Source organism: Aythya fuligula, chromosome 1 (genome assembly GCF_009819795.1).
Source record: "Aythya fuligula isolate bAytFul2 chromosome 1, bAytFul2.pri, whole genome shotgun sequence".
Lineage (NCBI taxonomy): Eukaryota > Metazoa > Chordata > Aves > Anseriformes > Anatidae > Aythya > Aythya fuligula.
The window spans coordinates 119,662,499-119,950,856 of record NC_045559.1 but is presented as its reverse complement, the minus strand read 5'-3'; positions in this window follow the sequence as shown (position 1 = coordinate 119,950,856).

Sequence of the window (288,358 nt, the reverse complement as noted above, 5' to 3'; positions counted from 1 at the left end):
CACAAAAGGACTGCACCATATCTTTTGGTTGCTTTTCTTTGGAAGACAGATAAATGGAGTAGAGCTTGCTAGCATTCCTTGTCGTTTTCCTGGATATTTAGGAACTTCTTAGGGGTAGGATACTGGCTGACAAGGTTAGTATGGACTAGCATTGCCTGTTGCCTCAGGGAATTGAATTTATTCTGTTTCTGATGTCAACTGCTGGTGGAGTTGAGGGAAGACTGGTGGAGGAATGGGAACTGGTAGAGGACTGGTAGCTTCTACTAGTCCTTTCTGCGTTGTCTCATGTGGTAGGGTTGCTCCTCACAGCTGGGCTGTGAAAAAATGTCTTTTGGCTTTACTTTTCAAGTGTGAGGGGGAAAATGTAGTTGCTAGACCTGGTTCATCTGTCACATTCTTTTATTCCTTAATTCCACCCTGCTGGAAGAAGGATGAGAGTAAGAATCAGCTGGGACCATACGTTCATTTCCATCCTGTGTTTTGGCATGGCAGAAAACAAAACAGAACAAAAAACAAACAAACAAACAAAACACCACCTTGCTCTCCATCTAGGTTTCAGATTTTATGAGTGCCTTTTGCAATCACCAACTTCAACCCTGAAGGCCAGAACAAAATCTGCAATGACTTTCAACTTTAATTCATGAAGGTGCCCTCAGCTCATGAAGGCACCCTTCGAAGGTGCCCACAGATATTCATCCTGCACCGGAGGAATAGAGGAATTCTGTAGAAGGAAGAAGGAAGCAAACTATTGAATAGAAAGGGGAGAAGAAAGATCTAAAGTGAGTTCAACCCAACTCAAGGGAGAGAAATATATTTCTAACTTAAGTACACTGAATCTATCTGAGCTACATGGAGCTTTGTATTTGGCTTCACTGTCTATAAGCTTACTTTTGAAAGACTGAATTATTTCTCATATTTCTTAATAATTCAGTGGCTAACATATATATTATTTCACTAAGATAAACACACTGGATCCCACTCTTTCTTACTGGTAACTTCAATAAATTCTATGGATCTTATTCATGTTTACATCATGACACTGAACTGAAACAAATTATGACTATAACAGTGACTGCAGGTTAGGTAGCTTGTGTGCTTCAGAACACTGAGTATGGTAGGTTAAAAAAGTTTTGGAGGTGACTTAAATTTCTCACTTAAAATTCCAGCTTGAAATTTTTGGAAGTGAAAAGTTTTGGAGGTGACTTAAATTTCTCACTTAATACTATGAAAAAGAACACCTTCATCTTCTGCCAACAGATACGGCAATGGTTAGTTGGCTGCCTGACCAGAAGTATTGCAGTCTAGATTTTTTATTATATGTTGTGTATTTCGTCTTCCTTTCTTCCTCTCTTCAAAATTTGTAAAGAAGAAACTGCAAAGAAAAACAGGTTTGTTTAAAAACAACAACAACAACAACAACAACAACAAAAAACTACCTGAATATTATTTTACCTATTATTATATTTATTTATTTTTGTTTTTGCTTGTTTCTGTGTTTGCTTGGTTTCCCTCTTGTTTGCTGATTAATCCACTTTATTTTCAATTCTGCTAACTTAAGGTGAATGCCTGGAACAGGCAATGTATGCTTTTTCTTTTTCTTGGTGTGGAGACCAGCCACAGAGCTGCTTCATAATAACATATGAAAACTCCTCTAAATCACCTATGGTAACCTAGCAAGCATTAAAAACAGCATTTTTTTCCCTTGATCTAACATTATGTTGCTTCCAGAAATTCTTTATGCTGGAAATCAGAGGCCAGATGGAATCTAATGGCAGAACTGGCTTCTGTAGAGCAGGGAAGCACTGAATTCCCAGCTCTGCACTGGTCAAACCTGATTACCCATAATCTGTTCATGCCAGGCACCACTGACACAAGACAACACTATAGGAAGATTGGAGCTGAGGGAAGGAAATCACTTCCCTGAAGTTGTATGAATCCTAATGAGCAGCTGTATACTTAAAGTTAAGTCTGTCTGGTGGGCAGGTAAGGAGCAAAGGCAACATTATCCTAACATGCTCTTCATTATTTTGTGAGAGCCTCTTGCGTGCTTTCAACTTAGTAATGTGTCTGCTTGGATCTGAACTTCGGTTAGGAGACTTGAATTTCTCTTGGGTAATCATGGGGAAGATATTATAGATGCTGTGGTAATATGTGTACACTTCAGTGGGTTAAAGACTGCTGAATTACTATTTAAACATTATCTGGGCTCTTTCTCCATTTCTAAACCATGCTACAGAACAGAGTGTAGGAACTGAATGGAAGGAGCACTTCAGGGGGAAAAAAGAGGGAGAGAGAGAGAGAGAGATTAAGATAATAATGGTTGTGGAAATGAACCTGGATAGCAGAATCTTCAAGTAGCACATATGGAAAATACTGTTGATGGCAATGAAACTAAGAGTAGAAATGTCAGCAAGGAAAATGAGCAAAACTGAAGAGGTAAGAAGGGGAGTTGGCTGAAGAAGCATCTGTGAAAGAGTTGCAAAACCATTGATTGGTAAATTCACTATCTATTGGACATTGGTGGGTGTGGAAATTACTAATGAAATTGCTTTTTTTTAATATATTTTTTATACTTTTTTTTTTTTTTTTTTTTTTTTTTTTATGCTGAAATTAATTACAATCACAAAGCCATTACTGTGAAAGTAACATGTGGATGTAACATTTTATTTTCCCGTTAATTCCACAGAAATCGGCAGGGATTCAAATCAAAATAAAATAAAATAAAATAAAATTAGATTCAAGGTCTTAACTTACATTGTTGCTTAGATGTCAGTGATTTTTTTGTTTGTTTGTTTCCACTGAACAGTAGATGTCACAGTTTTTCATGTGTTCATGCTAATTGCATTACAATCTACACTGGAGAAAGTTGCTTGCAAACCTCATCCATGATGCATTTTTCAGTCAGTGAGACTTAGGTAAGCTGTGTCTCTCCCCCAACCCCCCAGACAGACGATCTGAAAGATTTATGAAGAAATCATCCGTACATTGGCCTTTTTTTTTTTTTTTTTCCCCTCAAAACTTCCAAAAGGATATAGTCCAGGGAAGTGGACTATAAACTACAAAAAAAGAGACTGACAGCAAAAGACGAGCCAGTAACGCAAGAGGAAAGGAAAGTTTATCTAATTTCTTGCAGTTCTTGATTAGTCTTAATAAAGTTACTGAGATGTGAAATCATTTTACTGATATCTGACTATACTTCCCCCTGGTTTCTCTCATTTTCCAGCTCTTTGTAAGAGGATTTGTGTTTCCATTTTATGTTTGTACTGGACTCACAATTGGGTTTCAGATCCTGAGTGTGGGCTCCTAGAGGGTGTTGAAAATTTGAATTAAAAATTGTCAGTGATGATGATGATGATAATAATAATAATAATAACATTATTAATGAATAATGTTCCAATGTTAGAACACTTAAAGAAATAATCAGAATGTATTCAAAAGGTACAAAACACTCACATATTACATGCCTGTCTTTTTAGAAAACCGGCATCCCTAGAGGAGAAGAGTAGAGATCAGGTTAGACATGAGCACCTCCCCTCTTTCATCATTCTAGAAACTTATAAATGCAAAAAACCTTCTAAACACTAACAAACAAACAAACAAACAAACCCTTAAACAGCACAGCTGTAACCCAGCTCTCACATATATATATGTGATAATATATATATATATAATATATATATATTATAAATATATATAATAATTTGGCATATATATATACCAGATATATCTATCTGGTGTATGTAAGTATATGCCAAATTATTTCTATGGAAGTATCTCTACCACTGTATGCAATCAAGTTTGTGAACTGGCTTTCAAGGGTTCTTGAGTATGCATTACTAAATAGAACCTAGTGAATATGTGGGCAGGTGTATCTTAAATAAATAAACCTGGAATAGCTAAACTTATTTAAACAGTGTTACTTGATGCCAGAGACCTCACTTGTAAGCTGTGTAGAAAGTTGGTGATACAGTAACTGGAAAGTAAGTAAGTTTATCCATGAAAACACTGTGAAGCCCATTCTCTGAGAACGTTAGAAGTGTTTTCTATACATTCATTTTCTTTATATAATCAGGTGACACCACATGGAGGAAATAGGGTGTCCACATTTTTAAAGTGTACATCCAGACGGTGTCCCTAGATTGTCTCAGGGACTAACACAAAACCCATTTTTCAAGAAGAAAAGAAAGCTATTGTTTTCTTTCTTTGTGTCAATCATTTGATCTTCTTGTAAGCAGATAAATCCTTTGGTCAGTAGCATTGGCCCATGCATCACAGAAACACATTAACAGTAAACAGTACCTTCCAGCTCTTCAATCTGGGCACCAGTGAAGACTGTGATATATAGTATGTAAAGACAGACATGAAAAATTAAAGAAAGAAAGATGGCCAATCCTTCTTATGACTGGTGTTTTATAGCTTCTATTTCATTTCTCTGCTTGACCTGTGATCTCTCTTTTAAAGTTTCTCTCTCTACACTAAACAAAACCATAATTCGTAAACTGTATGAAAGAGAGTGCCCTGACTTCAGATACCTAAAAGGCCACTTACATGTCTCAGATCAGTTAAAATGAACTTTTAATTTCTATTTTATTTGTTAAAGTCCTAAACCATATTTTCAAATTAATCTACATTAATGGCTCACCAGATTCATATATAGTATGCATTTAGAGTATGGAAACAACACAATGACAGCTTTTTATAAAGAATTATTTTGTTGGATCTCGAAAAATACTTGTTATTATGATTTTGATTTTATCCAATACAATGACTGGTAATCTTAATTAGTTATAAAGTTCAAAACTCAGTGTGTAGTTTCACTTTTTTTCTCAGTCATGTTTATATCCCTTTCCATGTCCTTTCTCTACTTTCTTCCAGAAGGAGTAGCGGCCTTTTCTTCCAGGCCAGAAAACCATACAGACTTTGCAACATGCTATAAAAACACATTGATTCCACATCAAAGGCTAACATACTTTAGACTAAATATAGTCCTGCACAGAACAGAAGGATGCAAGTTCCAGCATCTCTGCTATGGTCACTGTGGTGGAACTGCCCTTCCATATCATAAGATTTCAAAAGACCTAAATTTAATTTTCAAATATCTTTTATAGTTTTAATTATGGTAGATATTCCTGGCATCTTTCAACATTATCATTAAGGCATTAACATTCTTGCTTCATCTAACGTAACTCAGTATTAGTCTGTACTATGAGAAACACGTTTCACTTACATTTTATTTTATTTTATTTTAAATCCTGCAAGCTTGAGCAAGACAGACTAGCAAATTGTTAACTATTTCTTCTTTACTTTCACCTGTGAATAATCAATATTCAGAATTCCTTCCACTTTTTCTCACACCTGTAACTCTTTCTCATTTATTTATTTATTTATTTATTTATTTATTTATTTATTTTTTCTCCCTCGTACTTTAGAGTAGTTCCTTCAGTGAAAAGGTATAAAGGTATATATTTTTATGGAGCCTGTTTTCCTGAGGTGCTCACCATTTACAGTCTGTGCTTCGTAGCCCATACTGCAGGTTTTCCATATATAAGTAACATGGATATGTACTCTTTTCCTTACCTGGTCATTTGTTTTCACAACATTTTTAGAACTTAATATATCTGAGATCACCAGATTTGGTAGGAACAGGTTAATGATTTTAACTAATAACACAAAAGTGTTACTATGAATGTGTAACACAAAAGTGTTACTGTGAATACACACCCACAGTTTGAGGAAAGAAGTTTCTTTCCTCAGGAAAAACATTAGCAAATACAAATGTATGTTGGCCTCAGGACTAGGTGATTCTCACTTTTCAAGTAACAAAAGTAAAAATATTGCCTTCCCTTACCTAGCAAGCCTGAAGCTGTGCAGCCCAATCCTGTTTCATTTTGTACCACATCAGCTGGACCCTCTAGAGCTTAATGCTAGTCAAAGGACCTCCATCTGGAAGCAGCAGGGTGTTCTCAGCTCTGATACTGTGCCCACCTTGGGGTAACAGCTGACTGGTTTGCTTAGTTGTTGAAGAAATTGATTATTCTTTTTATTCTTTGAAAAGACTGTGGGTAACTTTAGGTTTGGGCCATTATATTATTTCTAGCTTGGTTTCCTAAGAACACAAAGACCACAGTGTCTTTCAGTTCCTTGATAATGGCTCTATAGTCCATCTCCAGAGTGGTACAAGTTTAAGGACCTGTCTCTCTCAGCAGATTGTATTAATCGAACACTATAAACATAAAGCTGACTTTAACTCCCATATTTATAACTTTTCCCCCCACTGTGCTCTGATTGCTTCGGGTTTTTTGGCATAACTCAGCATGACCTGCCAGATGGCTTGCTCACAAAGATAATTTCAGTCAGCTTCTGAGATTTTTCCCATGAAAACCATGTTTTACTTCTGAATATTTCTGGGCCTGTCCTGTTAACTTCCTATATGAAAAAAATAAAAATAAGCACTGCTAAAATTTCTTAATTCCTCCTCCCCCCAAGACAAAACACAATGCAATATTTTGCATCATTCAGGTTACATAAGTAAATTGCACAGAGGTCTCTTTAGTAGCCAATCAATATGTGCTTCTTTTTTAAAAACACTAGCAACTAAGGGCTTATAAAACTTCACTTACCTCTAAATCTGCTTCTTTAGAGAAATAAAATATGTTTTTTTTTTTTTTTTTTTTTTTTTTTTTTTTCTAGAAAACTTAACATGTTTTTTACTTCTGCCAGGATTTCTGCCTGCTTTTTCTTAGAACTCACTTCCCTCTAAAGATTCTTTCACATTTACTTCTCTTTGAAAAGATAAATACTGTCCTTTAGCTGTATAGATTTTTTTTCATGATTGGAAAACTATGTTTGCAGTTTCATATGAATAGTTTTCTGGGCCACAGGAGAAGTATTTGGAAAGTGGTTGCTCCACAGTTTTGAATTTAGTCTCAAAATATGGCTTTTGAAGGTTTTAGTCTTCTTCTTTTATAAATATAAAATTACTTAGTATAGCTTATACATGCAACCTTATCATGTTTTTCTCAAATTCCGCTTTCAAATATACACACATGATCAGTATAGAATTGGGAGCAAGTTATTGAGAAAACAACTGGAAGAAGCAAAGAAGCAAGAGAAAATTCCTGTCAATCATCCTAAATGCTGCACTACTATTTTTTTTTATTTTTTTTTTTATTTTTTTTTGGGTTGGGCAGGATGGGTGTAAACTAAATCAGTCTGCTCAGAAACCTTGGAAAGAGACAAGCAGTTTCTAGAAGACAGGTTTGGAGTCTTCTACTTCTTTGATGTGCCTGTAAACTTGCTGAAGCTCAATGAGCTCTTCTAACATTTCAAATTTGCCAGTGGATGTCTTGTAAGTGTATCTTTACTCGCTTTCAAATTGGTACTCTGCAATAGATTTCATTGGTCTATCAGAAAATTCACGTTTGATTTTGTTAGGCACTCTTTCTTTCTAGAAGAGACAGCATGAAATATTGGGGGAGGGGAGAGATTGAAAACATAATTAATACTTAAATTCTACAGCTCAACAGTACTATCTGAATTATCTTCATTGATGCAATAATAATAATAATAATAATAATAATAATAATAATAATAATAAATCTCTAATGACAAATCTATCAAGCAAAAATTGAAGTGGAAATTACTCTTTTAAAAAAGTAGTAATAACAATAATGTCTTCCAGTCATAAAGGAGGCTCAAAGTCACAAAAGTCAGAATGATCTCTTAGTCTTTAACTGTTGAAGGGCTACTACACACTATACAATTCCCTATAACATTTGAACAAATGTTCATTTTTTACTTTATAAAACTACCATTTTACCTACATGACCTCACCTTTCCAAAATGAATACTTAAGGAGGGGGTGGGGTGGGAATTACACCTTAGGGATTACAAATTACAATTATGGATATTCCATCAAAAAATGGTTGCTGCTTTCCCAATATCTTGCTTGGTCCAGGAAGAAGCAAACAGATGTCATAACAAAGACTTTCAAACATAGGCTGGTTTTACCTGCAGGCTGCAAAGTCTGTTCTACACCTATTCTAACTTTTGAGCTCTCATTCGTTGGGTTTCTTGTTTTACAAACATGTCTGGAGGCAGAAATAAATAATATGAGACTTACCTTGCTTCAGGATATCCACTGAGAACATAAAGCCTTTGCCTGAGGAACCATGAATGGTTTTGGTGGTGTAAAGGACAATCTTTTTTCTTGTCTCTCTGCAGGTACAAAACTACTTCTTGGCCTTTCCAAGGCCTGACGCATTCCTGGAAAGAAATCTGGAGGCTTTATTTATTTGCAGGCCTCACATCGTCTTTCAATAAGAAAAATGGTAAATTTGGGATTTAATAGTCCAAACAGTGACATGAAAAATAAAAAAAAAATCAGGATAATTTTGTCCACTCAATTCAGAATATTTTTTTATATATAACATTTACTTTAGAAACTAATTTTCCAGAATAAAGAAAAACTACAGCTAAGAACAGTAAATATATCCAGAAGAAACAAACAAACAAACAAAAAGTTAGAAAGGCTGAAAGCGATAATTGTTGTTTTTCATACCTGAAATGTGCATTGTGAAGATTTGTTCCCTTCCCCTGTTCTTAATATAGATATAGGTTGTATACAGAAATACCCAAATACATATGCACACAAAATTCATTTGTAGTACTGGTATTAAAAAAAAAAAGTCATTCTCCCTGACCAGTTTTGAAAATTCTGTTTAATCTGTACAACATTCTGCTTCTAAACAAATCAGTAAGACTAAATAAGATTTGGGGTGAAGAAATAGGGTCTGAACTAAAAAGGAGAATACAGGAATGGTTATGTCTGCATAAGATTGGCAAACACACCTTTCTGATCTAAAGAAATTCCACACATTAAAATATGATCCATCACAGAAGCATATAAAGAAATTATACACATGGTTGCTCTCTGTGTGAATACCCATATTTGCATGCACAAAAGAACAGTCATCTGCTAACAGGAGTGTTTGTCATTTGTCATTAATCTGTCCAAAAAGCTTGTATATTTCTAGTATGAAGAGCAAACCTTATCTTGTAAGTTTGGGGACCAACCCTAGATGAATAAGATTAAGTTTGGCTCAAAATTAGGTATAAACCTCTTCTCCTGAGCTCTGAGATGAGCAGAACCTGGGTAGCCAATTTACTGCAGGCCCTACCTTGAAATAATATGTTCTGCTTCTCAGATTTCACAAGCTCCAAATGTAACTTTTACTCTAAGCTTGTTTGAAAGATATGCAAGCTGACCTCGTGTCCTCCTGCAAAAGACCTAGGCAATGATGTCAGATTGTCTAGTATATACGCAAAACTAACAGCTCTTCTTTGGATCTTTTTCATTGAATATGATTTAACACAAGTTTGTGTGTGTGTGTGTGTGTTTAGTATGCCAAATAAAGTTCACCAATATGTTAAGCAATAGCATCAGAATTGCCACTTGTATTTGGTGAGTACCTAAGATTATGTTAGCTCTTCTAATAGCAGCATGACAGGTTTCAATTGCTATGCTGGGCTAATTTTTTTTAAGGTGTCCTCCAGTTATACACATAGCAAGCTTATAGAAGAATTTCTGAACATTAATAATCAATCCAGTGTATGACTGTGTTTTTAAGTACAACACATCCATTTCTGTTGCTCCAGTATGCATTGTTTCTTATTTTGCATCACTAGTATTTTTAATAACTAAGTAATTATTTTTATTTTTATCAATCAAAAGATGAAGTGTGATCAGACCAATAATTGCTGCTTAATGAATTTAATTAGTGACCATTTTCAACACTAATATTTTATTTATTTATTTATTTTAGCATAACTCTTGGTTTTCCACTGTAGGTATCACTAACACTATGTCAAATGAATTTTTTACCAAATATTATTCATAACCTTTTCTAGTAGCTAAGGAGAAGCCTTTTCTCCATCATCTGGAAATGCTTATAAACATTTGGACAACACTGACCCAAGTGTATCAAATATGTTTGCATGGCCAGTGCTGGGAGGTGGTGGTGGTGATGGTGGTGTTAGTTAATGTTTGAATGATACATAAACATAATCAGTAAAAACAACAACAATAATGAAACCCTTCCACCCCATCTAAGAGTGTGATGAATAGAGCCCATATGAAAGAACACTCTAAAAATGGCACTATTCCAATTTTATTTTTGCGATACCTCATAAATTTGAATCACACGGGTAAATTTGTTACCTGTACAGTCACAAAAAAGACAAGATAAAAAAAGTCTTTTTAGAAAAAGATCAGTGTTTTTTGATATCCTTTATTCAAATATGACATATCATTGCCTGACTCCTTGCAAAAATTCACAAATCATTATTATTGCTCTTACAGTAATCAATTCTAAGAAAGTGGCACTGAAAAAAAAAAAAAAAAGTGAGAGGCTTCATTATAGCAGGAACAAGGGCTAATAAAGTTTCCCCTTGTAGATTTGTTATTGTGCTTTACCTTTAATCTTGTCTCACATTATTTCTCTTCCTGTCTTCTCCCACGTTCAGAGAAACAAATCACCACAGACCTATATTTGAGGCTGTCTAACAGTTGTTTTTTTTTTGTGCTTTAAAGAAAATCTGGAGTTTGGTATTAAGAAGAAAAAAAAAACAATTATATTAATCTATTTTGATGGCAAGTCCAATTGCAGGCCTAAACTTGTGTCAGTGTTGAATATGTCACTCAGAATCCACATAGCTTATCAATTAACGTAATATATTGCCATTTCAGGAGAGAAACATGCCAACTGACCTAGCTACCAATTTGTATAGCATGTAAATGCAAATATTTTGTTCCTCCATCTTATGGCTGCACCAAGCTGTCCTGAGATTTCATAAATGTAAACTGATTTCTCTTACAGCTTAATCCTTTCTTGGACTCACTTCATTAACCATCTATAAATTGATCATCTTTCAAAGTATTATAGCATTAATTATTACACCTCTTTCTGCCCACTATGTCCAGAAAACAAAACCATATAGAAGTACTAGTTATAGCTTTTTAATTAAGGCTGAATTGAGGATTTAGCCTCATTGTTATGTATGAAAAGACAGCATGTGTGTTGCTGAGTGCAGAATGAATTTTTTGAACATTTCTATGTAAATCCGTTAATTAGTTTATGAGTGAAAATAATTAAAAATATCACCTTTAAGAAATTTAACACCTGCTGTACTTATATCAGCATCACAGAAGAGATTCTTCAGCATTTCCTTCTTATTAAGTCTTACTAAAATTGTACATGATTTTTTTTTCAATCAAGTAATTTGTTTTCTTCATGTTAATCCCCTTTGACTATTGGTTTCTTTGATCTAGCCAGCTGCATAAGATGTTTTTTCACCACTGCTGCTGGTATCATAGTGAAATCTTCTCCCCCTTTCAAAGAACAGGGAACACTGTCTTCCCTGAGCACCACAATTTTGGGGAATAACAGAAAGTTGCAGGTTTCTGGAAATTGCATTTGGGAAACAGTTTTGGGAGAAGTCAGTGCTGCCTGAATTTCCCCTATGGAGGGTGCTTTATCCCATTAGAAACACAGAGTATCACTTAACATAAAGTAAGCAGCAAAATGTGACCACCAAAATATAAACCACTTAGTTTCAAAACTTGTGACAGCTGAACCATGCAACAGGAAGGCCAGAGTGGAGACTGAGGATCTGTCATCTCCTTTTGGGATTGTGTTGAGAATAGAAAAGTGAACCAATATAGATCACTGGGGCAGGCAAGAATTTGATGCAAGAGGAACTGGAAGTTCACATAAAATGCAAAACAAGTGTTCAGCCTGAGCTGTATGGATAGAGTTAAGCTGATGGCACCTAATGATTCTCCTTCACAGGAAATTATAGATTTTAAACTACCTATCTTTTTATTGAAGACAAAAGTTGGCTCTGTGTCTTTCCTTCTGAATGATGAGGCACAGAAGTTTCATGCTTTTATCACTTTTAAGTGTTAATACAGTAGCTTAAAGTCCAACTGGCCAGGGCACAGCAAGGGCCAGCAGCAGGGCAGGGACCTCCTCCAGCAGCTCCATCTCATTGTGTCCAGAGGTGGTAAGCAGGACAGGGATAGTGACCAGGATTCACTGCAGACCCAAGACCACTGGGCATAACCTCAGGGATGGGTTGGCTCCAAGTCTGGTGTGAGTGTCCCACTGGCAGGGCCAGGGATGGGCCTTATGGAGGTTTCCCAATGCTTTTCCTCCCCATCATGCTGGTTTCCTTGTAGCCATCACAGAGCTGGCCCTGGTCAGAGGCTTCTGAACCCCTGCTCTGTCACAATTTTCCACCTCTTCAAGTGTGCGCAGATTTTGTTAATACATGGATGATTTTGATCACCATGTACTTCTTCTGGCCTGATCACCTTTACAGAGTAGATGTATGAAGGCAGCTATAGTTAGCTGGGTAAGGAAAGAGCAAGTAACAAAGGAAAGTTTTGGAACAAAAAAATAATAGAGGTATTTACTGCTACATAATATTGACAATTTAGACCCACTGGGATGCTAAATCTGCCAATCAAACTAATTGGATTTAGCAGCAAATGATGGATTGAAGATGTATGAAAATAACCATTACTGTGACTGAAAAAATGAAATACCAAATAAGTTTACAATAGCAGTTGTATCTAACATATCAGCCTTCTGTCTGCCTAACCTGTGTCAGTAGAGCATAAATTATGATTTTTTTCTCTACTGCCAAGATAGAAACATCAAACACGTATAATCTGCAGGTCCTATTTTGAATAACAGTAACCGCTGACTTAATTTTTGGTAAAAGTTGCAAACTTGCATATGCCAGAATTAGGTTTGTAGCCAATATTTGTCCTTGTCACAGAAAACATGTCAAATACAATTACATTAAATTGCTCTGTCAATCAAATAGTGTGTTTTTTTGATAGCTCAGAATTTTTGGGGTTTTTCTTGCTCCCTCACCATGCTACTGTGTATTTTAATGTGTTCAGAGAAAAGGAATTTCTTAGTATCATTATGAAGATAATTTTATTTTTAAAATGGTAATCATCAATTTTAATGTGACAACCATTACACATTTTTATGTTGAGTTTCTTGTAGAGGTTCATTAGAGCAATCCTAATTATTACACTCTCTTCATATTTTCATCAGAAAACTAAAATGAGAGATGTAATTGTTTCTTTATGAGAAAAACTGTAGACCAACAATTGTTGAAGCATTAGTCTAAAACTACACTTTTGGTTCATCTCTCTGTCTACAAGCCAGTAGACCCTTAGTAACAAATTCAGATCTGTGTAGGTATTCTAACTAATTTTTACTGAGTTTTCAACACAATGCTATTTTCAATGTCTTCAGTCTTATGACTAATCTACCTTTTATTACTTATTTTTCCCATTAGCATTATTTGATTTTTGACAGCACAGGAAGGCTTTTCAGAGCTTGTCTTAATTAACCATGTACAACTAAAGATTCAAGTGAGAATTCCAGGAATATTTTTACTAGAAAAAACACTGAAAATCCCAGTCTCTATTCTTCCTCCCTCCCTCCCTCCCTCCCTCCCTTCCTTCCTTCCTTCCTTCCTTCCTTCCTTCCTTCCTTCCTTCCTTCCTTCCTTCCTTCCTTCCTTCCTTCCTTCCTTCCTTCCTTCCTTCCTTCCTCCTTTCCCCTTCCCCTTCCCCTTCCCCTTCCCCTTCCCCTTCCCCTTTCCCTTTCCTCAAGATCTTTAGTGTTCCATTGAAGCTTTTCTCTCTCTCTCTCTTTTTTTTTTTTTTTCCTAAAGAAACTTCTAAAATGGCTGGAAGAACACCAGGTGTTCATACTACAAAATGTTTCTGAATAAAAATGTTGTTTCTTACTGGAGAAATCTTAAAATTTACTTTAACTTTTCTCCTAAAACTCCAACATGTTAATTTTCACTAAATTTAATATATATATATATTCTCAGTGTTTATGGGCCCTTTAGCAAAGTTGCAGATGTTCTTATTCATTTTTAAAAATATTATCCTTATCAATATGTTCAAGTAGATTTTGTTATATATCTCATATATATATATATATATATATAATGTTTTCTCATGGAAATAGAATCAAATGTCATGTATATTGCCATGCATTTAAAGTTAGAACTATATGGATACTATATAGTCCAAATATTTATTTATTATGCATATTATATAAATATGTGCATATGTTGATACGCTGTATAACATAAATATTCATACAATATATAGTATATAGTGTATGTATATAATGTATATGTAGTATATATAGACTAGCGTATTACTAGGTATGTACATACTATATATATTTTATGCATGTATGCACATTTTACTTGAATAACCATTTATGTTTAATTTGTTTCTTGAGATTAGGAAGACATAGAAACAACCAAACGTAATCAAACCATCAGCAAACACAACAGAAGTAAACCATGCCTAGTGTGAAGAGCTGCTGAATAACTCCAGTTTGGAATTTTGTGCATGGCTTTGCACTTACAAAGCAACAGCAATGTACATGACAAGTAATTGTTTTGTCTGGGATACAGTTAGTTTTCTTCATAGTAGCTGGTATGGTAATATGTTTGGGATTTGTGATGAAAAGAGTGTTGGTAAAACATCAATGTTTAGTTGTTGCTGAGCGGTGTTTGCATAGAGTCAAGGACTTTTCTGTTTCTCATGCTGCTCTGCCAACAAGGAGGCTAGGTATGCACAAGAAGCTGGGAGGGGTCACAGCCAGGGGTCACAGCCAGGATTCAAATAGACCAAAGGGGTATCCCATCACATATAGCATCATGTTCAGCAGTAAAAGCAGGAGGAAAAAGGAGGAAGGAAGGATATTCAGAGTTACAGTGTTTGTTTCCCTAATAAACCATTTCTTGGGAAGTGGTCATGGCACTGAGCCTGACAGAGTTTAAGAAGAGTTTAGACAATGCTCTCAGACTAGTGGTTTGGTTTTTGGGTGGTCCTGTGCAGACCCAGGAACTGTACTTGAAGATCCTTGTGTCCCTTCCAACTCAGGATATTCTGTTTTAGTGATTACATGTGATGGAGCCTTGATTTTGTGGAAATGGCTGAACATCTGCCTACTGTTGGGAAGTACTGAATGAATTCCTCATTTTGCTTTGTGCACACAACTTCTGCTTTCCCTGTTAAACAACCTTTTTCTCAACACATGAGTTTTGTCACTTTTATCTTTCCAATTCTCTCCTCCCCTTCAATCCTGGGTGCAGAGCAGGGCGTGAGTGAATGGCTGTGTGGTGCTTAGCTTCCTACCAGGGTTAAACTACAACAAGATGATATTGTGAAGGTAGTCATGTATTTACTGATTATAATGTATACATAGTATTTGAATGTCACAATTTATATAGTAGTTACTGGCCACATCAACAACTGACAGCAAATGAAATGCTGAAAAAAAAAAAAAAAAAAAAAAAGAGAGAGAGAAAAATAGCCAAGACACTTCTCTTGGATTAGTTTCTCATGATGCTATATCAGGTCTAATGACACCTGAATGGTGAGCTGTGATTTCCTGTGTCAGACCCATAGTTCACTTAATGGATATGAAAGCAGCAATGACAGTAATGAATGCTTCAAGAAAATAATTCTAGGCCACAGACTATGTTGTCACTAAAATTACTGCCAGGTCAGCTGCTGCTGTGTAAGGTGTCAGGATAGTCAAATGTCAAAGGCAGCCATAAAGGAGCAGCTATTCTTGCACTTGTCTCTGCTCTTGTGCTTCTCCACTTGCTCTGAAAGAATTTAAGAACATGTTCTACTCATCTTGGAATGGGTTCATCTAAATTTTTCTTGTCATGCATCAGACAATTTTTCCTCTTCTTGAATGGTCAGATTTTGAAACTGCAATGAGATCAGAAAGAGAGGCAGTAAACCACAGGCAAATGTGCTTTATATTTAGTGAGACAGATGGTCTCAATTACCATATCTTGTTTCTTGTGCACTATATTCTACACTTACCCTTTTAGACTCTTTGCATATTTCTAGTGAGAAAATTGGATAGATTTCTTTTTCAAAATAAATAAATAAATAAATAACTCTTTATTTTAATAAAGAATTTCAAATGATTTTGTTGGCAGAAATACATCATGGAACAAAAGTGGTTTGCCAGACAAGAGATGGAAAATACATCAGGGAAGCAATCCAGTATGTTACTGTTACTGAATAAAGTTTAAATATTAATTTAAACAGATTCTGGTTTGACTATAGAGTTAAACCACTTGAGATTTTGACTAACACCTTGTTGTAGCAATGTATGATCCTGATAAGAAATTTTATTTTCCTCTAGACACTTTAAAGTTTTGTAGGGATCGGGAAACTCTAATAGATTGCAGAACAATAATTTCACTAATAGCTTCAGAAAAGACATTTCCGAGTTTTGTCTCTGTGTGTGTCTAAATTTTTTATGACACTGTTTTTGCCAAAATATTTTATTTGAGTCTAGCCCACAAAAAAACTTTATTAGAATTGCACTTACTAGAGTTAGATTGTAAGTCTTTAATAAAGTTCAAAACAATAGTATCAGTTCCTGGCTATGGTGAGGCTTTACTCCTCAATGCAAATTGAAGACAGGTGAGATTTGCAAGTACATATGTAGTCTCATGATTCTTCCGGTTCTAATTCACTCAACATTGTCACATTTAGAAAAAGAAAATATTTTGTATATTCACATTTATAGAGATATATTACTATAGGATTGCAATTTTAAAAATACGGGATGATCATAAAGTGATCTATTGTAGGTGATCATGTAGGTGATTTGTGTAGGTGATCATAAAGTGATCTATTTAGGGAAGATTATTATCAGAAAAAAAAAAAGAATTATGCAATAGTCATTAAAGGCCTCAGCTCTGGGGCCCTCAGCACAAGAAGGGCATGGAAGTATTAGAATGAGTCCAGAGGAGGGCCACAAGTGGACTGGAGCACCTCTCCCAGGCTGGGGGAGTTGGGGTTATTCAGCCTGGAGGCTCAGAGGAGACCTTATAGCTGCCTAAATGGTGCCTAGAGAAAAGCTGGGGAGGGACTCTTTGTCAGGGATTGTGGTGATGGGACAAGGAGTAATGGCTTTAAACATATTTCTGTTTTTCAACTTTTCTTCTTCCAATTCAGCAAATGCAAAATACCACAGATGTATTTATTATTATTACTATTATGGTAGCAATTAATATTGTATCTTTCAATTTTCTTCTTGTATTTTTTTTTCAATCTGAACAATGATGTGCCTAACTTTGTCAAAGGGAATAGAAAGTAAAATATTTCTACTTGTTAATTTTACAAGAGCAAAATTGTGCTAGGATGTGAAAGGGATCTAATACTGAAAAGTAAATATTTCAGAAGTCTTCAATGCCATAATAACTAAATGTTCATAAACAAATATTTGCAGGGTTGCATTATTATTATTATTATTATTATTATTATTATTATTATTATTATTATTATTATTATTATTATTATTATTATTATTATTATTATTATTATTATTAAAGTCTTGAAATCCCCTATCTATTTTCTTATTTGTATCATTAGAGGTTGAATGCTGTGGTATTTCCCAGTGTGCCAGATGGCTGGAGAAATGAAGATGTAATCACTTCTTCTAAAATTTACATAAAAATGAAAGCACAAACTGAAATCAAATTAGAAATAAAGAAAAACAAACCAAACCAAAACAACGCTATGACTTTGATGAACATGGAAAAATGAGAAGTGAAAGAGTTGGTAAAAAGAAAAAGCAAGTGATATAAGGGGAACTGTAAAAAGTCTACTGTTTAGATTACGACAATTCAAGAATTCTTCTATTCTTATTTGCATTGTTGTGAAATTTGATGTCTCTTGTGGATATATAAAACACAAACTGAGATATAAATTTGTGTTTATTCATTATATACTGTCCTCTAGTTTAAAAATAAAAAATAAATTAAGAAAATAGGTATTCTTTTGCCTTTCCTTCTATTTGTTATTAATTAGTTATTAAGCTATGGTTCTGACCTTCCTCACATTTATTGTAATACATGTTTTACAGAACTTGTCTTCATTTTGAATTAATTGAATAGAATAAATTGGAAGGACTCAAGGCACCTAACCAGAGCTCTGCACTATTATAGTTTAGTAGTCTTCAATATTTAATAGCTTCTGCTTTTCAGAAGTTTTCTTCAGAGGATGAAGATGAGAGCTCAGGGAATCAAATAGAATATAGAAGTTCTCGGCTTCAAACCACACAGTCAGAAAAATCCACCAACAGTAATTAATAGTAGTCACTACTGCTGAACATTTAAGGACTCTTCATGAGATGAACAAAATAATTACTAAAGGCCAAATCTGAGTAAACGCCTATTATTACTGCTCTTATTGCATAACTAAACATAGAAAGTATGGCTGGTTGCGTACAGCTCAAAATACAATTTGAGTAACTTTCTCAATTCTCGTCATTTTATTAATGATCAAATGTAGTAATGCTATTCATACCTTAGAGTTGGCTGTCTGAAATAAGAGGACCAGAATTCCTTATGCATCTGATAGTTATCCTTTAAAGAGTTTAGTTTAACAGCAGCAAAGTTTCACTTGCAATAGGGCATTTTGTACCACCATATAGAAAAATCATAACAACTTTTGAAAACAGTAAGAACATTTATTGTAATTTTAAAACTTCAGATTCTTTTGAGAGCTTTTGACTTCAGCTTCTTCTTCTCTCTTTCTCTCCCTCTCCCTCTTTCTCTCTTTTTCTTTCTCTCTCTCTAGACAACACTGAATTCTCTGAGAGGTTCTAGATCTAACACTTACTCATTGTATAGCTCTTCAATTTTGTGTTTGGTAATTGCTCATGCTCAGCCTTGGGAGTGTGAGACATTTAGTGAGAGCAAATACATGTAAGCTAAGATATGAAGGTTATCCTTCATGACTTTTAAAATACACATAATGGAATTTCTATCTTCCCACTGGACAGACAACATCTCATCCAGAGGAAAACTTTCCCCAAACACTATATTGGAAACATCATCTAAGGGAAGTAGAAGTTAACAGCAGTTAACTGGTGGTTCATCAAGCCTGAATATGACTTTTAGAGAGGCCAGCATATATGTTTCAGAAGAATGACTTACGACAAGAGTCCCAAAGGGAATAATTTTTAATGTATTTATCACAGTCCTTTTTCATCAGTTTCTGAGGTAGGTTTGTGTTCAGAAGCTTGATGTGTATCTTCCTTCAAATTTAAGGTCATTGGCTAATAAAGGGATAACTTGGTAGTCATATAAATGTCCAATATCTGTTTTCCATACAGAGAATTACATAGTTTGTAATTTGTGAGAATTAATGGACATAATATACTAAAGAATTACATTTTATTATTTCTATAAGCATCATCTTCAGTGTAATTAAATCTTCCTCACCTTTTTAACTTAGAAGGGAAAATTAAAATAAAATGAAACTTTAATTACTAATGATCAGTATATAATGTACTCAAATCATCATCTCCAGCAACAGGTCTGTCCAACTTTGACATTCTGGAGAAAGTCATTTCTCCTGAGGTCTTTCTAAGTTAAAAGGAAAAAGTGATGGAGTTTGAGGATAAATCTGGCATGAGGATAACACCCTGGTAAATGTTATGAAGCAGGCACCTAACAGAAAAATAAACAACACGCCTGCAAAATAAGAAAGGAAAATTTCCAGAGGATAATCATGTATAGCCTACACTAACACATGCTAACACATGAAGAAGTTATAATTTGCTTGATAACTCAAGTGATTTTTATTTTATTTTATTTTATTTTATTTTATTTTATTTTATTTTATTTTATTTTATTTTATTTTATTTTATTTTATTTTATTTATTTCATTTCATTTCATTTTTTAGCTGAGCTTGAGAACAGCTGAAACTCCTGTTCTACTCTTCACTGGTGTGGCCTCACCTCAAGTACTGTGTGCGGTTTTGGGCACCACAGTAAAAAAAGAATGTGAAACTATTGGAGAATGTCCAGAGAAGGGCTATGAAGATGGTGAAGGGCCTAGAGGGGAAGATGTACAAGGAGCAGCTGAGGTCATGTGGTCTGTTCAACCTGAAGAAGAGGAGACTGAAGGGAGACCTCATCATGGTCTACAGCTTCCTCATGAGGGGTAATGGAGGGTCTATCTGTTCTCTCTGTTCTCTCTGGTGACCAGCGATAGGACCAGAGGGAATGGGGTGTCATGCTGTGACAGGGGAGATTCAGACTGGATATCGGGAAAAGGTTCTTCGCTGGGAGAGTGGTCACACACTGGAACAGGATGTAGTCATGGTGCCAAGCCTGTTGGAGTTTAAGAAGTGTTTGGACTATGCTCTTGGTCACTTGGTCTGAATTTTTGGGTAGACCTGTGTGGAGCCAGGAGCTGGACTTGATGATCCTTTTGGGCCCCTTCCAACTATGGGATATTCTATGACTCTATGGTTCTATGAGATTGTTTTCTCACGTTCTTGGTAGCAGTTTCATAGGCCAGATTAGGGTCTACCTACTATTACAGACTACAGCTTTTTCCAGGAGCAAAGGCAAGCAAGGTGATAAGTACACCTCACCAGGTTGCCTAGGAAGTGGGAAGCTCCTACGCATGGAAAGGAGAACAGAGTGGGGTAAAATTATATTTTCCCAACAACGATCCCTGGAGGACATGTTTTAGACACCCAGGCAGTAACAACTGCATGGGTCAAGGCAGTAACTATTGATAGAAAAAAAGAACATTAATGTCTGCCTTAAGCAGCACCAGGCTTCCTTCATGATTTGTCACTTGGGAATGGAAATGTGGGGCTGGCTATGTAGATGTATGTCTGCATCCAATGCAGACATACCAAGCTAAAGAAACGACTAGACCTCTGGCTCAACGGTGGTAACAGCTACAAAAGTGGTTTAACCAATGGATATCAATGAATTGGAATGAATTAATCCTGGATGTATCTTCATCATACCTGGAGGCCCTGCTGTGAGCCATAAGGGAAGTCTAGAGCTATAGTTCATTAGACTTATCCAAGTCTGTCATAATCCCTTTCCCTATAATTTTTCTTATATATTAGAATTAGCTTACTAGTCTGTTATCTTTCTAGTTAAGCTGCTTGAATACAATTTTATGGATTTGTTGAAGGTCATTGTAGTGGGTTTACGTGGCAAGGTTTTGGTAGCAGGGGGCCATAGGGGTGGTTTCTGTGAGAAAGATCTAGAAGCTGCCCCATGTTTGGGAAGGGCCCCATTGTTTTCCAGAGCTGAGCCAATAAGCGATGTTGTTTTGCGCCTCTGTGAGAGCATATTTAAGACAGGGAAAAAAAATGCTGCGCCACACAGCAGCCGGGAGAGTCAAGGGAATGAGAAAACAGCCTTGCAGGTGCCAAGGTCAGTGTAGAAGGAGGGGGAGAGGTGCTCCAGGCGCCGGAGCAGAAGTCCCCTGCAGCCTGTGGTGAGGACCATGGTGAAGCAGGATGTCCCCCTGCAGCCCATGGAGTACCACGGTGGAGCAGGGTTCCATGCTGCAGCCCGTGGAGGAGACCACGGTGGAGCAGGTGGCCCTGCACCGACGGAGGCTGCCGTCTGTGGAAGACCCCTGCCGGAGCAGATTCCGGGCCAGACCTGTAGCCCGTGGAGAGGAGACCACACAAGAGCAGGTGATCTGGCAGGAGCTGCTGCCCGTAGGGGAGCCAGGTTGGAGCAGTTTTCTCCTGAGGGATGGACCCCGTGGTACGGACCCATATCTGGAGCAGTTCTGGAAGAGCTGCTGCCTGTGGGAAGCCCACGCCGGATCAGTTCATCAAGGACTGCATCCCGTGGGTGGGACCCCACAGCACAGGGGACGAGAGTGACCGAGAAGGAGCGGCAGAGAAGAAGTGCTGTAGACTGACCATAACCCCCATTCCCCTGTTCCCCTGCGCTGCTCAGGGGGAGGAGGTGGAAGAGGGTGGATGGGGGGGAAGGTGCTTTTGTTTTTTTTTTTTCCTTTGTTTTCTCACTTCTCTCACTTGTTAGTAATAGGCAATAAATCTTATTATCTCCTTATGCCGAGTCTGTTTTGCCCGTTACAATAATTATTGCGTGATTTTCTCGTCCTTATCTCAACCCTTGAGCCCCTTTTCACATATTTTCTCCCCGTTCCTCTTTGAGGAGGGGGAGTGAGAGAGCAGCTGTGGTGGAGCTCAGCTGCCCACTCGAGCAGAACCACGACAGTCATTGTCATTATCGCTCAATTTATCTTTAAAACAAATTCTATTTTTGAGAGTGCTTGAATTCTTTAATTGATCTTGTGCTGTTCTTCTTGATTTCTTTTCTTGCCCAATGGCATGAGAGTTATTTCACAATTTGTGAGGAGGCAAAAGTTAAGCAGTCGAATAACTGTTTGACATGTGAGCTGAAATGCTAAATCCCTTGCTATCTCTGGTAAGCAGTTAGGCTCACAAGTGAGTCAGGAGTGAAGTTAAATAGGATTCCAGCCAACTGTGTGGAATTGCTTATTGAAGTAGTTACTCAGATAGATGAATAAGGATCAAACACTGTCCCATAACGAGGAGTATCAAGATACATTTCTGACTGGATAATAAGCTTTTAGAAGTGATTTATGCTTTCTCAATGGACTTTTATATATTTTACTGCCTGGTCTGATGTATATGAGCTATCTTTCATAAAAAAGGAAAGTGGAAGGATGTGATCTCAGTTGCTTTTGATCTCTCCTTAAAGGGTACTGACATGCATATTCATAATGAGGAAGTTAATTCCTCTAGAAACTGTAAAATGCCTATCCATGCTCTTAAAAATAAAGAATTAAAAAAAAAAAAAAAAAGTGTGTTCAGTAGATGGTACAATCAAGAACACTGTGAAAAATAAGTTGAGAAACATCATTTATCCATGCATACCTGAGCTTCCCTATATTTAACATTGACATAACCCAGAACAGCAACACATGAGAAGAAAATACAAATTAACAGATGGAAATTCCTTCTTCTTTTTTTTTTTCCTACCTTTTTACTTTATGATATACATTTATTTTGAGACAGCCACAATCAAATAGCCCTTTTAATTCTCAAGAAGGACTTGTGTTCCTATGTATTTTCCTCTTTTACCTCCCTGGGTTCAAACTACCACCTTGTTTTTATTCTGTTTTAAATTATTCCCCAATAATTCAGCTTTTCTTCTTCTGTCTCTTAATATACTGTTATTTTCCTGATCAACAAATTATTATGCAATTACCCCTGCTTCGCCTTGTTTTTCATCCTCTTTTCCATCATGAAATATATTGAACACATTACCAGTTTGCTTTCCTGAACTTGCTGTTCTGGATGCTTTACAAGTCTGTTTTTCCCAGAATTTGCCTCCCTGTCCCCAGTAACATGTAAAGGCTATTCTCTCTTCAATCTTTGCTATCCTTGATTGTTCTAGTTTATACAGATCCTCTCTCTAAGTCTTTTGCTGATGTGTAACATATGATCCTGCACTCATTTGCTGCTTTTGATACAATGAAATTATGACTTTGTTGTATCACTGGCTAGTAGTTCTTCAGAGTTTCTCTTCTGATGTGTATGCCACCGTCTTACCTCTGGTAACTGAAACTTAGTCTCCTGTCTTCAATGCAATGAAATCATTTACAAGATACTGCATAGTCTGGGGAGGAGGGCGTGGGGTGGGGGGGAAGAGGTTCTGCTTTATTTTATTTTCACTGAAATACTTACTTTAATCAAAGACATGCATATTTATAAAACATTTTTCCTGAATTTTGAAGGAAAAAAAAACAACCATTAAACAGAGGCTTAATAACAGAAAATTTCAGGTAATACTACTTCACTGGTTCTGGTTGGCATGGAGTTAATTTTCTTCATAGAAGCCTGTATGTTGCTGTGTTTTAGATCTGTGACCAAAACAGTGTTGAAACACCAATGTTTTAGTTAAAGCTGAACAATGCTTGCACAGTGTCAAGGACTTCTCTGTTTTTTACTCTGCTCCCCCAGAGGACAAGAGGTCCTCTGTTGGAAGGGGACATAGCAGAGACAGCTGACCTGAGCTAACCAAAGAGATACTGCATAGCATATAAAACCATGTTCAGCAGTAAAACAGTGAAGGTGGTAGGGAGAGTTTTTCCAAGGTAGCGGTTGCCTGGAGACTGGCTGGGCATCAGTCTGCTGGTGGGAGGTGATAAGTGATTGCCTCTGCATCATTTGTTATTTATTTATTTATATTTTTCCTTTTGAATTCCTGAACTGTTTTTATTCTTGACCCATTAGTTTTTCTAGCTTTTTTCTTCTGATTTTCTCCCCCAGCCAGGAATGAACAAATGACTGGATGGGGGCTTAACTGCTGAAAAAGGTCAACCCATCACAGTCCTTTTTTGGCACCCAACATGGGTCATTGGGTGTTCAAGATAACAATAGATAACTAACAGGTGAAAATCAAATTATTGAAAGGAAGATGTTGGCTAGTACCTTCTATATTAAGAGATGTTAGTTTCATCAGCACATAGCAGTGGTGTTACTTCATTTCCATTTAGTCCATCACAAACTTTTCATATGTTGATCTGTCAACAAAGTGGGTCCAGAACCAAACATTTGTTTTACTTGTGGAAAACAAATCTATATTACTATGTAGATAAAAATTGTCATATATAAAGTAATAAAAATAATTCCATACAAAATTAGCACTGTTAATGAGTATGGCATTGAAAATATATTGAAGAATTGAATAATAAAAAAAGTGATTAAGAATGATCACGGACATTTCAAAATAAGTGCTTCAGTTTGGGTCAAATCAACCTTCCTCTTGCCTAATATATGTAATTCTGGATTTTTTGTTGTGTGTGTGTCCACCATGTAAGAATTTCTTTCCAATTAAATTGACTTGTTAAGTTGGGTCTAATGTGGTGTTATAATCTTCAACATAGTATGAGGTGCATAATTCCCCAGAGAAAGTCCTAAGAAAGGCCATTAATGCATTTTTTAAAGCAGTACAATATAGATTTTTTTTTTTTTCCTTGTGGAATAAAACAAACTATTTTTGACTTCAAATCAGTAATGAGATATAAACTTTTTCTTATTTTCCTGATATTTCTTTAAATCGGTAAAACTGATTTTTTTTTTCAACATTTGTTAAATGCTGGCAATAGCATTTCCTATGAGAAGGTATATCAATGAAAAACTCTAAGCAAACTTTTATTCAGATTCTAGACCAGAATCATGAGGCAAACTTTAATACTTTAAATAGTAAAACTGTTCATATTTTCAGATTTTTATTTAGCCTTACATTACTAAATTATGTCATATTGTTATGATTTTCAATTATACTTTACACTCCTGTATAAACATGTATAAACATTTTCTTTTGATTGGAATAAAGCTTGGGAATAGCAATGTTCACTAATAAAACCACTTCATATTAGATGATGTTATTGCTTATATGACAAAATTTTATGTCAAAAGAGAAATGTTAGCAAATATTTCATTACATAATTCATGTCTCTGTTATGGAGGTTAAACACAGCAGAATTTTACTGCTTTCAGTTAGACGTATAGACATATAGAATGTCTGAGTTAGAAGGGACCCACAAGGATCATCAAGTCCAACTCCAAATTCCCAAAGGACTACTTCCCCTCCCCCCAACCAGAAAAAAAAAAAAAAAAAAAAAAAAATCAGATCACGTGTCTCAGTGTGTTGTCCAAATGCTTGAACTCCAGCAGGCTCAGTGTCATGACCACTTCCCAGGGAGCATATTCCAGTGCTCAACTACCCTCTCAGTGAAGAACCTCTTCCTGATATCCATTCTGAAACTCCTGTCACAGCTTCAAGCCATTCCTATTGCTGGTCACCAGAGAGAAGAGATCAACGCCTGCCCCTCTGCTCCCCTTGAGGAAGCTGTAGATCGTGATGAGGTCTCCCCTAAATCTCGTCTTCTCCAGGCTGAACAATCCAAGTGACTTCAGCCACTTGGATTGTCTTCCCCCCTAGACCCTTTACCATCTTTATTGCCCTCCTTTGGATGGTCTCTAACAGTTTTATAACTTTCTTATACTGTGGAGCCCAAAACTGCACACAGTGCTCAAGCAGATGTCACACCAGTTCAGAGTAGAGCAGGACAATCACTTCCCTTGACCGGCTGACAATGCCATGCTTGATGCACTCCAGGATATGGTTGGCCCTCCTGGCTATCAAGGCACACTGCTGGCTCATGTTCAGCTTGCTGTTGAACAAAACCCCCAGATACATTTCTGTGGGACTGCTCTCCAGCATATTGTACCTTAATCTGTACATACAGACAGGGTTGCCCCTTCCCAGTTAGGATTTTCAGACAGAATGTAGTAGCTTTTGTGACATTTTTGTATCAGTTTCTGTGATTCCTCCATCTGTAATAAAGGTTAACAATAAAACAGGAGAGTGCTTCTTTCTCATTTTCATTTCGTTTCTAATCCGTATTTGAATTCATTGGGGTACTCTTTGATCAGTTGTCTGTGCTTTTTACAATAGTAGCATCTGGACTGCTTTGATCTTGCCAAATTGTTTTTATTTTTTATAGCACTCTTTAAAGATACAATTAAAAAACAGAAGCAGATTGTACACCCTCAAAAAAAAAGTTATTCCTGAACAATGATAACAAGAATTTCCCGTGACTTCCTCCCTGATATTCACTGATAGTGTTTTATGCAAGATTTCTTACCCCATCTTGTTAAGAAAGTTTAGCTATGCTTTTCTTTTCTTTCTTTCTTTCTTTATTTATTTTGCAAACAACCTCATAGACATTTCCAAAAGTCCCGTGGCTGCCTCCAAGCTCCCTTTTGAAGAAACTTTGTATTTTGAAGAGGATTGTTATCACAAGCTAGGACCTTCCATTCAGAATTATTCACATTTTTTGAATGTGTGAGTTATCATAGCCTCTTATTTGAAAATTCTATGAAGAGCCCTTTCACCTTGGAAAAGGCCAGTCATAGAAAATCAGACCGGAATATCATGCTAAAAGCTTGTTGACAGAGGAACGGTAGCTGTAGTTAAGGTGCTGCCTGGGCTGCTAGTATCTTTTGAGCTGTAATGCTGGCACATTTGTCTCTTGTTAGTACTGCTTATTCTCTGAATGCCTAAAGCACACAGGAAAGTTGGTCCCTTGTTGATACTGGGGGCATAATCTGTAGCCAAAGAGAACATTTTCAATTACAGACAACATCTCAAATTTTATAGGCAAAACAGTTATTTTCAAATTTGCTCCACATAGAGAGTATATAGTTATTCGTATGACTTTTACTTCCAGAAGATTCAGAAATATATTTTATGTTCACTATCATTCTCTTACAATTCCCTGTCTACATATTATACATGCATAAATGCTATATAATTTGTGTTTTCATTTGCTGTAGCTGAACAGTGTCTGTTACAGTTTGCTTCCTTTCTTTGGCGATGATGGACTTCACAGCTAAGAGGGAAGAAGGAACATTTTCTTCTTCAGTCCTCTTTCATTATTCTGCTAACATAGTTTGAAATACTTGCTCCTCTTAAACATTTTAATCTTGGATTTCTCAGCATCCTAGCATGCAAGAAAGCTGCTCTTAACTATTTTTTTTTTCCACTACAATAAAAGCAAAATGGAACGCAGTTTGGAAGCTTAAACTATACTCTACAGGCTTAGGATATAGTGCAGTCTGAACTGAAAGAAGGATTTAAAGCCCCCTAAGAAAAAAAAAAAAAAAAGAAAAAAAAGAAAAAAAAAAAGATACTAATCAGTAGACAAATTTTCTCTCTCTCTCTCTCTCTCTCTATTTTTTTTTAAAGGACAACTTTATAAGCTTCCATGACTGAAAAATCCTAATTATCCAAAAACATAGGATATGTTATTTGGTTTTAAATGTGTTTCCTGAAACCATAGTTGCTTCAAACTGAATACAGTACCAGAGCATGCCTGAGCAATTCCAGTAACTTCTTCAGAAAAGAAATGTGAGAATTCCAGTAACTTCTTCAGAAAAGAAATGTGAGAATTATCAAGAAAACTGTGGACCAGCATTTAGGGGATGTCCTATAACACAAAGAAAACTCATTATAACTGCAGGGGGCGAAAGAAGCAAAGTCTGAAAACTTGTGGCTGGAATCTAGAATTTACTAGACTCTGATGATGTTTATTCTATGTTATTATTTCTACGGGGCACTTTTTAAGATTTTTTTTTTAATTATTTTTATTTTTACAGGCTTTTTGCAAACATCAAGAGACACTGTACATCTTAAATACTTTCTCATTTAAATTGATAACAAAAGCAACAAAGACAATGATTTTACTAAATTTACAGAACAAACCAGAGTGGTGAACAGAGGCTCTCTTCTCCAGCTGCCCTACAAGTTTGAGACATCACATATAATTTTATTTAAACATTTTTGCAGGGTTTTCTTTTTGGAAGAAACGTTATCATTTTATAATTTGGTGAGACAGAACAAACAGGTTGGCCTGTGAGAAGCAGTAGCAAATGTATTGACTCTATTCTTGCTTGCTATTCTATTTCATCCATGGATGAAATGAGGAAACATCAGAGGCCATGATTTAGCCTAAGCAACAGCATAAAACTGCCTAGGCAATTCTCCTTGTAAGAGGAATACAACTTCTATTTTAGCACATCTCCATCAAATAAACCATATCTGTCTTCGAGCATAGGGTAAATCAAAGCTAAAGGTTTCCTAACCACAGTGTTTTGAACATTCAAAGTACTCTTGTAAGTAAGACAAAGGGAGGCTTGATGGCAGAGGTAGCAACATTACACACATCTTGTGATTTTTGTGTGTGGACTTTTATGTCTGTTCCATGGAATAACTCCAAATATGGAGTTACTGTCGTTCAGCAATACCTGCTTCTTATACTTGTGTAAAATAAAGTGTGTAGATGAACACTACCTCACATGACCTTCACTTCCAGCTAAGGATACAGGAACTGAGCAAAAGGCTCAAGAACCCTTGGGGTTGTAAGGTAGATTGCTTTAAATGTGTGAAGTGAAGGAAGGTCTCACAGTTGCGCTGAGAGGTTACAGAATAGAGTTTAAACATGGATGGGAAAAGAAAACAGCCTGAATTAGAAATCTGAAAGTGGAAAACAAAAATGAGACTATACTGAGCTGGGCAGCAACAAATCAGAAGAGATTAATTAGATCCGATGCATCCAGATGACAAATGACTGAGAAAAGCACAATCACTATGACTTTCCCAGTTCTGCACCACATAGAGAATGAAAAATTCTGAAGGCTATTACTCGGCTTTCTTGAACAGTATGGGCTTCAGATTTCCAGATGACCTATGTAGAAAATGAGAAAATATCACAATGAAGTTTTGGTTTGCTTGTTTTTACCAGACTTAGTAAATAATACACATACACACACAAACACAAAGATACATGTACACCCTCAGGTGAGTCCAAAGAAAATTAATACTGTTGCAAAGGAAATTATTCCAAATACCTAAATTCAACAAACAAACAAACAAACAAGGAAATGCTGGAATAAATGTACAAATACCGTACAAATTTCATTCACACTCTCTACATGCAAACAGCAATAAATGGTGTGCAATCATGAAATTAAATGTTGTATCATAGTATTAAGGTAATCATAAGAGAAAAGAATTAAAGTTATTAAATTTACATGGGCATCCTTTCAGACATATCAACACAGGATACTTTGTCACTACAGTCTGCATAATTTATTTTTTTTCAGTATTATAGCATGTATTAGTTTGTTAATTAAATCTTTGTTTTCTAATGCAGCACATATTAGTAAGGCAACTACAGAATAAAGCTCTTTTGTTAAAACTGTTTATATGATTTATATTGAAAAAAAATCATTTGCATCTTTGATTTCCAAACAGCACAATTTTTAAAGTTACTTTCATTTTTTTCTTTTTCATTTTTATTCTTTTTTAAACAATGTATCTTTTTGGAATAAGACACAAATGCTGGAGGAAAATTGCAAACCAATTTCACGTTACAGCATATTTTGTATATGACAGTGTCAAAAATGTCAGCATATTCTGCTGATAATAGTAAGCAAGCATAATAAATGTACATGTTGCTGTTCAGACATATCTGTTGACCAGAACACTTAGAAACCTGTTAGAAGCTCTACAACATGTCTCAAATTCCTGATTCCTGAGTTTCCATGCATTGAACTAATATATTTTTTTTTAAGTCAAGTAACAAAACTACCTGTCTTGCAGTGTACATGCTGTATTTGAATTCAAGTCCACCTTCTTATACTTTCTCCATCACTTCTCTTTCTCCCCATCTGACAAAAAGATAGCATTTGGCTCTGCCTGTACCTTTGCTGCTCCATTATTACATTTTCCAAAATTATGAAATGGCATTTGAAGCATTCTGCTGTTTTCTTGTTCTTTGACAAGGTCAGTGACAAAATGAAAACTTAACTCAACAGTGGCAAGAAAAGTAATTACTTCCACACAAAATTAAATTAAATTTTATTTCTCATTTCAGAATTATATTTTTTTTGCTCTTTGTTGCCATTGTTCTCCACTGATGGATGAGTATGGATTTTTTCACTACCCAGTTACTTATCTTTAAGTTTAGATCATGTTGGATTGTAAAAAGAATTAATGTAAATTGTATTTAGAAATAAATAAAGGTCTAACATGACCTAATGGTAATGCTAACTGCAGTTTTCCTTATAGTTAATATAGCTCATCTGCCCAGTCAGACTGTAGCAGTCCATAATAATGTGGTTAGTCTTTCACAGGCCCCAAACTATATACATGTATAATGGTAAAACACGTTCTTTATCAATCAAGCATGCAGAAATTAAGACACAGGAAGCTAGGTTTCACAGTTTTGTCAGCAGGACAATTTAATTGGGAACAGGGCATAGATTAAGAACAAGGCAACCAAAAGCCAAAAATTCAGTTCATACTAAAAGCTTCAGACTGATGTTTCCTGATATACTTAAGTACCATATTCTCCCTTGGTGTCTGCTATCGTTATTGGAGCACAGATGGTGAAAACACGTACTGTTCAAATTTACTATGTTCATTCACAAGGGTGTTACATGGGAAAATAGTGTTAGTCTAAACATTATAGCTTCATTTATTCTCTTTTTCACTTTTTTTATTTTTTATTTTTTATTTTTATTTTCATTAGTAGTCTAAATAAAACTGAATTTGCAGTTACCAGAACATTCCATATACTTTCCAATGATGGGAAGTGCATGACGGCTGGTTTGCAGACATTACTGTCTATTACAGAACAAGCTAATTAAAGTTACAAACTTTAAAAACACATGTAATTTGCTCAATGATTCTTAATGCCCTCTCTAGAGTCATTACTACCATTGTGTAAGCATGCTATTATAGGGTTATTAGATGTGATCTTTACTTGATCATCACAAATTACTCTTCACTGACATGTCGAGTTTGATCTTGCAAAGTTCCCTCACTGAAAACATTTGGTGACTCACTGATTTCACAGATGTTAATAGCTACAAAAGAGGCTCCAGGTCCAAGTTAAAAAAATAGGAGTACAGTATCTTTTTATCAATCATTTAGGAGGTGGATAAGTGATATATTACTAAATATTTCAGGTGACATTAAATTATAGATCTAAAAAGACTAGCCAAAAGTAATAAAACACAACTATATCTTATTTTTATAAAAGAAACTAGAAGAAGAGCTTGACACAAAGTCAAATAACATTCCATAACAACAACAACCAAGGTTCCTGAAGCAAGGCTTTTAAACTTACACTTTGCATACCATGGTGTCATGGTTTAACCCTGGAAGGGGGATAAGTACCACACAACCAAAGCCATGACACATGGACATATTTTCTTAAGGGCTTTGTACCAACTGAAGGCATTATTTATATTCAAATATGAACTGGAAATAATTGAAGGTACATGTATTTGAAATCCTCATTACAATAATATATTTTTTTTCTAAGTTTATATTAAACTAGGTTGAAGGCAAATTTTCAACCCCTATTATATTCTGCTGAACTTAATATCTCATTCTCTCTCTGTTTTGTGTGTATATATGTGTGTGAGGGTATATCCTAATCAGGTATATCCTTTCTTCTTCTGCCTGCTCCTCATTTTCATCTCCTTCAAACTTATAAGCTATTAATTGGGAAGCATTGGCTTAGGTTTGAATTCAATTATAGTCTTTCTATTTCTATGCTAAATACTGACAAATACTTTGACACCAATTCAACTTTTGTCTTCCTCTTCAGAAAGTTCACTTTTTTTTTTTTTTTTTCTCTCAAACTGAATAAGGTGATTTTTTAGAATCAGATCATCCTCTTTTCTCTTACAATTTTCTCGTTATATGCTGTCTAATTTACATATCTCCTATTGAATTTCTGCAGCCTTTTACAGTACATAAAGACTACATAGAGATTTTTTAATCAAAATGAGACAAGTTCATAAGAAAAAAGTAATGGAGACTGATTTCACATTTAATCATTGTTATCAGTTGTACCATCTACTTTCCCTCAGATGCGTACTTTACCATACAGTCAACATACTGAAATCCAGTCCTGGGCATAGGCTAGCTGTCTGTAAAAACCTAATTACACACAATTCATCTTGAAGTAGAATTAGATTGCCTACTGCATTCTTTCTCCATTATTTGGAAAATAATTTTCTTCTATAAACCAGTCCTTAAACACAAGGATGTGTGGTGCATCTACATGTACACATCCAGTACCACATCCCCAGCAGAGTAACTGATCTAGGATTACAGAACAAAGCAAACATACTGTTACTCTTTTCTGCTTTTCAAGCTTGCACCTTGTAGCTGAGCTAGCTCTGGTTGTGTTTATGACCATCCCTCTGCTGAGAATTTTTTTCAAAGGTAGTTTTACTATACAAACCTTGACATAAATAACATACTCAGCAAGGTGTTCTACAATTTACTTATGCACAATGCTTAAAATTTCTTGTCTTTAGTGAATCAAAAACATCATTCAGTTTACTTTTCCAGTTTCAGAATTATAAAAATAGTTTGCATTAAATATGCAACAGTTTCATAACTGCTTTCTTCCAATCACTACTGTTTTTATAACTCTCAGGACACTGGTTGGTGGAGTCCCTTGGGAGGCGGTTCTGAAGGGCAGAGGGGTCCAGGAAGGCTGGGCGCTCTTCAAGAGGGAAGTCTTAATGGCGCAGGAACGGTCTGTTCCCACGTGCCCAAAGACGAGCTGGCGGGGAAGAAGACCGGCCTGGCTCAACAGAGAATTGTGGCTTGATCTTAGGAGGAAAAAGAGGGTTTATAAGCTTTGGAAAAGTGGGCAGGCCACTAAGGAGGACTTTAAAGAAGTAGCGAGGCTGTGCAGGGACAAAATTAGGAAGGCCAAAGCTCATCTGGAGCTCAATCTGGCTACTGCCGTTAAAGATAACAAAAAACGTTTCTATAAATACATCAACACAAAAAGGAGGACTAAGGAGAATCTCCATCCTTTACTGGATGCGGGGGGAAACTTAGTTACAAGAGATGAGGAAAAGGCGGAGGTGCTCAATGCCTTCTTTGCCTCAGTCTTTAGCAGCAATACCGGATGTTCTCTGGATACTCAGTACCCTGAGCTGGTGGAAGGGGATGGGGAGCAGGATGTGGCCCTCATTATCCATGAAGAACTGGTTGGTGACCAACTACGGCACTTAGATGTGCACAAGTCGATGGGGCCAGATGGGATCCACCCAAGGGTACTGAGGGAACTGGCAGAGGAGCTGGCCAAGCCACTGTCCATCATTTATCAACAGTCCTGGCTATCGGGGGAGGTCCCAATCGACTGGCGGCTAGCAAACGTGACGCCCATCTACAAGAAGGGCCGGAGGGCTGACCCAGGAAACTACAGGCCTGTCAGTTTGACCTCAGTGCCAGGAAAGCTCATGGAGCAGATCCTCCTGAGAGTCATCATGCAGCACTTGAAGGGGAAGCAGGCGATCAGGCCCAGTCAGCATGGCTTTATGAAAGGCAGGTCATGCCTGACGAACCTGATCTCCTTCTATGACAGAGTGACGCGCTGGGTGGATGAGGGAAAGGCTGTGGATGTGGTCTACCTTGACTTCAGCAAGGCTTTTGACACCGTCTCCCACAGCATTCTCCTCAAGAAACTGGCTGCTCTTGGCTTGGACTGGCGCACGCTTCGTTGGGTTAGAAACTGGCTGGATAGCCGGGCCCAAAGAGTCGTGGTGAATGGAGCCAAGTCCAGTTGGAGGCCAGTCACTAGTGGCGTCCCCCAGGGCTCGGTGCTGGGGCCGGTCCTCTTTAATATCTTCATCGATGATCTGGACGAGGGCATCGAGTGCACCCTCAGTAAGTTCGCAGATGACACCAAGTTAGGTGCGTGTGTCGATCTGCTTGAGGGTAGGAAAGCTCTGCAGGAGGATCTGGATAGGCTGCACCGATGGGCTGAGGTCAACTGCATGAAGTTTAACAAGGCCAAGTGCCGGGTCCTGCACCTGGGGCGCAATAACCCCAAGCAGAGCTACAGGCTGGGAGAGGAATGGTTGGAAAGCTGCCAGGCAGAGAAGGACCTGGGAGTGATGGTGGACAGTCGGCTGAATATGAGCCAGCAGTGTGCTCAGGTGGCCAAGAAGGCCAACGGCATCCTGGCTTGTATTAGGAACAGCGTGACCAGCAGGGCTAGGGAGGTGATCGTCCCCCTGTACTCAGCTCTGGTGAGGCCGCACCTCGAGTACTGTGTTCAGTTTTGGGCCCCTCGCTACAAGAAGGACATCGAGGTGCTTGAGCGGGTGCAGAGAAGGGCGACGAAGCTGGTGAGGGGCCTGGAGAACAAGTCCTACGAGGAGCGGCTGAGGGAGCTGGGCTTGTTCAGCCTGGAGAAGAGGAGGCTCAGGGGCGACCTTATCGCTCTTTTTAGCTACCTCAAGGGAGGCTGTAGCGAGGTGGGGGTTGGCCTGTTCTCCCACGTGCCTGGTGACAGGACGAGGGGGAATGGGTTTAAGTTGAGCCAGGGGAGTTTTAGGCTAGATGTTAGGAAGAACTTCTTCACTGAAAGGGTTGTGAGGCATTGGAACAGGCTGCCCAGGGAAGTGGTGGAGTCACCATCCTTGGAAGTCTTCAAAAGACGTTTAGATGTAGAGCTTAGGGATATGGTTTAGTGGAGGGCTGTTAGCGTTAGGTTGGAGGTTGGACTCGATGACCTTGAGGTCTCTTCCAACCTAGAAAATTCTGTGAATTCTGTGAATTCTGTGAACATCATTCTCCAAACTGTAGAGTTCTTAACTACAAAGTTGTCCTTTGCTCCATCTCTTTAGCCCTTCTCTACACATTTTCTGATTCTGTTATATGTAGTTTCTTGTATATCAGAAGCAGGCATGTCACAGGTCTTCGCAAAAGCCTAATAGTGTTTTTATTTTGTTCCTCAAAGCTTTCTTAAAAATGTTAGATATTCTTTAAAATAGTGAAAATTAATGTAGGCCAAGTTTAGATTTGCTGTAAGCCAAATGGAACTCTGACTTACTACATGTCTAAAATATAACATAGTCTAATTTGTAATATATAACAAAATACATCTTTCAGGAAATGACATTTTGAATTTCAGGCAAAAACTATACATCATAGGTACTGACTCCTTTCATGTTTCTCCTTTCTTAATTGAAAATGTCCACTTACCTTCTTCCATCTTTCAGACTACTTCAGATATTCTGGAAAATAAAATGGCAAACCCATGAGGTGCAGAGAAGCACACCTGCAGTAACAGACAGATATTGATTAATCATGTGATCAGTGATGAGTTAGCATGTTCTCATGGACATTTGTTACAGCAGAATTCAGTTTTACTTGAGTTACTTGTCAAATCAGCTCTGTTTTGGAAAAAGTGTATAAATAAATCCATTACAGCAAAAGTGCTGACTCACAGACCTTGCACACCATATTATGGGAACACCATCAACACTGTATCTGTCATTGTTTCCCACAGTCTTCTGTAACTGACATCCTATTCATTTGGAAGCACAAGCAAGAGGAGCTGCTAAATTATATTTGCAACTTTTACTATAGTTTATCAATAGGGAGACTCTGAGACTATGGAAAGCTCCACAGATTTTCCCTTGGAAGCACCAGGATTTGTAGCTAGAACACAACTTTATCATTCCAATAACCCTGATATTTTTTTTTATTTATTTTTTTTTGTTCTGTATTGTCTGTGGCTTGTATCCTTCCTTTCTCAGTCTCATGAGCAGCAGCTGAAAGAATAAAAGTCACTTTCAAACTTCTAAAATAACAAAGCTTACAGAAAAACATTAGCAGCATGAAATTACGGAATATTGGAAACAACAAAGATTCACTAAAGGTAAAAAAAAAAACTACATTTAGATAACTTTACACATACACAAAGCCTTAGTCTGCAGACAATTCTGTAATTAACAGCAGAAATAATCCCTCTCTTAATGGTAATGTTGGCCCAAAATCTAATCTTTTGGGAACAAACCATCCTGAAAAAACATGGATTATTGTTACTTGCATTGTACTAGTGCTGCTCATTCTTTCTGTACCAAAATATTCCTCTTTGGAGCTTCCCATCTCTCATGGAAAGCCGGAGCAGCACAATTATTTACTAAATCTGGCCTTAACAATGTTGGACTTGAAAGAACTAAAGACACAAAAACAACAAAACCTTAAGAAAAAGTACCCTTTTCAATCTTTGTTTTTTAGGTCAGAGAAACCTAAATCCTTACAAGTTCCAAATCAACCCTATAGCACAACATCACAGCAAATCTATGAAGAACACAAAATTTCTTAATCTGATGACATTGAACAAAAGCTGAAATCAATATAAGTTGGGTATACTTTTGAATATAAAATGAATACAAACTAGACGAGTTTTGCTTTTAAACTGTGATAAAAGAAACCAACATAATTGAACTATGCCATGCTAAAGAGGAGATCACAATGAAGAACTTGGGTGTTGAAACACCCCTGTGATTAACTTCTGAACATCTGTCTTAGTATAGGGTTAACAGGAACTGTTCAGCTGGCATTGTTGGTGTTGTAAAAGAGCAAGTGGAGATCCTAGACACTGTTATTATTAGAAATCCTATGGCACGTATTAAAAGTATAGGAGCGTTAACATCAGAGCTCCATTCAAATTCCCATTTAGATTATTATCATTAGCTCAGTTTTGACCTTTTGCTGTTTTAGTTGGCTGTCATACTCCTCTTTTAACCTTCCTAAAGACTAGTAAGATCATTCTTGTTGTGATCAAGTCCCTGGTCAGGTGCTGCAGGCATAAAACTTGCAAAAGTCATTGGTGCATATTTTAGTAGGAAAGGTTGGGTCAGGATTTTCAAACTTTTTACAGCTCCTGTCTTCAAACCTCCTTGGGATTGTCCTCTGGAAAGCTAAGCTAACACTGATAGCCTGTCTGGTGTCTCACAGTCCCCAAACCCTGCACTAGGACATGCCTGCAGCACAGCAATGTAGCTGCCTTCCGTCCCTGTGTGTCACTGGTGAGGGAGGACCTCAGTGTGATGGCTTCCCAGATGGTAGTGCTGCCATCTGATATCAAATACATCTGACTGTGGCTGCACCCCGACATGCAGGCTATGTGCCATCTCCCCACTAGTGAGCCGTGTCTGCTGCGTGCCTGCCACTGCTGCAGCACTGAAACAACCAAGCACAGGATACCGCGCTTAGCAGTATCAGTTACATTTTAAAGATATGAAGAAAACATCCCAGGAATCCAAGAAAACAAACCCCACTCTGCTACTGTGTATCAGCCAAATTACCCTGGTTTCAGCTGACATAAAGTTGACTTTCTTCATAGTGGCTGGTCTGGAGTTGTCTTCTGGATTTAGGAGAAAAATAATGCTGGTAACAAACTGAGGTTTTAGTTGTTGCAGAGTAGTGCTTACACAGAGACAAGGACCCTTCTGCTTCTCATGTTGCCCTGCCAGTGAGGAGGCTGGGGGTGCCCAAGGATTTGGGAGGAGACACAGCCAGGACAACTGGCCCAGGATGGCCAAAGGGATGTTCCATCTCATAGGGCATCAAACTGGGGGAGATGGCCAGGAAGTGCAGCTGCTGCTCGACGACTGGCTGGGTATCAGTTGGTGGGTGGTGAGCAATTGCATTGTGCATCACTTGGTTTGTATATTATTTTTATTTTTGTTATTGTTGTTGTTGCTATTATTATTTTCGTTCCTTTTCTGTCCTCTTAAACTGTCTTAACCTGTGAGTTTTACCCTTTTTATGATTCTCTCCCTCATCCCACAGGGAGTAGTGAGTGAATGGCTGTGTGGTGCTTAGCTGCCTGCTGTGTTAAAACACAATGTGTGGCATGAAGGGTTGAGATAATCAGAGTGTGTTAAAACAAGTTGTGTTATAAGCATTATATGAATTAGTTGCTCGCCACAATGCTGTAAATTCATTTACATTGTGAATTTATTCATTCACAATGCTATTTTATGTGATTTCAGGGTTGTTTTTCTTGATTCCTTTCTTGATGTTTATCACCTCTGAGGACTGGCCTAAGTTTGCTTATGGTTTTGCCAGTTTGTATATAGCATGTGTTCATATTACACTGACCGTGAACTTAATCTGATATTTGTACTCAGTATGGTGATCTTTCTCACTCTTAGCAACCTTACCATGGAAACTATTAGCAAGTACAGTCTTTGCTACAGGTGACTTAAAATAGTTTTTGAAAATTTTGAATGTTCTTGAGATATTCAAACTAGCAAGATCCTATTGCTATGTTTCCTACATGTGTTTTGAGTTCGTTTATTATTAGACAACTATGTAATAGTACTACCCAGAGATCTGCCCTGAGGCAGGATGTTTATCAATGGAAAGGTGTGTGGCAGGATATGGTATCTATCATGTCACCTCCAATGGTTTTGGAGTTCACCCCTGAACAAATGAAGAATCCTAAAAAGCTGGCAGAATGTTTTGAAAAGGTATGCCTCAGTCCTGGCAGAGCCTGAGAGTGCAGCTCACTGCACTCTGCTGGGGTCTGGCCTTCACGTATCAAACAATATTCAACACTATTTGGCACCTTCGATAAAATGCCTCTGGATCTTATCCAACTCTGGTGACAGGCACTGCAGCTCATCCAACCCCATGACAGGCACTGCAGCTGAACTAGAGAACCAACTTGCAATTACATTGTACATCACTTGTTTTGTATGTATTATTATTATTTTTTAATTATTATTATTATTTTTTTTTCTGTCATATTAATCTGTCTTTATCTCAACCCATGAGCTTTACTTTTTTTTTTTTTTTTTTTTTTTTTTTTCCAGTTCTCTTTACCATCCTGCTGAGGGTAGAGAAGGGGGTGGGAGAAGTGAGTGAACAGCTGTGTGGTGCTTAGCTGCCTGCCGGGTTAAACCACAACACAAACAGATTAAAAACTACCCTTTCCTGGGCTTCAAGTGCAGCTGGCAGTTACTGGCACTGTCCCCTCAGAGGATGCAGTCTGATCCTGCACATTGATTTGCACAAATAATCAGGAACTTCTAAAAGTGAGATCAGCAATAACAATTAAAAAGAAGTCATAAGAAAAAGTTTGCTGTTTGTCAGCAAAGAAGTCACAAAATCATCCCTAGACTATTGTTGTCTTTGTAATAAATGGCTCAGTCTTCAAAATAGGACTGTAATCAAAGTTTACAATTTATTAAAGGAATAGAGGTAAGCAAACAGCGCTGGGTGCGCTGGGAGTCTCTGCTCCACCAAGACGCACACCAGTTACATAAAGCAGCTGATTTTTATGCTCCTAGGCTTATACATATTCATTAGTACTTCTAAAAAAAACAGGGTTATTATAATTAGTCTCTGGAATCCAAATCCTCCTACTGGAGCATGCGTATCTGTCTCCGGTGGTCCCTCTGGAGGTCTCTGGGGGTCTCTCGTGCTGAAGGCTCATAGTCTTCCTCCCTCTTGTCCTCCTTTGTCCAACTTGGCTGTATGTCAGAGACTTGTGCAACATCCCCTGCAAGCTTTGTCTTTTAGTTGTTCTTCAGCTCTCCCTGTCTCCTTAATCTCCTGGCCAGATATCAGAGACTTGTATAGTGTCCCATGCAATAGTCATAATAGTTAGCAGTTATTCTGAAACCCCCCAGATATCAGAGACTTCAAGGAAAAGCCTGCAAATACCTTTCCCTTCAAGCTCTCTATTGACATGAATTGCTAAAACATTCCTTTGCAAGATACAAGATTTATATACATTAACCACTCTGTTTTTCTTACACTTGTGGTTATACAAGGGTATATAAGACAGAAGGTCACATTCATCATACCATGCGGCCCTAGCACTGTTCCATACTGACACGAATCAGATGAACATATCTCACATCTTGAATACAAAAAGTGCAGCTAGCTGCATTTTCAGATTTTGAATACTACATACTTCTGTCATAATCTTGAGGAAACAATTTCTCTATTTTGTTGAAACAGAAGAAACTGAAGGCATTTCCCATCATAATGAGAACTGCAATATAGTTTTGGGGTAGCCTTCAAGTTGCTGCAGTTCTGCTTCAAGCTGAGAGTGCCAAACTACATGTGACTCATTGCAGAAGCTGAAGAAAAGAAAAACATCAGTGCTGTGTCTCAGCTTCTTCAGAGACAGACATCTGCTTTGGAGAATCAGTTAAAAGTTGGGATTTATACAGTAAGAAAACTATTCCATCCTCCCTCCAAGGCAACAAGAAACTCCTCTCTTTTGCCTCAATATGCTGTTGTTTTTTCCAAGGAGTATCCTTCAGCAAATGTTTTATTCTTGGCTGCAGAAAAGCTTTCTTAGGTTTGTTATTTTACACTGAAGTAAGGAGCTCTGCTAAAACACATAAAATATTCCATGTACGACCATGAAATCAAGATTCACATTTTTCCAGAAGCTGCAACCCTGATTTGTCATTCTCAGATTGTTAAATATTATTCCACACAGAACATGCAAAATGTCAAAGGTGTGGAGGACACATTAGCTAACTAAAGAGGTAAAATAACATTATCTTTATTTTGTCTGGGGTATCTCTGAGAGATTGCCAGCCAGCATTAACTTTCTAGAGGTTTGTGAAGATTTTACTTAAAAGAGTAATTCTAGGTCTCTTGATGTGTTTAGATGAATATATAATACCTTTTTTTGTAAGAAATACTTTATCAAAAACAAGTAATTAGGTGTAATGGAGAAGAAAGTGAATGAACTGTAATAGTCTGTAATACAGAGGAAATCAGCCCACATCATCTCATGTGCATTCTATCCCTTAACCAAACTGTAAGCAATTTCTGTAGGCAGTAATGTATGCCATTACCTGAAAGATACAGTTCCACTTCTGACCAGCCTCAACACAAACATGCTACCTGACTGCAGGCAGGTAAACATCAAAGCATAACCCCCTGACAGAAATATGGTTCCACATGAGGATCAACAGGGATGTAGGATCTTCCTAAACAAGGCTCAGGGGAAGGAGACCACAGAAGTGATCAGTCACCATCTAGTCAGTCTAAACCTGAACAGGGCTTTAAGGATGTCAACAGGACATTAGGAAAGGCTCCCTGGGTCAGAACAGGATCCAGTTTGTGAGGTTACATCAGGTGGTAGAGGACATTTTTTTAACTCTTCTTGGATGGCCAAGATAAAACTAGGCCTGGATTCCTCCCATCACTTGGGAATATTTAACTTTATTATATTTCTATTTTTAACAGATACTACAGGACAAAGAGGATGGGAACATCACACATCCTTCAGACATGGCATGGATAGAAGTCTGCATGATAGAAAATAGTTTTTGATAAGTACCACATGAATCAAACTGTAGTGACTGTTTTATACAATGCAATACACAGTCCACTATAAGGCAAAAAGCACATGGCAAAGGAATTTATTTGTAGGCTCTCTGGACAGTATTTGACCTCAGGCAGCTACGCCATACAGGTCTCTTAATGTACTTCACATTCTGCAACATCGGGCGATGAATATCAGGGATATATGAGCTACATGATATTTCTTAATTTCTTTAACTGAAACATAATGTGAAGAAATTGTTTTGGGAACAGCCATTTACCCAAATTACATACATTTATAAAATTGGGTCTTATATTATGTACAGACAGATACCTGTGGATGCATTTGTGAGCCAAAATTAAATGCATAAGGAAATAATCTTTGCTACAACACTACACCTCTCTGTTGTGTATTTTTGGATACTGCTTTGGTAATTAAAAACTTTATGAGCAGTTTATTGCAGAATAGTAAAAATATGTTAAAATCCATTAACACAGATTGAATATATTCATGAAATGTTTCTTTGGTACAATAATGAAACTGACTTCACTATTTTTCTCCTTCTTCTAGTAAGAAATTATTCCATTGGAAAGACAAAATAAATTGAGTAAATTGTGAATAAAATAGAGTATAAATAAACAGTTATTTTAAACCAAGTCATGCAAGTTTTTTATGTATGCAGCAACTTTCATCTATTAGAAATACTGTGCCAATCTTAATTTTAGGGAAAATTCCCAGCAATATAGTAGAGTTAGATAAACTTATGTTCCCACAGAAGCATCCAGGAAGTAGCTATTCTAAATCCTAGTGTTACTAGAAAGATCTGATTTGGAGAATTAAGGAATCTACACAATGGAATTCAAAGGTTTTTTTTTTTTAATATTTTTTTTTTATTTAGTTCACTTCTTTCACTGCTGATTTCATGCACATTTTCTAAGTCAACTTCTTTTTCTATTGCTTATGAGCAGGCCAGAATATACAGATAAGAAAGCGTTCTTCAGCAAGTGATTACTAAATGTAAAATATGGTGATTCCAGGCAGGAGCACAAAAATACAGACCTTGAAAGGAGGGAAGGTCACTGGGATGAAGACATTGCTATTGACATTGCACACTGAATGTTTGGAATTTTTCCTTAATTTTTAGTAAGTAGCCATGGTCTTGTTAGAATCAGTGCCAATTGCTGTATACATTAGAGCCAAAAGATACATAAAATTAAGCTATGAAAGCCAAATAAAAATAGTAAATGTCAACTGCTTTGTTTTCCTTGGAACTCAGGATCATGTGTAAAGCAATCTTGAAATTATGCTGACAAATTTCTTTGGAAATATTTTCCAGCAACCTGCAATGCCATATTTGTTTTTCATTATATGTTACATAGCCATTAAAATGAAAATTAGAAGCCTAAAGGGCAAAATAATCTATCATGGCAATTTGGTATATGGTATTTGAAACCAAATGAGCACAGACCAACAGTACTATAAATATGTTATTACTAAGCTCAATTATAATTGATATGAAAACCAGGTGAATAAAGGAATAATCTTTCCATCTACTGAGGGCATAGATAGCCTTTCTTATTAAAATAAAATTAATTAACTATGTAATTTTGTTTTTCTTCCTGGGTTCCTCTCTGTCTCCAAATTAGTTCTGAGGGACTCCACACCTTTATCTTACACATTAATTTATAGCCTTCCAAGTGTTTCAGAAGCGCTTCTTCCTTCCTAGTCATGACATCTTTCCTAGTTGGGGCAGTGTGTCTCTAGGTACAGGTTGTGCCTATTGGTCTGCATATGATACACAAATTTAGACCTGCAAAGTGTGAGTACATTTGTATGGAGATTTGTCACCTCGGGTCCAGCTGTTCTGTATCTTTCTTTCCATGATGCCAAACATCTGCAAGCATTCAATGTTCACAGCTCTCATTTACTGTTGGGCTGTACCTGATTCCTGGCCTGACTACGCAATATAGTGGGAAAAAATTAAAACAGGGTTGGAAGTGGAAGACCAAGAGGTAGTACTGTATCTAGAAGTGATTTCTCTCTTTGAATGTCTATATAATTTGGGAATAAGTTGCAGTTTTGAGTATGGGTACTCAAACACCACGTGCAGTGGGAGCAACACTGGAAGGTGAGAGGCTATCTCCAGTTCCAGGAGCTCAGCTGGCGCTACCTGGGGCAGGGAGGCTCATGGAGGTGTTCAGCCCCCACCATGCTGGCATGTGTTCAGCCTCCTCTTTGGTTCAGGTAATGTAAATCATCCCACGTTCCTTTATACTGCCTCTTGCACCGGCCACTAAGAAGCAGGTGCAACATGTATGGACAAGATTAACAAATGAGTACTTGTCCACATTTTATATAAGAACATTTATGATAGGTAAATTAATGTACACTTACACAATAAATATATTGTAAAAGGCAGACTAAAACATTTTGTTTCTTAAACAAAAATAAATCTTCTGTGCATTGCTGCAGTCCCTGAAACAATGCAAACATTACACAGAAAGAAGAAGACTTAAAACCAGGAGTTTCCAGTTGATCATTGTGTCTTGGTGCACATCAGTGTGGATTAGAATTGCTAATTAGATGAAATCTTTGGAGAAATTACTATGGCAAATATTTAATTAAATTGTTTTGCTTTACTGAAATAGCTAAACTGTAGATCTGATATTGCCTTATATAAATGGATCACTCTCATGACTGGAGTGCTGCAGTGTCTGTCTATAGGCTTTTCAGAAGGGACAGGCAGCACAGAAGTGGGGTGGCATGGCTCTCTATATTAGAGAGTTTTGGTGTTGTGGAACTTGAGGCTGGGAATTATAAGGTTGAGTCCCTATGGGTTAGGATCAGTGGGAAGGCCAACAAGGCAAGCATCCTGGTGTGGGTCTGTTATAGACCTCCAAACCAGGATGAGGAAGCTGATGAGGAGTTCTACAGGCAGCTGACAGAAGTTGTGAAATCATCAGCTCTTGTTCTTGTGGGGGACTTCAGCTTCCCTGACATATCCTGGAAGCACAACGCAGCCCAGAGAAAGCAGTCTAGGAAATTTCTGAAGAGCGTGGAAGATAGCTTCCTGACGCAGCTGGTTAGTGAGCCTACAAGCGGAGGTGCCCTGCTAGACCTTCTGTTCACAAACAGAGAAGGACTGGTAGGAGATGTGGTGGTTGGAAACTGTCTTGGGCAGAGTGACCATGAAATGGTAGAGTTCTCCATTCTTGGAGAAGTCAGGAGGGGGACCAGTAAAACCGCTGTATTGGACTTCCAGAGGGCCAACTTTGAACTGTTCAGGACACTGGTTGGAAAAGTCCCTTGGGAGGCAGTTCTGAAGGGCAGAGAAGTCCAGGAAGGCTGGGCGCTCTTCAAGAAGGAAATCTTAATGGTGCAGGTCTGTCCCCACATGCCCAAAGATGAGCCGGCGTGGAAGAAGACTGGCCTGTCTGAACAGAGAATTGTGGCTTGAGTTTAGGAGAAAAAAGGAGGGTTTATAATCTTTGGAAAAGAGGGCAGGCCACTCGGAAGGACTATAAGGATGTTGCAAGGCAGTGCAGGGACAAAATTAGGAAGGCCAAAGCTCATCTGGAGCTCAATCTGGCTACTGCCGTCAAAGACGACAAAAAATGTTTTTACGAATACATCAACGAAAAACAGAGGATGAAGGAGAATCTCCACCCTTTACTGGATGTGGGGGGAACTTAGTTACAGAAGATAAGGAAAAGGCAGAGGTGCTTAATGCCTTCTTCGCCTCAGTCTTTAGTGGCAAAACCCGTTGCTCTCTGGATACCCAGTACCCTGAGTTGGTGGAAGGGGATGGGGAGCAGAATGTGGCCCTCACTATCCATGAGGAAATGGTTGGCGACCTGCTACGGCACTTGGATAAACTCAAGTTGATGGGGCCAGATGGGATCCACTGAGAGAACTGGCAGAGGAGCTGGCCAAGCTGCCAACCATCATTGTCAACAGTCCTGTCTATCAGGGGAGGTCCCAGGCAACTGGCAGCTGAGGAGAGGCTGACGGAGCTAGGTTTGTTCAGCCTGGAGAAGAGGAGACTCAGGAGCGACTTTATCGATCTTTATAAGTACAATAAAGGAGACTGTAGTGAGGTGGAGGTTGGTCTATTCTCCCATGTGCCTGATGACAGGATGAGGGGAATGGGTTGAAGTTGTGCCAGTGGTGTTTTAGGTTGGATATTAGGAAGAACTTCTTTACTGAGAGGGTTGTCAGGCATTGGAATGGGCTGCCCAGGACAGTGGTGGAGTCACCATCCCTGGAGGTCTTTAAAAGACATTTAGATGTTGAACTTAGTGATATGGTTTAGTGGAGGACTTGTTAGTGTTAGGTCAGAGGTTGGACTTGATGATCTTGAGGTCTCTTCCAACCTAGACACTTCTGTGATTCTGTGATTCTATGATTCTGTGAAATAAATAAAGCCAAAATTTGCCCCTCAGAGTTCTTTAAATCTTCTATGAAGGATTAAGCTACAGAATCAAATAGCTTTGTTTCAAAAGCTATTCAGGAAACCTCACTTGTTGCACAAAATATAAGAAATATGCAAATCACATTTTGCTTTGGATAAAATCATACCTATTGTAATTTTAAAAGACAGAATTGGCCAGCTGAATTCTGGAAGCCATGGTAGCAGGAGCACTGAGATACTACAGAATATTTAGGATTAATTGTATTAAAAGAATGATGCCAGAATTTAACAGTGTTCTGCCGTACCATGACCTAGAAGTACAAGCTTTACGAATATGCATTATGAATGTTTTGTTTTTGTTGTTGTTTTTTTTGTTTGTTTGTTTAGCAGATCATCCAGTCATCCATGAATCAATATTTGTTATTCATTAGAATTTGCCGAATACAAAGGAATAGAAATTTAAAACAATGTATTAGGTCTTTAAAATCAGTGTGTTTATTCTGTGCTATTATAGTTTAGTAGTTCACCTGTGTTTTTGTTGTTTTTTTTTTTTTTTTTTTATTTTTTTTTTTTTTTATATTTGTCAACTATTTAATCTTGCACTTCTAATAGGAGCCTCTGGTGGTTAAACATCAGACTAAAATTGATCTTAGAAAGACCACCTGTTGGTTTTCAGACTGCTGAAAGAGAACTCTGTGGTTCCATATTTAGTCTTTCAAAGGTAACTAAAGAGAATTTTTTTTATTTTATTTTTTGGGGGCGGGTGGGTGGGAGAGGGGTGGGTAAATTTAAATTTACCATTAGAAAATTGCTAGGTATCCACATTTTATTTTTATTTTTATTTTTATTTTTATTTTTATTTTTATTTTTATTTTTATTTTTATTTTTATTTTTATTTTTATTTTTATTTTTATTTTTATTTTTGTGGAAGAAAACTTATGGCCAAAGTGTAGTATGGCAACTCAATCCATAATTAACAGATCTTAATTCTTAATTTAAGTAATGGAAGAATTTGAAAATCAGGTTATAGATTTCCTTCATTTAGCTGTTAATTTTCCCCTCATTGATAGATGCAATATATTTGAACTTGTTTTAACATTTTCAAGTGACTTTTTGCATACTTAATGTGCTTAAAATACATTTTCAAAAGATTCTCATTTCCTGAAATGAAAATATTCTTCTTTAAGAAGACCTTTCCCTTTCTATTATGCTTGAACCTGAGGCTTACTATCTTTTCCCAGCATAAGGTGGTAACTTTTATTTGTTCATTTACAAAAGCAGTCAGTCATGTAGATAACGGCAATGAAAAGTAAGACTTTAGTAAGTCAGTGCCATTAAGGATTCTGAAAAGTTTTCATTAACAATATGTTTATTGTATTGTGTGAACAAAAGAAAAGCACACAAGGATCAGTAAAGCACTAAATATAGTTAATCTGCCAAAGGAAAAGTATTATATGGAAGAGTGAATTCCACAGTAGTAACTTAACAGTTACCCCACACATTTTTTCCACAGTTTCAGCAATAATGAATTTAATCAAATATACCTGAAGAAAATTATTGGTAAGAGTAAATTGATGTTTTAGAGGTTATTAGTAATTTATTTTCTGCAACTATGCATATTGATAGGATGATAGGAAGCTGACTTAGCCAAATATTGATTTAGTAACTTGTTTATGTAAAAGAAAAAACTTTGAAATACCTCATCAGTTATAGTCATAAGATTATCACCTTGAATAGCTAATGAAAGGAGGCAGCTACAAGATAGCCAGCATGGTTTCCTGTCTCAAAATCCACAGAGAAAGTTGTGACTGAACCAAGGAGGGAAGGAAAAACCGAGGTGAAGAGAATAAAAGCTGTGTGTCATTGCAGAAATATGTCCTAGCTCTGTAAAAGAACTTTTAAAGGTGGAATTCAACTGAATAGGGCATTTAAGAAACCTATTCCTGGACTTGATAATCAAACTGCACAGGAATAACTTTTGCAATCAGAATTTTAGGTATGGAAATAAAGCATTGAATATACAAAGCTGAGAAAACTGTTCTGCAGTTGAAACTAGAAGTCTCTGATTATGAACAGGAAAACTCCTGTACATGTCTTTAAAAGCCATGAAATTTCAGATTGAACATTTTGTGTGCGTGTGTGTCTTTTTCTTCAGCCTTCAGATCTATCAACTTAAGACTTCTGCCTGAGGAGTTACGTGTTGACCTTCTCTGGACATACTGGGTTGTTGACCTTCTCTGGACATGCTCCAGCACCTCAATATCCTTCTTGTAGTGAGGGACCCAAAACTGAACATGGTATTCGAGTTGCAGCCTCACCAGAGCCGAGTACAGAGGAACTATCACTTCTGTAGTCCTGCTAGCCACGCTATTTCTGATACAAGCCAAGATGGTGTTGGCCTCCTTGGCCACCTGAGGACACTGCTGGCTCATTGACCAATACCCCCATGTCCCTTTCTGCCAGCCAGCTTCCAGCCACTCTTCCCCCAGCATTTAACACTGTATGCGGTTGCTGTGCCCCAAGTGCAGGACACAGCCTTGTTGAACCTCATACAGGTGTCCTTGTCCAATCTGTCCAGCCTATACAGATCCATCTATAGAGCCTTCCTACCCTTGAACAGATCAACATTTGCACTGAATTTGTTGTCTGCAAACTTACTGCGGGTACACTTGATACCCTGATCAAGATCATTGATAAAGATATTGAAGAGAACTGTCCCTGCTACTGAGCCCTGGGGGTACCACTAGTGAGTGGCCTCCAGGTGGATTTAACTCCACTCACCAAAACTCTTTGGGCCTAGCCACTCAGCCATTTTTTAATCCAATGAAGCAAATAGCTGTCCAAGCCATGAGCAGCCAGTTTCTTCAGGAGAACGATGTGGGAACTGGTGTCAAAACACTTACCAAAGTCTAGGTAGACCACATCCACAGCCTTTCCCTTGTCCACTGAGCACGTCACCTTGTCATACAAAAAGATCAGGCTCATCAAGCAGGACCTGCATTTCATAAACCCATGCTGACTGGGCCTGATCACCTGGTTGTCCTGTAAGTGCTGCGTGATGGCACTCGAGATAATCTGCCCCATGAGCATAATGAGTTTCCATAGCACTGAGGTCGGACTGACAGGCCTGTAGTTTCCTGGACGCTCCTTTTGGCCCTCCTTGTAGATGGGCGTCACGTTTGCTAGCTGCCCATCTTAGAGGACAGTTAGAAACTGTGTTGTTTGTACTTAATTCTTCCCTCAGTAAGCATGGCTGTCTTACTGAAAGACTCCTAAAGTCATGGCAGTGTTTTCTAATTTGAAAAATGCTAAAGTACAGTTAGTTCTACATAATGACCCAAACTTTCTCAGAAGTAACATAGATTATCAACTCACGAGTTACAGATGTGTTTTCTTTCTTATTACAGAGAAAACTTCTTTAATCCTAAAATGGACTTCTTACAGAAACATTTTCTCATTAAGGAAGTTCTGTATAACTGAACTTGGTGTGGTTAAAGACATGGCTGTTGCCAGCACTCCATGAAAAAGACAATCAGTGGATGTGTTGCTCTTGTTAGTCTGAGCAACTCTGCCCAGAAGTACTCAGCAGTGTACTGGCTGCTGATGTTCCTTGCACTCGCAGCTCCTTACCTCCTTACTTAGAAAGTGATTAAAGAAAACCTGTACTTGTGCAGTTTTTTTTTTTGTCTGTGTGTGAGTGTTCATCATCTGATTTTAGCTGTTTTGTTTTAGCCATCCAGCATCTTGTACATCCATAAATATTGTTTGTGCGTTTTTTGGACCTGTGTTTTTTTCCAGACAGTTGCAATTTCTTCTAGAGATTCCATGATTCTTCTACTTTTTCAGTTGTGGCAGTTCGTGTTTCTTTCCTTTAACTGCATATATGTGCTGATTTGAAATACATCATGTGTCATCTGTCCTCAATATTTTTTGAAGTAGTTCCAGGACACCAATACCTTAGTAGCAGCAGCAAGTGATTTGTCTTCATAGGAAGATGCTGAGAAAGAGGGAGAAGTAAAATAAGACAGAAAATGTAGATTTGTTTTTTTCAGGCTTAATTTTGAGAGTGAATTAAGCTAAATGCCTGGAATTCTGCTTAAATTTCTCATAGCTGCATCCGACTGTTCATGACCAAATTGGAAAAATCTCATGATCCTGCTGACCTTATGCTACCCATGAAACTTGTTTTAGACATAATTCAAATCCTGAAAACATTTAGTCATCGTCAAGTATTCCTGAACCATCAGCAAACAAAGTTGTGTCACAAAGTTTCATTTTTTTAATGCTTTAGTAATAACCTTTGAGCAAATAGAAATAATTAAAAACAAACAAGCAAACAAAAAACACAAATCTTATTCTTGCATCTTTCATAAAATTCACTATGCCAGTTCTCTACAACATGGTTAAACTGTACCCTTTCATCTTGCAAAAATTACTGCTTCCAGAATGCAGTCTTTGATAAGGAAACAAAAATATTTACCTTGCATACATTTTGATACTTGATTTCAAAAAAAGAAACACAATGAAGTTACTGAAAATAGAGATTTTGAAAAAAACTTGCATGCTATCACATTTGCAGACTCTGTTTTAAAGCAAACATTGATTTACTCGTAACAAGGAGTAAATTATATAAAGCTGCCTACATATCACTGTATGTTACCTGAGATCTAAATCCTTTCAACTTTACTGTACAATGACATAGTAGACTCAAGGTAACGCTGACCAAAGTAGATGCCACTCTAGTAGCAGAGACTGAACAGTAGACAGGGATATTCTTGAAGTCTGCAAGGTTTGTGAAATAATAATAAAAAAAAAATCATCTTTTTTAGGATGTATTATTCCTTCCTCCAAACATCCAGTTACCAAGCTGCTCACAAACCTCAAATCAATTTTTATAACAGACGACAGGACACAGAAAAAGGAATTTAAAGTAAGCAGTCAATAAAAGGTATGAAGCAACCTTGAAGTGAAATAAAAACCCAAAAGAATGTTAGAACTTCAAAACAAAATGAGCCTCCTCTTCAATGTGTGTAAGTGAAAAGGACATTTGATCCTTTCTACATCCTTGAAGTACCGAGACTGAAAGTAATGCTTTGCAATGTAATGCTTCATTAGTTCAAAGCACTGTGTAAACATTAGCTAATGAAATTTCATAGTATCTCTGCGAGGCGAGCTCTATTTCTCTTATATGGCAGGCATGAAAATGGAGATTTTTTTTTGTCCAAGGACACACTACAAGACATATACTGCACTGGAACCCTTATTTTCTAGCCTGTGATCATTTCTTTTACCCTACAGTGGGTTTTAGTCTTCTTGAAGTACATATTAAGAATGCTTGGACTGTCTACAAATTACATACAGAAAAAAGAAAGAGAAAGAGAAAGAGAAAGGGAAAAAGGAAAAGGAAAAGGAAAAGAAAAAGAAAAAGAAAAAGAAAAAGAAAAAGAAAAAGAAAAAGAAAAAGAAAAAGAAAAAGAAAAAGAAAAAGAAAAAGGAAAAGAAAAAGAAAAAGAAAAAAATAAACTTTTCCCCACTACAAATTCATGTTTTTTATTAAAAGTACTATATAAAATATAGAACTAAAATTATGGTGGTTTTGGAGGTTTTGATCCATTTAAAGTTATTTTATTTCTTCAATACATGCAAAATCAGAACTGTTAGCATAATAAATCATATGTATTGTTTTTGTAGTTTGGATGTTATTATTGTGCAAATATTGTGTGTGACTGTAGGTTCTTCATTTGATAGTACATACGCAAACCAAGTGTGGGCAGGTAAAATGTAAGATTTTGAGTTGATTTCACAGATTGCAAATCCAACTGTGAAACTAGAGGGACAAATGTTTCAAATCAAAGTTACAAACTCTGCAGTAAAGCTGCTTAGGGTACAGCCCATTTCTGCAAAGTTTCTGCATATAGTTCAGTGGAGTTGATTTTTATGGCAAACTTACACTACAGGGAAGTAGGCCTGAATAATAAGTTTTCTCTGGAGAATTTAGGTAGCTCAGCAACCTAAGACATGATTAATCCTGGGAAAGACTACAAAAATTATTTCCTTCTTTCTTAATCTCTAGTATATGAATTTTTCATCTGATCAAATATTACCATACTGAAAGGAACTGCTGTGTCTGCTGCAGTTGTCATATAGAAATACTCTGAGTTATTGCATGTGGCCTCAGGCTTTATTAGGCAAACATACAGCTACCTCTTAGCTATGAGAGCTTAGGTTAATTCCTCATATGAAAGCATCGCAACACCAGCTTTTTCCCTATTTCATCTGAGTTACATTTTTGGAGGTTTTCTATAATCATAATTCACATGATTATCTGTGATGAATCACCAGTTGCTATCACCACTCTTGTTGCCACTTGCTGAAGGAGCAAGGACTGAACTGATGCATCAACAAAACCACACCTTGCATCCCTGAAGTAGCTTGCACTTGCTGGGGTTGAGGCAAATGAGTGCATGAACACAGCTCCCTGCAGCAGTTGAATGGGTACAGTGCCTTGTGATGTGTTTTTCTTAAACTAGAAACACATTTTCAGTCTTACAAATCTTCACATGTATCCTTGTACAAGCATAAAGTATCTGTGACTGCAATATCTGGCTCTGGGGAGGGCTGCATGGCCCCAGGCCACGGGGGAATCATGTGGTCATTACCCCTTACGTCATCCTCAGCCTTGGGCAGGGGAGGAAGGCTGAAAACAGGCCACTTCACCACTCTAGAGGCTCCCCTCACAGGCTCACGTCACTGGCAGAAACAGTATGTCCCAGCCTGTGTGTGAGGCTCTGCATACAAGTTTGTGATATACACATTTATATATATACACATTTACACACATATACACTCTTAAAAACAAACAAAACTAACAACCAATTCAATGCTAACAAAAAACCTGCAGTGAATATCTACTAAAGTGCTCTGGAGCATGCTAGATTGACAAATTCACCCTTTTAAAACTAGAAGAGATACAGAGTCCAGTGGGATTTTCTGAAAGGAACATCATTAAAGGGTAATAGGAGATTGGAGATGAATACCTGGAAGAGAAAAGAAAATGGAATTTCAGTATAGCGAATAGTCAAGAGAAGAGAAAGTAGAATAAAATGAAAAAAAAAAAAGATATAAAACATTCAGTCTTTACCCAGGACTCGTTGAAGATGCTGCGTATAAAATGTGTACAATGTCGGTCAGAATTCTTCAACAAGCAGAACTGTTATTTTCATCTTAGTACATTTTTATTTGTTTTGTTTCATTTTTCTTGCATTTCGTTTGGATTTTTTTTTTTTAAATTATTTTTATTGGAACTGTTAGAAGATGCCATTCCACACCTAGATAGAGGTGACCATTTCCTATGAAGCAGGCCTTTTGAAATTAATATATTTATAAATCTTTTAAATCTTTAAGACAGGGAGGAAGAGATTTTTGGGAGGAAGAGAACAGGCATGCTACAGTGAACCAAAATATTAAACTTTTAAATGCAGTTTTTGTGCAGGAAATCAAAGGACCAAACCCGATGTTGAAAAAACATCAACATCTCTTCCTTCTGAGCTTTATGTACTGATGGCATTTGAGGATCTGTGTCATGAGCTATATGGTACACCACCAGAAACTTTCAGATCTTTGCCACCTACTGCAGGTTCAAACTATAATTAAAATAAAAATTGTTGTTTTGGTGTGGTTTACAGGTTAATGGGACTTTTACTAATTTCCTGAATGTGTGACCTTTTCAAAACTGGCCATCCTTACTGTCTCTTTTGGACTACCTAGCCCTCTGAACTGCTGCACGCATGTATCTTCCTGATTCTTCTGCAGAATGCGAATGACTTCTGCTGGTTACCATGGGGACATAAGCAGGGACCATGAGATGCATAGCAACAATGCTCCTATTTTTTGCCACTTTTTCTTTTGTGACAAAAAAGAGGAACTGCAACACACATATCCTTTCTGTTTATTTTCTTCTCACATGCACACATACACAAAATATTTGCTCCCCTTTAGCTAACACGCATTAGATACATTGAATCTTTAAAGCATGAAATCAGATTACTATGTTTTCAGGTCGCTAATGGAAAAATAGGAAATGACTACAAGAAATATTATTCTTTTGAAATACAAACTTTTTCGACAATCTTGAGGTACTTAAAAGATATCTGAATTATGCCAGTATTTAACAAAAGCAAGAAGAAAAACTTTGGATAAAATCAGAAATACATGCACACACGAGTATCTTGAGAATGAGATAGTTTTTTAAAGAACACGGTCTATTCTACACTAGAGTTGCATAAATCAGACAGACAACAAAATGGACTGTCATGGTTTTGATTTGGCATTCTTTTTAGAATGGCTCTCTGGTAACTTTAAAAATAAGCAGCATTTACTCTAAAATTTTGCATGAGGATCTACCAACTGCACTCCCTAAATCCTTCCTTCCTCCCTCTGTCTCTCCCTCTTTTTTGCAATTAATTCTTGGCCCTCTCATGTCCTTTTTTTTTTTTTTTTTATCACTTGTAATGAATTTAAGCATTGTTACAACTACAATTTTCCAGGGAGATAAGTCATTCAGTAACATGACAGAAATCAATGTTGCTTAGTCATATGTTTATTCTGTTATATAATTAGTATGAAAACCTCAATTTTATTATATATTGTTATAATAGGTAGATCTAATTATGTTCTCAAAGGATAAAGACAACAAGACCTAAACTCTGCTACTTGCACAATTCAAATTGTCAGGCTGCCATAGCTTTCTGGTGTTTGTGGTTCTTCCTCCACTGAATCCTTAGATGAAAAAATGCTATGTCATTACTTTGTTTTGGTGCCACTATTCAGATGGTATCGCTTTATAAAAGCATTTCATTCTCCAAGGACTAAGTTGCTCTAAAAAATTTTCAGACACAAAAGTAATAAATAACTAATTAGGTCAATAGGAAGATACAGCAACTTTTAACTGCCTACATGATAATGCTGATGTAGAAATTCACATACTTTCAATTTCTAGCCTGAGTTGGTTTAACAAAAAAACACCAAACTTTTAATTTTGTTTTGAGAAATGAATGGAAGAAAGATATACACATGAGACATAGACTGAACATCTCCTGTGAAGGAATGCTGGGGACACAATCCTAGAAACCATCCCTTTGAGCACCTTCCTGTCTCCTGTAGGTCAGGGCTTCTCTTCCAGTGGTAGCACAAGGCAAAGGAAAAGCAAGAGCCTGAGGATGCTTGTGAACGTGTGGAACATATAAAGGGCAGCAGAGGGAGCATTGGTTGCTTCATGCCAGGGCAAATCTAATTTTTTTCCTAACTGTGTTTGGCTAATAACAGTAAGAGGACATTGTAGTAGTCCTGCTGGATAACCTGCCTATGAGTACATATGGGGCCCATCTAGTACTATAAACATTGGTAGATCAAGAAGTAAACATGTTACTGTGCCATAATTCAAGTTTAAAACAATCTTTCACCACAGGGTCTCTCACTGCCCTTCTTTCTCCCTGCCTTCCCACCCTCAAACACCCATCCAAGAGTTCCCCTACTAGCCATTAGATGATGGAAATTTTCAAAGCCAACCAAAGAAGATAGCAGCCTTGCAGCTCCAAGGAAAAGTAACAGCTTCCAGCAGTTGGAACTCAAACACACTTTTACAATTGAAATGTTTTCTCCATGTTCTTGTCCTTTATCTCATTGTCTTTCTGAGTGGAAGATTAAACCAGAGAAATGAAATACATTCAAAAACTTTCAGTTATCAAGAGGGAATGTAACAGCAAATGAATGAAACAATACAAATGAATCTGATATTACTGGGCAATATTTGATTGTAATTGTATGCACAACATGGATTTTTGGTAGATTTTCCATCTATTTATTTAAACAAGAGTTACATTTATGATACCCTATAGAGGATCATAAATATTCAAAGACCTAAATTTTCATTAGTACTTTAGCAAGTAAATTTTCAAAGTGATGCACAAAGATTTGACTGCATGAGTTCCATTAATGTCACTACTTTTCAAATTTATTTCTTATGAATTTCTGGAGACGATGAGAAAAAAAAAAAAACAAAAAAGAAAGAAAAAAAGAAAAAGACTGTCACAATTTTAAGACAAGGAAACTGTGTCATCACTTTGGCACTCCGGTATTTTAATCGGTAAAGGAATAACTTAAGTCATATCTTCAAAAGTAAGCTCCATTTTAGGCACAAACACAGATGGTAGTATTCCTTCCAGAGCTTCTGCTGCACATTATTAAGCAATGCATTAATAGGTCTTTCCTTTCCAGCCAATATTAACAGTAGGCCAATCCTGCCTGTCTTCTGGGAAGAGTTTAGTAGGAGCTCTTCATCTTAAAATTAGAAACTGGAGTATGCATTTAGGGTCTGAAATTACAAAGTCTATCAGTGGGATATTTATTTTTATTTTTACTTTTTTTTTTTTTTTTTTTTTTTTTTTTTTTAATTCATAGCATTAGCAATATGGTTTGTCTTTCCCTAAAATATTTGTTTAAAACAAATTGTATATTATTGCCATATTTTTTTCTATAGTGTCCATAACATATGAGAGCAGTCACAATTTACTCAAATATGTAGTTTTTCTCAAATAAAGTTTTGGATAGTGTAGTAATCTATCACATGCATCACTGCTAATTTTGAAGTTCAGTTAGGAAGAAAAAGGAAATTGTGAGAGAAGCCCTTGCACTGAAGCTAAAAATGTAGAGACTCAAGAGGTCAATATGTTTTGCTTGGGTCTCACTGGAAAGAAAGAGTAAATGGACTTTATAGGTCTGTTTCCAATATATAGACATGTGAGAAACTGCTGGTTGCTAGTTCAGTTGGACATAGGTCTTTGGAGCTAAAAAGAGCAATTACAGTAGATACAATGTTAACAGAGTTGTTTCCTTGCATCAGCCTCTGAATCAGAGAACAAGTAGCATTTTCTGTGTGGAGCTTGCTTTCCCTGTCACTAAAGATGAGAAGCTCTTAACGATTAAGTTATCGTATGCAAAGATACTGAAAAATACGATAATTAAAAACCTTCACATCACCAGTCCTAGACGATACCACAGAATTCAGAAGAAGCTTAGGTTTGAGGGGACAGAGCAGTTAACAAAGAGCACAGGCTTTATTTAAAAATGCCTACTATATCAATAAGTTAGAGGGTGGCAAATTTTGTGTCTCTAATCAAAAAAGCCTCAGAAGTAGTTACAGATGAGTATACATTACATCTGTATCAGGGAAATAATTGAAATGATCATTAAAAATAGAATAATAAAACACCTGAAAGACCAGGACATGATAAAGCCTAACCTGCAGAATTTTTTGAAGAGTTTCACTGATGTTCTAAAATCCAGTGAATGCCACCAAAGCAAGAGATACCAGGCAGTTCATTCAGTCCTTTGATAAGGTCCTGCATGGGAAAATTAGTAGGGAAAGTAAATATTTGTGAACCAAAGTATTATTGGGGATCAAAATGGTGTGAGAAACAGAAGAGAAAGACAAGAATTAAACAGGTTTTGCTCTGACAAAACACAGAATGCCTCAAAACCACATTGTGACATCAATTTTTTCTGGTATAGTCATGATTTGGAATATGGAACCTGTAAAACATGCAGGTTGTAAAAGTAGTGTATGTTATTGAAGAGAAGAGAGAACACTGAAGGAGATGAGACACTGTCCACCCAGAGGTTCAACACTGCCGAAACAAAGAACAACACCACTGAAACAACAACAATAATTACAACAAATATATATATCTTATTATATGCCTTAAAGATTTTAAAATTAACTTTCCCCCTACTTTAAGGAGGAAAGTTGTGAACACAAGGAAAATGAGAGATGGCAGATTATAAATGGATAAGTGGAAATGTCTCTTCACAGTATTTTTAAATAGACCTCACTGCTTCTGAGAGTCATAAAGACTGATAATTTACCAAGACTAAAGAGGCTCTGTCTTGTGTTCTACAAAAGCAAATAAAGAAAATATTCCTCATTTCCTCATTTCCTCATTTATATGTTCAAATTGTAGAGAAGGGAGTGGCAAATTCAAGCGGGATTAGACAATAAAGATAAATTTTTTTTTTTTTTTTTTTTTTTTTTTTTTTTTTTTACTTTTTCACTACCTGACTAGAGGACAATCAATGATTGCCATCATAATTGCAACCACAAATGGAATACTGAGAAAGTGCAAAGTGGAAGATTTATTCTAAATTTGGTCTTAGAAGAGATATGGATATTACCAAAGGGATCTGTGTCTTAAAGTCTGTGGATGCTAACAAAATATTCTAAAGCAAGCACTAGTGCCCGGTGATAGTGGTGATGTGAAGACGTGGGATTTGAGGGAAAGAAAGACAGAATTATGACAGAGAAGTACCCAAGACATAGTATAATGCATAGGGAAAAAGTTGCCAAGATAATGCTAAGTAGGTGCATTATAGATTGGGAAAAGAAGATTAGTCTGGGGATGGATAGATATACAGCCATGAGAAAACAAGTCTTTTAAATAATAGTTCATTGTCACTCGTGTCTTTGGAACCTTGATTTATTTTATTTTTGTGTCTGCTTGACATCTGAAGACTCCTAGAGCTCCCTACACCTTCTGTTCTGAGATTGTGATGAGTGTGGCAGGTACTTCAATTTGAGAAAAAAATGAGGTATAAAGCTGTGACTGTTTTTCTCCCTCTCATAGTGACTATCACATTTTAGGAACCCAAACCTGGGCAAGATGGGAGAAATGAAAAATAAGAAGGTGTTTTGAATATGTGCAGAAATATTCAGAACTGCCCTAGACAAGCAAATGAAAATTTCCTAACATTAATCTACACAGCAAAGAAGATTATTTTGCCAGTTTAGTTTTAAGTGCAAAATCTTTCATACACCTCCAGAGAGGCTCTGTACTGGCAGAACAGTAATGTAAAGACGCTAATGTGTCAAATCAAAATGTCACTCCCCTCCCCCTTAAAAAGATTCATTTCTCTGCCTCTCTTTGGCTGCCTCCTTCTGCATTCTACAAGTTTAATCTGTAGCTTGACTTCAGATATAATAATTCACTAGCTCTGGACATGTGCTTAAAGGACTGTGTATAATTGTAATTCTGAAGAGATTAATACCTTATATTGATCCCTTATTTCTAAATCTATCTTGGTAGCATGTAGTATTTTTTAAGAAAAGGAAAAATGATTTGTTTCCAAAATAATCCTGGTTTATTGCCTACTCATTCAGCTGCTAGAACTCATGTGATCTCCTAAAAACACTGTGGTAGAGCATGTAGAGTAAATATATGTTTAGAGTTATTGGTTACAGTTGACAGCATATGGAAAAAGCTGCAGTCTAGAATGAAAGCCTGCAGCAGAAGTGTCTATTGATTGGAAAAGACAGATTTTATCTATTAAAAATAACCCTTGCTGTGCACACAGTTTTTGTCCCAGTTGAATGGCTGCATCTTACAAGAGATATGTACATCTTCTCTACCATAAACTCTGCTGGTGTTTCTTAAATGAACACAATTTTCTGGAATGTATAGTACGTCATAACAAAGCTGACCTATCTTTTTATTTGGTAAACAATTCTTTTCTCTGGGGCCATTTATCTGACCCTTAGGCTAGCATTTGGGTTTTGTTGCAATATGCACTTGTAATGGAAATGCAAAACAACAGTCTTCATGATAACCTTCTGTACAGACAAAAATTTACTTGAAAATAAAGGATAGGGTAACACCTGAAGATACTTTCATGTGTTTGGCTTATATATGCCAAAAAATAGACACTGTAGTGTGAAACTAGGAACTACATGAACTGTTAATGAAAGCATTTTCTAAAAGGGTTGCCTTATTTCTGTGAAATGTTGAATGCCTGTAACTCCCATTTATTTAAATGAGAACTAATGAGAAGCAAGACCTTGCAGTATATTTAAGTCTTTCTCACTTGAATAGAAAATAGATCTTTAGTTGCATAGCATATATTTCAACAAGTGTGATGCTGGTGTAAAAATCCATATCTCAGTCATCAGTGAAGGAAGACATGTTTCAAAGCACAAACATACACGGCATGGATTTGAAAAAAATGATACTGATGGTTCAAGACCTTGAGAATTTAGGAATATATCACAGTAATAGATGTAGGCATACAAACAAATGTGGTCATTACTTAATATATTCTCTTAAGTATTTTTAGAGGTGTAAGAGAAAATCCACTCTTTCAGGAAAAAAACAAAAAACAAACAACAACAACAAAAAAGAAACAGAACAGAACAAAACAGAACAAAACAAAAACAAACAAACAAAAAACAGCACAGTAAGGAAAATATTTAGATTGCTATAATATACAGGTTCAATAACTTCTGTGAAAAATGACAATATTGCACTGCGCTCAAAATTCACACAGCTGCTGTGAATTTTATATAAATATTTTACATAAATAACTTGCTGTATGTGCATTGAAAGTGAAGTTCTGGAGCTCTGATTAATTATTCTGATTAATTGATTAATTGGGGTTTAACACTATGTCAAATAACACTTGGCAAAGTGTTATGTATTAAATGAAGTCACCATTAAATTGTGATAGTGAGGCAGTATGATTTTGGTCTATGATTTGTGCATAGGATATCTATACTAGTTTAAGATATATTCAGAAGTGAGCATAATTTGAAATATCTATGGTTTTGTAAATTAAAACTAGTAACTTGTGAAGTTTTTCAGTTAACAAGATACTTGCAGTGAGATGAGAAAAAAATACATATTGTTGGCTGGCACAGGCTTTGACTGCATTAACATTTTGGAGCATTTTGCAGAGCAATTTTGGCACATGAAAAGTTTTTTTTTTTTTTTTTTTTTTTTTTTTTTTTTTTTTTTTTTTTTCCCTCCAGATGAAATTAAACAGGAATCCCTGATTCAGGTGCAGATCTAATGCACTGAAAACTGTAATGGCTTTTAAACAGTGATATGTCCTCTGGACAGTTTCAAACCACATACACAGTGAGGACATCCAGTTCTGCAGAACAGGCTAAACGTAGCCTGAAGGAAAATGTGCAAATTGTATATAATATAACCTCCAATGGGTGTTTCAGCACCAACTACCTTGATCTAATGGTGTGCTGCTACTGAGCTAACCTGATTGCTAATGTAGGCATAGACATATATTTGCTTTCAGATCACCAGTGCCTTCCCTATTAAGGCCAGAAGAATAAATCAAATGAAAATACAGATTCAGAATTAAACAAAATCTTCGTAGTTTTAGCTACCTTTTTCTTTCATTAAAATTTCACAGAAGCAAGACCAGGTATGATTAATGAACAACTCCTTTCTCAGCCAGGATTTCTCAGCTGAAGTATAAGCCTGATTATTTTTTTTTACATTCTTCAACCCACTTCGTGTCAGTTTTGTAAAGTCAATGTCAAAAAAAATTTACTGTTTTTCCTTTCTTTTGAAAAACTGAACTACTGAGTTGAGAAAGCATAGGTTATATAGACCCAGAAATTTATATTCAATGAAGTGTTATATTACCAAAATTAAGGGGAGGTGAAGTCTTAGGAAAGTATTAGTATGAATCTTACTATTCTTCACATATTGCAAGCTTAAATGAGAATGACAAAACTGAGCACAGAAACTTTCCAATGCAACATTGAACCAAGAGCTTTTTCTGTATAAGCCAATTGGTAATACAAAGTAAGAGAGAGGTGGAGATGTCTTGAGGCAGTAAATTAGATTTTTCTCACTGTTTCTTTTATGTACAGAACATTTCCAGTGTCAGTACATAAAGCTTTTAAACATTAAAGCACTGCAACCCCCTTTAACAACATTACTCTGTATATTTTCAAAAGACAAATGCCTGAATGATAAAGGCCTGACTTTTTATTTTCAATTTCACTTCATGTTTGACTTGGCATGATGATATGAACCGGGGAACTAAATTTCACAGATGATAATAGTGACTAGCTCAGGTGTAAGAATGTATTACTTGCTTCTCTTCACAAATGATTTATACATACTGTAAGCTAGCATGGCAATTTGCTTAGTTGATGAGTATGCTATTAGCCAAAAGCAAATGTTGAAAGCATTTGATAGTCTTTCAGTCTTTAATGAGAAAAAGTTTTGCCATCCCATAAAAAAGAGTGATTCAGCAGTGATGCTTTCAACTTGCATTTAAAATATTTTCTAAATCTTCATTACATAAATTTAACTTCAAGTTTTTATTTGTTAACCTCTATTCTTTATCAACATATTACACTCAGCCCCCTTTTACAGATCATAAGGCCAACTGTATAACACCACAAAACCTTTTGTAGCTTGAACTGTATCAATGCAGACTTTACTTCCTAATCCTTTTCACGTTAGTGTGGAAAGGTATAGTGACATGTGTATACCCTAGCTTTTGCCAACAGTCTTTATGAAAATTCCTAAGCTGGCCTGTATCTCTGGGCCTTAATATACCTTCCTGTAAACTTTATAGTTACACACAGCATTACTCCATTGATTTATATCAGTCTGCTGTATTTCTGTAGGAGCCATTGTGTCAAGACACTTGTCCTCTCCTAAGCACTATACCACATCTGTCTTTTATTTCAGATGTATCACACTGCTGAGAAAATACTTATGGTTGTCTTTGGTGAGCTGCCCACTGCATTTTGTATAGGATTTGTTTCTTTTCCAAAAATTCTGGTAAAGATCAAAGTCATGTAGAAATTACAGAAACATCAAATACCATTTCAGTCATTACACAGGAAACAAAGTGTTAAGAGTGAGTCTATGTTCTATATCTCAAAGTTTTAAAAATTTAGAAGCAATTTTGCAAATGGCTTAGCAAGCTGATGAAACCAGCAAGGTACCTGAGTGAGCACACTACATAGGTATATTGAGAGATGTTCAGAGCCAAATTGAGGTGCACTACAAAAGGACAGATAAAGAAATTTCCTTGCCATAGGCATAATCAGATTTGGTTTAGATTAATGTATCTGCTTCTTTTCAAGGCTTCTGTCTCAAAAAAATAGACAAAAGCTCTGTGAGTTTTCTTTAAATGTAATGTAAGATGGTAGTCAGTTATTTTATTGGCTCTCAGCATTTTGAACAACAAATGCAAAGGTGACAGGCTATCAAGAAGCAGTGGGATAGATGTTTACACAGCAGTGTAAACACTGTGAGTCAGAAAACCTAGATTCTCCTCCTGATCTTGCTCAGCAGCATTAGGGAAAGTAATTTCTCTGCCTCTGTGTTTTGAGCACTACGTAACTGATAGCTAATACTAGTAATAGGCAGAAAGAGTAGCAATATACCTGAATTGTATTAGTACGGCATGGGGAGGAGGAAATGTTTTACTCTCCTCGGTACAGGGAGAGAAAAGTCTGATTCAGCTTCAAGGTTCTCCACTTCCGAGAACAAGATGGGAAAAATATTCTTACAAACCCCCATGAAATATGTCATGTACAAATGTACAGTTCATGTTTAAGAAGTACTTAAGGGTATTAGATGTATATTTTTAGATGGCCTTATATACACACAAATTTTTCATTATTTTTAAATGACAGTAAGCTAATGACATAATGATGTGCAAGGAAAAGTGCCCTAGTAATTGATTAGAAAACCAAGATAACCACTCCAGATTATAGGCTCCCTTTTCATCTTTTCTCAAAACTCTGATTTTCTTTTAATCTTTGCCTATGAAGGCTGTAGGATGCAGCCAGAAGTAGTCAAAGTTTAATGTAACCACCTCTCTTTTTGTCAGTTCATCCATGTTCTAAACCTTTAGGGGGATGCATTGAGGCTTAATACATGCCACAGCAGCCAGACAAACTTATTGTCTCATCTGCTGTCAATAAAACTGATAACACATTTTCTGGAGTAGTCTTCTAAGGGGATCCTCAGTTTTTTTTAGTTATGTTGTTTTTTTCAGGATTTTAAGAAAATAATTTTCTCTGCTCCTCTTGAATAACACCGTCAGAGATTTTATACAACACACAGGCAAAAAGCCCAGTGCCTTGTTCTAATTTATACATTACAAATTCTTTTATTTTGACAGCTAGCATATCTGCCATTATAATATCAGACAGACTGTTGTAAATTAGCTATGAACACACACATTTTAGCAAAGAGCAATGAAACAAGAGAATGGTATTTGTAGCTGAGGATACTCAAAGTCATTTTAAATAGTTGCAAGGTTCTCTGAGCTTCTCTAATCCTTGCACTTGAGGGACAATCACAGTCAAAGCAGATGGTTTATATGATAGCCAGACATGGATTATTTATCAGTCAATCAATTTTATTTTATTTTATTTTATTTTATTTTATTTTATTTTATTTTATTTTATTTTATTTTAATTTTATTTTATTATTATTTTTTTTAAAGGGTATGAGGGTGGGGATGTCTCTCACCTGCTGGAACAGAACAGGTTTGCAAGTTCTTTATCCATCAGCAAACTAAAAAAAAAAAGCATCCTATGTCTTCTAGCAGTGCTCACCACGGTTAAGGTAGTGTATGTTACTTTTCTGTTGCAGCAGACATTTTATCCTCATTCATATATGTGGAAAAAAAAAAAAAAAGTATATGGTATTGGAAATGATAAACTGACTTTTTTGATGTTTAGAACAAATTAAACTACACGTCAATGGAAAAGAAAACCAACCAACCAACCAACAACAGATAGCTGAGAAAGTGTCCCTAAAATAGGGGTTGTTAGGATGTGCCCTCAGCAGTCAAGAATAAATCCATAGACAGTTGAACATGAAGCACTGCGACCTGTAGGTCCAGAACATAAATCACAGACATGCTAGACCTTGCTAGAAACAAATGAGTTATGGTCAGTGGAGTCCAATTGTTCGCTTTGCTCTGTAAAGGTTAGCAGTGGAGCACAACTGAAGGAGGATGAAGCTATAAGAATTCAACTTTTTGAGATTAAATTTGTGAAGCTGTTTATTTATTTACAGGAATTTATAGGAGTGGCAAATTATTTTTCTGCTTTTTAAAAATTGAACAGCATGCATATCCTTTCTCAAGGTAAGAAAAATAAGACTTGCCAACTCATAGGCTTTTGAAAATGGCTTTGTAAGAAAAGCTCTCTCTCCTTGTTAGAAAGACTTTTATTTTTTTTTTTCCTGCCGACTTCTGCCCTTCAATGAAGCAGAAGTTACACATAAAAAATCTTTTTGAAAGGTTGGAAGTTGCAAAGTTTTCACAGTTGTTTGGAAACCAGAGAGAACAACAGAGTAAAGTAGAGTAAAGAAGTTTTTCCTCTGCATCAGTCAGCAAAGAAAAGTCCATCAATAGGGCTTCTAGGCTTCTGGTACTGCAGCAATTTTATAACTCCAGCGAGATGTCAGATATGATGGCATTATTGCTTTATTAAAATATTCTCTGCATGAGATAGCTTCCCTCTCTGCATTCAGGAGACTGGAGAGATGGTCTCAGTTTTGTGCAGTAAGTATGCCTCCAGGTTTCCCTAATTCACATCTCTAAATTTTAGGCCATGCCTGCTGCAATGTTACCAGTCTCGGCCCTGTAGGGCCTGACTGCTGCCTTTGGGCAGACTGGATCCCAGCTGAGACTCTCTTATGGCATCTGAGAGCTGAAAGGAGATGCTAAAACTACTGGCAGAGTAATGCTTTGTGCATGGTCAGGCTGTGGGAAAAGGGTTGAATACACAAATGACATCATGGAGGTTTTCTACACAGTTGAACAGGAAAGAAAGAGCCCTAATTTCCACAGTATTAGGAGGGAAAATACAAAGCACATGAAATTCTTTCTTTTCCATTTCTGAGCTTGTCTGTCAGTAGAATAGAGGAAAAAAAGATCTTGGAGATCATCACTGACCCACAGGATCATGACATGACAAACCAACGGTACTCTGCAGTGATGACAATGTGCAATTTGCAGTGCAAGGTTTGACATTGAATTATGGTGAACCATGAAGCTGGACAAAGCACTTTGTCTGTCAAACTACAATCAGTGCTTCTTTATGACTATCAACCAAGGGATTGGTTGATCCAATGAAGCCGTCATGTTCAACTACTGCAGTCTACAACAACTTGACAGTTGAAATAGTTGAATCCTACTGGCATTACAGAGATGACAAGTCATTTATGCATATATGATTTTGCTTTAAACCATTCACCACAGACACTGAGAGCAGAGAAGTGACTGCAGTGTCGACATTTGCTAAGTTAGATTTACTTTAACAGATGCAGTTTGCTGCCACATATCTTTCAAAACTTCAGCTGAAAGCTCATTGGACACAGGCTCATTACTGACTACCCTCTTCTAAAAATGAATGTTTGGACTTCTGATAAGTATTTTACCTGTTTGGAGAGCAGTGCAACATAAGTAAGAATACACATAGGAAATGTAATAAGGAAACACAAAAGTTATTTTAATCTAGCTGTTCTTTAATCATTCTGCCATTACAACTATAGAAAAATAAGGTTATATTCCTATCAGGTGAGTCACTGAAAGCTCACTTCCATAATAAATCACTTTGGCAGAAGATGTCTGAAGAAAGCTTAGCGTTCCTAAAATTCTGAAATATATATGTCAGCTATCACTTAAATAGTATCTGGGATTTATTTTGAATAGTGGCAGCCAGAGACTTATATTGGCAAGAACAGCTGCAGAAACACTTTAGTCTTTGACCTTCAACAGTGATGATGATACAAAGCTGTTTGCTGTTTGTCTTTCTACTTAGCTTTTAGATCCAACTATTCCTTCTGTTTTCTTGTGCCCAGCATAGAACATTTTCTCCATCAATCTCTTCATATATTTTTCTTCTGTATCCTTCTGTATCTTCCCCTTTCCTTCCTCAATTTTTTTTTTTTTTAAATCCAAGTCATTGTTTTTCGTTGCTCTCATACCAATTAAAAAAATACAGGATTCACACAGACAGTTGTACAGTAACACTCTGCACGCATATTACAGTTCTTCCTATCCTTACAGCATAAGCTTTTGGGAGCTTGAACTATCTTCTCTAGTTTCCTTATTATACAGGGCTGGAATCAGGGCTTACAGTATTATGGAGTGTATAAATAAAAGCATATGCTGCAGTGTTTCAGAGGCTAATGAGATAAACCCAACTTTCATAAGTTCTAATTTAGTTAGCCATAACTAAATGCAGAACTAATATGTAAAATAACTTATATTCATAGTTCTCATTGCTTTACCACAGTATGTTATAGGCCTCTAAATATTTAGTATCTGAAAAAGATACCTTCTCTGTGAGTCAAATCCCAGTCTTTCTGAAAACAGCGTAACACTGTGCCTCAGCAGCCATTAGAGCCAACAGTAACCTGGAGTACATCAATCATGGCATTGGTAGCCGGTCAAGAGAAGGGACTGTCTTGCTCTGCTCTGTGCTGGTGTGGCCTCACCTCAAGTACTGTGTGCAGTTTGGGTCACCACAGTGTAAAAGGGACATAAAACTATTAAATAATGTCCAAAGGTGGTGAAAGATCTAGAGGGGAAGATATATGAGGAGCAGCTGAGTTCCCTTGGTTTGTTCAGCCCAGAGCAGAGAAGGCTGAGGCCTCATGTTGGCCTGCAGCTTCCTCATAAGGGAAGCTGGGGGGCAGGTGCTGAGCTCTACTCTCTGGGGACAGCGATAGGACCCAAGGGAACAGCAAGGAGCTGGGACAGGGCTGGGTCAGGCTGAGTGTTAGGAACAGGCTCCCCAGGGCAGTGGTTATGTCACAGAAGTTCAAGTAGCATTTGGACAATGCTGTCAGATGTTTGGTCTGATTTTTGGTGGCCCTGAATAGACCCAAGAATTGGACTTGATCCTTGTGAGTTCCTTCAAATTCTGGATATTCCATGATTTTATAACACAGTGATTTGTTGTACTGGGTCTGGCTGGAATGTTAACTTTCCTGGCATCAGCCCATTCAGTGCCGTACTCTGTACTTGTAGCTGGAACGGCAGTGTTATCACACCAGTGTTGTGTCTACTGCTGAGCAGCAGTGGCACAGCATTGGGCCTTTCTCTAACCCTCCTAGGGGGTGGGCAAAAAGTGAGGAGAGAAACATCACTAGGGCAGCTGACCTAAACCAATCAAAGGGATATTCCATACCAAGTGGTGTCACACTCAGCAATAAAAGGTGGAAACAGGAAGAAGAGGGGAGGGGTGGGCTCTCGTTGAGAAGACGTCGGTCCTCCTCTCGAACACCGGCTGCGTGCGTTGAGGCCTTGCTTCAAGGACGTGGTCAATCATCGCTCATTTGTGGGAAGCAGAGAGTAATTTCTTTCCTCTGCACTTCCATATAGCTTTCATTTATTTTGTTTGTTTGTTTTCCTCCCTTTTTCCCCTTTTCCCTTTTACTTCCCCTTAGTTAAATTGTTTAGTTCATGGTAGTCTTTATTTAATTATTATAATTATTTCCCTTTAATTAAATTATCCTTATCTCAACCCGTGAGTTGTTCTTTGCTTTACTTCTCCCCCTCCTCAGCTAATGGAGGGGGAGTGAGAGAGCGGTTGTGGGGTTTAGCTGCCCAGCACGGTAAAACCACCACATTTGTAATGTTGATTGTTATACAACAGCTGCATTGAGACCCTTTCAAAAATGGTTTCTATGCCTCTGTTCTGTTTTCTAACATCTCTACTGGGGTTTGACATTAACCCAGTTGATGCAGAGCAGTGCTTACAGAGAGCCAAGGAGTTTTCTGCTTTTTGTGATGGCCTGCCAGTGAGGAGGCTGGGGGTGCCCAAGGAGCTGGGAGGGGACACAGCCAGGACAGCTGACCCAGGCAGGCCAAAGGGATATCCCATACCACCTGGCATCATGCTCACAGTAAAAGCTGAGGTAAGGAAGAAGGAAAGAGGGGATGTTCAGATTGATGGTATTTCTTCCCAAGAACACATTAAGCGTGTTGAGCCCTGCTTTCCTGGTGGTAGCTGAACACCGGCCTGCTGATGGGAAGTAGAGAATGAATTCCTTGCATTGCTTTGCTTGCATTCATGGCTTTTGCTTTACCTATTAAACTGTCTTTATCTCAACCCATGAGCTTTCACGTTTTTACCTTTCTGATTTAACCCCCCATCCCACCTGAGAAGAGTGAGCAAGCACCTGTGTGGCACATGGTTGCCTGCTGGGACTAAACCACAACAGCCAATATGCACCATTGGAGCTTCATCTAATGCTGGTGCATGTCTGAACTCCGTGAGCTCCCCACATAGCAGCACCAGTTGTGTCTGACACAGACCACTGGTTCATCTGCACAGTTCTTACTGTGTGGGTGCACTGATCAGCTGTAGAAACGAAGAGTTAGAAGGCTGAAAGTGTACTACTCAGGAGCTATGCACATATACCTTTGGTAACAGCCTTCCCAAGCCTTACTCTCTAGCTTCAATTTAGAAAATTATTACGTCATTACTATCACAGTTGTTCATCCTGCATATTTGCGGTGAGACCACCCAGCACGGCAGGAGCCAGGCTGGACTATACAATCACTAGTACAGAGCTGGGTGCCTCTTGGTCCTGCTACTTCAGTGGCTGCACCCATGGGCATTTAAGAAGGCACTTAAGACATGTCACAGTCAAGATGTTTTGGAAGGTGCAATCATTTAGGCTGGCCCTGCAGGCTGGCAGGGATATCTGCAAGTAGATTGTAGGTGTTGGAGCATTCCAAGGCACGAGCTGTGCTTATGGTCACTCCAGCCTGGAACCCCAGCTGTGATCTGGGAGCCTCCCTGCAGCAGTATGCCAGGGACATCTGCCAGATATGATCTCCAGACTATCATTAAGAGACTGTGCAGTGACAGGTAGTGAGACTAAGCCTTTGTTCTGTAAAAGAGCATTATTTTAAGATACCAGAAATAGCAATAGCAGAATATGCATCCACTAAAAGGAATACCACAGGGGCATTTTTGCTGAGGCACAAAATACTTCACTGTATGTTTTTATAGATTGAATAATTTAGGAGTGCAAAGTCCTTAGAATTTGCTTTAAAATTTCAATAAATTGTCAAGGTTTCCTCTCTACACTGGTTTATCACATACAGAAAAGCTGTGGTTTTGCTTGAAAAAAAGTTCGGCAGCCAGAAGCCCCTTGAATTATATATATCCATGAAAATTATTTGCAGTAGTTTTTTATGGATCTTTCTTGCAAAACTCTCTCTCAGAAATTCTCTGAGGTACACCAAGTATGGAAAGAAAGAAGTATGCATTGTGCTAAGCTCTAAAAACTTTTTTCAGAGAAAAAAAAAGAAAAAATTTAGAAAAAAGAAAAGTTAAATTTGAAGAAATGTTGATCTGGGAAATTAGTCTTAGTAGCAGGCAAATAACAAGGATAAATTTAATACCAGTATATGAACTTATAGGTCAGCTGAACAGAACTTAAAAGCCTGGCATGCTACACAATTTTTCAAACTGCTTCTCGGTTGACCCTTCAAGGTACAATGAAATGCTCTCCAGTACAGTCCCCTAGATACTAGTAAGATATTGTGCCTTCTTTAAATGTTTGAGAGGCTATTGAGTAATATCCACTTCATACATCAGTTTCTGTTGTGCTGACAGGTGGAGCAGGATGTGTGGACTGATTGTGACCTTGCATATATTTTCCAGATGCAATACTCTCAGCTTCTCCAGATCTCCATCCACCTCAACAAGACTGTCGTGAGCAGAACAGCCAGTCCCCCTATGAGGGTTCTCCTGCTGGAAAGACAGACCTGCCAAGGAGGACAGACTAGAAGAGAGAATAATGCAGACTCTCCACAAAAGAGGCAAAATAAAGTGATCTAGGGAAAAAGGGGAGAAAGAAACAAAATAACCATGAGGTTAATAATCAAGGGATACAGCAAGGATAAGTGCAAAAGCAAGAGGCTTACAAAATGCTGTGCTTTTTACTGCCAGTAAACAAGACACTTAAAGAAATCCAGCATTTCCTTGATTCAGTTTACTTCATTCACAACATTGAGTTGAAGAACAATTCTCCCGAGTTTTGACAGTTACATTTTATAAACAAGGAAGTCTATGTACCAACAATAGAAGCTGTGCTCATCTCAAGACACATGTTCAATTTTCTTAAAATAAAAAGAGCTTTTTAGATTTACAAAGAATGACAGATAAATATATGCATACATGTATATGTATGTGCATACATACACACTTACTTTCCCACATCATTCTTCAATTTGTTACACAAGCAACAGCATGTTACATACACTAATATCTGGGCTGTAGGAATTGGAATGTTTACTAATGCCAAAACAACAAAAACAATCAAAAAAACAACCGGACTTGTCTGACTTACATGACTGTATAGCAATTACAGGAAAGAGCTTGTAGCTTTGCTACCAGCCTTCCTAATACTTACTCCTTAACAGCAATTTAGAAATGTATTATATCATTATTATTATAGTTGTTCATCCTGCATACTTCACTAACCTATAATACATTATTGTGGGTCTTTATATATAAACTTCTGCCTTTTATGTATGCAACCCTCCCATGTATTAAAAGTTCCATTTCAAATTGTGCAAATTCATAGGTGCTTAAACTTTTGCAACACACTGGAGTTTAACAGATCTACAGTGCAGTAAAAAATAAATTAATTAATTAAATAAAACAAAAACAAACAAACAAAAAGAGGCCAAGAGCAGGAAAGAACTGTGAAAGTGGTTTTCCCTTCCATAAGGATGGACTTCAGGTTCAGGTCTTCTATGGCTCTGAAGCAGGAAGTGGGGGGATATCCTGGGTCCCACAGTCCACCAGGTTTGGCTACTTTGAACAGAGTCCACAGTAATCAACATGTTTAGTGATCTTCAGTCATCACTGGCGAGTATGGTATACAAGGATGGCAAACTGTTCAGTCATGCTGGCTACAGCGGTTGGGTGCCATGACTTTTCTGCTACTTTCCTGTTGTCGTTCCTTCTGCACAGTGCATCAGCTCTGTCTTGGTGCCCAGAAATCTGTTCTCTATGTTTGCTGAAGAGCTGATGGGGAAGATTGAAGAGCCATAGTGGTCTGCTTACTTATTCTGACATAGCGTTTTGTGCTAAATATGCTAATAAAAATGCCTGTCACATTTTGATACAGTGATTTTTATTTTTATTGAGTTTTCAATGATCTCTGATTGTTGACAGTCACAAATTCAACAGCCATGATTATGGGCCAGTTTCTTCATCTATAAATGAACTAGAAAGAAAGTGATAAACAACCATTGACATATACAATGACCATGCTTGTCTGGGCTCACATTTTTCCCTTTCATTGCATCTGTGAAGGCAACAACAGGCTTAGGAAGGCTGTCTGGACCGTCATACCAGCAGTATTATGTTTCTTGTCCCCCAGTCCTATGATTATTCCATTGGTTCCATAGTGCAGCATTTCAAGAGAAGCTGAAGCACAGGAACGTCATAAAACTACAAAATGATTGTGATGGAACTGGCTGAAGGACATTACTGCATCGCTTAGGGAGAGCAAGCTTGCTGTCCTAAGGAAGCAATCAAAACAGGGAAGCAAGTCTAACATTTTTTGTCTTAACTGACTTGAAGACCTAATAGTCCTCTTGAGCTTTTCTTCCATGAAAAATTATGCTTTTCAAGTAGCAAAATAATCTCAGCTTCAGAAGTACAGTTTATCCAGAAGAGATTTATTTTTCTTAATTCAAAGTGAAGTAAAGATACATCTAACCCAAAGCTCCCAAGACATAAAAATCAAGGTATACATTTTTATAAAACCTATCAAGCAGAGGATGAAATACACACATGTGTATATATGAGATTAAATGTTCCTAGTCCACTAATCATAAGATTTTAACTCCAGTTAATTCACCACTTCAATTCCCGTTAAAGACTTTTGGGACAACAAAAGAAATTTGCTGAGTAATCAGAAGGCCAACTATTTTTGAATGTGATAGTCCAAAGGGAAGGAAACATTTTCAGAGAATATCTTCCATCCTTGAAAACAGTATTTTCCAATTTGATTAGGATGCCATTAAGGTGAGTGCCTCCATCAGTTTCAATCATTATGGTGTTCTAGAGAAAGACTGCTGAACTTAGAAGAATCCAGGATTTAAAGTAATTTATAGTGCTCTGGAGAACCATTGCAGATCCTTGATAAGACTAGCCAACACTCTGATTTCCATTAAGTATTAATAGGTCTAGTTGGTCACATCTAATAACGGTAGATCTAACTTGCATTACATAATATTCCTACAGCACGATATAATAGAAGAGTTAGCATCCTAGCAACTTCTCTGCCTTCATTTAAATTCATACAAAATGGAAGGCAAGCTGAGAAAGGGATTTCTTTAACAGTGAGGCTCTGACAGACTCATAAACATGACTCACAGGTAGCACTGCTTCTGGGCCTGTCTGTAAGCGTAAATGGTGTGTTTGCATGCTCTTTCCATCTCAGCAGAGGGAAGCTAAGCTAAGCACAGGTGCAAGACTGAAGGTTAGATTGGAAACTACTATTCAGAAATGGGAGAAAAGGCACTTGTATAGTGGCAGGAAGTAGAAAGGATTGAGTAGATACTTGTAGAGTTCTCCTTGCAGAAAAAAAAAATACTTTTTATGGTCAGTCCCTCTCTTGCTCTCTCTCTGTCTCTCATACATAATTTATATGCTGAAGAACTGCATCTCTGCCTGTTGCTGCTCCTCTGTGCGAGGAGAAAGAGGAGATTTGAAGGCTTTGTGCAGAATCAGTGGCAATCCACAGCATGTTGTGTGCACAGCATACTTGGAGCCCTTTTTTTGTCCAAGGAGACAAAAGCAAGCAGTACAAGACATAATTCTGCTCTCTGTATTCAGTGATGAGCAGGTGCTAACAATGTTTTTATTCATCCGTGTTGCTAAGCACCTAGGAGACCTTAACATAGGTGAGGACCTCATTGCACTGAATCACTGTGCAGTCTTAGAACAAAAAGATCCCTTTCCTTTGCCCAAGAGATAAAGGATAGATTCAGGCAGAGTGGAATTTCAGCAAAACAAGTAGTTACACAATTAGTTAACCTGTAAAAATGTGGTCTCAGCAATCTTACACAGTGGTGGTTACTCTGGCTTGGAAATGTTTTCTTCCTCCATATCCAAACCATCAAACCCAAAGCTGGCCTGTCAGCAGTTTGAATGTCAACAGTGATCATCAGGGACAGTCACATAAACATTACAATTCTCCATTATAATGAATTTTGTCTATTATAAAGAAAGATCACTAACACAAAGTGCAGCAGTATTAAATAAATATATTCATAGAAGTTATTAATCAATGTAATAAGACTGCAACCTAATCTATTCCAAAGTAATCAGAGCAAAATAAACATAATTAAAAACATCCAAGCTGACATATGTCAGGACAAAGTATTTGTTAGTAGATAACTACCACTGATTGTGAGTCATATAACAAGAGCGGATATGAAACTTTTTGTTAACTTTAAGAGGTATCATACCTTCTTCTGATCATAATCTAGATGATATTAAGCTTGCAGTTTAATGAACTCAACCAGCAAACAGATGCACTAGGAGGCAGAAGTTCACAGAAGTAATGCATTTTAATTATTTGTTTGCTTTCTGTGCTTTGCTGTACATCTGTGAAAGAAAAAGTCAGTTCCATGTGGCTCCTTAATCACTTATTACGTTTTTCAGGAAGACATGTATTTTTCTTCCACCCAAAGCCCGATCTTCTTGATTATTATTTCTGAAAGAAGCCAATAGGGATCACCTTGCACTAGGCTTAGAGGTAAATAACCAACAGACAAACTATTTTTCTATCTCTTTGTTAAAGTAAAAATACAAATTTCATTTGTTAAGGAGATAGTTTCCTTGAAATGAAATTATCTGTTGAATTTTTAATTAATATAGAACAAGAAAGTACACTGTCTTTTCATGCATGTACCCTTTTCTGAAAAAGTGGTTCCAAGCTGGATGGCTACTCATCACTTACATGTTCCATGGAAGTTGCTTGCTTATTGGTCTTCTAAGGAGGACAAAATATGATGTTGTTGCCCAAAGCAAACATTGTTGCCACTTTGCTTGTGGCAACACGGGTTTGGAGTGGCTGAAAGCTAACATAGGAGTGGAAGGAGTCACACAGCCTACATGTAAGTCATATCTGGTCCCCACATCTGTAGGGCTGGATGCTAGCTTCTCTTTTCCTCCCATGTTCTGGGAATGCCCACAGAAGCCCTAGGAGGTGTTGCAGGTCCCAGGGGTGCAGGCTGTTCTGCAAAGAGCCTTGCACAGAATCAGGTTTTCCCAGATCAGATTGAAATCAAACTGCCACAGCTTCTGCAGCATCTGTCCTTTGGATGGTGACTGCAAACATCACGGTGCAGCTGTAATGCAGTCTGTGCTGTTCATGGGAAAAAAGAACTGTGGTCCCGTGTCTGCCTGTTGAGCAGAAAATGGAGAGCATCATAACATCTCTCTTACTCTCACCAAGTCCTGCTGAACTTGTATTCTACTATTGTCAAGGACAAATCGAGTAGGACTGGTTAACACCAATAATTTAGCAGTACTCTGGTTATGACAGCTTCTCCAAAATTCTCATGTCAAGCAGACCACTAAGTCTCATTTCTCACCGAGAGGCGAGATTTTCAGCTCATTCCCATGACTCTAAAAAGCTGTGCAGTGAACTTATAATGAAATCATATCTCTTATGTTGACATAGTTAAAACACAATTAGGACAGTACTGAGAATATTGTATATGGAAAGCCCTGTACTTGTTTCTCTTCTGAGACTACAATATCAGAAGGTGACAGTTATTTCAGGTATCAGAAAGGGAGTGAATTTTGAGTTTGCAGTGACACTTGGTACACAGACATGATATTACTTCTGATAGTATGCTAGATTACACTTCTGATATGTAGCAATGTATGCGCCTTAATAAATCCAAAACTTGTAAAATAATAATTCACTATGTATATTACTTTTGTCCATACGCCATGCCTTACTTTATTATATGAAGTAAAAATAATATTAAAAAATAGTTGCATTTCTGAGTCAGTTATGCCTCTGACCTGTCACTACAACTACATAGATTTAGGACCCTCCCCCAAAGGGAGGGATCATCCCCTTTTCCAAAGTTTGTGCTGCAGAAGATAGAAGTCCCACTGCTGTCTTTTATTTTCATCAACAAAGATGAGGAGATAAATAATTCTGATAGATCACTGAGACTTTATTGAAAAACAAAACAAAATGTTGTTATCCTCCACTGTATTTATCATTTCTGTATTCATCCCAATTAAACTTTAGAAACGGATTGCTTAGGCACAAATACAGTTTGCATCAATTAATTCTTCTTAACAACTAAAAATATCTGTTTTGAGTACTTGAATCCTATTATTTGGTCTGCCTTCCCAACAAAACCTTGCTAACCAAGAGAAGCCCAACTTTCCATCTTCTACTTTATGCTGGCCAAATAATAATAATAATAATAATAATAATAATAATAATAATAATAATAATAATAATAATAATACCAGATTGTTAAAGCACAATGCCATGCACTTCTCTCCTTCCCATTTTACCAAAAAAGTATACTACGTTATGATTCATATAGTGAAATGCAATGTATACAAGTTTAAATGAAAAATATAGCAGTCACTTCTAGCAGAGCAGAGCTAATACAGAATGTCAGCTTCTTTCCGTAGATATTTCCTTGATCACGTCAAATCACCATTTTTCTTGCACCTACAAACTCCACAGATTAATAGATGACAGTGTCTCCCATAACATTCTCATAGACAACCTCAGGAATTGTGGCCTATATGAGTGGATGGATGGGGGGATGGATTGACAATTGTCTAGATGGCAGAGCTCAGAGGGTTGTGCTTGGTGGTGAGGCCTCTAGTTGCAGGCCTGCAGCTAGCTAGTGGTGTCCCCCAGGGGTCAGTACTGGGTCCACTGCTGTTCAGTTTATTCATCAATGACCTGGATGATGGAATGGAGTGCACCCTCAACAAATTTGCTGACAACACAAAGCTCGGAGGGGTGCCTGATACCTCAGAGGGATGTGCTGCCATTCAGAGGGACCTGGACAGGCTGGAGGGTTGGGCTGAGAGGAACTTCAGGAAGTTCAACAAAGGCAAGTGCAGGATCTGCACCTAGGGAGGGATAACCCCAAGCACCAGTACAGGTGGGGGGTTGACCTGCTGTAGAGTAGCTCTGCAGAGATAGGCCTGGGAGGCCTGGTGGACAACAGGCTGACCATGAGCCAGCAATGTGCCATTGTGGCCAAGAAGGCCAGCAGTATCCTGGGGTGCATTTGGAATAGTATTGCCAGCAGGTCAAGGGAGGTGACCCTCCCCCTCTATTCAGCCCTGGTGAGGCCCCACCTGGAGTATTGTGTCCAGTTCTGGTCTCCACAGTACCAGAGGGACATGGAGCTACTGGAGTGAGTTCAGAGGAGGGCTACAAAGATGATGAGAGGACTGAAGCACCTGTCATACAAGGACAGGCTGAGAGAACTGGGTCTGTTTAGCCTGGAGAAGAAAAGACTGAGGGGAGACCTCATCAATATATATAAATATCTGAGGGGAGGATGTCAAGAGGATGAAGCCGGTCTCTTTTCAGTTGTATCCAGTGACAGGACAAGAGGCAACAGGCACAAACTGAAGCACAGGAAGTTGCAGATGAAGATGAGAGGGCATTTTTTCATTGTGAGGGTGACAGAGCACTAGAAGAGGTTGCCCAGAGAGGTCATAGGGTCTCCTTCTCTGGAGATATTCAAAATCCAACTGGATGCCATCCTGCACAACGTGCTCTAGGTGATCCTTCTTAGCAGGGGGGTTAGAGTAAATGATCTTCAGAGATCCCTTCCAATCTCAGCCATTCTGTGTTTCTGTGACACTTAATGGCCTGCCTTGAGATGTGATCTTTAATCTTCAGAGGGAGAGAAGACCAGAAAATCCTAAAAAGTTGTTATAGGTTTATAAAGGATTAAAGGTTTATAGGTTATACCTCTCTGAAAAACTGAGGAAGTTTTTAAATTTAATTTTGAGAAATTTAAACAAACATCAGGTGTATGATATATTCTAAACTATGCCTGAACAGTTGAAATTAAAACCTATTTAACAAACATTCTTATTCTCACACAGGCTGGCAGAACAAAAGAGACACCCTTAGTTATTGTAATTCAGGAGTATAACATGGATAAAAAGCTTTAGTGCAAATACAGAAAATAACTTAAAAGCATTAATTTATAATTCCTACTTAGACAGTCAAGAGACTAGGTTCAGGTTCATCATAGATGGCAATATATATATATATATATATTTATATATATATGTATATATATATATTAAAAGGTGTTAAGAAAATGGGAAAATGGGGATTGAAATCGCTATATAAATACTTTAATTTCGAGACCAGTCTTAACACACTTCCTTTTTTTTTTTTTTTTCTTTTTAAGTGAAGAAGAGATTTAAAATCTTTGCAGTATGTTTGGTCACCAAAATAGTTCAATAAATGATAAATTAATGAAAATATTTGTTTTGGAGTTTTACAGCCCTTTATTGTTAACCGTTAAAAGGCAAATTGAATATACTAACTAAAAGAGTAAAAAAATAAATAAATAATAAAAAAAGTCTTTCTTTCAGAAAGCTGAAATAAAGCATTTTAACATTTCTAAAAAGAGAGCCCATCCTTAAAATACCTGTCCCACCAAGAGTAACTTCCTCCACTCTACCCACATGACTCACCTTGACTTTTCAGACTGGATGAAAAAGAGAGATAAAACAATATGAGAAAATCTGCACAGTGGAACCAGAATGGTTTGAGGCACCTTCCCACCAGTTCCTAGGAAAGTAGGAAAGTCACTATCCTTCTCAAGGAGGAAAATAGAATAACCCGGCCATGAACCTTGAACACCTACTAGAAGCCGGAGAACAATCAAACATAGTTTTGTGGAAAAGGAATTGTATGCCAAACAGTAGGCACACATTTTACCCAGAACTACTCTTTAGTAGCTCACCTGTCTTCCCAGGACTCAGGTATCAAATCCTGCTGACTGCTTCAAAAGGAAAAGATTGAAAATGAACACAGCCTGTGTCTTCTGGGCTGTCAGAGACCCACGACCACTACAAATTCATGCAGAAAAAGGGTCATACCTGCTATCATTTTAAATATTTATTGATAGTTGATAAGTTTACCTGGGTTATGCCTGCTCTAGCTAACAACAATAGCTAGCTATAATTTTTAGGTAAAATAATATTGATATACATATTCAAGAACCACATATTCAAGAGACAGACCAATTTCCTCTGATTGTTCTAGGCTGGAAACAATGTGTATTCAGTTTCATCTTTGAAAGCCAGAAGTGATGAGGTAGCTAATCTCCTATTCTCAAGTACCGGTGGATATATGTTATATTGCTGGTTGTATCTGCAGCATTTAGATGCACTAACAAGGGTCACACACTGTTATCTGACAGAGTGAAAAGAATCCAGGCATAATGTATTGATGCCTTCTTTTTCCCCCTCCCACAGAAACAGACAAAAGAAGCAATCACAACAAGCTGTACCTCCAGCTCTACCTTATGGTATTGGGTATAAAACTAGTCTGGAGAAGGGAAGAACTTATTCCCCCATGTAAGCCTATACAGGAAAAAAAATAAAGGATTAAAGAAAACATCTGGTGGATATACAGCTCTGCCAATGCATAATGCATCGCCATGTATTATCACAAAGACCAATTGCTTTACATGAACAATTCATGAATGAAAACCAGGCTGTAGGGAAGAAAAAAAAAAAAAAAAAAAAAAAAAAAAAAAAAAAAAAAGGCAAAAGGAAGAAGACTGATAGTTCAGGTAGAACATTTTAAAGAAACAGAGACAGTTCAGTATTTCTAGTTTGAAGTACACATATTGCATTTGGTCAATTTTGTATGCAGCAGAAAAAACGCACAAGATTTTGTACTAAGAACAAAAGCTGATGTGGTTACAAAGCACCTTGTAACCACGTGGCAATCATATCCTTTTATATCACCATTAATTATTATGTTATATTCCACCAGCCAGTCTTTAAACAGACCTGGAGCTACGATATACTTGAAGGTCCAGGTGGAATAATCTCTTTAATAACGTTACAATGACTCAGCTGAATTTTTTATTATTAAATAATAATAATCCAGAGTTGATTTTAAAGTGGGGAGAACAGTCTGCGACTGCAAAATCAAAGAAGATGTGAGTAAAGATTTGTGATATTCTACAACATAAACATATAGCATCAGGTACACTGAAAAGTACCTGCTTACCAACTCAAGATGTTATTTGAATGCTCCAAGGAGACCTGAGAATTTGGATGATGAAAATGTAAACAGGTCTCCCACAGACCTGTAAATGCATTACTTAATGCACTACTGGAAAGAACAATGTAATGTAAAGTATTGCAAAGATGAGCAGGGAATAAGAGTTTGCATGATAAAATACAGAATTTTTTGGTTTATCAGGAATTGCTGGAGAACAACTTAGGTAGTATTTCTTTAACAGGGCAGTAAAAAGTTTTAACCACTGTTTTCACACAAACTTATTGACAACACAACCAGTTTTATCATATAGTATATTTGCTAATAAGGTAACTTTGAAAGAGATCTCAGGTTCCCTTTCATGTCATCAACCATAAATCACAGAATCACAGAATTTCTAGGTTGGAAGAGACCTCAAGACCATCAAGTCCAACCTCTGACCTAACGCTAGCAGTCCCCACTAAACCATATCCCTAAGCTCTACATCTAAATGTCTTTTGAAGACTTCCAGGGATGGTGACTCCACCACTTCCCTGGGCAGCCTGTTCCAATGCCTCACAACCCTTTCAGTAAAGAAGTTCTTCCTAACATCTAACCTAAAACTCCCCTGGCGCAACTTTAGCCCATTCCCCCTCGTCCTGTCACCAGGCACATGGGAGAACAGGCCAACCCCCACCTCACTACAGCCTCCTTTAAGGTACCTGTAAAGAGCAATAAGAAAATAAGGTAATAACTGAATATTCCTTCTGTGTAACTTTAAGTTATTTTTCATTAAAAATATGTTGGCAACATACCAAATACATCTTATTTTTAATAATTACTTCCATATATGTTTGTGTATATATACACATAGTGACAGCATTGAATTGCCTAATGGATTGTAAGTTACCTAACTTTATTTCAAATACCCACAAATATACATAAAACAAAAGATATTTATCTTTTGTTTTAAATATCTTTAGCACAGTGCATCAAAAGTTTGTTCAAATAAAGGCATAATAAAATTCCAAACTGAAGCTAACTTCACCTTATTCAAAATAGTATGTGAGAGTCTTGTGCAAATCATAGTTATTTATTTATTTATTACACATAACATGGTATGAGCTACCGATTTTACCCACAAAAAATCTGGGAATTAAAATTGGAAACACCACGTGACAGTCTATGTTATTCTCCCAGCTCTGTCTCTTAGACAAGAGATTGTAAAACAAATTTTTAGATTTTAGATTTTAGCTTCTTTAGACTTCTCTCAGGCTCACACACCAGTTTTTCTCAAGCTTTTCTCATCCTAAGACATCTTACACTTTGCCCCAAACAATACTATATAGAGACCCTCTGCCAAGATCACCAGATTTCCCCAAGTAATTTTGCATCAGCATCAGTTTTGAGAGAAAGCATTTTTTTTTAATTGATCTGTTTGCTCCCTTTATTCAGATATGTTTAGGGTTAGGGAGCAGAAGTGTTACTCTCTAGGCAGGTTTAGGACACACTGGCAGTCTGGAAGGAAATATGATTTTAAAGGTAACCTTTGGGATTCCACAAATCCCTAGAGAAGCTTCTCTAGGAAGATTTAAAGTGTTGAACCCCACATATATCAATATATGCAGCAGGTATATTTTTAACTTTCTACTAAATAATTATTTCAGAATGCAACAGCATGACGTGGAGCATATGTGTAGCAAAAAATATTCTCTGTAGAAAAAATAAAAATAGCAAGAGATATGAATTTGTCAGTCAACTCATGTATTGCTCAAGTAAGGCATTGTAGCTTGGCCTAACTGCATATCCCCAGAAAGGCCCTAAAGTTCTTGCCACATTTAAAAACAGTATTAGTAAAATTTGTTTTACACTTGCTAAAAAGCACGGCAAGTGTTAACACTTCACAGCAGTACTGTGCAGCAGTCAAAGATAAGAAGGCTGTACTTCAGTTAAAGCCTTAGGACAAAATTATTTGGACAGAGTACTCTCACCAGCTTTACTGGCCAGAGACATCAGTGACTTGCAGACTTCCATTTTTAAGTGCCTTAGGAGCTTTCACAGCAATCAGACACAAGACCAGATGTACTGTTCACACAGCTTATCTGCAGAAGATACCACCCTGATTCTTGTAATGCAACAGTCTGCCCTCACTTTGGGGCCCTGGGGCTGGGCACTTGCTCTCATTCCCAAAGGGAAGCAAGAAGTGACCAGTGGCAGCATTGACCCTGCACAAACAATCTCAGCAAGACAAAAAAGGTGACTCTGCTGTGCTTTTGCTCAGTGCTGGCATCTGCATCACCATTTCTGCTTGGATCAGGAGCAGGCTTTTGACGTGCTTTCCCCCCCTTTTTTAGTTCTCAGTGGGCAGGGGCATCAGAGCTCACTGCCTGGGGCTCCTTTTGGATGAAACTAAACCAGAAATCATTCCCTGAACATGTACCTAATGCGCTTTAACTGATAATAGAGCTTCAGTCCATGAGAAGATACCAGAGAGCAAACCAATCACTCTGAAAGTATATTCTCCATGTCCTCAGAGTTGTTTAGCTCCATAAATCCAATTTTATTGGGTTGCAGAGTTTGCTGATGCAGATAGAGAAATTTGGCAATCCCAGCATAAGATAAACCTTGATCTTCTGTCTCTTGATTTAAAGACAACGCTGATTTTTTTTTTGTTATTATTATTTCAGAAAAAGAGATTATGTAATTTGTATATATGCTTTATTTTAATCCAGATGGTAGAGGATGAGACCTTTTGAGAGTATGGTATTTCACAGATTCTTGGGATTTCGATTGAAATTTACACCTTCTAAAAGATTTGACCTACTCCTAGAGAAATTATTTCTTACTTGTGGCTAGCTACAGACTAGCTCTATATAAACTTGGTTTTATACCTCCATGGTGGTTCAGGAGCATTGATCTCCCAAACACAGTTAAGGAGTCGGCTGATAACAACAGCACTTACTGAACTGTGCCGTTTTGGAAATGTTCAAGGTGTTCCCTAGAAGTTTCTCTTCAAGTAATACAAATACCAGCTTCACTTACCTTATGAGGTCAGAAAGAGTCACAGAACAAAATGGCTTAGCTGATGGCATAGTGAATAACTCTCAGTTATTTGTCTGGCATGATTATGCTGCCTCTTCAGCCTCCTGAGAGAAAGTAAATGTCAAAGGCATCTTTAATCCAACAGCTGAGCATTACCAAGAACTCGTGTTCAATATATTTATGCCAGGCTGAAAAGGAAGGGTGACATGGGTAATCTGACTTCATCTGCTATGCCTAGAGACCATCTGGCAGTATAATGAAGAAGGGCAAGTTAAAACCAGATTACATTCACCTGGAAAAAAAAAAAAAATCACTGAAATCTGGACCAGGCATTCAAAGGGCAATCCTTTCCCTATTGACTTCAGGCCAGAATGACTTTATGAGTAGTCTTAATTTATCTTACTTCCCCTTCTTGTAAGCAGGAAAATAGAAACCCACATAAAGTGGGTAGTAAATACCTTTTGTAGTGTGCTGAGAGCTTTCTTTTCTCCTCTGCCCTCTCAAATATCTTTTGAAATAGAATTAACTTGGCTCCCAGGTTTCCAGATTTCATGTGTCTCCAGAAAAAGATATTATGTGCTGGCAATGACATCTGCTAAAGACACCACTTCTTAAGGAAAGAAAAGTGGAGAAACTGGTGCTGATGTGAGGAGGACCCCAGGGACCCACCACAGCTTCAATGCCCCACACTTCAGCAACTGTTTTCCTGAGAAGTGAGAACAGAGAGAAAATGTGACCTGCTTCCCTTGAAGGTCCTCCAGTGGTATCCTTCGATACCACTGGCAAGGGAGAGATTTAGCTCCACATTATGACTTTCAGCTACATTCCATGCCATCTATTCACTCTTGCTTAACTAGTAAGGTTTTCATTCACAGGAAATAATCTGTAATCAGTACAAACTGCTGTGAGTTGGAAGAAAATTGTCAGCACCAAGCAGGGCAAGGGAATCAGCATTAGGAAAGCCCACCACACTGACAAAGTTTTTTTTTTTTTTTTTTTTTTTTTGAAAGATGCACTTTAAATGTATCATCTCTAAATGGTATATAACCTGATCTCCTGGGTTTGAAACTTATTTTATACAATGCATTCTCTGCATTTCCAGGGGCTCCTTGAGAAGTGCAGAGAAGCAGCTAGAGGCAACACATGAAAACAGCAGTGAAAGTTTGGAGGATATCTTTGCTCCTCACATTGTTGTTAGATGGATATTAAGTGTTTTTCTTTTGCCACAGACTCTTGGGAAGAGAGCTTTTGTCCCTAAACTATTAGTTTTTTTTTTTTTTTACAAGCATTTATGTCCTACAAAGTAATAATCCTAATGAAGGAAAACCTTCATTCTAAATACTAATGAAAGCTGACAGAAATTGTATCTCCTGAACAGGTTTCAGGATTAAAATAACAGATCTGAGTGTGAAAAATGACTAGGACAAGAACTTCCAGAAATGGTATTCTGGGCAGAACTGATTCAGACCCATTACTTTTTCCTTCCATGCTCCTTAGTCTGTAAGGACATCTGAAAGCAGAATTGTTCTCTGTCTGATTTCAGAACAATCCAAACAAACAAAAATGGGTCATATTTTCTTTGTTTTTCCTTTGTGTATATATAATAATTATATTACATAGTTGTATAATATTCCATGTTACACATTGTAATATGTAACACTTATATAATAATGGTATGGTATTATAATGTATATATGTTACAAAAGCTATATTATAAGCTATATATGTTATATATAAGCTTTGCAATCATATTATACTCTATACAATTATACATTGTTTTCATATATGTAAATAAATTTCCTAAAGCTATTGTTTGAGCTGTCTATACTGTTCTTTACGTTTAACCAAGTATCTACAGATGTTGAGTGCACTCCCATCCACAGAGTATAATGGCTTTTTCCCCAGATACCCCTTGGTTCTCAACTCTCAGCAATTGTAATAAGGACTGAGGTCATATATATATTCCCCTTTTAACTATTCCCCTCTGTAGAAGAATGGTTAACTGAAATAGGACACGAGGATGTTGGGCAGTTAAGAGGCAATGGGCTAGTAAAGTACCGTACTCAACTCACAAGAGTCTGGGCACGTACGCAGCTGGCTGAGAGCCAATCAGGCTCAAGGACATGATGCCCTTGAGCGATTGGGAAAGTCCCTAAGGCGGGACGGTGGCTAAAAGAAGGAGAAACTACATGAAAAGAGCGGGAAAATGTTAGCCAATCCTGAGCTTAGTTTTTGCAATATGTATGAGTTGATTATGTTCAAACTAGATAAAAGGCGACTGAGCTATCCATTAAAGTTGAAGTTCACTGTTCACTCATATTGAGCGTCTGTGTCTTTATTCCGTCGACAACACCCCTCCCCCTGCCACCTCCCTCAACCCCTCCCCCCCCGAAATATTCCCCTCCTGGAATATTTCAAACCATCAAAACAGATCACCAAATGACTGTAATCACCTACTTCAGACAGATGGTGTGAGACACCATGTAGCCCACGTTAGAGGAAGGAGCCATCATAGTCTTGATCTTCTTGTTCTTGAGCTGGTTGATATGGGAACATGATATAGCTCCATTATTGGCAGTTCTTGACTATTTAGCCCTTGACTTATACTGATTTTCAAGCATGCCTGAAAATAACATATTTAACTTTAAATTTAAAGTTTCGTCCAAGTCAAAATAAGGGACAGAATTATTATTATTATTATTTATTTTTCTTTCCCAACAGCATTCTAGTCTGGCTGATGAATTGGAAAAATAATCATCTACAGCCTTGGATCTGTGCATGCTGAGTAGAATTGAGACTGCAGTGCTTCTGAAGAAGTCTGACTTAAAAACAAATAAATAAATAAATGTTACAAAGCAAAGAAATTCAGTGTTCAAGGATGTATTTAACACATAAGACATTAAGTTGTAATCAAGACAAATACCACAGTCTTAAGCCTATCAAAGTAAAGAGAACAGCCTATAAGGATAGGAAATGGAAGAAAGGAATACCCAAAGTTCACTACACAAATTACTATCAAACTAAAACAGAGAGCTTGCAATGGAACATGAGACACAGGTTGTAAGGAAGTCCACAGTGTTACCATTTGTTACCATCTTATTTTCTAAATTAAAATAATAATAATAAAAAAATACTTACTATTCCGTGAACTTAAAAAGGAGACACATTAAAAATATATTTTTTTCAAAAGACAAAATAGGGAATTAAACATTTAGAAAGTTCTTTGTGCATACTGTCACTCACATATGCACACATACATTTCTTAAAATATAGTTTACACTGTGCATGATATTATATATCTATTATATAATGAATACATAAACATATTTTAAATAATATAAATATTGTGTTATATACATACACACAAATATATTTTATCCATTCATATTTTTCTAAATTCTAATTTAGAAAACAATTTTCTAAATTCATAATTGTTTCTTTCCTCTTAACTTGTCCCTTGAAACAAATAAACTAAAATTGCAGAAAAGTTGAATTATAAATTTATTTTATAAAACTATTTTAAATCACAAAGCTTTGCACCTATTAATATGTGGCTATGTCATAATACAAATAAGCAATGGATTCTAGTTAAATCACTTCCATCTTATACACTGCTGAAGAAAATGAGCAAAAATACATGATGAAAGGCAACATAACAGATTTAGAAGTCTAATTCATTAGAATGGACTTTAGTTGCCCTTTACTAAGTTAATTCACATCATTTTTCATGCATATAAATGACCATTTATTTTTCTGTAAAAATACACCAGGTACAGTAGTTTTTCCACTAATCTGAGAATTATAGTATGCTGAACAAAAACTCTGAATTTCTTCTGTCTTATCTTTATTTTAATTGAAAGAGACTGGTAAAGTAATACACATTCAAACTGCTAATATATGTGTAGTTTGTCTTCATTTAATGAAATGTCAGGCTTAGGAGAGAAGGAACATGAAATTTCCTAAACTGTGAGGAATTTTGGTATAATAAATGTCTTGGTTTCCAACATTGCCACAATCATTTGAATTTTCTGAAGAACTGAAAGGGCTATACATGAGGTGAAACATTTTGCCTCCATGTAATTTATTTCCCTTTGATTCTAAAAAACAATTCTGAAAGATGTGGTGTCACTGATTGGCATGTACAATTTGCAGTAAGGCCAGTGGGGGCTGATACACAAATCAGCATCACTGGATGTTCCTAAATGTGCCTTGCTCTCAAAATAATTGAAAAACATGTTTTTACTGTATAGCTCTTGACTACAAGAAGAAAAATATCCCCTTCTTACTACAATTTTTTTTTTTTTTTTTTTTTTTTCCTCTCAGAAAATGTCGAAAATGTCACCGAATGGCCTTGCATGTGGCAAAGCATGCTGCTGAATGCCAGGCTTAAGAAACAATGCTGTGCAGCTACCTAACTCCTACTTAAGAGGGAGATAAATTAAAAGACAAACAGGTCATTTGTAGATACATTGGGAAGAGGCTTGTCATTCTTTGCTATGACATTGACTTTAAACTTTTCTTCATATATTGAGGGGAGAATAAATCCCAGATAAACATCATGGTATCTTCTTCCTCTATTCCAGTTTTTTCATTTCAGCTGGAGAAAATTCAGCCTTTTTCTTTAAGAGCTGCAACAGATTCAGTCTGAACTGTGTTAATGGAAAAAAGTTGTCACTGAGAAGGAACAGAATAAGAACAGCTCCTACATTCTTTTTCTCAGAATGACTCTAAAGCCTTTTTCTTAGCTTTCTTAGAAAATCCTATATATGAAAGACAAGAAATGCGGTAGCAAAATTGCTGGCTGTGCATAATGCTTGGTCACATACAAAAAAATTACATATAAAGCTTCTACACTGAAGGAACAAAAATTCTCATGGTTCTATGGGACCTAAAATGCAGGAAGACAGCTTACAATTCTGCATTAGATTTCACTACATATTATTATTGTTTACTAATTTAGTGAAAAAAAAAGTGTCCAAAAAATGGATTATTGACCAACAAACACTTAAAAGCAAAGATTTCACACTTTAATAAGGAAAATGTACTTTATAGTACAAAAAACATCTTGAATATTTTTATTAGTATTTTTATGACATTTTTAGTATTAGATGTATTTAATTTTAATCAGAGTTTCCATGAAAAAAAATCCAATAGCCTATTTATTCTCTTGGGTCATAGGTCAAATTAATTCATTATTTTCTATATGAATTAATCCTAAATAAAAATATATGGAGATGGATTAATCATAACATGAATTGAAAAGTAGGAAAATATATAAAAGAAAGACCAGGTGAGTTACATTCATAGAATACATGTCTACATTCACAGAATATAGTTTTACATACTAGTTCAAGGAAACTATATTTCTTTCCAACCCCCATCTAGCCTGTTTGCTGAAACCACTGAAGAGCAGAGCATTCTTTACAGTGGATGAAATTTAGGTCCCGTGGGAGTCAATGAGACTCTTCTTGTGGTTTCAGTTGTGGTTTCAGTTCAATTTTCATAATTTCACTACTCAGAGTCATCACTATATGTACCCATTTCTAGCAATATTATGGTAAACTGTATACATGGTAATACAATACATGAATTGAATACATGAATTCATGGTAAACTGAAGCATTCAAGGTTGTTTCAGAATAAATTCCTTTTGTTGCTGTTGTTTTTCCGTTCCTAAGGCAGAGCACAGTTTTTGGTCTTTTGACCTTAGTATTCTGAAGTACTGTAAACATATCCTCTTAAAGTATTTTCTCATCTGTGAAAGGAGAAACAAAACAAAACAAAACAAAACAAAAAAACCACCAACACCACAACAAAACTGCATTTGAAATAAGCTAGAGGCATGAAGTAAAATGCTATAAATACAATATATTTTTTATATCACAAAGTTCATATGCTTCCCTTCAACACTTCAGAAGAAATGCTGTGGGGGAAAGCTATGAAACATTCCTTGGGTGGTGAGTAAAATACATCTCTCACTCTGATTTACAAGCTCAAATGGGACTGGAATCTCTCCAGTCATAAGACAATGAGATCCATATATGAAATGCAGGAGAAAGAAAAGGAAAAAAAAAATCCAGAAAGTTCTAAGTTTCTCAGACTCAGAGACACATAGATATCAAAGGGACAAAAAGAGAAGTCAATAGATGCTGGAATATAATAGCACTCAAGACAGAAAAACCCTTTGATATATGCTGATAGGAGTATATTGATCCTTTAAACTAAAAATTAAATCAGTATGTAATACTGTGCACATATTCTAATACCATATTTTAAAAGTGAAGGAAGATGTAGAAAAGTACGAAGGAGACATCCCAAGTAGTTGTTAGATTCCCTCACTGTTTGGGATCTTTCCTTTTACATTCTGATTGAATTGAGAAAAGTACTTTGGCTAGATATAGAGGGACCATCCTGAACAAACAAACCAGAATTGCTCAGTTTGAGTCTTTTGTATAAAATATGCCAAGAATCTAACATGCAACCTGCTTGATAACACTTGGAACTAGGTATTCTTGTACAGAACTGCGCTAATGAAAACAGCTAGCACCACTGAGACACTTTATGGTGTCTCACAGTGGTGTTATAAACATCAGCAGGCTGTTCATCCAGGGATGGGTCACCTGTGCTTTACCTCCATAGGAAAGATCTATCAGTACATAGAGGAGCTAGGCTGGTGTCAGCACCTAGAATGTGGCAAAGCAGGCCTATCTTTAAATTACAAACTTCTGATTAACATTTTACAATCAGTAAATAATTTTAAAGATGCTATTGCTCTGTACTTTATATCATGGGGTTTATGTAATGTTTCCTACTCTTTTTAAATTCATATAATTAAGTTCCACAAAGCAGTTTCAGACAATTTGCTAATTTCCTAATGAAAACACTGAAAGAATGTAAAATTTTCATTTCAATTCTACATTTTTTCTTCATTCATTAAGCTTCTTGCAGGGATGTTAGTTTTGACTTGAGCAGCTCTGCAGTGCCACATGTTGTGTATCCCTGGTATGGGCCCTTGAACTCCTTGAGCATTTTTTAAAGATCTCCATGTTCTGGATAATCGGACTGGGAACTGTGTCCTGTGCACTGGTTGCAGATTAAGGAAATTAAAGGGACAACGGTTACAAAGGTGCATTTCTAATTTAATTTGCTCTTTGGAATGACAGAGCTATTCAATCAATTTCTGAGCAATACAATTATTCTGGAAGACTGCCAGCCAGAGGAGTATAACTATCTTTTTAGATGGATTTGAAACAAATAGAACAGAACAGGGAAGCAATTGGTACTGTTCTAATATGAAAGAACCGAAGGTCTGCAAAAAAAAGCTGACTTCAATAGGTGTTGACTTTTAATTAGAAAGGAATTCATTCTTTTAAAAAATGATTTTATTTTTTCAAGGGATCTGAAGAGGTGGACAACGATAGAACGAGACACATTATTTTTCCAGAAAAAGGACTGTGAATAAAATTATGAATAAAAGAAAGGAAAAAAAAAATTACAAGGGGAGAGTAGATAACTAAGTATAAGGAAATACTATGTTTTAAAAGATTGTTATTACAGAACATTTGGTATATTAAATAGTAAAGGAGATGGACGTTAATGAGAATGAAGCTATTTTCTTTGTTCTCTAACATCCATAAAACTCTACTGTATATCGTTTGGAAAAGAAATTTGAATGAATATGTATTAGACATTTGCTTAGTCTCATTGATTATCTTCCTGTCTCTTTTATTTAAAAGAATAATAGTAGTGAAACTGGAGGACTGTATTAGTGGGTCACAGTCTTAAATACAGGAATGCTGCAATATACAGCATTTGCTCTCCTACAATTGCTCTCCTACTTCATACTAGGTTGAAGTTTTAACAACATGCAGCTTGCTTGTTGAAATTTTATCTTACACCAGCCATCAGTGGAAATAAAAAATTTTTATGTTTTCCCTGATTTTCCACTAACAAAGTGAAAGACTATTTTATTTAAAATTCATAAATATTGAGGATAATCACATCATATGCTTTAAATTTTTATAAAGTCATTATGAATTGATTCAGTTTAAATTAAAATAATAATAAAAAAAAAGTGCTACATTTGGCATTCTGAAAAGGTAAAGTATTATAAACTAGGAAAAATAATTGATGCATTGCACTATGCCAAGAAGTGCAGAGATTTGAAAAACTGAGACACCAAATCTCCATGAGATGTAAACCCAAGGCTACCAGGACTCTTTGTGTCAAGGAAGGCGAAAAGAAATGAAGGAAGAAAGGACACCCAGCCTAATCACTCCAGTAAGAATATTAGGGATAAGCTTCAGGTTTATGATCAGGAAAAGCACCAATTAGCAATCTAAGAAGCGATCTATATCTTAGCTATTAAGAAATGGCTGAAGAAAGAAGAGACAGAAGTCAAGCTGAGAGCTGAGACCTTGTGTAGATATAAACAGTTAAAGATGCAGTGAGTAAAGAAACAAAAATGGAAAGTAGAAATTAGGACTCCTAAGCAAAGACTAAGCTTGTAAAGCCCACATAGCCTGGGCTACAGAAGTCAAAGGCCTTCTGTAGAAGGAAGAATGATGAACCACCCACTGTAGGAGAAGATCCAGTCTGAGACCAGCTAAGGAACCTAACAGTACACAGGTCCATGGGTCCTGAGGGAACTGGTGGATGTAGTTGTTAAGCCATTAACAACTCCATAAAATCTGAGAAGTCATGGTAGTCTGGTGAAGTTCCCACTGACTGGAAAAGGGGAAAAATAACCCCCATTTTTAAAAAGGAAAAAAAAAAGCAAGACCAGGGAACCTACAAGTTAGTCACAATCACCTCAGTACCCAGCAAGATCATGGAGCAGATCCTCCTGGAAACTACGCTAAGGCACATGGAAAATAAGGAGGTGACTGGGGAAAGCCAGCATGACTCCACTAAGAGCAGATTGTGCCTGAGCAATCTGGTGGCCTTCTGCCATGGAGTTTCAGCACTGGTGGATAGGGGAAAAGAGCAACTGACCTCATCTACCTGGACATGTGGAAAGCATTTGACACTGCTGTCCCCCATGACATCCTTGTCTCTAAATTTGAGAGACATAGACTTGATGCATGGATCACTTGGTGGGTAAGGAATTGGCTGGATGATATGCTTAAATAGTTGTGGTCAAAAGCTAAATGTCCAGGTGGAGATCAGTGATGAGAGGTGTTACTCAGTGGTCAGTATTGGGACCAGCACTATTTAAAATCTTTGTTGGTGATGTGGACAGTGGGATTGAGTGCACCCTCATTGAGTTTTCCAATAACACCAAGCTGTGTGATGTGGTTGACATGCTGGGGGGATGGCATGCCATCCAGAGGGACCTAGACAGGCTTGAGACCTGTGTGAACCTCATGAAGTTCAACGAGGCCAAGTGCAAAGTCCTGCTTCTGGGCTCGGGCAATACTAAACACGAATACAAGGTGGGTGCCTGTGGGCAGGAGAATTCAGCTCTGAGGAGAAGGACCTGGGCATGTTGGCTGACAGGAAACTCAACATGAACCAGCAATGTGTGCTTGCAGCCTAGAAAGCCAACCGTATCCCGGACTGCATCAAAAGAAGCATGGCCACCAGGTAAAGAGAGGAGATTCTTCCTCTCTGCTCTGCTTGTGAGACCTCACCTGGAGTGCTGCATTCAGTTCTGGGGCCCCCAGCACAAGAAGGATATGGACCTCTTGGAAAGAATCCAGAGGAGAGCCACAAAGATGATTAAAGGGCTGGAGCATCTCTCCTATGAAGACAGGTTGAGGGAATTGGGGCTGTTCAGCCTGGAGAAGATAAGGCTCTGGGGACCCCTTACAACAGCCTTCCAGTACCTAAAGGGGGCCTACATGAAAGCTGGAGAGGTACTCTTTGTCAGGAAGCATAGTGATAGGACAAGGAGTAATGGTTTTAAACTAAAAGAGAGTAGATTTAGATTAGATATTAGGAAGATTTTTTTTATTCTGAGGGTGGTGAGGCACTGGCACAGGTTGCCCAGAGAAGCTATGGATGCCCCATTCTTGGAAGTGTTTAAGGCCAGGTTGAATGGGACTTTAAGCAACTTGGTCTAGTGGGAGGTGGCCCTGCCTATGGCAGAGGGGTTGGAATTAGATGATTTTTAAGGTCCCTTCCAACCCAAAAAATTCCATGATTCAATGAGTTTACAAAGATCAGGTAAGAAGCAAGGATGATCTAGATAAATCTCCAAGATCAAAAATTTTAGTTTATGTTATGAAGACATAAAGACATAATTCACAATGAGAATGAGGTTGTTGAAATAACCATACTAGATAGAAAAGAAAAACTCTAGGAATTCAACAGAAATCTGAAAGAGACAACAAAACAATTCTTAAATCTGGTAACAAAAATCTTGTCTATGGGATTAATGAATAGAGAAGAAGAAACTGTTTACAGCAAGTAAAAAATAACAACAACAACAACAACAACAACAACAACAACAACAACAAACAAAGATGATTCAGAAATTAACACACTTGGTAATCTGATGTCTAAAGTATGCAGATGTTTGGAACAAGTTTTGAAAGAAAAAATACAGACAGCAGATGGGGAAAGGGGATAAAATGTAACTTAGTTTACCAAAAAGAAATAGCTTAGCTGACTTGATACTTTAATAAGCTTTACAGAGAACAGAACATGAAAATTCCTCCCTCTCTGGGTTTCCATCATATTTGATTTGGTGTAAATTTGTGAAATATCAATACAATTGAAGAAAATGCAAGTTAAGAGATTAATTGAAAAGCAGACAAGTGCTAAAGGAAAGGAGTCTAATATGTAACTGTTCTGGTACCAAAGGGGAAATATCAAACTTAAGTTATTAGTAAAGATTTGATTCACATTTTTAAAGTATTTTTTGCAATGTTGTGATGAATTTTGCTGATGAAACATTGCAAAGTTCTGGCTGACCTTGAGACTAGAGTACTGGTTGAGCCAGTGAGTCATGAGGAAGGCAAATACTTTCCCAGGTTATATCATGAAAATTTTAGTTTTCATCAGTAAATTCAACTCAGAGTGTTGGAATTACCATTTTGTGCAATGGCATATATGGTTCACGCACCATTACTGGAGAACGAAAACTTTGTTTTTAGAAAATTTCCAGAAGATATAGTTTTTGTGAATATTAATGATGAAGATAAATAACATTGACAAAGAGCTACAAAATATGGTTGGAAACTAGCATGCGTAAATTAGAAATCCAAGGTCTAAAGTGCAAATCAAAAGCATGTGACTGATATGAAAAAATAAAAACCAAACCAAACCAACCAAACAAAAACTACCACAACAGCCACAAACAAAAACCCAGAAAGGAATATAAAAATCTGCCAGAGGAACACAGGCAAGCTTTTCAGTTAAAGTTCTATATGCTCAAGCAATGGAATTGCTTACAGAAGCAATTAAAGTCATGTGTAATCCAAGTGATATTTTCCCAACTACTAACATCTTATATTTCATCTCCTGGGTCGAGTGAAAAATGAGCCAAGTCTTTTAAAACATACTCTTTTAATGTGTTTAGATATGGCATAAAAGAAATTAATTTCTTACTTTATGTGATTGGCAGGACCAATGAAATATATATTCTAATTTTTAAAAGAAATATTTCTTTCACTTGTAAAATTACATTTTTCAGTGTCTGCAGGTTTTTATTTAATGAAGTTTCTAATCTTAACAGTTACACCAAGTAAGTGGTGTAACCTGATTAAGCATGCTGTTTGCAGGCTTATGAAGACTGAATTTTCTAAATGCTTTGCCTCAGCTCCACAAATTCTTTGTTAGATAATCCTCTCCTCTCCTCTCCTCTCCTCTCCTCTCCTCTCCTCTCCTCTCCTCTCCTCTCCTCTCCTCTCCTCTCCTCTCCTCTCCTCTCCTCTCCTCTCCTCTCCTCTCCTCTCCTCTCCTCTCCTCTCCTCTCCTCTCCTCTCCTCTCCTCTCCTCTCCTCTCCTCTCCTCTCCTCTCCTCTCCTCTCCTCTCCTCTCCTCTCCTCTCCTCTCCTCTCCTCTCCTCTCCTCTCCTCTCCTCTCCTCTCATGTATCTGTGTGATGATGGTGTTTTCTGATGTGGATTCACTTATGTTTAGTAAAGCTTATGTCATTTCTGCCTTTCCTTCAATTAAAGCGTGTAATACTGTCTCCTCCTTTCCTTTGGCCAACAATTCGTTAAGTTTGTGAAATCTGAATTCCTTTGAGACCTCATGCTTCTTTAAGATCTGCTAGAAATTATTCAGCAATGTTTTTTGCAGGAGGGTAATGACTGACAAATAGAAATATCTCATCTTTAAGAAATTGGTCTGTAAAGAACACATATAAAGAACACATAGTTCACATGTGCAGCAAACTTTAAACTCTGAATTACCTCACACTAAGGTGTTTTATCCATCTAAATGAAGAAGGAAGTGACATATGCAATATAGTTACCTTTGCTTTCTAATATGTTGTACAGATATTCTCAAAATTGCTAGATGTACTTGGGGTCTGTTTGTTTCATGAGTACATACTCCACTAATGAATCTTATGAGACTAAAAATGGAGTTTAAGAAAGTAAAGCATAAAAATTAACAAAAGCATTGCTGACAAACATTAAAAAGTTGTGTACAACAGCTTGAGCTTTTCTCCACATGAAATTCTACATGCCTTAACACTGCTAGATGCCACAACAGTTAATAAAAGTTGAAGATAACAGTTATTTAAGCACTTCAAGTCCTCTTGCAGACCACATTCTGGAAGTTGTATACACATAATATTATGTTCTTTCTTATTTCAGAAGATTAAGCAAATTTTCAATGTCTCTATTCAGGTTATGAAAGCAAGGTCTTGGAGGGAAATGGGCAGAAGAAACTCCTCTCCCCAAAACCTTAACTAGCACTTTTTTCAAGTCTACAAAGTTCTAACCTTTGTGGTCCTTTAATATTGAAAAATAATAAATAAATAAATAGATAAATAAATAATAGCTTTTTTCTCAATGTCCAGTACAATACAAAATAGAGGTGAAATTAGGAAGGAAGGAAATACACCCACAGCGACCTGGATGTACTGACATGAAGATAAGGCAATATACATTTGGTGCAGAGCATGCATGGTAAAAAAGTGTTCTATGTGTTATAGGCATGAATTTAAAGACCGAAGACCGAAGGCCCTTTCATCTACTTCTAATTAGGAATATATTGATTCAAGAACTGAAAGGCCTAATGGTGCAGAACTGTTAAAATAAACACTTGTTCAGAAAGAGGATGGGGAATATGTCTTGCATGTTCTATTGTCAAAACATGAAAAGATTATTTTAATTTTATCGTCATATGTTTTCAGCTTTGCAATCAAATCAATAAAGCTGCAGAAGATCCACTCTGAGGAGCACTGAAAACTGGGAGAAGTTCAGAAATGGATCTGAAGGTTATATTCTTGGATTTGGAGTCTCTAATACACACATTCCTTGTGTCTTGTTTGAAACCTCTTCTGTTAAAAGTAGGGAACAGAGTTATGCTGCAAGGCTCTTCTCTTGTAAGCAGCAAACATGTTGTTCATCTCTAAATGAACTTGAGTCAACTCATTACCAGACTCTTCAAAATTTGTATCAGGAATATGCACAAGATAAGAGAATATGCCAAAAGAAACAAAATTAGAAATGGGACCTACATTATCATTATTTTTCATGCCTTTTAAAACATAATATAAACACTACCACACAGAGTAATTTAGATACCAGCTTTACTATGCCTGGCATTCTCAGAAGTTGTATAATCTCCTTTTTCACGAGCAACTATTGACATGGATTTTACAGAAAACAGGGCTGAAAGAACAAGATAGAAATCTACTACTGTTACAGATACTAAAATCTGTATATCTGAGATATCTGAGATATCTGGCAATAGGGGAGAGAATAGAGTAGAACATAATCTTGAAAATCCTGATACTTAGCCATCACTTTTAATAATAGTAAGAAAAAATGCTACCTGATCTAGAAAATTTACCCTGTAGAAATTATGGAAGTGGGGCAGGCTTCTTTTCTTTCTATATATTAAAATATTTTCTCAGTCATATTTATTCACAATCTTCATGCTTTTCTGCCTCTAGCAGTGAAAAAAAAAAAAAAAAAAAAAGTAACTTTTCACACTTTCACAGAGACCTTTTTTTGGCCATTTTTATCTGTTTCAATTATTTAACTCAAATTCCTTTCTGTCTTTTCTTCATTCTGCTCAAATTTATTGACAATCTGCCATTGTCCCCAGTCTGCACCCAAACTGAACAAAATAAAGCAGATTACCTCTGCTCTAATATAGAAAGACTATGAGACTTGTGTTTATAGGAAAAGCAGTTGCCTACAGAAACTTCATTCTAAGTGCTACATAAACGTGTGCTTAGATTTCTCTCTGAAACAGAAAAAAACACTTAATCATGTAATTCTCTTTACCTTTAGTGGGATTTAAACATCTGTTCATTGCTCATGATTAAGTACTTTCCTCCATCTTGGTGTTTTCTTCCATTAGTGCAGTAGCACTTCATCCACAGTCACCAGATATACGATCTCTCTAGTGAATAAATGCATGAGAAATTTGCAGAACTTCACTACATCTATATTTACTCTGCAACTCTGCAGCATGAATGGGATATATCCTTCACATCCCTATGGTGTGCTATTCATTGCCTTTAAGTTGTGGAGTACTTATTAGTATAAATCAAAGCTCCTTCTTTCTGTCTTTCTTTTTCTTTCTTTCTTTCTTTCTTTCTTTCTTTCTTTCTTTCTTTCTTTCTTTCTTTCTTTCTTTCTTTCTTTCTTTCTTTCTTTCTTTCTTTCTTCTTTCTTTCTTTCTTTCTTTCTTTCTTTCTTTCTTTCTTTCTTTCTTTCTTTCTTTCTTTCTTTCTTTCTTTCCTTCTTTCCTTCTTTCCTTCTTTCCTTCTTTCCTTCTTTCCTTCTTTCCTTCTTTCTTTCTCTCTCTCTCTCTCTCTCTCTCTCTCTCTTTCTCTCTTTCTCTCTTTCTCTCTCTCTCTCTTTCTCTCTCTCTTTCTTTCTTTCTCTCTCTCTTTCTCTCTTTCTTTCTTTTCTTCTTTCATAAAAGCTAGGTATGCAGAGAGATAGCAAAAACACAGTGTGCACATGGGAATAAGGATGCCAGGACACACCCACACCTTGAACATGGTTTCATTTTCCATGAAATCATTGGAACATTTTTCTGGTTGTAGTTGTTATTGTTGTTTGTATGTTTCCTGTTCACTTTTCTTACCTTTACGTCATTTTCATCTTCCATCAACATCACTTTTAATCCACATAGTAGCAACACTTTTGCACACTGCGCATATTTAGAATCAATAGACAAATCTCTCTGAAATACTTCAGAACACAGAATTTTTGAAAATATTATATTGACTTCAATTAACTAAAAAAAAAAAACCAAAAAACAAACAAACAAACAAACAAACAAAAAAACAGAAGCTTTTAATTACAAAGAGATTAAATACCAACACAAAACCTACAATTTTTTTTTTATCCAAAGGTCACTTTCATCTTGTTTTCCCAGCAGTTACTCTACAACTCAAAATAATTAAAAAGAAAAATAAAAGTATTCCAAAGTTCTTGATGCTGGGCATGTAGAGAGCAGAACTGTCTTTAGAGACATACATAATTATAACTCATGAAAGACCATTTAAATTAACCTAACACAATTATTTGAAAGAGTTATCAAGCCCCTTTTATTACTTCAAAACTTATTCTGGCTGTGTTAAAGACCTGACTTCACTCAGTTTGTCTGGCTAATTTATAACTACACTTTGAAACCTGCAATTTCTAGACATATGTATTCTCACTGTGTTTAAATAGTGAGTAAAGTTCTCGATTTTCATTGTTTTCAATTTCTAAAGTGTTTGAGAATTATAACAATTTGAACATTTGAGACACACATGTTTCTTCAGAAGCAAGTATATAAGACATGACTCTTGAGTGTTTCCAAAGTGTTCCATGTACTTTCACAAAGTATAAGATCTGTAATAACGAATTAAATCCTATTTATACATGCAGACATGGATGTAGGATAAAAAGAGCTATATGTATTTTGCTCCTCAAGCAGAGCTTATAAGAGAGATCTAGTCAACAGTGGCTGTCTATGGGATGCTTATATGCAGAGGACCATCTGACAGCATTCTGCAGTGAGCTGTGTGGAGTGTCCCCAGCACCTGAGCTAATGTGTTTCCTGCAGTCTAGATGTTCCCCCAGGGAAGATGGAAGAAAGCTTTCTAGTGATTCATAAACATCCAGCACAAGGCCTATTTGTGAGTGTTGTGACCTTCCCTGGATTTCTAACAGTGATAAATGGAAGCTTCTAACAACTTAATTCATACCAGTTTCAGGCAGTCCACTGGATAAGAAAAAAAGTTGGTGAGCTAAAGGAGTTTGTCATTGAGTCCCCAATCTGCTGGAGTCCTTACATAACCTTAGAGAAGTCACTTAAATATATCAAAACTTGTTTCCTATCTGTATAATGGAATACTTCCTTACCTCTTATACGGATAGATATTAAGAATTTCAATGCAGTCAGTGATAATGGAAGCCATTAGTGCCTAAATCAGCAACTGCATTGATCTATGGTCCATCTTTTAAAAAGAATATCTTATAAAAAAAATCAGCAAAATATGTTTTGCCCCATTTTGGTAATGCCTTTGTAATTCTGAGGCCAAACTTGGTAGAAGATAATTATTTTTCCAGTTAGTTTATTCCCCAAAAATATAACTGTTTTTATCTTTTTCAAAATAAAATGCTATGAATAATAAAGTATATTTGCTTATATTATCTACAAAGGAATCGAACTTATATCGTGAGTCACATGGGAGCTTTTCAGAGAACCTAGGTGCCTTCATAGTATCCCTTGTTATTTATGCTATATATTATCTGATTTATCTCAGCCTTTTAAGTGCTGTGATGTGAATTCTTTCCTGCCTTGAATCATTTGGTCAGTCCTTTGTGAAATCATTCCACTTTTTTTTTTCTTTGTTTTTGTTTTTTGTTTTTGTTTTTGTTTCTGAATTAAAGTGACCAGAGCTGGATGCAAGCAATGAATATATTAGTCTTCCTTCCCTCAGCAACAAAACATTACTGATCAATCTTTTTAAACATATCCTAATATAAAGAAACCCAAATTGTTCTATATAATACTTGTCCTTTGAAACAGCTCTGACACAACTCTGAAACAACTCTAACAGCTGAAAGAATGAAATGTAAATAAATTTTGTCTGATTACTTAAGGATGTTAACATATTTCACTGTGTTATAATTCCTCCTCCCTAACTATTCACAGCCCCTTTAACATAGCTCCCTTCTATGTCTTTGTCATCACACGTCTTGTACATGGTCTGCATTAAGCTCCTGAAAATCCAATGGTCACAGGAACCCTTTCTGTTTTTCCTTATTTCGGGTTTCTCCAAGGGCAATGGTGTAAATTAGTACAACTTACAAGAGTCCAAAATCACTAAAGTAATGCAAATTGCCTGGATGGCCATTCTCAGCCAAGCACACCAGAGTTGCAAATCAGCATGTGCACTCTGACAGAATTTATAACAGAATAGTTATAGTAAATGTAGTAATACACGTTGAGTTAATTAACTAAGCATAGCAGTGATTCCAGAGGGCACCGTCTCAAATTTGCCTGTCAGGGGAATCTTCAGCTGCTGGAGTATCATCTTTTTCTGTTTGCTATTAGATTTTTTTTTCATAGTGCCTCCCAGTACTGTGCACTACCTAAAGCACTATTGGAAATTAATTTTTGAGTCCTAGTTTGTAGTGAAGAAGAACAACACTACAGGGATCATGCTTTCTCAGCTTACTTCTGGTATTGCCTCTAAACATTCACACTGAATCCTCTTGTAACGATGATTTCCACCCCACAGCTGCTTTGAAAAAAAAGCTTTATCTCCACCTGAATGTATATTTTAGGAGTGTCAAGTATAAGCCTCGCTTAACCCTTTCACAGACATCAGTACTTCACAGAACAACAGATTTTCTCAGATTTTGCACTTAACAATGATTGGGGCAAAATTTCATGTTCCTGGCAGGAAACAAACTTTTACCTGACAGTTAGGGCCATTTTCCACTGTGCAATAAGACATAGAAGACATGCCTTTCTGAAAGTATAACTTCAGTATTTCATTACAAAACTGGATGACCTTTTGTCTAACTTACATTGTGGAGAAAACAATGAGAGCACCAAAATATGTACAGTGAAACTCAGTTAGGAAAGTACATATCCATCTAAGTTATTTATGTATCTTACAAACTTAGGGAACTTTGCTGAAATTTAAAGGTTACTTCTAACTACTTAGGAAATTGTTACATGTCTAAGCAGTGTGGCTTTGCTCCAAAGTACTTGGAAGCAAAGAGGCAAATTCCCATTGACTTTGGTTTTCAATCTGGCTTTATTATCTTTCAAATTTCATTTGTTTAAATTACCCAAAGTTAACAATAGTATACATAATTTGAATTCTTTAAAAAGTCTGTAATAGTCTGGGAGATGTTTTTGAGGAGCTCTTAAACTTAATTATTAGAGCTTGAAATCCGGAGTGTGTATGTGTATGTAATGTCAAAGTAGTACATTGAAAGCTATCAGTGAGAATCGAGCTCTGAAACCAACCAGATTTTCCTAGGGCTGTGGCCAGAGTTTTTCCAAGAGAGATAAAAACTCATATGATTTGGAATATAGTCATAGAATATCTTGAGAAACCAAGATGCTTATAGTTATCTCTCTGTTTTTGCAGTGAAATAGATTAGGAACTTTCACAGAAACTGCTAGGTTGTTACTACAATATAGATTATGATTTCTTAAACTCTTAGAGTGTTTCTGAAGCAATTTTGTGACCAAGTTCCTTTTCTCTGAAAGATAAAAGAGTTTCTTTGATGTCAGGCAGCAGTTCCCAGAATAAATATACCATGTAGATAACATGTACAATAACTAAAATCAAGATGTTATCTAAAATTCATAAGAATTTCAAATACTATGGTGTAACGGGGGGGGGGGGGGGGGGGGGGGGGCAGAGAAGAGGAACAATCTGTGGGAGAGGTCTGTAGTATCCACCCTTACCTAGAGTCATGATCCATTTCTAGCCTGTTTTAAAAACTTAAAATTGTTCAGCATTACCATAATAAGTGAGAATGGAGTATTGTTTGGCATGAATTAAGCTGATTTTTCACTGCCATATACAATGGGCCATATTGTTTACATTCACTGGACTTCAGTCTATAACAATACAATTTGTGAGTTAAGTCCTTTTTGCATTTTAACAACTCTTATCATTAGCAATGATAGAACAACCCTCTGCCCCTTCAAACACAGAAACATTAGATTTATCTGAATAAAATACACTAAAGGTTAAACACCTTAGCAGTCCAAGTCCTGAAGTCAGCCAGGACAGTACACTGGACAGTCTCAATGCAGAACAGAGCATTGGAGAGAGCAGGTAAGATCTGTTGTCTAAAGCTATGAACATTTGCCTGAGTTGCTTTTGTGACACCATATTCCAACCCTTTACATGTCCCTAAACTCCTTGGGTGAGCCACAGACTCTCTGCTACATTTTCATTACCAGTGTAAGAGCTCCTCCAGTGCATCTACAAATCTTTCGAACTATCAGAAGTGTACTTAATTGTATGTCATTCTGGTCCAGTGAATGTACATGTGGTGGCTAACTGCAACAATTTCCATCCCCAAAGTCTTAGGCAATGGTCTGCTTTTTAGGCCATGAAAGGAAAGCAAACTGCCCTATACACTCTAGACCAGTTCCCAGGAAAACTTTGTGTTCTAAAGAAAATCCAGGCGTATCTTCAGCAGCCTGTAGTACCTCACGGGGGTTCCAGTAGGCACACTGAGAGAGAGAGAGAGAGAGAGACAGACAGAGAGAGACAGAGAGAGTGCTTTCCTTAATAAACCTTTTGGTTTTCCTTTGGCTGTATTTCCAAGAAAAGAAGACTCATTTCAGCCTCATGAGTGTAAAGGGCAGTCTTTTAAAGGAAGCTGAATTGTCAAGTACCAATTACAGGGAATGAAAACTCTGCAAAGTAACAGCTTTTCCTTCAAGGGGTAAGACAGAAATAACAGATGTTGGCATGCCATATTCAAAAAAGTGGAAAAAAAATATAGAAATCTGCTTTCTCTTTGCTAATTTTTTGAATAAAGAACATTCACCTGCCACCACCTAAAAATAAAATCTACCTTACTAAAGTCGAAGAGTAAAATTGTGTGGGAAAAGAACAAGACCAAGGAAGCTGCATTTAGGAATACTGACAGGTCAATTAATTTTGATTATGTGAGTGACAGACCCCCAGTAAGAGAGGAAAAGAGCTCACTAGTCTATGCAAGCAAACTGAAACAAATTCCTTGACAATATGAAGAGCTGGTATTGATGACATCCAGTGGGATGGTTTTGTCTTAGTTGACCTGATTTAGATTTGAGATATTTTAGCTGGCTTTGTACTTTTGTGGCATATTTGTATTACAATAAAACCTTATTAACAGATACTCAGCCAAATTTCTCCAGTCTCTTTTATGCATTCATGTACTCATCAGCACTTTGTCTGCCAAACTATAAAACAGCAGAACAACAAAGTCACAATTTTCTGTTTTATTGCCATCTAGTTGTATTTATCATATTAAAGACCATTCTAAAAGGTGGACAGTTAAATTCTTTTGAATTGGTCTTAAATTCAATGATCAAAATGTTACATGTATTTCATTTTCTTTTAAAAAACAAGATATTTTTCTCCACAGTCCCAGAGGCTTTATTTATTATCCTGCATCACTACAGCAGCTCCTCAGTACACATATGCACTGAAGAAGGCAGACAAACCATAAAGCAGCTGTTAATCATGTTTAGCAGCCCAACTGCCAGTTAGTTTGTTAATTCAGGGCACGCTATTCCAACTGGAGTTTTGTCTTCAGTCCCAGACCGGCAGTGTGACAATGCCATATTTCTGATTTTCTTTACCTTTTACTTTATAAATGTCCATTTCTGAGATAACTCCTTACAGCCTGACAGACTCTTGCCAAGGGCTAAAAGGTTAGTTGTAAATAAACCAACAGCACACATGCTACCTTGGTCCAGATGCAGTTTATTTTTCTTACTATGCAGAGCCCAGACTACATCCTCTAAGGAGTTTTTCAGAGTAAATGGGAGCTACAGGAAGGGTGGACCTGGTATTTCCTGAAAACTACTGAGATATAAAATAATCCTGACTAATCAAGCTGGAGATGTATGACAATAAAGGCTGCTAAGAGTAAAAGCAATGTTCTCTTTTCTATAACTTTAAAAATACTATTCTTTCAGGTGCTCAGTCCTGCCACATTCTGGGTGGTGACTAAAGCAGAGAAACATCTGTGCACAAAAGAGTGTGCACAATTTGTGTTGAACTTCATTTCTTGGAAACAAAGTGTTTTTGATCTTCTTGTCTGACTCAAGAAAGGGAGAAAGCAGTGTTATCCTACAGTATAGGCTTGATATTTCTGTTCTACCTGAGCAATAGTCTTCTAACTAATCTCCATGCAGAGGACCAGTTGGAAGAGACATTAAAGATCATCTAACTCCCATAGGCAGGGATGTCCAAGGCCCCATCCAGCCTGTCCTTGAACACTTCCAGGAATGGGGCATCTGCAACTTCTCTTGGCAACCTGCTCCAGTGCCTCACTACACTTACAGTGATGAATTTCCTCCTAATGTCTAGTCTAAATCTATTTCCTTTTAAATTCAAACCATTCCCCCTTGTCCTACCATTATCTACCCAAGTAGAGTCACAGAATCACAGAATTGTAGGGGTTGGAAGGGACCTCCAGAGATCAAGTCCAATTCCCCTGCCAAAGCAGGTTCCCTAGAGTCCTTCTCCCTCTTTTTTTATAAGATCCCTCTAAGTATTGAAAGTTCACAGTTATTTCTTCCTGGAGCCTTCTCTTCTCCAGGCTGAATATCCAGCAGATCTCTTCATAGTAGTCTTTCTTCATAGGAGAGGTGCTCCAGACATCTGATCATCTTTGTAGCTCTCCTCTGGTCTCGCTATAACAGGTCCACACCTTTCTTGTGCTGGGGGGCCCAGACCAGGATGCAGCACTCCAGGTGGGACCTCACAAGAGGAACAACCACCTTCCTTGACCTGCTGGTCATACCTCTTCTGAGGCGGCCCAGGATGCAGTCGGTCTTCTGGGCTGCAAACTTGCACTGCTGGCTCATGTTGAGCCTTTTGTCCACCAGAACCCCCAATTCCTTCTCCAGATGGCTGCTCTCAGTGAGTTATTCTCCCATTTGTACTTGTGTCTGGGATTGCCCCAACACAGGTGTAGCACCTTGCACTTAGACTTGTTCAACCTCATGTGGTTGACATGGGCCCACTTCTCCAGCCAGTCCTCATCCCTTTGAATGGCATCTCTTCCTTCTTTGGTATCAACCACACCATTCACCTGGGTGTCGTCTGCAAACTTGCTGAGAGTACACTCAATCCCATCGTCTATGTCATTGACAAAGATATTGAAAAGCACCATTCCAAAACAGACCCCTGAGGGACACCACTGGTCACTGGCCTCTACCTGGACATAAAGTCATTAACCACTACTCTGCAGTCATCGAGCCAATTCCTTATCCAGTAGACGGTCCACTCTTCAAGTCCATATCTTTCCAATTTAGAGATTAGAATGTCATCTGAGACTGTGTCAAAGACCTTACGGAAATAGATGATGTTAGTCGGCCTTCCCTTGTCTACTGATGGAGTCACTCCACCGTAGGCCACCAGATTAGTTAGGCACGATTTACCCTTGGTGAAGCCATGGTGTCTGTCACCATCTTGTTTTGCATGTGCCTTAGCACTGCCTCCAGGAGGATCTGTTCCATGATCTTCCCAGGCACAGAAGTGAGGCTCGACAGTCTGCAGTTCCCTTCCCCTTCCTTTTTCCCTTCCTCTTTCCCTTCCTTTTCCCCTTCCCCTTTCCCACCAAACTTAACAAGTCTAAAAGCTAAGAACTCAACAATTACAAAGAAAATCCCTTCTGGACTAGAAGGTCTTAGGTCTCTCAGGGCTTTCTTTTCTTACACCTGTGTTTCAAACAAGCAGGGTGTTTGTTTCTGGAGAAGGAGACATTTTGGCATTTGTCCCTAGAGGATCCAAGAGGATTTCCTAATAACCAATCTGCTGCACAAGTGAACAGACAAATCTACAAGCCTTAGCTAGCTCACACTCATGCAGGAAAAAGATATTTTAGAGAATACAATAGCATTCACCTGTCCTTGCCTTTCATAAAGAAGTGATATGTTCTTCAAACAAATCACATCTGATGTGGCATTCTGTGTAAATTCAGGGTCCACTGTTGAAGAAAGGATGAAAGTATCAAGCCAGGGATATGTACATAGTCTGCTACATCTCCTATACCAGCAGTAGGCTAGTTGAGATACTTTCATTAACTGTGGAGAACCATGTAAAGAAGTTGTTAAGCAGTAAAGGAATTTAAGGCTGAAAACCTCCTGCTTTGGAACATCATATCTCCTTTTGCACTGCAGATAATCACATCATGCAATTGGTTTTATAGAAGAACTCGGACTCATTCTAAAATGAGGTTATTCACAATTTGTATAGAGAAAGTAAAAGGATCTTTACTCTCTCATGACAGGAAATTTACCTATTTCCAGCCTGAGTTCATTGACAGTTTAAGGGCCCATTGCTCTCTGTGCAATATTGTCCTTCAGTTAAACTCTCTTCTTTTGGTTATTCTCAAAACCTGTATTTGAGTTGTCCTGCCTTGTAAAATTAAGTCAAATTATTTTGGTGTCATCACATGAGATGGGAATTCAGTTAATGTGGTCACAGTTGCAGCTTTTTTTCTGAACCTGTTCCTGCTGAGATTTCTATCAAAATTAAATAAAAACAACCAGCATTTTCAGAAGATTCTAGACCCAGTTTTGTCCTGACCTTGTGGCGATGGCATCTCTGCTTACTTACATACACTGAGAACGTTTCCTTGTTAGTTGTATTTGTCCTTTTCATTGCACAGCAAATCCCCAAGTCAAACCTGTTATCTGGTAGTGCAGGCCCTTCCTTCCTTATTTCTAGAGAATGAATTCCCACACTACAAGAACAACCTTCACAAATTTGATGTTGCATTTTGTGCTTCTCATCCTGAAACATTTCCATGAGATGGCCAGGGATGGGATGAGCACTACTCACAGAGTTTCACTGGTGGTATGAAAGATAAGGTGGCTGTGTTTTTTGTGGTGGCAGATGCTCTTTCTTCAGAGACATAAACAGTCTGGGGGTTAAATAAGGACAAAAGTACCATATGTACTAAATAGGTGAAGACTCTTGACCATGTGTAGCCATATCCTCACTCTGCTTGTGGCTTTCCTTTCTAATTTTTGCTAGAAATATTTATAATTTCTCATTACATGCTCAGTCCTCACATGAAACACAGACTTAGGTGACCTTTGGGGTCACAACACAGTTCACATATATCCCACACAGTCTGTGTTTCAGCTTCCTCCACAGCCTGTCTCAGACAAGACCATAGTGCTACAGCATTACTCTGATTTTCTTCTTTCTCGCTTTTGATTTTGACCCAGATTTTTTTTTTTTTTTCTCCCCCCCACAGAACAGCTAGTGTCTAACGTGCTGCAAGTAATAACCTTAAAGTATTTTGGAAAATCACTAAATACTGGTATTTATTTATTTATTTATAATGGTCTGCAACCAACCAGTTTGAATTCTGAAAACTGCAAGTAATCACAAGCCCTTTACTTTCAGGCTTATGGCTATTACCCTTAACCCTTCCTTTCTGTAAAAGCAGATGTGTAAATAATTTACAGAAATATATTTCTTTCACTTGATCATTTTACACTTGAAGTCCTCTGGTCTATTCTTATATGCCTTCTTCCAACCCCTTGATTACAAATACATTGCTATTTTATTTTTAAAAAAATCTGAAAAATCCTTTTCTGACAGCAACCTGTCAGACTTTCATAGCAAATGAGGCAGAAAACAGTAGGCTTATTTCATTTCTCGTGGTCATAACTACTCTAAGAACAAATTCTGCAGTCAAAACTAATAAAAACAAAACCAAAACCCAAACAACAACAACAGCAAAAAGCTTCATTTGAAAAATTCAAAGATTTAAATGAAAAATGCATAAAAAGTATATTTTAAATGAAAGGAATTAAATACTAAAAATAGTAACACTTGTCTTTTACAACAGAAGGACGAGAGTAGGGAATTCGTTAGTGCAAGACTGTTTAGTTCAATTAAACTTATATTTCCTTGTATATATCATATATATATTTCAGGTATATATCATAAAATATATAAATATATATATATATTTATATAAGTATTCATATATAAATATATATCATATATATATTTCTTGGTATATATCATAAAGACTCACACAACAGAAACCACTATAATTTAGTTTGCTCTCTCTAACTTGATTATGTTCTTCAATTCTTGCAGCTGTATAAAAATGTTAGTTTACTTAAAAAAAAAAAAAAAAGTTTCTTGTTAGTTTTTAAATTGAAATTATAAGACTGTTTATGCCACTGTATGTAACTCAGTTATGCCACACTTGAATTCTGAAAACTAATCTATCCTCAATGAGGATAGAATATAAATATGTGAAGATAAAGATTCCTTTTACTTAATTCTACAGTGGTTTGTTAACTACTTAAGCGCTGCCAAATGAAGCTGCTAATTCCTTGCAGGAATCATACAATCCTGTAATGCCACTAACATTTAAAAGAAAGCTGAAAAATATGATTTTATGCACAGAATAGCAGTACTAAAAAAAGCAATGTAGACCAGCGCATGCAGGACAAAGTGTTGTATTTATTATTTTTTTTTCCACACTTTCACTATGATGACTATTTCACTAGTATAGCTAGCATGTCTAGCCCTCAATGAAGTATTTCTGATTTTTTTGCCCTACTTTTTTTACTGGGTCTGGCTGGAATGTTAACTTTCCCTGCAGCAGCCCATACAGTGCTGTACTCTGTACTTGTAGCTGGAACAGCAGTGTTATCACACCAGTGTTGTGTCTACTGCTGAGCAGCAGTGGCACAGCATTGGGCCTTTCTCTAACCCTCCTAGGGGGTGGGCAAAAAGTGAGGAGAGAAACATCACTAGGGCAGCTGACCTAAACCAATCAAAGGGATATTCCATACCATGTGGTGTCACACTCAGCAATAAAAGGTGGAAACAGGAAGAAGAGGGGAGGGGTGGGCTCTCGTTGGGAAAACGTGGGTCCTCCTCCTGAATACCGGCTGCGTGTGTTGAGGCCTTGCTTCAAGGACGTGGTCAATCATCGCTCATTTGTGGGAAGTAGAGAGTAATTTCTTTCCTCTGCACTTCCATGTAGCCTTCATTTATTTTGTTTGTTTGTTTTCCTCCCTTCTTTTATTTTTCCTTTTCCCCTCCCTTTTCCCCTTTCCCTTTTTATTTCCCCTTAGTTAAATTGTTTAGTTCATGGTAGTCTTTATTTAATTATTATTATTATTATTTCCCTTTAATTAAATTATCCTTATCTGAACCTGTGAGTTATTCTTTGCTTTACTTCTCCCCCTCCTCATCTAAAGGAGGGGGAGTGAGAGAGCGGTTGTGGGGTTTAGCTGCCCAGCACGGTAAAACCACCACATCTGCTCACTCATCCTAGTAATTACAGGATGTTTATAGAGACACTTCTAGCTCTAACCTTTTAGATAAAAATATCTGAAGCGTTGGAAACCTATGGAGACAGCAACCAGCAGGTGTTGTCACCAACATCTACATCCATGGCTTTGCTTGTTATACTATTCCTCTGTCTCTCCCACTTGCTCCTGGTGGTTGCTGTTTGTGGTGGGAGCGAGAAGGCCCTTGTGCACAGGATCGTGCACAGGAGCGATGTGGAAGTGACTGCAGCCTACACATTGTGAATGGACACTGTGCTGTTTGCTCTGAACACTTGCCACAATTTAGAGCCTAGTGCTGGATGAGTTTCTGTAGCCAGGTGCTGTGGTCAGCAGCCAAAGTGGATCCCAACAGATGTGCCAGCACCATTGGACAGCTGTCCTGTTCTGGTTTGTTCTTTGTTGATTTAATGAGATTTTGTTACTTGCTCATGTCTAGCTCACTTCTTAAACAAGAATATTTTTTGTATTTTTTCTGTTCCTCACATGTATGTTTACGAAGAGAATTTCCTGTAAAGGTTGAGCAAAGAGAGAAAGAGTGAAGAGCAGAAAAAAGTTCTTCACCATCAGAAGAGCTTTGACATAGCAGGTGAGTATTGGCAAGTTCTTCTTTCCTGGAAGGCTAGATGGAATTAGGCCCAAATCTACTGTATTTAGTTGCAAAATAAACTATTATGAGAAGGTAAATACCCTAGCATGCTAAATATACCGGCTGCTTGAAAGTAAAATTGCGTGGAGCCAGTATCTGTTAAAGATGTTTAGTTTTTATGTAAAGACATGAAGACCAAAATTGTGTTCCAGACTATAAACCTAATAAAACTAAGGTACGTGACAATGGAAAACATTACTTGAATACATGGAAAATAGCGCCTCAAAGAAGTACTTCTTCCTTCTGTTTATTAGCATTGCATTTGAGAAACATCATTCTCTGTGCTAGAGTGATAACTTATGACACAATCTCACCATAATATTGCAGCTTTATTTATTTATTAATTTTTATTTATTTTATTACAGACGGATCTAGAAGTATGACAAAACTAATTCTTTTCAGTCTCAAAATTTAAAATATAATTTGAACACTCTGCAAGAGTTGCACAGAGACATTCAGTCTCAGATTCTCAGGCTGTTTTTCTCTCACATATATTATATTTTTATTCCCATGATACTTGATGTTCTATTCTGTCTTGGACTGAAGTGAAGAGTGGTTGGCTAATTAGGAGATTACATTTATGTCGCCTAACACAGGTATCCTTACAATTACACTTGGGATCACATTTGACTGTCTTCTTTATCACAGGTTGCAAGTATGTATTTCAGAGTCACTACCTGCATGCCCTCCAGAAACTGCACATGGCATGATCTTTGCTAGGCAACCATGTAAATAAAAGACCGAATGTGGAGACCTGCCTTCCAAAGTGGCATAGACATGTTTTAACTGTTTCATTTAAAACTAGTGTAGTGCCTTATATCTTCAAAACTAAGATCCAATACTAGCAATCAGTCCTCAAAAGAAGGAAAAAGTTGATTCTTTAGTACAGGTAGAGAATTAAAGCAAAACATTAAGTAATAAATATTTAAATAATGTCTGTAGGCAGAAAGGTAGACTTCTATATAAACTGCAGTTGAACACTGGCTAGTAAATATTGAAAGATAGACCAGCATGATAGCCAAGGGGATTGGTAAACTGTGAAGAATATATGTATCTAAGTAGCCTGTAATTAGCATTCAGAGGTTTCAAAAGGACCCTGAAAATTGACAAGGATACCCTTTTAAGAAAATAAAAGTCAGTAAAAGAACTGGAATTCAGAAGCCCTAATCCAAAGACACATGCATGCCTTCATAATTGTTTGTTCACATTAATGTAGTGTATTTGCATAGCAAGAGCAAAAATAATTAATTCTTGAAACACAGATTTCAGATGTATGTCAGGAAGTCACACTAAGACTGCTTTGGCAATGCTGTCTTGATGAAATTTTGGTTTGATTTTAATGTCAGGAAGTGTAATTCAATTTGCAGACAGAAAGACCTGGAACTCTATTCTGCTCCCTGGCCTGTAGCGAGGTCACATTGGGTTGCAATTTCATAAACCACAAAGAGTCAGCAGAGATCAGAATTTGAGAAAATGAGCATTAAAAGATTTAGAAGTGGTGCTCTTCATTTCAAGTCGGCAATGCCCCAAGATGGCATTGAAGGCTCTGTTCCATGATGAGGCTATCATTCAAACTGAATATAAACCTGATGTTTTGACAATTTTTATTTATTAAAGATCCAGGCTACTTTTCAGTGCATACAGTCCTATCCAATTCTTCAGGCTGACCTCTGTGTATTGCTGGTATGCCATCCAACAAACTTTGAAAATGTTTGAAAATCTCATCCTGTGCCTAACACAGGATCCTGTGCCTAACAGGCATTTGGATAATGCTCTCATTAATGTGCTTTAACTTTTGATTAGCCCTGAAGTAGTCAGGCAGTTGGGCTTGATGGTCTTTGAAGGTCCCTTCCAACTGAACTATTCTGTTCTATCCTATGCTATGCTATGCTATGCTATGCTATGCTATGCTATGCTATGCTATCCTAGGTACAGCACAAAAGATTTGAGTCCTGTTCTGTTTGGCTTTTCTTACAGCTGACCTGGATGCATGGATGCCTTTCTCCCACTGAAAGATAAACAACTTAAAGAGGGGTGATTCCTGTATTACAATCTTAGTCTGTGAGTTGATTTTGAAGTAACCGAAGTAGAGCTTGAACTAAACTACAGAACTAGAACAAGACTATTCTGATTTGTATATCCCTTAGTGTTTCAGTTTTCATTCAATATTACACAAACATTCAATTTTCAGTAAGTTCAATATTATACATTATATGTCTCAGTGTGCATTTCTTCTGATACCTCTGACCCATATAAGTGAAAAAGAGATATTTTAAGTACTAAATCCATGTTATAATTCAAGTCACATATTCTATCTTATGATTGTATGAAATATAATTATTGCCTGCAGATGATAATTCAAAAAGAAAACATGTCCCTCTTTGCTATTGTGTTGTTCTGAACACATTATTATAGATATTAGTGTATCTAAACTATACTCACTATCATTGAGGAAGAAAAAAAAAAAAAAGGAACAAGGAAAAACAACAAGGGAAAATGCTAGGAAAGCAGTTCAATTTTTAACATATAGTCATTCCCAACTCTTGGAAGAAAAAAACAAACAAACAAACAACAAAAAAACCAACAACATTTATCACAAGCTAAAATATGAAAAAAAAAAAGCAAGGCTGAAAACAATAAGCTACACTACAAAATAAAAGTTTGCAGAAAATGATCTCTATGAGGATGTTAGAAGTCTGATAACTCTGGGGGCATTTATGCTAGACAGGGCAAAAAGTTAGCAGTGTCACGTAAGCATCAGCTATATACCAGGAGATAAAAAAAAGAAAAAAAGGATCCAGCATTCCAGCATTGATAAACATGAATAAATAAGTGCATAAATATCATATCTACTAAAAGTTACAGTGATATGAACAGAAATTTGAAAGAAATAGATATACTCTCTACAAAGAATGAAGTACTGGGTCTCTCTGTGAAAGCATTTGGGGAGGTCACTGATCTTTTCTAGTTCATCTGTGATGATGATGTATTTGTCTCACTCTTCTTCAGAGTGAAATTCTCACACAAGAATAGGATGAGAGAGAAAAATCATTCACCCAGGGCCTTTCTTCTTGAGTTGGTTCCTATATTGTTTTCTGGAAAGAAACAAAGGGATGTATTTTCCACGTGATTTTTTTTTCACTATAGATGGAACAGATTGCTTTACAAATGGTGAAATAGATCCTTTCCTCCAAGGAAGCCTGAAGTTTACTCCTATTTTTGTCCATTTTCGTAGCTTGATCTCCAAGTCTGTTCAGTCTATGATCCCTGGAGTGCAACTGCACCTCCTTCAAAGCCAGCACTCAATCAAAAGATGCTCTCAGCTAGCAAAGAGCTTCAACACCCGAAGAATGCCCATTGACTCAGGAAAATAAATAATACACTGTGAAAGAGGATTAAAGAAGTAACTACTATATTAATAATGAGATTCTTCATGACTGAAAACTGATCACTGAAATGCCATACAGCCAAAAACAGCGCCGGAAAACCAATCACAGCTAACAGCATGGGCAAGAATAATTTCAGTGCTGAAAGACCAAACATATCTGGTGTTAATGTACAACTTGGTGATACACAGTAATAACATTGACTTAACTCAATGTGTTGGCAGAACATATAGACTAACAATGATCAAGTTTTGATTCAGTGCAATGAAAAAGGCCCATGTTTCCAAATGAATCACTGGCAGACAAAAACCTGATATAAGAGAAATCAGGTAAATCTTACCAGTGAGTGGCTGAGAAAGATAAAGATTTATTTATTTATTTATTTTCCTTAAGATTATGTATATATGTCGAGCTATTGCTCTCTGTACTGTCTGGTTTAAGATGATTACGATCAAACATGAAACGTCTTCTGCATGTAGACCCAATTCAACAATCCAAAATCATGTCAAGCAATTGCTAGTGCACATAGTCTCACTGAAAATCACTGAGTGCAACTGAAATCGATTGACTGTGCAACTTACATAGCATAATTGTCATATGAATGTGCAAGAAAACACTATAAATACAAAATAACCTACAATAAGCTTTTTGAAGTATTTATATATATTTCTAAGGGAGACTATGGAAAAAATAGATTTAAAGAAAAGATGCAATGAGTGGCTTTGTAGATCACAGAAAAGACTCCACAGCATACTGGAAAAAAAAATATTTTCACCAATGGGACACTATAACTTTGTATCTTCTTGCAGCTCTCATGGTGTTTGCAATGTCACAGAGATTGTTAGTGTCTTTACTAAAATGTCAAGGAGTAAGATTAATACACTTAAGTATATATATATATATATTTAAAATTGAAAAATTTAAAGCTTCAAGACAATTTCATTTTGGTTTTAATCAGTTATATCTTATTTTTGGGTTTTGGTCTTAATATGATCTTTGAGGGTTCAGTTTTTCCCCCAAAAAATATTTTGACATTTTGTCTTTTATCCTTAGATAATTATATTAAAGCACTGGAAATACCTTGAAGAATACCCTCCCTCCTATAGCATATGCTTGAAAACTTGTGAATTCATTCCTGTCTCTTCATTTTTTTAGTCACAATGCCAAATAGGAATTTTCAGTGGTGCAAGTAAGAAGCTACAAGACCTAAATTTCTTCATGCAGGGAACATATCACTGCCTCTCAGAATTTTTTGCCATGCAAAGAAATAAAACAAATGTATTCCTTATTTAAACATTTTCTAATGCAATTAAGTTACTGAAAATGAAGAAATTACACATAACTGCTTTACACTTTGAAATACCAAAAATGGACTAGGAAAATGCATTTTTAAAATCAACTGTAAAGAATGCATATTGGCCAATCCTACTCTATTTCTGAGTTTTTGTCCCATAGTACAGGTGTTTTTGAGGATATTTCACTGTCTCCAACTACCAGTACTCCCAAAATATGAACAGAGTGGGTGAATGATGTTGGGCTGGGTAAATTAGAGAAATGAGAATATTCAGAAGTAGAACAGCTATATTTCATGGCATCCTTCATCAAAAACATTCCCAAGATATCACAGTCAAATATTCAGCTATTGAAACAATCTAGTCTGAAAAGCAAAGCCATAATAAAACTGAGCAAGCAGATCAAAGTAAAACAGAGAACATACCAGATGCAATTGTCATTGGAGCAGCAGTCAGAATATCCATCTCTAAATATGAATAAACTACTAATAATTATTTATAAGCTAATTACAAGAACAATTATAAACAGGTAGATTAAATAAGAGATGATCTAGCAGGAAGATCTGTAAATCAGTTTCCTTAAGAGACAGCAAATGAACAGAGACAGTCATTTTATTGTCAAAGCATGCTGTGATAAAAACAATACACACCAGCCTTTCGTAAAATTTCTCATGAGAATCCCAGAGAATATAGCTTTTGAAAGAAGTTTTACAACCTCCAAGCACAGACACCATCTCCAACATATGAAGAACAAAACCTTGTTTTCCTTGGACTAATATTGGTAAAAGTTACAGCCATTTGAAAGAATCCTGTTGCTAAAAAGAGTTTGGAGAAGGCAATTTTTGCTATTATGGGAAAAGCATGACTCTTTTCTGTTTGACTTTTGAAATCACTTTGCAAAGCTCCAGAAAGATGTGTCTATTGGATTTGTATCTAAATATTAATCCTGTGAGAGAGACACAAAGGAACTGCTCTTTCTATCCTTTTTTCTTCAGGACCAAATTGCCTTCTCATCCAGCATTTCTCATAATCCAAAACTGTAAAGGGAGATTAAAGTCCCTCCAGCTGATTTGTGCATGTACATATCTATCAATAATTGCATCAGTGATCCCTTCCATCTGTTTACATTTGCTTATACCTATCTGAATATATTCACACAATTTTATTTATGAACTGCAATAGTCTAATCCTGCATCATGCATTCTTGTCTTCATTCACATGCATGTTTGTTTGTTTTTTTTTGTGAATCTAAGTATGCAAATATATGAATTTGACATAGATTTCTGTTGTAAGTATCCCAGGCAATTAACACGAATATTCAAAGCTAGCTGTGCACATTCTTTGTTGTGCCAAGTTTCTTTCCACTGCTGCAACTGAAAAGAAAGGATGTCAGAGTGGAAGATTCTTAAATTCAGGACTGAAGGCTTAAGGAATATTGACTATTCTAGTTCCCACTTCTATAGTTTTTATACCTGGTACAGTCACACTGCACATCATGAAAACCGTACTGCTCCTGTTTCTAGCTGGCAAAATTCAGTGGTAAGACTTCTTTTTGGATGTGTGCAAACAAAAAGCCTGTTCAGTATTCTTAGATTTTGTTCTTATGAGGAGAAATTTGTACTTGACTAATCAGTGCTGATAACATTAGGAAGACTTCTGGCAATTCACATCATCACAGAACAGATGAGGCAGGAAAGTGCCTCTGCAGATTATCTGGTTCAACTTCCCTGGTCAGAGGAGGGCAAGAACAATTTTCTCCGAGTCGAGCTTGATTTTGAATATCTCCAATGATGTCCTCCTCAGTGTTTGGATGTCTTCTTAGGATTTTTCCCCCTTATGTTCAGCGAGAATTTCCTGTATTTCAATTTGATCCCTTTGCCTCTTGTTCTGTCACTGGGATCCACTGAGAAGAGTCTGGCTCTGTCATATTTACTCCCCCCATTAAGTATTTGTATACATGGTTAAGATCCCTTAAGCTTTCTCTTCTCCAGCCTCAGCCTTTCGTCATATAATACATGCTCCAGTCCCTTAATCATCTTTGAGGTTTTTTTGATAGACTCATCACAGTATGTCCATGTCTCTCTTGCACTGGGGAGCCCATCACCACATATCTTAACATAGTTGAGTAGAGAGGCACCATCACCTCTCTTGACCTGCTGGTGTTGATATGCCTAATGCAGTGCGGGATGCTGTTGGCGTTCTTTGCTGCAAGTGCACACTGCAGGATCATGTCCGTGTTGCTCATGTCCAAGGACTGCCAAGGCTTGGATCATGTCCAAGGACTGCCAAGGCCTTTTCTGCAGAGCTGATCCCAGACAATCAGCCCTCCTCCCATACTGGTGCATGGGTTATTCCTCCTCAGGTGCAGGACTTGCTAGTTCACTTTGTTATCTTCACAAGAATCCTGTCAGCCCATTTCTCCAATCCACGAAGGTCCCTCTGAATGGCAGCATGCCTAGGTGGTGCATCAACCACTCCAGTTGCAGTTTTACATCATCTGAATCAGCAATCAGAATTGCCGAAGGTGGTCTGTCATTTCAAGATGCAGAAGTTACCTTATCTTGATTTTGGTCTATAAAGCTAGGAGACCTGTTCACTGTTACTCTTTACGAACCAGATCCACAGGATGCAGAGCTAGTTAGTGTGTAAACATAATCACAGACTATCGCCTTATCACTAAGAAAATATTCTTGCATGAAGTACAAAATCTGTCCCAAATGCTCTATATTTGATTTTAATTTGAAACAAAGATTTAAAAAGTCTGTTTGTTTAGCATCTTTTGGCAATTCACTATTTTCCCACAAATGTACAATCTGGATTAAGAAAAAAAAAAATGGCATAATTTTAAAATCTGAGGCCCTAATGGTAGGTATTTAGTGTCATATTAAAATCTTTAAAGAAGTTAATGGATTCTTAGTTGTGTTGTGTATCTCCTATTCCCTGTGAAGGCTGTAAGGATTAAGACCAAGCAACTTATTAAGATGCAGAAATATGAATATGCGTCCATCTTAAGGACTTTTTGTATTTTTAAATAGAGCTCTGATTAATATTAAACTGATGTGATGAGCTTAGCTGAAGGCTGCCAAAAACAGCAGTTGGAAGGGGATGAACTTCCTATATGGTATATATCTCAGAGATATCACTGAAATCTTTGAAATGCAGAAAAGGGAAAAATGAGCATTTACATCAGAAATACTACATGTTTTGCAAAATACATTTTTAATGTTCCTTTTTTTTTTTTTTTTCATGCAGTAAGAAAACTACACTACTAGGACATACTTAATTTACTTATTTCTTGCCTGCCACATATTTTCATCACTTATATAGGTTGCTGAGTATCTAACTAAATGATAATAAAAAGCATCTCCTTCATGATATGTTTCTGGGAAAATTGTAATATGCTTTATTTTATATGAATGGAGTCCATGCTCCAGTTACTGTTTGCAATAATTCCTGTATTCCTTAGGAAGTTTCTTAGAACCAGTAGGGTCCCTTTACTGTTACTCACATCATTAATTGCTAGTATTAATAACTGTTATTGCTATTATTTCTACAGTTTATGTGTAAGGGAGAACTCAGAAGTCTATTTTTTGGAATAGTTGCTATCAACAATATTAAGAGAAAGGCCTTCAAAGAGAAGTAGCCCCAATGTGGTAATTATTGTTACTACTCTCAGATCCCATTCTCATAGGGATTTTTTTTTTTTATTACATAAGTGTTTGCAAACTTAAATAAAAGTAGGCTTCAGCGTATGAACCAATTTCTGCTTTGCAATACAAAGGTATGTATGTGTGAAGTTTTCTGTGCTTTTGAGGAGAAAATGTGTGTTGTTAGCTTCATATCATAACATTAGAATCGTATATCACACACAAAAAAAAAAAAAAAGATACATTTTTTTCAATTCTGTTGGCAGAATAAAGGAAAAGAACAAAATCCACGAAATGGATGAAACATCACAGAATCACAGAATCACAGAATTTCTAGGTTGGAAGAGACCTCAAGATCATCGAGTCCAACCTCTGACCTAACGCTAGCAGTCCCCACTAAACCATATCCCTAAGCTCTTCATCTAAACGTCTTTTGAAGACTTCCAGGGATGGTGACTCCACCACTTCCCTGGGCAGCCTGTTCCAATGCCTCACAACCCTTTCAGTGAAGAAGTTCTTCCTAACATCTAACCTAAAACTCCCCTGGCTCAACTTAAGCCCATTCCCCCTCGTCCTGTCACCAGGCACGTGGGAGAACAGGCCAACCCCCACCTCGCTACAGCCTCCCTTGAGGTACCTATAGAGAGCGATAAGGTCGCCCCTGAGCCTCCTCTTCTCCAGGCTGAACAAGCCCAGCTCCCTCAGCCGCTCCTCGTAGGACTTTTTCTCCAGGCCCCTCACCAGCTTCGTTGCCCTTCTCTGCACCCGCTCAAGCACCTTGATGTCCTTCTTGTAGCGAGGGGCCCAAAACTGAACACAGTACTCGAGGTGCGGCCTCACCAGAGCTGAGTACAGGGGGACGATCACCTCCCTAGCCCTGCTGGTCACACTGTTCCTGATACAAGCCAGGATGCCGTTGACCTTCTTGGCCACCTGAGCACACTGCTGGCTCATATTCAGCCGACTATCCACCATCACTCCCAGGTCCTTCTCTGCCTGGCAGCTCTCCAACCATTCCTCTCCCAGCCTGTAGCTCTGCTTGGGGTTACTGCGCCCCAGGTGCAATAAACCCAACAACTTCCTACCCTCGAGGAGATCGACACACGCACCTAACTTGGTGTCATCTGTGAACTTACTGAGGGTGCACTCAATGCCCTCGTCCAGATCATCGATGAAGATATTAAAGAGGACCGGCCCCAGCACCGAGCCCTGGGGGACGCCACTAGTGACTGGCCTCCAACTGGACTTGGCTCCATTCACCATGACTCTTTGGGCCCGGCTATCCAGCCAGTTTCTAACCCAACGAAGCGTGCGCCAGTCCAAGCCAAGAGCAGCCAGTTTCTCAAGGAGAATGCTGTGGGAGACAGTGTCAAAAGCCTTGCTGAAGTCAAGGTAGACCACATCCACAGCCTTTCCCTCGTCCACCCAGCGCGTCACTTTGTCATAGAAGGAGATCAGGTTTGTCAAGCAGGATCTGCCTTTCATAAACCCATGCTGACTGGGCCTGATCGCCTGCTTGCCCTGCAAGTGCTGCGTGATGACTCTCAGGAGGATCTGCTCCATGAGCTTCCCTGGCACTGAGGTCAAACTGACAGGCCTGTAGTTTCCCGGGTCTGCCCTCCGGCCCTTCTTGTAGATGGGCGTCACATTTGCTAGCTGCCAGTCAACTGGGACCTCCCCCGATCGCCAGGACTGCTGATAAATGATGGACAGTGGCTTGGCCAGCTCCTCTGCCAGTTCTCTCAGTACCCTTGGGTGGATCCCATCCGGCCCCATTGACTTGTGCACATCCAAGTGCCGTAGCAGGTCACCAACCAGTTCTTCATGGATAGTGAGGGCCACATCCTGCTCCCCATCCCCTTCCACCAGCTCAGGGTACTGAGTATAAAGAGAACAACCGGTATTGCCACTAAAGACTGAGGCAAAGAAGGCATTGAGCACCTCCGCCTTTTCCTCATCTCTTGTAACTAAGTTTCCCCCCGCATCCAGTAAAGGATGGAGATTCTCCTTAGTCCTCCTTTTTGTGTTGATGTATTTATAGAAACATTTTTTGTTATCTTTAACGGCAGTAGCCAGATTGAGCTCCAGATGAGCTTTGGCCTTCCTAATTTTGTCCCTGCACAGCCTCGCTACTTCTTTAAAGTCCTCCTTAGTAGCCTGCCCACTTTTCCAAAGCTTATAAACCCTCTTTTTCCTCCTAAGATCAAGCCACAATTCTCTGTTGAGCCAGGCCAGTCTTCTTCCCCGCCAGCTCGTCTTTGGGCACGTGGGTACAGACCGTTCCTGCGCCATGAAGACTTCCCTCTTGAAGATCGCCCAGCCTTCCTGGACCCCTCTGCCCTTCAGAACCGCCTCCCAAGGGACTCCACCAACCAGTGTCCTGAGCAGTTCAAAGTCAGCCCTCCGAAAGTCCAATACAGCGGTTTTACTGGTCCCCTTCCTGGCCTCGCCAAGAATAGTGAACTCCACCATTGCGTGATCACTCTGCCCAAGACAGCTCCCGACGATCACGTCCTCCACCAGTCCTTCTCTGTTTGTGAAGAGAAGGTCTAGCGGGGCACCTCCCCTGGTAGGCTCACTAACCAGCTGCGTCAGGAAGCTATCTTCCACGCTCTCCAGAAACCTCCTAGACTGCTTTCTCAGGGCTGTGTTGTGCTTCCAGGATATGTCAGGGAAGTTGAAGTCCCCCACGAGTACAAGAGCTGACGATTTCGCAACTTCTGTCAGCTGCCTGTAGAACTCCTCATCCGTCTCCTCATCCTGGTTTGGTGGTCTATAGCAGACCCCGACCAGGACACTAGCCTTGTTGTCCCTGCCGATCCTAACCCAAAGGGACTTGACCTTTTCATTCCCAGCCTCGAGTTCTACAACCTCGAAAGACTCTCTAATATAGAGAGCCACACCACCACCCCTTCTGTGCTGCCTGTCCCTTCTAAAGAGCTTATAGCCAGGCATTGCAGTTCTCCAGTCATGAGACTGGTCCCACCACGTCTCCGTGATGGCAACCAAGTCATAGCCTGCCTGCTGCACGATGGCTTCCAGCTCCTCCTGTTTGTTACCCATGCTGCGTGCATTGGTGTAGATGCACTTCAGCTGGGCCATTGCCTTATCCTCCGGCCTTGCCATTGTTCCCCCTTGCACAGCCCCAACAATTCTAGCTTCAGCCCCATCCCCCATCCTACCTAGTTTAAAGCCCTCTCAATGAGCCCTGCCAGCTCCTGGCCCAGGATCCTTTTTCCCCTAAAAGATAGGGACCTGTCTGCGGCCATCAGGCCAGGTGCTGATATCAAGTTGAGCACTAGATGCGGTGGGAATTGATACTTTCAAATCTTGTGTGTTGGCTTGCAGCTTTCAATATTTCTATAAAAAATCTGAGTTAGCTAGCATGATGTTAAATGAAAAGATTATGTTACATGTTAGAAAAAAAAAAACATATTTCAAATCCAAAATCTTTTGGTCTTGAAAATTAATTTCCGCATTAATAAGTGATTATAAAGATGAGGATGCTTGCAACCAATCACAGAAGTGTCTTATAAGAGAAATTCAACATTGAGAACCTATTAACACATTGTCAGTGTTTTCATTTATGCAAGCATGATCATAGAAAATGATGAAAGAGCAGTTTTAATAATTTCTTGGTGACTGTCAAAACTTCAAATCTAAATCCAAGTCTGTGAAAGTGAATGCAACTCCTTAGAAACTAATGGAACTGAACCCAATTATGGCAGGCTGAATTTGGTCCAGAGACCAAACTGTTAACTTCATGTACAAGCAGCCTTCCCTTCAGGTTCAGGAAAGCTACGCATGACATTTATTTCCCATGGAGAAAATGACAATTACCTCTAGCAGACTTAGTTTCAACTTTGTCTCTTTTTAATATTTTTTTTTCACGTATAATTATAGAGCGCATGTAAATTCAGTCTAGTCCTCTCCATCCCACACCCCCCAAGCTGAAGTCTTGAAGTATTTTCTAAGTCACTGCAGTAAACACAGTGTTAGATAATTAGCAGATTTCTTTCAAGAACTAGAAAGGAGGACAAGAATTTTTCTTTAAATTTGTGTTGTGTACTGTGTTATGTTCTCAGTTAAGAAAATATTACTATCCTCTTTACAGACTTTATGAACTTTCAAGGGGTTATTTTTGCATATATTTTTGTATTGTTAATTTACTAAGACTAAAAACAGATCTTAAAGACAAATTTGTAAAATCCAGAATACACAAAGTGCACTTTAATTTGCAATTTTGACATCACAGTAGATCACTTAGTTTCTCTTAACAATGAGTGATGCTCCTTGAGAATATTGCAACAAAAATTAGCTGGAACTGGTTATGCTGTCTGCCGCAATAGCTTCAAAGATTCTTTCAGACTGGTGAAACAGAGAAAAAAGGAAAGTACAAAGGATATGAAATCCTCTTATCAGTACAAGAAGGCATACATTTCCTAGAAAATCATTTTACATTATTTTACAGCATTTATTAGAGATCTTGATTTTGGTGTGTTCTGCTGTTTTTACTCGTCTATTTGCAACTGCTTTATCCAATTAATACTATAAATTCATGAATTAATAGTCCTTAATATTCTAGCCCAGGCATATTAACATCTTAATCAATTTCTTAGAGCAGAACAACCTAGCTCATGCCCCCATTAAAGATGTGGATTAGAAAAACATTCCCATCTGCAATGAGAATAGTTTAGCTCAGGAACCTATCATAAATAACATCAGTGCATTTCTAATGAAAATTGTGCTCACTTAGTTTCTCATATGTTTACATATTACTCAAATTTATCTTGTAGGATATTTGAATAAATAATGGAGAAAGTCTTAGCAGCAATGCTGGCTGCCTTCTTCCTCTACCCATACTACAAAGACAAACAATAAAACAGGCAAAAAATCCAAAAGGAAATCAATAGACAGAGTGGGCCTAGTTATTTTCCTATTAACAGAACTTGTCCTGGGCTTCATCTTTCCTGTCTATGGAACAACTGTTACTAACACACTCTACTCCCACAACGGGTCCAAATGTTGGCAGCATAGCAGTACTGACAATTAAGGCTAATTGGAATAATTGCATTTAAAGGAAATCAGTTGTGTGTCAGAGCAAGGACATGCTTCAATATAGAGTAGAATCTAAAAGTACATGTACGGACACTTAGATCTACCCAGCTACATTCATACCAGGATATTTCCTTGGTAACATCCTAAATCTGTTTCAATCAACTAATTATTACCATAAAAAAAATACACATCCTTCCTAAGAGGATGCCTTACTTGCATTGACAAACGCTGTTGGAGAATGACCGGCCTCTCACCTCAGAAGAGAGAGAAGCTGTGCCTCCAGTTTGCTGAGGCAACGTAAGCCATAGATGTTCGGAGTACATCAGACCTACTTCAAGGCTTTGCATCAGCTTGGGCTGCTCTGAATTTTGCTGGGCAGATATGAAAGCAAAGGTTCTCAATTCCACTCCAGAAAGGAGGACAAGGAATGGATAAAACATCAGGCAGAGAAGGACCTGGGAGTGATGGTGGATAGTCGGTTGAATATGAGCCAGCAGTGTGCTCAGGTGGCCAAGAAGGCCAACGGCATCCTGGCTTGTATCAGGAACGGTGTGACCAGCAGGGCTAGGGAGGTGATCGTCCCCCTGTACTCAGCTCTGCTGAGGCCGCACCTCGAGTACTGTGTTCAGTTTTGGGCCCCTCGCTACAAGAAGGACATCGAGGTGCTTGAGCGGGTGCAGAGAAGGGCGACGAAGCTGGTGAGGGGCCTGGAGAAAAAGTCCTACGAGGAGCGGCTGAGGGAGCTGGGCTTGTTCAGCCTGGAGAAGAGGAGGCTCAGGGGCGACCTTATCGCTCTCTATAGGTACCTCAAGGGAGGCTGTAGCGAGGTGGGGGTTGGCCTGTTCTCCCACGTGCCTGGTGACAGGACGAGGGGGAATGGGCTTAAGTTGAGCCAGGGGAGTTTTAGGTTAGATGTTAGGAAGAACTTCTTCACTGAAAGGGTTGTGAGGCATTGGAACAGGCTGCCCAGGGAAGTGGTGGAGTCACCATCCCTGGAGGTCTTTAAAAGATGTTTAGATGTAGAGTTTAGTGATATGGTTTAGTGGGGACTGTTAGCGTTAGGTTAGAGGTTGGACTCGATGACCTTGAGGTCTCTTCCAACCTAGAAAATTCTGTGATTCTGTGATAATGCTTGCTCATCTTATTGATAATGGGAAGAGTGGGGAACACAGCCACTGCTTTGGGGGAAACCACCCCTGCCCATCCCTCCTTCCGTTGCAACCAGCTACCTGGCAACCTGGTCAATCTTTTATGTGGTAGTGAGAGTAGAAATCTGGGACTCTTGGGAATCTTTTGCATGTGTCATGCAGCAAAGTGTTGTTAATCACTCTGTTGCCCAATACATTTTGCCTATGTCAAGAGCAGCTCCATTACTCGAAGGATGGTCATCGAGTTAAATCCTACGGGTCCTTATCCAAGTTAAACTGAATAAACTCATCATCATAAAGTAACTTGAAACAGTACAGGTTCCTTCATGCCTTCCTTTTAATTTCTGTGTTTTAAAACTTGTTTCGTTTCAAAACCCATTAGAGGTTGATAAGGAAAACAAAAATGAAAACAAAACCAAAATCAATAATAAAAAGTAGGGCCTTTAAACCTTCCCCTACAACAAGCACAGAGTAAAGTCATGTGTCCAACACATTCATTCACATTCACAAACATACTTGAAAATGAAGACAGATCTTTTCCCCAGTAAGCTATCTCTATACAACCTTATTCATAGATAACTAGTCTGACTGATAGTAGAATTTGCACTGGTATGCAAACTCATATGAGCAATTTGCATTCTTCGTCTAATTAATGAAATATATATTGATTAGCTCATGGAATTTCATGTTTCCCATGTCTAATTTTAAATTGTTATTAAATGTTAATATAGAAAATGGTATTCATATATTTTAATCAAGATTGAACAAAGCTACTAATTACGATTTGAGTGCCATTGAATCTTGTGTGATTCAGTTGTTTGCCCACTGCCAAAGCAGTGGATTTTTTTGCAAGGCACTAAGGATTTCTTCCTGAGAGTCCACTGCTCTTTTCATCTACTCACCCTACCTCATTCTATTTTATCCATTTGAGACAAAAAAATTCTCATGCATTAAATTTGAAGGTCACTGATAAGGTTTAATTCATTGATCACTATGTAATTTCATTCACTGTTTCTGTTATGGGAAAAATGGCTTAAAGCCTCTACAAGCCTGATGGCTAACTCTGAAGTCTCACATCTTCCCAATGTCTCTACAAGTATTAGGCTCAGTTTGACAAACTGCTAGATTATCAACTGAAATTTAAAATAGAGGAAATTTTCGTACTTCTTCTCAAATGAGCAAAAGTATTCTTCATTCTCAGAAACTATGAGCCAAGCTGAAAAAAAAAATAGTTAAATCATTTTCATCTCTCTCTCTATCTCTTTTTTTTTTTTTTTTTTTTTTTTTTTTTTTTTTTATGCTATTTGTTGGCAAAGCTGTTATTGGGTGTTTATAACTGTTCTGTCTGTTCTCTAGCTAAATTGTCTCAATGAAAGGATTTAGAATGATCACCTCTCTTTTCTGTGCTGCTGTGGATAATAACAGTATTTATGTCTCCCTGAGAAGTATTTGAGGATTTACTTAAGTATCAAACAATCTGATATCCAAAGGCTCCATAGACGTGTAAAACATTGGTATCAGTAAGCAATACTTACTGCTTAGCTATGGAAGACATAGATTAACTTCTCAAGGGATGAAATTTAGACACTACTTGGTCTGTGAATATCCCATATATTTGCCCAGCACAACTCAAATCTGAACAGAATTACAAGAGGCTTGGGTGATTCACTGATATTACTTCATATAAAATAAAGACAATAGGAAGCATTAACAGTGCTGTATTTCAACACTGCACTGTGCTCTGAGAGAAAATACCCACAACCTGGAAGGATGGAACAGTCATACTGGCTAAGCAGTCATTTTCTCATTTAATATTAGTGCTGTTGTGAATGCCCAGTATGTGCTTGGATGGCCAGAGCAGAGAGCAACAGCTGCCTTTAAAATGTTTTTGTTGTTGTTGCAATTCATTCATTTTAGTATTTTAAATCCCAGTAACGTGGTGAAATAAACAGCTCTCCTAATTGTCTAACCAGCAACAGAATCATTATATTGTGTTAATGAGACAAATTTAGGTGTCTTTACATTATTATTATTATTATTATTCAGTTCTTTATCAGGGGACCAAAAAATCGAGACAAAAGTCTGGTTTATCTGAACATTGCACCCTACAGTTTTATAAGTAAAGGTAAGCTTCTTGCAGCTGGATAGAAGATAAAACCATACAATAACTAGTTTCAAAATACAATAAAAAGTTTAGCTGGCTTCTAACCTATGTCCTGATCCACAGGCAGCTTCCACATGGGCATTTGGCACTTAAAGCTACAAGTGTTCTCCAAGGACATCCCCACTTAAACTTTGAGCTCCCTCAAGTGATACACAAATAAAAGTGACATACCACTGCTTATCCTCTGTGGAGGCAGCACCTTGGCTCTGTGTTCTTGCCAAGTTCAAAAAGAGCTTGGCAGGGCTGGGGACCGAGGTGATGATCTCAGCAGTGATCTAGTACTGATGTTGCAGCCAGGAGGTCATTCTACTTTACTAGCTGAAGTAAAAAAAAAAAAACAACAGCGTGGATGCTGTGGTTCAAAGACATATCTTAGAACTACAGTGCTTCCCACATGGTTTTCTAGAGATGACACATCACCAGGGCTGTGACACCAAAAACGATGGTTTCTCCATAAACAACTTATCTTGTTTCTGATTATTTCTTCACTCTGTTTAATGACTATTGGGGGGAGGCAAGCAGAAGGAAGAGACGTTTGCAAAACACTCTGCTTTTGCCAAAATTGATGGCAAAGACTCTGTTTGACTCAAGCAGGAGTGGGCTGAGATTAACTGTAAGAAATCTGAGATGATGTGCAATCAGAAACAGAAAGGCAGGTGAAAATGTGATCCCAACTGCAGATGCCAGCTTGATCTTTTTCCCCTGAATCCCTTTTCTGCTTGAATGTGTGGGGGTGGTGCTGAAGCAGTTCTTGGTGGTTCCTCCATAGTACTTGCTAAGGGCCAGATTTCTGAACTCTGCCAGGATGATCTGATGCAGCGAATCAGTGGATAGTATTTTAATGTGCATTTTGATATGTATTAGTTCATGTTACAACATTGTTTAATTCTTTATGAAGGTAAGCCACCAAAGAGGGAGAAGGGAAAAGCAGCAAGCCTACATCTCAAATACAAAAACCAGAAATGGAGGTTAAGATGAGACAGAGAATGAAAACAAAAATGAAATCAACACTTTGAGGAAGACAATCAGCTACATGGCTCTTCATGGGAATTTGTTTCTCATTAGCTAGTTATCTTTAATACCATATTAAAGTCTTTATCTGCCCCAACTGTTGCATGTAGATGTATTTTTAAAATATTGGTTATATCTTTTGTTTATATCTTCTTTCTTTGGTGACATTTAATTTTTGGCAATAATTTAGGAGATGGACCTCCTACAAAAGCTTCACTACCCCATTTAGATCCCACATTTTCTAGCACTCAAAAGTTAGGACCCTATCAAATTGAATTTTTCAGTTCTGCTCCTAAAAGACATGAGGAATAAGAAGAAAGTTTGGCTAGAGACATGTTTTGCTAGGGACCTCAAAACAGAAGGAAAATTTAGGAAAGCTTCTAAGTCCTCAGAAGCATTCTACCTACACAACTTGTCCTGTCTGTTTAAACTTTGAAATATTTGGGGCAAAAATATAGTGTTTGTAATTTTGCTTTTATTTTTAGTTTTTAAACATCCACAGAAAATTCTTGGACCAGATATGCCATCATCCCAACGACAAAGTACCTGTTAAGGCCATCTGAACTAGAAACCTACTAAAATCTGGAGTTTTACTCCAGACTTTCTCTGCTGAAAGCAGCATTTAAAAAAAAGTAAATAAAGGATAAAGGTCAGGGAATCTGAAGCTGTCCGAGGCAGTTTTATTTTTTATTTTTATTTTTATTTTTATTTTTATTTTTATTTTTATTTTTATTTTTATTTTATGTGCTACTTTTCATCTTCACACATAAAAACAGAGCCATTAGATATATGTATCTAATAGATATATAGATATATACTCATCTCTTAAGGGTACTGTGCACAACAGACTGGTTTGCCATTGACCATCTAATGTCTACCTGAGTTAATTTAGTTTGTTTTAGTTACTATATTTCAAATTAGGACAACAAATTTGCATAAAATATTATCATAGCAGGCATATGTTTTTTTTCTGGACTGTATTTCAGTTCCTTTTATCTCTCCCTCTTTTAAAATGCTGTTTACATAGCATATAAATTAACTTTGATCACTTTAGTTTTACCTCTACTATTATGGGTAATTCACTATAATCAAAAATGAGGTTTCCATTCCAATTTTTGTAAAATAGCAATGGTGTTTGTATTCATATCTTGGCTACCTTGTTGTTAGCCTAACAGGAAGCTTTCACCACACAGGTGACTGCTGTGATTACATTTGATCAGCCATAAAGGGGATTTCCCAGAAAAAGAAATGGAAATGCTTTTACAGCCTTTTAGGTAATGTCAGGATTTTTTGTTTTGTTAATATGAGCTTTTGCCAATCACTAACAGCATGATCCAAATCCCATTTGAAAGCAATGGAAAGTCTCCCATTGAGTTTGATGGTCTTTGGATTAGTCCCTAAGTGCATTTAGTCTTAATGAGATGTTAATGTGAATTTTATGCTGCTGTGTATAAGAACAGATTTTCCAAACTTTTTTCCCCACTAATGGAAAACGAGTGATCTGGCTTTTAGTTTTATTATTATTATTATTATTTATTTATTTGCTACAATTTTTATGCACACAGAAGGAGAATTTATGAAGCTTATACCTTTTCCCTCCTGCAAACCTTTATCAGTGACAGACTACAAATTGCAGAAAACATTGCCCACTATTGCAATAATCTCAACGAGAAGGAAATACTGTGCTGCTGATTCGTCTCATTGTTGTGTTAAAACTTAGGTTCGAGAAAAAGCAAAATTAAGGACTAAATACTCTCGCTCTCTCTGAAGGAAATCTCGGCAAAAATATTCTTTGTTTATTGCTCCACCTGGCGGGAAATAAGTGAACTTCAAAGCTGCTCTGGAGGAGGAGGAGGACCGGCTCCGGAGGAGGCTGGCTTGGATAGCGAACAAGAGGGGACTGCCCGACCTACCTGCCAGTGTCACCTCCAGCGTCTGGCTGCTTTGTGGGGGCCATCTTTATTGTTAGTATTATCGTTATTGTTATTATTTTATATTTTTTATGTTTTACTACATCTGAGAAGGGTTGAGTTTAGAAGGTTTCATGTCAGAGACAGTGTGCGGTTTGGAGTGGGTCAGTGCAGGGGGTAGAGTGGAGCCATGCACAGGTAGCACCACTGGGGTAAAGTAGCGATGTTTTCTTGCAGCTCTGTCAAGCAAATTTGACTTTCCTGAGGATGCTGGGACATTATTTGACTCACAGTAACAAAAAGATGAACCTATTCATTTCAATGGCCTAATACATGACCTAATGGGTAAACACAAACTTTCGGGGTTATATACTGACTGGGAAAGTTTTTCACAGGTGAATACATACAAATGATCAAAAGAGAAAAGTGCATCTTGTGGTAATGTCTCAGTCACTCTGAGAGGAAAAAAAAAAACATTTGCTTGATATCAACAATATTAACGATTTAGCTAGAAATACTCATTGAGTGTGGAAAATTGGAGAATGAGCACATCTGTGTCAAAATATATATATACATATTTACCAATGTGGGCAGTTTCAGTAATTCTCAGAACATGTTCTCACATTTTAAATCTAATCTTTTATAGATATTCAGAACACAGACAGAAGTTAGAACCAATATTTTCATGGCCTTAGGCAGAAAGGAAGCTCCCTCTGTTACATAATGCACTGCACCTTTAAAAATCTCAGCAAGGGACTCACCCCAAACTGAACTATCACTTCCCTAAAGCCAAGCCATGGCTCCCAGTAGGCTACAGGACAAGTGGTTGAAGTGGCACATCCTCCTTAGGGCAGCTGTCCTAGTGAGAAGGTGGAAAATAGGCTCTGGGATATCTGAGCTATTCTGGATGCTCACAGCCTCCTCCTAACTGCTGGTTTGAATGTGGTATTGTGAAGGGACCCCAGGGTCTCAAACGTCTCAACAGAGAGAAAGCAGCTTGTTTGGCAGGGCTAACACAGTGACAAGCATATGAAAGCCAAGGTTTATGCTGTGGACTGAAGCACAAGGAAAGAGAGACATCTGCACCCAGGCATGTTGGAGGGGCATATCCACCAATGTGATGGCATAATGCATGCAGCCAGGAGTGCGCGACTGTGCACATACTTGGACACATGAAAAGCAAAGGTCTGTCTGTGGAGCTATAGCCAGATCACATGGGTCTCTTTTGGCAGGAGAGGTGGCAAGCTCTGGTCTAAGTACTTGACACCACTACAGTGGAAGTATGAAAAGTGTTACCAGTGGAGATTGCTTATAAGAGCTATTAGTCATTTTCTCCCCTTTCCTTCAATATCTGCTTATTTGGTAAAGGCCAATTATTAGATAGGCCACAAAGTATAGATTCACATTTTGTTGATGTATAATTGAGGTAATTGTAAATCAATCTCAATAGTGTAAAATGTGTGGCACACCTGACTTGTAAATACCAACTTTCCACAAAGCATCTTGGGAGGCCATTACAAACCGTCTTTTCCCCCAAAGCCATACTATCTCTGTATTTTATATATTTTTAAAATGTCAACAAACTAAGTCAATTTATTACACTTTCCATATTCATCATAAGAGCTTCAACTTGACGTATTCTAGGAGAGTGGTGATCTCTTGGATTGCTTGAAAACATGTATTTCAGGGAATTTTTGAAAAAAAACATTTCAGGGAAAAGAAAGAAAGATGCTGCCTGCATTAAAACCCCAAACAGAAAAACTTGCTTTTACCAGAAAGCTACTGTATTATGCCTTTTGGCCAAGAATTTTCTAATCTAGCTGAAGCCTGAGTAGCCTTCAATGTTATCAGCTTGCAGAGCATACTGGTGGAGTTTTGCCACAGTAAATCACACTCTCAAACAGATAATTACTGTGATCGGCCAGTCACAAAAGCCCTGTTGACTCAAACACTTGCCCTGTCCAGACTGTGCTAGTATGTGATCCCCACCTCACTGCCTGTGATCCCCATCAGCAGCAGTAGTGTGTTGAGTGAGCTCTAGCAGAAGATGTCTTTTATCTATGCTAGCAAGCCGATCATCCTGGCTGGTACGTATGGTTTGTTTACTCCGTGAATTCCCCTTTGTGCTTCCACTCTTCACCCACATCTGCACTGAGCAAAATAAGTATATAAATGAAAAGGAACTGAGGCTGACAGACCACAAGTTTGCTGCCAAGAGAAGATTAGTTCCCAGACATGTAGAACAAGAAGACATTACATTTTTGTCATAGCTGCGCTCAATGAGCAGAGATTATTTACAAGGTCCAGGGTTTAAGTGTGGCAGATGGATGCAGACTAGCAGTTCCCATGAACAAAGATGCCGTTTCAAAGAAAAGGTGTATTCAGTTTCTGGAAAAGAAATTTACCTCTCAGCAGGGACTGGCAACTCTAATCTTATTTACATTTCTCACAGCAGCACTACACATCTCTCATTCTCAGCCCTAACTCTCCCTGCCAGCTGAAGCTGTGCTGTACAGATAGGTAGTAAATAATGTAGGATTCTGCAGGTTGTCGTCAGGCCTTTTCCTTCTCTCTGTGCTGCAAACTTCTTTTCAGAAGCAACAGTTAAGCTGTCAGCAGAGTGGGATTACAAATCTGATATTCAGTACACTTTTGGACAGTTACAGCTTTCAGGCTTTTTCCATGAATAGGTGCCAGTCATCTCACTGCTATGCTGGTAAGGCACTTTGTTAATGGTTAGTCATTTTTCAAACGGAGATCAGAGAAACAAGCACAGGAAGGTGAAAACAGGTATTGTTTGGTAGATTCATGGAAGGTACAATAAATGCTAAGGCTGGAAGACAACCATATTTTATTTCTAGGTTCTGAATTAAAGTATTTTTCAACATTATTTCAAAGAAGTTGCATAGCCACATAACAATTCCTGAGCATTTTCTGCAGTAAATATTTAAAATTCTGCTGTGTGAAAATACAAATAGACATATTAGGAAACATAGTGTTGTTTTTCATTATGACTTTTGTACATAATGAAAATGTTAAAAGTAATATAGTTTCTTGAAGAATAATACTAGCACTTACAGTATAATGCTGTACTCTTGAAGATTATGTTATTTTACAAAGGCATAGTGTGCAGGTGCTCATACTAACTGCTGTTGTAATAAAACAGAAACATGTACTGCTGTAAATTCTCAGTAACGCAATCCAACTTAGCTGGAAAAAGATGGCTTTATACTATGTTGTTCATTTTAACATCAAGGTTGTTCTTCATTTTCATTTCATCTTCTATTTGTAGAGCTTTATTAGCAAACGTATTTGTCTATTGGATGGAGATCAGCAAATGGCCCAGATTAAACACCCATGAGACTCCAGCAATCATGGCTCCTGTCAGCGTATCTGAACACTGAATTCAGCTCGAGATGTCGGCTCAAGTTCTGCAGCCACTACTAAGGTCAGGCATCTCAAGCACAGGAGTAAAGGAGGAGTGCTCAGGTTTTGAAGAGCCTTATGACTCTGTTATCTCTCTCAACAACTGCTCCTGGGGGAAGGAGTTAAAGCGTTTCAGTAGAAGAGGACTAACCCTGTTCAGTAGGTCAGAGGCTGAAATTGTTGGGTCTGGCACACATAGCAAGTTACCAAGGCAACACTGCACTCTGTCACCAGCATAATGCAGTGCCCACACAGCAGCATTTGCATAAGCCTGTCCCAGGGAGATCCCTCTTGAAGGGGTGGGACTTTGAAGCAGAAGCAACAAAGGTCACGAGGCTTGTAATAAAAATGTGAACTCTCACAAGAAAGTGCCTGGCTTTGTTTTTGATTAACAGCACACACAGTGGCACATCAGGTGGAGCTCTGGCTGGTGCTAATAAAGTTACCTAATGTCTCTTACTCCTTAGCCCTAGCTAAAAAGGCTGCACTCACAGGATTTGGAGAAAGGAGAGAAATCAATGTCTTTAAAAAAAAGAAAGAGGAAAGAGAAAGGGAGCAAGAGAGAAAGAGAAAGAGAGAGGGAGAGAGAGAGAGAAGGAAGGAAGGAAGGAAGGAAGGAAGGAAGGAAGGAAGGAAGGAAGGAAGGAAGGGAGGGAGGGAGGGAGGGAGGGAGGGAGGGAGGAAGGGAGGGAGGGAAGCCTTTAAGTCAGAGATGATTAGCATCTCTGTGACTTTCCCCCACATCACATTGCAGTCAGAGATCTACTTGTCATCGTCTCAGCTACCTTACGTCCTTGATAGTTCAGCGTGATATTTACTGAGAAAAAAGGATGAGAAAAACTGCCATGTCATTTTCCAACGAAAAAAAAATCCATTTTGTGTTGGTTTTGCTGAGCTAGAAAACATGCATTTATATACATATATATATATATATTTAGATATTTATTTATTTTTCTTAGCATTATGTTAAATGTGTTTTCTAACATATTATAACATTGTTTCCTGGGAAGGGATCACAAATTTAAATGTTTTAGGAAAACATATTAAAAAAAAAAAAAAGTAGTCTGTCATCTATCTGCTCGTTGTGTTTTTAAAACAGAAATTATCTTTAAAAAATAAATGATCCTCTAACACTCTGTACAGAAAATGACAGTGGAGAGAATATACCTTCAAGTGTCTGATTGGTTACTACAGAGGAAACGTGAATAGGCTGCTCTTGGCTTGGACTGGCGCACGCTTCGTTGGGTTAGAAACTGGCTGGATAGCCGGGCCCAAAGAGTCGTGGTGAATGGAGCCAAGTCCAGTTGGAGGCCAGTCACTAGTGGCGTCCCCCAGGGCTCGGTGCTGGGGCCGGTCCTCTTTAATATCTTCATCGATGATCTGGACGAGGGCATCGAGTGCACCCTCAGTAAGTTCGCAGATGACACCAAGTTAGGTGCGTGTGTCGATCTGCTTGAGGGTAGGAAAGCTCTGCAGGAGGATCTGGATAGGCTGGACCGATGGGCTGAGGTCAACTGCATGAAGTTCAACAAGGCCAAGTGCCGGGTCCTGCACCTGGGGCGCAATAACCCCAAGCAGAGCTACAGGCTGGGAGAGGAATGGTTGGAAAGCTGCCAGGCAGAGAAGGACCTGGGAGTGATGGTGGACAGTCGGCTGAATATGAGCCAGCAGTGTGCTCAGGTGGCCAAGAAGGCCAACGGCATCCTGGCTTGTATTAGGAACAGCGTGACCAGCAGGGCTAGGGAGGTGATCGTCCCCCTGTACTCAGCTCTGGTGAGGCCGCACCTCGAGTACTGTGTTCAGTTTTGGGCCCCTCGCTACAAGAAGGACATGGAGGTGCTTGAGCGGGTGCAGAGAAGGGCGACGAAGCTGGTGAGGGGCCTGGAGAACAAGTCCTACGAGGAGCGGCTGAGGGAGCTGGGCTTGTTCAGCCTGGAGAAGAGGAGGCTCAGGGGCGACCTTATCGCTCTTTTTAGGTACCTCAAGGGAGGCTGTAGCGAGGTGGGGGTTGGCCTGTTCTCCCACGTGCCTGGTGACAGGACGAGGGGGAATGGGTTTAAGTTGAGCCAGGGGAGTTTTAGGCTAGATGTTAGGAAGAACTTCTTCACTGAAAGGGTTGTGAGGCATTGGAACAGGCTGCCCAGGGAAATGGTGGAGTCACCATCCTTGGAAGTCTTCAAAAGACGTTTAGATGTAGAGCTTAGGGATATGGTTTAGTGGAGGGCTGTTAGCGTTAGGTTGGAGGTTGGACTCGATGACCTTGAGGTCTCTTCCAACCTAGAAAATTCTGTGATTCTGTAATTCTGTGAACCAAAACCACAGTTTAACAGCAAGACATTTATTTGTCCTCACATTCATATATGAAATTATAATGTTAAAGTGAAAACGTGTCAGATTACAATATTTTGTCAACAAAATATTTGTTGTCAAGAGCAGTCACATTTTTTTTTTTGCCAATAAGCTATTTCTTGTTTTAATGCACTTCTTTATAGCCATGCATCATAGGTGAGTTCTCAAAACCCTGTCCTTTTACTTATAGAAAGCTCTGTTTTTCAATTTATGTGGGAAATATTTTTTGCTCACTTGTCTGTGTCTACATTTCTGTAAATACTGAATGACATCTGTGCTAAGCTCTCTCTCAGGCACATCCTACTAAGTGATGATACCATCATTACACTCATGGCATGATGGGATCGCATCTGCTCAGTCATTCCTTGAAGTCCCCAACAACACCATACAGTCAAATAATAAAAGCCCAATACATTTTTATTTACTTTAGGTTTGTATTGTGAGACAGTTATTCCAACTACAGGTGTTCCCCTAACATCTATGACAAAAATTAATCCAAAACTCTATTGGTCTATTCTCCCACGTGCCCAGTGATAGGACAAGGGGGAATGGGTTAAAGTTGCACCAGGGGAGGTTTAGGTTGGATATTAGGAAGAACTTCTTTACTAAAAGGGTTCTTATGTATTGAAATGGGCTGCCCAGGGAAGTGGTTGAGTCACCATCCCTGGAGGTCTTTAAAGACGTTTAGATGCAGAGCTGAGTGATATGGTTTAGTGGAGGACTTCTTAGTGTTAGGTCAGTGGTTGCACAAGGTGATCTTGGAGGTCTCTTCCAACCTAGATGATTCTGTGATTCTGCAAAGTCTTAAAAAGAAGATACTTCAGTCATTTTGATGCCTGAACCTTGTTCTTATTCGAGATTTAAAAAAAAAAAAAATAAATCATTTTTACAAGAATCATCCCTTTTCATATTATGAACTTTTTAGTGCTATGAAGTTAGTGGTGAGATTGATGAAAATGCTAAAGCATGGAGGACATTTCACAGACACACTGGTGAGGAAAAAAAAAAAAAAAATTGAAACCTTTGAGAAAAGAAGCTCCTGGCTGAAAGCACTGAGCGGAAGAGTGGGAGAAGTCAAAGAATACCAAATAGTATGGGTATGATCCAAATCCAACACTATGAAAGTATTCCTTACCTCAGAGTTCTGACTTTTTTTTTTTTTCTTATCATATATCCTCTCATCTGTCAATCACCTCATGATCTTCTGACTGAGAGCAGAAGGCAATCTCTTTACCACCACTCTGAATGATTTTATTAGTGAGAATTATTTAATAACATGGTACGTTTTATCTCTGCCTATCTGGGTTTTAGGTGATCTCAGTAAGAAGCTAGAAAGACTAGAAGGAACTTGAAGAAAATGTGTAGGTAGTTGCAAAGGGAAGATGAAGGTAAGCCACAAATGTCCTTTTGTGGAATGTGAGTGTACTACTAACGTTCTTCTAAACATGAAACTGGAATGTGACCATGATGTCAGTATTAATGCACATACACAATACTTCAAGGGAGTGTGGGTGTTAGAAACAGTGGTAGAAACAAGACTCTTTTGATTTTCTTTAAACAAAGTAAAATCAGAAAATGTAAGACAAAGAATACTGTTTTAATTTTGTTCTCTATAGAGTGATGAAAATTGCAATAGAAAAAAAAAATCCCTAGATAATTAAACTGAATTATATTTCTATCAGATGTTTGAGGAATTAAGAATTTTATATTCTTAAATTCACTGCCATTGTGAGCATGAGTATGTTTGCCAACATGTCAGTGCTGCCTAGGCTCTCTATGTTAGCTAATTTTCTTCTGATGGTTGTCTCTGATCCTCTTCCTTTCCATTATCAGTTGTCACCTGGTAGGTAAAAGCTGATGCATTTTGAGCTTGATAGGCTGCAGGTTCAATACCAAATTGCCTGCTGGTCAATATAGTGAACTTTGAAGGCTGAGCCGCAACATTACATTAGCAAAGGAGTGCTGATTTGTTTTGCTCTAACCCAAAAGCAATCATTATAAATCTAAATAAAGATATTTCTTGTCTATAGGAACTGTAACACTGATTACTGGGGATTTTTCTTTGTTCGTTTTATTTTTTTTTTCAAGCTATTAATCAAAACTTGCCTTCTATCTCCAACACATTTTTCATCTTGGTTGGAGATTACAAGTACAGTAACTCAAATTTCTTTGGAAAGCTTATAGTTCTACACCTTAAAAAAGAAAAAAAAAAAAAAAAAAAAAAAGTGTTTCATTCTTTCAAGTGTAGAAAAAAAGCATTTGTTCTGTACATACATGCTGAAGATTTTAGAGTTTTGTATCTCAGATCACCTACAGATTTCTTTGCTACACTCCTTTCCTCCATCTAACCAGCACACTGGTAACAGGGCTGAATGTATTCTTATGACATAATAGGATTTTTTTTAGTTTCCTGGTAGAAGATATAAAACACAAAGAAAAAATGGGTAGTGGAATGCCTTTGATAGAACTGCCTCTGATAGGTACTTCTCTTCTCCAGATTTGTTTGGTTTTATGTCAAGATTTTTTTTAAATAATAGTGAAAATGAGAAATGTTTTAATATATCATGTCTCTGAGTGGGGTGCTCATTCAACTACTGTAAGAATTGTTTATTATTGCTTGTGATCCTGCTAGGCATTGTATATAGTTCTAACTGCAGCCCTCCGAGGAAAGCACACACTACAAAACTCTTGCCATGCTATTACATCACTGTTAGAAGAAAAGAAAGAAAGAAAGAAACAAACAAACAACAACAAAAACTTCCCTATTAATTTCATAAAAGTTTTCAGTCTCCTTCTGAAAGTTTCCAAAGACTTAACTAGAAACAATTAGAAATGGTAAACAAACAGAAAACAACAACTTTAGTTACTGTATATTTATTTTTATTTTTTAAATTCAAATAATCCAAGGTGAAGTTAAAAAGACAAAGCTTCAGCAGAAAAATCCTCTTAGTGGCAAAACAAGAGAAAATTCCCCTTGACCAAGTCTTCTGGCTTCTGGCTGTATCGATATCATGTGCCTGTGTGTATGTTTCCTAAAAGGACATTATTTCTTTGAGGCCTTGAATTTTTTTCTCCTAAGCAGCAGAACACGTGGGGAACTGCAACTAATAAAGGATACCACATAACATCTCCTCAGCAGTACCACTACCGGGAGCGCATTAAGCCTGTCCTTTGCTTTTCACAAGTGCTTCCCACAGAATATCAAATCAAACTGAAGGCCTCAAGACTTTTCTTCAGTGCTCACCAAGGCTATATCCAGAGAGGTGAACACACAGCACATTAGAGCTTCTGTGTCCTAATAACATCCTGCCTTCACATAAGGATAAGACTCAGGCATGCGGAAAGCCCCATTTATACCATACCTAGGCTTTTGTAGGAAATAAATCTGCATGTATGGAGGAGAAGAAAGCAGTTGCTTCAGATGAAAAGCAAAGCAAAGCAATGGGTGTAACTATACATGTACACCAGACACAGGACTGAAAATTTCAGACAGCTATCTTTTTCTGGCACTTGAGACTACAAAATAATGATGACAAAAATTGCAGCCCAATAAGAAAGATGTTATTTAATCTTTAGCACAACTGATGAAACAGATACATGCCTATTAAAGAGAGAAAAAAAAAAAAAAAAAAGACAACAAAAATAGTCCATTTAAAGTTCTTTAGGAAAGACAAAGTGATAAACACTGCAGCTGAGGCCAGCTTGCTCTGTAGCACGCAGTGATCATTATATTTTACACAGTTTCACAGTACTTTACATGATGGAATACTTAACAAATTCTTTTCATAGACACAGATTATTCCTGTATTAACTGAATACTATTACATTTTAATTAAGAATACTTAAAATTACTGGATAATAGAAAGTGACAAGGATTTGTACTTCTGGGCTGTCACATTTTAGGGGCTAACACATTTTCAACACCAAGAAGTAACAAAGAAATCACAGTTAAAAATGCTTCTTAGAAAATATGCCTTTCTAATATGCAGTTTGGAAAATGTTTCCAATTCCTAATCTGCATTTTAAATGAGCTGACATCATTGTAAACTGTAATACTCAAGTCATGAGATTATTAATTATTCTTAATTCTATGAAAAGTGCTACTAAAATCAGCCAAAGCTGCTTGTGTGAATGAAAAAAATGTGGAGTTGAAGGGTTTTTTTTTTGAAGGTTGGTTGGTTGGTTGGTTGATTTGTTAGTTTTTCTCGTGGTAGAATTCAAAATAGCTATTATTTTAAAATGTGAACATTTTGTCTGCTCAATTCAATATCAAAGCTTAATGCAGGCAATTAAAACTAGACATACACAGGTCTCTCAGCCTTTCTTCATAGGGAAGATGCTCCAGGCCCTGTATCATCTTTGTGGCCCTCCGCTGGCCTCTTTCCAGGAGATCCCTGTCTTTCTTGTACCAGGGAGACCAGAACTGGACACAGTACTCCAGGTGAGGCCTGACCAGGGCAGAGTAGAGGGGCAGGATCACCTCCCTTGACCTGCTGGCCACGCTCCTTTTAATGCACGCCAGGATCCCACTAGCCCTCTTGGCCACAAGGGCACAGTGCTGGCTCATGGTCAACCTGTCGTCCACCAGGACCCCCAGGTCCTTTTCATCAGAGCTCCTCTCCAGCAGGTCATCCCCCAGCCTGTACTGATACTTCGGGTTGTTCCTTCCCAGGTGCAGGACGCTACACTTGCTCTTATTAAATCTCATTTGGTTTCTTCCTACCCATCTCTCCAGCAGGTCCAGGTCTTGCTGAATGGCAGCACAGCCTTCTAGCATGTCAGCCACTCCTCCCAGCTTCGTGTCATCAGCGTACTTGCTGAGGGCAGACACTGTTCCCTCATCAAGGTCGTCGATGAAGATGTTGCACAAGACTGGACCCAGCACCAACCCCTGGGGCACACTGCTAGTCACAGGCCTCCAGCCAGACTCTGCTCCACCGATCACCACCCTCTGAGCTCGGCCACCTTGCTGTCCACTCATCTATCCCACACTTTCTCAGCTTTGCTAGTAGGATGTCATTGGAGACAGTATCGAAAGCCTTGCTAAAGTCAAGGTAGATGACACCCACCGCTCTCCCCCCATCTACCCAGCTGGTAATGCCATCAGAGAAGGCAACAAGGTTGCTCAAGCATGACTTCCGCTTGATGAATCCATGCTGACTACTCCTCATAACTTTCTTCTCTTCCAATTGCTTGCAAACAGCATCCAGAACAAGCTGCTCCAATACCTTTCCAGGGACAGAGGTGAGACTAACTAGCCTGTAGTTTCCCTGGCTGCTCTTGGCTTGGACTGGCGCACGCTTCGTTGGGTTAGAAACTGGCTGGATAGCCGGACCCAAAGAGTCGTGGTGAATGGAGTCAAGTCCAGTTGGAGGCCAGTCACTAGTGGCGTCCCCCAGGGCTCGGTGCTGGGGCCGGTCCTCTTTAATATCTTCATCAATGATCTGGACGAGGGCATCGAGTGCACCCCCAGTAAGTTCACAGATGACACTAAGTTAGGTGCGTTTGTCAATCTGCTTGAGGGTAGGAAAGCTCTGCAGGAGGATCTGGATAGGCTGCACCGATGGGCTGAGGTCAACTGCATGAAGTTCAACAAGGCCAAGTGCCGGGTCCTGCACCTGGGGCGCAATAACCCCACGCAGAGCTACAGGCTGGGAGAGGAATGGTTGGAGAGCTGCCAGGCAGAGAAGGACCTGGGAGTGATGGTGGATAGTCGGCTGAATATGAGCCAGCAGTGTGCTCAGGTGGCCAAGAAGGCCAACGGCATCCTGGCTTGTATCAGGAACAGTGTGACCAGCAGGGCTAGGGAGGTGATCGTCCCCCTGTACTCAGCTCTGGTGAGGCCGCACCTCGAGTACTGTGTTCAGTTTTGGGCCCCTCACTACAAGAAGGACATGGAGGTGCTTGAGCGGGTGCAGAGAAGGGCGATGAAGCTGGTGAGGGGCCTGGAGAAAAAGTCCTACGAGGAGCGGCTGAGGGAGCTGGGCTTGTTCAGCCTGGAGAAGAGGAGGCTCAGGGGTGACCTTATCGCTCTCTATAAGTACCTTAAAGGAGGCTGTAGTGAGGTGGGGGTTGGTCTGTTCTCCCATGTGCCTGGTGACAGGACGAGGGGGAATGGGCTTAAGTTGAGCCAGGAGAGTTTTAGGTTAGATGTTAGGAAGAACTTCTTTACTGAAAGGGTTGTTAGGCATTGGAATGGGCTGCCCAGGGAAGAGGTGGAGTCACCATCCCTGGAAGTCTTCAAAAGATGTTTAGATGTTGAGCTTAGGGATATGGTTTAGTGGGGACTGCTAGCGTTAGGTCAGAGGTTGGACTCGATGATCTTGAGGTCTCTTCCAACCTAGAAATTCTGTGATTGTGATTCTGTGATTGTGGATCCTCCTTCCTGCCCTTCTTGAAGATCTGAATGACACTGGCTTTCCTCCAGTCTTCAGGCACCTCACCTGTTCTCCAGGACCTTTCAAAGATGATAGTGGTTCGGTGATGACATCTCCCAGCTCCCTTAGCACACGCGGATGCATCCCATCGGGACCCATGGATTTGTGTGCTTTGAGCCCATTTAGATGCTCCCGAACCTCTCTCGTGTCCACCAGGGGGGAGCCCTCCATTTCCCAGACCCTTTGTCCTATTGCCAGGGGTGTGGAGTCCCGGGGGAGTGTCCTTGAAGCAAAGACTGAAGCAAAGAAAGCATTCAGTATCTCTGCCTTCTCAGCATCTCCCGTGACCAGGACACCCCCTCATTCAGCAAGGGACCCACATTATCCCTAGTCTTCCTCTTGCTGTTTACATACTTGAAAAAACCCTTCTTATTATCCTTTATCTCTTTTGAAAGCCTCACCTCTAGGTGGGCTTTAGCCTTCCTCGTCGCATCCCTGCAGGCCCTGACAACACATCTATACTCGTCCCAAGAGGACAGGCCTTTTTTCCACATTTCATAGACCATCCTCTTCCTTTTGATCTTATTGATGAGCTCCTTGCTCATCCACATGGGTTTCCTGCCCTCCTTCCCCAGTTTCCTATTCCTTGGGATGCACTGACCCTGAGCATGGAAGAAGTGCTGCTTAAATGTAGCCCAGCTCTCACAAGCACCCTTGCCTTCTAGCAACCTATCCTATGATATACTCCCAAGCAGGTGCCGGAAGAGGTTGAAGTTGGCTCTTCGGAAGTCCAGGGTAGCAATCCTGCTTTTAGCCTTACTTCCTTTGCCTAGTTCCATCTGGAACTCCACCATGTCACGGTCGCTGCATCCCAAGCTGCCCCCAACCTTCACATCCCTAACAAGGCCATCACTGTTGGTAAGAACGAGGTCCAGGAGCCCCTACACCTCATTGTCTCCTCCACCACCTGCATCAGAAAATTGTCCTCAATGCATTGTAGGAACCATTTGGACTGCTCATGCCTGGCCGAGTTGCTTACCCAGCAGGTGTCTGGGTAATTGAAGTCCCCCATGAGGACCAGCGCTCATGATCGTGAGGCTACTAGCAGCTGCTCGTAGAAGGCCTCATCGACTTCCTCCTCCTGATCTGGAGACCTGCAGTAGACCCCTAGCACTGTGTCTCCCATACCAGCCCACCCCTTAATTCTTACCCACAAGCTCTCCACTTGTCCTTCACCCTCCCCCATCTGGAGCTGGGTACACTCTAATTGCTCCCTCACATAAAGGGCAACCCCGCCTCCTTGCTTCCCCAGCCTGTCTTTCCTAAAAAGGACATAGCCCTCCATGACTGCGCTCCAGTCATGCGAGCTGTCCCACCATGTCTCAGTGATCACAATGAGATTGTGGCCCCACGACTGAACACAGATCTTGAGCTCATCCTGTTTATTTCCCATGCTCCATGCATTGATGTACAGGCACTTTAGGGAAATAGCAGGTGCAGTTACCCCTGGGGGGATGCAAGAAGAAGATACTGGACAGGGGATCGGGAATGCTACCTTCTCTGAGGAGCCCTCAGACAATCCTATGGGAGAGCTCAGAAGTTTTTCCGTGTTGTCAACAGTGACAGCAGTGACGACTTCCCTCATCCCTTCTCTGACACCTTTAGCTCCTTTCCCTTCCCCCATCAAACCTAGTTTGAAGCCCTGGTAATCAGCCCAGAGAGCTTGCTCCCCAACACACTTGTGCCTCACTTGTTCAGTTGGTGTCTGTCTGTAGCCCACATACCCGGCCTCTCAAAGGATGGCCCAAGATCAAAATACCCAAATCCCTGGTCCAGACACCACCCCCTCAGCCAGTCATTTACCTGTCCTGTTCTGCTCCTTCTGTCTGCATCCCAGTCACCCAGCGGGAGGACAGAGGAGAACACTATGTGCACCCCCAATAAATGCACACCCCAAATTATGCACAACTACAAAGGAAGAAAATGAAATGATTAGAATTAAGGACTTTTTATTTCCCTTTCCAAATGTATGATTACAAGAAAAAGTATAGAGCAGCATGCTACACTATCACTTTAGGATCTCTTAAAATTTTTATCACAACCTGAAATGCCTTTTGCAGATGCCTTCTTGTTGCAACTTCCTTTAAACTCAGATCTGTTCATGAACTTTCACTGAAGTACAATGCCAGGAAAAGTAAAAGACTTTTCATCTTCCAGAATGAAATATGGCCCTCTTTCCCACCCTTTTTCTTTTCATTCACCTATGCCATCAGTTTTACCTCCCTAGTATTGCAGATTAGTAGAAAAAACTGCAAGGGATCAAAATGAACAACCAGTGCAATCAGCACCAGTTTGGGATCATCCCTCCTAAGTGGCTAACCTGGGAATATCAGGTTATAAATCCTAACCATCTACAAGGGTTATCTATAAAATTTAATGACTCTTAAATTGATTAAAGAACTTAAACCAGCACCCACTTACAAGGCTTTCAATATATTAAAAATAAATAAATAAATAAAAAATTATAAATCTAAAGCTGCCAGGTGCTCTGAAGGCCAAGAAAGTTTGAGGCACTGATCAGCATGTAACTGAATAATAAATCTGTGCCTATTTAGAAACCAGACAGCTAGAAAATAACCTCTTGCCACACACTGCAACAAAGACACATACCCACAGAACCCATTAAAAATCAAACAAACAAACAAATTATTGTCTCTTTCTTCTTGTGCCAACAGCCATACTCCCACCCAGCCACGAATGTTCTGCTCTCCCTTCCTTCCTCCAGTGTGGGCTGTCCACGGGACACAGTGAATGCCTGCTGGGGTGCCATGGAGCATCTCCACCTACTCGTCTGACCTTGGCATTCCCTATGTTGTTTCTCACTCTTTTTGCTCCCTCCTCCTCTCTGCCATTTCTTGCCCTTCCTGATGTATGTTCTTCCAGAGTAGCCACCAGCTTTGCTGATGGGCTCAACTTGGTGGTGGGTCTATTTTGGAGGGTTATGGAACAGGCAACCCCTGATCTCTTCTTACAGAGGCCATCCCTGCAGTCCCCCCACTGCCAAAACATTGACACCTACACCCAGTACAGTCCTGCATTTTTCTGTTATTAAAACAACGAAGTCTTTTAAAATTTACTGAAGATCTTTTCATCTCTGGCAGTTTAGTGTTATGTGATTGGGCAATTCAAATTGTAAAGATTAAAAGATTCTGGATGACTAAAAATAAGTAATTCAACAATGTATTGTATTTTTTTCCATGCTGATATCATTCTTGTGGTTTTGTTTCATTTCTGCAAACTTACCATCTGAGAAATTAAATGTACAAAGCAGTCTGATTTTTTATGCCGTATGCCCCGAGCAAAAAGAGATGTCTGTGAGTAGCCATCCTATTTCATGGCTATTTGTACATGTGAACATGTTTTATGTTTCATTTCACAATAAGCTACTGAGCAAAAACGCATTCTCTTGTATTATTTTCATAGCCTGCCTGCAATGTTTCTGCCTTGTTTTGTTCACTGCTGCAAGCTCCAATACAAATAAAGTTCATCCCTGTATCTGAACATGAGAAAAACCACACAAATTCCCTACACTATACAGAAGCAACTGCCACAATTTCTTTTTTGTCTTTATGTAGGATATTAAACTGGTCAAAAAAGCCTCTCACAGTACATCTTTTCAGGGGGTGTGTTCCCTCCCCTCTGTACAGAGAAATGCAGATCCTGTTTGTGGTGGTTTCACATCGGTAGTTAGCTTAGTACCACCACACTGTGCTCTTGCACTCCTTCCTCAAGAGAAGAGGTGGACAAGATATAAAAACAAACAAACAAATAAACAAACAAAAATTCATGGGTGGAGATAAGAGTAGGGAGATCACTCAACAGTTAACATTATGGGCAAAATAGATTGAGGGAAGATTATTATTTTTTTCCAATTGAAAACAGACTAAAACAGTGAGAACTGAAAACAAACTAAAAACACCTTCACTCCCTGCCTCCCTTCTACCTTTTCCTGCCAAGAGCTACAGGGGAATGGGGAATGATGGTTGTGGTCAGTCCAAAACACTTTGCTTCTGCCTCTCTTTCCTACTCATGCTCTTCCCCAGCTCCATCTGGGGTCCCTCCCATGGGATGCTGTCCTTCCTGAACTGATCCTGCAGGGCCTGCCCACAGGCAGCAGCTCTTTTAGCTCTGCTCCCACATGGCTCTGTACCATGGGGTCTATTCCCCAGGAGCAAACTGCTCCAGCACGGGTCCCCCACGGGTGGGCGGCAGCTCCCCCCAGACCCCCTGCTCCTGCATGGGCTCCTCTCCTTGGTCTGCAGCTCCGGCCTGGGGCCTGCTCCTGCAGGGGCTCTCCATGGGCCGCAGCCTCCTCCAGGCCACATCCACCTGCTCCACGGGGTCTCCTCCACCCATGGGGGGGCTGCAGCGTGGAGATCTGCTCCATGTGGGACCCATGGGCTGCAGGGGGACAGCCTGCTCCAACAGGGGCCTCTCCACAGGCCACAGGGGAGCTGCTGCTGTGTGCCTGGAGCACCTCCTGACCTCCTGCTGCACTGACCTGGGGGGCTGCAGGTCTGGGTCTCACTCCTCATTTTCTCACTTCTCTCTCCCAGCTGTTGTAGCACAGCAGATTTGTCTCTTTCCTAAATCTGGTATCTCACTGGCTTGGCTCTGGCCAGCAGTGGGTCCCTTTTGGAGCCAGATGGAGCTGGCTCTGGTCTTATGTGGGGCAGCTTCTGGGCTCTGCTCACAGAGGCTGCCCCTGCAGTCCCTCTGCTACCAAAACCTTGCCACATAAACCCAACAGACAATTGAATACAGCTGCTTGACCCAGTAAGGACTGCAGCAAAATCAAAGTGAGTTGTCCAAAGTACTTTATCCAGGAACACAGGGAATTGCACAGAAACATCCCCAATCTTTGATATATCAGACAAATAGAGGGAAACAAATCTAAAGGCACATTTCTAATAGGTTCTGGTGCAGCCTGCAGATACCTCAAAATGAAGAAACATAGCTGAGAGAAATGCTCTGCTGAACCAATCAGGCATGCTGCAAACAGTAAGGGTTCACACAGCTGGTGGTTCTCAGGACCTGGGTAGATTATGAAGAGACATGAGAGATCCTACTTCAAATTTTCCAGTTATCAAGTATGTGGGCATGCAGCTCTTGTTAGGTCTCAGCTGAGGATCTGACCCTATTCCTTTTTTTTTAATTATTATTATAATTATTTATTATTTTTTTTTATCGGTACTCCATCCAGCATAAAGCATAATGGTTGTGCTTCACTGGTAAACACAGTCCCTCTTCTCTGGAATAAACTTCTGCCTTTGGAGTTGGACAATTTGGGAACTTAATTAAACTCTGAGTGCTTATACCCAGCACAGTACTTGACTTAGATATTACTTCTTCATTATCTAACTTGCCAAAACACTTAACAATAAATAAATAAATAAATAAATCATCAAAACATAAAGAAGAGGGTATAAAGCAGAGGAAGAGAGTCAGCATGAGCATATCTGCTGCCATTCACCTCCAGCAATGATATTCACTGAAAAATATTGAAGTACACAAATGTTAGATGTGAGTGTTAGAAATAAACATAACTTTTGACATCAGCAAAAATCAGGAAAAAAATAAAAATCAAGATTTGGAGAGTTTAACTTTCACATATCTATTTATCAGCAAAAATGTAGGGAGGAGATTTTTGACTATAGCATTTTCCTGACCAACAACTTTTTTTTTTTTTTTTTCAGTCCTCAGAATTTTTTTTTAAATCTTTACTTTCATCAATATGAAAAATGTATTTTCCTATTTTTGCAGACAGACCTGTTCAGACTCAAATATTCAAATCCTACTAAAACCATTCTCTCTTTTTGTTAAGCCCAAGATCAGTATAGTCAACTAAAACAGCTGATGCTTAAACACAAGTATCAGAAGATGAAACAGCAGAAGTCAAAAATAATACCAGTGAAGTTGGCCAATTTTCTTTAGGTGCAACTTAGATTATAACATCAGTTCTCAGGCTAGGTCAGATTTTTTCATGACAAGCTACCCTTACATTTTTTAAGTTATAAATTCTCTTTGCAGGAAAGAATAAAAGCCAGCACCAAGGACAGAGGTGCTGGTAAGTGAAAGTGAACAATAGCTTGTTTAAAAATAGCCAGGGTATTTTTATTTAACTTTTAAAATTCCAGTGTAGGGGAAGTAAACAAGATTTTAATGAAAATGTATATTAGGATGTAGAGGTGAGTTAAAGAAAAAATCCAGAACCATCTCCAAAAATATTAACCACTTGCATGAAAAAGAAACAAAAAAGTCCATATGCCAGCTAATCCATGGATTCTCATCTATGAGCTCTTTGTAAAATACATTAAATGACTACAGCAGCACTAGAACTGCTGAATATATCTGTGTTTACCCAGGCACAATGTACACAAGGCAGATGTTGGATTGACCTCTGCTTAATGAAATCTGTTTGATGCTTTGGTTGTTCTTCTCAACTCATTTGAAATGTCCATGAGGGAGAAAAAATGTCAGTGGTGCATCTTTAAATTCCAGGAAAAGAGCTACCCACACACCTCGTTGGGAGGATGCCAGGCCCAATCTGAGACAACACCATGGCAACATTATCTCAAAGCATGTCTCAGACTTCTGTAAATAGTGAATGTAAAAGAAAAAGAATCTAAGGATAATGGGGTTATAACATTGTTTTCCAAATGTTAAGCTACAGCTTGCTGTTTCAGGCAGGATTCAGGAAGAGAATACGGGAAATGATGCTATCTTATGGATTTCCTTCTCAGACAAATCAGTGACTGGTAGACAAACAAGGGAGTGGGGAGAAAAGGAAGGAAACAAAACTTTAAAAACTCTTAAAACCTCTAGTAAGAAAAAAATACATAATACCAAAGCACTACTGCTCAGAGCATACATAGTAAAAGTGTTTCACTTATACTGTTAAGAAAACAATGTTGTAGACTAACAGATAGTAATTGTTTGTTTTCTTGACATGCCTTACTCCTTTCTCTAGCCTAAGAAAGCAGCATAGGGTATTACAAAGCATTGGAAGGAAAAGAGTGGCTTTATGAGTTTGATGTAGCTTTCAGTGTATAGCTATATATGTTTGGAATGATGTATACAGCATGCTTTGAGATATTTTTGGACTATCTATAGTTTGCCACAGCAATATAAAGTGGCATTCAAGAGTAACACTTCGAGGCAAAAGTAATAGTAGATGCCAATTAAAGGTAATATCACAACTGACTAACAGTTTTCTATTCTTAAATTCAAAAGGAAACACTTCACTCTCTGACTACTTCTTCCTTAATTGCCTTAGGAATAAGAAAAATGTGTTGTAATTGCTATTATGTTAAATTTTACCTCTATAAATATACACAACAGCATCAAGGTCAATAGATATAAGCAGAATGCTCTATAATTCTATTTTGTCTGAGAAAGGACCCTTCTACAGATGAGAGAGAAAGCACGCATCCAAAAAATAAGTACAGGTTATCTACTGCTCTGATGATTTGTAACTCTCAAAAAAAATAGCGATACATTTATTTATTTATTTATTTCTATTTTACTGAAACTGTAAGCTTATAAGTAAGAGGTAGCAGGAGAATGAATGTGAGCTCTACTGAGCAGTCAATTATTGCACGGAATTAATATGGAAATTATCTTAAGGGGGACCTGAAAGCATCTGAGAAGCTGTTTGAAGACATGTACATCTATAGAAGAGGGCTTTGTTCTCCAGATACAGTTTTATTTCCCAGCAATATTTATGCTCTTAACAGATGGTGTTTGCTTCTTCAAGCTCCAGAGAATCAAAGGTAAAAATAATACCATACAAGACTAGTGTTTCAAAAGTATTTTTAGAAGGTCAGTTTTCACAGAATCACAGAATTGTCTAGGTTGGAAGAGACCTCAAGATCATCGAGTCCAACCTCTGACCTAACGCTAACAGTCCCCACTAAACCATATCACTAAGCTCAACATCTAAACATCTTTTAAAGACCTCCAGGGATGGTGACTCCACCACTTCCCTGGGCAGCCTGTTCCAGTGCCTCACAACCCTTTCAGTGAAGAAGTTCTTCCTAACATCTAACCTAAAACTCCCCTGGCTCAACTTAAGCCCATTCCCCCTCGTCCTGTCACCAGGCACGTGGGAGAACAGACCAACCCCCACCTCGCTACAGCCTCCCTTGAGGTACCTAAAAAGAGCGATAAGGTCGCCCCTGAGCCTCCTCTTCTCCAGGCTGAACAAGCCCAGCTCCCTCAGCCGCTCCTCGTAGGACTTGTTCTCCAGGCCCCTCACCAGCTTCATCGCCCTTCTCTGCACCCGCTCAAGCACCTCCATGTCCTTCTTGTAGCGAGGGGCCCAAAACTGAACACAGTACTCGAGGTGCGGCCTCACCAGAGCTGAGTACAGGGGGACGATCACCTCCCTAGCCCTGCTGGCCACACTGTTTCTTATGCAAGCCAGGATGCCGTTGGCCTTCTTGGCCACCTGAGCACACTGCTGGCTCATATTCAGCCGACTATCCACCATCACTCCCAGGTCCTTCTCCGCCAGGCAGCTTTCCAACCACTCATCACCCAGCCTGTAGCTCTGCTTGGGGTTATTGAGCCCCAGGTGCAAGATCCGGCACTTGGCCTTGTTGAACTTCATGCAGTTGACCTCAGCCCATCGGTGCAGCCTATCCAGATCCTCCTGCAGAGCTTTCCTACCCTCGAGGAGATCGACACACGCACCTAACTTGGTGTCATCTGCGAACTTACTGAGGGTGCACTCAATCCCCTCATCCAAATCATCGATAAAGATGTTAAAGAGGACCGGCCCCAGTACTGAGCCCTGGGGAACGCCACTAGTGACTGGCCTCCAGCTGGATTTGACTCCATTCACCACGACTCTTTGGGCCCGGCTATCCAGCCAGTTTCTAACCCAACGAAGCATACGCCAGTCCAAGCCACAAGCAGACAGTTTCTTGAGGAGAATGCTGTGGGAAATGGTGTCAAAAGCCTTGCTGAAGTCAAGGTAGACCACATCCACAGCCTTTGCCTCATCCACCCAGCACGTCACTTTGTCATAGAACGAGATCAGGTTCCTCAAGCAGGACCTGCCTTTCATAAACCCATACTGACTGGGCCTGCTCACCTGGCTGCCCTGTAAGTGGAGCGTGATGACACTCAAGATAATCTGCTCCATGAGTTTCCCTGGCACTGAGGTCAAACTGACAGGCCTATAGTTCCCTGGGTCTGCCCTCCGGCCCTTCTTGTAGATGGGCGCCACGTTTGCTAGCCGCCAGTCGACTGGGACCTCCCCCGATAGACAGGACTGTTGACAAATGATGGAAAGCAGCTTGGCCAGCTCCTCTGCCAGATCTCTCAGTGGATCCCATCTGGCCCCATCAACTTGTGTTTATCCAAGTGCCATAGCAGGTTGCCAACCATTTCCTCATGGATAGTGAGGGCCACATTCTCCTCCCCATCCCCTTCGACCAACTCAGGGTACTGGGTATCCAGAGAGCAACTGGTTTTGCCACTAAAGACTGAGGCAAAGAAGGCATTAAGCACCTTCACCTTCTCCTCATCTTTTGTAAGTAAGTTCCCCCCGCATCCAGCAAAGGATGGAGATTTTTCTTAGTCCTCCATTTTGCATTAATGTATTTGTAAAAACGTTTTTTGTTGTCTTTGACGGCAGTAGCCAGATTGAGCTCCAGATGAGCTTTGGCCTTTCTAATTTTGCCCCTGCGCTGCCTTGCAACATCCTTATAGTCCTCCCAAGTGGCCTGCCCTCTTTTCCAAAGATTGTAAACCCTCTTTTTTTCTCCTAAGCTCAAGCCACAATTCTCTGTTCAGACAGGCCAGTCTTCTTCCACGCCGGCTCGTCTTTGGGCACATGGGGACAGACCGCTCCTGTGCCATTAAGATTTCCTTCTTGAAGAGTGCCCAGTCTTCCCAGACTCCTCTGCCCTTCAGAACCGCCTCCCAAGGGACTCTGCCAACCAGTGTCCTGAACAGTTCAAAGTCGGCCCTCTGGAACTCCAATACAGAGGTTTTACTGGTCCCCTTCCTGGCTTCTCCAAGAATGGAGAACTCTACCATTTCATGGTCACTCTGCCCAAGGCAGTTTCCAACCACCACATCTCCCACCAGTCCTCCTCTGTTTGTGAAGAGAAGGTCTTGCGGGGCACCACCCCTGGTAGGTTCACTAACCAGCTGCGTCAGGAAGCTATCTTCCACGCTCTCCAGAAACCTCCTAGACTGCTTTCTCTGGGCTGTGTTGTGCTTTCAGGATACATCTGGGAAGTTGAAGTCCCCCACGAGAACAAGTGCTGACGATTTCACAACTTCTGTCAGCTGCCTGTAGAACTCCTCATCAGTCTCTTCATCCTGGTTTGGAGGTCTATAACAGACCCCCACCAGGATGCTTCCCTTGTTGGCCTTCCTGCTGATCCTAACCCATAGGGACTCAACCTTATCATTCCCAGCCTGCAGTTCCACGACACCAAAACTCTCTCTGATATAGAGAGACACACAACCACCCCTTTCATGCTGCCTGTCCCTTCTGGAGAGCCTATAGCCAGACATCGCAGTGCTCCAGTCCCACCACATTTCTGTGATGGCAACCAAGTTGTAGCCTGCCTGCCGCACGATGGCTTCCAGATGGCTTTCTGTCCTGGTGGAGGCAGTCCTGAGGCATGGAGTGACTTCCTCACCCTAGGCATCCTCCTGGGTAGACTTACTACCTCTTCCTCAGCTACCAGTCTCTCAGGCTCCAGGGCCTCAAACCTGTTGTGTAAGGGCACCCAGGAAGGCAGGACCGGTGGGGGGGGGCATCGCCTGCGATGTCAAGCAGGGACCTGTTTCTATTCCTCCTCAACTCCTAGGTCCCCTGCCTCTGCCCAACAGCAACAGGGCAGGGGGTCCACCCCCATTTGGGGTGTCTCACCCCGGTACCTATCCTTCAGGCCACGCAGGGAGTTGTCTATCTCCCGCTCACACTCCCTGATATCCCTCAACCTCTCGACTTCGTCCTTGAGTTCTGCCATGAGGCGGACCAGGTCACCCACCTGCTCGCACCTCATGCACACAGTCTCTCTGGCCTCCGCAGGTGGTAGCAACAGGCTCAGGCACTCCCTGCACCCGGAGACCTGAACTGCCGCAGTTTTGAGTGGGCAGTCAGTCTGGGTGTGTACAGACCTCCTAGAGAGCACTGTGCCTGGTGTACACCATTGCAGCTGAGCTAGCGGTAGACCGCCGTTACAGGAGGTGTTCGTATGGACAGGGGGGAACGCTCTGCCCTTCCTGCTCGCCCTGCCTGCACTAACTGCCGCACCACTCCCTTCTGACATGCCACGCCCTGTTTGCCCCTCCTGGTCACCGCACTCCCGGTCACTCGTGCTCCCTAGGGGCAGTTTATGAACGGCCGGGGAGGGGGTGCTGCTGGCTCCGCCTACGCCTCGTTCTCGCTTCGTTCACCTCCCTCCCGAGGGCTGCCGGGTCCTGGCGGCTCCCTCGAGTGGGCTTGGTGCCGGAAGAATTAGTCCTGCCTGTCCGATCTCCCGCTCTGCCCCAGAGCTGATCGCCTCAGCAAGTTTTCCCTTCAATTTCCCTTCACAAATGTTTCCTCGTTTGTCTGAACTCAGTGTTAGCTTTCAGTTTTTACGAGTACATTCATATAATTGCCTTAATGCTAACGTGGAATTAGCTTTATGAAATCAGACCATTAATGTATTAGGCCATATCTGACAAGTGCATTAGCAGATATGGATTGTTGTTTTTTTCAGGAGTTTAGGATTAAATTTGACTTGAAACCTCTGAGAATAATTTAATTTCTGATACCCTCTCCTTACCTTCTGTTCCCTCACTGCAAAGCAGCAATTCCATTCCCAGTCTTCCTTTTCATTTTGATGTAAAACTTGTACGAAAGAAATGTGATAGTGCCTCCATTTCTTGCAATCTCTAAAATAGGTAGATGCAAAACAATGGGTTGTACTGAGTTATGAGTCTGGTTGATTGGTGGTGATTGAATCAAACAAATCACAGAAAGGACAAAGGAACTAAAACAATTAGGTAAATGTTTTATTTATTAGTTTATTTATTTAATTATAATTTTTATAACTTTATATATTCATATATACTAATTGTTATTTATTCATATATTATTTATATATATACTTATTTGTAAGTTTTCTTACATATTTTTTGAAGTTTTTTAAGACAAAAAACCTGCATATTCCCACACTTTTATCATTGTCTATGTTAACATATTGTTTGCACTATGAATTAATACACAATACAATGATTATTCATTAACATTATGTTCAAAAAATGCCATTGAATTATGTTTGCATTACTGCACAAGGAGTGTCATAGCAAACGCTGTTCAAGTTTCCAGTCACAACTTACTGAATGTGGAAAACAGATCTACAAGGAGAAAAAGACTAGCCAGTGGAAGTCAGAGGAATGGCTCACAGGGCAATGACATGTAAGTGTGGAGCAGTTCACTGAAAGCAAGACTCTTAGCCAGAAGTATCCAAATAGCTGTTTGTTGCAGGTTTCTGCATCAGTTTCTTCATTATATTACTGAGCTAGCATTGAAGAATTTGACGTAAGAAGGAACTCTTTTAGAGTCATAGAAATGCAATCCTTGGTTGAACGCAGCATTCTGTCCACTGAAGAAATTAAAAGCTTTTTTTTTTCCCCCCAGAGCTTTTTGTTTAATTTCCCCCTGTTTCTTTCCTGAGGGAAACATAATTTTCTTAATGACAGTATAGAATTTTTAAAACACTTACAGAGCAGTGCTGTGAATGAGTGTAGTGGTTTCTTGCCACAGCCCTAGTAGGTGTCAGGGTAGGTGGGGTTCTGCTGTACTGGGTATCTGTAATGGTATGTTATTTATTTATTTATTTATTTATTTTTAAATAAGTGAATCAAAGAGAGCATTCCTTACCTTTTTGATGTCAAGGAACAAAAATGATTTTAAGGTAATTATTTTGCTAGAAGTGATTTTGACGTTCGTATTGAATTTGCTATTTTCATACTCAAGAGAACTCTCTTTTTGCTTGCACCTTTCAGTCTTTGCTTATGTAGAATTGATATAGTAGCAGTTTTTAGAAAGGCTGAAACAAGGTATAGTAGACAAATATCTAACTTATGAACTAATAAACACCCCAGCTCACTAAAATTTAAGGCACTCCTTCATGTTGACTGATTCAACCATTTATTTATTTATTTAAAGGACAGTGGATATTATGAACATTTTCATATATTTCCACCTGCTTGAATATCCTCCATGAACTGCTAAGTCTTACAGGCCTGAGGCAGCCCAGGATCCAAGTGGGGGAAAAATCTCTCATATATTAATTCCAGCCTTTTAAGTTCTACTCTCTGCTAAGGTCTTAAGAAGATTTATATAAAACCTAGAAGTTGTTCCCAGTTTGGGTCCTTGGAAGCATACTTTAGTTTTAAAGCTGCTCATTTTTTGGGTTATCATCTGGGCTGCAAGGTAAAATAAACTCCTGCTTCTGCCTTTCTCTCAAAATTATACCCAGCTTTGCAGTCTTGTTCAGAGTCATCAGCCTCATTTCTTGACAAACTTTAGCCTTCTATTCTCTCCAGCTAATCTCCTGTCTTTCTGCGTTCACATATCCCTAATGCTCTTAGGAACCCTTCACAAGTACACAAATCTCACAAAGAGGCAGAAGTAGTCCATAGTGAGGATCCTGTTTTCATATTCATCCTCCATGCTGAAAGTGGCAAACTCTTGAGCTAACATTACACTGACATAGCTGTTAGGAGTCTTTGAATGGAATTTTCTCTTGTAAAAAGTTTGTTTAAGAAAAAGTTTTAATACGAATGTAGTTGAGAACAATTTAAAACAAAAAATGGGAGAAACAGACATCAAAGGATAGTGCTTTGAGCCACTGCTTTGCATTTTTCATTCCCTCCAAGTTTCCAGTAGCCTATTACAAAGGATTATTTTGGAAAGGTTATTGTTTATCAGCTATTTTAAAAACACATTTCCTTTCCTTCACTTGCTCCTTTTTTTTTTTTTTTTTCCTTCCCAGCTTACAAAGTACCAACACTTCAAACTTCCAGCTGGATGTCCTGTGCACTTAATGAGAGCAATAAGATGACCTCACATGGAAGTCTGTGTCACCATATCATTAGTCTTACTGTTGTTACTACAAGGCATTCTAGTTTTTACATACTTACAAACTTGTGAGCGCTAACACCATCATCTCTGGATTCAGTAGACATTCTGGATTCAAAAAACACTTCAACAAATTGCTTTTTAAGGAGTTACCAGGGGGTGCTTCCTCCTTACTTTTATCATGTATATCTTTTTCACATCTCTTGGCATTAAAAATTCAGTGTTGCCACTGGTTCTCTACTGCAGTTTTTTCATGCAAAGTGCATTCAAATAAATAAATAGATTTTTATTTTTTTTTTTGGTTACTACTGTTTTAAACCTGGACCAGCATGGCCAAGAAAGAGTGGCGGTGCTTCAGGCAAGGATGCAGGACTTTTCATATTGACTCTGTTGGTAGAGAAAGAGCTCCTAAATTCTTCCACAAAGGCTACAAACTGATCTTGTCTTGAACATATATGGAAAACTCTTTAACAAAGCATTGCTTTCCAATGTAAGTAATAAGCTAATAACTATTTCTATAGATATAGTCTACCATGCAAGAATCCAAAGGCTTTTTGTTGTGTGGCCAGCTCCTCTTCAGTACAATGCCCTAGGTTTCAGCATTTGCTTTCAGAAGTCAATAAAATTGTTAAGGAAGTCAATAAACATAATGCTTTAATTTTAAGGTAATCTGAAGAAAAAAATATCTTTCAGAAGATTCAAAATATCCTGGTTTGCCACTTGGGACCTAAAATATAAAAAAATTCTGTGTTGAGTGTGGTATCCTGAATGTTTGATGTGTTTCTTCAGCATCATGTTTCTCTCTAATATCTTAAAGGAGTTGTGATCCAGAAATTTCCCTTTTACCTCAGCATTTATTTTCCCATAGCCTGTCAAAATCTGCTCACTTACAGCCCCTTTAACCTTAGGTTAGGTGCATTTATTTATTTATTTATTTATTTATTTATTTATTTATTCTGTCCAGAATATCACGTGGTTCAGTAGCTTGCCAGTTCTTGAAAAATAATTGTTCAGTTGTCTGTTAACTGAGAGAGATTTTCAAGCTAGAACGTACTAAACTTTCTGGGATAGTGTGTTGACAATGTACTTTTGAAGTAATGTATGATTTCAGATTTGTGTTTGCCCTTTCTCAGCAGACCAACTTTGTACTTGTTTGCATTCAAATCTCCCTACAAACTCTTTCCAAAGAAAAGTGATACCAATAGAATCATAGAATGGCTTGGGTTGGAAGGGACCTTAAAGATCACCTAGTTCCAACCTCCTACCATGGACAGGGACACCTTCCACTAGATCAGGTTGCCCAGGGCCTTGTCCAACCTGGCCTTGAACACCACCAGGGATGGGGCATCCACAGCTTCTCTGGGCAACCTGTTCCAGTGCCTCACCACTGTCTAAGTGGAGAATTTCCTCTAACATTTAATCCATATCTCCTCTCTTTTATTTTAAAACCATTCTCCCATGTCCTGTCATTATCTGCCTGAGTAAAAAGTTGCTTTCCAAACTGTCAAAGCAGTCAAAGCATTTCCATGTCTGAAGAGGTCATGAAACTGAGACAAGTGCAGAGGTGACAACCACCATATTGCCAGATACTGGGAACAGAGCCAGGGTACTCTCAAGCTAAAGGCAAAATTTTCCACAGCTTTTACTACAGTGTAAAGTTGCATATGCAGGATGGTGGCAGAATTAAGTCCCTCATGAACTGGGTTCCAAAGTGAGTATATAACAGTCAATTTAAGAGATGAAAAATCTCATCCCATGTGTTAGATAATCTATTACTAGCTGGGGATATTGTATGAGCGTGCCACAAGATGTCATGCATTATATCAGCATGAACAGACTCAGAACCTCTAAAATTTTTCAGCTCCAAGTGCTCAGCAATTCAGGAAAAATCATATTTAATTTTAATAAAATGCATACTTTTGGACAAGCACATATATTTTCTCCTTTTGTCATAAAAAATGAACTAGTCATTTTCTTTCAAATGGGTTTTAATTTGCTTCTTTCTCCTGCTGGAAAAACAAACAAACAAACAAACAAAAAAAGCAACTTGGTCTCTCTTCTAGAATACCTCTTTCCTCTATTTTTCTGGTTGAACTCAGAAGGGTCCTATGACTTTCCTATACCATGTCGTATTCCTCATCATTCTCTTTAAATCCACAAGGTAATACAACAGTTTTATCCTTAATATAAACAAGCAATATTAGAAAGAACCTTTCTGTAGTCATTTGAATGCTAATTTTTATGCCCAGCTATTGCTAGCTTCCTGAAAGCCAAATGATAAAATCTATACCACTAAAAATCAAAAACATATTATAAAGTGTCAGCAGAATACTATCAAACCAATATGCTTTCAGTAGTCTGGAATCCTGAAGGAAAAATAAATAAAATATGTATTGTTCTTTGGAAGTTAATCAGACAAAAACCTTGGAACAACATATATAGAATTCACATCAGTACACAAATACCAAACCCACTGTATGTTTTAATGATGTTCATAGGCCTAACTGGGTAGCTGACTCTCCCATTTGCATTTAAGTTTTCTCATTTGTTTGGAAAAATGAAAAATACTGCATTAACTCCAAGCCTGACTGAGCAGAAATATGTACCCTAAACACATTGTGTGGCACTTAGGCAGCTATGTTGTAAACAGAAGAAAATGAAGTAAATTAGATGACTTGAGGTGGTAGGAGTTTACAAATTTCACATGCAAGGTTCTTTTACACTCTACAAGGGAAATACACCATGCTTTGTTGTACAGTATACCACTATTATATATCTGAGTGTATTTCACATTTTCAGTACAAAGTTAAAGCAACTTTCTGTTTGATTCCGCTTAAAACAACCAACACGGATCCAGAGAATATCCAAAAATAAATAAGAATTTTTACTGTGACACACTGGTGAACTGAGGTCCACACATATACAATGGTACCCTGTGAGAGGTAAATTGCAGAAACAGCAGCTATTGCAATCTCTGAAGTTCCTATTTGGTCAACATCTATATATAGCAGATGATCCATAACAACCTGTCATTTATCAATAGCAACATCCTTCACCTTTGCCTCCAGAAAAAGAACCATACTTGGTTATTTTACATAATCCAAGGAAAAAGACTGCTTATACCACTTTTGGCGTGACTGATGGTGGACACTGTCACATACCCGTCCATGTTAGAAACTTTGGAAAGAAGTCTCTAACCTTCCAAAGGCTTCTAAGCCTTCTCAAGTTTTTTGCACTGTGGTAAGGTGATAATGGGTGGAAAATTATAACAGTATTAAACCTGGGTGCAATGACTTAAAGCACCTTCCATGCTGTTGCTGTGGGTTGCTGGTTAGCAGCTAAGCCCCCTGCACAACTGCTCACTCACTACCACAAGTGGGATGGGGGAGAGAATCAGAAAAGTTAAACAGAAAAACTCAGGGTTGAGATAAAAACAATTTAATAGGTAAAGCAAAAACTGTGAACAAGAAAAGGAAAAAGCAAAACAAGGAATTCATTCATTACTTCCATAGGTAGATGCTCATCCATTTCCACGAAAACATGGTTCATCACATGTACTAGTTCCTTGGGAGGACAAACTCCAGATATTTCCCTTACCTCCTCTGCACAGTTGTATTGCTGAGCATGATGCCATACGGTATGGGATATCCCTTTGTTCAGTTTGGGTTAGCTGTCCTGGCTATGTCCCCTCCCAGGTTCTTGTGCACCCCCAGCCTGCCTGCTGGTGGGACAGTCAGAGAAACATAAAAATCTTGACTGTGCAAGCACTGCTCAGCCACAACTAAAACACTCTGTGTTCTTGACACTGTTTTTGTCACAAATCCAAAACATAGTACCATCTAAGCTTCTATGAAAAAAAAAAATAAATCTATCCCAGACAAAACCAATGAAGACGTGGAAAGGATCTTGAGATTCACCAGATCAGAAGGTATAAAATAATTATTCGGATTTTGATACATGTTCACCAAATTGGAACTCCCAATATGGATTGTTTTAGGAAAAACAAAAAAAAAAAAACTAAAAAAATGAAGGAGGGAAAGCACAAACAGATAGACAAAGATAGCAAAAAATCAATTCCCAGGAAAGAAGAGTAAGGTCATTCAGAAGGAAACCTGTTATGGCAATAAATCCCCCCAGAATATATGGGAAATAAGGATGGTGAAAAGCACTGTCTCTCCCCCTGCAGTGGCAGTCTGTTCTGTCTCACCACTGAGTCAGATCAACTCAGGAAATCATAGCACATTACCCACCTTTCTCTGAATGGTGAGTGAAACATCTGCCACAGCAGGATACTTACATAAACTCCCTGTAGCATGACGTAGTTCCACTCATGTTTCTAAATATTGTCTTTTGTACAAATCAAACTAAGAATCTAGGTTCTTGTGCACCCCCAACTTGTAGTTTGTACAAATCAAACTAAGAATCTGGTCATAGGATAAAAAAAAATCCTCAGCTGTGTGTTTGTGTGTGTTTCTGAGTGTTTGCATGGTCTTTCTAGCAACTGGAACAGTAGCCAGTTTTTGGAGTCAGTTTACAGACATGAAATATTTAACTTCAATAGCCTGTAGGGAATCATTGCTATATCTCTAATGAGTTATATTTCAATCTAAGTCTACTCTGTTAATTTCTTTTTGTTTACTTGTTTGTCATTTGGTTAATTAATTAATTAATTTATTTATTTATTGTGTTGGGTCTGTCTGGGATGGAGTCACCTTTCCCTGCAGCAGCCCACGCAGTGCTGTGCTCTGCACTCGTAGCTAGAACAGCACTGATATCACTCCAGTGATGTGTCTATTGCTGCATAGTGCTGGCACAGCATCAGGACTCCTTCTAAGCCCCTAAGAGCCAGCAGGCTGGGAGTGGGCAAGTGATGGGGAGGGGACATCCCGTCTAGGGATTTAGGCCAGGGCAGCTGACCTAAACCAACCAAAGGGATATTCCATAACACCTGACGTCACACTCAGCAATAAAAAGGGGGGCTCTTGTGGGGGAGGGGGCTGTTCCTCCTGAACAACCACCACATGTTTTGAGGCCCTGCTTCCCAGGACGTGGCCAAACATCGCTTGTTGATGGGAAGTAGAGAATAGTGGTTTTTTTTGTTTGTTTGTTTGTTTTCCCTTATCTCTGTGCTTCTGTGCAGACTTATTGTTTCTTTTGTTTCTTTCCTTCCCATTCCCTTTCTCTTTAATTAAACCTTTCTCATTGCAAACCTTGAGTTCTCTGTGTTGTATTTTCTCCCCCTTCCTCTTTGAGGAGAGGGGGAGTGAGAGAGAGCGGTTGTGGTGGAGCTCGGCTGCCCACCTGAGTAAAACTACCATATTTATTTATTTATTTATTTATTTATTTTCCTGGAAAAGAGAGGGAATGTCTTTTTGAACTGTGAGATTTATTTTAACATGTGAATACTTTGTCATTCTGTCTGCAGTCTGATTGCCACCAGTGCTAAGCAGTGAGCACTGGTGTCAACTGCATCACCCTTCATCATGTTTCAGGAGAGGATTATCACTCAGGTGCACTCACTAAGGTCCCTTTGGAGTTGATGATATGTATGGTCAAACTTAGTGAGTCAATCAGAGTATCTGAGCAGGCAGAACAAATCAGAGACCCAGGGATTTGACTGGTCTTGCTATAATTTGGTTGAGAATAACCTCTGACGCAAAGTAATTAATTTTCATACTGCTGTAATACCTGTCAGCTTTCTCCTATTTTCTCCCCAAATGGCTAGACTTAAAGGGAAAAATGGCACTTTATAAAGTGCCAAGCAGTTGTTTATAGAAAACAGCTTCTACAGAAACATTGCAACTTTCCTCTGATTTTCTTTGTGTTTGGATAAAGAAGAACAAACACCTGGTTGGGCAATCATTTGTCATGAAGAAAGACTTGATAACTCAGTACAGAAAGTAGTGGAGGCAATCAAGTTTTGGTTTGAAAACAGTATTCTGAACATATGAAATTAATCACTACTACCCACTGACAGTGAAGCACGTTTCAGACTTGCTCTTGTTTCTTCAGTGCTTATTTTCATCTCTAACAAGTACTAAACTTTTGATCTGTCATTTTAAAGAAAGATTTACTAAAAAAAAATACACCTTCAAGTTGGAAGCTATCAATAATGATTTACCTCTTTATCTAGCTCTCTACATTTAAAAAAGATTTTCACACTTTCATCTTTGGAGGCAAAAATGAAAGTTAATTTACTATCTGAATAAATTTAGAAGGTTTCATCTTTAATGATATCTTAAATAATGCTGTACTTAAAGGTTTTGTAGCAAGCTAACCTAGCCTTTAACAAGAGAAATCTTGACTACAGAGCTACACATAAAAAATAAGATTGACTTTACATGCTTTTTGTCCTGGGAGAAATACAGTCTTTGTTACCAACTACTATGATAATATGTTGCAGTTGAAAGGCTAATGAGACAAAAAAGACAAGTCTTAATATTTGGTTGAATTTGTTGGTCACTGTTTTGAGTTACTTCTACGTATATGAAGGAAGAACTGAAAGCCCTCTTGGTTGACACCTCGATGATGGCTATGACAGAAAGCTGCCTTATAATTGGGCATCTTGAAACTGTTCCTCATCTATGAAATTTATTGAATTTCCAAAGGAAAGGAAAAGAAAAGAAAAAAGAAAAAGAATTCTCTTAATATATTGTTAAAAAATGTGAGGGCAGTACTTCGAATTCATTGCAGATAAGCATCAGCCTGCAGAGACAGAACCAGAAATAGCACTGTGAAAGACATAGTACAGTCATGAAGCTCCGGAAAAAGCACGATTAATCTTAGAAAGATAATTATAAAAGAATATTTTTACTATAACGGTGATAGCTTCTTCTGGGGAAAAGACAAACTTCTGGTATTGCTTCTTCTTCCTCCTTTCTAATTTCTACAGTGAAGTGGAGAAAAGTGGTTATATACATGTATATATGTTCCCTGCAATGGATAAGAGGATCTTCACCAAATTGTCTGCATAATGGAAACTGCATAAGACCTGAATTTTGGTTAATGGTTTGAGTCAGAAGAGGTAGAGCTAGATATATTCAGATCCTGCATTCTTGCTGTAACATAGAGACAGATGGCCAGAATACACTATCTAGGGTACTGACATGCTGTTTCCTTCCTCCTAATTAATTGTGAGGAGAAAGCTATGCATTCAGGAGCAAATTTGTTACACAGCATTTATTTTTTATTTGTTTTAGAACAAATTATAGAAAGTGTGAAGCTCCTGTGAAAGGGAACGTCCAAGGAATTATTAACAAACACAAAACTTATTTTTCAGCAACACTGAGCCAATACATCCAGGAACCAGAGTTTCTACCTCTTTCATGTTTCCCCCTCTCTTAATGAACCTTAGTGAGAAAAAATGAATGTGAGGGCTTCTGAGCTTCATACCTAGGCCAGGATGAAAAAAGGGAATCTTTTTCACTGTGGAAATTCAGAGATTCTTAGTGACAGCTGATTTTGGAGGAGCATATTATATTGAGCATATAATAAGTATATATATATAATAACTTATATAAATTCCTTTCTTTTGCATTTCTATTTTTGCATTCTTTTGCAAACATGTCTGTGCATGTTCTTTACCACTGGATGGTGCTCTCAACACACAATAGATGACCAATCCCTGAAACATACTAATTCCCTAGATAATCACCAGCAAAACTCATTGCAAAAACTAATTTTTATCAGATTACAAAGGAAAATAAATGAAAATTGTGATCCCCTCCCTGCAGCAGCAAGGAAGAGTGTGGAGGGAGTGTTTCATCATATCAGCCTGACAGTCAGTCCATGGAAAAGTGTATTTTGTTGAAAAGTATTCCTTTTTTTCCAACACCCCTCTTTTCTACTTAGAGGACAAGAGATGATCAAGAATATTGTCTTCATTTAAAGCCTGCACAGGCATTTCAAAAACAGCTGGCTTTGATTGCTTTACCTTGCATTCCTTGCTGACATTTTCAGTATAGCAATGTCTGCTCCTGCAACCTGCAAAGCCGAGCAACTTTCTGCTCTGCTCTGATTGTTTGCAGTTTTTAGGGAATTGGGCTATTGGGGGGAAAGGGGGAATAAAAAATGGCAAAAAGCTTTTCCCTTTTAAGAGTGACAGAGACCTGTCTTGTATGAAAATCAGAGGGGTGAAAGTAATAGAAGTCCTACTGTGCAAAGATTTTTTTTTTTTTTTCACATTTGTTTTTGCTTTGAGAAAAGCCTCAAGTTTTTAAGTTTTCTGGAGAACCCCTCCTATGCTTTTAAAAGGTTAAAATAAATTTGTTTTAGGTTGATCAAACCTAATTTGATTTCAAAGAAACCACTACACTGAGCTTTAACTAATACTGTGGGAAGCAAGTTGAATGGAAAGGTCATTTTGACTGAAATACTTTTATTGCTATTGTTTTTAAAAGCAATCCAAAACAAATTTGAAGAGCATTAGGAAACATATGGAAGCAGTCATGGAAGAAAGGTTTTGCTGTTGTTGTTTTTTTGTTTGTTTGTTTGTTTGTTGTTTTATTTTTGTTTGTTTGTTTTCAGTTAAAGAAAGAAAAGTTAAGAAGTTTAGTATACTTTTTGTTCAAAAATTCTTTTAATGTTTTATTTTATATTTACTCTGAGAAGAGTCTACACTAAATTACTCTTTAGATGGTACCAAATATGTAATCTCCTACCATAGATGCTGTTCAGTGTCCGTTTTGTATGTGATAGATTAGGAACAGTAGACTCCAGTATGGCTCTTCCCTTCATTTGTCTTTCATTTACTGTCCAGTCGTGCTCATCTGTGACCATACAAGAGTACTATTGCAAAAGTTATCTTTATTTTAAAATTCATTCCTGAACTTCTATTTGCACCTCAGAGACTGTAACACATGTTGTAGAATACAGAATATCTGTTTATATGAGTAAAATTTCTGCCGTGAATCAACAGGGTTAATTGTAAATCTTTGTTGACATCAGGTAACAAATCAGATGTAACCGAAGTTTTAAAGCATATTTTTATGTGCATTTAATGACAGGAATGTGACAACTTTCTTTTTGTCTGGTATCTTTATCTCAGTTTTTATTTTTATCATATCAGGGTTTATTTTTTAAAGTTGCCTTTTAATTTCAGCATGACAACATAAGAGTGTTCCATAGAGCATCTCTCAACACTGCTGAATCAGCAAATGCAACACTTGATATGCATGCTGAAGCTTGAGGTTGCATAATAAACATGAGTGCTTCATGCCCTAAAAAAGCAATCACTGGGAAGACAGCACATAAACTGCAAGCTAAAAGCAGATTTCCTTTTTGGTTGTCTTCCCTAAATAGGCCTCAAACAATAGCATGGAATATAGTATATTAAAATGTATATTACTTTAAGTCTAGATTTAGATTTATTTTCTAGAGTGTAATATTTACAATTGGGCTTACAGTGTGGTGTTTTTTTTCCTTCCACATGATTTAACACAGCAGATTATATTAAAAACACCTACATTTTCCTCTTTATTAAGAATATCTTTCTCTTTCAAATGGAAAATCTTTTCCTTACAACATTTTCATTTCAGAGAAATTATTCACCCCTGGGACAAGTAGCAAGTAAGTCCTTTAAAAAAAAAAAAAAAAAAAAGTTGAAAATGATATGAGGTTGAAGTGAGACACAAGTGATTCACAGTCCTAGTTCTGGTCTTCAAGGCAATGTGAGTTTCTTCCTTAACAGTGCTATGGAGAGCTTATCTGTTCTTGCTGGAAGTCACATGCATGCAGCATGCACTCTCTTTTGAGCACTCTCTGGGAGAACTATAACACTGAGTTACATTGTGTGGGGATTATTAATCAGAATGTGTCTGACTGAAATAAATCTTTTTAACTGTAACCCATCAAGCCACTAATATCTGAATACTGGCCATCTCATTTTATTTCCTTATTCTCCTTATCAGTATCTCCACAGCCAGCTGTACATAGAGCTCACACTCTTGAAGCTTTTCTCTCCAAGAATCAGTCTGTGCACTTCTCTGTTCCTTGTCTGATAAATTCCCATTCCCCGCTGGTAGGAGTGACATAATACTTGCCTCTTCTCTGATGTCCTTTGGATGTTAAGAGATTGTGGTTGGTGGACCAGGAGCCCTTAATAACTGTGCAAGTGTATCTACACACAGAACATAAATATGTGCATATTTCTTCCTAATGGGTGATTCTGCCAGTCTATTGCGCTTCACAAGAAGTATTTTATTGATAAGAGTTGAGGAGAGGAAAAAAATATCTGTCAAACAACTCTGGAGCTGGCCAGTAGGAAATAAAGGCAACAAACAGGTATCAGCAGCATTGCTAGAGAGGAAAACAGAGGTCGCAAACATTTTGAAAAAGCTGTGTTGTTTCTCGTGTGTTCACTTGACTGTACTGACAAATGGTATTCAATGACTAAGTGTTAATTCTTTTCCTGGGTAAACTATTGCCCAGGAACTAAGAGGTTGGAAATGGAGATTGCCTGACAACTGCAAGCTCTCTTGTAACAGCTGCAGTACAGAGAGGACAAATTCTCTTTCACTAGTAAATAAATAAATAAATAAAAGTTCAGTAGAAATTAGGAATATAATTGTAGAGCTGTCCACTTCTTCACATCTGCCATAACAAAACACCCACCAGAGTATAATTTGAACTGAGACATGAACATTGATCCTTGCTGACAATGTTGTGTACTCTGTAGCTTTGTGTCACATAGCATGCTGTGACTTCATCCACAGTAGAATCACACCAATCCTAACACACACCTAGGGAAACACATCCTCCCCTTTCATTCCTCAGTTTCCCTGATTCATCCTCTGCCATTTTTGCGTATGTATTCAGTGTGATTTATATTAGTCTTCAGCATGGAGTGGATATCCACCACACATCCCAAAATTTGACACCGCTGTTTTCAAAGCAGGAGCTTACACTGTTTAATCATTGAGCCTATTATTTTAAAATAAAGGTGGATATTGCAGGATTATTTTCATTGTAATCAGCTCACTTTTACCTCAGTCTACCTCAGAAACTGTTACTTGGTTATTTGACTTAATGAATCCCCAAAATGTACTATTTTGAGTGTGAAGCTTTGTGGACTGTCATAATTATTATGGTCTCAGTATAACTGTGTGTCCAATTAGTCACTGAAAATCTATCTACATAAATGTTTGAAGAGATACTTCCAGTGGGCTTGAAGGAAAAGGACTAGCCAGCTTTCCTCAATCTGAAACTCCTTGAACAGGCTAATTACTTCCATGTCTCATCTCAGTCAAAAGCCAGTAATGAGTTCTCTCATTTATATGTTTGTGCCACTTTTTGTGAACTACATGATTCAGGCTTTTACTCTGAATACTGAATCTTGATATTCTTCACACTGAAAAATGGTGACCAAAGAGGGAGGAGGAGTGGTGGCTTTTCTCTCTCACTGTAACAGGGAGTGAAATGCAGGAGAAACACAAGATAGTACAGTAGGGAAATACAGATATTATCAAAGCAAAAGAACACCTCTGATTTATTTATTTATTTATTTATTTATTTTTAATTAAGAAGTATGATGACTTCTTATGATAATATCTCCACCATGACAAAAATAAATGCATTTTGAGGAGAAAGATTAGATCCATCTATAAAAGCTCCACCATGGAGAGATGTTCTATAGAAGGTGCCAAAAGGGTGTAAGCTATATGCAAAGATATAGTACCTTTAGTACCTTGTGTGCCTAACATGTAAATTACCTTAAAAAGGAGAGGGGTATTTCCAGTTAACTTAATTCTCAATGGAATTAGATAACACATTTTCACATTTTATAAGTTTATATACTTATAAGTTTTATAAGTATAGAACTCTACTGTCTGTTTTGGATGTTGTGAATAAATTATGCTGCTTGCATTTAACTTTAGTCTGGCTTGATATAAGAGAAATTTCAGTGCAACCGGATAGCAACAAGACACCCACTGTCCAAAACATCATTAAATCAGGCACTGAGGTGCCTGAAAGTATTCTGGTTCCTCAGCACATTCTCCAGAGTATTCAAGAGTCACATAACCAATTCCTATAGAAGCTGCATGGGGCAGGAAGAATGATCATTTTACAATGGTCAAGAGAAGAAGGAGAGAAGTATTACAGCTTTTGGTGGTAACTGAGAAGGTCCTCTGGGGCTCAGTGAGATGCTGAGGAGCATGTTATAAGCAACCTTCCCCAGGCAGCATGCATCACTGCATTCCTTTCTGTTCATCATCATGCCAAGAACAGCACTCAAAATCAAATCATGATGTCTTTTGATAAGAATTTACAAAAGAAGGGACATAAAAAATGGCTGCCAAAACACAGAAAATTTTGTGCGCAACACCAAAGAATTTGTGAGATTCTTGTGGCAGAAAGGATGGGAAAAAAAAATGTAACAAAGAAACAAAAGCAAAGAAACACCTCCTGATTTTACCAACTAAAAATGTTGCCAGTTCTCACTGCTGCAGCACCAAGTCTCAACAGTTCATAACTGAGCTACTGTTTAAGCCTGCAGTATACTGATATACCTAAGAGGAACCTTCTGACCTTATTAGCATATAACAGCTCCAAAAAGAGCTCTTTTGTTTTCATATCATAGCCACTGACTAACTGGAAACAGAAGACTGCAAAAGCAGAATAGATACAACCTGCAATATTTGCCTTAACAAAAATGATATAAAAACTTCTGAATTCTCACATTTTATATTCTTTTAACCATTATGGGACAACTACACTGTACAATCAGATTACTTTTATTTGCTCAATAGTGCATATTTACATGGCAGTAAAGAATATTTGACAACAGCTGAACTAACACATGCGGAAAACTTTGGCAGCTGAAGGGCAAATAATTCATTAACGAAGATGAATGGAACATTTTTACTATTGTTGTTGTTGTTGCCAAATAATGCCAGCTGTTCTTGACAAAACTGTTTGTGAAATTGGAGATTATTTTTTTTCTTTACTAATTATTTTTGTGTCTCTGTGTGTAATTCTTTTAATGTGAAAGTTGATGATAAGCCAAAATACACTGTTCCTGTAAAAAGGAGAAAATTGAGGTGCAAATGATTTCCAATGGATCATAAGAATTATATTTTTGTGATGTTATATATATAATATATATGGTACTTAAAAGCCAAAATTCATTTAATTCTGTTAAGTACTGCCAGTAAAAACAGTTTCTCTCTTCTATGATTTTCTACATTGTCAAAAGTAAAAAGCATTCTCAATCCAGTAAAAGTTAGATGGTTCACAGTATAACACCTCTTTAAGTATTGTCTTCAGATGCTAGGATCATTTTGGTCATGTCAGAGTGCATCTGATCATGCATTTTGTGCAGTGGGAGGGAAATAAGCAAAAGGTTTACCAGGATTTAGAAGTACCAGTTCGCTCATGCTGTAGCTAAGGCATTGAAAGCTGTCACTAGAAATGCTAAAGATGCAAGTATTATCTATTACGAAGAAATGGTTGGTGATCTGTTACGGCACTTGGATGTGCACAAGTCGATGGGGCCGGATGGGATCCACCCAAGGGTACTGAGAGAACTGGCAGAGGAGCTGGCCAAGCCACTGTCCATCATTTATCAGCAGTCCTGGCGATCGGGGGAGGTCCCAGTTGACTGGCAGCTAGCAAATGTGACGCCCATCTACAAGAAGGGCCGGAGGGCAGACTCGGGAAACTACAACCTGTCAGTTTGACCTCAGTGCCAGGGAAGCTCATGGAGCAGATCCTCCTGAGAGTCATCACGCAGCACTTGCAGGGCAAGCAGGCGATCAGGCCCAGTCAGCATGGGTTTATGAAAGGCAGGTCCTGCTTGACAAACCTGATCTCCTTCTATGACAAAGTGACGCGCTGGGTGGACGAGGCAAAGGCTGTGGATGTAGTCTACCTTGACTTCAGCAAGGCTTTTGACACCGTCTCCCACAGCATTCTCCTCAAGAAACTGGCTGCTCTTGGCTTGGACTGGCGTATGCTTCGTTGGGTTAGAAACTGGCTGGATAGCCGGGCCCAAAGAGTCGTGGTGAATGGAGCCAAGTCCAGTTGGAGGCCAGTCACTAGTGGCGTCCCCCAGGGCTCGGTGCTGGGGCTGGTCCTCTTTAATATCTCCATCGATGATCTGGATGAGGGCATCGAGTGCACCCTCATTAAGTTTGCAGATGACACCAAGTTAGGTGCATGTGTCGATCTGCTTGAGGGTAGGAAGGCTCTGCAGGAGGATCTGGATAGGCTGCACCGATGGGCTGAGGTCAACTGCATGAAGTTCAACAAGGCCAAGTGCCGGGTCCTGCACCTGGGACCCCAATAACCCCAAGCAGAGCTACAGGCTGGGAGAGGAATGGTTGGAGAGCTGCCAGGCAGAGAAGGACCTGGGAGTGATGGTGGATAGTCGGCTGAATATGAGCCAGCAGTGTGCTCAGGTGGCCAAGAAGGCCAACGGCATCCTGGCTTGTATCAGAAACAGTGTGACCAGCAGGGCTAGGGAGGTGATCGTCCCCCTGTACTCAGCTCTGGTGAGGCTGCACCTCGAGTACTGTGTTCAGTTTTGGGCCCCTCGCTACAAGAAGGACATGGAGGTGCTTGAGCGGGTGCAGAGAAGGGCGACGAAGCTGGTGAGGGGCCTGGAGAACAAGTCCTACGAGGAGCGGCTGAGGGAGCTGGGCTTGTTCAGCCTGAAGAAGAGGAGGCTCAGGGGTGACCTTATCGCTCTCTATAGGTACCTCAAGAGAGGCTGTAGTGAGGTGGGGGTTGGTCTGTTCTCCCACGTGCCTGGTGACAGGACGAGGGGGAATGGGCTTAAGTTGAGCCAGGGGAGTTTTAGGTTAGATGTTAGGAAGAACTTCTTCACTGAAAGGGTTGTGAGGCATTGGAACAGGCTGCCCAGGGAAGTGGTGGAGTCACCATCCCTGGAAGTCTTCAAAAGACGTTTAGATGTAGAGCTTAGGGATATGGTTTAGTGGGGACTGTTAGCGTTCGGTCAGAGGTTGGACTCGATGATCTTGAGGTCTCTTCCAACCTAGAAATTCTGTGATTCTGTGATCTTGAAGAATTTATCTGTCACACATTGACCTCAGAGCTGAATGTAATTTCATCTGTATGAGGACTGTGAAGGAATTTGGAGAAACACTCCCTCACTCAGAAATAATAGGTTCACTTGAGGTTTCTAGAGGCTTTGCTTATATTAGTATGCTGGGGCACCACATGACATGTTGCTGGTGTTTAGTCCTTTGGCTGTCTGAACTGGGCACATGCTGGAATGTGCCTGTTCCCATCCAGGAAGCACGAATTTCTTCTCTACAGGAGTTAGTTACCTTAATGTTATATCTACACTTGCCCTTTGCAGGCCTACAGTCTCCTCCTAGACATACACAAGTAAGCTAGTGAGGTGAGTGGTAAACCCAATTACTTAGCTCCATGACAAGGAATTTATCTTTTCCAGGAGAAGGAAAGAAGTCAGGGAACAAGGTAAACAATGATAATTCAGTGGTTTCTAATTTTGTTTTCATTCACTAAATATATTAAATAATTCTTTCCAACATTATCTCAAAACAGCTGTGTTCAGGTATCTGATTTTACGCAAAAACCTTATGCACATATGTGAATGAAAACAACACCTTCATTTCAAGTCTCTGCTTATTGGACTCAGAACCAAACATTAAATCTCAGGTTAGTCTCAATATATGAGACCTGTAGTTTGACCCTATACCCTCAGTACAGGAAGGTGTGACTATAACCTTACAGTGAATAACTAATAACTACATTGCTAACCTGTCACTAGACAGGTCAACAGGACTTCAGGATAGTCTATATGTACTAATTCCTAAAACAGGCACTAATCTCAGTATCTCTTGATGCTGTAGGATTGATTAAAAATGATAATAATAATAATAATCATAATAATAATAAAGACAAATATTACCTAGATTCTGTTGAACAGAAATTAGTAAGTATTCTTTTTTCCCTTTACTTGCTCCTTTCTGTCTTGTAAGATGAGAAATACAGAAATATTCACTTTCAAAGTAAAGGTATATTGATTTACTCTAAATATCTTAGTCTAAACATCATCTGTTCAAAATTCCCAATAATGGCTACAGTTTAACCAGTAATGGGCAATCCTCTGAAGGACCGTATTTTCCTTTATGTATGGTTTAAGTTACACCTACTTCATCCCTTACAAAACAACCTTCTCATTTCATCATCTTGCACCAGAGATGCCTCATTATGCACTATTCTGCTTCATTACAGCATTTTCAATGGAACATAAGAACATAAGCTACCACCTTGTCTTCATTTTTTTTTTTAATATTTTTTTTTGTCTGAGTTCTTTCTCCAAGGCTAAGCAGTAAATGAAGTTTGTTGTTTTTAGAAAACAAGCTTTCTTCATGAAGGAAAGTTATCTTATTTTCATGCCTGCAGAATTCAGCCCAGCTTTGTTAAATGTCATGTTTTTATCCTCTCCCCAAGAGTGTAAAGTGAGAACACTGGGACTATTGACTTAGGTGAAGATTTTGGTATGGGAAACTGGGAACAGGTGGATATATTTACTCTAGGATGTGTAATTAAAAGTGGCTTGTTTGATTGCTTCATATTAATATAAACCAATTTTACGTGAAAGAAGTTATGTGACAGTCAGACTGCCTTCCTGGATATATAACCAGATGAGGTAGTGGCAACCCAGAACTTGCTTCTGACCCTCTAGTAAGATCAATTACTTTCTGTTTTCCTTTTATAAAACACCTGCAGCACTGCAATACAAATAAGTTGTGTAATCAGCACAGTTAATCCTCACATGAATTAGAACATTGTAACGAGAAATGTTTTCTTGGTGACAAAACATCTCTGAGAAGATTATGTCTCCAGCCACATGTTCCCATCACTGGACCTGCACACTGACTTGCATCATGGCAGCTTGAGTAAAATGATCCAACCATTTGTTGATGGTGCTTTTTATTATTTTACTATTTTACTTATTTTACTATTGTTTAACTGTACTATATCTACATTAAAAGTCCATACAGTCACAAATACTATACTGAATAATACAAATACGATATTGTCTTTAGGTTTATGTAATTTACATATATATATATATATATATATTATTTTTTTTCCCTTGGAGCTGAAAATGTATTAAAACTCTTCAGTAGCCTATTTCAAATGGCTTCTATATGTTGTCTCAAAACAGGTTTCTTAGACTTTTGGCTTGTGCATCTTTTAAAAAACAGATAAATATCTAAGGCATACTCAATAATATTGTAGAAGAATCTGAAACTTTTAAAAAGAATGCAAAAGGGCATAACATTAGAAGAAATTTTCTTTCTTATGTTTGTGAGAACACCACTTATATCAGCCTTTACCATAGGCAGCACATAAAGGGAAGATAGTTGTTTTTTAAAGGAAGCATAGTCACAACACCCAGACTAGCAGCAACCTGGATTCTCCAGAGGTTGTCAGTGAGAAGCACTTAAGGCATGAACTGCTTTTGAATATTAGGCATATTTATTCTCACCCTGGATAAATAATAATAATAAAATTAAGGAGAAAAAAAAAAAAGTTCATTGCACAAACAAACCATATTGCCAGGACCATAAGACCGCTTGAATTTGCATCCTATTTATTGTTACAGCTGCCAATACCCTCAAAATGAAGTGTAGCAGGACTATTTCAAGACATTCACAACACATTTATGGCATTTTGAATGTGCTAATATAACAAATCCGTGGCCATGAAAGGAAAAGAGGCCTTTACCAAGTTAACTTTCCCACATAAAAATCTCTACTAGATTTGAATGACATATTAGAAGCAATGTTATAGGTAGCAGAACTTGTTAAAATATAGAAAGTTTTGCTTGAAAGGGAGCTCTGATGAAATATCCTTTCATCTTTAAATCAAAAGGAAAAAAAAAAAAAAAAAAGGAAAAAAAGAAAAAAAAATTGTAGCTCTCAAGAACAGAATCATTAAAACAAGTGGTCTTTTGGACAATTTAAGGTACCTATTAGAACAACAGTTGGAACAACAACTTTAAGAGATCTGAGTTCCCTAGGTAGGTTTGGTAATTAACTTTTGTGACCATTTTCTAAAAATAACCTTCTGTTCTCATGTACCATTTAGATTTTGTTGAACTGACATTTTCTAGTGAAATATTGTTCTTTCAGAGTTTTCAGTCAGCTCTGAAATTGCTCTGTCAGAGCCTGTATGTGTTCGCTTAAAAAGCAAAACATGCAGAGCGGAGCTATTGTCCAATTCTCTTTCCTGTGAAGCAGCTGCTGAATTTGTCCCCTTATTAATAGAGCAGTCTGGAAGGGGGAGTTGAAGGATTTGGTACTGCTCCCTTTAGCATAACTCATATGTCATTCCTATTTAGGTGTGTGTATGTGTAATATTTTAATGCTGTAATATTCATGTAGAACAAGTAGAGTCACAGTGGGAAGACATAAGCATGTCATTCCAGGTCCTGGGTGCCCGTCACCCCTGACAGAGGAGGGGTCCTTACAGAGGACAACTCAGAGCCAGACCCTGATGCAAACAGAGTCACTTGCTGTCCATCAACTCAAGAGTCAAGAGAAACAAACAGATTCTGTTATTTGGCTTGTTGGTTACCTGCATCTGAATAGTGCTAGCACTGCAAAACACAGTTAAGGGGCAGTTACCTATTCCAAATGACCCTGGAGCTCCATACTAAGATTTTAGTATCATATTGTGATATTCATTTTGGTATTACAAGTTTCCTGACTGTTAAATTGTTCAGGACTGTCTTTAGGAGGGGCTGCAAGAGAGGCTAAACAAGTTTTTCTGATATTCCGTGGAATAAGCAAACTATGTGATCTTTCCCCTTCTTTCCTTTTGATAAGATCAGAATAGTATTTTCATTCTTCTTAAAGGCTCATTCATTTCTTCCTTTACTACCCTGCTGGCTACCACTCACTAAAAAGAAGCATTTCTGCTTGCATCATGTAAGTGTCTGAACCACTTCTTACAACTAAATAAAACTTCTTCATTGAGGTCTTTGGGGTCCAAGTTTCTGTTAGAATGCTTGACACAGCGAAAGAGCAACAGAATACTTATGTAGGAATGAAATGCCAGAATGGTTTTGGGGTAAATTGCAGAGCTTTCACAATGCTAGTCAGAATAAAATAAGAGAAAAAACAGCCAGGAGCTTCCCTCCCTCTTGGTCTCATTTGACTGTATGTCAGTTTCTCAATTCTGTTCAAACACATTTTTGACAAAAGTTGAATAAGGAGCATTTTCATACTGCCAATACCATTGTTTTACAAGTTACAGCCTTAAATTTTGTCTTCCGTGAAAGGAATTATAATTGAGGTGAAACTTAATTATATGCTCCCTTTAATCAGGTGTCTTTTGAGTGTTAATTCATCTGGAGGACTATCAATGCTAAAAACAGTTTCAAGCACAAGACCAGCTCATGTCTCAGACCCTGGTTACCAGAGTCACAGGCCTCTCAACACAACATAGTTAAACATGGCCCCAGTGACACCTTGGGAATGCACTTTGCTGTTCGTTAAGCTCAGTTTAACAAACTCAGCTTTGTTACTCAGCTTTGATAAGCCCTTTAATGGCACACACTTGACAATGAACCAACCTTCTGTTGAGTGGGTGCTCTAACAGCACTGTTTTATCATGCAGCACATGTTCCTGTCTTCCTCATATACCTCTGTTCCAGCTGTTCATTTCTACCTGTGCACCCCTGTGCCAAACTTCTGAACTTTTTGGGTTAAATGTCACTGTGTACTAGGGAACATGTATAGTGAAAACTAGTTTTATGTAACATGAGTGAGAAAACCAAAGCTAGTCACTAACTCTGCTTGGAAGTTACTCCTTCTAGAAAACAAATTTTAAGATGAAGAAAGTCTGGAAGAGGACACCTCAGAGCCTGTTTGCTGGAATCAGAGAAAGGTGTTTCTCCTCACAAATCAACCTGCAATGCTTACTAGATATTGTATTATTTGAGAGTTTAATGTAAAGTGTTAGGCTGAGATTTTCAAAGCCATGTTTGAGATTCAAGCATTCAGTTTCCACCAAGATGAAAGATGGAAGTAGTAAGTCTTTGTGTGATTACCACAGCAAAAGTAGACGGAGGGCTGTGAATGGGGAGGGCATGGCAAAAACAGGCAATAGCATATGGCTGAAAATACAGCAATAACAGCAGTAATATTGATGTAATTTACCACAGGTGATTTGCTGGAACAACAGGCATCAACATTTAACCCAACAAACACTGTAGAAATTAGGATTCCATATGAAGAGGCCACTCAATCATTCTTAATTGGATTTACCACTGGCTTAATCAACAAAAGCAGAATTTCCTTAGTAATTATTTTAAGTTCAGAATTCAACCCTGTGTCAGGTTCCTTAAACATCTAAAATACAGTTCTTCAGGTGGCAAGGCCTGATGTATACTTGGATGGGAATTAAGTAATGAAGTGCTGTCTGCCCAGGTCAGTACTTAGTGTTTATAACAAATAAGCGCTTTCATAAAGTAATAGCTATTTCCATCAGCCTTAGTCATTATAGTTATGTTTATACGCAGTTTGATTTATATACAGATCAGTTTGCAATGTAGGTCAAATTTGACATGTGGCTCCTCTTTTTCTATGTAAACAAGAGTAGGTCCAAGACTTTCATAATTGATTATTCACTGCCTTTAAGTGGGTTCTGATCTGGGATGTGCGCGGTGACCCCGAGCTGCCTGCTGTGTTATGTGGCTATTCCTCAGCTTTGAGTTTTCTCAGTAAAACCGATATGTTGCTTTCTGCTAAAATACAGGTCTCCATTGCTAAAGCGGTACGATGCCACTGGATGGAGCTCTCAACACACAATTGACATCACCCCCACAAATCCCCCCCCCCCCCCCACCCCAAACCGCCACATTCATTTCAAGAGCTCCCTAAATATAGAATATAAATATATAATGCTCGGTATAATGCATCTGAAATAACAGAGTGAAATCCAGTTCTGAACGCATGTAAAAATTGTGCAGGAAAATAGCTGTTCACATTTAATCTTTCAAAACAGGGTTCACATATTGCTGTTTGTGTTAACCCCACAGAAATGATATATGTAAATGAAATATGTAGTGATGTGTGCAAGGCTCAGAACAGTACATCATACCTGCTAATAACTGGGAAATTACCATGAGGTATCACCAGGCAGAAAAAAATATATAGATTTAAAGTAAGGAATGTTGCAATTCTGCTCCTTATTTACTTATTTTGCCATTTCACTTTGGGTATTTGTATAGGTCATATAACCAAAATAGCAGGGATGCATATGACTTATTTTTTTCTCTAGAAGTAGGGAGATGCATTTTTCACACTTGAAGTCTCATTGTAAAGGTCACAAAGGAAGTTTATAATAGAAAAGCAAACAGTGTGAGACTACCAGGCACTAGACTTGTGTTTGCAGCATCAGAACTCCCTCATTCTTAATAGTCTTCTAAGAATTTAAACAGATAGAGCTTTCTATCTTCTGCATTAGGAGAAGATGTTTCTTTTGCAATTGCTGTTGCACACCAGCCATGTTCATTATTCATTAAAAATTAATAAATTATGATTCTAGTGAGACAATGTAAAGGTGTAGATGAAATCAGTCAAAGCTGCAAATTCTGTAAATACACACTGTGAAGACTGCTTCTGAGAAAGGAATAAACACATGAGGGTGCTGCATGGCCTGTGACAGCTCCTAACTTTAGCAGGAGCAAATGTGAGGGCAGCAGAAATAATTCTGCACTGATGCATATTTCACCTGTGTTACTTCTATTTCTCCTATTTTTGTTCTGAACTAGTATGGAGGAGCTTATTTTAGTTATTTTCTGCTGAAGATTAGGGATCTACTCTCTCATACACACACTCCCTCGCCTTCCCCCCTCCCCCCTTTTTTTTTTCCAGTGTGGTCACTTTTCAGACTCAGACTCCACTCATTTTTCCTCGTGCAGACTTTGCCATTTTCTGATTAGGCAGATTTAACACTAGTAGATGCTACAGTCATTCTCTTTTATATTGCTAAAATTGCACTTCTGCCTTTGTTGTCATCTATGATTTTTTTTTTTTTCCCAAGCCCCTACCTTAGACTTCCACCATTTTGGTGGAAAAAAAAATAAAGAAAATTCACTAAAAATTAAAATTTCACTACCAATTAAAATTCACTCCTAAAAACTTGTCTAATTGAAAACTGGAGTCAAATGAAAGACAGCTGTAGTTAAGCTTTTTTTTTTTCCCATCCCTTTCTATGGAGTTGTTTTCACTCACAAGGTCAATTTTGCCATTCTATATCCTTAAAATGCACTATCCTCTCACCACCAGTGCCATCTTGCCTTCTAAATTGTATAATTGTAAAGAAACTTCTCTTTATGGACATACAGAGTACAATAATAAGTCTTTATGCTTTGGGTCTGAAAAGCAAAACTGCACAAAGACACATGTTCAGAACAATTAGGGGCCAAAGGATAATTTGTTAGGATATAATTATTTCCAGAGAAAAAATTCAAAGTGCAAATGAAATAACTGCTGTTGTAGAGCTGAGAGACCCAGTGGCGGGCTGGAGAAGATAGACAATATATATTTTACAAGGAAAGAAAAGAAACTAGAAGGTTCACCTTCCAAAACTGTATTAGGTTTACTTACACTCTTCAGCAATTCAGTTTCAACAATCAGAACACACTTGCTTTGGGAAAATATCATCATTCCAGTTCATGGAAACAGACCACTCAAGAGCTGATGGCAGCCTCAGCATCCACAGCCACAGAGCAGCAGAACAGCTGGTGCACCATGTTGTTCTGGAACAAACATAAGGACAGGGTGTCACTAGTCAAGTAAAATGCTTGGTAGCTGGGCTGAGATTAACCAACAATGCTAACAAGCAGCATCTCTTAACCAAGCAAGCACTCCAAAAACTGTCTATTGTTATCTGCAGTAATGCACTCCCCTTCCTGTAGTGTAGTTGAAGTGACTGCTGTGATCATAGACCTTTCCTTTAGCTAGCCATTCTGCCTTATCAAAACATCCTCTTATGGAAAACCAAGCAAATACTTTGGTTTGTGCACATGAAAGAGTCATGAGGCTTAAGATGGGGACTGTCCTCCCTTCAGAAAAAAATCTCTCCCATTACCCCCCAAAAATGATGAGGTTCCAGACATTTAAAGTTTATTTTCTTTTTCTAGTGGTTGAAAGGTGAAAATGTCAGGGTATATTATATTTCTGAATGTTCTAAGTAGTGTAACCTAGTTATAGCAATGAATAAATAAATAAATAAAACCTTACGCACTATTCACTGAAACATATTTTGGCTGAATGTCTCATTGAGACACATCAGAAACGTGTTGTGACTTGTGCCAGTGGATCACGTATGCTCCTTGGCAGAGCAGAATTTGACATCTGAAGGATGCATTTTTAGTGGCAGAGTGTTTGGAATAGTTCAATTACAAACAGTACTTTCCAAGAATACAGCCGCTCAGTGTACAGATTTCAGAAATCTCAGAAACAGATTCCGTCTGTTTCCTTGGGGGAATTATGTGATGAACCCACACAGAGCATCTGATTGCCTTTACCACCTGCAGGTGGTTTAAAAGTCCTTTATTGTTTTAGGAATTTTAGAGCTTCACTTACCCGATGGGTCTGATTATGAGTTTTAGAAAGGGTAGTAAATTACATTTCATGTATGGGTATCACTATAACAAAGTCTATTGATGTATATCACTTCCATAAGTTGTTTACTAGAGAACCCTACCAACAGGGAAATAAATTTCTTACTGAGGACATTTTATTATAGGAGAATGTTGAGTTTCTAATGGAGCCCAAAACTACCATATAAATAGAGCCTGTAGAATGAACTGTATGGCAATAAACCTTTCTGCAAAATATGTTGGACTTTCTATGGATTCTATAACACATTTTGAATGAGATTTATTTGCACTTGTTCATCATATCTGCTCACATATAAGTGAAGGAAGATCTCTCCTTGGTACTACAGCATACATCTCCATCTGTTACTGTGCACTCAAACCATTATATAGTATGCAGTTGAAAAGTAGAGCTCCATTCCAATATTTTACACTTTTACATTAGTCTAGTCTTTGAGCACAAGCATTGCCTCACTTTTAAGATCTATGACTTAAATTATTTACTTAGAAGACCTCTATCTAATCAAAGAACAAAGAACACACAAGTATGACAAACTCTCATAGACCTGTTATTTTAATAATCATTAGGATATCTTATGTGCATACAAACTTAAACAAGCACTTTAAAATTAATTCATTGATTAAATCCCCGCAGGTGTTGTAGTAGGACTTTTGTGCAGACTTCTGCAAGTCCTGTAGAAGTAGTTGAACAGGTCTTCAACATCATCAACAAGCATGCTTTGAACACCAGCTTCCTTTTATATTGACTTGTTTCACACAGTATCTCTCTGATTTAGCAAACGTTGAAAGTGCAACCACAAAGAAACACACAAACGTCTAGGTAGTCTGAACATTACAGAACCTTTATAGCTTATCAGTTTGACAACATGTTTTAGAGCCCTCTAAGGAACTTCAAGAGTTGTAATCCTCCAAAGGCAAATCAACAAAACAGGTCTCTCATAAGGGTGGGATGTTTTTAAAGCATTTTTAAAAGAAAAGTTAATAAACTTCTACATTATGAGATACAGCAGGAAAAGAATTATGATTAGCATCCTATATCCCCCTTAAGCTGTTTACTGTAAAAAGCAGTAAAATAGCTGAGACTACAGTTTCCTCTGCTACTAAGCAATGAATGTTGATTTTGATTCTGCAAGTTTGAATTCCCAAATTATCAACTAAGCTTTATTCCATCTTTCTAAAAATAACAATTTTGACAGAATGTTTCTGCTCATCAGTCTTTTAAAATATCACTTGTGGCCAAGATTGTACAAGGTACTTCACAAAAATTACAACTATAAAAAAACACATATCCTTTAACAATGCCTTCATAATGGATTACCTCATATGATATATTTTCATTAGTTCTTGTATTACACATTGAAGATGTTCTGGTATTTCAGTTTATTATTTCTTCTCATTTAGAAGTCTAGAAAGGAGTGGAAGTGAGAAAAATGGGCTTGTCTCATTCTCCTCTCTCCATGACAGAGCCATAGGAAACCTAAATCTTCATATAAGAATCTACCTGACTCTCACAGACATGTTCCAAGCAGGTACAATGTCCTTCTTTGGTGAAGTCAGCCATTTTGGTGTAACATACCCTACAAAAGCTTGGGACAAGCCTGCTTTCTCTGACATCAGGGAACAAAACAAAACAAAACAAAACAAAAACAAACAAACAAACAAAAACACTCTGAAAGCTATATCTCTCACCAGGGATTCTTCATGTAAATTGCTTAAATCACTTTTTCCCTCCCATGTCAGTTTCCTCTCAGGTGTGTGTCACAAAGGAGCACCTGCAGGGTCATTTCTATCTTGGATGGGAGTATAAAAAAGAACAGGGAGATGTGTTCAAGTTCTCTTCAAGCTCCTCTTTAATTCTGGTTACCTGTATCAGTGTGCAAACTGAAGTATTTTTGCCTTACTGGAAAAAGACAAAACAGGTGGAGATGCAACAAAACAGGTGGAGATGCAACCAACATCTGCTACATCAACAAGCAAGATGCTTTAACTACTTATTTTCTACATTCATATTTCATTCTCTTTGTGTCATGATACATCTCAGATGGACAAGTCTATCCAATCACTAGAAACCGAGCCCAGCTTGGCTCCAAATCTCTTTTCTAATAGTCTGTGAAGATACAGTGGCACCTCCAAGCCTTAAGAAACAGGTCAGTTGCATGTGAAACAGGAAAAATATCTCAAGTCCCATGCCCTCAGCTGTGGGCACAGACATGGCAGCTTGTAGCTTTCAGTTCCAAGAAATATAGGCACGTTAGAGGAGCCTCTTAGGGCAATTTATGAAATATGTCTCCTCCAAAGCACAGTTTGGAGTCTGCACTTGACAGTGTGACGCAGCTCTTGAAAGAGATTGAGGATGACAAAATACAGACATCTGCATCTAATTTTAACTACAAAACAGTGTAGAGTGACAATGGAGAGAACGGGGATCTTCTAGGGAATGATTTATCTCATGCTAAAGACAACATTGCTACCGACTGAAAAAGGAGCTAAGGATGACCAGCTAAGACGCACACAAAACACTGTAGTTGTCTAAAGTTACTGAAGAGTAATCTCCCTTTATTTCTTATACTTTATGAAAGCTGGGGGTTGAGACACACCCAAACTGGATTTCCCATGGAAAGGAAAGCAGCAGCATGAGGTCAACAGTCATCTACCTGGGCATATTGGGTTATAGCTAAAGAGAAAACTCAGACACAGACCAGGGTTCATTACTGCTTCTGCTACACGGTTTGTTCAAGCGTACATTTGCAAAAACGAGTAGCCCCAGTCTCAGCACCAGGCAGTCTTTTTTTTTTTTTTTTTTTTTTTTTTTTTTTAAAAGCAAAGGCAAACTGGGATTATAATATACCAATTACACTTCTCCCTTCAAATTATTTTCAGTAGCACCCAGGCCTTTAATCATGATCTCATGATCTTTAAGAACTACATGACCATGAAGTGCTTTCTACTTACTGAGCTGTGTCAACCTATGTTTATTTTATTTTTATATTTCCCAAGAGATGCTATAGTGGGTTATTATCTCCCTTTTTATCTGCATCCAATTTGTCCACTGCTAATTCCAGTTTCTACAGTCTAATAGCTATGACCACATAAACTAAATAGTTTCTGAATAAAGCTAACTATTAAAATGTGGCTGATGTTATGTCTTAAAAATGTTATAAAGATAATGGTGCAGAATTCAATCTTGGTTCTTTATTTCCACATAATATATTCCATATTTATATAATACTCATTCCTGCCCTGACCTAGCTTGCTGCATGGAACCAAGCTATATGTGAGCCATAAAATATATCAATGCATCTATAAAGTCAGCAAGATATTCTTAAACCTTTTTTCCTGCCTAAGTAAGACAATTATATGAATCTAAATAAATATACTCCAAGTAATAGAGGCTGTCTTAGAAAGTTTAATAACACTACATTAGGACAACATATTGCTATTTAGAGAATTAGCTGAGTGTTTCAAGGTTCTTTCCACCCCACTTTGTATGCAAAACTCATCTTTCTTCATAAGACCTCATGTATTAAGTAACAATTTTTAGTCCAGATTTCCTAAGGAACTAAAAGTCTCTTAGATCCAAGCTTCTGTTTCACCTGCTGAAATAGACCTATGCACTCCTTTTAAGTGAGTGCTAATAGGTATATTTGTTCTAATTGTAAGATGAAATCAATGTAAGATCAACCTTCAGCTACATTCTAGAATTTAGCACAGAGTTATGCACACACCCATATAAGTAAAGTCATCTCATGCACAGAATCAAAACCTTAAAAACATTGCATTTCTGGAAAGAACAAGGGCATTACTGGCTAAAAAGGCTAATAAAAGTAGCAGTTTAAACTGTCAACCACAAAAGCATTGCATTATACATAGTAATGGTATAAACAAGACAATAAAATAGATGAAGGGCAAGAGGTAATTGGAAGTCATGATACTTTTTGTTGTCTTCTTGCTGTGGCATGGCTCTGCAACAGGAAGAGGGAACTATAGCATTAGTTGACACTAGCCATCACAAAAACTGTCCTTGCTGGAAAACACCTACAAGCCCTGCCACCCTTTAACAGTTGTCAGAAGTCCCTCCCAAAAGGAACACAATGTGTTAAGTTATCCAGATCAGATAACTGAAGTGAGAAGCATCTCTGCATCACAGCCTGTCTGTTTCAGCAACTGCCAAGGTTTAATGGTAAAGTAAGAATAATGAGTATTCAACAAAATTTAAGGTCAAACATCTGGCTAAGTATTAGAAACAAAAGTTTACAAGAAAAAAAAAAAAAAAAAAAAAAAAACATATAAAGGCACTCCTCATCTCAATCATAGAATCATAGAATCATAGAATATCCTGAGATATCCTGAGTTGGAAGGGACCCTTAAGGATCATCAAGTCCAACTCTTGACACCGCACAGGTCTACCCAAAAGTTCAGACCATGTGCCTAAGTGCACAGTCCAATCTCTTCTTAAATTCAGACAGGCTCGGTGCAGTGACCACTTCCCTGGGGAGCCTGTTCCAGTGTGCAACCACCCTCTCTGTGAAGAACCCCCTCCTGACGTCCAGCCTAAATTTCCCCTGCCTCAACTTAACCCCGTTCCCGCGGGTCCTGTCACTGGTGTTAATGGAGAAAAGGTCTCCTGCCTCTCGACACCCCCTTACGAGGAAGTTGTAGACTGTGATGAGGTCTCCCCTCAGCCTCCTCTTCTCCAGGCTGAACAGGCCCAGTGACCTCAGCCGTTCTTCGTACGTCTTCCCCTCAAGGCCTTTCACCATCTTCGTAGCCCTCCTCTGGACACTTTCCAACAGTTTCATGTCCTTTTTATACTGTGGTGCCCAGAACTGCACACAGTACTCGAGGTGAGGCCGCACCAGCACAGAGTAGAGCGGGACAATCACCTCCCTTGACCTACTAGCGATGCCGTGCTTGATGCACCCCAGGACACGATTGGCCCTCCTGGCTGCCAGGGCACACTGCTGGCTCATATTCAACTTGCTGTCTACCATGACCCCCAGATCCCTCTCTTCTAGGCTGCTCTCCAGCGTCTCATCGCCCAGTCTGTACATGCAGCCAGGGTTTCCCTGTCCCAGGTGCAGGACCCGGCACTTGCTCTTATTGAACTTCATGCGGTTGGTGATCGCCCAGCTCTCCAACCTGTCCAGATCCCTCTGTAAGGCCTTTACGCCCTCATTTGAGTCCACAACTCCTCCAAGTTTGGTGTCATCAGCAAACTTGCTCAAAATACCCTCTATTCCTACATCCAGATCGTTTATAAAAATATTGAAAAGTACCGGCCCTAAAATGGAGCCTTGAGGGACCCCACTGGTGACCGCCCGCCAGCCTGACACAGCCCCATTTACCATAACCCTTTGGGCCCTGCCCGTTAGCCAATTGCTCACCCATCGTATGATGTTTTTATTTAGCTGTATGGTGGACATTTTGTCCAGTAGGATCCTATGGGAAACCGTGTCAAAAGCCTTGCTGAAGTCCAAAAAAATCACATCAGCTGGTTTCCCTTGGTCCACCATACGGGTGATCTTATCATAAAAGGAAATCAGGTTAGTTAGGCAGGACCTACCCTTCACAAACCCATGCTGGCTGGGACCAATGACTGCTTTGTCCCCCAGGTGCGCCTCAATAAGTTCGACAACCAACTTCTCCATGATTTTACCAGGCACTGACGTGAGACTGACAGGCCTGTAATTGCTAGGGTCTTCTTTCTGACCCTTCTTGAAAATCGGCACAACATTTGCCAGCTTCCAGTCTACCGGGACCTCTCCAAATTCCCAGGATCGTTGAAAAATAATTGAAAGAGGTTCCGCGATGACGTCTGCCTGCTCTTTCAGCACCCGGGGATGAATCCCATCCGGACCCATGGACTTGTAGGGATCCAGGTGGAGTAGCAAATTCCGCACACGTTCAGGGTCAGTTGGGAGTTTGTCATCCCCACCGTCCCGGTCCTCCTGCTCAGGGCACCCTGGGTCCCGAAGCCCATCATCAGCATTGAAGACAGAGGCAAAGAAGGCGTTAAGCGTCTCTGCTTTGCCTATGTCATCGTCTGTGAGGAGACCTTCCCTATCAAGGAGCGGCCCTATGTATTCTTTAGTTCTCCTTTTTCCATTTACATATCTAAAAAAACCCTTTTTATTTTCTCTCACAGACACAGCCAGCTTCAACTCTAGCTGTGCTTTGGCCACACGAACTTTCTCCCTACAAACACGAACAGCATCCCTGTATTCTTTCCATGACGCCTGGCCCTCCTTCCAGTAGCGAAACACTCTCTGTTTCCGCCTAATCTCCATTAGAACGTTCCTGGTCAGCCACGCCGGCCTCCTGCCCCACCTGCCTGACTTGCGATATTTAGGAATTGCCTGATCTTGTGCTTCTAGGAGGCATCGCTTAAAGAGTGACCAGCACTGGTGGACATCGAGGCCTTCAAGAGCAGTTTCCCAGGGGACCTTGCTGACTAGTTCCCTGAGCAGCCTGAAGTCCGCTTTCCCCATATCTAGGGATGAGGTTTTGGTGGCACTTTTCCTTCTGTCACCATAAATTTTGAACTCAACCACTTCATGGTCGCTATGACCGAGGCGGCCACCAATCACCACATCTCCCACCAGACCCTCTCTGTTTTCTAGCAACAGGTCTAGGAGGGCACCTTTGTCTCCATTAGCACCTGCACCAAGAAGTTATCATCTAGGTGCTTCATGAACCTCCTGGACTTGCTCGTGTCAGCCGTGTGGCACTCCCAGTTAACGTCCGGCAAGTTGAAGTCCCCCATAAGGACAAGGGGAGTTAATCTCGAGGCCTCTCTTAGTTCTGTAAAGAATAATTTATCGGCGCTATCGTCCTGGCCAGGCGGTCTGTAATAGACTTCCACAACGACATCCCCTTTATTCGTTCGTCCCTTGATCCTTACCCAGAGGCTCTCAACTTTGCCATCGCCGACCTGAAGTTCCACACAGTCCAGCCCCTGCTTCACATACATCGCCACCCCACCACCTCGCCTACCCTGCCTGTCCCTCCTGAAGAGCCTGTAACCATCTATCGCAACACCCCAGTCACAGGACTCATCCCACCAGGTTTCGCTCAATGTAAGGGTAAGTTTTGTTGTTGCTGTTTTTTTACTTTGTCTGTTAAAAGCTATTAAACAAGGAAAGACAGGATACACAGCTTGATTTTTTTCTTGATGTTCTCTTCAGTTTTACAGCTCTATTCTTCACCCTGACCTACAGTGATTACAGACTAAAAATGTAAATGTCCCTACAGTTCTCCAAAATCAACTGTTTCACAGTTTAATCTGTAATTTCCAGCCCTCGTATTACACTTATTCCACTGAATGAATATAATTTGAATGAATATAATTTTCTCTATATATGTACCTTGAAGGAGGCTGTAGCGAGGTGGGGATTGGTCTGTTCTCCCATGTGCCTGGTGACAGGATGAGGGGGAATGAGCTAAAGTTGTGCCAGGGGAGGTTTAGTTGGGATATTAGGAAAAACTTCTTTAGGGTTGTTAGGCATTGGAATGGGCTGCCCAGGGAAGTGGTTGAGTCACCATCCCTGGAGGTCTTTAAGAGACGTTTAGTGGAGGACTGGTTAGAGTTAGGTCAGAGGTTGGACTAGGTGATCTTGAAGGTCTCTTCCAACCTAGACAATTCTGTGATTGCATGATTCTGTAATATAGATACTGCTGCAAGTGCTGTTAATGACATGTGTTTCTCCAGAGTTTAAGTCCAAACTTTTTCATCCCTGCTTATAATCTTTGTTTTTGTTACCAACATATCCTTGGTAACCTAAAACATGATTCTAGTTACATCTATAATTTGTGAAGCTCAACATCAGTACAATATCAGTTTTCAGCAATAGCTACACAGAATAGATTGACTTTGTGACAGAGCATTTTGTCCAGTCCCCTTTCCAAACAGCCACTGTAATTTTTAGGGGTCTGTTATCAGACATAGTGAAGAAAATTGTGCATTCTGAGCTATTTGATACTTATACACATAAGTTGATTTTCCTTAACTGTTTCATGTGAAGACGTTTTTGGAGTCCTCCTGAACTGGCTGACTGACATGAAATTATTTTCCTCCAGATCATGCAAAACAGATAGAAGGTGTAATGTATTGCAACATCTAAGAAAATAAATGTAATTTCTTTCCCTTCACTCCTTATTTCTCCTTGTAATCTAATCACAGCCAACCATAATAGTAAAATTTTATTTCATGGGGAATTAAACGAGCTATTTTACAGAATCACAGAATCACAGAATTTCTAGGTTGGAAGAGACCTCAAGATCAGCGAGTCCAACCTCTGACCTAACACTAACAGTCTCACTAAACCATATCCCTAAGCTCTACATCTAAACATCTTTTAAAGACCTCCAGGGATGGTGACTCCACCACTTCCCTGGGCAGCTCGTTCCAATGCCTAACAACCCTTTCAGTAAAGAAGTTCTTCCTAACATCCAACCTAAAACTCCCCTGGCACAACTTAAGCCCATTCCCCCTTGTTCTGTCACCAGGCATGTGGGAGAACAGACCAACCCCCACCTCTCTACAGCCTCCTTTAAGGTATCTGTAGAGAGCGATAAGGTCACCCCTGAGCCTCCTCTTCTCCAGGAACACACAACAATCTAAACTGAAGCACATGTAAGAACCTGGAGTTGGTGAGTCTCTTCAGCTGGCCAAGTAATAACATAGAACTACTACTCCAAGTGCGCAACAAATTAAAATTCTAGTTTCACCTAAAGCTGCAATAATGAAAACGGTTTCTTTACACTGGTCCAAAAATCTGTGATGCAATTTCAGTTAGTAGGGATCCATTAAAGAGTGACCTCAATTAAAATTTTGCAGAAATTTGAAAAATATACCATCTTTTTGTTTTTTTTTGTAAGTTAACAAATATCTGGAATTATCTTCTCAGTATTATGCATTATATTTCTTAATATCTGGGTATACACTGCATGACAGTGTATCACAATGGAAATTAATCAGTAGGTAAAAGAGTGCCAGTAGAGACAAGTGAAATAAATAAACAAGATGTAATTGCAATTAGTATAAGCTTGTGTACCTTAAGAAATTGGTTCATATCTTTTGTCATGAAAACAGACTCCTAATAATATTGAATAATATGGATACTAAATGACTGTGAATCAATACCTCTGAGTGGAAAACAGTAAGTATAATCATAGAATCATAGAATCATTAGGGTTGGAAAAGACCTCCAAGATCACCTGGTCCAACCATCACCCTACTACCAATGTCACCCACTAAACTGTGTTCCTAAGCACTAAGTCCAACTTTTCCTTAAACACCCCCAGGGACAGTGACTCCACAACTTTCCTGGGCAATATGTTCCAATGCCTAACCACTCTTTCTGAGAAGAAAAGTGTCCTAATTTCCAACTTAAACCTCCCACGGCGCAACTTGTGGCCATTCCCTCTAGTCTTATCAGTAGTCACCTGTGAGAAGAGGCCGACCCCCAGCTCCCCACACCTTCCTTTCAGGTAGTTGTAGAGAGCAATTAGGTCTCCCCTGAGCCTCCTCTTCTCCATACTAAACAACCCCAGTTCCCTCAGCTGCTCCTCATAAGACTTGTGTTCCCGGTCCTTCACCAGCTTTGTAGCCCTTCTCTGGACATGTTCCAGGGCCTTGATGTCCTTCTCGTACTGAGGGGTCCAAAACTTAACACAGTACTTGAGTTGAGGCCTCACCAGCACTTAGCCATATTGAACCCCATCCCATTGGCCTCTGCCCATTGACTCATCTTGTCCAGGTCCCTCTGCAGGGTGACCCTACCCTCCAGCAGATCAACACATACTCCCAGCTTGGTGTCATCTGCAAACTTACTGAGGGTGCACTCAATTCCCTTATCCAAATCAACAACAAAGATATTAAAGAGGATGTACCCCAACACTGATCCTTGGGGAATACCACTGGTGACCAGTTGCCAGCTGGATTTCACTCCATTCACCACTACTCTCTGGACCTGTCCATCCAGCCAGTTTTTAACCCAGCAGAGTGTACCTGTTGAAGCCATGGGCTGCCATCTGGGCTGCCATCTTCTCCAGGAAAATACTATGTGAGACCATGTCAAAGGCCTTGCTGAAGTCTAGGTAGACTATGTCAACAACCTTTCCCTCAACAACCAGTTGGGTCACCCAGTCATAGAAGGAGATGAAGTTGGTCACACGCAGGACTTGCCTTTCAGGAACTTGTGATGACTGGGCCTGATCCCCTGGTTGTCCCACATATGCTGTGTGATTGAATTCAAGATGACCTGTTCCATCACCTTTCCTGGCACCCAGGTCAGTCTGACAGGCCTATAGTTCCCCATTTCCTCCTTACGACCCTTCTTTTAGATGGGCATCACATTAGCAAGTCTTCAATCATTTGGGACCTCTCCAGATGACCATGACTGCTGATAGATGATGGAAAGAGGCCCAGCAACCACATCCGCCAGTTCCCTCAGCACCTTCGGGTGGATCCCATCTGGCCCCATGAACTTGTGACAGTCCAGGCAGAGCAGCAGGTCTCTAACTGTTGCCACCTGAACTGAGGGGGGTTTCTCCTACTTCCCATCCCAGACTTCCAGGTCGTGAGACTGAGTACTCTGAGGATAAGTGGTTTGGCTAGTAATGACAGATGTAAAGAAGGCATTAAGAACCTCAGCCTTTTCCTTATTCTCATTAGTCATGTTCCCCCCTGTGTCCAGTAAAGAATGGAAATTTTACTTGGCTCTCCTCTTGCCATTAATATATTTGTAAAACATTTTTTGTTACCCTTGACCATAGTGGCCAGGTTGAGCTTCTACTAGGCTTTGGCCTTCCTGATTTTTTTCTCTACATATGCTGGCAACTTCCTTGTACTCTCCCCAAGTTTCATGTCCCTTCTTCCACTAAACATAAACTTTCTTTTTCTCCTGGACACTCAGCAAAAGTTCCATGTTCAGCCATGACATTCTTCTACCCTGCTGGCTCATCTCACAGCACACGGGGACAGCCTGCTCCTGCATCTTTAAGACTGCCTTCCTGAGAAGCACCCAGCCTTCTTGGACCCCCCTGCCCTTCAGGATTGACTTCCAAGGAACCTTCCTTACCATTGTCCTGAATTCAAAGTCTGCCCTCCAGATGTCCAAGGCAACAGTTTTACTGACACCCCTCATGACTTCTCTAAGAACAGAGAACTCTACTGTGTCACGGTCACTCTGCCCAAGACAACTCCCTACCACCACTTCTTCCAGCAGTCATTCTCTGTTCATGAAGTGCTTGTCTAGCAGGGCACCCCTCTAGTAGGCTCAGTAGCCAGCTGAGTCAGGAAGCTGTCTTCCATGCACTCCAGGAACCTTCTAGACTGTTTCCTCAGGGCTGTATGGTATTTCCAGCGTATGTCTGGAAAGTTAAAGTTCCCCATGGGAACAATCCCGGGCAATTGAGCAACTTCCACCAGTTGCTTATAGAACACTACATCTGTTTCTTCCTCCTGGTTTGGGGGTCTATAACAGACCCCACCAGGATGTCTACCTTGTTGGCCAACCCCGATCCTTATCCACAGGGACTCTACCTTATCATTCCCAAACCCGAGCTCAGCAACATCAAAACCCTCTCTAATACAGAGAGCCACACTACTGCCCCTCCTTAATTGCCTGTCCCTTCTGAAGAGCTTGTAGCCATCAGTTGCAGTACTCCAGTTGTGGGAGTGGTTCCACCACATTTCAGTGATGATGATTAGGTCATAATTTTCCTGCTACACAGTGGCTTCCATTTCTTCCTGTTTGTTGCCCACGCTGCATGCATTGGTGTAGATGCATTTCAGTTTTGCCACCAAAACTGAAATGCATTCATTTTTTCCTCACCCCCAACCCTGGGACTGCTCCCCCAGGCTCATCTCTATCAAGCCTCATTTTCCCCTTATCCCTCTTCACACCTAGTTTAAAGACCTCTTGATGATCTCTGCCAGCTCCTGGGCTAGAATCTCTTTCCCTGCTTTGAGACAGGTGAGACCCATCGGCAGCCATCAGGCCAGTGCCAAGTAAACCTCCTCATGATCCCCAAACCCCAAATTCCTGCAATCGCACCAGCCTCTCAGCCATGTATTGATCAGCTAGACCTTCCAGGTCTACTCAATATCCCTCCCCACCACTGAAAGGATAGAGGAAAACACCACCTGTGCACCCACTCCAAACAGTAACTGCCCCAATCCCCTGAAGTCTCTTTTGATAGCCTTCAGGCTTCTCTCAGCAATTTCATCACTGCCAGCCTGAATTATCACTAAGGGGTAATAATTGGAGGGGCAAACCAGGTCAGGAACTTTCCTGGTAATGTCTGTGAACCAGGCCCCAGGTAGGCAGCAGGCTTCCCTATGGGTAGTGTCCAGCTGAAATATAGGGCCCTCTGTTCCCCTCAGAAGGGAGTTGTTTTCGTCCCTTACTCTTCTTTTCGTCTTGGTGGAGTCAGTCTTCAAGCATGGAGTTGAATTCCTTGCCCTAGACAACCTCCTGTGTGGACTTTCCCCCACATCCTCATTATCCTGTCCCTCAAGCTCCATGGCCTCAAACCTGTTGTGTAAGAGCACCTGGGGAGGTGAGGCAGGTAGGGAGGGGTCTTGCCTGTGATGCTGAGCAAGGACCTGTTTCCATTCTTCTCCATCTCTCAGATCCCCTCCTTCTGCCTGACTGTGACAGGGCAGAGAGTCCATCACTATTTGGAGTGTATCACCCCAGTGCCTTTCTTTTAGGCATGGCAGGGAGTTACTCCACCAGTCTAACTGCTTGAACTCCCTGATAGTCCTTAATCTCTCCATGTCCTGCTTGAGCTCTCCACCAGGCTGATCAGATCTTTCACCTGCTCACACCTTATGCAGGCAGTATCTCTGTCACCCTCCATTGGTAGCAACAGGTTCATGCACTCCCTGATTATTAAATATCCCTGATTATAAATTATCACTCCCTGATAATTTCTCTCTCGGGATCCTGTTTCAGAGTTTATAGGTCTCCAGAAAAGACTGCCATTTTAAGCAAATTAAAAAAAAAAAAAAAAAAAAAAAAAGCTAGAGTAAATATAACTGCACTATTTGTATAATAGTACAATTTAGCAATCTCTTCAAGATTTTTTATTAAGAAGAAACAGGCTACAGCCTACTGAAAGACATGAAGTATCAGCTATCCAGAGAGAGAGGGAAAGGGGGAGAGGGGCAAGGCAAGGCAAGGTTAGGGGAAAAGAAAAAAGAAATCTCTGGACATTTGCGATACCTTTCCTTCCTCCACCTTCAAGCCTGTTTCTATATGATTTCATGTGATACCATGGCATTACCAAAAGTAAACAAAGTTAATGTGCATTAATAGAAGTTTCAGTCTGGAAGCCTGGTGTCAGATTTTGGAGGTCTTGTTTTTTTAACAAAGCTTTGGATAGTCATATTTTTGGTTATGGAGGAAAAAAAAAAAAAAAAAAAAAAAAAAAAAGAAGTTCGTTGTAGTAATAAAACATAAAACCACTACTAAACAAATAAATTTACCCAATTAACTCAATAATCTGACATAAGTTCACAGTGTTATATTGTTCATACAAAAATTTCCATGTGGCTAACAATTCAGTGTAGTCTGAATTTTAACCTGTGGCGTTATTGCAATAAAAGGAAAGGCTGCAAATCTATCTCTGTAGTTCAATGATTACATGTAGTTTAACAGTCTAGTAAACATTAATAACAGATAGCTATGGCCTACAAAATGATAAAAATTTGACTGCTAGTTGCAACTACTATTCTAATAGAGAAAGAGAAGGAAGTATTTTTTTAATATAGAAAAAGGTAATTTAAAAATAATTTTTAATGTTAAAAATATTTGGTGTACCTATGACAGAAAGAATATAAAAATTATACTGCGCTCATTCAGAAAAGAAATCAGCCACAAACATTTTTTCCTATAGATCTTTTCTATATTCAAAAGGTTTTGCTCTGCTATATACAACAGAGAATCAATTATGTGCCTTGGGAAACATGAGAATAGGTCCACAGGTTACATCTTTGAACTTGACAGTTAAATTTCCAAATTTGCACAGCACAAGTCTTGAATTCAGACATAAATTTAATATGATTTCCTAATAGAAGGCTGAGCACTGACAGAGAAAGAGTGTTGATTTTTAAGAGGTTTAAAGAAAAAAGAGAGGGATTTACTGAGAAATTCTAGAGCTACATGACATAGTAAAAAGAGAGCCTGAACAATGAACATGCACAGGAAATTCAGATTATGGTATCAGCACTATTAGCCATATTCAGAAGGTCTAAATTCCTCCCAGGTCTCTCTGGGAATCAACATTTCCAGCCCTTATTACTAGCTGACTGCAGGTCTTTAGAGATTTCTAGCCAAGAGCTAATGCCATGCAGAAGGATCTGGACAATCTGAAGATATCACAGGCTTATAATCAACTTCATGAGTTACTTCAGGATATTTTGAAGGAATAGAGTTAATTATTTGCCCTTTTTTTTGTCATTTTTTTTTTCTCCCCTATGCAAACTTCATATGCAAGATGTGCCTATGAAATAAACCTCTCATGAAGTAGCATTGTTGTGTATGTTCTTGAGACCCATCAACATGCTTTTATTTTGCAAACATATTCAGAAGAGCTTTAGGCTTAAACAGGCCTTCTCTTCACTCAGAAGCAAATAGGAAATCCCTTCTCACACTTCTTTTGCAAACTGGTAAATTAGATTAGTGGAACCAAGCTTTCACATCTCTTCTAACAGATTAATAGCTTATTTTTATGTTGCAGTATGAACTGCTACAGTAAGAATCATGTGCTCAGTTTGAGCAAATAAACACTGCTTTAGGGAGAGGGTATTGGGTAAGGATGAGGAACAGAACACAGCTGACCTTCAGGAAGCTCCATCTTGGCTGAACTGCTGCCCTCCTGGTTTCTGCAGAGAGCTCCCATAGCATGTGAGGGCACCATGATCAGGAGTGCAGGGGACTAATGGCAAGGATTGATGCAGCGCAGGTAAAAAAAACACACTTATTTATAGGGTCTACTAACAAGTTTCTGTCTGAAGGAAAGGTGTCTATGTTATTTCATTCTCTGGGCTTCTTTGAAGTAAAAATGGCTGCTTTTGCCAAACTGCTGAACTATGTAACAAATCTGCAATATCCACAAACAGAGGTTGGAATGAGATACTCCAGCTTATTTTCATTTGATGGGGATTAACTACTGAGCACAGTACTTAGAAATCAAAGGCTAATGCTAACTCTTTTTACAACCTCCTTCCCTGCCATACATGGGCTTCTTGTAGTGAAATTGTCTTTTCAGGATGAAAATAGGAATTTAAATTGGACAGACAAAAAAAAAAAAAAAAAAAAAAAAAGTAAAAATTGTGTTTGTAAAAAGACACAGGCAACACATAATCAAGTGTTCTGTTGAGACCTGAGTGTTTGTTTTTTTCCCCATGTTTCTAGCACTGACAACTGAAGTGAATTGTGCAAACAAATATTTTCTCTGTCTTACAAAAGGAGCACATTAACTGCTCATAAAGTAAGCTGTGTACATTACTTTAAAATATTTAATTTTGTTAAAATCTGAAAGTTCTTAAGGCTCTGGAAAACTACTTATCCCTTCAAGTAAACTATCTTAAGGCACACAATTCTGTGCAAGCTGTTCCTTTTCTATGTTCTTTTTTTTTTTTTTTACTGTAACTAACGTTCAATACATTAGAAAACACCATCTCAGTCTAAAATAAAACAAAACAAACTTATGAAACAATTTTTACCTGCTTCTGTTTTCCCATTTAGATAGAACGATGTTGAATGAACAAAAGATGCTACTGTTTTAGTAGGACATAACTTTACTCTTAGGTTTACAAATTTTCCAACATAAACAGAAGATTTCCAACATAAACAAAAGAATGTGACCCTGAACCCAGCAGCTGGTATTAACAGAAGCAGTCATGAGACATTTCCAAACATGCTGCCAAGGGTTCCTTACAAGTTTTGTGAAGAGACAAAAAGAGGGACCTCACCAATATGTGCATGTTACACTTTTGTTTTGGTTTGCTTTTTTTAGCTGTCATGGTTTCACAGGTCACCTTTAATTCCTACAAAAAAAAAAAAAAAGAAAAAAAAAAGTAACACTGCTTTGGCAATTTGCCCAAGCATAAATCTGCTTCTTCTTCTTCTTCTTCTTCTTTTTTTTTTTTTTTGTTTGTTTGTTTGTTTTCATTTGTTTTGTTTTTTCTCTTTTAGAATTGGAAACTCAGTTTATATTGAATTTGAAAAGTGAATGAATCAAAAATATTGGAAGAGGTTGAAAAAAGAAAAAAAGATTTTTTAGCTGTAGAATATATTGTAGAAAGGTCAGACATGTATCAGCCTCCTGTTTTGTTAACTCACATCAACAATGACCTCGATGGACTATTCTCCCTTTTGGTATGAAGATGGGATAATTTTGCCAAAGTCACCTCAAACAATTGGCAAGTGATCCTGCATCTGGGCCAGGGCAATTCCAAGCACAGAAATTGCAGGTTAGGGGGAGAATGGACTGAAAGCATTCCTGAGGAGAAGGACCTGGGGGTTTTGTTTGATGAGAAGCTCAACATAAGCTGGCAATGTGGGCATGCAGCCCAGAAAGCCAACCATATCCTGGGCTACATCAAAAAAAGTGTGGCCAGCAGGTCAAGGGAGGTGATTCTGCCCCTCTACCCTGCTCTCCTGAGACCCCACCTGGAGCACGGCATTCAGCTCTGTAGCCCAAGCAACACGGACCTATTAGAACAAGTTCAGAGAAGGGTCACAAAGATGATTGAGGGGCTGGAACACCTCTCCTATAAGGACAGGCTGAGGGAGTTGGACTTGTTCAGCCTGAAGAGGCTCCAGGAGACCTCATTGCAGCCTTCCAGTACCTAAAAGAGGCCTACAGGAAAGCTTGGTTTGTCAGGGTGTGTAAGGACAAGGACTGATGACTTTAAACTAAGAGAGGGTAGATTTGGAATAGATATTAGGAAAAATATTTTTACTGTGAGAGCGGTGAGGCATTGGAACAGGTTGTCCCAGATGTGGATGCTCAGTCTCTGGAAGTGTTCAAGGCCAGTTTGGACAGGGCTTTGAGCAACCTGGTCTAGCTGGAGGTGTCCCTGTCCATGGCAGATGGGTTGAAAGTAGATGATCTTTAAGGTCCCTTGAAACCCAAACCATTCTATGATTCTATGAATTTTGATTCAACTAAAAGTAAGGTCGGAATTAATATACCCTTATACCCTTCCACACTTCCACATATCTTACATTAGAAAAAAAGTCTCATTATTCAGATTACTGTTGTGTATGAATGGGGTAACAGCTATAAATGGGGTCTGGAAGATGGGAATCTACCTTCTGATTTTGTTTTATGAGGCCTTCTTAAAGTATCTGTAGACTGTGGTACCACATTTGTGAAGCTGAATTTGGTATGAAATTCACCTATAGCTGAAAAGACTGAGAGAAGGGAGTTGATATCAATATTTTTATATATTGTACTGGTTTTATTATATTAACTGACAGTGTATTTCTAGCTATTTTGCATTGGGTTCACGAGAAAAGCAAATATTTTCTACCTCTTTAATACACTGAACAGCCTCACACAATATGCAATACATAAACAAATGTTCTCAGTATACTTCATTTTATTGTTTAAATAGTACCCGATCACTTCAACTTCATTTATTTTGTAACTCTACTACAGAGCTAGTTCCAGTTAAATTAACATTTATTTCAGGCATCAGTAGAGCTGGTCCTAGTAAGCGTCCCTGAAAGCACATCCATCAGTCCAATTCTGGAGAGTCTTCCAATGAAGTATGAAAAATATGTATTTTAAAACTGTGAAGACATTTCCACATTGAAGTAGATTTTTTATTTTTATTTATTTTTCTATTGGTAAAGCTTTGTAAAAACAGAAAGGTTTTCATGCACAGGAATTCTTGTGCATTTTACCTTCCTTTCTCTCATGCCAAAACACATTACCATAGGTCAGAATTACAGTTGTATACTTCAGACACATTGTACATTGAATCTAAAAAATTATTGCAGCTGTAATGCTTGATTTGTGTATAATTAAAACAATTGTGTTGTATGAACACACACAAAGGCAGTAATTCCATTTTACAATGTCTGTCTGAGAATAGGCTTTAAGAAAAAAAAAAAAAAAAAAAAAAGATAGAGATTTAATATAGATTGTACTATACTCAGGAAGAAGGAATTGCTAGAGAATTCAACTGTAAGAGCTTAATGTAACTAGAAACCATTTGGCCGCAGTCTTCACATGCATACAATGTACACATGGGGTATATGGGTAAGAGTAAATGCAGTGGTACTGCCCAGCCTCTACAGCAGCTAGAGAACTGCAGTAAACGCACATCATGGAAATCCTTTGACTTGCTTGGGTAAACTCATGGAGTTGAAGTGTAGCATTTCTGTTACCACTTTGTATGGAATGTTTAGACATCTGTGTTAAGAGGATCGGCATTACTCAATGGATGACTCAAAGAAGGTGCAATGCCTGAGTCCTTCTGACTTTGGGTCTCCGTGTTAGCCTCTTCCCCAGCTATCCCTGATGCCTTTTGCATTTATGGCAGAATTGAGATTAAAGCTGTGGGAATCTTTCAGGAGGTGATGCAGTTACAGACCCTCAACACAGTGGCAAGAGCCAAGCAGGTAATCCACCAAAAAGAGCCCTTAGCATATATATGTATGTATGTATATGTGTATGTGTACATGTGTATGTATATGGATACAGATATATTTGTTCATATATATACTGTTTATTGAGCCATCTGTGAAATAGAATAAAAAGATACAGTAATAGTTTGAATTACATGTAGCATGCTCAGCCATGGTAATTCTATGTCTGTTTTATCAGTTTTGTTAATGCTTCTATTTATAACATATGTGAATAGCAAGATGCAATTATTAATAATGTAGGTTAATTGGATCCTACTTTTATCCAATTAACCTTTGCAAATGATTAAAGTTATATCTATACAAGAAATGTGAATTGTCAGAATTCAGCTAGTTCACAGAAATGAGTAATCTAAATACTGAATTTCTTCAAAGGATTAATATCTTTATTCGTTTTAACTAAAACTAATGAATAAACTGACAAAAGTTGAGGAAATTACTTTCTTACTCAAAGAATAAGTGACAGCAAATCTGTGAATGATCTGCTGGATTTCTCCATGGATTTAAATTAAAATATGTTTAAATGAAAATTGTAATTAACTTTCAGTGAAAGAATAAATTACTTTGAAAGTACATGCAATCTGACTACAAACATACTGAAGAGAGAATTTAGTACAGCTGGAAGTATGTTGTCGTATCTCATAACATTTTACATCTTCTTTTTCTTCTTCTTCTTCTTCTTTATTTATTTTTTTTATTTTCCTTACATTTGCCTACCTTCAACTTTAATGTCTTTAGCTGTGAACTCTCTGCTCATAAATAATTAGTAGAGAGAAAAGAGCAAAGTAATCTTAGTATCAGCACAGTTCATCTATGTGTTCTTTGGGAGTCAGTTCAGCATGAAAAAGTGATTTATTTTTTATTTTTTTTAAGTCAATATTATGTACATTTGCTTCTTGAAGAAACAGAAATGCAACATTCATCTGACTAACCTCAAGATGAAAGGGTGATATTAAACAACTGCAGTAGTCATGGGTGGGATGATGTGAGGCCTCAGAGAGAGCTGATCTACCTTCAGAGAAAGAAAGTACCAGGCCAAAAAGAAACTATAAGTTTCTCCTTAAGACATAACCTTGCTCCATGCTATTGTTTCTACCTTGAAAAAAATTGTTCTGAGTCCCATGTGGAAAAGCGTTCCTTGTGTCCAGCTGAGTGATCCAAGACAGAAACTTAGTGGCAGGTCTTCATCCTAATGTAAAGTGTAAGCAAAGTCATACCAGAACTGCAGCATCCCCAGAATAGCCAAAATGGTAATATTTAATGAAGGATATCTATTAAAAATAATAATAAAAAAAATCCGTTCCTCCAGTTGAAAATGTGTCCCAGAATTTTGGCTAAATATTAGGGCTGCTTTTGTTACAGAAAACAACTTGGAGGTGCACTAAGAATTCTAGCAAAACATCTGCATATAATACCATAAACCTACAATAAGAAGTGAATGGTAAATTTGAACCCCAAATATTGTGCTCAGCCTGGTGGCTCCCACAAAATATGTCAACAGAATCAATCAAATTTTTATCCACATACCTTGGTGAAGACAAATTCAGCACCAAGATTATGACTCAGCAGTCTCCAAAGTGTTGCTATTCAGACACATTTCCTCTTGTAGTAAAGCGCAGATAAAGAACACTATTTTTTCTGCAGTTTGCATATATCTTTACTATTAAAACAAGAGCATAGCAAAATGAACCATATCCACATTATTAGCTGACTGTGATTGCTAATTTGCTGGGCTGAAATCAATATAGGGGTCAGGAAGTAAATGTTAATTCTACTTTATATGCTTGTCTGAACCTGCTACACATTGTTATAGAGTGCTAAAACTCTCTAAGATATAAGGCTATACATTCCCCTGAAGGCAGTTTGGAGCTGACCCACTTACGTCTGGAATTAAAAAATTCAGTTCTATTTTGTTGTAAGATTTTGTTAATCCATATCTATATCTTGGGACACAATGCCCCGTGGTCCATTCCTGCCTTCTTCTCAGGATGCGTTTGGTGTTCAGATTAAATTCCAGCAGGCAATGCCAGCATTTTCTCCTGGTTCTGGCAAAACTTATTTTACAAGTTCCACACAAGAATCCATTTAACATATTTTTAATCTATTATTTGAAGTTATTTATAATAAAGCCAAGATCCAATGCCACCTTGATTCCCATGGATTACACTTTCAATCTTACACTTTCACTTCCTTTGCTGCACTGGTAGTGTAAAGGGTAACAACTACTAAAGCAAAAACTGACAAGGGGCAAACACTGCTATTGTGGATAATAAGTTGATTAAAACTAAACAAACAAACCAAACCAACCAAATGAACAAAAGCACAAAACAACAGACACAAAAGCAACTGCCATGCAAAACACCGGTAGTAACAGGCTTTCTTAAAATGAACAAGAGAAATTATCTTCCCTGACTAATTAGTAAATTAGTAATGCTCAGGAAAAGAGGAATGTGTTAATTTCCCAGAAGGAGGATATATCTGAAGCCCTATTCCTTGACCCTTTAAGTAGCACATTAGGGAGAGAATCAGAGTTGCTGTATCTTGCAATTTAATTAGGTGCAGGTTTAAGAAAAACTAATTATTTGATAGACCCTTAATTTGCAGTCCTCTCTCATACAAATGCATAACTGCAAGATGGGTTCCTAATTACATCTTATCAACTGTTCTATCCATTCAGAGTCCAAAAGAAAGGCATGTATATGCAGTTCCTTGAATGCTGTTATCCACTATTCTTTGTATTTCTTTTGTTAGCTTTCTAGAGTACAACTACTAACTAAAGCAATGTAGCATAGCAGGCCAGAGTAGAATACTTTGCTTTCTCATTTTACATTTTTAGTTCTTTTCTAGCCATATTCAGTAAGTGTCCACTTTTGACATTGGTTCTTGTTATTTTGCTCAAATAGCCAAGGAGGGATATAGCTCCACTGAGCAAAAAAAATATTAATAAGTCTTCCTCCATAAGATTTTTACTGTTGGTCCCTGTAAAACTGGCAGAGTAATTGGAGCTTGGAATGACAGGAAAAGATTTTTACAGAGAAAAAAGTCAAATACTATAAGCACTAAGATTTTTTTTTCCTGGTTTTAGTTTTACACAGAGAGAAATATGCAAGATAATTTCTTTTAGCTGGAGTATTTTAAAGTCTTCCAGAAATGAATCATAATTTCTATAATATGCATACCCGTACTGTAATTTAACTGGTATTTAGTACAATGAATCTCTAGTGTGAAATTTCCTTGTTAACGATCAGTATAAACTATGGTTCTTAATGCAATTACAAAGGCTTACAGTCTATAGGCAAAAGAGTAACAAGACGATATCATTAAACTTCTCATTTCATTCATTGATACCTATAGGGAATAAGCAGCCATTATTGTAAGTATCTTACTTTTTCTAACAGCATAAATTGAATTACGTATTACAGGCGCTTCATTCCCTAGTCTAAGTAAATAAACTGTTCCCATCACTAGCAGTTTCTCTGTTAAATGTTTTGTGTTTTTTTTTTTTTTGTTTTGAACAACAGTAAAGGAAAATAAGGCAGTGTAGATGGCAAAGAAGCTTTCTTGTGACCAAAATTAAACAAGCCCTCCAGACCCTTTGGAGAGGTTCTTCTCTTTGAAGGAAGGTCCTACCTACCACTACCATCAGTCATGGGAGTCCTTTGTAAACACGAATCATGCCCTACCACAGGCCACTTATGCTAAGGCCTGGGAACGAGCTCCATCCTATAGCGTTTCCCAGCAGAGCTAGTGTAGCTGCTTCCCACAGACTCCAAAGGTCCTTGCAGATCCTATGGCATGCCTTCCTCTACCTTAGCTGTGTCAGTAACCTGATGGAAAAGGCTTCTGTAGGAAAGCTGCACTTGCTCTGGTTGGCTTTGAGCTGATAATGTATTGTGAAAGCCAAGAGCTTTCAGCTATAACATCAATAGGAATAGCATCAGCTATTGATTCTCAGCTAATGTCTCTTTCAATAACACATGGTCTTTCAGAAGAGTAAATGGTTTTTGGAACCATGGAACACATGGTTTTTGGAACCACAAGGAACATCTTGGGTGAATAAGCAATGTTCTGCAAGCATGTTTTCCTGGGCTGTCACCCTAAACCCAATATTTATAGATCAGAAAAGTTGAGTGAGTAAAATCAGAAAGGTCTTTAGAAGATATATAACCAGCTGAATGTCAGATATTGGATTATTATTTAATCTATCCTTTAAAATCTCTAGTGATGTTGACTTCATTGCCTTCTCAAACAATAAGTTCCATACATCGTCATCTTTATACTCAGCACCTTTTTGTCTACCATCTAATCTAGATCTTCATTGCTGCAAATTAAGTTTGCTACTTCCTGTCTTAAGCTTTGGAAAGAGTGTATTGCTTTCTAACTCGTAGAAAGCAGATTATCTGTAATTGAAGACTTCTATTACATCTTTTCTCTGTGTATTGTCCTCTAAATTAAATAGCATCAGTTCTTTCTATATTTCTTCACACAACTTTTTCTTCTAGAACTCTGATCCACTCCTGTTGTCTGCTCTGGATTCATTAAAATGTCACATGTAACCCAAACACAGTAATTCAACTGTGGCCTTATTAAAATGGAATTATTCTGAGCTTTTCACATTCTTTAGACAGCCTAACATTTGTTTTTTTGGAAGCAACATGACACTGTTGATTGCCACTCAGTCTGTGATCCAACTTATTTTCCTAACCCTTAACTTTGTGCGTTTCTAATTAATTGTTTTACTGTTTCCAGGCAGATTTTAAGAATAATTCCTTAAGATTAATTAAGACTAATTTATTCATGAATTAAAATTTTATTTGGGGAGAAGAATTTTGATAAATGAGAACGTACTCATCCAGCTACTAGCTCTTCTTTAATAACATTGTTTTTTTTAGCAGTTTTGTGTTAAAGAGCTGTTAATCCAAATTGTTATAATGGATCTAATGTATGGAAAAAATGCCCAATAAGTGATTATGTAAACTGAATATTGCGTGGCTGGGGAGAGGATCTGTTAGAAACCTCATGTAGTCACGCTTCTCTAATAGAATGTTTAATTAAATAAAATATTGTCATCTCTTACTGACTTCTACCTACAGTCAAGTTTCCAAACCAGAAGATAACATTCCTGCTGTGAAGGAGCAGCCACCAAATTTAGTACAACACTGCATTCAGCCAAAGAGAGAATACTGTAACCTCTAACACTGTCAACATAGCAGTTGAGTTTTCATATTCAAAGCATTCATCTGGATTCCTGTATATCAATTCACTACAGAGAAAGAAGATTATATCACAGTACCATGAGAATAAATATGTCATTTAAGGCTTCTGATTCAGATCCTACTGCAGTGAGGGACAAAGAGGAGACAGGAAAGATACCCCCAACAAAGAGCTGTGGATGGTAATAAATATTTTAGTGCTACAGGCTACATGGTTTTGTTCACTGTAATACTTTAAAAGGTTTCCTTCTTAACTGACATCTTTTAGATCTCATCTCATCTTTCAAATCTCCCTAACAGGGCTATACAACCATTTTTGCACAACACTGTGTTCCACCTCTTCTTAGCAGTTATATTTATCTTTGGGGGGCAGGGGCACCTCTTGCTTCCTTTTCCAGAGCAGACGCTTGCAGAAGGATGATGTGGCCAGACAGATAGCTGTGACTTTTGTGCCAGGGGCACAACTGCCTAATGACTTATGCCTAATATTTTCTTCATTCTAATTGAAGAATATATCCTGGAGTTTACTTGGTGGATTCAGTGATGCTATGTGTAACTTCTGTATATGTGAAGGATCCCCAAGAGTAGAAATAGACTGAGTGTGCAGAAATAATTTCTGGATTTTCACAAAGAATCAAAGAATAATCCATTTAATGTTTACAGCACTGAATGATTGATGCTTCCCAAATCTGTTTTAATATCCTCCTTGAAACATCTTTCCTTTATTTACATATTTTATTTTATTTTATATCAGCGGCAAGGTGCATATAATCTGCTGCCTTTTAGTGGTATTTGATAAAATAAATGTAGATCTATTAAAATATGTTTCATTTAAAATAAATTGCATACTTCCATAAGGAATGATTTGGTACTATGCTTGTACATAAAATGAGATGAGGTGACTAAAAGCCAGTATCACAGTAAAAAACAAACAGCATTTAGCTTATGATATGTTAAATAAAAATATTCTAATAGCTACACTGAGTTCCTGCAGATAAAGTTTAATGCTATATTGAAGAACTGAAAATTTGCAAAATGGTGTTAAAACCAAAATACACTTGAAAGCAAAGGACACAGTCAATGTTAGAGAGCTTATACAATAAGGACAGTGTGTATACCCTGGACTTGAGCCTTTAGGATTTTGGCTAGTGCTGTAATAAACCGAGTAATTTCAGTGAACATTTCTGTCTCTAGAAATTAAGTATACAAAATATCCAACAGAATCAGAATCAGACCATCACATAATAACTGTCCTGTATCTGAAAAGTTATCCTAGGAACATTAATATGTTATAAGGAGAGAAAAGATTACAAGAACATCTTGAGAGATAGGTCTTAAATGGCTAATAAGTCCAGCTAGTAACACAGTGAAGTAGCCTCCTAAAGCCAGAAAGGCCTTTTTGTAAGACAATTCAGAGAAAAAAAAAAAAAAAGAAAAATAAAAAGATGGATTTTGTCAATGGGAAGGACTATGGTAAACATTTGGAGTTGAAATAAACCATTGTGTTGGTTTAATTTGAGCTGATTTAGGAGGAAGCAGGAGAATACTTGAGACAGAAAATAATTAATGTAAATAATGCATGGGAAGCTTTTACACTGATGCTTTCAGTTGAAGAAATGTGATTAGCATTTCACTTCCCAATTGGCAGTTTTAGGTCACTGGCCTAGTCTAGCATGAATAAAATCAGCGAATGAAAAATGGCAATCATGAAGCAAAAATTAAAGAAAGGCAATTTGGAAAGGGAACTTTTGCTACATCAAGTAAAGAAGATTAAATTTAATACTTCGTTTAATGTCACCATTAATCTGTCATTGCACTGGGTCAATATGTGCAGAGGCAAATGGAGACAAAGAAGAGACTCTGGGTAATGGGGCTTATGTGCATTTCCTTCACATTGAAAGTTTGACTCAGTAAAGATTAAACAGACAGAAAATGATTATACCTGGCCTTTGCAGTGCCCTTGAGCTCCAGGGTCCTCCCTAAATAACTGAGTAATCACAGATGATGACTTTAGGCTCAGAGGCACAACCCTTGGAAAACCATTCCCCCAGTTACAGGTAAATTTACTTGTCAATGTTTTCCAGGTTCTGGTACAACTGAGTATACGGAGCTGCCCTTCAGGTGATATATTAAGCCCTGCTGCAAAACTGAAATGTTTTTTCAGTATCAGTGATATGATGTGTTCTTCACACTTACCGCTATGAAAGACTGTTTTTAATTTGTAAATAGATACACATATAGATATACATGCATACACATACATGTGTATGTATATGCATGAGTATACATGCACAACATATGAATATGTATACACAAAAAACATCCTAATTTTTAAATAAATTAAAGTGCATCTGCACACTCAAATTCAGGCATATGTTTAGATCATAGCAACTTAAGTGTGAGCATAAAAATAATTTCCAGAACTGGGTCGTACTACCTGATTTAGAACATTTGTTCCTGTAAATGCAAGTAAGTATGGAACGTTTCTCATTTGGTCTTAGATCACAGATATAAATGACAATCTTAAAACCACAAGAAAGTCAGATCATGCATGCATTTAAATAGTGTTGTGTGGTTTTTTTAGTATACAATGGTCATAATCAGAATTTGCCTGCACCTGTAATCATACATAGAAATAGAAAGATTTTTCTGCAGATCATTGTAAGCAAAGAGGAAGTAGTTGTGGGGAAGTAATGATAGTAATGACTTTGTGAGAGGGAAACATTTGAAATTTTTAAACTCTTATTACTTGAACTTTTTAACATTTATGGATCTTTTTAGTGTGTCAAAGTGGCCTTGGAGATACTGAAAAATTCTTGGGCTTTGTGCAGTCAACCCCAGGTCTCCAATAAAAATAACGAAATAAATGTTATTTCTAAAAAAAAAATTATTTATCATTCTCACCAGAAAGGGAAAGAACTTTCAGTTTACCATTAAGGGACATTACACTATTTTGCAAGCGTGAAAAGGATTATATGATCAGTAAGATCCATACTCTACAGATAAAAGATGAGTGTAAGGGGGAGGTATTTTTCCCCCTAAATTGGAGAAGTAACAGTGATACAGAAATACACATAACAACAAAAAATGTAATAGAATTTGTTTAGATCTCAGTCCCTAAGTTAAACTATGTTCTTGAATCAAATTAGAAATATATGTTAACATGACAGTGTTAGTCTGTCAAATCTAATTAGTATCACCCACTGATTGTCTGAAAACTGGCTGGGAAATTTTTAGAGTCAAAGTCTCCTGACTTTTTTTATTACACACTTATGATATTTTATTGGAAAATCTGAAGACAAAAGGTGAGTTAAGAGCATATAATTTTGTTTTCTTTTTCAAAACAGAATACTTTCCTGAGCATAAAAAAGGCAGCAGGAAATAGCAAGAGCAAAGTAGACAGAAGATAATAATGGCCAGCGATCACACATAAGATTAAGTTTGAATAGGGAGAAAAGTTATTTTTCAGTAGGAAATCTGAAATAATGGGAGCATGGAAGTTATATATAGCTCCTTTCTATGATTTCATTAATGTGTTTACAACAGAGAGGAAAACTAGATGCACAAGACCTATAACAATAGATAACAAAAGATAACAATAATGAATCTAGGTCTTTGGTCTCGTGGATACTTGACACATATATTCCCCCATGAATTTGGCAGGACTTTGTATACCTCTTGTGAAAAGGTATAGGCATTCCTACATCTGAATTTTACTTGAGGAATATTTTAAAAGTCTTTTTGGGAAGTGTTTTAACACTAGATAATAGTGACAAAGCAACTGAGAGCTATAGCAATACAGATACTTCATTTCCCGTGTGACTGGCACAGACTTATATATGGTTGCAAATTAAGAAATATGTAACAATAATGACACAAGATATTAATTCTAGGCTTGTATTTCTAGGGGCTTATGCTCATCGAACCTTTTGTCTGTTGTGACAAAAGCATCAGTCTGCTTCTCGTCGAAAATATTTATTTATTTATTTATTTATTTATTTATTTATTTATTTATTAAGATTAGGAAAATAATTCAGCTGTTAGAGTAAGAAGTCATTTTCTGTTTATGCTTTGTTTCTAATGCTACCTATTCTTCCCCAGGTAGTGACAATTAAAGTAGAATATTGAAGTTAAAATGTAGGGTCTGACTGGCCTGTGCTGATGTAGCAACAAAAAGAGAGAAGTATTTTGCTCAGCCATAGCAGCAGGGGAGAGTATGGAGGGTCAGGAAAGCCAGACTGTCTCAGACGCTGATGATATTTCGACTTCAACCAGTCACCTGCATCAATGTGCTGGAGAGCATAGGGTTCTTGGTAACAGAGTTGGAACAATTTACTCCTTTTTGATATTCTTAAGCCAAACTTAGATGAGAATAACAATATATTGCTCTTTTGGGACAGCAAAAGTTACTTTCTAAGGGAAATATTATTGTGATTGGCTCTTTGCTTTTTTTCTGAAAATCCATGCAATTAGGAGGATCAGAGTCTTGAATTTTAAAAGGAATCTTTAAAAAGTCAGAAGATTAACTACACTGAAAAGAACCTTGTCATGATATGGTTAAAATAAGTAGGAAATGCTAACATTTTTATCTTTTAATTCAACTCTCTTATGCAAATGTGTATCATTTTTTCAGACACTATTTTCTTGCACAGTACTGAAGCAATGAGGTCTGCTCAAGACACAGTGTCTGCAATCCTTCAGGCACCCCTAAATCCGTCTTGGGCTGTGAACTATTGAGAGCTCCATCTATAATACAATTTTGAGATCCTACTGAAATACATACCTTGGCTCAACTAACTCCTCCCGTGCTTAACTGTACCACAGCAACTGGCTTCAGGCTCCCAGAAGGAGCCGTGCAATACTCCTTTTAGTTGTTGCACGTCTTTGGCCACCAGTAACTGAAGGTTACAAGTATTTCACCACAAATATTGAAGGTTTCTGAATCCAAGTGCTTTAAGTACAAACTTGAACAAATGCCTGTTAGTAGTCTGTTCAGGGAGACTGAAGACTATAATCTGTGTTATCTAAACAGCTGAGATGAAGTCCCAGAAACAGCAAGCATAATTACAAATAGCAGAAAAAATACATCCAGGTTTGTTTCTGAATATGAACCTAGAAAACAAGATGTCTAGTATGAAAATACCTGTGTGGATTTGACAGTATCTTAATTCAAAGCCATTATCATTCCTGAAGCTGAAACAAAAGTGAAACAAATTAAAGGCAGGATAATTTGCAGGATAATCAATTAAAAGTCTATAGCAACAGGTGTTTAACAAGCACAATGTGACTCCCATTTAACTGATTCTCTATTTTGAAAATGAGCAGAAGAGAATGAATAATTCCAGCTAAGTCTGTTAAGAAGCCCAAAGAAAACTCTAGGACAAAAGTAATGCGTCCATGAATCAGAAATGAAGATCAAGGAAGCAAACAGTTGGAGGTGCTTAACTGTCATTAGCTGGAGTATCTTATCTATCACCAGTGAGTCATGAAATATGTAGAATTCTTGATAGAGGTGGTGAAAACTGTCAAGCTCAAACGTCGGAAGTTAAGGCTCTAAGTGCATTTAAGGTACGTGTACAATATGCTAGGCTAACAAAGATTGTATTGTCTTAATTTGGGACCTATATAAACCATGTAAATCTCTAAATTTAATTTGTTATTCTTTTCCATTATTGTCAACAAAGCAGAAATATTGCAAATGTATTACATTACATCCAGTGTAGGACTGAGATTCAAATAGGCTTTTAAGAGCTTAAGTCTCAATGAATCTCTTGAGACCTGGGCTCCAAAATGGGTTTGTGAGTCTGTGTGTCAGTATATTAAATCTTCTAAACATGCTGCCAAAATATTTAAGGAACATGAGATGTTTTTAATAGTTCAGATATAAATATTCTTTATCTCCACTGCCAAAATTCTCCTAGATATAAATGCTGAAATGTGATTTATTATTAGAAATAATAATATATCATGAAACAGTCCACCTTTCCCTAAATTAAGGACAATGCTGTTACCTTTTATTTTATTTTATTTTATTTTATTTTATTTTATTTTATTTTATTTTATTTTATTTTATTTTATTTTATTTTATTTTCTCATTTTAAGGCCTTTGAAGAATAAGAGATTATGAAGTAATACACCTTTTTTTTTGTCTTTCCTGTAATTTAAAGAGGCTTCTTTGGCACATAGTGTTTTCTCTGTACTGCAAATCATAAGTATTTTTCAACTACTGTCTCAGTTTAAACACAGATTTCAGAATGTTGAAGCATCTCTGTGAAGTTCATAGATGGATTTACTCATTTTTAATAAGAGACTTTAAATCACAAAATCTCAGAATGTTGGAAAGGACCTCAGGAGGTCACCTGCCCAATACCCCATACCCAAGCAGGGCCACCCAGCACAGGCTGTCGAGGAAAATGTTCAGGCGGTTTTTGAAGATCTCCAAGGAGGGAGACTCCACAACCTCTCTGGGCAGCCTGTGCCAGTGCTCCTTCATCTTCACAGTAAAGAAGTGCTTCCTGATCCTCAGATGGAACCTCTTGTGTTTCAGTTTGTGCCCACTTGTCCTGGTACTGGATACCACAGAAAAGAGCCTGCCTCCACATCTTCTTTGCACTCTCCTTTCAGATATTTATATGTGAACATGAGCCAGCAGTGTGTCTTGGCAGCAAGGAGGGCTAACTATACCCTGGGGTGCATCAGGCATAGCATTATTAGCTGGTTGAGGGAAGGGATTGTTCCACTCTGCTCTGTGCTGGTGCAGCCTTACCTTGAGTACTGACTGTATTTTTGGGCACCACAGAATAAGAAAGATATGACTGTTAGAGAGGGTCCAAAGGAGGGCTACAAAGATGGTGATGGGTCTAGAGGGGAAGATTTATGAGGAGCAACTGAAGCCACTTGGCATGTTCAGCCTGGAGAAGAGAAGACTGAGAGGAGACCTCATTGCAATCTACAGCTTCCTCACAAGGGGAGCAGAGGGCAGGCACTGATCTCTGCTCTCTGGTGACTACCAGTAGGACCTGAGGAAATGGCTTGAAGCTATGAAAGGGGATGTTCAAGCTGGATATCAGGAAAAGGTTTCCTCTTTGAAGGAGTGGTTGGGCACTGGAACAGGTTCCCCTGGGCAGTGGCCATGGCACCAAGCCTGCTGGAGTTCAAGAAGAGTTTGGACAATACTCTCAGACACATGGTCTGATTTCTTGGGTGGTCCTTTGGGGACCCAAGAGATGGACTTGATGGTCCTTGTGGATATTCTGGGGATATTATCTGGATTCTATGATTCTACACATAAGTAGGATCCACCCTGAGCTTCCTCTTCTCCAGGATGAGCAGTCCCAGTGCTCTCAGCCTTCCCTTATAGGAGTGATGCTCCAGTCCCTTCATCATCTTTGTAGCTCCATGTTGGACCCTTTCTAGTATGTCCATGTCTCTCTTGCATTGGGTAGCTCAGAACAGGACATAGTACTCCAGGTGTGGCCTCACCAATGCTGAGTAGACAATGTCTGCACAGGCTTTTGCAGACAAGTTTGTACTTGTTTTACAGACAAGTTTTGCTTCCAGCTGTCCAGAAGTAATACAAGTTGAGTCCAGAAGTAAGACAGGTTAAGTCCAAAATCATTCTGCATGACTCAGTGCAGTCACATGATTCCTGTGAGCACATGGCACACACATACTGTATTCCACAAGGAGGAACTTCATTATATACAAGAGAAATGTCTGCAGTCTTGTCTCAGAGAACAGACTTGAGGAAAGCTCAATAAAACGCATTAAGGTACTTCTTTTAATAATATTGTTCATTGCTTTGGTAAGATCTGGAGTGTTACGGTGAGAGTTATCAAGACCACAAAAAAATAGATTCTTCAGAATTTACACTTTCACTTATCAACAGTCTCACATTTGACAAGATGCTCTGAAACTTTTGTTTCCTGATGTGAGAAAAATATTTTCTGTGCTTTTGTAACTGGCTAAAAAGGAAATAAAATGTGCGATTTATAATGAAATTCTATGGATCTTAGCTGTGCCTGTACTGAATGACATGAGAAGGGACCTGAATGAAAGGATAAAAGGATTAGTTCACGCATATGACCACCTGTTTCTAGGCTGTAGCTTGTAGTCCATATGGCTGCAAAAAGAAACTAAGGTGCTATCCTTAAAACCAATGCAAGAATTCCAGAAATAAAAACCTTACTAGCAAGTTTTGTTTGTTTGTTTGTTTGTTTGTTTGTTTTTGTTCACTAAAGTTCTTTGTGCTTCCAATTTGGTCAGCAGTCAATTGTCCATTCATTAATATCTGCATTGCTACTTTATTAATAAGCATAGAAACACAGTAACTAACTCAGCTGAACTTGTTTTCTGAATTCTGTAGTGTTACTATGGAACTGCAGTGAAATCACAGTCCATGTGCCTTTTACCTTTTACACCAGAGGACAACATCAGAATTACACAGATAATAAAAGAATTGGAATCAGAGAAACATTCACGTTGAAACAGACCTGTAAGATCATCTAGTCCAACCTTTAACCTAGTACTAAAGTCCACCACTAAACCATGTTACTAAGTTCTACATCTACACATTTCTTGAAGACCGCTGGGGATGTTGATTCAACCACTTCCCTGGGCAGCCTATTCCAATGCCACACAATCCTTTCAGTAAAGAAATTTCTCCTAATATCCAACCTTAACCTCCCCTGGTGCAAGTTGAGGCCTTACCACTTGGTGCTTGAGAGAAGAGCCCAATCCCCACCTCATTATAACATTCTCTAAGGTAATTGTGAAGTACAATAAGGTGTCTCTTGAGCCGTCTTTTCTCCAAGCTAAACAACCCCATTTCCCTCAGCCATTCCTCATAAGACTCATTCTCTATACCCTTCACCAGATTTGTTGCCCTTATAAAAAATACCTTATTCAGCAAAATTTAAATCAAGAGACAGAAGGAACTTCACTTGTTCTTTTGGTTAGATAAAGCAGGTAGATTTCAATATTAGTTATAAACTGTCTTTTACATACCTGCCTACTGGCTAGTCTTCAACTATCGGTTTGACATTTGAAATCATATTTAAAAAAATGATTTGTTTTGAATCATACTCAATAAACATCAAAGTTGCTGCGGTATACCGTCTACATGCACAAAGCTCCATAGCATCACTCAGTAAGCTTCTCTTACTCCAACTTGAGTGTCTCCATAAACAAAATGATCAGGGACTTCAAGACTTACAGCAGGCCATTTTTTCCAGTAGGGACAAATGTTCCCTGTTTATTGTTATCTGTGAATATTCTTTCCAGTACAAGAATTATCCCCTCTTTAAGAGTGTTAAGCTGCCATCATAAAGCCTGCTGGCTTTGGACAAGCTCTTGAGCTCTGAACAGCCTTTTCTATTTAAGTGCACGTAAACAATTCCTCCAGGGTCTTAGCCTCACTAATGTCATGTCTGGGGAATGTCAAGTAAATTTGTAGTAATGTTTATCAGTCACTTTATTGTGATAAATATGTTAAAATATTTTATTTTATGTTACTTATTTTATTTTTAATATCTCTTGGATTTCTATCTGCTGTTTCTACAGATCTTTGTGTTGGCCGACAGCCTGCTTTTCAGTTCCTTTTGAAAACTGCTATGTCAATATTATAGTAGCTTTGTCCCTTCTCCTCTCTCTCCTGCTCAAGATTTCTATTTTTGGGAACTTGATCTATAACACATTTTCTTCTGTAAAATCTAAATAATTTTATTTTTTGCTTTCATTAATCTTCATACATATATAATATCCCCTAAATATATATAGAGAGAGACTGTAAATATGTCTGAACAAATGCATCTGACCTGCACAGTCCACATTATTTAGCATGCCTTTACTAAGAAAGAAAATAACATAAATATAAATTCATTTTCTCTCTTTGGTCTTGTCTGTTTCTGGCATTCCTTCTTCATTCTTCAGCTTATCTCCCTGGTTCTTCACAACAAATTTTCAACTTCCTTTTTTATGCAAGAAACAGGAAAATCCACCTAAATTTTGTAACCTACTACCTTATCAAGTAGTGAAATTTAACCCTTTCCATTCATAGGTCCTTTGAATCTAATACATCTTTCTTTTATCAAAGGCAGCACTTTCTACTTCTGCGGAAATCCTTGTTGAATTAAAATTGGGCAAATTATCATTTACTAATGCAAAAATTATTGACATAGTTATAGTTTCAATTATTTTCTTCATCTCATAATAGCTGATTTTTAATGTACTTGTACACAATATTTGCAATGCACTTGCAGCATACATTTGCATTTTCCTATGGGAATGGGAGTGGTAATAGATTCTAACATAAAAGCCCATATTTTAAATCCCTTTTTAATATGATTCCTAGTAACATTTGTATTTCCAGGCACATATTTCAGAGCTTTGAATAATGGTTCTCTGAACTTGCCCTGTGTCAACATGAAGTAGATAAACTGAAAGCAATAGAATTATCTGGTTGCAAAAGAAATTCAGGAGAACTACTTGATTAATGGTGAGACATCTATAGTTATCATTCAAGTATTAGCATTCTAGATTCATGCAGTGACAAACAATATTAAGATTATTAGGCACAGATAATAGCACTGTATCTTGCAAACACATTTTACCCCGCTCTGTGCTATGTTCCATGTATCTATCTGTTCACCCCTGCTGTTTGCGTGATCTAATAATACCTCCACACCTGCACCCTTTCCTTCTCCCATCTCCACTTCAGTGAAGATGTTAAGGGACAGTATTTATTCTATGAAAGCAGAAAGCCACATATTGAAAAAAAAAAATTAAGAAAACAAATATCATATATTAATATAAAAACTAGACACATTTGATAAACTGGAAATGTGGGATATGTTTGTGCTTTATTTCTAGAGTGTTGGCTCCATTAACATAAATGCTAGTCTTAAAAAACAGAATCTGGAAACTTTCTGCAGCCTGACTCCACAGAAGGTAACTAACAATTATGTGTATATTCAAAGACAACAGTTAAAAAAGCAAAATTATAACCATTTGTTGTGATGGACGATGTTACTGTTTCTTTTTGGTTTGGTGTTTTATTTTTATTTTTTATTTTTTCCAAAACCAACTCCTACTTGAGAGGCATAATTTTAAATGCATTTATCCAGCCTTCTGAACTATTAGAAATCTGTACTACCTAACATAATTAGTACTTTTTGTTGATTTGCCTTGCTGTTTATTCTTGGCTATGGTGGAAAGCTAAGGATTTCACTGGCTGCTCTACAATTTTAGAGCATCATTAAATCATAATATATGTCACACAAGTTGTCTGCATCCAGTACAAAACAAAATAAACCAAACCAGAAATCAGGTTTCCTGTATCTTAAAAAGATGGCTGTACAATTCAGATTAGACTTTGACTTCTTCTGAAGGAATCCAGTAAACATTCCTGCAACCTTGTAGTTAAAATGTTAGAACTAAAAAATAACATGCATCAAACTGTACATGCAATGACTTACATTACACACATCTCTTTACCTCCTCATTGTCTAGCACTTCTTCTCTCCTTTATTTTTCTTGATGTATTTCTGATTTTCTCATCTCCAAGATTCACTTCCAAACCACCACCACCAACAAAAAATCACATTTACATGATTATTTTTTTTTCATATAGAAGCAAAATCCAAATCAGTCCCTCCCTTTTCAGTTCATAGAAGAAGGAAGCTAGAAGCCCCTTATATCAGCAAGAGTCCTTTGAGCATTCTTTGATTAATTCCCCTACAGTTCTATTTTTATGCTACTGCACTTTAGCCAACTTTAGCATTAAATGATCCTTACCTGTGTTTCACATTTGATAGTTTGTTTTTTGCTAATCATTGTTTCTCCCTCAGGTGGGCAAAAATGTATTTTGTCTATCTTTTTTCCATTTTTTGGTCAAGGACTACATGACAAATAGATACAACATAAGTTCCACATCAGTTCAGGATTTTATGATCGCAAATGAAATGAAGAATGCATACCATTGCTGGACACAGATTATATTGCAAAACACAAATGATGTGATAGGCTAATATTGTTACTGACACCATTAAGATGGGGAAAACATATTCAAAGTGATTCCCAAAATTTAGAGCACGAAAACTCTATTGTGAAATTCTACTAAGGGAAATTTAGAAGAGGAATTACCCCTGAACTATTAGGAAAAACAAAAACAAACCAAAAAAACAAACGGGGGGAGGGGGAGGAGGGGAAGAGACACAAAGAAAGGAAAAATCAGAGAAAGAAGGAACGTAAAAGAGGAAGGGAAATATATAAAAATAAATTTATGAAATATAAAATTATACATTTATGAACCCTTTTGTACATCTTAGGGTGAGACTTCATTACTTTTGAATACAAAAGTCTGTTTGCATTTGCAGTTCTCCAAGGAAATTCTCTGTTCTGATATCATGATCTTCCTATGTTCAGATCATACCTATTATTATTGAGAAGTTGTTTACACCTAGTATAAGTAGACATATATTGTGTAGATCTGAGAATCTGAGAAGATTATTTTGTACAAAACCAGCATGTGATTGTACTGGAGTGCTTTCTATGAAACTATAACTATAACAAAATAACGTTTTCTTCTATTAGAGAAGTGCTTTTTTTTTTTTTTGTTTTGTTTTGTTTTTTGTTTTTTGTTTTTTGTTTTTAATTTTCTAACTAACCAAAAAACTTTTTCAGCTGTTTTCAGCTGTCCAATCAACATTTTTGAGTCTCACAGGTTCCCTATAGGAAGTGACTTAGACCCCACTTTTGTTAATTTATCTCCTATTAATTGTTTAGTAGATCCATTTACTTCTCATCATATGTTCAGACTGTCTTAATTGCTGATGGTCTGCTCAGGAACTGTATGGCACTTATTTCACAAGCTGCTGCTGCTACCCAGAACTGACTTTATGTTTTTGTTTGTTTTTTTTTTTTGCCAATGCTTCCTTATTACTCTGAAGCTTAGAACACATTCCTGTTCAACTAAAAACTGTAATGTAGCAGCCTTAGGATTTTCAATTTATGTAAGGTAGACAAAGAAAGTGTTACAGAGCAGTGAGATCTTTTGCTGAGATGTTGAGTCCACAGCACACCCAGGTGCAGAGCTCCAGGCACTTGGCTTCCATTTGCTAAACTGAGTATTAGGCAACACTTCCTGCCCTGACACTCCTTGTGTCACATATCAATCCACCGTATTAATATGTGGTGAGCAGAAGTACTGGATAAGCAAAAGTCGTGAAATTGAAATAAAAAATGGCCTTTATAATATTCACTTTATTCTGAGTTCAGAAGTTATTTTTTTATTGTGAGCCAGCAGTACCATTGAGCCACCTAAAATTCAATCCTCCTCCACACAGAATTATTACAAGGACTATATTACAAGAAATTATTTTCACTGAAGTCAAAAAATATGGAAACGAAAGCTACTAACACACATTTTGCAACTAACACTCTAAGGCAGTGTGAGATGCTTCTATGGTTTATGTAATGAAATGGTTGACCAAAAATTGCTATTGTAGCCAGCCACAAGCCAAGCCGAAACACTTGTCAGAGCTCACATCTACCCTTCCTATAATCACAGAATCACAGAATTTCTAGGTTGCAAGAGACCTCAAGATCAGCGAGTCCAACCTCTGACCTAACGCTAACAGTCCCCACTAAACCATATCCCTAAGCTCTACATCTAAACGTCTTTTGAAGACTTCCAGGGATGGTGACTCCACCACTTCCCTGGGCAGCCCATTCCAATGCCTCACAACCCTTTCAGTAAAGAAGTTCTTCCTAACATCTAACCTAAAACTCCCCTGGCTCAACTTAAGCCCATTCCCCCTCGTCCTGTCACCAGGCACGTGGGAGAACAGGCCAACCCCCACCTCGCCACAGCATCCCTTGAGGTACCTATAAAGAGCGATAAGGTCGCCCCTGAGCCTCTTCTTCTCCAGGCTGAACAAGCCCAGCTCCCTCAGCCGCTCCTCGTAGGACTTGTTCTCCAGGCCCCTCACCAGCTTCGTCGCCCTTCTCTGCACCCACTCAAGCACCTCCATGTCCTTCTTGTAGCGAGGGGCCCAAAACTGAACACAGTACTCGAGGTGCGGCCTCACCAGAGCTGAGTACAGGGGGACGATCACCTCCCTAGCCCTGCTGGTCACACTGTTCCTGACACAAGCCAGGATGCCGTTGGCCTTCTTGGCCACCTGAGCACACTGCTGGCTCATATTCAGCTGACTATCCACCATCACTCCCAGGTCCTTCTCTGCCTGGCAGCTCTCCAACCATTCCTCTCCCAGCCTGTAGCTCTGCTTGGGGTTATTGCGCCCCAGGTGCAGGACCCGGCACTTGGCCTTGTTGAACTTCATGCAGTTGACCTCAGCCCATCGGCGCAGCCTATCCAGATCCTCCTGCAGAGCTTTCCTACCCTCAAGCAGATCAACACATGCACCTAACTTGGTGTCATCTGCAGACTTAATGAGGGTGCACTCGATGCCCTCGTCCAGATCATTGATGAAGATATTAAAGAGGACCAGCCCCAGCACCGAGCCCTGGGGGATGCCACTAGTTACTGGCCTCCAACTGGACTTGGCTCCATTCACCACGACTCTTTGGGCCCGGCTATCCAGCCAGTTTCTAACCCAACGAAGCATACGCCAGTCCAAGCCAAGAGCAGCCAGTTTCTTGAGGAGAATGCTGTGGGAGACGGTGTCAAAAGCCTTGCTGAAGTCAAGGTAGACCACATCCACAGCCTTTCCCTCATTCACCAAGCGTGTCACTTTGTCATAGAAGGAGATCAGGTTCGTCAAGCAGGATCTGCCTTTCATAAACCCATGCTGACTAGGCCTGATCGCCTGCTGGCCCTGCAAGTGCTGCGTGATGACTCTCAAAAGAATCTGCTCCATGAGCTTCCCTGGCACTGAGGTCAAACTGACAGGCCTGTAATTTCCCGGGTCTGCCCTCCAGCCCTTCTTGTAGATGGGCGTCACATTTGCTAGCCGCCAGTCAACTGGGACCTCCCCCGATTGCCAGAACTGCTGATAAATGATAAATGATAAATGATAAATGCTGATAAATGATAAGTAACAATTTAAAAAGTAGTATCATATTACATGAATATTAAAGATCTTTAGAACCTGAACTAGGTTTTTGGTAGATCTGTGCATTTCTTTCCCTATGGATACTTTCCAGATAGGACCAAAAGTAATACAAAATAATATTATTTAAAGCATTTTTCATAAGACTAGGCCTAGCAAAGCTAGAATCTCATGAGAAACTTTCTGTAAGCTTTCCAACTCATTCCTCCAGATTTAATTGACTTGAATGGCCTTCAGTCTTCTTAAGTTTCAGCTGTTTATTCAAGACAAATATAAACAATGAAAATTCTGTTGTTGCCTATCACTACTAGCATGATGCAAAAGCATATGATTAATCCTGGCCCCATTTAGTATCACTGTGGTCAGTCCACACAGGAAATATTATTCTTGCCATGGTTTAGGAGCATTTAATCTGATTTGAGAATGCTCAATCTACTTCCAAAGTCCTTCATTGATTTCTTCTTCTTTACTGTGGTAGTATGACCTTTGCCTTTTGATTAAGACATTTGTATTGTATGTGACCTACATACTTCTTTTGCAATCTAGTTTTCCATAGCTCATCCAAGAGTAGGATTTATCTTATACAGATCAAATACCATAATGGTTGGCCCCGATAGGTGTTTTTAAAAAAATGTTTTTAGTACAGTAAAAAGGCTGTTTGTTTCAAAGATTCCAAAGACTTAAACACTGAAAAAATTGGATGTAATTCAGCATACTAATCATTTACCAATTACACTTTCATTTGGGTTTTAGTGGGGTATGTTAAGCAAAAGTAGTAGTCATATTCAAAATGTTTGTTCTGATGATAAAGGTCTATGAACTAAGGATTGTTTTCATAATCAACTTTCCTCTTTGGAAACTTTAAAGCTCATCATGTCCAGTTCATGGAAAGCCTAAACCAAACATTTGATTCCCCCCAGATTTAACTAAATTGCTGATCTTGCAGTACAAGCCTTTCTTTCTGATGCTAATCTTATAGACACAAATCCTTATGCCAGTCCATCTGGTATAACAAAGTGTCTATCATTTCACCTTTTCAATAAAGACATTGTTGAAGCATTACAGTCTCACAATGTGTTTTTAATACAGCAGAGTTCATAATTTAATCTTTTAGTGGATGACTACAGAATGTATTTATTTATTGATTGATTTACCAATCTGAGAATATGATGCTGTTCCATGCATGGACAAACAACCACATAACACACCAGGAGTAAACATCTTGTTGTCCAACTTAATTAGAACTACAGGTGATCAAGAACTCCACTAAGACACAAAGATGAATAATGAAGACTTTTGAGACTTACAACCTCTTTGTGTCTTTATGTGCCATCAGTAATTTAAATACATACACCCGCACAATTTTCTTTGCCCTCATGGGTATAGGGCTGATTAAAAGAAGTAAATGCAAAGGCCAAATCCATCAAGCTGAGCTTTAACTTCCTAACATGGTGCAGAAGGCCACAGATCACTTCTAAATAGGATTTAAGAGATTAATTTGTGCCAGCAGTCAATGACAGGCTTGTTAGGAGAAAATTCCAATGATGCTAACCCTTCAAAAAGCTGGTTATTAACTGCATCGATGACTGACTCCTCATTAAAGATCACTATTACTGTCTTCCATAGTGTTTCCCCTTTGACCCAAATGGTTAGTGAATTTTCAGGAGTTCCAGTTTCTGCTGTAAAGAGAAGATAGTGATGACATTTTTCTTTCATTGAATGCCCCTTATTTCAAAGAATGCAAATGATCTCCTGCTTCCCTGAACCAAAAAGGAAACAAAACAGTCAGGAAGCAGTTCATTGGCTTGCTATCTTTTTACAGAATTCACTGATTTTCAGCTTGCTCTTCCAGTGCAAATCACCTTTGATCAAATATATCAAAACTTTTTTAAAGCATACTTTTAAGATAATACATGAGACTGGAAATCCTTGTATAGATCCACCCCACAAATCATTAATATTTCTTAAGAGTGCCTTAGTTTTATGCATCAAACACACACTACTTTGACACTTATCCCATCAGTATTGTTTGCCTGAGAAGGCTTTGCAGTTACCCACTTTTGAGTCAAATACACCCACTCTGCCACCAACTCAAAGAGTAATAGTGCCTCCTGCATAGCTACATGTCTGTGCAGGAGAAAACATACCCTGTCACTTCCTCTTATGTCACACAAGGAAGAAGATGGTAAGGACAGCATCTACTTAAGAAGGTGGTAAGGACACCATCTTCACCTTGGGATGTGCCTTAGAGCCCAGACTTGACAAATCTGACAAAAACTCACAGATACAACCAAGAGCAAAGAAATCAAAGATTTCAGTGTGCTCACAGGGAAAATAGGTTGATTTGAAGAGGAAAGCCATTGCCCAAGTCAGGAAACAGGACAAGTGTTAAAGCCACCCAAGCCACTTTCCTGCATGTTTAAAATCTCCTGAAATCAAGTCAGGAGCCCACGTGGAGCAAGTGGATGTTGCCTGGAGGATGCTGTGGCCCATGGAGAGCCCCCGCAGGAGCAGGCCCCGGGCCGGAGCTGCAGCCCGTGGAGAGGAGCCCACGCAGGAGCAGGGGATCTGGGGGCAGCTGCCGCTCATGGGGGACCTGTGCTGGGGCAGTTTGCTCCTGGGGGATGGATGGACCCTGTGGTATGGAGCCGTGTGGGAGCAGTGCTTCAAGAGCTTCTACCTGTGGGCAGCCCCCAAGGTCTCAGATCGGGAAGGACGGCATCCCGTGGGAGGGACTCCAAGTGGAGCAGGGGCAGAGAGTGACCGTGAGGGAGCGGCTGGACAAAGCATTAGGGACTGACTGCAGTCCCCATTGCCCTGCAATGCTCAGGGGGAGGTGGAAGAGGGTGGATGGGGGGAAGGTGATTTTAGTTTGTTTTCTTTGTTTCTCACTTCTCTAGCTTGTTAGTAATAAGTAATAAATTTATCTGATCTCCCTATTCTGAGTCTGTTTTTCTCATGACGATAATTGTTGAGTGATCCCCCTGTCCTTATCTCAACCCTTGTGTCCTTTTGATCATATTTTCTCCTCTCTCCCTTTAAGGAGGGGGAGTGAGAGAGCGGTTGTGGTGGAGTTCGGCTGCCCAGCTGGGTAAAAACCACCACAGGAGATAAGCCTTAAGCTCCATACATGTGAAGTTGCATCTGTAGGAATCCATGTGTGTAGTCTGCCTCTCTAATCATGTCAGTAAAGCAGTCTGTAGCTCCACTTTATATCTGTCACTGAACTTAAAGAGAATTAAAAATGACAATTTATCATTTAAGAGAGGAGGAACCTGAGGGCTCAGAAGATAAAAGGGTCAATCTGTGAACAGGTGTTAGTCAAAAGTCACTGACCAATATGTGTTTACAAAGATCAGTCCTCTGTTCCACAAACTGTAGCATCAATGTGTTACAGGGGTGTAATATGTTACAGGATAGTCTGATTTTAGATAATTAAGGCAGTAAACCTGAAGAACAGCACAAGCTGTTAAATGAAGGAATTGCAGTAATGTATTGTAAAAGCATCAGCAATCCAATGGTGCTGGTCTGTGAAGGGAACATAAAGCAAGTAAGTGCAAATGATTTTAGCTGTATGTTTTAATATCTAATGTTAAAGATGTGTAAATGTTTCCATTTGCAAACCTCTATCTCTGAGTATAGAGGTTGTGGCTATGGAAATGAGCCCAAACTGAAACTCAACATGTTGTCTAAAAAAAATGATTTTTTGCTGTTGCTGTTTTGTTCTTGTAAAAAATAAAGAAGAGGGAAGTACATGTAGTGTTAGAAATGTTTCAAACATTTTTTCACTGTGTCATAACAATGGTTGCAATTTGAAATGGAAATGAAGTTCAGAATCTATTGTGACAGACTTTTTAAAAAAATAATTCAATTAAATTTTAGTATCTTAACAAGTCCCAGAGCCAAGTCCTCACTAAGAAAAAGGGCTGTGAGGAGTGTCTGTACTCTTCCTGTGGTATACAGATATGCAGCAGTGGCTGTCATGTAGATGAGCTTTCCTTGCATCAAGGACATTTCCCTAGCTCAAGGATAAAGGAGCTACTGACCTCCTTCTCTAATGGCTCCTTCCCCTTTAGGATCTCCCTCCAGCTCCATTTGCTAGGTGTGATTACCTACCCTCTTAACCAGGAAAATTTCAAAAAAAAAGGATCAACAATTTTTCCCTTTTAAAACAAGTTTTGAGAGAAAGCTGTTTGTTGAATACAAATTTACAAATTTTTCATGGGAGGTCTTTTTTTCCCCATACTTTCAAGACTAGTAAAACATAAGAACAAAAATGAAATTAAAAGCATATGATTCAACACCCCCCCCCCCCCCCCGCAAAAAAAAAAAAAAAGTAGCTCTCTACTCTCTATAACTTCTGAGGGATTCCAACATAGTACCTCTATCCCCAAAGTTCTGAGAAATGTGCACTGAATTTAACCTTCTTGAGTTCACCTGTTTCATGTTCTGTGAACCTGCACTGTATTTTCAGGAATGTTTTTCAATGTAATAGGTATTAAATGACTATTTGAGAGTATTTGTAGGAAATACATCAGATTCCTGCGCAAGCATTCATATCAAAAACATGATGCTAAGAATTAAGCTCATTCAAGCAAGAAGCCAAGACCACAGCATGCAATCTGAGTGCAACTAATCAACTCTTCTCAAATCATTAATATTTAGGGAGAATTGCTGGGGACCAAACTGCAACTGAGAACTATTTGAATAGCAAGCCCATTTGAGAAAACAACATTGTTTTGCGGGACATTCACAAAGAAAAAAATAAACATGATTTACTGAATATATAACACCAAAATATTTTCTCATTCCTAGAATCTACTCTGTCTAAAATAGTTCCTATGTACAATCAATGAACAAGAATAGCAAAAATGTGCTGGATACATCATGGTGGGGCTGTGGAATAATCTTCAGTATTCATTTTTGTACAAACACAGAAGTGCACAAGTGCACAACCTTGGAAACAATGGTTTGAACTTCATTATCGATGTATTTTGTGGGGGATTCTTTTTTATTCCTTCCCCTCCCTTCCCCCCCCCTCCCCCCCCCCCCACTTTTTCTGGTTGCAATTCTGTTCTCATTCCTATGGTATTCAAGTGCCTGTGAGAGTGATTATAACCCAGTTCTATTTAGTACTGTGTACAGAAATAGTTCACTTAGATTGTTAAATAGTATTTCCGGCTTCTAGCTTGCTCTAGTCTAATATCAGCAGAAATTGATATCATCTGTTATGTGCTAGATTAATAACATTTCTTTCCTGAATAGTATTATCTGAGCTGTTCTGTTTGCATTAGTTATGTTTCTGCATATTTTTAGCTAAGCAGATTGTGAAGATGAGGCCAAAATAGAGGTTTTCACCACTATTTTGTTAATGTTCAGTGCTTTATTTCTAAAATTATTTGATAGTCTTATATATATATACATATATATATTCTTTAATATCTACTTAATATATTTTATCTGCATTCAAATGCATTTAATCTTCAGCATGTCCCATACAAAATCCCAAATTTCTTAACAGACAAATTCTTTTTAAAGGAGCACAGCCCATCTCTGTTAGAAAAATGAAGGCATATAATGCAATTATAAGTCATATTGGGATTAATGGTGTAGCTTATACTGCTATAGAGCCTTATACTGCTATCTCTTCTATCTGCAGTTTATCACTTTCACTAAACAAAGCATATAAACAAATATATTTGTGCTGTTTTTTGTTAGTTTCTTTGTGTTGTTGGTTTTTGTTTGTTTGTTTGTTTTTAATTTCTGAAACAGCAACCGTGAAAGGCTTTTATAATTTTCACTATTTATATTAGTTGTTTCCATGAATTATTATTTACAGGGATGGGAGTGATTAGCTCTCATCTAAAAGAGCTCTAAAGACACATATCATCTTTCTGTAGAGTGATCACTGAAAGGATAACTTCTTTTCCCTTGTTTGATGAGACTGAAAAATCCTATACATTACTTTCACTAAATCTTCACAACCTATTGTTTACAACTATGCCTTCTTCTGCCTCTCTGGTTTTGAAAGTAAAATTCCCTGTTGGAAAGTACATTTTTAATGCTTTTTTTTTTGGTTCTTTTTCTTATTTAAAAGGAACTGTTAGAAAATAAAAATTGAATCTGAAATTTCCACGGACTTCTAACTTATTGCTGATTCTACTGATTCAAACACTATCATTATCAGTAAGCTCAGGAAAAAAAAATGTGGTCAAGATATGTGTGAAGGAAACAGATATGTCTCTCAGTTATGGGATGATTAAAACCCCAGTGGAATAATTGAGATGAAAAAACATGGAATGAAGATGAAACTTAAAACAAAACAAAACAAAACAAAACAAAAACACCACACCGTCTGTTTAGGTATTGAATAAATATCTATCAACAAAATGTAGGTTCTTCAAAAGTGATTGCGTTTACAGAAGCCAATGCAACCACTGCTAGTTTTCTAAAATTGTCCATAGCATTAGTTTACTCAGATATAGGAGTCGACAATGCTTTTATTCAGCATTATTAGATGCCAGCTCTCTAAGGCTCTATATGGTTTTCAAATATGCCATAATGCAATGTTTCTTGCAGAGAAGCAGTGGTCCATGATGTAGTTTAAACAATCATTTTTATTTAGCTGACATTTCAGTCACCAGAATGGTCAAGGGGCAATTCTGATCTTGTCTGACCTCTCAAACAAGCAATAACCTGACATCTTTTCTTGTCACCTGTAGTGTGTGTTATGCTTCCCACTCATACTACATAACCTCTGCTCGGAGAAGCCCCAGACTATTCCACTCTGCTGCTTCTTTCCAGTTCTGGGGATGTGTTCTGTAGTTTGCCCTATTTGTGTCCATCTATAAAGGACAGGTCTACCCTTGCCGTGAATCATCCGTGACAAGGAGGACAACAAAACCTTTTGATCTGATACTCAGAATTGGGAAAACCAGAGCCAAACTTCAAGAGTCTGAAATTTGGTGCAACACCTGAAGTTAGCCCGGTAGGTGAAATTTCAGGTTGACCTGATCAGCATCTTATGAATGCTCATGGTGCTGTGAAGAATAAAAAGGAAAGTTAAATGTTAGCATGAAGAGATTGAGTAAACCAACATAAGTAAAGCAGCCCATTTTCTGAATTCCTTTCCCAGAGTCTAAATTCACTATGAACCATTTTGTTATTTTCAGACCTTGTTGCTACAACAGGCAACTTTCCTTGTACCTGAGAAGGCCTACAGTAATCAGAAGACACAAGGAACAGAAAGGTTTTGTTCTGAGCAAAAGGAATCTTATGTGGGAAAGAAATTACTTGCACAATGGGATTTTTTATATGTTTGCTAAAAATCATGACGTTGACCTTAAGGTACCTCTCTCTTTTTTTTTTTTGTTTTTTTTTTTTTTTTTTTTTTTTCCCAGCTTCTGATTGTCACTGTTATGTAATTACCAGAGACATTTTAAAAATTATTTTAGCACTTCTTAAAGCAATTGCATTGATTATAGCAAAGATATTATTCTGTAGGCTTAGCAAATGAAGCATTGGGTAACAATATAAAGAACTTTTTATTCATTAACATATAAGTCATCATTAACATGATCTGTTCAAATACTTAATGACAGAAAAATGCTGCCATTTCATTAACAGTGCATAGTGGCCTGTATATAATGAGCTGATTTCAGTCCATATCCTGTTCAAAACATAAGAAATAATCAATTTAATTGGGGATTAATTGGCACGTGACTTGTCAATCTTGATAACATTTAGGGCATAGTCTTTATTTTAAATGTAAACCCCTTAGGGGAGACATTGTTTATTATTACATTTGAAAAATTCTGTGCCATCATCCTTGCAAGTGTAATTTTTGTCACAGATCCAAAGCAGCTTACTGTGCTATTCTTGTAACTGGAGAAAAACAGATGAGCTGATTTTAAGAACCATCAACCTACTGCCTTTGAAAAAGCATTTGAAAAGTGAGCATTATCCTCAGATTAGTGAAAATTCATACTAAGGGCAAAGGTTCATCTTTTGGTTTGGACAGATTCTGAGTTTGTTCCAAATAAGTACACCTGTCTCATGTTTTCATGTAGAAAAATCTTCTGGAAACCAACAAGTCTCTCTCTAACAGAGAGTATAAAGAAGGCAATAAGCATAGCTGTCTCAAACCTTAAAGGTCTATCAGTCTTTTTGTACCTAAAGTAGATAATGCAGAACTATGAGTAGGCTTTTGTCTTAGTATGCACATAATAGTGTTACAGGGAGCCACACAAATATATCTGTGGACCAAAAGATCCCTGGATCACAGTGAGTAATGCCCATAAGTATTAGCAACAAAATACACATAACCAAATAATTCAAACTAGCTAAAATAAGTAGATACCATAAATTAGAGGAAAAAAATACTTACTGCACACATTGAAATTTCCTCAGAAAACGTTTATTTTCATCTCTACAATAAAATACTTTATTAACTACATCTTCTGGGATACATTCAGTTTTGCTGAACACAAGACAGAATAAAAAGTCCTAAATATGCTAAGCCTTGCTTGATCTATGCAAAGAAATTTTTCTCTCTGCAGAAGATGTGGTGAAGTAAAACCACATTTGATAAACATGAACACATGGCTTTGGTTTTATGGTTCTTACATAAGAGAAGGAGGGGACTAATCAGACCCTGGAGATGATATGAATTTGACAACTGACCAAGAGATAAATGGCAGGAAATTAGTAGGGGAGAAAAAAAAAGGGGTGACTTAATGAAAATAATTTGATGGAAAGGAACAACTTTTTTGAAAACATCAAAATACCACTACAGGAATCTTTAGTTTTTGGAGGGTAAGTAACAATCAACTGAACAAGGAAAGTCAAAGCTATAGAAAGATGAGGAGTGCAAAGCTATCTACTGCAAACACAGAGGGAACAGAGACAGAGGCAAGATGTTGTACTCATTTCTGGTTTCCTGGACACTTTCTGTCTGTGCAGGATGGGCCTGATATTTTTGCCAGTTCTGAAAAACAGCTCAGTTTTCCTCACTGAAGACACTAACTCACACTGCAGCATTCTACTAGTTTTCTTGAAACTTGCAGTATCTTAATTGTCCTTGAGATTCCTTTCCCTCCATCAAATTTGATTTCAATGGGATTAAAATTTCATCAAGTTAAAATAGTTTTAGGGGTAGTGGTCAAGAGGAAGCTGTTAGTGAGATTATCTCAGCCTGTTTTCTTCAGGGAAGTAGGTGAAAATGATACCTAACAGAAACAATTGTTCCAACTAGATGAGGACCTAACACTAAGCCCTGCTTTGAGATATTATTTTTGCTTGAAGTAATAAATGTACTGTTTATTACTCGAGTATTTTTTTTCAAACTGTTTGTACTGCTTTGTTGCAATTTATACTATTGTTTTGTTGTGGGGCGTATAACTTCCACATGCAACCTAGAAATGAGAACATTGATAAGAATCAGTACCAGGTTAAAAGAAAAGTCAATCTGTTTGAAATAACTGATTTTAATGGTAATTTTCTGTAAAAATTCATCAAGAAAGACAGGAAATGGTCTAAAATAATGTAATACAAATATTGCAGGAAAGAAATACAGAAATAGGCTGATGTTTATAACAGAAAGAAAATAATACTGAAATTCTTATATGTTTAAACAGGTCAAGAAACACTAATAAAAGGTCAAGTTATTAGGACTTAAAGTTAGCCAAGCATCAGATATTAAGATGCAAGAAGCAACTAACTCATTTCCCTGGAGGGTGGGAACTTCAGCATGAACAGGAGTTCAATGTCAACAGCATACTTTTTCAAGGCCAAACTCTGATTAGCTCTGATTTTCTAATCTGTGATCTAAAACCTGTATTTTTGCAAATATAACTGCATGTAGTTAATTTGACACCTTGCTTCTAGGCAGACTAGACCTAAATTTCAATGAGAAGTCTTTTAGTGTTACTATATCCTCACTTACATTCATTGTCAACATTTGCTATCTGTTGAATATATTAGGATTTATTTTTTTCTCAGTGTCTGGATGACAGTTTACTGGAGTTTTGGTCGATGACTTGGGCATTTGGATACTAGGTAACGATGACAGATACTATCCGCTAAGCCAGTAGTAAGCCATTTCTGTATACAACCAGATATTTTTCATAAACAAAATATTCCAGTTTAAGAATTTTGGTAGGAAAGCTCAAACTTAATAGGCTGAAACTTTTCATAAACAGGATTGTTGTGAGGGTAAAGAGATGAAAAATTGCTTATTAGGATAAGTTACTGAAGATGGATATTCTCTAGATGGATTTATTCACTTGATGTAAATTCTGCCATGAGCATATGGCAAAGAAGGAAGGGTAGAAAAATTTTCATTACAATACTTTGAAGAAGGTGTAGATGATGCTATCTTTTGAACAGGATCAAAAGGAGCCCCCAGACTCTTGGGTTAAAAAGACTCTCATCTCTGCTGGTTATTTCTCTTAATGCACTTTTCCCCTCACTTTTCCAAAGAAATCTGTTTCAATCTGTTTCAGTTCCCTCAGATCTGATTTCTAAAGTGTTTTTGTTGTTGTTGTTGTTTGTTTGTTTGTTTGTTTGTTTTGTTTTGTTTTTTTCCCCCCTCTGGGAAGGGAAAGAGCTCTGCTGAGGTTCTGACAATGTCCACTGTCTTGCTGTGCAGGTGCTGATTGTCATCCTATCCACTCAGCTGGAGACCCTCTGCACTTTCAAAGTCTGCTAGGAAATAAGGTGTAGAGAACTAGCCCTACTTCTTGTTCTGTGTTTTCTATCAGCTTCAGCCACTGGTTCTTTCTTTCCTCCCTCCCCCTCTCCATTTATTTTCACCTGGGGTTTTTTGATCATGAGGAAAAGTTTGGATATACCACAAAGCACTCTATGTGCTCACAGCAGACAAACAGTTGGAGAATCAGTAAAACAGAATTCTGGCCAGTTTCTCACTTCTACAGTTTTGCACTATCTGCACAACCCTTAATGCCCCATTAGAGTCTGTGGGAGGTATTTGACAAGCAATGATGCTCACACAGCTATTCCCTCCTCTCCTTCCTGTTCCTCTGAAAGTGGCTTAAATAGATTTCTCAGCACAGCACTGGTCTCAGGCACCCACTCACCATTTATCTTCCCTAGTCATTAATCACAATCATGTGCAATTTAGAGCAGTTCTTGGTCTTTTTTTCCCTGAAATGAAAGAGCTGCTCTTGTCATGAATATTATTGGTCATGAATCACAGTGATTTCCACTCATACCATCAATTATAAACATAGCTAATTGGAGTGCCGATTCATCTCTTCACAGAGAGGCTCCTTCCATGAATTTTACTGGCTATAAATCACTGTGTCTTCAAACAAGAGACTCCCCTTCACTCTTTTCCACTGACCTGAATCCAAGGCACCAGTATTGGCTTCCCGGAGTTATCAGGCTATGTGATGTCATAAATCCACATCTAATCAGTTCACCAAGGAAGATACTATATCACTCTCTACCCATACTGCTCGCAAGTATCCCTCTTGGCTGTCATATCTTTGCTTTAGACTGACATCATCAGGGAAATTGGCAGAGTTTCCTTACAAGTCTCATGCCAAGCCAATATTGCCCACACTTTTTCCAGGCAGACACAGAGATAATGTCTATCTAAAAAATGATTCTCATTTCTCTACTCAGATGGACAACAAGTGCTGCCTCCAAGCAGTTTGTTAGGACTTCTGGGATGTATGCTGCTGCTGCACAAATACTAAGCAGACAAAATCTATCACTTTTGTTTCTCAATGATAGCATTCATGGGAAATGGATCTTGTGTTGGACTGCGAGCAAGGAGGAGGGAAGCTGGGATTTTGAATTGTGCCTAGCAAAAGAACAAGAAAATTGATTGCCTTCTGCCTTTAACTTTAAGCACAATGCAGCAAGAGAGAACAGAATTTAGTAGCTCTCTTGGATGTCATGCAAGATAAAATCCCAGGAAAAAAAAAAAATCAAGACAAAATCTGTTTCCTCCTCAGATGAAAAAAGTATCACCCTACAAGAGATGGAGGAAATGGACACTAATGTGAATGAATTCATCAACTCCTACAATGCCAACTTCTCCCCCACCAAAACACATCACTTGCAACACAACAAATTCTACTTTTTTTTCTGCCTTCTGACTTTCCTCCCTACTGACTTGCTTACTCCCCTCCAAACCTCATCCAACACAGTTTATCTCTAGTCATTATTTTTAGGTAGTTCTGTTACCTAGACTTCGACCTGTCCCATCCCTAGTCTCCATACCAACACAATCATTAAAAAAACAACTATAATCTAACTGCTAGTCCTACAAAATTAACCAAGAACGTAGTCTAAGTTGTTTTAAACACATCAATCAGCAACTTACAAAGTGCTAACTCTCTCTACTACAGCAGACCCCCCAGACCACTGTGAGACCACTGCAAGACCACTGCACTCTATATTTGCCAGTACCTCATCCATTGTAGTCATCATCTGTAGGGAAAGGGGATTGTGAAAAGAAGATTTGACAGAAATATTTCTCGAGTCATCTGGTTAGAGGAAGTAACCAGTTTATATGAATTCAAAAGCTGATTAGGCAAGAACTGTAAGTCAACTGTACATGCACGTGAGAAGCTCTGTTCAAAAAGGAGTGAAAATGCCAATATTTCCAGCAATCCAAGCATTAGTGAGCTTATCAGAGCGAAGACTGACCATTCTAACAAACTTCTCTCTGGACAGCTAAAACCTTTTCAATACCTAATTTAACCACTGTGCATATCTTCCAAAGTGATTGTGACAGTAAATTGTTCACTTTCCCCATTGAAGATGATGTTTCTCCTTCAATTAAATCAGAATATATATTCAAAAATGACAAGATGACAATGCCTCATATGACCTTTTCCTCCATTTACCTACTGAATAAATAAGCATCAGTTTAACAATAACATAACTTATCATGGTCTATTGTCTGTTTCCAATTGCCCTTAAGCAATAACCTTACTGGGAAAAAAACGTTATGAACTTTTAAATATAAGACACAAAAAATCCCACATTATTAATCTAGGGATAACGTAAGTTACATGCCTGAAATATTTTACAATTGGCAAAAGAAAGAATTCCTTACTCAGTCTCAACAAAGGGTGAATGATCTTATACTTAACTTCAGATACATATGGTCCATCAAGATTAGAATAAAATCATTGAAGGCCTCCATTCTTTTTCCTTGAATTGATATACTACAACCTGTGGCACAAAATCAATTAATGAAGAGTCCAAGAAAATAAGAGTGGGAGGAATGATGGATGCATCACACAAAACTCCTAGTACACACAATTGAGTTGTAAAAGAGAACATGGCTTAGGGCATAGGCCACCAACAGGTAGAAACCACTGGATTACACACTTCCAGTAGGGAAAGCAGGAAAATATTGAACTGTGACAATTTAATTGGCAGCCAGGGAAGGAGAAACACAGTGAACTCTCCACCCAGTTATACGGTTGTTATTGCATATAGTGCTGTACCCTTAAATCTCATATAGAGCAATCTCAAAAGGTAACATACTCTGTCTCTATCCACCTACTGAAAGGAGGAGAGGTATGAAAATTAATTATAAATGGCAGCTAGTTTTATCACTCAGGGGTAAAGTACACCTTGCCCAATCTGTATCACATCAACACAAATAAGAGTTAAAGATTATTTATAATATATATGTAATTATATACATTATATAATTATATAATTATCCCCAGATAATCTTCTCTGCATCAAGTGTAATGGAAAGGATATACTGCTTTGAAGATGAATTGCTAAAATCTTATGTTCTGCACATATTTATGATAATTCCAAGTTCAAGTTCACCCACCCCTTTGTTAAGCAGATGCATATATTTCTTTTTAGTTGATGCAGATAATTGCCATTATTATGTCTGGGAACTATGGATAGAAATTGCTCCTCTCTTACTCTTCTCTTTCTTTGTATGCTTGGGTATTTTATTTACTTTATTTACCAAATGATATTAGAAAAAAAAGCCTATGCACTTGGTTGAAAAGTGTTTTTAAATATATATATATATTTGAAAGTTCTAGATAGAATTCTGTCTGATCACTTTGCAGGAGGAGTGCCATAAAAAATATTCCCTCATAAATATATTCTGTATCTCCAGTGGGGTCCTGGTCCCTTCTGGGTTTCTGATGCTGCAGGATCATGATTAAGTCTTATTAGTATTTATTTTTCACTTGCTATTACTTTCTCCTTTTCTCTTTGGCAAGAGCCAACCAGCAAACACAGAACCATCAAAGACATTTACTTGTCTAACATTAACCAGGGTGGTCTCATTATGCAGCTTTAAGCTTTTCTAGTATCAGAGCTTTTGACTGTACAGTTGAATCAAAAGTCCTTTTGTAGGTAGGGTAGCCAGCATAATGGCACTATGGTCCTCGGTAATACTGTAAGGTAAATAAATAACAGTTGTATGAATCACAGGAGGAGAGAGTTTCTAATTGGGAAAAAAAAAAAAAAAGAAAAAAAAATGCACAAAGGACTGCATTTTTCACTGATGATTTGAATGAATTAGCAGCTTGCCTCCCCTTACAGTGGGAAATGGCATGTAACAGATAAGCAGCTGTACAAAAATAACAAACTTCAGTTACTATATGCACCACTGGAGCTTGCTGCAGTTGTACATTTTTAGAAAATTATGTCCTAAGCACTCTTATTTTTGCCATTGTTTGTTTAATGAGTATTGTGTTCTAATTTATTTTTAATGTGCACCTTACCCCTTACTGCCAGACGTTCTTTGAATGACGTGCTGCTTCTCCATGAGTATTTCTGCATAAATATTTTATAACTGAGCTAAATAATAATAATAATAATAATAATAATAATAATAATAATAATAATAATAATAATAAAAAAACACTATAACTGCTTGAGGATAAATTACTGGAAAAGTGTAAGTGATCCTATGTTGCTTTCACATTTATTTTTGGAACTTTACAAGGAAATCTCATTGAGGCAAGCTCACAATTTTATTCCAGTTCACAATAAATGGCAAGATGATAATAGGAATGAAGCACAAATATACTATGACTCCCTTGTCAAAATGGAGATTATAGAGTAATGGCTGCAGATCTACTGGAACCTGATATAAAAAACACAGCTTTGTACACCAGTACTCTGTAGTACTTTTTGCATCACTTTGCAATCAGGATATACTATGAAAACAAATAAACATAAAATTCCAGCATGTACAATGTGAGAGAAGTTAACACCATATAAATTTAAAAATGAATCTATAGTAGGTAATTATCTTTTTCAGAACAATGTTAGAAACTACCTGAGTGAAGTTGTCACCTTTTGTGATCACACTGAATGCTTCATCAACACACTGTGATAAAGAATCAGTTTTGTGTCAACAATGTATACCTGCAATCAGTCTAGCATAAACTTTTAATATGTGGGTTACCATCTGTGATCTTAATGTATCACAGAAGAATAATAGAAAGTGATGAAGTGAAATGACAGATGTACATGTGTTTAGGGGATATGCATGTGAGGACTGAATTCCTCATTTATTTATCTTCATGTTTGAGAAAGTTCAAATAAGATGATTCCCGGAAAATTAATAAGAGAATAGGGACTCAAAAAAGTTTCATTACAAGACGTAAACAAGCTCTTGGAAGCACAAGTCTGCAAACTGTAATCAGTATAAAAGCACAAAAGAAAAAACACAATTGCTTCGAATCACAGCTAACCTCATTCAGGACAGTTTGTTGCTGCTGCTGAATTGGATTCTTTTTCTTTATCATTTGAACAAAACCAACAAATTTATTTAATGTATGCCACAATGACTGGAATGTTCAGTGGTCTATGTAGTATTCCTTTGCATAGAAGATTCACCAGAAGTTTGATTAAATGGAGCTAAAATAGATTTGCTTTGCTGTAAACTGCACAGAACAAGATCACCATCTTTTTCCAAAGCCAGGAGACAACTTAGGTTGGGTCTCAGCCATCAAGGGCAAGGGCAACTACATTTCATGATAAAAAGCTATAACAAACCCACGGCACTTGGACATATCAAAGCAGAGGTAATTATTTGTTTAACATTAGAAATCCACTTACAAGTAGAAGTCAGTAAAGGTCATCCCAAGTTCCCTGTCTTGAAGAAGACAGATATTTCTAATAAGAGCAGGAAGCCTAACTGGCATGATCAAGGTTTACAGTATAGTTTGGAGTGCTGCTGAAGATTATGTAGATACACAAACACTGAAAAGAAATAGCTTTGCTTAGCTTGCTGCCTCATTAATGAGCACTTTGTTCCATCTTAAATAATAATGACAACCTCTGCCAGGCCTTGGCTGAAGTGAGTCCACCTTCAGCTTGTCTTTCCTGAAATGCTGACATATCTATCCAGGAAGACAGAAAATACCATTTTAGAAAATGCCTGACTGGCAACAAGTTACACTGCAGCCCTTCTAGCTAACAAAGAGCATAGTCTTACTGAGAGAGAAGAGTTTTCCCACTTTGAGTGAGAAAGATCCCCAACAGGAATACTCACATCCTCCTTCCCCAAACTGAACAGATAAGAATTACTCTCCTTTTCTTGTTGTAAGGAACTGTATTCACTGTGTATCAGCCCAAACAAATTTCATCCTGAGGCGGTACTGCCTATTTGCTATTAGCAGCTTGGGCTTCTGGGCAGAGTTGCTTTGCTGGTCTTAAACTGGTCTTGACTGTACTTAAGCTGAAGCTGTCTTCTCTTTTTACTCTTTATTCTTTCTGATAACTTCCTTCCTTTGCTAGCTGTCCTTATCCCAACTGCAGTCACTAGTTCCTCTTGCTAGGCCCTTTCCGCTAGTGATTTTTGACAACCACTTCTTTCCTCTGTCTGATTGTGTCAGCCACGTGCTGCTCATGCCAGTGTATGATGGTAATATCTTCTCAGGGCAAAAACAGTAATACACAGATGCCTTTTCCACGATAACTTTTTTTCTTTATCTTCACTCCTCCTCTTCTGAGACCCAGTACACATCTAAATGTATAACTCTCTTTAAAAAACAGTAGTCCTAAAGGAAATGCAAATGAAACCTGCTAATTCTTTTCAGACTCCTTTACCCTTAACCAAATGTTCCTTGTCATCTAGACTGTCTCATTGTGGGACCTCTCTACGGCTATTTTTAATCCTGATTTAAAAACAAGTCTGTACAATTTTAACAGTTCATTTAAAAATGTGGCCTTATGTATCAGCATTGGCACAGCAAAACAGAGGATAACCTGAAGTGCAGGAGCTGTATGCAATATGTGGCTGGTAGTGGCAATAATGGGACCCTCATAAAGCAGATTTCCCAGGGTAAAAATAAATAAATAAATAAAAATAATTAAAAAAATAAAGTAAAGATTGAAACAGCACCCTTTTTCCTTACCTGTGTGTTTCTGAAAATACCATGGGCTAATGAAATAATATTGCTCTAGAAAACAACTCCCTGGGGTCAGATTCAGGTTAGATACTTTCTGGCACCACATGGAAATTACAACCATAAAAGTAGTTTCCAAATAATTTTCTATGTGCGTATCCTCTGAACACATTGGCAGACCAGATCCTGCAGCCCTGGCCCAGCCTCTTTGAATCCTGTAGGCACTCGGCCTCAGTGCCCTTTCACTGCAGCAGTCCTCGGAGGCAGCAGCAGCTGCTGTCCTTTCATTCATGCCTATGCCTTGCTCTGCATCCTGATTTCATGTGTGTTGCTGAGTCCTCATAGGGCAATGTTTGCAATCCATATGCTTTTTTCTTGATAAAGGGAGACAATTATAGCAAAACAGAAAAGAAAGAGAGAAGCATTGAACCTATCTATCTCCAGTCCTTCACATATATTTTGAAAACATTTTGGAGAAAGAGAATGCAGCTATTTCTTTCCACTGATTATTTCTGGGACTTCAGAGCCTTGGAGTTCACTATAATTACCTACTTGCATAGCTGCAAAGAGTTAGGGGCAGACACTAAGAGGGAGTACCTCTGCCACAGGTGAAGTTATCTATGCTGCAGAGTGCCTGAAAACCCCAGAACCCACTGAGCAGGATTCTCGCAGATCTAGATGTCAACAGCTTTGAAAGATACGGCTCATTTGCCGCCCCAGCAGGCTCCCAGAGTTTCTCTTTGGTGAGGAGGAGATTGCAAAATGAGGCTTGCATTTCTGTGGAAAAGATATCCATATGTTTCTGTGCAGATGAAAACAGAAATTAACACCTGTAATGCTGTTTAGAACTGGAGATGCTGGAATATCAGCATCATATATGAGATGCTCTGTACACTTAAATGGAGATATTCATACCACATTGTTTGAAGGCACCTGCCCTGTTTATAAGAGTTTTTGTTCTGAATTACCTTGCAGAGATTCCAATGTCTCTCTAGTCACTGCAGAGACTTCTCTGGGTATTGGTGTAGCTGCACCAATAGGCAGCTACAGATAGGCAGGATCTCTCAACTCCAGGTCTAGGTCTTCACTCCTGACCAGCCACATCAATCACCTACACATTGGTGTGTATACTCTGGCTCTATTTTGGCATGTCAGTTTGCCCTCTGGGTGAGGAAAGCTGAATGCAGAGGGACAGGAAGTGGGTATTTGAGTCCATCTTCAGTTACAGTATGGAGGCATCTACATTATGACAGTGTCTAGCTGTCTGTCTGGCTGGCCAAAGGCATTTTAGCAAGTCTTTAAGACTTCCATTGCCTTCATACCTTGCCTCAGAACCAAAATGTTCAACTTTGTGTTACCATTGCTATTCCACAACAATCCATATCTGACAGGCTGAAAAGAAACTTTTTCATTTCATAAATCACTCACAATCTCATATGTTTAGGGAACAGTAGAATATGAGAAAAATAAAGTAAACATTAGCAAAGAACATGTCTGAATTCATAGTTTTACTGCTAACTAAATTTCTTGCCAATTGCATGAAATTGTGTGAGATCACTGGGTTCACAGCTCTGGTTCACTAGGAACAGGGAAGAAATAAATAAATAATAATAATACATGTAATAATAAAAGTAAGAAGTTAAAAGCAGTACCTAGGTGCATGCCTAAAACAATTAGTCTTCTGTTACTACAAGGATGAAACAGGATGTTTGGCCTGAAAGTCAAAACCAATCCTCCCATTGCCAGCAGTCAAGTCAGGCATGGCTCTTACTAAGGCACACTGGAAAGTGAATAGTCTGGTTTTAGTGTCCACAGGCACTGAACTAGATTGCCCAGGGACAATGATCCAAAACACCTTCATCTATCTTTTTCATCAAGACATCTGATGTAGCTGTTGATGTTGATATTTAGATTGCTAGAAGTTTGAGAACAAATGAAGTTGTTAGAAGATTAGAAAACTGGGACTAACGTCTTATGAGTTTCATTTAGGGAACATGAGCTGTCTGACACTGCCCCATATGTATATTTGTTCAGGCAGATGTACTACAGCTGTATGGATAAAAAACATCTAGAACTGTCTTCCATTAGTACTTTGCATGGTCCTTCTCAGGGAAAACCAGGGGCTAATCAGATATGAGCATTATATCTTGTTCAGGAGACAGCAGTGGTCAAGTGCAGCAGATAAATATAAATTTCAACCTAATGCCAAAACAGCTCACTGCTGGCCACAAATAGCAAATCTGTCCACTCTGCTATGCAGTGCACATATCAGAAAAACTCCACAGACTGCTTTTGTATGGCCAGTCACACCAATAACATGTTGCCTCTCACATAGCAGAAAAAACAAAAACAAAAACAAAAACAAAACAACTTCTCACTTCATGAAACTCACAAAAAAATCTCTTCTCTCTCTATTAGTCTAATCTGTGAGTCTGTTACCTGGGTATATTTCAGAGCAATGTCATTTCTCTCAGACTCTTTAAAAAACAGAAATAGCTGATGGCACCATCTGTTTCCAAACAATACTTCTGGAACTTATTTTGCCAAATAAGGTGTGTTTTTTTTTTTTTTTTTTTTTTTTTAATTAATATTATTTTGTATATATTTTTTATTATTTAGCCTGTTAAGACATGTTTTGAAACAAAACTAATGAAGGTAATATATTTGATAAACATCTTGGGGTCACTGAATTTGTTACTTCCCTCTTTTTTCCTCTCTATTTTTCAGGAATGCTTAACACTTCAGTTTCTCCTGGTCAATTGCTGTGTCCAGCTCTACAGAGATAGAGGGAAGACTCTTGCGTTCACGACTTTGCGATAGAAAGGAGGTGCAAACATCACAAAGTGAATCACTAGAAGACATGAGGAAAGCTATGGAGAATAGCTAGCAGGCAGACACTGTTTTCACCAAAGATCTCTCAGACCAGTAGAAGACTTTTAGTGTTTTCACTCCCACGATTTGGGAGGTCAATTCTCCAGCTTGTAAGTAACTCACACCCTGTGAATTAAAGTTGCAAGAAAGAAGAAGAGGGGAGCGAAGTGGGACACTGGGTGCATTTCATGATGGTGTTTTACAAGTGTGGAAGGTCATCTTAAACATTGTCTGTCTAGTGGTTGTCTATATCCCTTGTCAAAGACCTCTCCTCATTTGAGGGTGAGCCATGGTCATGACCTCACTCCCCTGAAACTACTGCCCAAATGAAGGTAGCATTGCCTTCAAGGAAGGAGCATTCACTCTACCTTGGGTAGAGTCACCACATCTGCACAAGTGTCAAGAGTAAAATATGGAGTGAGAAATCTTTTGGGACAAAAGCTCCCCTTCCATTTATCAAGTCTGATAATGGATTTGTTTCAGCTTCCTTGCTGCAGCAGTTTGGGTGCCCTGGGTGCAATGAGTTGTTTATGGAAGCTGCAGTTGTGGCTGACATAAGCAGTATATGAGTCTTCTAGACACAGAGGCACACAGGATGTGCCTGAGCAAGGTGACCCAGAGGAGTCAGGTAGTGGATGGGGCAGCTCATGGTGAGGTGAAGTGAAGTCCACCAGAATAGCTACCCTCCCTAGGTCTGTCCCTCATGAAGTGTGTGTTGCCTGACTGACAAACTTCATTTTATGTTCAGGTTGGTACCAACAAGGGTAGTAACTTGCCTTAAGGTTGCATACAGTACCAATGCTAAAGGTTGTTTTTAAAGGTATTTAAATACAGGATATTTAATCCCCAAGTGAAGGTATTGGGATAATGCAGTTCTGAAATTTAATGTGCATCTTTAGCTTTTTCTTTTTTTTTTTTTTTTTTTTTTTTTTTTTTTTTTTTAAAAAAAAGTGTACTTAAACAATGCTGGGAAATTGCCACAGAAAAGTGGTACAGGTAGTTTTACTGTTAAGGCAGATCTAAATGAGATACAATGTGATTTATTTAAAGGGAAAAAACTTACTAGAGATGTGCTTTTTTATCTTTTGTGTCTACTCCTCCTTTTCAGTTCTAGTCACGTCATTGAGCAAAAGAAGAAGAATAAAAGCCATTCCACTACTAAGATCTCAAAGAACTTCAACTCATGAGGTACAAAATATTTATTCATTGGCATTGGCTCAGTTTCTCATCTCCAGCTGACTGAGGCTTTGCACTCTGTGTGCATATATTTGTCCATCAGGCAACTTTTTGTAAACCAGGTTTTTCTCTCAGATTTTGAAGTGGTGAGAAGTGAGAGTCACCTATCATCCAGAATAATGCTTTAATCCTCTCCTAGTACTGCTAGCACCTCAGCCTGCTCTCATGTTCAGAGAAGATTTGCTTGGTCATAGGCTTGTCATAGTGGTCCAGATTGTTCTCATAGTTCTCTCTCTTAAGGTAAACAACTCTTTCAGTGCCTGTACTGACACTGAATTTAGCTAAGAATGAAAGAGAAAACCTCATCCCATCTTCATACTCCCCCTCAACAGCATTCCTTGCTTCATTACCAGCCACTTTGCAAGGTTCCTTCAGGCAGCAGGAGCTCCCATCAGGGAGCCCAGACCTCACTGCCCAGTTCCACAGGCATAATTTTCCTGGCATTGCTTCTTCATAAATTCTCCAGCTAGAAATGCACTTACAGTGGGACAAGTAGAACGTTGTGCAGAATTAAGCTACTTTTCTTTTTATGGTTAAATCTTGCTAACTGGAACAGTTTCTTAATCTTAGAGTGTGATTTATATTGTGGTGCAATTTTACTATTTTAGTTACAGATTAACTCAGGAAACCTATACACACACACACATACACACACACCTGTACATGATCATGTATATATATCACAGATGATCATGTATATTAGCTGCAGTTTAACATTGGTACAAATTAAACCAATATAAATCAGACATAAGCTACTGAAAAAGTGTCCAAATCAGTGTTTAGCTTTATAAACAATTGAAAAAATAAGCCATTTAAACAGGTAGCATCCTAGATTATGCTAGTAGCCATCTTTTCTCTTGATTGAAAATTACTGTCAATACATATTTCAAGCAACATTTCACAAAATACTGCAGATCCTGGAAGAAACTACAAAAAAACAGTCTTGATTTTCTTAAACAGCTCAAAAAACAGATAGCAATTGTTATAATATACAATATATAATGATCACTTTCATGATAAATTAGTTTTATTTTCCTTACAAAACAAAGGAAAAATACCTAATGTGCCATAAGGTGGTTATGACTGTGCACATAGTCAAGCTTTCAAACCAGTATTTATTTATTTATTTTTTTAAATAGCTTAAATGCATTGTCCCAGTCCTAATGAGGATTATTTTTGTCACAAACCCGGTACTGCTAAAAAAAAACCTACAATAATAGCAGCTACATTTATAGTTCTTTACAGGATCGGTTCTTGACTTTTTACTGAGCCTTAACTCAACACTATGGCATAGAGAGCTGGCTTCATATGGAACTATAGTCTGACACCATGACCAGATAAAAGACAGTATTCTGGATACAGATGCATCATTCTGAAGATTAATTCATGGGATTGTTTACCATCACAGAAATAGGTACATGTATCAGTGTTTTTACCATGAAAACAACTTTCAGACTAAAATTGTTTACTTTCCAACCCCAAATAAAAAACTAAAATTTTGAGGAATTAATCTTATTTGCAGTAAAGCTACTTTTCATTGCAGTGACAGTTCAAAAGCTTTCAAGTGAGTATAAATTACACTTCCTACACTTTAAAAGCTCTTTATGTTGTCAAATGGTATCAAGAAACTTCTTTGTAAATATGTCTTCAATGAGGTAACCAAGCACCCCTTTCCTTTTTCCTAACTGGGTCAAATGATTTTTTTCCAAATCAGGTGATAAATAAGTTATGAAGTCCTAATGGCCCCTATTTTTCCTCTAAAATTCACGTTGTAAAACATTTTCTACAGTGTACATGTGGAGTTGTGGTGGTTTTACTCAGGTGGGCAGCCAAGCTCCACCACAACCGCTCTCTCACTCCCTCTCTCCTTAAAGAGGAAGGAGGAGAAATTGAAACACAGAGAACCTGAGGTTTGAGATGAGAAAGGTTTAATTAAAGGGAAAGGGAATGGGGAGAAAAAGAAACAAAAGAAGCAATAAGTCCATGCAGAAGCACAGAGAGAAGGAAAAAAAATAATTCTCTACATGTACTTCACATCAACGAGCGATGTTTGGCCATGTCCTGGGAAGCAGGGCCTCAAAACATGTGGTGGTTATTCAGGAGGAACAGCCCTCTCCCCCACAAGAGCCCCCCTTTTAATTGCTGAGTGTGACATCAGGTGTTATGGAATAACACCTTTGGTTGGTGTAGGTCAGCTGCCCTGGCGATGTCCCCTCCCCATCACTTGCCCACTCCCAGCCTGCTGGCTCTTAGAGGCTTAGAAGGAGTCCTGATGCTGTGCCAGCACTATGCAGCAATAGACATGTCACTGGAGTGATACCAGTGATGTTCCAGCTACGAGTGCAGAGCACAGCACTGTGTGGGCTCCTGTAGGGAAAGGTGACTTCATCCTAGACAGACCCAACACAGCAGTGCATCCAGTCAGTGTGTCAAATCTTACGAAATTATATTTTGAAGAGAAATTGTACCAAGTATTTAATTGGTTTCAAAGTCATATTTTTCCAACATCTCATATAAAAATAATAATAAAAAAGATTATTAAGTAGTGTTGTAGATAGACTGATAGACAAATAATAGATTGAGTACTGTTAAAAAAAAGGATGGATAAAGATCAACTATATATACATGTACATATGTATATATTTATATATATTTTGGCCACCCCTCTATCTCCTGTGAGAGAAAGGAGAAGGCCATGTTCTAGCATGTTAAATCAAGTAATAACACTCTCCATACAAGGCTTGCTGCTGGAGCCAGAGCAGCTCATCCTCTATTCCCTCTTGTTAAGAGGGAGCTATAATTTTTGTTCCTCTATAATCAACCAAATGAAACTGCTTCTATAAACATTTAAAAAGAAAATGGTTGCAATGAAATCCTACAGTTGTGGAGATTGTTTCACCTAAGAATGTCTGGCACAATAAGACAAATAAGGAAGAGCTCCTTCAAAGATCACTTTTGTGGGTTTTCTCATGCAGCAAGCCATGAGGAAAGACCTGATTTCTAAGAACTGCCTAAGTGAAACTTTCAAGCTGAATCTCCAGCTTGGCACTGCCATTTTTTTTTTAATTATTTTTATTTATGGTAAGAAAATTAAGAAAATTGCAATACACTTTGTGCTGGCTGAACTTTATAAAAGGATTATTTACCTTAAAAACAGCTAGAGTTTACATCTACAAAGATCCAGCCTTTACAAATACTTATACATGTATTTAAAATTATGTTCTGAAGTCAAGTGGGCTGCTTGTATGTCTACTGCTGAGTGTTTATCTAAGTATTTCCAATATACAAGCATTTATCAATAGAGAATGATTTCTCATGAATCTCCTTACATTATTATTCGGGAAAGGCATTATGTTGCTCATTTCATAGAATCATAGAATGGCTTGGGTTTGAAGGGACCTTAAAGATCATCCAACTCCAGTCCCCCTTCCATAGGCAGAGAAGTCACCTCACAGTGAAGATTGTCTAGTCTCCTAATGTCTAGTCTAACTCTATCCTCTTTTAATTTAAGACCATTCTCCTTTGTCCTATCATTATCTACCCGAGTAGAGTCCTACTCCATCCTTTCTACAAGACCTCTTAAGTATTGAAAGTCAACAATGAAGTCTCTCTGGACCCTTCTCTTCTCTGGGCTGAACGTGCCTCAACCTTTTTCATAGGAGAGGTATGAAGATATTTCAAGATACTCTTCTAATTATGATTCCAGGCATACCATCCTTACTAGAATAACATCAGATAGAAGCACTAGCAAGATGTGAAATTTGGAAGGTCATTTAACTAACAAGAAGGCCAAACAATGGTGTACAGTATCATAGAATGGTAGAATCATAGAATGATTTGGGTTTGAACGGACCTTAAAGACCATCTGCTTCCAACCTGCCTGCCATGAGTAGGAACACCTCCCACTAGACGAGGTTGCTCAAAGCCTCATCCAACCTGGCCTTGAACACTTCCAAGGATGGGGCATCCACAGCTTCTCTAGGCAACCTCTTCCAGTGCCTCACCAACCTCACAGTAAAGATTTTCTTCCATATATCTAATTGAAACCTACCCTTTTTCAGTTTAAAGCCTTTACCCCTTGTCCTGTTGCTGCCAAAGAGTACCTGCCCAACTTTTCTGTGGCCCCCTTTAGATACTGGAAGGCTGTTATAAGGTATCCTGGAGCCTTCTCTTCTCCAGGCTGAACAACTCTAACTCTCTCTGCTTGGAGAGACAGTTAGAAGAGGTGCTCCTGACCCTTGATCACCTTTGTGGCCTTCCTCTGGACTTGTTCTAATACTTCCATGTCTTGTGGTGGGGGCCCTAGAGCTGAACAGGGTACTCCAGGTGGGGTCTCACGAGAGTAGGGTAGAGGGGAAGAATCATCTCCCTTGACCTGCTGGCCACGCTTATTTTGATGCAGCACAGGATAAGGTTGGCTTTCTGGGCTGCAAGCCCACATTTCCAGCTCATGTTGAGCTTCTCATCAGCCAACACCCCCACATCCTTCTCCTCAGGAATGCTTTCAATTCATTCTCCTCCCAGCCTGTATTTGTGCTTGGGATTGCCCCAGCCTGGAAGCAGGACTTTGCGCTTGGCCTTGTTGAACTGCATGAGGTTTGCACAGGCTCACATGTCAAGTCACTCAAGGTCTGCTCAAGGTAGAAAAAAATATCACAGTTTATCCTTTCACATCCCAGTATATACATCTTCATAATTCTCATAAGGTTTGAAGACTTACTTCCAGTTCCTTGAAGTTTAATGGTACCAGCCAAGACAGTCATTGCCTCTAATATGGGGATGATGAGACAGCAAATGGGAGAGGAGTGGTTTTGTTCAGTTTGATCATGTGAGAGACATGAGGCAGACTGTGAAGATTACTTCAGGCCTGTTGCTCCATTACGCCTGAATCTCATAGGACAGGTATCCCAGGAGAGGAAGAGATAGCAAGACACCTGAGACACCTTGTCACCAGACTGATAGTCAGTCCCAAGAGCAATGAAGAGTGATGTGTCTCTTTTGCCAGACTGGCACTAAATCTCTGCCCCAGTACAAGAGTATTAGGCTGTGTGAGCTCACAAGTGCAAAAAGCAAAGAGGGGAAAAGTATCATCAGAAGTTTTCTAACAAAGTATGTGATGTAGCTGTAGCCCTTCTGCACCAACGTGCACCCTTCGTACCTTTCCAGGTTGAGATCAGCATCTGCAAGAGTGGAAGCTGTTCCTTTTTTTTTTTTTTTTTTTTTTTTTTAAATGGAAATAGAGGAAGGCCTCTATTCCTCTTGAAGGTTTAGCCAGCTGTCTGAGATGGACATATGCAAAACAAAATCTCGTAAAGTGGCCTAATATCCATACTTCTTTTGCTAAAAAGACCAGGGTGTGTTAAATTCACAATGACTGGAGAATGTAAACAATTTAAGAAATTGTGCAGCTCAATCTGACTTTTAGAATACTTGAGCAATTTGAGGTTTAGATTTCCACAAACTTGCAGGAAGTAAAGCAATACATACCCTTTGTGGTTGTGAATTTTATTCTGTTACTTAAGAAAACTTACATTTTGACTGAATGACTAATAGCTATACAATGAAGAAGAATTTGGCCCTAAAATACTTGCAATTTTTTCAAGATGTTTTTATAAATTTTCAAGTCTAACATTAAATTTATCACTATCTAAAGTTTAGTAATTTTGCCTTGTTTTTGCCTGCAGTTGCAATTGTCTTAGACTCTCATCACCATTTCGGTTTAAATTAAAATGTTGACTGCATAACAGCATTTGTTCTTTTCTAGTAGAAAATGAAAGTGTTGGCAATATTCTGAGTTGTTCTTCACTGCTTTTGAAAAGGCTACATGAGCTTATATAAAAAAAGAGTGGGACTGGAGTTAATGAAGCGCCTTCTAAACACAGATCATTAGCTAGCCATTATGGTTGTCTGAGAGCAATGTATTGCTTCACTAGGAAACAAATAGAAGTTAACTGGATCAATTGTACAATATGCATCTTCTGAAACAGCATAACTTGAGTGTCTGAAGTAAAATATTCCATATAATATCATGCACATCTTGCATTATTTTATCACATGGCTACTCTTGAAATGTTAGTTTCTGTTTAACCACTTGTTTTCACCTCATACTAGAATGTAGCATGTAAATTTTTAGCATAAAATAAAAAGTGTATAAAAAGCGTATAAAGTGAATAAAAAGTGTAGTTTAGCTATACACACAAGGGTTTTTGCAGGAACCCAGGTGCTGAAACCGCAGGATTGAAAATGGCTTCATTAACTTATATTATTAGGAAATGCTCTGATAGAACACAGAAAATTACAAAAACAAACAAACAAAAAGTGTTAGTAAATATTAAGAAATGTTAAGAAATCAGCAAAATAACAGTGGATATATCATGCTTTAAAGATTAAGTTGCAGAAGTATTTTTTATTATTATTTTAATTTTCAAGAAACTCTTTTAGTTATGAAATTACTTAGCAATTTAGAAACTTTTTTGAATTGGTCAAATGAATCATGCTTAAGTTTTTGATGCTCCAAGAAGAAAAGGAGAATCTAGAAAGACTGAAAAACTTTTTGATACATCCAAGAAGGAAAGAAGATAAGTTAGAGAAATTCTCTTTTAAATAATGAAAAAAACAGTTTAGTGTTCCTTAAAGAGATTCAGCTTTCAATCATAGTTTTTAAAAGAAAAGTTTGAATTGTTCCTTTTGGAATCCTAACATTGTTCCTAGGGAAAAAAAAAAAAAAAAAAAAAAAAAAAAAAAAAAAAAAAAAAAAAAAAAAAAAAAAAAAACAACTATCTTTAAGACCAAGTAATATCTAGAAGATATGTAAATAAATGAATGGAGACAGAAGTGATCCCACAGTTTGGCTACTCATATTTTCCAGAATTTTATTATCCCAAAATAATTTAAGTAAAAATTTCCAAATGAACTCAGTACAACAATCCAAAATTTTGTATTCCTTAATTTTCAAAGCTTGAACAAACTTTGTGATGAAGACTTTATTTATTTATTTATTTTATGCTAGCTTTACTATCCCAAGCCAAGAATTTCAGAAACTTTTCAGATGCTACTAAAGCTATGTTTTTTTTACTAATGTCTACTATTTCATTGTTGACCCTGCAGCTAGACAAAATAAATAGCTCTTCAACTGGAATTCATGTTGAATTCCTCTTTCTCAAGTTCCTATGAAAAATTATTATAGCCACTCTAATGGTATTTTGCTTATCTTCTCTCTAACATTTAAAACAAAATATGAAATTTTGGCTCAAATGAAGTCTGTGGAAAAGTCCTATTGATTTTAAATCAGAGCAAAATTTTTCTTATGAATAAGGAAATACAATTTTTCCTTGTTGTTAATCTAATCTTCTGTCATCTTGATCCTTAAAATCTTCAGTGATTTGATCTTGTACACAATATTTCAGAAGTAGTTAACCTACTATCTATTGCTGTTGCTGTTTTTGTTGTCTCATGAGTTTTGTTCCTTCCATTTTACTTTTGAACTTTTGAGCATAAAGTAATATCTTTCATCCCAGAGAAAGTGTAATAAGTGAATGATTAAAGCTATTTTTGTAAAGCCTAGCTTCCTTTCTAATAACTCAGTGCATAATTTACAAAATCTTGCATGAACACTGTATTCTCAACTTATGCAAAACAGTTTGTTTTTCTTATTGCTTTTTGTGGTGTTAGGTTATTATCATTGTTATTTATATTATTTTAATGCATGGTGTGAAAATGTCCCAAAACTGGTAATTTACCATAGAGTTATTTACCCTTAAATCATGCTGAGAAACAGTGTGAAGAGATGTAAAACTATGACAGTGTTTCCACATGAACAGTATTTTCCTGGAGTCACCCTCCTCTTGTGGTCTGCCTCAGCTGAAAATAAATCTTGTTCCTGTTCTGCCAGTTTTATATGAAAAACCCTTTCTGTAAAATTTGTGCAATTTTCCTGATTAACTGTTCAAGTGTAGCCTTTTATTTATTTACTTTTTTTTTTTTTTTTTCTTCCCCTTAGAAAATGTCAGGAGCTTCTCTTGAGCTTTCTTAAGATTTTTCAAGGGAATGCTCTCTGTCCTCATGACTTGAAATGTAACACTGTATTTCTATGCATCCAGCCTTGACAGAGCTATTACAAAAATTCTTTATCATTTTTATGTCCACATATTAAACCATAAATGTGAATATGACTGAGAAGTGAAGGTACTGGGAAACCTATGCATGTAAATAGTTATATGTATTCATTTACTTCTAACTACAAAAGTGGAAGAAGACTTACAAAGTGTGTGCTACATGAAAGCTGGTAGATATTTTCCAATCATTGCTGAGTATCTGCCAGAAGACATAAAAAGAAGAGAGAGGAAAGTGCTAGTGGAATGGAGAATGAAGAATTATAACAAGATTTTATTATTATTATTATTATGTATTTATTTTTTTAATCCATATGATGTTCAGCAGAACTGAATACATTTTTTTTTTCTGGGAAGTAATGGGTATTAATAACAGTGATAGAGCAGTAAGAAAAAGCACAGGTCACATAAAGGTCACATAATTTCAATTTCAATGCATCAGCTTCTGCGATGAAAGCATCTGATGTTGCATTATCAACATATTTAAATTTGAAGACTGCTCAGCTGTCGTATATCTTTTTTGTTGTCAAGGTTAGAACTGGTTGTTTTTATTTTATCACACTAGTTTTTTCAACCTTAATATAATATAAGAAGAAGCATAAGCCCATGACCTTTTTTTTTTTTTTTTTTTTTTTTTTTTTTCCTGTGCAAAACAGTACCTTGAGTATTGTGAAGGACCCAGTTCTGTTGAAGAGGAAATGATGCTATGGGAGGAAAAATAAGACATTTTAATTATGAGTGAGTGTATGAGTGGAAATTCCTTGTCCTTCCTAGAGTTCCTAATAGAAAAAGGGAATATCAAGCAAGATTATTTGTATACTATACGACTGACTTAAATAATGACAATTCTGTACATGTGGTACCAACATTGTCTTATTTTTGTTATTGTTCAAAACTATGAGTAAAACTTTGAGTGCTCAAAAATATGGATGACATTTCTGACTGCAGAAATTTTACATGCCTCTCACCTCAGCTTTGTCCTTGAATATGCTTTGAACAAGGTTTAGTAAGAACTTCAGAACTGGGTTCCTGTGATTTATTTGTTTTTGCCAGGAAACAGGTGACAGCCTTTTCACAGTGAAGCCAAAGCAAATAACAAATGCTTCTCTTACATTTGTAAACATGTTTGATTGTTTATTTATTTATTTATTTATTTATTAACAGAGAAAGAAGCTAAGTAAGAAAATAAAACTGGCCAATGACTCCAGCAGAGTAAGTATAAAATAGGTAAATCTTTCCAGAAACTCTTTACATTGAGACAATACATGCATATGTTTTTTAAGTATACCATTATAAAACAGTATATGATGTTGTATGTTGCAATCATGCATATATTGTAATATTCTTGACTATCAGAATCATCATACATTGATTCTGCAGCTTCTCTTAATTAGGGAACTATATAAGCAAGTAGACTCCAGTTGGGCAGAATGTCTCTTGTATCAGCAGCAAAACTGATATGCAGACAAGAAGTGGAGTTTCCCTCATCTCTCAGCCCAGACTACAAAGAGAAGTCTGCTTATTTTTTGATGCTCTCAGATGTCCCAACAGAAAAAGGAATAAAACAGTTGATGAGGCTGTTTGAAATCCAATTGCTCAAATAATGTGTCAATATGGAGTATATGTTAATGACACTAGAAATAGGGGGACATTTCACTTTAAGCATATGCTAGCATTTTACGTATATGCCATGCTGTATACTGCAGGTGGGTATTTTTATTAAGGCCTACCTACAAGATATTGCATTGGTTAAAATGAACAAAGGTATTTTAAATGACAACTGGAAAGTCTTTTCATGAAAGATGGAATAGTTGGGTTTGGAAAATTTCACTACAAATTGTTCTCTACAGTTAGTTAATTGGCCCTTTTTAGGCCAAATGAACAAAGTAACATATTCTTCTTAGTCAAGCAATTTTAAAGCTATTGCAAAATGTGGACAAGTTTTTCCATAATCCAAGGGTAAGCAAGGTTCCACATGATCAGTCAGAGAGACATGTTAATATTGCTAAGATTTGGAAGGAGGTATATGAGCAGCAAGGAATCATAGCTATACACAGATCAGAGAGACATCTGCAAAAGTCCTGAGGGAACCTGAGAGCCTGAAACTGCAGAAGTCACTTCAGCATTTTGTGAAGTGCCTATTGATGACAGAACTGGCACAGGTTCCTGCAATGGTTCAAAAAAAAGATGGGATGAATGTGCAAGAGAAGAGACTGACAGGAGGAATCATGGCTATCAGGTTGAGCCTGAAATTAGACTGGGTTAGCACAAAATGAAACTGTAGTGCTGTATGACGGTCATTACAGCAATATCTCAAACCTTCAAATAATTGAAACATTAATTTTCTCAGAGCTCCCATGAGGTGGGGAGGGTTTATTTCTATTTCATCTACGATGAAACTACAACACAGAGCTTTATGTTTTCCTAACAGTTAGAAAAGATCATAAGGGTCCCAATAAAACACACTGAAGCCAAGATAAGGTAAAGCGGCATTTGCAAGCAGTTCTATTATAAACGCTCCTTTACTGACGTATGTCATAACTGCTCTCCAAACAAAATAATACCTAGCAGCTGAATTTACTATTTTTGGTATTACTGTGCTTAGATTAGGTTTTCTGCTGATATAAAAAAAAGAAACAAATAAATAAAAATAAAAGTAAAATATATATAAAAAGTTGAAGAAATATTCAAATCCTAACCAATGTGAACATGTGGTTTCACAGTCACTTGGTGCTGATTTAAACTCCGTCTGCCCCATGAATCACACTCCTGCCTTTTCCCAAATGCTCTGTGTACATATTCCCATGAATTTGTGTTGCATCAAGTAATCTCAGACATTAAATGGACCAGTTCATTTCATGGGTCTGGCTTAGAATTAGCTGTTTTGCTCCTCATCAGGGTTAGCTTTCACCTGGACCACCTGCCACCTGGCAGGAGGAAGGCAGCAATGGGGGTGAGTCGCCTGGGATAACAAGATGGTTGACCACCTTTTTCAGAAGCAGTACAATATTAGGTAATCTTAAAACCATTATACAACAGCACTATTATTTTACCAGCACAAAATGTTTGGATTAGGCAACCCTCATCCTTCTGAATATAGAAACTGACAAGTCTAATCAATATACTTTGACTTCTCCTCTGGAGAAATAAAATAGCTTGCGCAAGGTCTCACAGGATGCCTTTGGAAACAGAACCGAAATCATCTGAGCTTTAATGCTTGAGATATACCCTGCAGAAGGCTTAACTTCTTCTGCCATATGTAAAACATTTATCACCCTCTATTTCAGTATCTGAAGACTTTTTGTCATTTTTTTAGAATGTTCATCTACGAACAAAGATATTTGTAATATTACATCTGGGGGAACTCCAATGATGTATCAGACAAGCTGCTTACAGTAAGTGCTCTAGTGATAATTTGGGGTTCTTTTGGTACTATCTCCTAATTTTGATAAAGAACAATTTTATTTATTTATTTATTATTATTATTGTTAGAACGTTGAATGGCAAACAGGAAGTTCATTCAGTGACTGCAATGTAGGATGCATTCCTTACATGCAATAATGAATCAGCTGGGGAAAGAACAGCTGCACATGACTCCTCTAGCATAATAAACCAAGGGTTCATCAATTCCAGGTGCAACAATTTACAGTGCTAATATGCAATAGAACAGAGAGTTGATTCTGATTAAAAAGGATTCTTTGAATAACCCAAAAGAATATTAAGTGGCAAGAGAATTTAAAATTTATTTCTGAAACCAGCTGACCAAGGAAGTCCAGATTGCTGTGTAAATTACGTAACTTCCCAGACAGAAAAGGAATGCTATGTGTGTGATCACCTACTTTACTAAAAATGCACCACAGCCTTTCTTTTAATCTTGTCTTCAGTAAGTATGGAGCTAAAATGTTTTCCATCTGCTCCTATTTTCCTTGGATAACATCACTGAAGTTTCACAGATGGAGGTGCAGACATCAGGCAAAAGTTACTTGAGCAAAATGATAAAACCAACTATTTACAAACAAGCTGGAGGAGAAAACAGTGGTAGAACAACCATGAATATTATTTTATAGGTCTTTGTTCATGTGTTTGCAGCCATTGTAAGGTATTTTTATATTTCTTTTCCATCAATATATTCTATAGCATTCTTTTTTCTTCCTAGATGTTTGATTCCTTTGACAGTAATTTCTAGTCCTTACGATTAATATAGTAAACACTTTACATCAGGATAGAAGGCAGTTGATTGTCTGTGAGAAGACATACAGTTACAGAAAGTACAGAAGACTTACAAGAAAAAATTATATCCTCAGAATAACATCCTCAGAAACAGCTCCTGCTATTCCTAGTGCATATAGCAACACTAGGGTTTGGGGCAAGGAGAAGACATCAGCAGTACTTAATTTTCTGATGTGTGCTGTAAAAGGAGAAACGTTTTAAAAACTCCAAAAGTTCATCAGAATAGGAAGTTTTTCTTCTTGTTGCTACTGCTATTCTTGGCTCCTATGGATGCAGAGAAGAGATATTTTTCAGATTAAGACTTACGACTTCAGTTTGGGGAACAAAATTAGATAAGATATTTTAATACTCCACAGTGTAATTCCATGTCACAAATGCTCCTGCTAGAAGGTTAGGGCACTGGAAACAGTGAGAAGCAATCTACTCCATATGAGGTGGCCACAACTTCATGACTTCCAAATGAAAACACCACCTGCTAATTTGAATAGATGGCTGTGAATGTGATGGATCATATGCAGTACCAGATGGTGCTTCGTGCTAGACAGTACCTAGATAATACAGAAGGTAGGGGGAACAGCTTGATACGCTGGCAGCTGTGGAGGAGAGGGAGCAGTGCTGGTGTTGAAATGCAGGTTGCTGTCCTTGCTGGGGCATCCTGAGAGGCCAGAAAAGGTGGACTAGCCAGCATCATTTGTCTGCTTGTCTGCATTAGCCAGCTTCTCTCTCCAAGAGCCTTTTTTTTTTTCCCCCTTTCTTGTCCGGCAGTATGAAGTCACCAACTGGTCCTGTTTCTGAACTCTACACTGAATGCTGGAAAACATCCCAGGTGCACAAACTTCCATCCTCATCAGCAGTGGACCCCATTTAGCTGTGGCTGTGGTGCCTGTGTGGGACTGTCCCATCCTGGCTCCCTTCCCGGGCAGTGTCCCAGCTCCCAGGGCTATTGAGAAGGGAGCTGGGCTACTGAGTAGCCAGGTCTGTGCTGAGAAGTGGCCTGAGGAACAACTGCAGACCAGCCCAGGGAGAACTTGTGCTCTCAGAGGGTACCTTTTCAAAATTAAAAACACTTCTGTAGAGATATTTTTCAGGCCTGACTATCATCACTTTTCCCTGCTTTCATTGGTAAATTTCCCCCCCAAGGTACCATATAGCAAATGCAAACGAGCATGGTGCAGCTGTGCTCTTCTGTCCCTCCATGCTTCTTATGACTGCTCTGGTGTGACTGATTAGAAAAGAAGGTGGGTAAACAAGACACTTGCCAGCTGAAATTTCCCTTTCATCAAGGATATTCCCAGTTGGACAAATGCTGCCATAGGCTGACTATTTTATGCTGCCTAAGCAAAGTAATGGAACTGATTCAGTAAAAGGGATATTGCCCTACATATTTGCTATTTAGATAGCTTTCAAATTTAAAGGCAGTCTCCTGATTATTTTTAAAGTGCTCAATGAATAAGAAGTAAGTAATGTAAAAATAATTTAATGTTATTAGGGGGCTTCAGTGTGCACCAGAAATAGTGAGGGTATAGTAAATTCAATTGACAAAAAATACTCAAAGCTACACAAATAATAAAATATGGTGCTTACAATTCCCAGTCTTCACTCTAAGATACTGTTTTGATTAACTATAACACTACTTAGATAAAATATTGCCTATTTTAAGTTCAGTATATAGTCACAATAGAAGTTCTTACTGGTAGAGTCTTAATTTCATAGTTATTTTTGATTAAAAAAGAAGATAGGTCAAGACTGGATATAAAGCCATATCATTATGGGAACATCTGATGTTCAGACTGTTAGGAGTGAATGTATGTTTATGGTTATATTTTTATACATATTTCTTGTCCCATGTTTATATTAATGAATGTCATTGGATCAGCTAGACTGTCTATAACAAATTCCATAGCTGTCTCTTTTCTTTTATTATTTTATTACATATTTATAGAACTAATTTTTCAGCAAGTTCACAATAACTGAGACATACAACCAACCAAAGCACATAATATCAAAATTCTTACTACCTGCTGAGCAACTTTTATTACTGCTTCTTCTGTCAAGGTGGGTGTAATTTAGAACCACCCTTCAGAACTTCTTTGCAGTACATCAATGCAAAAAATTGAATTTATCTAACATGTCCTAAAATTAGAAAATGTCTGTTGTGAAGCAACCTAAGCAATATTATTACTTCCAGGGTATAGAGTAATTCAACCCAAAAGGGACTATAAGATTTTACCAGATAAATGAAAGAAAGTCATGAATCAGTTCATTTCATGAGCATAAATGTTCAAATGTTCAATAACATTTAGAAAAGAGTTGGAAAGGAAAAGATGGAACTATAAATATTTGGATTAAAGTCAAAATATTGGTTCTATCTTCTGACCTAAAATATTAACCTAAGAAAATGTATCTGCAAAGGAAGGGGTACTATAAGGAAGAGAGATGTAGAAATACCGAGAGAGTCACGTGGGAAAACTGAGAAAAGGGTTGGTACTGGGATATTAAAAGTTGTGTAATTAAAGAGAAAACTCCATTACATTTAATTTAGGCAGGGATCACATCTTCATTTGCTACTGGAATAACTGAGAGATTCAATTTTTGGCAGTTCTCTGCAATAATGAATGTTGTAAAAGAAAGGTTAGAGAAGGCATTAATATGATGTTAACATTATCAGAGAGGGCTCATATGCATGGCCATCAGCACAATTTTTGAGACAACATGTCCTAGGTCAACCTTGCCACTTTTCATCTCAGGAGACCTGCCAACCAGAGAACCCTGAAGCTGCTATACCTGAATGCCAGCACATTGGACACACACTACTGTTCCTCGGAGCCTCCCCAGGAGGAATTTCACCCACGCTTCTCCCTCCAGAGGTTCAGTCCTCAGGACGCTCTCTGGCCAGCACACGCACACAGACACACAGAGATGAAGGGTTGGAAGCGACCTCGAAAGATCATCAGGTCAAACCACCCTGCCAAAGCAGGTTCCTTAGAGCAGGCTGCCCAGGAAGGTGTCCAGATAGGCCTTGAATATCTCCGAGGAAGGAGATTCCACAACCTCCATGGGCAGCCTGTTCCAGTGCTCTGTCACCCTCACTGTGAAGTTCTTTCTCATGTTCGTGTGGAACTTCCTGTGCTCCATCTTGTGGCCATTACCCCTTGTTCTGTCCCTATAAACCACTGAAAAGAGGTTGGCCAAATCCCTCTGTCTCCCACAGCACAGGTATTTATACACTTTGATGAGATCCCCTCTCAGTCTTCTTTTCTCCAGGCTGAACAGGCACAGGTCTCTCAGCATTTCTTCATAGGGAAGATGCTTAAGGCCCCGTATCATCTTTGTAGCCCTCTGCTGGACTCTTTCCAAGAGATCCCTGTCTTTCTTGTACTGGGGAGCCCAGAACGGCACACAGTACTCCAGGTGAGGCCTGACCAGGGCAGAGTAGAGGGGAAGGATCACCTCCCCTGACCTGCTGGCCACGCTCCATTTAATGCACGCCAGGATCCCACTAGCCCTCTTGGCCACAAGGCCACACTGCTGGCTCATGGTCAACCTGTTGTCCACCAGGACCCCCAGGTCCTTTTCATCAGAGCTCCTCTCCAGCAGGTCATCCCCCAGCCTATACTGATAAATGCGGTTGTTCTTTCCCAGGTGCAGGACTCTACACTTGCTCTTATTAAACCTCATTTGGTTTCTTCCTGCCCATCTCTCCAGCCTGTCCAGGTCTCGCTGAATGGCAGCACAGCCTTCTAGCGTGTCAGCCACTCCTCCCAGCTTTGTGTCATCAGCGTACTTGCTGAGGGCAGACACTGTTCCCTCATCAAGGTCGTCAATGAAGATGTTGAACAAGACTGGACCCAGCACTGACCCCTGGGGAACACAGCTAGTCACAGGTCTGCAGCTGGACTCTGCTCCACTGATCGCCACCCTCTGAGCTCGGCCAGTCAGCCAGTTCTCAACCCACTTTACTGTCCACTCCTCTATCCCCCACTTTCTCAGCTTTGCTATCAGGATGTCATGGGAGACAGTATCAAAAACCTTGCCAAAGTCAAGGTAGATGGCATCCACTGCTCTCCCCTCATCTACCCAGCTGGTGATGTCATCATAGAAGGCAATGAGGTTGCTCAAGCATGACTTCCCCTTGATGAATCCATGCTAACTACTCCTCATAACATTCTTGTCTTCCAATTGCTTGGAGATAGCATCAAGAACAAGCTGTTCCAACACCTTTCCAGGGACAGAGGTGAGACTGACTGGCCTGTAGTTTCCTGGATCCTCCTTCTTGCCCTTCTTGAAGACCGGAGTGACATTGTCTATCCTCCAATCTTCAGGCACCTCTCCTGTTCTCCAGGACCTTTCAAAGATGATAGAGAGCAGTTTGGCGATCACCTCTGCCAACTCCCTTAGCATACATGGATGCATCCCATTGGGATCCATGGATTTGTGTGCATTGAGCCCACTCAGGCACTCCCAAACCACTCCCTTGTCAACAGTGGGGGACGTCTCCACTTCCAAGACTCTTTCTCCTCCCTCCAGGGTCAAGGAGTCCCAAGGGGTCCTTGATGCAAAGACTGAAGCAAAGAAAACATTCAGTATCTCCGCCTTCTCAGCATCTCCCGTTACCAGGACACACCTGTCGTGGTTTAACCCAGCCGGCAACTAAACACCACACAGCTGTTTGCTCACCCTCCCCCTCCCTCTCTGGGATGGGGGAGAAAAGTGGGAAAGTGAAGCCCGTGAGTTGAGATAAAGACAGGTTATTAAGACAGGAAAATAATAATACCAATAATAATAATAACAAGAATGATGATAATAGTACTACGAATAATAATGTGTACAAAACAAGTGAAGCACAATGCAATTGCTCACCACCCACTGACTGATGCCCAGCCTAACCCCGAGCAGTCCGGCCTTCCTCCCCCCGGCTAGCCACCCCTATATATTGTTCAGCATGACGTCAGATGGTATGGAATACCCCTTTGGCTAGTTTGGATCAGCTGTCCTGAGTTGTGGTGGTTTTAGATGCTACTCTACAGTGAGGAGGAGGAAAGGAGAACAAGGCAGAATCGCTGAGATTTACCCCAGCCCACCAAGGCAACAGGGCAGTCAGGCACAGAGGTAATGTGCCACCACACCTCACATTCCCAGTCTGCTCCCAGCCAAGTCAGCCCAGTTTGAGCCACAAGCAATAGCACGTGCACTGTGATTTCACAGGTAATTTAATTCACAAGAATGATCAGTTCTATTCCACCAAATAAAAACAAGAAGGAAAAAGGAAATGTGCCTGTCATGGTCCACATTACTTAGTCATTAACTCAGTGCCTGGCTCAGTTTTAGACCCTTCCCTTAGTACTCTCACATCTCAAGTTTAGTTTAGTTCAGTTTACTCATTGCCTTTTAAGTCATTACCTCTTTAGTTAACATGTCTCTTTACAGTTATTTCCCTGCACTCTGAGTCATAAGAAGTGGTAGAATTACAGAATTATATAATCATAGAGTCATAGACTATTCTGAGTTGGAAGGGAGCCACAAGGATCATTGGGATCCAACTCCTGGCTACATGCAGGATCACCCAAAAATCAGATCCGATGTCAGAGAGCATTGTCCAAATGCTTCTTCAACTCCATCAGGCTCAGTGCTATCAGAACTTCCTCAGGGAGCCTGTTCCAGTGCCTGACCACGTTCTCAGTGAAGAACTTTTTCCTGAGTTCATTGTCAGCAAGAATGAGTACATACAGCCATCAGGATGGTAGGTCCTGATTGATGGTAGGTTTGTGTGCTTGTTTTTTAAGGATTGAATTAAAATAGGAGGAAAAAAAAAAAAAAAAAAAGTAAGAGAAAAGAGAGGCTCCTCCAGGTTCCAGTACTAGAAGCAGGGAGTTGAACTGGGATCCAACCATCAGGGCAGGATTTTGGGATAGGTCTTGTCATATGTTGTCATTAAGTAGCAAGATCAACAGTTGTGCCTTTCCTCAGTGAACCCTGCTGGCATACGGCACGTTTACAGCCTTAGCCTGCACAGTGGAAAAGAGATTAATTTATCAACCAAACAGCCACAGTGTAAATCATTTTATTATTTCAATCTCTTTCACCACAGCATGGGGTCTGCAAAATGAAGGTCTTCAACTATGACTGTGCTTCATTGATTTCTCCCTGGCAGCAGATGCTTTGCAAGAAAGTTAGGGGTTAATCCATCTTGTCTCTGCATTATCTGAAGCATGAAGAGTACCATCTAAAAGAATGGAGGTATGACATACTGTAAATAAAGTAATTCACTCACAGCATTGCCCACCTTAAAACTTCCCTGCTCCTTCCAAATCATAGCAGGAATCAAAAAGAAAAAAGTTTCAGACTCTGAAATGAAATTCGTGGTCTGCTTAATGACATATAAAACTTATCAGATTTATGCTTTAAATCAGAGTCTAGAAAGAATAATGAACCTACAGTGAAACACACTGTACTCAGAAACAGTATGAGTTTTACTTGTCCTAAAAATTGGCAGGGTGTCATCTCATTTTTCCATTCTGGTAGAAGCAGACAGGATTAAAATGAGCAGAAAAACAATCTTAAGTAAAACAGATATGACTCAGGACTCAAAGATAGATCAGGTATCTTGTGACACCATGCTGGAAAGGCTGGTAAATAGAGGTATGTTAAACTACAGTCTAGTGCATGAACCTTGGGTTTACAGAAACTGACAGTCTCCAGAAATGTCTGCCTCAGCCCAGTATCTTCCTCAGAATATCATTTATGCTGCGCTTATCTTTGTTAGGCTTATGAAATCCAATAAATATATTAAAAGAAAAATTATACGGCATTAAGTAATAAATAACCTTCATCACCAGTTTATGTGCATATATACTTTTCATCCCAACTTGGAGGGTCGAATTCTTCTCAGTCAGACAGGTGGCTTGCAAGCACTGGTATCCTTCTTACAGTTGAAGTCAGTTCAGGTGCAATGCTGAATTTTGGGATTAAACATGTCCATTACAGAGGTTGCTGTGGCAACAGCTATGCTTTAAAACTAAAAAATTGGTTTCATTATACAGCCTTCTCTTTCACTTTCTGATTGTATCCAGTAACCATTTCATCAGGTCAAATGTCTGGAATACGCCCAGAAGTTGATTTAATTTCAGTAATTTACATAGCGTCTATCCCAGGGTCTCTGAGTTCTGAGTTATGTTTTGAATACAATGCAATAGAGACCTGGCCTGTGCATGCCAACCTCATTTGTGTTATATATTTTGATACAAAATATTATGTGGAATCAAAAATTTTAAGCTTAGCTTGTTATACAGATCTCACTTCAAACAGAAAGCCAAGTATGAAAATGAAACTAACATAAACAGGTCTGAATCCATTTTTGTTCTGACTGGAGTGTCCTGGCCAGTTCAAAGGCTTCTGAGAAAAACAGGTAGGTCACTACTGCTCGTGTTTCAGGCTTTGCTGTTTACCTCTGTGTCACATTTCACTGCTTTTGTTGCTTGAAATCCTCTTTGTGTTATTGGCACTCATACCAATACTCTCTTCCCTCCCACACTAGTGAAACACAAACAAGTTTTCAGCTGCTGTTTCAACAAGTTTGTTTAGGGTAGCTAACTGGGAAATGAAACATTCAACGGAGTGTAGTAGCATTTAAAACTTGCAAAACCATGAGGATGAAAACTGCAGGAACTCTCAATCAAGGCCAACACTGGCAGACCCTGATGCATCATGAGGACTTGGTTATAAAGCAGTCTTGCATACGTTTAGCCTCTTCCATTCTTTCCCTTTCCCTCCCTATTCCACGGAAACTCAACAAGTGCTGCAGCTGGCTGGCTGCTGGGAGGGGGTGGCCATTGCAGACAGGTAGGCCCCAGCCATCGTGGCCAGCTCTGCCACAGGATGCTGCAGCTACCAGCAGCACTCACAGGGCTGATAAGCTGATGTAAAGGTCTGTCACCTACCTGATGGCAACAAGGCAGTGCCACCAGCCTCCTGGGAGTCAAGACAGCTCCAGATGTGATCTCCTGTGATGCCTGTGCCGGTGTGCCTACTGCCAAGACTCGTGTTGTTACAAATTGGAAAAAAGGAAGGGCAGCAGCTTTCCTTGCTGCATCCCTCAGAGCAATATCAATGACATTATTATTTTTCAATGAGAGGATCATTAAGAGGAATAATCCCACCCAGCCGAATTAATTTACCAATCTTTGTATTGAATTGTTAATCATTTTCATCCCAAGTGCCTTTTATTTCAGATTGACTGTTATTTTTAAAATACTCACGTTCTTCTGATAAGATCTTACATTGTGTTTCTCCAAGATGACTGGTTACAGCAAATCTATTAATAACTTCTTAATGAAGTTAGAGGGTTTTTTTAATGTCTTAATCTAAACTGTACTAACATTTCAGTGTGAGAGGAATTAATTCAGAAACTTCAGATATGGTTTTTGTTTAAATAAGATTAAATGAGTGATCCAAGATTCGTGCATCAGCATGCTTTTCTAGCTAAAAAGGAATTTTACAATATTAGATATCACAATAGTAGGTTTCTCTTTTTTGTTTATTTACCTTGAAGAAACAGAAGCTGTCCATTAAAAGAATATATCCTTATTTTCTTTTTGTCAGGAGCATGTTCACAATGTTCTCATTCTTCCGTTTCCTTCCTGTGAACAATGCCCTAGACATTGCTGATATGCAGCTATGGCATTCACAGGCATATTAAAGTTATTTACAAAATTGTTGGAGGCAGAGGCAGTCTGGAGTACACATCCCAGAATATATTGCCTTTAGAAACTCTTCTTAGAAAGTCATTTCCTCTAGTTTAATCAGAGCCCTGAAATGTTTCGAATAGCATTGTATAAACAAAGCAAAATATTAAACAACATCCTCCCTGTTTCTCTCAGTGAATGAATAACTCTGTATTTCCCTAGGGAGAGAAACTCCATAAGACCTGAAAGAAAATGAATTTAAAGGATTACAGTATGACCTTGAAAGAAAAGCTGCAATCAGGGTATTGCCACATTTAATTTCAGCTTCAATTAAAAGCACCTTGAAAACAGAAAAAAAAAAAAAAAAAAAAAAAAAAAAAAAAAAGCTTTGTGGCTCACAGATGAGTACTTGAAACTTAAAAATACAGCTACATCCAATTTTGACCTGTTCAATTGAAATATTATCACCACAGTCTATTAATTCAGATATCTGATCTGTATTGTGAGAGAAAAACCAGTTTCCTTCTTCCTTGTAAGATGATTTTATCAGATGATAGAAGAAATGTCAAGTGAGAAAAAGAAAACTCTACAGATAAATAGAAAGAACCTTTCAAGAAATCTCATGTGTAAAAATAGTTTTTGGAAAAAGTAAACCAACAGGTCTCAGCTCTGTTCACTAGATGCAGCCAGACACACACTTACACATCAAAGCAAACAGCAGAAAAAGAAAAGGAAAAAAGGGAGAGAAAAAAAAAAAAAAAAAAAAAAAGGAAAAAAATAATGGAACAGAAGTCTTTAGCTCAGGTGTGATATATCAGTTCAATCTTTATGCAACCAGCATGGCTCCAAAGCCATTTTTCTAATTAAGGAAATCCTAAGTGGGTTGCTTTCATATTCTTGAGCATATTCTTCATGTGTTAGTAAAGACAGGAAATGGCCACATGGTGCAACATAACTGCTATTAATACAGACTCAATGTTTATTTATTTATTTTATTAAGGGATAATCTGCCAGAACATTACAGGAAATGTTGTATAGGAAAGTTTTCCTTTGCCAAAATTTATCACTTCTTGTAGTGTCTGTGAATGAATTTACAATAATGAACTGGGGAAAAAAAAAAATCCTATAATCCCTTGCTACTCTTAGGATTCCTTGCATTTCTTGTACAGGGCAGAAAGGCAGAAATAACCTTATTTTTTTCATGTATTAAAAGAAGATAAAGCATTATGGTAGAGAAAAATAAACAAGTCAGTGTTAATAATTAAAGCCCCAGCTTCAAGATCACTGATCCGTCAGTTTCTATTCTCATCAAAAGTCAGAGAGGAACTTACAGTACACACAAAACAAGCCAACATGCAAGACCAGAGCTTTCTGACTACACACAATTTTCACCCATAACTGATATTGCAAGTAATGACAATTATTATTGTTTATGTCTAAATGCAATACAAGTATTGCATTTATATACAATATATAAATTTAATAATGTGATATATTATTACCTTAATATATTACCTTACTTGTATATAAGGTAATATAATATATTACCTTATTAAAGGTATTTTCTGTTAGTGGAAATAGTAGACAATCAACTTCAAGGGTTCTCTTTACAAATAATTAATTAAGATAGGACCAGTATCCAGTATGCTATTTGCTCTAGGAAAAACTGCCAGATCCCCAGTCCAAGATAATCTGGCAATGAAGAATTATAATTTGCACCATGTCATATACACAGCTCAGTAGTATGAAACTACTTACCATCTTTCCTACAGCCAGCTGAAAGACCATGGAGAGACAATAGAGAACATAGATGTTCTCTAATGTTTCTTGTGTGGTTTATGACTATCTTAAAGAGAAAGAGCAAGCATGTGAACTAATTATACTGTCATTTTTTCACAGAACAACCCCAAATAGCTTCTTCCATACATGAGTAGGTACTCAAGAAACAGAAAGAGTAATCTGTGTTGCACATTCATGTCTTGAGACCTCAAACAACCCTGGAAAGTTAAGTAAATGTGCACTCATCCATAAAATAAAAATAAATAAAAAATATTTGGTATTCTGCAGAGAAAAGCTCACCTCCCCCACTTCATGTATTTATTCATGCCTGTGAAGGCACCAATGAGTCACATAGAAATTCTCTAAATTATGCAGAGTACCTCAGAAAATTGTTTAACCCAACAGGCTTACTGTAATTAAAGTAAATTCCTTACTGCCCCAGAGAGTGGATAAAGAGATTCAATACATTTACACACATACAAGGCCTTTTCTGTGCCTCTTATGTACATCTTTCCAAAGGCTTCTGCCCAGTGACAGTTACCTGCTAATGTTATAGAATGACTGCCTGTGCATTCGCAAACAGATAATAAAGAGCACCACTAAGTAGTATTTAGAAAGATAAATCTTTGTTTCCAGGTTTCAAGGAACAAGAAAAACAAATTTATTGCATGCATGTGAAAGTTTTTTGCCTTCTTACAGCTGTTTGCTGGGCATAGTGCAGCAATACGTTGGACAGGTGTGAGCAGGGCTCCTCCTCTTCTTTACTAAAGTAAAAAGTATATTAAGAAAAATTAAAGGTTTAAAAGTATTAAAGAGCTGCCATAGAAGCTACGCAGTGATGGGTGACTCACAGCACTTAGATGTCACAGGCAAGTTGCATCACCTTTTAAGATACAAAGCAAATGCTTAAAAGAGAGCAATTGAGCAATTGGTCCCCAAAGTGCCTTTTTTTGCTTTGACTAGAAAGAAAACTTACCTTGTAAACATCTAAAATAAACAGGATTTTTAGTTGACTGATTACAGTAAAGACATACTTTTATTTTTTTATTTTTTTTTATGTTCCTTTCATACCTTTTTATTATATCATGCTTTTGTCTTCACAGTTGGTGCTGACGAGGTTGCTGCTTAGCTGCCTCTCAATACCTTTGAGTACTGGAGACAGAATATCTTCACTAGCATCAACCTATACCAGTGGTAATAGTCCCAGGTGATTCAGAAAAACAAACAAACAAACAAAAAACACACCACCAACAAAATACACCTACAAACATAGTCTCTAGTGTAGCAGATAACAGATTTAGTGGCTATTTCAGAAGCTCTCAGGCAACCAAGAATTTCATAAAGGTATTCCTGAAGCCATTTTAAATCCTTCCAGTTACTGTTGGAGTAAAATATTAAATTTTCTTGTAGTTACCTGAAAGGGGTGCAGGGAAGAAATAGCTGCTTTTAGTACAACACAGAACTATGAACCAATTTTTATTAACATTTTCTGTGTGAAAATTATGATAGTGGTGAAAAGTTCTTCTATCTGCCTTTGAGGATAATAAAAAGCACTACAGTAATTGCAGAGCACTTGAGGTATTCTCTCAGTGCTCTGTGATTTTTCACTTCATAGACATTTACAAATTACCAGTTATTTCACAGCTTCAGGACCTGTCTTCAACAAAATTATGGAAGAAATATAATTTCTAACCTCCCTGGTGTCATGGTGGCTTAGCACTTGGAGGGATGGGGAGTGGATTCTAGGTGGTCCTTAAGATAGTGATATAAGGGTTAACTTGAAGCATGCAACAGTTTGAGAAACTATTGGTATACAATAATGCAGCACATAAACAGAGGTTGTCTTTCTCATCAGAAATAGGCAAGTGTCAGACTAATTCAAAAATGGCACAATAAAAAGATTTTTTCTTAAATTAATCCAGTAGTGAAAAGGTCGCTACAACAGTCTTTTGGTGAAACTATCAGATGGAATAAATGGGTAAGATCCACTACTTTTCCCTTCTCGTGGATCTAGCCCTCAGCATTTCTGAAATAATGTTATACTGTGTAATCAGATCTATTGTATGAAGTAATTCTTTACCCAAAATAAATGTATAAACCTCACAAGCTGTGTTTTCACAGTATAGCACTGCCACAAGAAGGAAAAAAAATTTTCCATAATATCTCAAGCAGAACACCAGCATACCTACACTAAGAACCAAAGGGAGTTCATTGCAGGATAAGATATGTTAAAAGCAAGATTACTGCTAGGATTAGATTTCTGTCCAGGATCCACTTCTCCTAAGTGAATGTACTAAAGTAAAATAGAAAGACAAGATCACTCTTGTGTTAGCAGTATTATTATTATTATTATTTTAATTATGGGTCAGGAATCAATGGTCAAGTATCTTTACACTAATCTTTCTAAGGGCTTTGGTACCTCTGAAATCAGAGACTGTCTGAGGTAAAGAGTGGTTCACCAGTGCTGTTTAAATGAAGACCAAAGAACATGCTGTAGTTCATGTGATGGAATTTGTGGAGATATTCTTTTATTAGTTTGCATATCAATAAAAAAAATATAAAAATAAATAAATAAAAAAGCACACTGACTCAGGCCTCCTAATGCTTGCAAACTGGTTCCTCAAATTAATCAAATATTCAAAAGAACATAAGCAACACCAAGGCATATGAAGTTTGTCTTTTTAAAATGCATAAATGGCTTTTCTTTCTTCCAGTGGACCAGATTTACATACTTTTTACTTTTGCTTCACTCTATTGTTCCTATTATCACTAATAGAATGAATCTTTGGTTAAATCTTTTGATTTAGTCTTTTCTTAATCAATCTTTTGTTAAGTTTAGCATAGATGCTTTAAGGTAACCATTTTGTTTTAAGGTAAGCCATAAATATTCCTAATTTTTTATTCTCTACAGAGGTCACGGTAATTATACCTGAAGTTCTTCTTTGGTAAAAAATAGTTGTTCAAATTTGATAGCCTAGGGCATACGCTTAATCAGGTGAATACACCTCCTGCTCCACTTCAGACAACATCTGATTTCAGAGCTAAAAAAGAATTATGTAGATTGGTGAAAATATACATGATTATTGACTCACTGGCCACTAAGATTTAGATGAAATTCCTTTAGAAACTATTAGTATTATTATTATACTTTTGTAAGAGACACAAGAAGCTGTAAAAAAAAAAAAAAAGAAGATATCTATAGAAAACGAGAAAACTTTCAACAATGTACAGTTGAGCTAAATGAGTCTAGCTGCATAGACAAAATAATTATTATTACAAAAATAATTATATCTCAGTTGCATTGTTTTGAAGCAAGTTTTACTTAAAAGCCATCTGGATAGAGATTCCTAAATCATTTCAAGAATGAGAAGTTTAAAAACTTCAAAACCTAAGAGAAAGGTAAGAAACACCTAATGTCAGCCTAAAGCAAACAATGCAATTGATGGAGCAATTAAAGCTTTCCACCTATGCCAAATTATAGACCAAGCTGAGGGAATAAGATCTTGTTTATATTATGAGAAAATGAGCATCCTAGACCAAAGGCAATAGATTTAAGTCAGTTAATTGGAGCAAATAGTCCCATATAGCATTTTTTTTTTCCTGAGACATCATTATAAAAAGATTCTGGAGCTAAAAATCTTCTTACAGCATATCAAATTCAACGTTGGTACATATTGGCTGAGAATGGACCACCTGAGAAACATTTACCCTACATTTGCAAGAAGTCTGGGAGAACTTTTCTTTATTAAAAGCTGAATTAATTTAGTAAAATATGACTTCTACTCTGTAATGAACAAGTTTGTAATTAATTACTTACACCTTTATCAGTACAATGTTGGAGTCTGTTTTACTTTGCAGACAAAGGGGTATTTGCAATAAATGTGGAAAAATAATGGTAAGTACTATGAGAAGAACATATTTCTGGAGAAAATTAGTTAATATGTAATTATCAAAGCTAGTTTCCTTTCTTCAGCATGAACTCCACATATATTCCTAGTGACAAAAAAAGAAAACTGATTTCTACCAGAGCCTTAAGACTTCGAAAGCAACTATCTTTTGATGATGCAAGTGACTTCCATCTATATCTAAGATCTGATGATTTCACCCTGGAAAAGACTAGAACCTGATTCACCCCCCCAAAAAAAATCATATAAAAACAACAAACATAGAAAGGGTCCCTCTTTTCTCTACGCCAATCTCACTTTTTGATCTTCTCAAAGAAAGATCAAAATATTTTTACCATCAGAGAAGCCACTGTGAACAGCTACCAAACAAATGGTAAACTGTCACATAAATTATGGAGTCTACCTAATTCTCTATCACCTACCAATAGCAGCCATAGCACCAACTGAGTAACAGATATAGAGAGGGAAAAACAAATAAGTGCAGTCTGTTTTTCATTATTTATTTTTTTTCCTACTTATGTGCATATTGGAACCAACTTTTTTATAGTCTCCTGAAAGAAAACACCAAAATGTGAGATCTAATGCCATATTTAGTCTATTTAAATTACAGAATCAAAGATGCCTAGGTTGTCAGTAACTGATATTTTGTTTAACAGCAAGCTAAACAGAAGAGCATCTGCTGTCTAAGAACTGGCATCAGTCAGTGAGCCTTGCAGACTTGCAGGGACATGCAAATGATAGATAAGGCAAAGGGGGAAAGATTATAGTGAGAGCTGCCACCACTTCATAGCATTGCCATTGTACATTTTAGGGTGAGAAACAGCAGTCATCTGCAGCAACCAAACAGACCCATTTTTCTCCATTTGGATAAAATCAGCCTGAAATGGCCATATTCCCATAGAAAACAGGTGATCTGCCAGAACTAAAGGAGATGAAGGGCAACAAATTTGACTCTTTTTGCCTGCAGATAACCTCTGGCAGGCAACAAACACAGTGAATTAGAGAGGGACATCCTGGCACATAACAATAGCAGGTCCAGATAAAATCATAGAATCATTAGGGCTGGAAAAGTGCACCAAGATCATCTGCTCCAACCATCACCCCACTACCAATTTCACCAACTAAACCATGTCCCTAAACACTAAGTCCAACCTTTCAAAACTTTCAACCTAGTAATGGTTGTTGATTGCCTTGGAGAAGCTGGTTGTCTCAGACTAATAATGCAATGTCTTTTGTCATTTAATAATGCATCTTGTTCTTTTGTTTCTCTTTGCAATATCTGTTCACACTAGACCCAGACAACATTAGTACTATTGTTACATAGGCACATCTGGAAAAAGGATGTGTGCTTAGCAGAGTAGATGAGAACTATTTCGGTGCAGAATGCAACACATATATCAAACCCATGAAACAGGCTCCTTGCCTCAGAATAATTTCAGAGCAACTTGTGTCTAATTCATGTCCACATCAACATCTAAATTGTGATAACCCAGTTCCCAAAATTAACTATAACATTTTGTCCTGGTTTCAGTTAGGACAGAATTAATTTTCTTCCTAGTACCTACCTATAGGTACCTTTGGCTTAGGATGAGAAGAGTGCTGGTAACATGCTGATGTTTTAATTGTTGCAGAGCAGTGCTTACACCAAGCCAAGGACTTTTCAGCTCCTTGCTCTGTCCTACCAACAGGCAGGCTGGGAGTGCAGCAAGAGCTGGGAGGGGACAGACTCAGGACAGCTGACTCAAACTAGCCAAAGGGGTATTCCGTACCATCTGACGTCATGCTGAACAATATATAGGGGTGGCTAGCCGTGGGGAGGAGGGCCGGACTGCTCGGGGTTAGGCTGGGCATCAGTCAGTGGGTGGTGAGCAATTGCATTGTGCTTCACTTGTTTTGTACACATTATTATTCGTAGTACTATTATCATCATTCTTGTTATTATTATTATTGGTATTATTATTTTCCTGTCTTAATAACCTGTCTTTATCTCAACTCACGGGCTTCACTTTCCCACTTTTCTCCCCCATCCCAGAGAGGGAGGGGGAGGGTGAGCAAACAGCTGTGTGGTGTTTAGCTGCTGACCAGGTTAAACCCCCACACATTTCCAAGGTCTTTACCAACAACAGAGAAAAAGCAATTGTTTAAAAAACAGATGCAATTGGGGGGGGGGGAGGAGGGAAGGGAAATAAGGGAGGAAATTAAAACTGAAATGTCTCTTGATTATGTCTCTTATGTAGATAAGGTAACATGACATGTTATAACATGAAAAATTCAGTGTTATGACAGAAGTAAGATGTAAATAAGAGGAAAAGTTTTCATTTTTCCTTCACCCCCACTAGACTGGTTTGCTAGTTTTCATGTTGTTTTGTGCTCCTTATGACCTAAGCAGGGCAGGTGAACAAAAAAGAGTGAAGCATAAAAAAAAAAAGTTGTCTTGTAGCATGGCTTCAGGCCTAAGTGAATTATCCCCCAGTGACTCATCACATTTTCTATGAGAAGGAATATTGCAGCAATTAAAATTGCTACTGGCTTATTTTTGTATCCAGGAAAAACATCTGATTGAGATAAACGAGTTAGAAAGAAACTTACCACTTACCACCAAAACTATAAATAATGTCTGCAAATTAACAACTACTGGCAGCGTTCCTTGAAGATATTTTTAGATACCTTATCCTTTTAACCTAAAATGTATTATACTGTGGTCAACAACATTAAAGGGTTAATAACATTAGCTTCCCTTAATCTTCTTATGTCTTATTTGAATTTCTAAGTACGGTTAGGACAGGATAGAAATATCCTATTTAATGCTTAGTATGCTACAAAAATGAGACATGAATAATACCAAAAGACAAGTTATTTCAAATTTTGCTTTCCTTTCCCCCATAATACTGAGGCTGTTTGAACACCAGACAGCATAGTGAGATACAGATACTTCAACCCAAGTCATTCCTTTTCTATGTTAAATTGGAAAGTCTTATTGTTAAGAATTATGGAGGCTTTTAACCATGGATCATGCATACTTTTATCTTCTGTGCCCACAACAATTTTTTCCTCAGGTGCTCAGATACAGTACTAGGCCTTCTAGACTTCGAATTGATATGAAGTTTCCTTTAAAATGAGCAAAGCTCTTTCCATTGTTGTATCATTTGGTTCAAGAGGCAAGAAAAAAAAAAAAAAAAAAAAAAGCTCAAGGCATTGGTTCTACATTTTTAAATCAGGCAACACAGGTACAGGACAGTTAAATAAGAGTTCCAAAAGCCTTTTGTTTTACAGGATGGTAACTTGCCTAGCCTCACACAAGTTTGCACTATGGTAGTCTTGTCCCATGGATCTGGTAGTCAAGCAACAATTAGCTGTGGCTAAGTATACAAGCCTGTTTCTGCTATCTTATATCAGAAGGTGTTATGATCAATTTATGTTGAATTTACATCCCGATTAAAAAAAAAAAAAAAAAAAAAAACCTGAACAATATTTATGAATGTTTGCTTACAGAATTCCAGTGTTTTGAAACACCACAAGTAAGCAAATAAGCTATCCTGCAAATAAGCTACCCTGCTCTTAGAGACTGAAGGATCATCTTCAATCATCTTCAATCCTGTCAGACAGTGAATATGTCTGTGAATGCCATTGCAGCCTTGACTGTAGCTAGCTAAGGCTACTGCTGGTCTCCCATTAGGACCAGTAATATGGAATATAACACAAGCTGCTAAATCTGATTGCAAAAAATTGTTTTCAGGTATTAATAAACCTCATGTTGTCAGAGCTAGAACTGTGTCTAACCAATTAATTTAAACTTACCTTCAACATATCAATTGTTGTGACTGTAGTGTACATATGACTTTGTTTTTTCACCATGATCAACAGTCCATGATCAGAAATTATGCAGTTAGGAGCAAGAAACTTCCATTGATTCTCCCAACACACTGTGATCCCAAACTGACCAGGACAGGCAGATGGAAAATTCACCCAGAAAAGCCAGATGACAGTTGATGCTCTGAGCAATACTTGTTATTTCCACCCAGCCTCTCACACAAGCTGCAGACATGCAAAACAAGCTCCTGTTCACAAGGAAGAAATGACAAGGAGAAAAATGTAGCACAGGAATATGCCTACATCCTCTGTCACTATTTGAGAAGAGCACTTCCTTGTGATATGTTTTGCAAACAAGTGGGAAAACAACAAATCTTTGTTTCTGAAGAGCTTATCACCTAGAAAGCCAAAACAGACAAAGATAGGGAGAATGAAAAGATGCGGAGAGACATGAGGTGATTTATGCAAGGAATTAGTAACAATGTTGTTTCCACTATATTTTAAGCTTGCCGTTTTTGTTTTAGACCTAAGACTTTTATGCCCATAACTTCAAGTAAGGTCAGGCAGAGATCAAAAACTTTTTTGGCTTACAGTCTAACACAATGTCCACAGCTTCCCACGTGAATCAAGTGCCTGGTAAGACTCTGGACAGACACTACTGGGAGGTGGATTTATGTTGGGATTTGGACCTTCATTTTGAAAGAAAATTAACCTTTCAAGAGACTCTGGGTGTAGCAGCAAGGGTTATTTACAAGTGTTAGTATCTGAAACACAGTGAATTATACACCTAAAACTACCCAAAGTAGCTGGAGTACACCAAGGACATAAGAGAAAAGAGAGCTAAGCTCTCATATGATAAACAAACACATTAGTAAGACACACTGGAACATGCCAGTGATTATCTCTGTTTATAGTGTGGGTTTTCTCTCACTGCTGTAGGGTATGGCAGTCTTACATCTACTGCAGCAATAGAGATTGTGTAGTCACACTTTAAACTAGATGATTTGGGCACTTGTTGGCATTGTAACCACAGCAGTACAGACACCAGCATGAACTAATCTCCTTAGCATTTACCCGGCTCCTCAGGTGGGTTTTACAGCAAAATGTGCTCCTTGATCTACCAACATAGACCTATCAGCAACTGTGAAGCTAGTTTAAAGCTAGCGTAGCTATATCCCCTTATATTGCTGTCATTCCTTTAGAGAGGGATCTTGAGAAAAACTTGTCTGCAGAAGGTGTTCAGCAAAGTGCTGTGAAAATTGAAGTCCTTTCACAGGCTCTGTATCAGTTCTCACCAGTCTGGAGTGTTGCAAAAGGCAATGTACGATCCCAATAAGCAGGAGTAGCACGTAGTGAAATGTCTAGTGGAATCTTGTGGAATTTGTTTCAAGCACCAATACCAAAACCCTAAATTATTGTGCACTATAAGGATATGCTAACAGCAACAGAATAGTTGAACCATCCAAACAGAAAGTATGACATACAACAGTAAATGAATTAATTAAACCAGTGAATCAATAACTTTGGGAGCTACTTTTCACAGCCTGAAGAAAAATTAGAACAATAGGGAGAAATCACTGCATTTACTTTTAAGTAATACTTGGGAAAAGAGTTCATAAGGCATGTATCCATAACTGGTCAACTCACTACTTAAGAGCCCATTGAGCCCTGATAGCAGAAATACAAGGCTGATAATTTGATAACACACTGAATTTTGCAGGAATTGCTGGATAAAAACAAATTAAGGTAATCAATGGTGAAAAAAGATCTCCACATAAAAGAGCTGTGTTGTTTGTTGCTTTTTGTTTTATCTTCTTCCTTGATACACACATCAATAAAAAGAAAAACTTGCCTATTAAATGATCATGACAAGTATCACTAGCTTGGAGGATAACATCATGTTGATATGCTTTTGTTTTATGAACCAGTTTTAAAGAAGCTTTTCACAAAGTCCTTTAGGAGCTACAGTGAATTAGGATTGATTTGTTTAATGGCTGCAGCAGAGCAAGAAAAAAAAAAAAAAAAAAAAAGTCAACAAATGGAGGACCACACAACTAGAATTACATTTTACAATACATTTTGTACCTATAGACTACTCCAACTTGCAGACAATGCCAGTTGGTTTCAATTGATTTTTACATGCTGACATACCATTTAGCTACTAAAGGCACCAGACTACACTGTACCAGACATATTCCCCTATGTGAGATTTGTAAGGCTCCCATTTAACTGAACTGTACTGTGTAACACACTTCTGAGAAGCCATCACAAACCACTCATAAGCCAGAAAATGTGAACAGTAAAGATAGTCTTTTCAAGATCATTCAGCATGAGATAATAATTTATGGCAAAACATAACTAGCATCATTAAAGAACATTTAGTAGGGATAAGTAACTTAATCTGGCAAGCCACAAAAAAGCCTATCCCATAATTCTGAAAACAATTTTTCACATTTTCTCCTTAAACACATAAAGTAAGATTTTACAGGATGACCTAGAAGTTAAAACACTTATGCCTGTATTGAACAAGGGCATACAAAAAAACAATTTTGAAAATCGTGAGGCAGATGAGAGCTGGTCTTTTAAAAGAGTTAGACAGAAAGAAAGCTGGACTGAGCTGAGTTTGCTGTATCGTGTTCCATGGCTACTGGCTGAAGACTTTCAAAGTCATCTCCATTGTTTTGGGATTAAAAGGAGGAAAAAATCAGCAAATTTCTTTCTGGCAAGTAATGTTTGTTCTGCATGTAGAAAGACTGCAGCAAATATTATCCAACTTCTACAGACAGACCTTAAGAATGAAATTTTATTCCTACAACCTTGTATCTAAGGGAAAACAACCAGCAAAAATAAAATGAACCCTTAAGAAAAGCTCAGCCTAGGGATCTTGTTTGAGACAATAGCAGCTTTATCATTCTCTTTAGGGAAACAAGAAGCAAGTCAACCCTATGACATGAAAGTAGGACTCCCTGTTACTACATAGTATGAGATGTTGACGTGTGTACTATGAGAACACCTTGAGTGCCTTGGAAGACCACAGTCATATTTTCTGTGACTGAGATGCCACAGAACAGGCTCAAGGGATTGTGTTACAGTGGAGAAAAGCACAAGGAGGGTGTGAGAGAGGAGTATAAGTGATATATAAAAATGCTCACAATGGAAATTTACACTAGCTAGCAAAGTTCTCTCTACACTTATGCTATGATATTAAAACACAAACAAACAAATGAGCTGTAGTATTTAAACAAATTTACATAGAGAACTTCATCAAGTTATCTCATGAACAGCTACACAGTTTGTTTGTTTGTTTGTTTGTTTGTTTTTCAGTTTTAATATGATAGCTCAGACAGCCAGCATCAATTTAGCAATACATATTATATATATACATATGATATATGTGTGTCATGGTTCTGATCTTACAGAAAGGTCCCAGACTTCACAGTGTTGAAACACCACAGAATAACCAGAAGATCTGTACAAGCAGCCATAAAGATAAAAATGAAATCTTGTAGTTCCTGAGGCAGCTCTGTAAAACATGTAGATTTATACACAGAGAAGCTCCAGATGAATAATGGCCAAGTGTTATCATTTTCCATTCATTAAAGACGCTTTTTGTTTCTAAACTAGAACATTGTCAATGGTTTGTCAATCCAGAGAGTATTATTCCTGGGTACAACATCAACAGTAACCTTTCTATATATCACTGTATCTATGAAATAATTTACATCAAGACAAAGAGATTTCACAGTGACTAGTCCTGATATGCATTTTTTATTTTTGATACTCAATGTGAGGCCATTTGGAGAGTTTCAGGGAAAACCATCTAACACTTTCTAAAGAATGGGTTTTCTTTAGTTGGTTTCCTAAGCTTTTTTACATGGATTCACTTGTGAAAAATAGTCATTCCAAATTTTCAGGAATGGGTACCTACAGAAAGGATCCACCTGTATTAACAGACCTAGATGAGTGAATCTAGATGCTTTGTTGTTAATTTCTTAGACATAATGAAAATTTACTTTCCCACAGGAGCAGAAAATCACATCAACCAACATAGCCTAACACTAGCTGTACCTCTGAAAGAAGGATGCAAGGTCTACCCATTCAGCTCGTTTGCTGAGATGTCTCTAGGTGGACCTAAAGATAAGGAGGGAAATCCCAGGAGACAGTATCTATAGTTGCAGTAACTATTTAATAGTTTAACACCTGCTCACTGGAAAGTAGAAAGTAGATACATTCATTTTACTGAAGCCACTGCACAGCCATCCAACTGTAAACATTTTTTACCACCCTTGACTTAGATCTAGTATAACTGGGTGACCTAGAACTGAATTATTCTGTTTCACAACAACAAACCTCTGAAAGATAGACATTGTATGCCTGCATTTCTTTTCACTAAGCAGTAATTCCTTACTGAGAGCATTTGCATACACAATGTCACATTTTTTTGGAGAGTCACAGAGATGATACGGGGCCTTAAGCATCTTCCCTATGAAGAAATGCTGAGAGACCTGGGCCTGTTCAGCCTGGAGAAAAGACTGAGAGGGAATCTCATTGAAGTGTATAAATACCTGTGCTGTGGGAGACAGAGGGATTTGGCCAACCTCTTTTTAGTGGTTTACAGGGACAGGACAAGGGGTAATGGCCACAAGATGGAGCACAGGAAGTTCCACACGAACATGAGAAAGAACTTCACAGTGAGGGTGACAGAGCACTGGAACAGGCTGCCCATGGAGGCTGTGGAGTCTCCTTCTCTGTAGATATTCAAGGCCCATCTAGACGCCTACCTGAGCAGCCTGCTCTAAGGAGCCTGCCCTAAGGAACCTGCTTTGGCAGGGTGGTTGGATCCAATGATCTTTTGAGATACCTTCCAACCCCTACAATTCTGTGATCCTGTGATTCTGTGATAACAGAGATTTCACAGAAGATTAAAGATTTTCTATCTAGAGATGCTTAGGGAGACAGTAGCAAAGTAAAAATACATAAAGGAAAAAAAAAATCCAATAATGAAAGGAAAACAATTTTCCCATATTTACACCTGCTTTTCTTAGGAAAGAACAGTGAGACTGTTCACTGTTATTTGCTAGGCAACAACTTCATAAACTGAAATAAACCCCACTGAATTCTTGTGAATTAGCCTTAAAAATAGATTAAGCATAAACACAATCCTTAGCATAAGTCACACAGGAGTAAAACTGGAGGACAAAAACTGAAGGAATTAATAAGGTGTTCCTAGTACTTGATAAGGTGAAGCTGACAGCAAAGTAAGTACCAACTTAGCAAGCTACAGGCAAAAGGAAAGTTTTTTTCCTTCAGCTCAGTCTCCTTCAAATATACTTGCCACAGAAAGAGAGTGTTGTTAACCCTGTAACACTGACATTTTAAAGGCAGAGATAATTATAAACAAGGTGAACAAACCCTACCAAGCAAATTGGTTTAAGTGGAATACTTATAAGGTCTCTCTCTCTCTCTCTCTTTTTTTTTTTTTTTTTTTTTTTTATGTGCTAGACGATTTTAATGAGGCAGTGGAAACTGGAATTATCTCAAAATACATTCACTCAGAGATAACACTATCCAATTTCTTTTTGGTTCAGGATTTCACTCACAGTAGCAAATACTTATCCTGTTTAATTAAAAGAAACATTCATACAAGGAACATGAGGTTCTTGAATATGAATTTAAATATAGCAACCTAAGAAAGCAGTTAAGATTAAGAATGGATTGGAGTTCTAAACAAAATCATTTACAATCCCTACACTTTAGAAAGCTCAATAGATGTATGTATATAATAAATTTTGAATTCAAGGTATCATATGTCAGATAAAGTAAACTGTTTAAATAAGTTAGATGATAGTACCTGTGTGTAAGGACCTTAAACTATTTCATACTGGAGTTGTTCTCAAAGCCTTCACCTACATCTTTCGTATATGGTTACTTCCACTACAACATAACTATGAAGTGTTTTTTGTTGTTTGTTTTTTGGTTTGTTTGTTTTTACACTGGCTAAGTCTGAACAATGCTAAAGCAAAATATGGTTCTACTCTGAAATAGCTCAGTAGATCTTCTCCATTCACACTCAGCCAGATTCTGTCACTTCAGTAACAGTTTCTCAGAGGTATTTAGATAATGCTAACAACTAAAATTAAGTTGTAGAGCTTTCTTTTCTTGTTTATTTCCAAGCACATCAAGATCAAGAAGGTGACTGGGAACAGCCAGATGGAGTTCTCAGGAACAAATTGTGCCTCAGCAAACTGATTGCCTTCTACCAGTCATCTACTATTTGTGATGACTGATAACATGGATGAGAGGAGAGTTGTAGATGTTGTTTGTCTTGATTTTTGCAAGGTCTTTGATGTGTTTTCCCACAGCAGTCTTAAAGACAAATTAAGGAGATACAAAATGGAAAAGTAGTGTTGAGAATTGCCTGGCCATCCTGGTTCAAAGGTTTATCACCAGAGTTAGTAGACACAAAGAACATCTAGTAGCTACTAACCAGAGGCATTCTTCAGGGAACAACACTTGGACCAATACCGTCTTTATTAGTGACCTGGATGATGGCACAGAAAGTACTCTTAACAAGTTTGCAAATGACATTAAACTGGACAGAACAGCAAAACATACTGGAAGCCCTGTATTTGGAATGGGGTAGCTCACTGTATGGACTTACTGGATAGGGAATGACTGGTTGGAGAGCAGCTCTGCCAAAAAATATCTTCGAACAAACTCAACATGAGCCAGCAATGTGCCCTTAAGGGTCAAGAGTATCCAGAGCTTTATTAATAGAAGCATAGACAGCAGATCCAACAGGGTGATTCTTCACCTCTTTTTGGCACTTGTGGCACCACCTTTGGAGTGCTCTGCAGTTTTAGCTTCCCCAGTACAAGAAAGATGTTGACATACTGGAACAAGTCAAGCACAGAGCAGCCATGATGGTCAACAAGATGGAGCACTGGGCATATGAGGACAACCTGAGAGAGATGGGTTTGTTTAGCCCTGAGAGGAGATAGGTAAAGGAAAATATTGCAGTTTATAGGTATATATACTGGCAGGTTGTAGTGGATACAGAATCAGAATCTTCTCAAAGATACACAAGGCAAAGATGTGAGGCATCAGGAATAAGTTGGAACATGGAAAATTCTGATTAGATACAAGGAAAATGGGTGGTCAGGCACTGGAACAGGGGTCCAGAGAAGCAAGGGGAGTTCCATCGTCATAGGTATTCAGAACTCAACTGGGAAAGGCCTTGAGCAACCTCATCTAGCTGACCTCATTTCCTTGTTTTGAGTAAGGACTACACCAGCTGTTATTCATACCCTCCAAACTATGTAATGAATAATTCTGTGACTCTAGCCCTTCAAATTACACAAACAGAAAAGAGGTATATGAGCCACTTCCTTCAATATTTCCAGTGTGTGTCTTGGTGCCTCCACCTAAAACATCTACAAAACTGATTTCTAAAATTCATGTCAACTTCATACTGAGAAATGGATTCTGTCTACTGAAGTTATCATTGGATCATCTTCAGTATACTGTCTGACCATGTGGTGTTTATCTTCTCACTGTTGGCTCCTAACCTGATTAAGTAAAAAAGGTAACAAACTGTCATCACATCACGTCACAAAAAAAAAAAAAAAAAAAAAAAAGATTCAGGGTTTGTTTTCAGCAGGATCCCACAAGAAATCTGTGGGAGACCTTAGAATTTCACATGCAGTTCCTTAATCTTAGGATAACCCTAACCTTTAAGGTGATCTTTCTTCTTTGTACTGTAGGAAGTGAAAAAAAATTTACAAAGATAATGCAGAAGTAAAGGTACTGGAATGCAATGCCATCACATACTTCTGAAAAACTCACAAATCTCTCAAATTACCCATAGAGGTAATCTGGTGGCAGATTATTACAGGTGGCAGTATGTGACTGCAAAATCCTGTGGTGCGTCTTTAGAAAATGGAAAGTGGGAATAAAAGTAATGAATAAGCCAAGTGAAAGAAGTGCCATATGACACTGCAGATTTGGTATTTCCCCATATCTTACTTTTATATAGTCAATTTCCAGAGTCTAGCTTCATTTTAAACATCTTGTGCTGAACCAGCCAACCAAGGGTGCCATGGACCAACTGTAACTGTTTTAAAGCAAGATCCATGGTTTTTGATTCTGCCTTTCAAGGAGATGAGGCTGGCCTAGCCAGAGGAATGTATAACACCATGCACAAGGCCAGGTCACTTCCACTAAACAAGATGTGAAAAAACGTTTAACATATAATACAATAAGCTTCTAGCTTTTAACTAGCAGTGATAAATATTTTGAGTGAATTACCTAGAATATGTTATCCCCACTCTCTGATTCCCACAATAATAATAATAATAATAATAATAATAATAATAATAATAATAATAATAATAATAATAATAATAATAATAATAATAATAATAATAATAATAATAATAATAATAATAATAATAATAATAATAATAATAAATATATTTCTGAATCATATGTGTGTGGGAAGAAAGCTCAAAATCATTAAGGTGTGACTGTATTACAAAGTTAAATGTGTGGGTAGTTCTCTTCTTAAAGTTTTATGGGCTTGTGAAGATTAGATAGTATGTCAGAACAGTTAGGAGGGGATTGGGAATCCTAATTGCAGTTCTTCTTCAGTACACTTCATTCTCTGGCTGACCTATTAATAAAGGCAACCCTTGGACCATGGAGTGAATTACTGAAGCAGAGCAAGGTGTAATGGCCTGATGCAGTATTAAAACTAATGCTGAATTACATATTATTTAGGCTGAGCAGTAATATAGAAAAGGATATTTCCAGTGCTAACTAAATAGGGAATGGAAGGAAGAAAATTGCTGACTTCAGTGATGGTTCTGTATGCAGAAGGAAGGCTTCTCTTCCTATGAACAATTGTGCAAAATATATTTTTTTCACTTAAAATTCTTAATGTGAAAAAGACCAAATTCTTAATAAATATCAGGTTACTATATCAAAGATTGATTAATTATTTCCAAAAAGAATATGTTTTGCTAGGAATTGAAGTAAAGAAAGATGGATACAAAGAATTATGGGAAGTGGAACCAGGACAGCTCAGACAAAGCATAGAGCTACATGTATATTATATTCTTACTTAAATACCTGTAGTGTCTGTAAGCCATGTGTACCAAGTACACATGTGTGATGCTAAGGTTAATCATCAGTGTGGGTGGAGGCTTGTAACGAGGCCGTTGAAACTTATAAAGGTATTTGGCATGTTCTACCTGTGGTTGGAGGCAAATGAAACATAATAAAACAAGGCAATTCACCTTAGTACACTTCAGTGTTTCACCTTACCCAAGAAATATAAAACTTGTCTAAAGAGTATGTCTTTGTATTATGTGGTATTAAATTTACAAGATTCTGCCCTGGTACAAAAATGAATTTGCACCAGACTTTTATAAAAATATATTTTCAGCTCTAAGCAAGCAAGATAGAAGAAAAGCTATAGGATAAAGATTTGAAACTGTGTACAAAGGAGCAGTAGTTATAAAATCCTACTTAATATACATGAGAAAATAATTAGTATGCATTGAAGCCTTGGGAAGAAAGCAGATGCACAAGCATTTTTACTATAGATAAATGCAATGTGGCTGCTGCTGAATGTAAAATGCAGAAGACAACTTTTTTCATATTCTTCGTCATGCCTTGATGATCTTGCAGTGGTTTGGGATGATAATTAAGTAGCAAACTCATGGAAATTAATGTTTTACCTAGTCTATTTAATCCCATTTCCAGGATGTGACTTTATGGGTTGGAATCAAGTATCCCTGTTGTCTGACAGATACTATTGCTATATGCTAAGAAGAAAAAAAGAAGAGAGGGGAAAAACAAACAAACAAAAACAAACAAACAAACAAACAAAAAACACAGACATAATAAAAAGCCTGCATTTAAAATATTATAAATTTGTGGGGAGGGAGTGTAGAGGTTCTGTTCAAAAGACCAGTAGCCACATCTGGCAGTCATTGTCATCATTGTAAAATACAATAATATTATTTTTATTTCCTTTGCTTTCCCTGCTTTTCTTGCTTTTAATTGTACATTTGTACGTTTTGTACATTTATACATTTAATTGTACATTGTACACATTTTTCATTAGCTCTCTTTGGAGACTGTTCAAGATCACAAAGACTTCTAGCATTTTGAAATAAAACTAGATAAATCACTCTGTCACCCTGAAAACCTATGGAAAAGACAATTTCCTTCCCCATTCCCAAAATCAGGGTGCAAATTCCACCAAGAATAGATATTCTGAGCAACTGCTGATATCTTTGTATTTGAGCTTACTATATTCACAATCTCTGGTGACAAACATAATCTTTCCCACTTCTCTTTACTGTAACTATTAGATATATAACTAAAAGTTAGCTAAGTCATAGTAGATTTATTGTCCTTTTGTATTTACAATAATCAACATCCCAAGCACAAGTAGTATTTGGCTAGTTTCAAGATTTGAAATGCAAGAGATCTATTGTGTGCTGTAGTATTGGGAAATTTTAAAATACGTTTGCAGGTACAGTTGTAAAGATAGTATATATGATGTGAGAAAATACTCAAAAACTATTTAAGAGTGACTTTCCTGATACATAGTATAAAAGAGGATTAAATGATCTCTGTATTTGCCATTGGTAAAGGGACAGGAAAGAAGAAGTAAATTTAGGGCCAGGCTGTCTATACTAGTCTACATTGAAAGTCACAGCTATTGTTTTTATATCATTTGCAAGTGCTTATGTTTGAACCCCAGGGACTTTGACTGTTTTCTTGTTTGATGAGGCTGTTTAGCACCTTACACTCCAAGAGCTCCTCTTTCCATCTACAGACTGATGTCAGTGCACTGGAAGCAAGTACTGGTACAAGCCAGGAGAGCCAGAGAACTTCTGTATAGAGAAAAGAAAGTGATAAAATGCAGTCTTCTGTATAAATCTGATAATATTTCTAATTTCTTAGAATTCCTACAAAGAGGAGCAGCATCAGAACTAGAATATAAAATATTGTCCTGTGAAAAGCTATGCCAGTGCCACCCACAGACCCTCCAAAAACTAGCTCTGAAATGTAACCACTTGTCTTGCCAAAAGCATCCTTTTCTGCACAGTAGTCCAAACCTTCTCTCCCTCCTTGCCATTAAGCAAACATTAAAAGCCCATTCACAATTTTCTATTGTTCCCAGAAGATTTCTGGCTACTACAGAGCTAGACATCAGAAGTACAAGCAGTCACATGTTCATCGACCATCTTTTAATTTACACTCCCTCCAAGAATAGCACATTTCTGAAACCTCATCAGTTTCTTAAAACAAATTACACGTCAGTTCTGACAGATTGAAATTGAAGCAAAGCTCAGCAGGACTCATCAATTCTCAGCAAAGACTAAGTAGCATAGTGAGCTATTTCTAATGCCTTTCTAAAGAGTTTTTAGAAATATGCATATGGACACCTTTAACTAACATACTGTTTCATCATGAGTAACTAAAGGCAAATTGCAGCTGTCAAAATCAGAGAACAAAACATCTTTATGAAATATTGATATTTTGTGATAAATGTCACTAGCACACAACTTAATATATCTACTATATCTTTCTGATATTTTATACCAAATTGTACCATTTGGGTGCTGAGCTTCATTGTCATTTTTTGTGCTCCCTCATGTATCAGAAGAAATTGGTCCTGCTCCTGTAGGGTATAAAGAAATCTCTTGTATCTTGAAAAAAATTGAAAAACATAGAGAGAAGAAAAGAGCTATCTTATGGCCATTATGCATGCATTGTAAAGAAGAATTTGCAAATTTTGAATCAACAGTGCCAATCAGATGCGATTGGAAGCAAAGTTCAGTAGACTTCCAAACCTTTTTTTTTTTTTTTTTTTTTTTCCTTAAAAAATCTACCTTAAATTATCAATGGAAGAAAAAGATATACAGTACACAAATTTTAAATCTGTGTCTTCACAATCAGTATCCATTTGACATTGTCTATACTTTGACATGGACGATCACTGTATTCATTTTTTATTTTTATTTCTTGATCGGTTTTAGAGTTATCTTTAGACTCTTCAAACACATACAGAGGAGACTCAGAAGAGGAAATTTCTGCCCACTGCTGTAGGGACAAAGGATACTCCTTCTGATGTCTCTTGTCTCTTTCCTGGCATCGGATACCTGGTCTCCTGAAAAGGATGTTTTTTTCTTCAACTGAATGCTGCTACTCCAAGGCACAACTCATCGGGTACAATTCAGATTAGCATTTTAGTTTATAGCAGTTTTGGTGGTTACATACATATCTATGAAGTGCTGTTGTAAGAAGATGGACAAAATTCCCAGTTAGTATCTATATTCCGCCCCCTTATTTTATTTTATTTTATTTTATTTTTTAAAGGCCACATTCCATAGGCAGTCCTATGGAAGTCAAGGATGGAGGACATATATATGCATATGCCTCAATGGGTACACACAGAATGGGTATGTAACTCCTATCTGAGTTGACTTGTTAAATAAAGAGAGCAGTTTCCTTCTATGCAATAGGTTCACAGAAGAAAATGCTAAGAAGTAACTGCAGCTCATTTGGACCAGACAGAGAATATTCTTCCCTTTGGTCCAGGACGGTAACAAATTTGCATTGATCGTGCAATGTATGCCTGGTTTAAAATCTCCAAAGTCAAAAGAAATCTTTTCACTGACTTTCATGGCTTTGAATCCAGTTCATAGTCTACAGTACAACCTGCATTTCCACCTCAGATCAATAAAACACCAAACAAAATATTCACTATGTAGGGTAATCCATCCTGCTCCAGCACTGTAGCAGACAAATGGTATGCTCTTTATTGAAGCCCACAATGAATAAATGAGACTTTCTGCAAGTTTTATACGTTCATCAATGATCATTATTTCCCAATTGATTTTCTAAGGTCTGAAATATTCTTCTACCTGCCCTTACTATATGTTCTTACTTCAGTTTCTTTTACTACTACTGAAAGTCTCCTGGCTCTGATTTGCAGCTGAAAATTCCCTATGCTTTTATGACTACATGATGAAATAGTGCTAATTACAACCTTCACTAAAGAAGGGTGGGAAAGGGCTTAAGAAGGTGAATACTCATCAGCAATTTATAGGTCAATAAATGAGTTTACTGAATTGAATATCTGTAGCAATGGGAAATTTCAAATGAATATTACATAATATTCACAGGAAACAAAGCTTGTATCCAACCTTGGGGCATTGTTTCAGAAATCTCTTTCTATGAATAAAGTGAAATCTGGCCACCTAACACGCACTTTTTAGACCAATATTTAGTCACAATAATTACTGTTCATTTTGAAAGTCAATCTAGTTCGTACATCTTTGTCTTCTGTGTAGTTTGTGGATGCCACTGATGCAATAGGATATTAGTAAAGAAAACAACAGCTTTCTGTATGGAGTATGTGAAACTTTCAGGATAATATGTTGTAGCTTGGAGACTGTTAGGTCAGTTAAGACAATCATGACAGGTCACCAAATGTACCACCTTTGTCATTCCACCCACAAAGACATTCCTGCCACAAGATGAATTTTCTGCAGGCAACTTACAAACTCACCATTTCTGCTGCTAGCAGTGTAGTGGTCCATCGAGGCATCCCCCTGGGTGTGCCAAGAGTTCTCCTGAGGGAACCACATGCAAAACACTGGGCTCCTTACCCAGATGCTCTTCTGTGTCCAACTTCTGCTTGACTGTGACTAAGCTCAAACCTTTGAGACATGGACAATGTGGTTTCACACTGACTTCAGGCCTTGCTGCATCCTAAATTCCCACTGCTGAAATCTGATTGTTGTGGGTTTTGTGGTCTCCAGGATTAGAGCTGCTGCAACATCCCAGGTGCACGGAGGCATTGGTAAAATGTGGGCACAGAAGAAGGTGACTGAATGCTTGACCACTGCTTGAAGAGAACTGATGCTTTGACAGCAAATGAAGATTTAAGCTGATCATGAGAATATACCTTGGCAAAACAAAACAAAACAAAAACAAACAAACAAACAAACAAAAACACTAAGATATTAAAAGGTTGAACCAAAGTCACTGGGAGCAAATGTGAGAAGACGGGATTTACTGCCCAAACATAATTTAAACAATTCTGCAGAAATTATTGGGGGAGTCTCCTGTGCTTGGTAGGAGGTCATGCTATATTCGAATAGCTCATTCTTGCTTCAGATCCTCTCATTTGTGCATTTTGACATTTTCTAGGACTTCTGATTCATCTGGCCTAAAGAATAGATGTTATTTGGGACTGGCAGCAGCAGCAATGAAGAAAATATTTGCTCTCTTCTGTAAGAGATTGCAATACAGAGACAGAGGTTGTGACAACATGATTTATTGGTTGCAACAATGAAACTGGTGCAAGTTCTCCCCTGCCTGCTTGCTGCTTATCCATAATGCCTTGTTGCTAAAATGACCTAGGCTCAGAAAGGATACTCCTCAAATACTTAATTTTGCCATGGATCACATAAGTGGCTCAAATTTATCACACAGTTCTGGAAAAATATTGTACTACAATAGGTGAGGTTGTAGACATGGGTATCATGAGCAAGAACAAGAAGCCAGAAAGATGTAAAGGGAGAAGTATATAATGCCATTACACCCTTGGAAACAAAACTTGCTTAAGGAAACTGAGATGCCCATTTTATATGTGGGTATATTTACTCTTTTAGCCTGAAATATTTTTTTCTCTCTGGATGGTAACTAATTAATACCAAGTAAATGACAGTAAAGTTACCTAAATGCTCTTTGAAACATCAATCCATACACAAATCATTATTTTCTCTTCCTCCAATGCTGTTTTACTGGACAGAAAAATCTCACTGCAATCTTAATTATGGAGCTTGATGAAGCTCCACAGTACAGAAAGAATGGAAATTTCAAGGCAGTCTTCTTTGGTGTGGGCTTGGTGTTAGCACACTGGAGTGTTAACCTGGGCAGGAATTACTAGCTATAATGAACATACAAGTAACTACAAAAGTATTAATTTTGTTACCCTTATTCAGGTTGACTTTGATCTTAGAATACAAGGCCCAAAGACACCAGGAAAAAAAAACACTCCTTTTTAAAAAGCCCTTTATTGTCCTGAAAATAGACCCCCACAGATACTAAAAACACATTCAGCATTAGGTTATGGTATGATGATCAACCATATCTAGCAGTACTTTGTGAATTATGTTTGCCATGCTGCTGACTGCTAAAAGTGAAAAAAAAAAAATAATATTACACGGTTTTGCTTGGAATGATTTTTCAATATGTGTTGTTTATTATTATTAATTTTCATTTTTTAAACACTTGCTATTTCAGGTTTTACTGGTAAATAGTGCTGAACTCATTCAGTCTATTTGCCAGGGTTAAGGTCACTGCAGCTTTACTTTTACAAAGAACATAATTTTTCTGTTTCTCTGTTAATGTTGGCCTGAAAAGACCACACATTACCCTAACCAATTGAACAGTTTAGCCTTTGTTCCTTTGTTTGGGTTATACTATTAATCTGCTAGGTCGATAGCAAAAATGTGTGAACTGCTAGTATGCCAGATGATTGACAGGCAATTAGCAGCTTCCAGAGAACTGTGCTTTGAATTCCACAGATACATGACTGCACAGGGAAGTAGAGGCTGCTGATCTGACTTTTTTGTAAACTCTTGATGGAATACTAAAAATTGGACCTTTAAAAGAATTAGTGTAACTACTCACATGAGCTTCAGCTGCTAGAGACCTTCAAAATTGAATCAGAAGTGTAAACAGCTTTATTGTAAGCAAATAATTAACCTGTATCTATTCAGATCTCTCAGAAAATAAGCTTTGCAAAGTAGCATAAGTGTTAAATTTTTCCTAGTGATCAAGAAAACTTCCCAATTAAAATTAAAACTGAAAACAGATTCTTCTCCATTTGACAGTTTTTATGGGAAGGATGTATAGCCCATGAATAATATTTTTTCATGCTTGCTAGTTGTTGTTGTTTTTTGTTCGTTTGTTTGTTTTATTGTTGTTTTTTTAATATATTTTTTTCTCCATGTTCTTAATTTGTTACTAGCATGGCCATCTACTTTTTCTCCTATCAGCTCTGCAAAAGCTAATAATGCAAACAGCATCCTAGAATGGCCTCCCTATACATATTCTGGTTTTCTAAGTTTATACTTTGAAAGTATCTATGTGTTTGTTGTAATTTCATTTAGTTCTCTATAGAATAAGTGTAGAATATGAAAGTTATATATCCTTCCCTACCACCATTATATTTTATTTCCTGAGAAGATTTTGCCTGTGCAAAAAAGTACTTCATCATCTTCAGTGTGTTGGTGTAGATCATTTATTACAGACACACACTCACCAAAGTGCTGCCCACTTGACAAATTCAATATTTTTTAAAGAGGTTGAAGTTTGTTCAGCCCCTACCAAGACAGCTGGTTACACATTTACTTATTCATACTTTATACAAACCAATCTTGGAAGAGTCAAGAAGGGAAAAATCAGACACTCCTTAGTTTGTAGGTGTTTTGGCAGTGTGAGAATAGCTGGATGAAGTCCTGTGGTATCAGCAGTGCTGTATTAAACACCTCTCTGATGAGAAAAGCTGTGGCCCACAGACACACAAAGGCCTGAGTGTAATTGCAGACAGAGAGGGAGAAATTGTTAGAAAATTGACATGACTCCTCAGTACCTATGCTGCAAAACCATTTTTTGTATCAACATAGGTATAGACATGGAGCTGTCAAAATCTTGGGGTAGAAAGAAGTAAGAGGGGAAGAGTAGCTTTTGTCAAGAGACTCCAGAATTTCTACCTGCACATAGCATCAAACCATCAAACTCAATTAACTGAGGGCACTTTGCAAGGAGAAAGGCATGAGCTGAGGGTTGTCTGGATTTGCACCTAAGAGAACAGGCATTTTAGCCTGAGGCCTTAGCCACCATGCTGAGGTAAAACTCTTACAGCCTTAAAAACAGCCATAAAAACAAGCGTGCTAGAATTCCAAGATATTTGGCAGAGGGTATAATGGCATTGTGCTTCAGTCAGGTAAAGATTGTTTTCAAATAAATGGAGCACAATCTGTTCGCACTTAAGTTTCTCAGAATAGCTTTGCCTGTTCCTCTTGCAAGTTGCTTTAAACTAGTCTGAATGATGTTTTATGTTTAAATGTGTTTAAAAATTCAGAATAATTCAGTAGTTTTTCCTTTAATCCAGCAGCTGCAAAGCTTTTCAAATGGTTCACAGTAAAAATAATTTTCTTCAGATAGGACTTCTTATTTCATT